This window comes from Rana temporaria, chromosome 3 (genome assembly GCF_905171775.1).
Source record: "Rana temporaria chromosome 3, aRanTem1.1, whole genome shotgun sequence".
NCBI lineage: Eukaryota > Metazoa > Chordata > Amphibia > Anura > Ranidae > Rana > Rana temporaria.
This window is the reverse complement of record NC_053491.1, coordinates 454,333,530-454,621,887: the sequence shown is the minus strand read 5'-3', so window position 1 is coordinate 454,621,887 and position 288,358 is coordinate 454,333,530. Positions and strand designations below refer to the sequence as shown.

At 42.6% G+C, this 288,358-nt stretch overlaps 3 protein-coding genes and 2 long non-coding RNA genes across 6 annotated transcripts; all 5 read right to left on the bottom strand.

Annotated features, from left to right (window-relative positions):
* Window positions 1-76,611: 76,611 nt before the first annotated feature.
* LOC120930567 (mucin-2-like) lies at window positions 76,612-114,887 on the bottom strand. Its single transcript, XM_040341742.1, has 10 exons — window positions 110,123-114,887; window positions 107,149-107,253; window positions 101,685-101,800; window positions 99,917-99,978; window positions 97,273-97,415; window positions 94,959-95,009; window positions 92,028-92,196; window positions 88,414-88,581; window positions 88,062-88,143; window positions 76,612-77,107 (listed from the first exon to the last, which is right to left on the bottom strand). The coding sequence occupies exons 1-9, from the start codon at window positions 114,870-114,872 to the stop codon at window positions 88,095-88,097; spliced, it is 5,613 nt and encodes a 1,870-aa protein (XP_040197676.1). The 5' UTR covers window positions 114,873-114,887; the 3' UTR covers window positions 76,612-77,107; window positions 88,062-88,094.
* A 7,065-nt stretch (window positions 114,888-121,952) lies between these two features.
* LOC120930566 (serine-rich adhesin for platelets-like) lies at window positions 121,953-157,177 on the bottom strand. Its single transcript, XM_040341741.1, has 9 exons — window positions 157,159-157,177; window positions 152,998-153,156; window positions 151,733-151,777; window positions 146,511-147,281; window positions 140,736-142,022; window positions 138,507-138,622; window positions 133,774-133,835; window positions 130,214-130,365; window positions 121,953-122,386 (listed from the first exon to the last, which is right to left on the bottom strand). The coding sequence occupies exons 1-9, from the start codon at window positions 157,175-157,177 to the stop codon at window positions 121,953-121,955; spliced, it is 3,045 nt and encodes a 1,014-aa protein (XP_040197675.1).
* A 20-nt stretch (window positions 157,178-157,197) lies between these two features.
* On the bottom strand, window positions 157,198-207,640 carry LOC120930565 (mucin-22-like). Its single transcript, XM_040341740.1, has 8 exons — window positions 207,503-207,640; window positions 193,098-193,175; window positions 174,661-174,738; window positions 173,632-173,709; window positions 173,530-173,534; window positions 171,464-171,605; window positions 158,571-158,680; window positions 157,198-157,287 (listed from the first exon to the last, which is right to left on the bottom strand). The coding sequence occupies exons 1-8, from the start codon at window positions 207,555-207,557 to the stop codon at window positions 157,222-157,224; spliced, it is 612 nt and encodes a 203-aa protein (XP_040197674.1). The 5' UTR covers window positions 207,558-207,640; the 3' UTR covers window positions 157,198-157,221.
* Window positions 178,938-182,132, bottom strand: LOC120933458. The gene is made up of 3 exons (XR_005748095.1): window positions 182,078-182,132; window positions 181,082-181,159; window positions 178,938-179,006 (listed from the first exon to the last, which is right to left on the bottom strand). It is a non-coding gene; the product is annotated as an uncharacterized LOC120933458 (long non-coding RNA).
* A 75,097-nt stretch (window positions 207,641-282,737) lies between the features above and the next one.
* Window positions 282,738-283,373, bottom strand: LOC120933457. 2 transcript variants are annotated; one of them, XR_005748094.1, is made up of 3 exons: window positions 283,218-283,373; window positions 282,921-283,118; window positions 282,738-282,778 (listed from the first exon to the last, which is right to left on the bottom strand). It is a non-coding gene; the product is annotated as an uncharacterized LOC120933457 (long non-coding RNA). The 2 variants fall into 2 exon arrangements; XR_005748093.1 differs by lacking the exon at window positions 282,738-282,778 and having other exon boundaries at window positions 282,920-283,118.
* Between the last annotated feature and the right edge of the window lie 4,985 nt (window positions 283,374-288,358).

Below are 288,358 nucleotides of genomic sequence, written 5' to 3'. Positions count from 1 at the left end.
TTACAGCATACCTTTGTTACATTGCACAAAGCATGAGTATTCTAGGGGTATTTTTTATCTTAAAAGTCATATTTTGGCCGGAACTCCGTTTTGAGCTACACTACCTACCTAGCTACCACTACCTAGCTACACTAAAAATAATATGATGAGGACGTGACCCCTCATGCCGTCTCCTTCATTGAGAAAAGTTAATTCACTGAATATACTGCCTGTGACATGATCTGTGGGGGAGGGTCTCATCAGTCACAAATTTCTCTCCTCCGTTCACAGATTGTGTGAGAGCCGGTTCACACTGGGGCGACCTGGGATCCGTCTTCAAGATGCCCCAAGTCGTCCCAAGTCGTGTGGTCGAGAAAATAAATGGAAGTGAATGGGAGCCGTCGTAATGTACACTACTGAAGTTGCTCCGACTTCAGAAAAGGTTCCTGTACTACTTTAATCTGACTTGTAGGCGACCTGTATCCATTGATTTCAATGGAAGTCGCCTCCAAGTCGGATCCCCGTTCACAGTGAGGCAACTTTACAGGAAGTCACCCCAGTGTGAACCTGTTCTAAGGCAAGCTCCTCCCTCCCACAGGGGAACTCCACGCCAAATTTTAAATAAAAAACTGGCATGGGTTCCCCTCTAGGAGCATACCAGGCCCTTGGGTCTGGTACAGTGGGTGACCGCGATATTGTGTCAATCTCGCTCCCTTTCTCGGCGAGATTGACCACCTACGAGCCCCATCGCGGGAGCCAGCGCCGAGCTGGCTTGCCGCGATGGAGACAAAGCCGTCATAGAAGCGACAGGAGATCCGACTTGGATTCCCGCCAATTCTACACGTGTGCGGCGTTTGTTATGAATCCTGAGGGGGAAGTCTCCGCCGGATTTTAAATAAAAATCCGGCATGGGTTCCCCCCTCAGGAGCATACCGGGCCCTTAGGTCTGGTATGGGTTGTAAGGAGACCCCCCCTACGCCGAAAAAACGGCGTAGGGGGTCCCCCTACAATCCATACCAGACCCGTATCCAAAGCACGCTACCCGGCCGACCAGGAAAGGAGTGGGGACGAGCGAGCTCCCCCCCTCCTGAGCCGTACCAGGCTGCATGCCCTCAACATGGGGGGGTTGGGTGCTCTGGGGTGGGGGGGCCCCCAAAGTGCGCCCCCCTGCCCCATGTTGATGAGGACAGGGCCCCTTCCCGACAACCCTGGCCGTTGGTTGTCGGGGTATGCGGGCGGGAGGCTTATCGGAATCTGGGAGCCCCCTTTAATAAGGGGGCCCCCAGATACCGGCCCCCCACCCTAAGTGAATGGATATGGGGTACATCATACCCCTACCCATTCACCTGGAGGGAAAATGTTAAAGTTAATAAACACGACACAAGGGTTTTTAAAATAATTTATTAGTCTGCTCCGGAGGCACCTCCTGTCTTCTTTAGCTCTTTTTAGCAGGGGGGGCTTCTTCTTTGACGTCTTCGGGTGGGGGCCGCTCTTCTTCGCCGCCGTCTGGTTCTCTTCCACCGCCGGGGGGTCGCTTTTATAAAAGCGCCCACCCCCCGGCGGGTTTCCTCCGACGTCTTCGGCGGGGGGGGTGGTGTGCTTCTCAGGGGGGGCTTCTTCTTCCTCTATCCAGGGGGGTCTTCTCCGCTATCCGGGGGGTCTTCTCCACTCTCCGGGGGTCTTCTTCTATGTTCGCCGCTCTCCGCTGTTGACTCGGCGCACCCCGGTTCTTCCTCCCGCTGTCCGGTGCCTTCTCCTTCAGGGCTGAACGTCTTCTTCTTCTTCTGTGCTGTGACGTCTTCTTCTTCTTCTTCTGTGCTGTGACGTCTTCTTCTTCTTCTCTTCTCCCAATGTTGACACGTCACCTCTTCACGCTGCAATGACAGGTGCGCGGCTTGCATCTGACTTATATAGGCCTCACAGTCCCATCATGCTCCGGTACCTACCCATGTGATACCTACCCACGTGGGTAGGTACCGGAGCATGATGGGACTGTGAGGCCTATATAAGTCAGATGCAAGCCGCGCACCTGTCATTGCAGCGAGGAAACCCGCCGGGGGGTGGGCGCTTTTATAAAAGCGACCCCCCCCCCCCGCGGTGGAAGAGAACCAGACGGCGGCGAAGAAGAGCGGCCCCCACCCGAAGACATCAAAGAAGAAGCCCCCCCTGCTAAAAAGAGCTAAAGAAGACAGGGGGTGCCTCCGGAGCAGACTAATAAATTATTTTAAAAACCCTTGTGTCGTGTTTATTAACTTTAACATTTTCCCTCCAGGTGAATGGGTAGGGGTACGATGTACCCCATATCCATTCACTTAGGGTGGGGGGCCGGTATCTGGGGGCCCCCTTATTAAAGGGGGCTCCCAGATTCCGATAAGCCTCCAGCCTGCATACCCCGACAACCAACGGCCAGGGTTGTCGGGAAGGGGCCCTGTCCTCATCAACATGGGGACAGGGTGCTCTGGGGTGGGGGGGGGACAGGGTGCTCTGGGGTGGGGGGGCCCCGCAGTGCGCCCCCCTGCCCCAGAGCACCCAACACCCCCATGTTGAGGGCATGCAGCCTGGTACAGGTCAGGAGGGGGGGGCACTCGCTCGTCCCCACTCCTTTCCTGGCCGGCCAGGTAGCGTGCTTTGGATACGGGTCTGGTATGGATTGTAGGGGGACCCCCTACGCCGTTTTTTCGGCGTAGGGGGGTCTCCTTACGACCCATACCAGACCTAAGGGCCCGGTATGCCCCTGAGGGGGAACCCATGCCGGATTTTTATTTAAAATCCGGCGGGGACTTCCCCCTCAGGATTCATAACAAACGCCGCACACGTGTAGAATTGGCGGGAATCCAAGTCGGATCTCCCGTCGCTTCTATGACGCGCTTGCTGGAATGTGCTTGTACTATTCCAGCGCGAGTGCGAGATGTCGGCGGCAGGCACTGTATGGATTTGAAGGGGAACCCCCTACGCAGAAAAAACGGTGTGGGGGTTCCCCCCAAATCTATACCAGACCCTTATATGAGCACGCAGACCGGCTGGTCTTCTCCCGACTTCGGGGGGTCTTCTTCCGACTTCTCCACTCTCTTCTCCCGCTCTCCGGTTCTTTTTCTCTTCTGCTGGGCACCACCGCTGTCTTCTTTCAGCTCTTTCACCAGCGGGGGCCCGGTCTTCTGCATTGAATTCTTCTCTTCTTCTCCTCTTCGATGTTGACTCGATGCTCCCTCCCGCTGCAATGCCGGGTGTGCGGTGCGTGGCAAATTATATAGGCCTCTTATGACGTCACAGTCCCAGCATGCTCCGGGTGGTACCCGCCCCCTTTCCTGACCGGCCGGTTTGCGTGCTCGGATAAGGGTCTGGTATGGATTTAGGGGGAACCCCCACGCCGTTTTTCCTGGTATGCTCCTAGAGGGAAACCCATGCTGTTTTTTGTTAAAAATTTGGCTTTGAGTTCCCCCTCCTGGAGGCGACCTCAAGTTGTGTTGTAAGTCGCGTTGTGATTCATACTCAACTCGTGTTAAAGTTGCCTCCCAAAGTCGTGCTGAGAGTCGTGTTGCCTCAGTGTGAACCGGCTCTAACAAGGAATGTAATCAGTGGGGTGTGTTGGATCACCTTTTGTGCAGCTGAGCTCAGGAGACCCAAAGCTATTAACCCCCACAGTGCCAGACTTTAAGCAGAAGGAGGAGGACAGCAACTCTGCAATGAACATCTCTTCAGAATCCAGTAACCCGCATGTTGTAGGACATATTTCACTACATGTAAGTAATTGCCATAAAGCTGTAAAGAAAATGTTTTTTCTTAAGTATCATACACACAATCGGATTTTCCGTGGACAAAGCATAGGACAGGAACTTGTCTTGCATACAAACGGCACACAATTGCTGGCCAACAAACACAAAACTGCATGTTTTTCCAGCTCTTTAGTGCCACCCTTTGGGCACATTCTGCTAATGTTGTGTTTGGTGAGCATTGATTCCTAACATGCGTGTTTGGACTTTGGACTTTTGTCTGACGGACTTGTGTACACATGCTCGGAAAATCCGACAACAGACCGTTTTTGTCGGAAAATTTTAAAGCCTGCAATCCAACATTTGTCCGCGGAAAATCCGACATTTGTCCAATGGAGCATACAAATGGTCGGATTTTCCATCACACAATACCCACCGGAAAATCTGATCATGTGTACGAGGCTTAAACTAAACTTCAGCTTTAATATATAAAAGATTGTTAATGCTATCATTCTCCACCTGGAAATTGATGAGCTTGGAAACTTTAACATAAAGTGACAGAATCTACTTCCCATTATTTAGCACTATTGCCTTGCAGCTCTGGGTCCAGTGCACAAACTATGTGGAGTTTGTTAAGTGTGAATTACTGCTGTCTCATTTCACTCTAAAATCCAAAAACCGGAAACTCAATGATTTAACTGAGTTATGCACCAACCAGCCCTTATTTTGTCCATTGGATAACAACATGAGCTTATGGTAGCATGTAAGCCATTGTGGGGCAGGATTGTCATGAATTTGCAATGGTAGCTATATGGTGCTGTGTAATATGTTTCAATCTTAAAATGATGGATCGGGGTGCTTGACCGGAAGCCGGGGAAGATGGTCCCAGATTAAACTAGCTCCCTAGCAGTCCATCAGTCCTGAGCCTTTTATCAGAGGCATGGAGCAGCGGACATTGCCAATTGCAGTGTGGGGCAACAATGGCAAGTTGGCAACAAGTTGAAATGGATAATATCAGGAGAACAATGTAGGAAGGTTCCCACAAGCTTACACTTTTACGTTTCCACCGGAGCTCCTTCCAGCCTAGAGGGTGCTGAGGTGGGAGGGATCGCCTGCATTTTCATACAGAGGCTCACCAAGCAGAGCTGAGAGCCGTGTCTCTTCTAAGGCCACTTTCACACTGAGGCGCTTCTAAACTGCCAGTAAGAACACTGAGCGCTTTTGAAGAGCTTTTCAGGCGCTTTTGAAGAGCTTTTCATTCATTTCAATGGAGAGGGGAGTTTTTCACAGCCCTGCCAGAAAACTGCCCCAGTGTGAAAGCATTCATTGATTTTAATGGAAATAGGTTTTAGTGAGCTTTTTAGGCGCTGTTTTTAGTGTGAAAGTACCTGAAAAGCACCTCAGTGTGAAAGTGGTCACAGGGATCCAATCTGCACCTAATTGGTCAGGCAAGTACACCTGTCTCTCCTTCTAAAAGACCACAATAGCTGTCTGAGATAGGAGAGAACAGCAATGATCACAGTCCATTGGGTGATACCAGAGAACTTATCAAGAAGAACTTATCGATCCCATAGAGAATTATCCAACTACCGGGCAGCCTATAGCAGGTACTATTCTTAAGGACATGCAAATCTCTCTGCAGGGCATTTTGCACAGGGATATGCTCTCTTTCATCATTAAATTTAAATCTGAAGTCTTATGCCGCGTACACACAATCGGACATTCGGACAACAAAACCGTGCATTTTTTCCGACGGATGTTGGCTCAAACTTGTCTTGCATACACACGGTCACACAAATGTTGTCGGAAATTGCGAAAGTCAAGAACGCGGTGACGTACAACACGTACGACGAACTGAGAAAAATGAAGTTCCATAGCCAGTGCGGCTCTTCTGCTTGATTCTGAGCATGCGTGGAATTTTGTGTCGGAAATATTTACATTTCTGACAACAAGTTTTGCTTTCGGAAATGCGACAGCAAATGTCCGATGGAGCCTACATACAGTCGGAACAAGCTCCCATCGTACATTTGTTGTCGGAGATTCTGACCGTGTGTACACGGCATTAGAACCGGGCGATAGAGTCAATCATGTGGAAACTAAAACGGGGGCATTTGTTGCTGCCCATAACAAACTTGTAGATGCACACAATGGTACAGAGAAGGAGGAAAAATAAGTGTAAGATATCTGACCTAGAGGGAAGAAAGTTATGGATCAACTTACCTTTGTGTTTGTTTAGACTCTCCAGTCATGGGTAAAATGTTATACTGTTTGATTCAGAACTTTGAGATCCAGGCAGGGTGTAAGATGATGTAAGGACGGAGGCAGTTTCAGAAGAGGTTTCTTCCACTGTGATATAGGAGGGAGCAGGGTGGCTAAACTCTGTCTCATTCACATTCCAGTCTGGCTCTGTGTCATTCAACCTGAGACACACAGACACAATTTAAATTTGAATCTAGGCAGATATAACTGGCATAAATGCATTAACTGTATTTTTGTGTACAAACTGTGTAAGCACCTGTACTTGTCTTTTCACTGGCCTACCTCTACATAAGCTACCCCCCTTCAGTCTAGCATGAATGTGGCTTAGTATCCACCACCCCTCTCTGCCATTCTCTTCATTGGCTTCTGCTTGTCCAACAAATAAAATCCAAAATACCAATAACAACATCCAAAACCACCCAGAACTCTGCCCAAAGCTTCATCACAAACCTCATCTCAAAATAGCACCCAAATAATCTTCTTCACTTCTTTGAAGACCTTCTACTCTCCATCTACTTGTCTCCTCCTCCCATGTTCACATCCAGAACTTCTCCAAAACCTCTCCCCTCCTCTCCCAAACTGTCCAATTATCTCCTACTTTATCTGCCTTGAGGGCAAATCCTGAACACTCATCTTTGCAGGGAAGCCTATCCCACCTCTACATAAAGAAACTAAACTTTTACTTTCTCCATCAACACATCCCCACACAGTGGCGGCTGGTGAAGTTTTATGATGGGGGGGGCAATACCCCGCCCTTCCACATTTGGTCCCTCCCACTTCTCATAAGCCACACCCCTTATAGAATCCACCACTCCGTCCCCTGTATTCCACTTGCTTCCACTCAATGTCAGGAGTATACAGCTCAGCGTCACAGCACAGAGTATATAGCCCCAGCATCACAAATCATGGTATATAGCGCAGCCTTACAGATCGGTGCAAACAAACTAAAATATGACACTGTTAGTAATGAAGGACTCGAAATGGGCAGGAGATTACCAGAGACTGCGGACATACTGCACAAGATTACCAGAGACTGCGGACATACTGGACAGGATTACCAGAGACTGCGGACATACTGCACAGGATTACCAGAGACTGCGGACATACTGCACAGGATTACCAGAGACTGCGGACATACTGCACAGGATTACCAGAGACTGCGGACATACTGCACAAGATTACCAGAGACTGCGGACATACTGCACAGGATTACCAGCGACTGCGGACATACTGCACAGGATTACCAGAGACTGCGGACATACTGCACAAGATTACCAGAGACTGCGGACATACTGCACAAGAGTACCAGAGACTGCGGACATACTGCACAAGATTACCAGAGACTGCGGACATACTGCAGGAGATTACCAGAGACTGCGGACATACTGCACAAGATTACCAGAGACTGCGGACATACTGCACAAGAGTACCAGAGACTGCGGACATACTGCAGAAGATTACCAGAGACTGCGGACATACTGCAGGAGATTACCAGAGACTGCGGACATACTGCACAAGATTACCAGAGACTGCGGACATACTGCAGGAGATTACCAGAGACTGCGGACATACTACACAAGATTACCAGAGACTGCGGACATACTGCACAAGATTACCAGAGACTGCAGGAATTACTTGTCCTGCGACTTGGGACTTAAATGTTGCATGACAAGTCGTACCCCATGATTTCCAATGAGAACCGTTCATATCTGTGCGACTTCAAAGTAGTCCCTGCATTACTTTGGTCCCACATTGATGCAACTTGAGGTCCATAGACCTCTAGAATACACAGGCATTGCTTTAAGTCACATCAGAATTGCAGTAGAATTGTGCAACTTTCAGACTGCATTAGCCTGAAAGTCGCAAGATTCTGCCACAATTTTTTGGTGCGATTTTGCAGCGACTTGAAGCAATGCCTATGTATTCTGGAGGTCTATGGACCTCAAGTCACATCAAGGTGGGACAAAAGTAATGCAGGGACTACTTCAAAGTTGCACAGATATGAACAGTTCTCATTGGAAATCATCGGGTCCAACTTATCCTGCAACTTTCCAGTCCCAAGTCGCAGGACAATTTGCAAGCGGGGGGTGGGGTGGTGTTGACGGCCGATATTTTCCCTGCACATTAAGTATAAAAAAAGTTTTTTTTTTAATAACTAGGGGGGGGGGGGGTGGGGTGGTCTGGTGGGGTAGTGTTACCGCCCGCTATTTGTGCTGTAATGAATTTTTACACAGAAAAGAAATGTTGTTAATAAATGGGTAAATGAATTATAAAAAAAAGATTTTTTTAATAACTGTTATTGGAAAAATCTTTTTTTTATAATTCATTTACCCATTTATTAACAACATTTATTTTCTATGTAAAAATTCATTACAGCACAAGTAACACTACAGCGGGCGGTAACACTACCCCACCAGACCACCCCCCCCCCAGTTATTAAAAAAAAAACTTTTTTTATACTTAATGCTAAATTGAATCAAATATAAAAAATAAACTGTTAATAATCTTAATATATTTAACTAATATTAAATAAAAAAAAACATTGATTGGGGGGGGGGGGGTTGTTGCCTGGCATTATTTTCGCTAAATATTAAATATTAAAAAATATTTAAAAAAAATATTAAAAAATATATAAAAAAGAAATTGGATTAAGCAGGGGGGGTGGAGGGTGGATGCCAGCCGCCGAATATTAGATAAAAAAAAACTTTGAATAAGCGGGGGGTGGGGGGGGGGCGCCGAATATTACATATAAAAGAATAATCGATAGAAAAGAAAACTTTGGATAAGTGGGGGGGGGGGGTCGGGCGGCTGCCAAATACGATTGTGGAAATACGATAGTGGCAATCACGGGAGGGGTTGGATGCTGCTGTGAAGCGGCCGCCGATGTTGAGACAGGCAGGCTTACCTGTTCCTCGGTCGGGCGCAGTGAGCTCGAGCTGACCCGACGTCACTTCCGGTTTTTCCAGTGACGTCGGAACGAGCACAGAGACGGGCGGGTGCACACAGACAGTGTATGCACCTGCCCGGCCATAACAATACACTCCATCGCGCCAGAAGCAAGTGGCGCGATGGAGAGCGCCACAAAGGCATATTTTTGGTGCCAATGTAGCGCCGCGTCTGCAATCCCGTGATTGCACAGACGTGGCGCTACTCCTAAAGGACTGTTCCCGGCGTCCGGCGCGCGGACATAAGGCCCTTTTTTGGGAAAAAAAAATTCTTAAAGGGACAGATTTAAAAAAAAATTTTTTTTTTTTTTTTTTTTTACTGACTGTGTGATGGGGGGCGGCGCCCGGGCGCCCCTATGGACGGGCCGCCACTGTCCCCACACAATTATAACTTTCTCTATCACTTGTCCTTCCTTTTGGAATTGTGAGCTCTTATGGTCAGGACCCTCCTAACTCTTTGTCTTAAATTTTATTGTAACTATACTTTCTCCTTTATTTTTTAAAGTGCTGCACAAGCTATTAGAGCTTTAGTATAAATCCAGCATATTAATAATAATAATAATAATAATAATAATAATAATAATAATAAAGTAATAATAATAATTCTAAGGAAACGTTTCAACTTTGTGTTACATATTCAAAACTCAAGCTTTATATATTTTTTTAAAGTGGTTTAAAGTCATAAACTACAGTGTGTTTTCTTTTCCGTTTTAAATGACAATGCTAAATACCTTTTCTTAGGCCTTGCACACACGACCAAGGAACTTGTCGGAAAAGACACATCGTTTTCCTCGACGAGTTCCTTGTTAGGCTTGTTGAGAAACTGGACAAGCTTGCTTTGCGTACACACGGTCAAGACCAAATCTCCTCGTTCTCAAATGCGGTGACGTACAACACATACAATGGCAGGGGAAGTTCGATTCCACTGGCACAACCCTTGGGGCTGCTTTTGCTAATCTCATGTTACTGCGTGTTAAGTAAAAGTTTGGTAGGAGACGATTTGCACTTTTCAGACTGTTACAGCGTGACAAATGTGCTATCTCCATTACAAACGCTACTTTTACCGAAGGTGCACTCCCGTCTCATACTTTATTCTGAGAATGCGTGGGTTTCTTAGCATACACACAAACGTGATTCTCGTCGAAAACCAGCCCAATGAGGAACACGACGAGGAAATTGAGACTCCCGTCAAGGAAAAAGAGAACTTGTCCTCTTTTTTTCTCGTTGAGTTCCTCCACAGTTTCCTCGATGAAAAACATACACACGACCGTTTTCCTCTGCAAAAAAGCTCTGCCACCAAGTTTCTTGATGGATTCTGTTGAGGAAAACGGTCGTGTGTACGAGGCCTCACACCACAGCTATGCGGTCATGAGATCCCCCTCCGTTCTCCTACACTGATCTAAGGAGAGCAGCGGGAGGGGCTGAGTTTCCCCTCTGACATCAGCCAGCCAACAGAGGGAGGTCACGTAAATTCCTAGCGGTGGTGTGATAAAAGGTTTTTAGCATTATCATTAAAACACACACACTATAGTGTATTACTTTAAAAAACAGAGGGGATACAAATATTTCTGCTAAATATTGCAGTGGAATAGCAGCTGGAGGGGCAGGGAGGAGGCCATCTCTCCCACTGACAGGCAGGGAGGAAGGGGAGAGGGGAGAGACTCAGAAGACACAGAGGGAGGACAGAGGCACGTAAACTGACCACGGTATCATGGATCAGCGGCCATGATTACCGTGGTCAACACACAAAAGTGGGACACAGGAACAGGCAGGATCAACCAGGTATTTTACAACATAGAAAGAGACAAATTACATGGCACAAGCACTGTGCCATAGATTATGCCTTAACCCCCCTGGCGGTCTTCCCGAGACTGACTCGGGGTTAGATTTTCCTGCTACTATCGGTAACCCCGAGTCAGTCTCGGCTCGCCTCGCTGAATCCACAGGCACTTTTTACTTACCTTGTCCCTGGATACAGCGATGCCACCGCGCTGTGTGAGCGAGCGGGACCTCGCTCGATTTACATAGTGCCTCCGTGTGACGCCGATCTCCGTTCCCTGCGACGTTACGACGCACGGGGACGGAGAACGGCGCCAAATTCAAAAACGTAAACAAACACATTACATACAGTATACTGTAATCTTATAGATTACAGTACTGTATGTAAAAAAAACACACACCCCCTGTCCCTAGTGGTCTGCCCAGTGTCCTGCATGTCATTTTATATAATAAAAACCTTTTTTTCTCCCTGCAAACTGTAGATTGTCTATAGCAACCAAAAGTGTCCCTTTATGTCAAAAATAGTTTTAGATCAGCTAAAAAACAGCGATAATAAATTATAATCACTTGCAGAATTGTGCGATAGCGATTTGAGGGGGAAATTCGTCATAAAAAAAAAAAAATAATGACAGCAACAATTCTGCAACTGAGCAAATTTCAGTGATTTTAATTTGATTACATTATTGAATAATTTTTATTATAATTATATTATTATTTGTTATAATTATTTATAATTATTTATTATATTATAATTTATAATTTTGTTTTTAAAAAAATGTAATACACGGGATGCCTATTAGAATCTTGTTTGGTCAGATTTAAGTGAGTTATTTCTAAAAATTACAGACCTACAATATAAAACGCCAAATTTCCTTGCAAATAATGGTACCGCTTTCAGCATGTTTTTCCAGACAGAATCATACCGCCAGGGAGGTTAAAGGAACAGGAACTTTTTTTTTTTAGGGTTACAACCTCTCTGACATTTTTTTTATCCTAATCATAACAAATAATTCCCCTTTTTTTCCCTTTTAAACATTCCAGAATAATCATTCATCCTACCTTTGCTTATCAAAAGCATAGTTCCTCTGACACAAGATGATAGCCATTGATATAATAAAGATGAGCAACACAGCAAGACCAGCAGCCACTCCCCCAAAGATACCGGCTTTACTGACAGCTATCTGGCAATGGTCTCCTGTATACCAGAACTGGCTTGTCATCTTACAGCTAGGAGAATATAAGAGAAAACAAAATTAAGAGGCAATTCCAGCTCAATAAATGCACAACATTACTATACTTATAATATACTGCATATGTACTGTTAAGTCAATGAAGCCAGAACAGGAATATGATAAACTACATACCAAGGACCTTAACCTTTTCATAACCAGAGGCCACTCAAGCCTCGATGCCCAGACCAAAGAGCATGGTCTATGTTCCATTAGCTTCAGTGGAAAGAAGGGTATAATCGATTTGACATGTTGGGTATCTGTTTAGTCACCACAACCTCATCTTTGATGTTTTAACAACAAAATTGGATAACATATTGGGGGTTATTTACTAAAGTTGCATGGTGCAAAATCTGGTGCAGCTCTGCAAAGAAATCAATCAGCTTCCAGGTTTTACTTTCAAAGCTTTATTGAATAAGCTGAAGATAGAAGCTTATTACTGGCTACTATGCACAGCTGCATCAGATTCTGAGTGCTCCAGTTTTAGTAAATCCCCCCCATTGTGTTTGAGTGCACAAAAATGAATTTCAATGTACAGTACAGACCAAAAGTTTGGACGCACCTTCTCATTCAAAGAGTTTTCTTTATTTTCATGACTATGAAAATTGTAGATTCACACTGAAGGCATCAAAACTATGTATTAACACATGTGGAATTATACATAACAAAAAAGTGTGAAACAACTGAAAATATGTTTCATATTCTAGGTTCTTCAAAGTAGCCACCTTTTGCTTTGATTACTGCTTGGCACACTCTTGGCATTCTCTTGATGAGCTTCAAGAGGTAGTCACCTGGCGCAGCACCCCATCACTCTCATTCTTGGTCAAATAACCCTTACACAGCCTGGAGGTTTGTTTGGGGTCATTGTCCCGTTGAAAAATAAATGATGGTCCAACTAAACGCAAACCGGATGGAATAGCATGCCGCTACAAGATGCTGTGGTAGCCATGCTGGTTCAGTATGCCTTCAATTTTGAATAAATCCCCAACAGTGTCACCAGCAAAGCACCCCCACACCATCACACCTCCTCCTCCATGCTTCACGGTGGGAACCAGGCATGTAGAGTCCATCCGTTCACCTTTTCTGCGTCGCACAAAGACACGGGGGTTGGAACCAAAGATCTCAAGTTTGGACTCATCAGACCAAAGCACAGATTTCCACTGGTCTAATGTCCATTCCTTGTGTTCTTTAGCCCAAACAAGTCTCTTCTGCTTGTTGCCTTTCTTTAGCAGTGGTTTCCTAGCAGATATTCTACCATAAAGGCCTGATTCACACAGTCTCCTCTTAACAGTTCTAGAGATGTGTCTGCTGCAAAAGGTGGCTACTTTGAAAAACCTAGAATATGAAATATATTTTCAGTTGTTTCACACTTTTTTGTTACGTATAATTCCACATGTGTTAATTCATAGTTTTGATGTCTTCAGTGTGAATCTACAATTTTCATAGTCATGAAAATAAAGAAAACTCTTTGAATGAGAAGGTGTGTCCAAACTTTTGGTCTGTACTGTATTATATATATATATATATATATATATATATATATATATATATATATATATATATATATTGTTTGGAAGATTGAACTGGACTTCAGTAGGGATGAGCTTAATGTGGGATGAGCTTTATGTTTAAGTCGAACATGAGTTCGGCTCGAACATTGGCTGTTCGCCCGTTCGCTGAACAGCGAACAATTTGGGGTGTTCGTGGCCATTTCTAAAAGCCACAGAACATTCTATAAAAGTCTATGGGAGAAATCAAAAGTGGTAATTTTAAAGGTAAATATGCAAGTTATTGTCATAAAAAGTGTTTGGGGACCTGGGTCCTGCCTCAGGGGACATTTATCAATGCAAAAAAAGTTTTAAAAACTGACGTTTTTTTGAGAGCAGTGATTTTAATAATGCTTAAAGTGAAACAATAAAAGTGAAATATTCCTTTAAATTTCGTACCTTGGGGGTGTCTATAGTATGCCTATAAAGTAACGCATTTTCCCAGTGCTTAGAAAATTCTCTGCACAAAATGACATTTCTAAAGGAAAAAAGTCATTTAAAACTACTCACGGCTATAATAAATTGTCGGGTCCCGGCAATACAGATAAAAGTAATTGAAAAAAAACAGCATGGGTTCCCCACTTAGTCCATTACCAGGACCTTTAGGTCTGGTATAAATATTAAGGAAAACCCCAAACCAAATTCCATATCAGACCCTTCAGGTTTGGTATGGATATTAAGGGGAACTCTGCGCCATTTAAAAAAAAATGGCGTGGGGTCCCCCCAAAAAATCCACACCAGACTCTTCAGGTCTGGTATGGATTTTAAGGGGAACCTCGCACCAAAAAAAATGGTGTGGGGTTCTCCCCAAAAATCCATATCAGACCCTTATCCAAGCACGCAACCTGGCAAGCCGCTGGAAAAGAGGGGGGACGAGAGAGTGCCCCCCTCCTGAACCGTACCAGGCCACATGCCCTCAACATGGGAAGGATGTCCCCATGTTGATGGGGACAAGGAACTCCTCCCCACAACCCTTGCCCGGTGGTTGCGGGGGTCTGCGGGAAGGGGACTTATTGGAATCTGGAAGCCCCCTTTAACAAAGGGGACCCCCAGATCCCGCCCCCCCCCCAGGTGAATTGGTAACAGGGTACAATCCCCTACCTTTCACAAAAAAGTTTCATAATGTTAAAAACCACAGAAGACAGTTTGGGACAAGTCCTTTATTAAAAAGAAAAAAAGAAAAGAAAAAAAAAGGTTCCAACGATGTAATCCACCCTCGAGCGATACAGAAAAAAACGCCGCTAAGAACGATACCGCCTCATAGGAGGCGCCCGGCCGAATGACGCTCTGCCGGGGGCGCGCAGCGGCTCAATATCCTGAAGACGTCATATAACGTCCAGTCAGGATATTGAAACCACTTTGCCGCCATCATTTTGCTATATGCCGGGTGGCAAGTGGTTAACCAAGGAAGGGTATCACTCAAACACAACATTTTCTGCATTAATCAATGGCTAACATGGTACAACGCTCTATTATATCACGAGAAAAACACTTCACACATGTGCGAATACTTCTGAAAAAGGAGGATGAAGAGGCTGAATGGGACACACACATACACCACCATAGCCAGGGGACACATTAGTGATTGGACAAGGTTTTCTAACCTCTCTGCCTTATTGCCTCAACACTGTCCGGTAGAAACATGTGCTCATTTGTCACATACAGGTGGGACTATGCTTATTTTAGGTATATGGTCACATTAAATGAAACCAGTACAAAAAAAAATATAAGCTGCCATGTATGCTACTCACTGGAGGCATCTTCACCACCAACACTGTAGAAGGTCTTGGCTGGCTAGTGATGGACCTCCCTTAACCTGACCTCTTTCTGCTATTTAGAGGCTGATATCAAGACCGTTTCAGGTTCTCACACCAGCCAAGCTGATTTTTTTTTTCTTTTATCGTTCATACATAATTGTATTAATGTTTGCATTTTCTTCAATTACCTTGGAATTCAGCTGTTTTTAGATATGAATAGTGCTTGTGTTTTTGTGTTATAGCTAATGTTTTTTTTTTTGTTGTTTTTTACATAGGGAAACCTCTTCTTTCCACTAGGGTCCTGGACTTCCATCTATGTAACAGCAGCAGCCAGAGGAAAATCAATAATTTGGGGAGCAGAAAACTTACTAGCAGCTGGGTCCTTTGCTGTTCAACATGCATTGACCGCTATTACAATCTATGAAATGTTGGTTAATTTGACTGCAGTTGTTCACACACAAGAAGCCATCGCTGGGGGTTATAACACCATAGAAATAGTGCTTGAATTCCTCAGGAATTGTATTCACTACAGAACACAGGCCTGTAAAGTAAATATATTACTCATTATAGTGTGCTTTGTAGAGGTGAAAAAATACAAAATATATTAATTTAGAATAAGAATATCTTCTGGAGATTTAAAAAGAGTGGACACATGCTCCGATGATCTCCAAACATGTGCACACTTTAGGATCAATTTATGTAATAGTCAATGAACTAAGGATGTATTGGATGCAAATAGGGATGCCACTTTTTCCCTCAAGTCAAACCCGAACACGTTAGTGGCACACAGCAATTTTTTTTAGCATATACTATAGGATTGTAACAGACCTGGGACACCTTTGGACACTCCAAAGAGAATAGTATTGTGGTGCGCCTAGTGCCTTCTCACCCTCCTGTCAGGCCCTCTTCCGAGTCACATTCCTGTCTGAATATTGTGTCCGGGTTTCAGGTGGACTGAAACCCAGACACATGATTTAAAACCCAGACTGTCCGGGTAAATCCTGGACAGGTGGCAGCCCTAGATGCAAACCGAGTCAAGATTTGGAAAATGCAAAATAAAAAACCTCCAAATAAAATAAGCCTTTACTATTTTAATAAAGACTGAGGGCCAGATTCTCAGAGCAAGTACGCCGGCGTATCTACTGATACACCGGCATACTTTCAAATTTGCCGCGTCCTATCTTTAGTTTGAATCCTCAAACCAAAATACGACGGCTTCTGGCTTAGATCCGACAGGCGTAAGGCTTCGTACGCCTTCGGATCGTAGGTGCAATACTTTGGCGCCCGCTGGGTGGAGTTTGCGTCGTTTTCCGCGTCGGGTATGCTAATTAGCTTTTTCCGTTGATCCACAAAAGTATGTGCGGCCGTTGCATTCTCTTACGTCATTGCTAGTTGGCTTTTCTTGGCGTATAGTTAAAGCTGCTATTTCGTGGCGTATAGATAGACTTGCCATGTTAAAGTATGTCCGTCGTTCCTGCGTCAAATTAAATTTTTTTTTTTTGCGTAAGTCGTCCGTGAATAGGAAAGGACGTAACTCACGTCGAAGTTCAAAAAATTACGTCGGTGCGACGTCATTTCGCGCAAAGCACGGCGGGAAATTTCAAAACGGAGCATGCGCAGTTCAATCGGCGCGGGGACGCGCTTCATTTAAATGAATCACGCCCCCTACCCACCCAATTTGAAATACACGCCGAGAGATACACTACGCCGCCGTAACTTACGGCGCAAAATCTTCCTGAATTCGACTTAGAGCCAGGTAAGATACGGCAGCATAGCGTATCTCTGATACGCTGCGCCTGGGCAATTCTATGTGAATCTGGCCCTGAATACTCAAATGTGTTTCATTAGTTTAGTCATGTTTTTAAGATTGTTAAAGCTGAGGTTCACCCTAATAACAATTATATCAGACCAACTTCCTTATACTTGTAACAAGTACAGTCCGGAATGTTTTTTAGGCTGTATGTACCTTGTAATCTATGGTTGCAACCCAGCTTCCGGGTAGTTCTCCCGCGGGAGTAGGCGTTTCTCTGCCGAGGAGGAATGTAATCTGGGAGGTCGCCCAGAAGATTGACGTCCGTATAGAGCCGACTCACAGCTCTGCACGTTCGGCTTCTTTCGGAAACGCTGTGACTCGTGCGCGCCTACGCAATACGGAGGGCGGGGCCTTATTCGCCGGGGGGAACGGACGTCAATCATCTGGGCGACCTCCCAGATGACATTCCTCCTCGGCAGAGAAACGCCTACTCCCGCGGAAGCCAGGTTGCAAACATAGATTACAAGGTACGTACAGGTTAAAAAAAAAAAAAAATTGCGGACTGTACTTGTTACAAGTATAAGGAAGTTGGTCTGATATAATTGTTATTAGGGTGAACCTCCGCTTTAAGGTTTGCACTTAGAATATGTAGTTATCACATATAATATAATATTGAAAACACAATTATATATATATATATATATATATATATATATATATATATATTTTTTTTTTTTTTGTGTGTGTTTACCCCTCAAAAAGGGAGGTAAACCTGAATCACAGATACATAAGAAGGCACAGAGGAAATATAACAAATATCACAATTATATAGCACTAGGAATACATATATATTAATACATTCTTTATAGTCACAAACACTTTTCTACGCTCTCCCCTCCCCCTCGCCCCTCCCCTTCTCCTTTTTTTTTTCTTCTTGGGGAGGACTCTGAGAAACTGACATATAGTAAAGGAAGGTAGTATTGATCTACCTTTAAGTGTCAAGGCATGTTAAATGTTATATGTAAAGATTTTTTTTTGTTAACAAAGAGAGATTAAACAAAAAAAAGAATATGTAGTTATCATATGTAATTTCATATATGTATAGTTAGTAGACACGTGCACACTGAAATATTTTGTTTTGGAATTTAATTTTCGTCCGAAAAATAAATGTATTTAGTTACTCCCGAAATTCGTTTTTATTTATTTTGTTTCGTTAAAAAATGCATTCATCTGAAAATCGTAATTAAGGTTGAATCTGTCATTGAAGGCTTATGGTTTCTGTCAAATGTTCTAAGAAGATTTGACGGAGCAGCTAAACAGTACAACGTCGTAATCATACATTTCCGGTCGAATGTTCCGCCTACAAGCTATAGAAGAATTCTAATGTTGTATGACACAAGTAATAATTATATTTATAAAATTATTATTACTAGTCAACCAACATTCAAATTCTTCTATAGCCTATGGGCCGAGCATTTGACCAGAAATGTACGATTGCCGTGCCGTACAGTTTAGCTGCTTGTCAAATCTTCTTAGAACTTTCGAAAAAGACACCATAAGCCTTCAATGACAGATTCGACGTTTGTATGTTTTTTGCTGCTTCGTCGAATCTTCATCGTTCATGTTGAATGGTCTACCCCAACACTGTCTATATAATGTTGAATCTTTTCTCTCTATGTCAAATCTTTCCTGTCTATGTCGAATCTTGTCTCTCTATGTAGAATAATCTTGGACTAATAGAGTTAAGGTTAGGCACATTCGACCGCAGGTTTGATAGACACAGTTTACTATTGTCAGTGTCATGTCAAATCTCCTATCTGTATTGAACTGTTATAGCAACAAAAACAAAAATAAAGCAATTTTTTATGTCGGATCTTTCGGATTTCGGATTCTGCGCGTTCGTTTTCGTTTGTTAAAACGATAACGAAAATACCCGAAATTCGGACGAAAATGCATTCGGATGAAAATGAATGCGCATGTCTAATAGTTAGTAATTTAAGCATAATCAGTATGTGCCACACTGCTACACATTGATATTACCTGATACATCAAAGTCTTCTCTGTTGATTGTGGGTCTACTTGAATTGAAGCACAAAATCCCTTTAATAGAAGACATTTCTAGGTAAATATTAAGATATAAAAAATAGACATGACAAAAAAATACTTAAATTATAATCATCATCTAAGTTAGTTCAAACAAAACTATAAAATTTGAAAAAGAAAAAAGAAGACAACTCAAAGGTGCAAAAAGTAAACACAATGTAATAAAGACAATCTTAAAGCGGAGGTTCACCCAAATAAAAAATTTCTCAGAACAACTTCTTTAGACTTCATTCCGGCTTCCGGGTACTTCTCCCTGCGGGAGTAGGCGTTTCCAAGCTGAGGAGGCATGTCATCTGGGAGGTCGCCCAGATGATTGACGTCTTTTCAGCAAAAGTTCCCCCCGGTGGATAAGGCCCCGCCCCCGTATTGCGTAGGCGCGTCCGATTCACGGCGTTTCCGAAAGAAGCCGAACATGCAGATCTGCTAGTCGGCTCTATACGGCGCCTGCCGGAATGAAAAGATAGATTATAAGGTATGTACAGCGTAAAAAAAAAAAAAAATTGCGGACTGTACATGTTAGATGTCTAAAGAAGTTGTTCTGAGAAAAATGTTATTTGGGTGAACCTCCGCTTTAATTTCAATGCTTTCTTTTTTATTTTATTTTATTTTACCTTTAACACTGGTTTTCTTCAGGTGGGGGAAGTTTTGGCAGCAGGATCCACATTTTGGACCTTTTGTATCAATAAAACTCATGCATTGCTATACGAATGAAGCAACAAAAGTGTCCAAAGAATAAATGATAAAGAATTGCTGCAACTACCTCACAAGTGTACTCAATCACTCCAAAAAATAATAATTCTAAATGAATGGTGCACTGTTCATATACAACTGTTGATTGTTGACCCCCTTAATAACTGATTTGTGCAAATAAATTATCAACAAATAAAGCTAATGAAATGTGCACAAAAACAATCACAATGCCCCCCTCTGGTGTATTTAAAGGGGTTGTAAAGGCTCGTCTTTTATTTTCTAAATTGGTTCCTTTAAGCTAGTGCATTGTTGGTTCACTTACATTTTCCTTAGATTTCCCTTCTAAATGTTTTTTTTCTTTGTTTGAATTTCTCACTTCCTGTTTCTCCTCAGTAAGCTTGCCCCCATCATCCGAGCGGTGGAAAGTCATTTAGAACAGCTTACTGAGGAGGAACAGGAAGTGAGAAATTCAGACAAAGAAAACAAAGAAAAAAAACATTTAGAAGGGAAATCGAAGGAAAAGGTAAGTGAACCAACAATGTACTAGCTTAAAGTAACCTATTTAGAAAATAAAAATTAACCTTCACAAACCCCTTTAACCGTATTTTGGTGTTTTTTTGTTTTGTGTGTGTTAAATACAACAGAGAAGGACATTGTGATTGTTTTTGTGCACATTTTAGACCTATTACCATTTTTCTGTATATTCTTTTGTAGCACCAGGAGGTTCTTTGTTTTTTGCCTGAAATAAAACTATAAAAACATTTTTCAAGACACTTCCTTAAAGTAAATACAGTAACAATCCATTGCTATAAATAAGTAACTATAGACATCACTAAATCTAGAGGCACAGAAGGTGTAGTTCTATTTGCAATATGATTTGTTACGGCAAGTCATCATTTTGAAGGTCATATCTCAATGCCTGATTGGTTATATATTAGTTACACCAGTAAAATGGTGACTTCTGATCTATTCTGAAATCAGACATAATTGCATTATTGTCCCAGGGAAGCTGCATACCCATTTTCAAATATTGCAGGATTTTTTGCTTGTTTTTGTTTTTATAAAAAAAAAATAAGCTCACCTTCCCCTAATATGTCCATTGTGCAGTTTAATTCCTTTAAAGATTCATAAATTATTTTCACAGCTTGTGCATATTCCTCTATAATGTTTTTAGAACTGACCCTCAAGTATGCCTCATGATCAACACGAATACTTCCCTTGCTATAAAAGCAAAATTAAGAAAGAAATAACAATTTTTAAATATAACGCAAAAAATAAAAAGACAAAAAGTTTATTCATATAATACTAATTGCAATTATTAATATTTCAAAATAGATGCTTTTAGGTTAAAACAGCAGGTGGACTAGCATAAATTGTGGGCAACAATGTATAAATGTAAATAGAAAAATGCAGCACTAAAATTTTCATAATAGCGAAGAAAAAGTTAATCCATCCCGGGAAACACCCAATAGGTGAAGAAATGTTGACTTAAGGTGAAAATAAAACGGTAAAATAAAAAATGCCACACAAAATGCCACACAAATATGGGTTAAATTACAAAAATTTATAATGATAATTCTTCTTATAAGTTATATTATTTAACGACTCAGTAAAATGCTTCTGGCTACAGGTATTAGCTAGGCATGATTTCAAAGATAATTTCCATCATCTTTTTACAATTTTTTTTTAAACAACATCTGAAAAGACTAAGGCCTAGATCCACAGAAGAATTACGCCGGCGTATCTACTGATACGCCGCATAATTTCAAATTTTGCGCGTCGTATCTTTGTTTTGTATCTACAAAACAAGATACGACGACATCTCGGATGGATCCGACAGGCGTACGTCATAGTACGCCGTCGGATCTTAGATGCAATTTTTCGGCGGCCGCTAGGTGGCGTTTCCGTCGATTTCAGTATGCAAATTAGCTAGTTACGGCGATCCACGAACGTACGTCCGGCCGGCGCATTTTTTTACGTCGTTTGCGTTCGGCTTTTTCCGGCGTATAGTTAAAGCTGCTATATGGTGGCGTACTCAATGTTAATTATGGCCGTCATTCCCGTCTTGCATTTTGAATTTTTTACGTTGTTTGCGTAAGTCGTTCGCGAATAGGGATTTGCGTAGAATGACATCACCGTCTTAACCATTGGCTTGTTCCGGTTTCTTTTCGAGCATGCGCACTGGGATACCCCCACGGACGGCGCATGTGCAGTTAAAAAAAAACGTAGTTTACGTCGGGTCACGACGTATTTGCATAAAACACACCCCCATCACAGAGATTTGAATGCCACGCCATTACGCCGTCAAAGATACACTACGCCGCCGTAACTTACGACGCTCATTCTTTGTAGATTTGAAAAAAAAAAAAATAATAAGTTATGGCGGCGTAGTGTATCTTAGATACGCTGCGCCCAGCGGAGAGAAGCGCTGAGGTACGTGGATCTGGCCCTAAGTCTTTCTAATGAACACTTCATAATTCCTAAACCCTCACAGGGCAGGTTAAAAGCTTTACAGTATCAATCAGTTTGTAAAAAAATACAACTGAGTTTCCTACCTAATTGAGAGTATTCTGACTTCTTCAAAATAGGGGACTTTAACATTATAGAAAATATTCATCTGTAAACAATAACAAATGAAATAAATGTGCTATATCATACAAAATGTAATAATATAATTTTCAGAACAACATTTCTGAACTAAACAGATATTTGCAGCAAATTGATAAGCAGTGCTAACATAGAGATGCTGTAGTTGTTACAATTAAATAAAAATGTAAACTTCAATACAGTGAAATGTTTCGATGTATAATAATACTATGACAACTACTAACATACAAATGACAACAACATCAAAATGAATGATGATGACGATAATGAAACTATTAATAAGAAGATAAATAAACATCTGAATAAAAAGATATGAATCATATTAATGTATATAGAATTAAGCTTCAAGGGTTGTTACATTTATTGGCTGTGCAAAGCACCCCATTTATATTATACATCTGACATTAAAGCTTAGATGTACCTGCTCTATGAATCTTGTTGTGAAGCTTTTATACAAGCTTGTCTCAAAGTTGCTCAGATCCTCTGTAAATTCTTCATTTACAACGTAAACTGTAACTTTGACAATAATGAGTACTTTGTCTGTAATGAGATACCGAGCTGCTTAATAGAGTATCAAACTTTAAAGTTCCGCTATACATAAATTCTAAATGGTTTATATTAAGTATGTTTTAATAACACCAATATATATAAAAAAAATGAAAGCACTATGCAAACTGTTGATTTTATAGAAATCCTGCCTAATAATTAAAATAATAATAATAAAATACAAAACAAAAATAAATACTGCGCTTCCCTAAAACCTCTATATGGGCAGCCAACACAACAAATGGATATTTGTAATGAACTAGATAAATAAAAGTGCAGCGCCTGTGGAAAACTCCTATAGCAGGAGTTTATAAACAATCATAAAGTGACAATAAACAAATTTAAAGGTATCACCGTGATTAAGTGATCAACAACTTAATATACGTGACATATATATAGGTGTCCATACAAGTGGAAGAAATCTGATTAGGACAATCTGGTGGTATAAATGTGGAAAATTTCCTTTCAGAGAAACGTGATCCCTCCGGAAAAGATAAAGGTGAGATACCCTTACCAGATAGGGTGGACCCAAACTACACCTTACGGTGGTGGGTCATACGTGCATAAAAGGCCGATTGCCCGATCTGGTCAATGCTGTGATGATACTCCTTACTTCCACTGAATTGGAAATCTACTCGGCAGGATGCTGTATGAATCCACCACCAGGGGACTCACTCCACTCCAATTAAGGATACAGACAGTGGGTGAGGCAGACCAGCTAGTACTAGATCCAATGGGCTCCAACCATGGGGGAAAACAGGAAAAGACAAGGAGAACAACTCCTCATAGCGTAAAAAAGCTTAAAATTTATTTTTAAAAAAGTAAAAAAAGACCAAACATTAAATCCGGAAAAATGTCAAAATAAAAATAATAGTAATCTCAAACCACCACATCCAAATTGACATCAATATGCAATTTGCAATATGCCCCTGTGGAAGTCTCTTTAGACGAAACCGGTCGGGCACGTATATCGGTCCATACCACCATTACACTGCGCAAATTGCATATTGATGTCATTTTGGATGCGGTGGTTTGAGATTACTATTATTTTTATTTTGACATTTTTCCGGATTTAATGTTTGGTCTTTTTTAACTTTTTTAAAAATAAATGTTAAGCTTTTTTAAGCTATGAGGATTTGTTCTCCTTGTTTTCCACATTTATACCACAAGATTGTCCTAATCGGATTTCTTCCACTTGTATGGACACATATATATGTCACGTATATTAAGTTGTTGATCACTTATTCACGGTGATACGTTTGAATTTGTTTATTGTCACTTTATGATTGTTTATAAACTCCTGCTATAGGAGTTTTCCACTTTTATTTAAATAATAAAATACAGAGTGCAGAGAACAGGAGGAGCACCGACAACCATGAAAATACACTGCAATGCTCCTCCTGTTCTCTGCTCTCTGTCTATGGGTGGTCAGGTCCCTTGGTTATCTGTTTCCGGGTCCTGTGTCCTGAGGTTGTGGCAGCATTTTACTATCCTAAGTGAAAAAAGAATTCCAGAAAAATGAATTCCAAATCTTTTGGAAGAAACCTGTTGTGTCAGAGAGCACTTGCAGCAGGCTGATCGGTGGAGCCGGGGGTATATAAGAAATTTCCGTACCCAGGCAAAGTTAATACCTTACCAAGAGGGAGCTTTCTTACCGAAGACTTCAAGGCAGCTGGCTTAAATTACAACAAGCATGTTAGATCCCTATCATCTGGGATCCATTTCTTCTGGTAAGAGGCACATAATTACTTTTGTTTGGAAGAGAGCACTGTATAAAGTATGGATGTGTATCATGTCACATAAGCGTACTTTATGGATACTTTCTTTTTTTTTGGTTGAGCATTTAAAAAAATTTTTGGTTGAGCATTTAACATTTTAATATTTTTTTAGGTTGTGCACTTATTTGTTTTATATGTTTTGAGTTGAGTAGTTAACTCTTATACGTTACCTTCATATAAATATTTAATTGGTTGGTTGGTTTTTGGGTAAGCGCAAGATATCTATCTTATACAAATAGCTAGTATAATCCACATGTGAATGCACAGTCGAGTATAATTCGCTTAAAAATAAATACAAAAAGGTACATGTACATAGATACACACATTATCATGCAAGGTCCAAACAACATACTGCCTTTCTATAGAATTAACAAACAAACAGTAATGAAACAGTACAGGAGACACTCATGTGACCACCTTCATATTAAGTATGATTATTTTTAATCACAACTGGAAAACAAGAAACCGAAGGACCTCACTGTGGCGTGAAAAAGGCCTAAGGTGTTGGAATACATCACAATTTTTTTTGTCATACAAATATTGAGCTTTAACCCTACGAATAACATCAGTAACACAAGGTGACATGTTGGACTTCCATTTTGCTTTTATAGTTAGGCATGCAGCAATTAGTATATGGGTTATTAAACTCCAAAATTGGGTAGGAATACTGCTATAGTGAGATTGAATAGTGTGAGGTGAGGAGTCGGCCTAGTAACAAGGCCCATAATTTATGAAATGAGAGTAAAAACTGCTTTCCAAAAACTGTGTAGATTTTTACATTCCCACAAGATATGGAAGATACTGCCTCTCACCCCACACTGCCTCCAGCAAGTTGCTAATGCAATACTAATATTGGCGTCATCTTCATCCATCGGGGACACGTGCGGACTCCTGTGCTATTGTGGGCATCTAGGACCTTGCTTTGCCAGTCCTGCTTACAATTTCCTCTGTTCTACTGTTTGAGGATCTCCAGGCTGCCTTGGTAGATTTACCCATCTGCCTATCTGTGCCTAGCCCATTCTATTTAGCACTGAATCACCACACATGTACACCCCTGGATTTTTATTGCTTACCAGCAATTGACTGCCCCAACACCATTACTTTTATAGTTTTGTGTTTATGATACTACCCCTACATTAGGCTGGATCAGTACTAATCTGTATACCCAGCCACTGTGGGGATAATACACGACCGTCGTTTGCTTACCCCCAACGCGGCTTATCTATGCAAATATCTATGCTCCTGAGGAAGCGCTAGTCCAAGCGCGTAACATGTAGAGCAAGCCCTCCATTAACCTCCGGATCACTACTTGGGTTACACAATTCAAGATTGTATCTTTAGACTTTGCTTTTCAAACAAAGCTTGTGTATACTGAGACTATATAACTGTTGTTATAACACTTGTAGTACCAGCTATTGACTTGATTTCTAATTTTGATTTTATGTTTATAACTGATTTTATGATATTTCATACCAATAAATTTTCTATTTTTTTCAATACAAATTGTACTGTGTGCCCTTAAAGCCCAATTTAATAGCTCTCATTCTAAATGCTGTTGGGAAGAATTGACCCTTCTCCTTTCATCCAAGTAACATCTTCAAGCCTGTAATGTCATCCTCAGCTAGACACCCAGAAGCCTTGGTATAAGGTAAATATTTTTTTAAAATTTTCTGACAATTTTTGAGTTTATTTTTTTATAATGAAGTATTTTTTACATGGAGGATGAGTATCTAACCAATAAGTGGGTCTCGCATTTTGATTGAAGGTCCCTTTAACTGATACTAGCTATAATATGACCAGGATGAAAAATAATTCTCACAATAGATTACTGAGATAAAAGATAATAAAAGGTGGTATAACATAGAGCACATATTTTTTTATGTAGTGTTGACTTCCTATCAGGTAAAATAGGAACTGTACCAATGGATGTTAATGCATTTTGATGCTTACATTTGGTAAAAATGTCAGGAAACATAGAACAATACTCTACTCATTAATGATATAGATATGTCAAATATTTAACCACTTGCCGGCCGGCTCACACTGATATACGGCGTCAGAGTGGCACCGTTGCGTGGGTACCGTAACTCCTTTAAGAGCCATAGCAGGCCTATGTGTGATCGCGGGCACGAGAGCCAGAATGGGGATTTATGTGTAAACACACAAATCCCTGTTCTGACAGGGGAGGAGAGACAGAGCGTGTGTTCCTACTAAGTATCCAGCATCCCGGCCGGAAGTGACGTTTGCGCTCCACATGAGTGAGGAACCAGGAAGTAAAACTGCAGGAAAGTCTCCAAAGCGGTCTTCAGGGGTCCACATCCAACAGTGAGAGTTGCTAAACATCTAAAATATTATACATTTGCCTGACTATTCATCTCTGTTTGGTACGCATGTTTTATAAGGGGGCTTGTTTATATATGTTTTCGGGTGACATTAAAGCTATCAAAACAATATTGCACTATATGGATTTTTCCTTCCCTTATATACCTGTGGATACTATACCTGGAGAGTGAATATCCAAACGGTGATCAAAGAGTGAGAATGGTATGCTGTTTTAATCATCTGAAAGTGACATGTGAGGAGTTATATACTGAAATGCTGTTTTAAAGTAACCGAAGGGGACCCTATATCCCCCCACGTGGTGAATTCCTTTTGGTGATTGGAGCACATACTGTTGACACTTCTGATCTGGTCATCCCACACAGCTTTTTCATCAAACCAGGGGTTTGCAGCGCTGCTGCAGGACTATTAACCTGCCTGGCGGTATTCCCGAGTCTGACTCGGGGTTAGATTTTCCTGCTGCGAGCGGTAACCCCTGAGTCAGACTCGGGCTTGCCTCGCTAGATCCACAGGCTTGGTTTACTTACCTTGTCCCTGGATCCAGCGATGCCACCGCGCTGTGTGAGCAAGCGGGACCTCGCTCGATTCACACAGTGCCTCTGTGTGACGCCGATCTCCGTTCCCTGCGACGTTACGACGCACGGGGACGGAGAACGGCGCCAAATTCAAAAAAGTAAACAAACACTTTACATACAGTATACTGTAATCTTATAGATTACAGTACTGTATGTAAAAAAAACACACCCCCCTTGTCCCTAGTGGTCTGTCCTGTGTCATGCATGTCATTTTATATAATAAAAAAGTTTCTTTCTCCCTGCAAACTGTAGATTGTCCATAGCAACCAAAAGTGTCCCTTTATGTCAAAAATGGTTTTAGAGCAGCTAGAAAACAGCGATAATAAATTATAATCACTTGCAGAATTGTGCGATAGCGATTTGTGGGGAAATTCGTCATAAAAAAAAAATAATAATGACAGCGACAATTCTGCAACTGAGCAAATTTCAGTGATTTTGATTTGATTACATTATTGAATAATTTTTATTATAATTAGATTATTATTTGTTATAATTATTTATAATTATTTATTATATTATAATTTATAATTTTGTTTTTAAAAAAATGTCATACCCGGGATGCCTATTAGAATCTTGTTTGGTCAGATTTAAGTGAGTTATTTCTAAAAATTACAGACCTACAATTTAAAACGCCAAATTTCCTTGCAAATAATGGTACCGCTTTCAGCATGTTTTTTCTGAAAGAATCATACCGCCAGGGAGGTTAACAAGCTCTGTGCTGGTTTTATTTTTCTGCTTTTATCAAGGAACAGCGTTCTGACTCCTCCTCTAGTCATTCCTATCCCCTCACAGTTAGAAACACACCTAGGGATTTATTTATTTTTTAAATGGCATAAATCTATTCCTTATTTTGTAGGCACTATGGGCCAGATTCAGGTACAATTACGTTACGCTGTGGCGGCGTAACGTATCTCATTTACGTTACACCGCCGCAGGTTTACAGCATAAGTGCTTGATTCACAATGCTCTTACCTGTAAACTTGTGGAGGTGTAATGTAAATCCGCTCGGCGCAAGCCAGCCTAATTCAAATGGGGCGGACACCATTTAAATTAGGCGCGTTCCCGCGCCAAACGTACTGCGCATGCTCCGTCCGTCAAATTACCCGACGTGCATTGCGCTAAATGACGTCGCAAGGACGTCATTGGTTTCGACGTTAACGTAAATGGCGTCCAGCGCCATTCACGGACGACTTACGCAAACGACGTGAAATTTAAAATTTCGACGCCGGAACTACGGCCATACTTAACATGGGTTACACCACCTAGAGGGCAGCCTTAGTTTTACGCGGCGTATCTCGACGGAAACAACGTAACTTTAGAGCGACTGGTAAATCGGACGTTCGTGAATCGCCGTAACTAATCATTTGCATATTCTACGCCGACCGCAATGGAATCGCCACCTAGCGACCGGCCTAGAATTGCATCCTAAGATCCGACGGTGTAAGTCAATTACATCTGTCGGATCTTAGGGCTATCTATGCATAACTGATTCTATGAATCAGCCGCATAGTTACGACGGGCAGATCACAGAGATACGACGGCGTATCAGGAGATACGCTGTCGTATCTCTTTTGTGAATCTGTCACAATAACTTTTGCGCAAACCAATTAATATCTACAGGTACACGTTTTTGGTGAATTTTTGTGATTTTTTTTACCAAAAATATATGTAGAAGAATACATATTGGTCTAAACTGATTAAGAAATTTTTTTTTTTTCTATTTTTTGGGGGATATTTATTATAGCAAAAAGTTAAAAATATTGTCCAATTTTTCTAAATTGTTGCTCCTTTTTTGTTTAAAGCGCAAAAAATTAAAACCGCAGAGGTGATCAAATACCACCAATGGAAAGCTCTATTTGTGGGAAAAATGTATGTAAATTTTGTTTGGGTACAATGTCGCACTGAATCGCAAAAAATGCTCTGGTCAGAAAGGGGGTAAATTCTTCCTGGGCTGAAGTGGTTAAAGGCTAATGAGCAGAGAAAATGGAAAAGAATAACTAAGGTTTTAGGAAGGGTAAAATTACTTATTATTTGCTTATTACCCAAGAAATGAATAGAGTAACCTTAAATGAATAAAACCCAGTCGGTACACTTGCATCTGGATGGCATCCATACATACATACCTGTCCTTATTTCATTCACAATTAAATCACATACACTGCCGTAGAACAGTTCTTTGCATATGCAGTTCCTGCCATTATAATATCCACCATTCTTGCAGTATACATCTAAAATATACAATAAAATTCATATTGTAGTACAGCATAGATGGTAGATACTCTTTGAAGGTGTAGTAAAAATAAATATTGCTTGCTAACCATAGCTATCCCCATAAGATAAAAAATAAACACAAGCACATGAAAAGCTGGAAAATATAAAATCTACTAAAATAAATGATAAAAAAAAGTATGAAAGTCTTACATACACATATGTAAACATACATGTATCTATGACTCACGTATGCGTATAAATACTCTTTGTGTAATACACTGGGTATCCCCATGCATGAAAAAAATTTGAAGAAAAATTCTAGGGCCATCATTTATGATTAACTCTAAATTCATAAGTTGCAAAGGATTTTATAGTGTCACATATTTACAATCTCCACTTTATATCAAAGTATTTGGATCTTGACATATTTGGTATTTTTATTTACACAGTGTCATATTTTATATCCATTTGAGCTTTGTCAAATGACACTGGTGGGGAAGGAAAGGGGTTAATAGCTAGGATTATTAGGGGTTAAATCTGTGCCTAACAATGTGTAATGTGTGTAATGTGTACTGCTTTTACAAACTTTTCTCTTTGTTTTCTATCTCTGAGAAACAGAGCAATTGCTCCCCCTGTACAGAGCCTGTGTTGATTGTCAACATCTCTGGGTTGTGATTGGATATAGTGGATCAGCAGGTCCTGGCCATTAATCATTGGCCCAGACTTGCTGACAGACTGCGGGTGTCAAGGGGGGGGAGGTTGTGCATGTGCAGGCAGCGGAATCAGACATGGCCCAGACTTGCTGAAAGACTGCGTGTGTCGGGGGGGCCACGCATGTGCATGCAGCGGAAATGGACAGCAAGGCACGGGTATTTTGCCTTGCCTGTACAGGCTGATGATCTGCAAGTGGATATGCTACAAAAAACAAAATTTATTTTGAAAAATGAATTCACGTTATTGTACTTTTTTTTCACAAAAAATAGTAATAGTACCGTAATTGTATATTTGTATATTTGTATAATTGTATATTTGCAAACACTATACATTTGTTCTAAAGGCCCTGCTTTCAGAAAATATATATTGTTTTGTGTGTTTAAAATGTCTTCTCACTAAATATGTCCCTATTAGCAAACAGTATGTTTTAAAGTAGGTCTAGCAACAGAAAGTTTAAGGTCAAATGTAATAGAATAACTAATAATTTCAGAAATTGTATGTAGTATATTTAAATCAATAATGAACTTACTTGTGGTTTCAAATGTTGTAGAGACAGTTGTGATTTGGGTAGAAGTGTTCACTGTCCTGGCATCGGTGGTGTACTCTATAGTGGTTGTGGAGTTTCTCACGCTATCAGCAGTTGTTTTAGAAGCAGTTGTTTTAAACTCAGTCGGAATTCCACCAGTATTTCCAGAAATTATGGTTTTAGCAGGGATCTCAGTAGTAACTAATGAAGTAACAGCATCAGTATTAATTTTACTAGATAATAATAAAGAAGTGGGGACCAAAGTGCTTTCAGAAATATTCACCAAAAGACTTGTACCTGTAGATATTCCAGTAGTAGCTTCATCTGTGATAGCATCAGTATTATTTTCTCCAGACCTTCCATGAGTAGTGGTGTCACTAATTAATTTATTAGTGGTGTTATATGAAATGAGATTAGCAGGAATGTCTGTAGTTGTCTCTGAATGAATTAGGTCCTTAGTAATTTCAGAAACAGTTTCCGAGGTAGTGGAACTATTAGTGGTTTTGGAATTAAATCCCGGAGAAATTGATTCTGTAATTAATTTTGTAGTTTCAGATATTTTGGACATATGGGAATGCGTAATAACTGTACTCATACTTTCTGAGAAGATTGAGTTTGCAGTGACTTTACTAGTAGGTTCTGAGGTCATAACATCTTTAATGAAATCTAAAGTGGTTTTGACAGCTTTTTCTGTGGAACTCGAAGATGCCAAAGTAATGGAGAGTGTAGTGACTTCACTAGCAGTTTCTGAAGTATTGGAAACGGAAGGTTCCAATGTAACTTTAGAGGTTTCAGGAGTAGTTTCCAAAGCAATAGAATACAAAGTGATTTTGCTAGTAGTTTCTGCAGTAATGGAATGTGTAATGAGTTCACTGATAAGTTTTGAGGTAGTGGAATTTATAGTGATTTCATTAATAGGCTTTGAGGTAAGTGAGACTCTTGTGATTTCAGTAGTAGTTTCTAAAGGAATGGAAGTTGCAGTGGTTTCATTAGTTGTTTCTGAAGTTATAGAAAGTGTAGTAGCTTCACTAGCTGTAGTTTCTGATGTAGCAGACTCTGTAGTGACTATATTGGTGGTTTCTGTAGTAATGGCATCTGTGGTTTGTTTTTTTATGGTTTCTGAAGTAATATAATCTGTAGTGAGTTTATGGGTGATATCTGAAGTATTGGAATCTGTACTGAGTTGACTGGTGGTATCTAAACTAATTAAATCTGTATTTAGAACACTTACGGTTTCTGATGTAATAAAGTTTGTTGTGAGATCACTAGTAGTTTTGGAAGTAATGAACTCTGTGGAGAGTTCAGTGGTGGTTTCTGATGTAATTGAATCTGTAGTGAATCCTCTCTTGGTTTCTGATGTAATATAATCTGTAGTAAATTTGATTGTTGTTTCTGAAGTAATAAAACCAGAAGTGGGTTCTCTGGTGGTTTCTGAAGTGATGGACTCTGTACTATGTTCACTAGTGTTTTCTGAAGTAGTGGAATATGCAGTGAATTCACTGTTGGTTTCTGAAGAAATGGAAATTGTAAAGGTTTCCATGGTATCTTCTGAAGGAATGGAAACTGTATTGCATTTACTGGTGGTGTCTAAAATAATGGGATCTGTAGTGGTATCACTGGTGGTTTCTGGAGTAATGGAATCTGTAGAGGTATCACTGGTGGTTTCTGGAGTAATGGAATCTGTAGAGGTATCACTGGTGGTTTCTGGAGTAATGGAATATGTAGAGGTATCACTGGTGGTTTCTGGAGTAATGGAATATGTAGAGGTATCACTGGTGGTTTCTGGAGTAATGGAATCTGTATTGGTATCACTGGTGGTTTCTGGAGTAATGGAATCTGTAGAGGCTTCACTGGTGGTTTCTGGAATGATGGAATCTGTAGAGGTTTCACTGGTGGTTTCTGGAGTAATGGAATCTGTAGAGGTATCACTGGGGGTTTCTGGAGTAATGGAATATGTAGAGGTATCACTGGTGGTTTCTGGAGTAATGGAATCTGTAGAGGTTTCACTGGTGGTTTCTGGAGTAATGGAATCTGTAGAGGTTTCACTGGTGGTTTCTGATGCAATGGGATCTGTAGAAATTTCACTGATGGCATCTGAAGTAATGAAGATTGAATTGAGTTTACTGGTGTTTTCTGAAGTAGTAGAATATGTAGTGGATTCTGATGTAATGGAATCTGTAATAAGTTCACTGATGGTTTCAGATGTGATGGGATCTATAGAGGTTTCACTAATGGCTTTTGAAGTAATGGAACCTGTACTGTGTTCAGTGGTTGTTTCTAAAGTAATGTAATCTGTAGAGGTTTCACTTGTGGTTTCTGAAGTAAAGGAATCTGCAGAGATTTCACTGATTGTTTCAGATGTGATGGGATCAGTGGAGATTTCACTGATGGCTTCTGAAGTAATGGAAACTGTAGTAAGTTCACTGGTGGTTTCTGAAGTAATGGAATCTGTAGAAGTTTCAATGGTGTCTTCTGAAGTAATGTAATCGTTACTATGTTCACTGGTGGATACTGATATAACAGAATCTGCAGAAGTTTTAATGGTGTCTTCTGAAGTAATGGAAACTGTACTATGTTCACTGGTGGATACTAATATAATGGAATCTGTAGACGTTTCCCTGGTGTTTTCTGAAGTAATGGAAATTGTAGGGAGATCACTGATGGTTTCTAAAGTAATAAAACCTGTAGTGGATTCACCTTTGGCTTCTGTAGTTATAAAATCTGTACTGAGTTCACTTGGGATTTTAGAAGTATTCAAATTTCTAGTAATGGCTTTTGACGTAATTATGTCTGTGATGAGTTCACTAGTGGTTTCTGAAGTAATGGAATCTGAAATAAGTACACTGCTGGTTTCCAAAGTAATTGAATCTATAGTAAACTCACTGGTGGCTTCTGAGATAAAGGAATCTGTAGAAGTATCAGTAGTGACTTTTGCAGTAATGGAATATGTAGTGGGTTTATTAGTGGTTGTTGAAGTAATGAAACTCGTAGATGTTTCAGTGGTAGTCTCTGAAGTAAAGGAAATGGTATTTCTTTCTCTGGTGGTTTCTAAAGTAGTGAAGGAATCAATGGTGGCTGATGTAATGTATTCATTGGTGGTTTTTAAAATATCAGAGCCAGTTGTAAATTGACTGGTGGTTTCTGATGTAATGGAATCTGTAGAAAAATCACTGGTGGTTATTGGCATAGCAGAATCTGTTGTAAGTTTACCGGTGGTTTCTAAATTAATGGAACCCGTAGAGGTTTCCCTGCTGATACCTGATATGATGAAATCTGTAGTAAGTTTACTGGTGGTTTTTGAAGAAAGAAAATGTGTTGTGAGTTCAGAAATGGTTTCTGATGTAATAGAATCTGTAGTAAGTTCACTGGTGGTGTCTGAAGTATGAAAATCTGTAGTGAGTTCACTGATAGTTTCAGATGCAATGGGATCTATAGAGGTATCACTGATGGCTTCTGAAGTAATGGGAACTATAGAGGTTTCACTGCTGGTATCTGATATGATGAAATCTGTAGTAAATTCACTGGTGGTCTCTGTAGTAAGAAAGTCTGTAATGAGTTCACTGGTGGTTTCTAACGTATTTGAACCTGTAGAGGTTTCACTTATGGTTTTTGAAGTAAAGGAATCTGCAGAGATTTCACTGATTGTTTCAGATGTGATGGGGACTATAGAGGTTTCACTGATAGCTTTTGAAGTAATATAAACTGTAGTGAGTTCGCTGGTGGTTTCTGAAGTAATGGAATCTGTAATAAGTGCACTAATGGTTTCTAAAGTAGTTGAATATGTAGTGAATTCATTGGTGGTTTCTGAGATAATGGAATCTGTAGATTTTTCAACAGTGTCTTCTAAAGTAATGGAATCTGTAGTAAGTTGGCTGGTGGATTCTGATATAATTGAATCTGTAGAAGTTTCACTGGTGACTTCTGAAATAATAAAATCTGTAGTAAGTCCACTGGTGAATTCTGTAGTAAGAAAGTTTGTAGTAAGTTCCCTGGTGGTTTCTAAAGTAATGTAATCTGTAGAGGTTTCACTCTTGGTACCTGATGTGATGAAATCTGTAGTGAGATTACTGGTGGTCTCTGAAGTCAGAACATTTGTAGTGAGTTCACTGATGGATTCTGATGTAATGACATCTGTAGTAAGTTCACTGGTGGTGTCTGAAGTATGAAAATCTGTAGTAAGTTCACTGATGGTTTCAGATGTGAAGGGATCTATAGAGATTTTACTGATGGCTTCTGAATTAATGGAACCTGTACTGTGTTCAGTGATTGTTTCTAAAGTAATGTAATCTGTAGAGGTTTCACTTGTGATTTCTGAAGTAAAGGAATCTGCAGAGATTTCACTGATTGTTTCAGATGTGATGGGATCAGTAGAGGTTCCACTGATGGCTTCTGAAGTAATGGAAACTGTAGTAAGTTCACTGGTGGTTTCTGAAGTAATGGAATCTGTAATAAGTGCACTAATAGTTTCTGAAATAGGTGCATCTGTAGTAAATTCATTTATGGTTTCTGAGATAAAGGAATCTGTAGAAGTATCCCTGGTGTCTTCTAAAGTAATGGAAACTGTAGGGAGCTCACTGATGGTTTCTAAAGTAATAAAACCTGTAGTGGATTCACCTTTGGCTTCTGTAGTTATAAAATCTGTATTGAGTTCACTTGGGATTTTTGAAGTATTCACATTTCTAGTAATGGCTTTTGAAGTAATTATGTCTGTGATGAGTTCACTAGTGGTTTCTGAAGTAATGGAATCTGTAATAAGTACACTGCTGGTTTCCAAAGTAATTGAATCTATAGTAAACTCACTGGCGGCTCCTGAGATAAAGAAATCTGTAGAAGTATCAGTAGTGACATTTGCAGTAATGGAATATGTAGTGGGTTTATTAGTGGTTGTTAAAGTAATGAAATTCGTAGACGTTTCAGTGGTAGTCTCTGAGGTAAAGGAAATGGTATTGCTTTCTCTAGTGGTTTCTAAAGTAGTGAAGGAATCAATGGTGGCTGATGTAATGTATTCATTGGTGGTTTTTAAAATATCGGAGCCTGTTGTAAATTGGCTGGTGGTTTCTGATGTAATGGAATCTGTAGACAAATCACTGGTGGTTATTGGCATAGCAGAATCTGTTGTAATTTCACTGGTGGTTTCTAAAGCAATTGAACCTGTAGAGGTTTCACTGCTGGTATCTGATGTGATGAAATCTGTAGTGAGTTCACTGGTGGTTTTTGAAGAAAGAAAATGTGTTGTAAGATCACTTGTGGTTTCTAAAGTATTGCAACCTGTAGAGGTTTCACTCTTGGTATCTGATGTGATGAAATCTGTAGTGAGTTCACTGGTGATTACTGAAGTGTGAAAATCAGTTGAAAGTTCACTGGTGGTTTCTAAAGTAATGAAACCTGTAGAGGTTTCCCAGCTGGTATCTGATATGATGAAATCTGTAGTAAGTTTACTGGTGGTCTCTGAAGTAAAACAATCTGTAGTGAGTTCATGGATGGTTTCTGATGTAATAGAATCTGTAGTAAGTTCACTGGTGGTGTCTGACGTATGAAAATCTGTAGTGAGTTCACTAATGGTTTCAGATGTGATGGGATGTGTAGAGGTTTCACTGATGGCTTTTGAAGTAATGGGAACTGTAGAGGTTTCACTGCTGTTATCTGATATGATGAAATCTGTAGTAAATTCACTGGTGGTCTCTGTACTAAGAAAGTCTGTAGTAAGTTCACTGGTGGTTTCTAACGTAATGTAATCTGTAGAGGTTTCACTTGTGGTTTTTGAAGTAAAGGAATCTGCAGAGATTTCACTGATTGTTTCAGATGTGATGGGGACTGTAGAGGTTTCACTGATGGCTGTGGTGGGTTCACTGGTGGTTTCTGAAGTAATGGAATCTGTAATAAGCGCACTAATGGTTTCTGAAGTAGTTGAATCTGTAGTGAATTCATTGGTGGTTTCTGAGATAATGGAATCTGTAGAATTTTCAACTGAGTCTTCTGAAGTAATGGAATCTGTAGTAAGTTCACTGGTGGATTCTGATATAATTGAATATGTAGAAGTTTCACTGGTGACTTCTGAAATAATAAAATCTGTAGTAAGTCCACTGGTGAAATCTGAAGTAATTAAATCCATTGGTCGTTCACTGGTGGTTACTGACATAGCAGAATCTGTTGTAAGTTCCGTGGTGGTTTCTAAAGTAATGGAACCCGTAGAGGTTTCACTGGTGGTATCTGATGGGCCAAAATCTGTAGAGAGTTCACTGGTGGGTTTTGAAGTAAGAAAATCTGTTGTAAGTTCCCTGGTAGTTTTTAAAGTAGATAAATCTGTCATACGTTCACTGGTTGTTTCTAAAGTATTGGAACCGGTAGAGGTTTCACTGTTAGTATGTGATGTGAGGAAATCTGTAGTGAGTTCACTGGTGGTTACTGAAGTAAGAAAATTAGTTGAAAGTTCACTGGTGGTTTCTAAAATAGTGGAACCTGTTGAGGTTTCACTGCTGGTATCTGATATGATAACATCTGTAGTGAGTTCACTGGCGGTTTCTGTTGTAATGAAATCTGTATTAAGTTCATTGGTTGTGTCTGAAGTAAGTAAATCTGTGGTGAGTTTATCAATGGTTTCTGATGTAATGGGATCGATAGAGGTTTCACTGATGGCTTCTGAAGTAAAGGAAACTGTACTGCGTTCAATGGTGGTTTCTAAAGTAATGAAATCTGTAGAGGTTTCACTGGTGCTTCCTAAAGAAATGGAATCAGTAAAGGCTTCAATAGTAGCATCTGATGTACTGTAAACTGTATTGAGTTCATTATTGGTTTTCAAAATATCAGAGCCTGTGGTAAATTGACTGGTGGTTTCTGAGGTAATGGGATATGTATTGAGTTCAATGGATGTTGTAGAAGTAATAGAATCTGAGGTGAGTTTGCTTGTCATTTCTGAAGTAACAACTAAAGTAGGTATTGAAGTATTGTAATCTGTTGTAAGTTCACTGGTGGTTTCTAAAGTAGTGGAATGTGTAGAAGTTTCACTGCTGGTATCTGATGTAATAAAGTCTGTATTAAGTTCACTGGTGGTTTCTGAAGAAAGAGAATCTGTAGTAAGTTTACTGTTGGTTTCTGAAGTAATGGTATCTTTAGTTAGTTCACCAATGGTTTCTGAAGTAATGGAATATGTAGAGTTTTCACTGTTGGTTTCAGAAGTAGTGGAATATGTAGAGTTTTCACTGTTGGTTTCTGAAGTAATGGAATATGTAGAGTTTTCACTGTTGGTTTCTGAAGTAATGGAATATGTAGAGTTTTCACTGTTGGTTTCAGAAGTAGTGGAATTTGTAGAGTTTTCACTGTTGGTTTCAGAAGTAGTGGAATATGTAGAGGTTTTACTGTTGGTTTCTGAAGTAATGGAATATGTAGATGTTTTACTGCTGGTTACTGAAGTAATGGGAACTGTAGTGAGTCCATTGGTTGATCTTGAAGTAAGGGAATCTCTAGTATGTTCACTGATGGTTTTTGAAATAATGGAGTCTGTAGTGGGTTTGCTGGTGATTTCTGAAATAAACAAATCTGTAATGAGTTCATTGGTGGTTACTGAAGTAATTACATCTGTAGTAGGTTCATAAGTGGTTTTAGAAGTAATGAAATTTGTGGAAGTTTCAATGGTGGTTTCTGATGTAATAGAAACGGTATTAGGGTCACTGGTGTTTTCTAAAGTATTGGAATATGTAGTAAATTGATTGGTGATTTCTGAACTAATGGAAACTGACTTAAGTTCGCTGGTGTTTTCTGAAGTAATAAAACTTGTAGAGTGTTCACTAGTGGTTTCTGAAGTAATTGAATTCATAGCAATTTTACTGGTAGTTTCTGGAGTAGTGGAATCTGTAGTGATTTCACTGGTGGATTCTGTAGTAATGGAAACTGCTGTATGGTTGTTGGTGATTTCTAAAGTGTTGGAATCTGCAGTGAGTTCATGGGTATTTGCTGAAGTAATAGAATCTGTAGAGGGTTTGTTGGTGGTTATTGAAGTAATGGCATTTGTAGAGGTTTCCATTGTCGTTCTTGAAGTAATGGAATCAGTAGAGGTCTTACTTGTCGTTTCTGAAATTACAGAATTTATAAAGGTTTCACAGAAATGAATCAGATTTCAATAAACATACAGTTTTGGTTTAAAGCTGAACTCCATGAAACTACAAAATAATCAAATTAACGCAGCTTTGTCTTTTTTAAATGTATTTAAAGCAGAGGTTCACACAAAAAGTGAACCTCCGCTTTTCGGAATCCCCCCCCTCCGGTGTCACATTTGGCACCTTGGGTGGACCTCCGCTTTAATATACCGTATTTATTTAATGCAAGCAGTACATATGCCTTAATTTGTTTGATAACAACATCTTGCAGTTTCTTTACAGCAAAGATAAGATTTGGGGAGAAGGAGGCAGCGCAAGAGGACACTCATATTTTTTTTTTGCGGTGATCATGTATTAACAGGGAATATTAATATTATTTTATTATTATTATACAGGATGTATATAGCGCTAACAGTTTGTGCAGCACTTTACAATATAAAGGGAGACAGTACAGTTACAATATAAAACAAGAGGGTTAGGAGGGCCCTGCTTATGAAACCTTACAATCTAATAGAGTGGGGCAAGTGGTACAAAAGGTGATAACTAGGCATGTGCAAAAGGGAAAATTTCATTTCGTTTAGTTTCGTTTTAATTCGTTATTTAATTAATTTCGTTAAGTTAGGTTCGTTACATGTGTTAAATTCGTTTTCGGAACTCGTTCGTTTTCGACCGAATTTCGAAAAATCCGGTCGAATTCGAAAATTCGCTCTTCGAATATAATTTCGAAATTCGATCGGAATTCGAAAAAAAAAAAAAAAATTCGAATTCCAAATCGAAAACCTGCGGACGAAATTCGATCGGAATTCCAAAAAAAAAAAAATTTTTTTCGAATTCCAAATCGAAAACCCGCGAACGAAATTCGATCGGAATTCCAAAAAAAAAAAAAAAATCGAATTCCAAATCGAAAACCCGCGGACGAAATTCGATCGGAATTCCAAAAAAAAATAAAAAAATAAAATTTTTTTTTTTCGAATTCCAAATCGAAAACCCGCGGACGAAATTCGAAAAAAAAAAAAAAATATTCGAATTCCGATCGAATTTCGTCCGCGGGTTTTCGATTCGGAATCGAAAACGTTCGTTCGGATTCGGTAAATTCATTAATATTGCAATTCGGGAATTCGTATGCATCCGAATGTCCGAATAATGAAAAATTTGTCCGAATTTCGATTCGGAACGAAACAAAATGCACATGCCTAGTGATAACTGTGAGGAAGCTGATGTAAGAATTTAAAGTTAAATTGTTAGGTGTTGGTGGGATAGGATTCCCTAAAGAGATGCGTTTTCAGGAATTGCCTAAAGGTGGGCAGAGTAGGACAGCCAGACAGATTGAGGTAGTGAGTTCCAGAGGAAGGGAGAGGGTCCTTAAAAGTCCTGGAAGTGAACATGGGAGAAAGAGACAAGGAAGCTAGACAGCAGGAAGTCTTGGGAGTAGTAGAGAGGATAATTACGATATTTCCACATTGGAGATGTCCTCACGAATTGCATCAATCGTGTTTTTAAAGTGATTAGCAATCTCTTGGACAATTAGTTAATAGGTGGAGGTGATCAGGGAAAAAGTAAAAAGTTATAGTTAGATGGATTGACAGTGGCAAAATAATTTTTTTTGGCAGCATGGAAGCATTAATTGTATTTTAGAAAGGTTGATATATATATATATTGTCAGTTTTCCAAGTTTGTAACAGTCAGGGCCTAATTCTGTGTTTAGTTAGAGTATCACAAAAATAATGATCCCCAAACAGGGAAAATCACAGTGGGATAATTGATTACGGATAACTAGTTTTGAGGTCTGATGCCGATTCGTCAGGAGGATATCTGTAATTTGATTAACAAATGATCAATAACAATACAATTGACCAAAATAGTAACAAACATTTCATACAATAATACCAATAACAAAATAAATGTAAGGGGGAGAAAAAGGATAGCTGCTTACCTATAACCCCGGCAAGCCCAGGACACAGGACGTCACCAAAAAGGTCCCCGGCGGCGAGGACATTAATGGTCAATTGTGTTGTTATTGATCATTTGTTAATCAAATTGGGTACACCAGAGATTTTTTATATATATATATATATATATATATATATATATATATATATAAAACTCTGCAATCAGCAGTTTGCCTGGAGTCCAGATTTGACACAGTTTGTTCAACTGTCAACATCAATGTTTGCTTTAGTTAATAAACCATATGACATTTGTCCTTTCATATAAATAGTACCTGGTAAAGTGGTGTCTGTGTATTCACACTGGGGCCCAGAGAATCCTGGCTTACACACACACTTGTCATCAACCAGGTCACCTCCTAATGAACACTGACCTGAAGGAAGAGAAAAGATCAGTATCAGAAAATTGAAAATGAATTTCAGTCAATGGTCAGTCATTTAACAAGAGCCAATATTCAGTCTTTTATCTTCAAGGACCATAGATTGTGGATTTCTTCTAGTAGAAAGGTCTGCCTTCATTAGCATAGAGCGTAAAGCAGAACTAAATGGAGCTATACTTACCTTTTCTTCAACGGTTCCCTCCATCGCTGGCATCTTCTCTAGTGTGGCAATCTTTGGCCAACTTCATAGGCTGGTGTGAGATGAAATCACCCTTACACACAGGCAGGAGGCTGTTACCCTGACACACAGGGACAGTGCCGGTGCTGTAAGCTGGACTGCGCATGTGCAGCTTGATTTTTAAATTTGGAGAAGACAGCAAGCATTATCGGGGCCTGGACTTGAACCTGGGACCTCTGCTGTGTCTGACAATGACTCTTCTCACTGGGTTGTCTGAAATGCTGGACAACACCTTGTCTTATCCATTGGACAACCCTGCCTTGTGCCTTAACTTCTGATGAACCTTGAATTCTTTGCTCCTCCCATGAACTTCCTTATTTAAGCCATGTCTCTGCACTCCCTTTTGGCCAGATGATTATGCTCTCTTTGGCCAGTATCTCACTCTTGTCTTCCCTATTACTGTCCATATTTTGCGACCAATCATTATCATCCCTTGGCTTGTTTCTTGACTACGCTGATCCCAACCTGAAACTACTCATTATCGATCCTAGACTTGTTCCTCTAACTACACTTCTGTTTGATTCTTACCTACTAGACCCTGGATTTCTTACCTCCTGGTGTGCCGATCCTGAGGACTGTGACCTTGTACTAACACACAGCAAAATCCATCTCCACCATAATGAGCTCTGGTGAATAGAGTGAGTGCTTCTGCATCTCAGATGAGCCCACATCATTTACCAGGATACGAGTCTTTCACCAGGGTCTGTGTACCTATCCTGCTGGTCTGTGGTAGTTCCGCTACTGCTATAGCCACTGGTCTTTGAGCCTGACCCCTGCTCGTGACAAGCACGCAGATATGTGTATTTTATTGCAGAAGAGACATTGCATATCTCTTCTTTAATAAAAAGCTTGACTGCTCACAGTTTGTTACAGTAGAACTTTAGTTATATAATATCATACATCACCCCTACATGTAAGATGCACATGGGTGGCCTGGCTTCATAAGTATGCCATGAAGCTTGCAGATTAACCTCTTGGTGTCGATCCCTGCTGGCCTTTAATATTTTTTTATGATGGGAGGTGGAGTTCTTGATCACGTGACCAATGTGATTGCTTGTTGCATTGGTCACATAAAAGTGAGCCCTGACCACCATCTCCTGACAGCTCAGTCACTGTGCTGAGAGCCCACAGTGAGTTCATTCTCACTCAGCACAGATCAGTAAAGCTGGCTGACACATACAGTATATGCATACAGCCGGCATTAATCCCCACCAGATGTGTGGACACATATGTGCATTATGCTGGCAGAAACCAGTTGAAGAATTCCTGTTATTATTTTATTATGTAGCCCAATACTAACAAAAATAGCAGCTCTGATAGTAACACTCACTTCCTCTCAGTCTCCCACAGTCTCACTGCTGCAAGGTCAAGTGCAGGTCCTTTCCAGATTGAGTGACAATCATTTTTCTACCCATTTCTTTGGAGCCCAGGTTGGTATGGAACCCCCCCCCCCCTGGGAATGCATTATAATGTGAGCCTAGTCACACAGAACAGTAATGCAGAAGGATGCACTTATGTAATAACAGTCCACAAGCACTTATGTAATAACAATCCACAAGCTTCAGCTAATCCTCCCATGTCCAGGATAATTTCAGAGAACAATAACACTACACCAGAAGCCACACTCTAGGTTACTAAAATATTCCAATCAGTTTCTAAAGTATACAATAGTTAATTGGCTGGGTGTCAGAGAGTCATCAGCACCACATGTCTAAATATAGAAAAATGTATATAGGAAGCGAAAAAAAGAAAATGTAGGTGCCAAACAGACAAATTACTTATATAAAAATAACATAAATAGCAAAAGAGAGCGCCCCCCCCCTCCTGAACCGTACCAGGCCACATGCCCTCAACATGGGGAGGGTGTTTTGGCATCCTGCGGCCTGTCAGGTTGCGTACTGGTATGAATTTTGGGGGGACCCCACGCTTTTTCTTTTTTTGGCTCGGGGTTCTCCTTAATTTCCATACCAGACCCAAAGGGCCTGGTAATAGACTAGGGAGGGAACCCATGCCATTTTCTTTTATGATTTTTATATATATTGCCAATACATTACAGCCGAATGTTATTTTAATGTTTGTTAAAAACAGTGTTTACAAGTGACATCATCATACAGTATCTATGCGATTATGGAACAAATACACATGTTTCACCAGATTATGGCTTTGTAAGGAGACTTTGAGACAGGTACTGCATATTATATAATCACTGAATATCAGTAGGGATATGTCAAACATCACCCAATCCAACACCCCCCCCCCCCCCGGTTAGGTTCGCACCGAAACTTGCGAACAGGCAAACAATTTACAATTTGTACGAACACGCAAACACTGTTAAAGTCTATGGGACACGAACATGAAAAATCAAAAGTGCTCATTTTAAAAGCTTGTATGCGTGTTATTGATATAAAAAGTGTTTGAGGGCCCGGGACGGAAAGTTTTAAAAATGGTTGTTTTTTTAGGAGCAGTGGTTTTAATAACGTTTAAAGTGAAGATAAAAAGGAACGATTCCTTTAAATATTGTGCCTGGGAAGTGTGCTTAGTCTGCCTGTAAAGTAACGCATCTTTCCCGTGTTTAGAACAGTACCATAAAAAAATGTATTTGTAAAGGAAAAATGTACATTTAAAACTGCGATAAGAATCATTATTAAAAAAAGGTATGCCCCCCCAGTACATTACAAGGCCCTTTTTGTCTGATATGAATAATTTGCCTACTACGCTCCTAGCAGATCATTGAGATCTGCTAATCAGGCAAAATTAATCATTACTAAATTAAAAAAAGTAAAATGTGGAGGGGTCAGACATTTGTATCGTGTCTAATTTTTCTTTTAAATTCTGTTTTATTTATTTTTATGATTGTTTTATTGTGTACTAGGCTGAGAGATCTTCTTCTGTATATGGGATATGTTGGTTATGAGCGCATCGAGGCCCTCAGGTAAAGCCTGCGCTCTCAATAAGCATTTTTATAAATAAATAAATAAATAAAATAAATAATATTAGGGGAACCCCACACCAAAATAACCCCCCCCCCCCCAAATCCATACCAGACCCTTATCCTCAACCTGGTAGGTTGAAGGAAAAGGGGGAGGCGAGAGAGCACCCCCCCTCCTGAACAATACCAGGCCACATGCCCTCAACATGGGAAGGGTGTTTTGGCGTCCTGCAGCCTGCCAGGTTGCATACTGGTATGAATTTTGTGGGGACCCCACTCTTTTTTTGGGGGGGCGCAGGGTTCTCCTTAATATCCATACCAGACCCAAAGGGCCTGGTAATGGACCTAGTGGGGAACCCATGCTGTTTTTTTTTATGATTTTTATATATATTGCCGGGATCTGGCAATACATTACAGCCGAAAGCAAAATGACATTTATTTCTTTACAAATGTCATTTTGCTGCTCTCATTCATAAAACTATGTATGGCTGTCATGTAAACAGCCTTACTCAGACCCCTGAGCTATGATTGGCCAAAGGCACCCTGCACGCGCTGTGATTGGCCAAAGCATGCAGGTCAGGTGCATGCTTTGGCCAATAAGCAGCCGTCAATGCACTCCGATCTCCCAGTACATTGATGGTCTTGCCATTCGTATTTCCCGCAAACATCCAAGAAAAATTTGGTATTCGGCGAATGGGCAAACAACCAATGTTTGAGTCGAAATTACATTCGACTCGAACATTGGGCTCAACCCTAACATCAATAGATATGCAATAAAATCGGCCTTTTTTGGAATCTTGATAACTTCCTCTATGGTTTCACTGTTTATCTCCTTGAGACACTCTCCTGACATACGAGTCACTATATTAATTGTATTGCACATCTACTGATAGTCAGTGATTACATATGCAGTACCCGTCAAAGTCTTCCGAAGAAGCCATAATGTGGCGAAACATGTAGAGATCTGGAGTCACTGCTTGTGTTCTATAATTGCATGGATATTGTATGATGATGTCACTTGCTATTTTTTTTATAAGTTTCTTAGTTTCCTTTTAAATTTCTGAAGTATAAATAATAATTAACCCTGCTAATCTTGGTTGAATAAAAATAGCCACCTAAAATATCATATAAAATATCCTGTGCTTAGCAGCTCTTAAATATCAGAAGACAAAGTGCAAAGCACATACATTGTTGTAAAAAATTATTTTCAAAGAACATCAGTATCATATATAAAAAGACCTGAAAACGACCAATCAGGTGGAAACGCATAACTTTGCCTGTGTCATGGTGACATAGCTTCCGCCAGGTGCCACTCTTCCCAGCACGAGAGTATTATGGTGGGCCCCGCTATTAACCAATGCTGTTGGCACCGGGTGCCAGGTTCTAAGGTAGGTAGGGAAAAACCACTGACGTGTTTCACACCATATGTGGGTGCTCATTCATAGCACCTTCTGAGGTTCTTGGGCTTGGAGCAGCAATTTCCCTTTATTGTCAGCACAAATAGACATCGAATTTAAAAGGGACATGCCCCACAAGCATTTTTTTTTTTGAATCCACTTTATTTTTATATCTTTTCTTTTCTTATTTCATACATAGATATGCCTATTCGGCATCCATTACCCACAAGCATTTTTGACCACACTAGCAATAGTTGGTCAACAGATTTTGGTGAGTGCAATTTTATGTCGGGCACCATATGCACAAATCGGATCAAGCACCAAAGTTACTGATGTTATAGAGCAGTGGTCATCAACCCTGTCCTGCAGGGCCCAAACAGGCCAGGTTTGCAAGATAACTGAAATACATCACAGATGATATCATTTGCTCCTCAGTGATTGCAGTATTCTAGACTGCATCTCCCCAAGGTAATACATAAAACCTGGCCTTTTAGTGGGCCCTGCAGGACAGGGTTGATGACCACTGTTATAGAGCACTTGCACGTGCACAGTGGGCATTCATATAGGACTTTTTATATGATACTAATGTTCTTTGAAAATTATTGTTCTATGTAACGTGAATATATGTACAGCAACTTGCTGTAATGTCCATTTTATGGTGAAAAATGACATGGGATGGGTTTAAATCAAGGTAAATATTCATTCCAGAATACAAGTCTGTACATACCTGGCCTGACCACAATGATTTCACATTGGCTTCCCATGTATTCTTCTAGACAATCACACCTTAATCCATTATACGTTCCACCATTAAAGCAGTGAAGACCTGCATGAGGAACAAGTAAAGAGAGTGAGCATCAAGATATCATCACTTCCATTCTATTGTTTGTTAAAATGTACTTGCAAAAATGTGCTTGATCATTAAAAAGGATGAATATAGAAGCGAGTGTAGGTGCAGTGCTGGTTAGTGCAGTGTGTGAAGGTGCAATGCTGGCAAATGCAGTAGTGAATGTCATTGTTGTGTTGTCAAGTGCAGATATGAGCAAATGGAAGTGCATTGTCAATGCGCTCAAAGCTATTTATTAGTGTGGACATAAGTGTTGGTGAGAACAAATGTGCCTGTAGTATGTCATCAGCTAGCGCAAAAGTGCGGAGGTATAGTGCCAGTTTATCAGGTGTTGAGGCGGTAAGAGGGGTCTTTGTATGATGGTGCTATGACAGCATATTGTGTCTTATGCTATGGTGCAGTGGTGACGAGTGGGATCCTGCCAAGGAAGTGAATAAAGCCAAATTTCTCAAAGCACAAAAGCATTTAAAAAAAGCATTCATCTCTAGAAGATAGATAATGCGTGCTCAATGTGTGGCCCTCCAGCTGTCCAGACCCTTATCCACAACCTGGCAGGCAGAAGGAAAAGGGGGGAGGCGAGAGAGCACCCCCCCTCCTGAACAATACCAGGCCACACGCCCTCAACATGGGGAGAGTGTTTTCGGGTCCTGCGGCCTCCCAGGTTGCGTATTCAGATAAGGGTCTGGTATGAATTTTGGGGGACCCCCCGCTTTTTATTTTTTTGGGCGCCGGGTTCTCCTTAATATCCATACCAGACCCAAAGGGACTGGAGGGGAACCTATGCCATTTTTTTTAACGATTTGTATGTATATTGCCGGGATCTGGCAATACATTACAGCCGCAAACTGTAATTTTTTCCTTTACAAATGTCATTCACAAATGCCCAAAACAAAATTGGTATTCGGTGAACGGGCAAACAACCGATGTTTGAGTCGAAATTACATTCGACTCGAACATTGGGCTCAACCCTAAATATCAGTAGATATGCAATAAAATTGGCCTTTTTTGGAATCTTGATATCTTCCTCTATGGTTTCACTGTATATCTCCTTGAGACACTCTCCTGACATATGAGCCCTTATATTGATTTTATTGCACATCTACTGATAGTCAGTGATTACACTCCTGAAGAAGCCCTAATGTGGCGAAACATGTAGAGGCCTGGAGTCACTACATGTGTTCCATAATCACATGGATATTGTATGATGATGTCACTTGCTATTTTCTTAGTAATTTGTCTGTGTGGTATGTAAAAAATCTAATTTTTATATTTCTAAAGTATAAATAATAATTAACCCTGCTAAACTTGGTTGAATAAAAATAGCCATCTAAAATATCATAGAAAATATCCTGGGCTTAGCAGCTCTTAAATATCAAAAGACAAAGTGCAAAGCACATAAATTGTTGTCAAAAAGTATTTTCAAAGAACATCAGTATCATATATAAAAAGACCTGAAAACGACTAATCAGGTGGAAACGCATAACTTTTCCTGTGTCATGGTGACACAACTTTCGCCAGGTGCCACTCTTCCCAGCACGAGAGCATTATGGCGGGCCCCGCTATTTACTAATGCTGTTGACTCCGGGTGCCAGGTTCTAACCTTCACCTATACAAGTGAAGGCAATACTTAGCTTTTTTTAAATACATTTGGCAAAATGGTTTTACACTATTGGCTTCCTTCTATTATTTCCCTCCGCTTGGATCTTCAGCATTGGACAGACTCAACACAAATAGAGAGAGAAAGAACAGTCCTTGATGGCTGCATACCACTAAAGGCAACTTTATTGTATCATGAGCAGAAATATAAAATCCCATACAGTCAGTCACTTCATATTTGGCATGGAAAAACCACTGACGTGTTTCACACCATATGTGGGTGCTCATTCATAGCACCTTCTGAGGTTCTTGGGCTTGGAGCGGCAATTTCCCTTTATTGTCAGCACAAATAGACATCGAATTTAAAGGGGACATGCCCCACAAGCATTTTTGACCACACTAGCAATAGTTGGTCAACAGATTTTGGTGAGTGCAATTTTATGTGGGGCACCATATGCACAAATCGGATCAAGCACCAAAGTTACTGATGTTATAGAGCACTTGCACGTGCACAGTGGGCATTCATACAGGACTTTTTATATGATACTAATGTTCTTTGAAAATTATTGTTCTATGTAACATGAATATATGTACAGCAACTTGCAGTAATGTCCATTTTATGGTGAAAAATGCCATGGGATTGGTTTAAATCAAGGTAAATATTCATTCCAGATTACAAGTCTGTACATACCTGGCCTGGCCACAATGATTTCACATTGGCTTCCCATGTAATCTTCTAGACAATCACACCTTAATCCATTATACGTTCCACCATTAAAACAGTGAAGACCTGCATGAGGAACAAGTAAAGAGAGTGAGCATCAATATATCATCACTTCCATTCTATTGTTAGTTAAGATGTACTTGCAAAAATGTGCTTGATCATTAAAAAGGATGGATATAGAAGCGAGTGTAGGTGCAGTGCTGATTAGTGCAGTGTGTGAAGGTGCAATGTTGTAAATGCAGTAGTGAATGTCATTGTGGTGTTGTCAAGTGCAAATATGAGCAAATGGAGGTGCATTGTCAATGCGCTCAAAACTGTTTATTGGTGTGAACATAAGTGTTGGTGAGAACAAATTCTTTGTATGATGGTGCTATGACAGCAAATTGTGACTTGTGCTATGGCACAGTGTCGACAAGTAGGATCCTGCCAAGGAAGTGAATAAAGCCACATTTCTCAATGCACATAAGCATTTAAAAAAAGCATTCATCTCTAGAATCTAGGCTGACAGTTACAAGCATGACTTCCAAAGGCAGAAGCATGATGGGACTTGTCATTACGCAACAGCTGGAGTGCCACAGGGTGAGCACCCTCAGATGAATAATTTGCTAAATGTTAATGACTTCTATAGGTTAAATCATTAACACATAGGGTCAGTATGTTCAGTTTTATATATGGCTGTCTCTGTATATGACCTTTTTATAAACACCACTGAAGTCTGTTTATGTTTGTAATTACCGTATTTATCGGAGTATAACAAGCACTTTTTCCCCTTAAAATCAGGGGGAAATCTGAGGGGAAGGAGGGAACGAGCGCTGCCGAAATAGACAGAGCCGAATCTCCTGTGTACTCGGCTCTGCTCTGCTCCGTTCACAGTCACACCCAGTCCCGCCTCCTAGCATTTACGTCCCGTCATTGGACCGGTGTTATGTCCATCATAGGAGCCGAGCCAAGGGGCGGGACTGGGCAGGACTGGGCCAAGGGGTGGTACTGGGCGGGACTGCGAGACGAGCCAAGAGGAGCCGAGTACACAGGACATCCGGCTCTGTCTATCATGGCGGTGCTCGTTCCCTCCTCTGCAGGCAGATGGTCACTAATCATGCTGCAATTAACGGATAAGGCTTCATATGGTCACTAATCATACTGCAATTAGGGGATAAGGCTTTAGATGGTCACTAATCATCCTGAAATTAAGGGATACGGCTGCAGATGGACACTGATCATGCTGCAATGATGGTCAAGGCTGCAGATGGACACTGATAAGACTTGATGGGCATTTAAAATGTATGTTTGTTTCCTTAAACTTCCCTCCTAAACTTGGGGTGTGTGTTATATGTCTGTGCGTGTTGTACATCGATAAATACGGTATATGCATTCTATACAGTTGTATTCAAAATTATTCAACCCCCACTGAAATTGATTGTTTTGGCCAGTTTGACATTGATTTTGATCATTCAGTCATCCTGCTTACAAATAAATCAAAGAGGCACGTGTAGGTCAGACAAATATAACATAACATTTATAATGAAATAACCACAAATGTCTTTTCTGTGCTCACATCATTATCAGTTTTATTCAGCCCCCAAGTGACATTCAATCTTAGTACTTAGTACAACATCCTTTTACACTTATAACAGCTTTTAAATGTGAAGCATAGCTTGACACAAGTGTCTTGCAGCGATCTACGGGTATCTTCGCCCATTCGTCATGGGCAAAAGCCTCCAGTTCAGTCACATTCTTAGGCTTGCGCACTGCAACTGCTTTCTTTAAGTCCCACCAGAGGTTCTCAATCGGATTTAAGTCTGGTGACTGCGATGGCCACTCCAAAATGTTCCAGCCTTTAATCTGCAACCATGCTCTATTGGACTTGGAGGTATGCTTGGGATCATTGTCCTGTTAAAAGGTTCAATGTCTCACAAGCCTCAGGTTTGTGACGGACTGCATCACATTGTCATCCAATATCTCCTGGTACTGAAGAGAATTCATGGTACCTTGCACACGCTGAAGCTTCCCTGTACCTGCAGAAGAAAAACAGCCCCAAAGCATGATTGACCCCCCGCCATGCTTCACAGTAGGCAAGGTGTTCTTTTCATCATAGGCCTTGTTCTTCCTCCTCCAAACATAGCGTTGATCCATGGGCCCAAACAGTTCTAATTTTGTTTCATCAGTCCAAAGAACACAATCCCAAAACTTGTGTGGTTTGTCCACATGACTTTTGGCATACTGCAGTCGACTCTTCTTATTCTTTGGAGACAGCAAGGGGGTGCGCCTGGAAGTTCTGGCATGGAGGCCTTCATTACGCAGTGTGCGCCGTATTGTCTGAGCAGAAACTTCAGTACCCACATCTGACAAATCTTTTCTCAGTTCCTCAGCAGTCACACAGGGACTTTTCTCCACTCTACGCTTCAGGTAGCGCACAGCAGTCGAAGTCAGCATCTTCTTTCTGCCACGACCAGGTAGCGCTTCAACAGTGCCCTTTGCTTTGAATTTGCGAATGATGCTTCCTATGGTGTCTCTTGGTATGTTTAACATCTTTGCAATCTTCTTATAGCCATTGCCCTTCCTGTGAAGAGTAATCACCTCTTCTCTTGTCTTCCTGGACCATTCTCTTGACTTCACCATGTTTGTAACCACACCAGTAAATGTCTAGAAGGAGCTGAGTATCACAGTCATTTTAAAGCTGCCTAATTGGTGCTTATTAGGCTTTATTGCTGCTCCCTGACATCCACAGTTGTTTTCAATACCTGATTGAAAACACTTCAATAAACCTCTGTTCTTCAGAGTGGTAGTCTTTAAGGGGTTGAATAATTGTGTAAATGAAGAATTCACAAAATAAACATTTAGTACTGTATTACAAAACCAATTGATGTCATTGTAGTTGCATATGGTTCTTTAAGAAGTCCTTGTAGGATTTCATTCTGAATACAATTACAAATGTACACTAAATTCCTTAAAACCCTTTACAGCATTGGGGGGTTGAATAATTTTGAACAAAACTGTAATTCTGGATTGATCTTGCAAAAACCTGGAAATTATATAACCTATTGTCCCTGAAGAAAACTCATATTGTTTACATTGAAACGTGTTGGAATTCCTTTACATTGTATGTATAAGGGATGTGGACTTAAAACAGCTATCCAGATAGTTGGCGAATTCTTGTGCTAAATGTTAATGGTCATTGAGCCATTTCACTAGAGGAATATTTCATATAATAGAATGTAATATAATATAATACACCATATACCTGCACCCAGTTACCAACCGTTATTTAACCCTTGCACTGCAAGAGTCACTTTTGTCCAATTTACAGAGTGTGGCTTTGCACCTTTTACATACAGCATACTGTACATGGACATTTTTTTTTATTTAGGCCTAGAATACATTTGCTTTTTTCTAAAATATTTTAGCTCAAAAAATTCAAATTCAGCTAATATTTAGCAAACATCAGCAAAGCTTTGCAAAGTATTTTACTTAACATCTGGTGAGTCCAAAGCAGTATCCTCCCAGGGCTTGCTTAATTTCTAATAAAGCTTCCTAAAATCTTGTTAAAGCTACAGCCAGCACTCCTATTGGGTCTATTATGATATTAAGATTCAAAACTGAAGGTGCTCAGCCACTTCCTGCCTAGCCGGCAGTAAAATGACCGCCTGTAGGGAGCTTTCCTGGGTGAATATTATATGCTGTCCTCTAGGCGCGCAGCAGCGAGATGTGTCACCTGCTGTGTCCACTGGACACAGTGGAAGACAGATTGTTGTACTGGGCCCGATCCCAGTACCATGTGATTACTGTGACCAATCACAGTGATCACTTGTCAATAGTACACAATGACTTTCATTCATAGCCACTCAATGTGTACTATTGTGATCTCTGTTAATGGTCACAGTGATCACACAGTTCAGCAGACATGTACCATATGATAGCTGTAGCCAATCACAATAGTACACAATGGCACATGAGTAGATTCCATTCATAAAAATGATTGCTTATAACAGTGATCATATCAGCATTGAAATAAGAAATCATAGTGAAAAAGTTACCTCTCCAAAGCAGTACAGTGTCACTATGGTGACACTGTACTGCTTTGATCATGGTATGAAAAATAAAAATATTAATAAAAAAGAGAATTTTTTTTAAAGTAAAAAAAAAATATTTTAATTTTTACATGCTATCACCAGTCAGTGTCCCTGATTACCACAACACAAGTCAAATGATGACACTGATGTACTGCTCTGGTGACAGTATGTAAAAAAATGTGAAAAAAATGTTTTATTTAATTTCTTAATTTTCCTAAAAATTGTGAGAAAAAAAAAACACAACTTCAAAAAACTTGCCATGCCTTTTATGAAATGCCCTGGACTGTCTACTTTCCAAAATAGGTACTTTGGGGGGAATTTGTACTGTCCTGGCATATAAAGTGATTGTAAAGTCTTATTTTTTTTTAACATGTTATACTTACCTGTTCTGTGCAGTTGGTTTTGCACAGAGCAGCCCATATCCTCCTCTTCTCATGTCCCTCTTTGCTGCTCCTAGCCCCTACTTCATATTAAGTGCCCCCACAGTCAGTAGCTTCCTATAGGGGGAACTGAAGCCAAGTCATAGCTCCCTTTGTCCATGCAGACATGGCACCCGAACTGGCCCCGCCCCCTATTTCCCCAGATTGGCTGACTGACTTTAATTGACAGCTGCGGGAGCCAATGGTGCTGCGGCTGTGTCTCAGCCAATCAGGAGGACTATCCCGGACATATGTGGACATCGCTGAAGATACTGTAGATGGGGCTCAGGTAAGTAATTAGGTGGGTGCTGGGGAGGCTGCTACACACAGAAGGTTTTTTATCTGAATGCATAAATTGCATTCAGATAAAAAAACCTCCTGCCTTTACTCCCTTATGGGCCCCAAGAAATTAGATAGGCCATCAGTACATCAGGATTGATCAAATTTCAAGTATATATACCATAGTTTGTAGATGCTATAACTGTTCTACAGACTAAATAATATACACTGAATTTAGTTACGGGTATTTTTACTAGAGAAATGTAGCAGAATACATTTTGGCTTAAATGAATGAAAAAATATTATTTATTTGCAAAATTTTATAATAGAAACCAAGTAAAACTTTTTTTCAAAACTTTTTGGTATTTTTAAAGCAAGAAATAATAAAAACCCAGTGGTGTTTAAATACCACAACAAAAAGAAAGCCCTACCTGTCTCAAAAAGTGATAAAAACTTAATTTGGGTACACAGCGTTTGTATGTAATTGCCATTCAAAATCTGACAGCGCTGAAATCTGAAAGTTGGCTTGGGCAGGAAGGGGATGAAAGGTTCCAGTATTGGAATGTATGTTAAATACTTGTTTGATATGTTTAATAATTGTATTTAATTCTGAGCATAATTCTTTTTAGCTTATACCAACTAAGTGACATTGAAACTAAACAAAATGCACATAATTTGAGCATTCTCTGTGTAATATTAGTACAAGATATAGAGTTTGTTGCTAGAGTTGGCATTGTGGGACATTTACTGATCACTGTTCCTCAAATGTAAAAAATATGGATAGGTGGTAATTTTCTAAAAAAAAAATACTGATTTAAACTTGTAAACAAAAAATGCCAGAAAAGGCTTTGTCTTCAAGTGATTACCACTTTAATTTTCCACTGTGTGGACAAAAAAAAAACGGGTTTTACTGCTATCCCTAATTTTTACAAGACTAAGGCCCCGTACACACCATAGAATCCATCCGCAGATAAATCCCAGCAAATGGGTTTCAGCGGATAGATCCTATGGTGTGTACACGCCAGCGGATCTTTTTCCGCGGATATATCTCCCCTGGGATGGATTCCAGCAGATCGGATATTTGCTGACATGCAGAACATATCCATCTGCTGGAGTCCATCCCAACAGATGGATCCGCTGGTCTGTACAGACTCACCGGATCCATCCGTCCGAAGGGATGCCCCGCATGCGTCGTAATGATTCGACGCATGCGTGGAATTCCTTATATGACAGCGTCGCGTACGTCGCCGCGTCATAATCGCGGCGACGGCGCGACACGTCATCGCCAGAGGATTTCGGCGCGGATTTCAATGCGATGGTGAGTACACTCCATCGCAGAGAAATCTGCTGAAATCCTCGAGAGGATTTATCCGCGGAAACGGTCCGCTGGACCGTATCCGCGGATAAATCCTCCCGTGTGTATGGGGCCTTAGATAAAAACATAATAACATATAAAAACATAAATAGATATTTTGTTTCACATGTGAAATTAGTTTAGAGCATCACAAACATGGAACAGATACTGAGATCAGAACAGAAAAAATGCTACCAGAGAATATATATATTTTAAATTGTTACCATCCCTTACACATTTAAAGTTCTGCAATGTATCTTACCAGATGCTGAAGGACAGAGGACCAGCACAAAGAGTAGAGACCACACAAAGGTCCTCATCCCTGGAGACCAGCAGTATTCTTGTCTCCCCTTTCCTTGTCAGCTGTATAGATAGTTCATCCAGTAAGCCCAGTATAACATTCATTACATATCAACAGTCCGTGCTTGTATATCATAAACATGTGACGCAGGACCAAGCTGACACAGTGTGTAAAAATCACCCATGGGACCAAAGTTCAGTTGCATTAGTCGCTATTCAGCACAGAAACTCCCTTAAAATACTGACCCTGTACAGATAAAAAAGGTGCCAGGATAAGGATGATATGGATTTGTTCTTGTGTACAAAAAGTAATCAAAGTAATAATAAAAAAAAAATTAATAGTGAATCCTCATAACCTCCAAAATAGTGTTTACAACATATATCATTTTTGAACAAACATGTGGGATGATCTTAAAGAGATATAAAGAAATGAGAATGCATCTCAATAATGTAGTAGGCAGCACAATGACTTTATTGTACCTGTTATTCTGTGTACATTTTTATACTAAAAGATCGCTAAACACACCTATTAAAGCGGAGTTCCACCCAAAAGTTGAACTTCCACTTAATCCACTCCTCACCCCCCTTACATGTCACATTTGGCATGTATTTTTTTTTTGTGGGGGAATGGGGGCTTCAGTAGGAGTGGGACTCCCTGTCCCACTTCCTCCTTCCACCCAGGGACCGCTTAGGCGATATGTCATATCGCCTACGGCAGCCCCTCCTTGTAGGCGATCACCTGGGACACATGACAGGTCCCAGGCGATCGCCTGTCCACTCAGGAAGCACTGCGCCATTCGCGCATGTGCAGTGAGTGCCCGGGCTTGAAGCCGAAAGCTGTCACGCCGAGTGCTCACAGTTACAATGGAGGAGAGGAACGAAGCTCCGGGCGGTGCGTGGCTGGACCGTGGAACAGGTAAGTGTATGTGTATTAAAAGCCAGCAGATACAGTTTTTTGTACTACATGGGCAGCTGTCATGCCGCTGTTAAAATCATGTTTTGTGATTTTTAAATGATCCAAGACTCCAGGCACAGCGATCACCTGCAGTTGTACATTGCTGTGTTTACTTGCATTTACACATGGGTGCGTTTGGCTGCGTTGGAAGTATCTTTCCATTTCTGTGCTTTCTGTTGTTGTTTTTCTTTCCTTGTTGCCGCTGCTATCCGCAGGTGAAATAGTACTCTGCATTTATCTGCAGTTGTGTACAGAGAGATAGCTGTAATAAAGCGGTCCTGGACGCAGTAAAGTTTATTTCTTCTAACCGCACAGAGCCCCATGTAACAAAACCGTTGCTAAATGCAGCGTGTGAATGGGGACATAGGAAAGCATGGTCTGAGTTCAGCTGCGGTAGATAACTTGATCTATCCGCAGCAAAAGCTAAATTATATCCACCCCTGCGAAAGGGGCCTAACAATCACTTTCATGGTCAGGAGTAAGTAGCACATGGAGTTCAGAGTTTAGGAGTAAATAAAGCACAGAGTGCAAGGATCAGGAGTAATAATTCACAGAATTCGAGGAGGGGTAATCATGCACAGAATGCATGGATCAGGCGTAATAATGCACAGAGTGCAGGGATGAATAGTAATAGTACACAGAGTGCAGGGATCAGAAGTAATAATACACAGAGTGCAGAGGTCAGGAATAATAACACACTGAGGGTTCAACAAAGGAATTCAGATTGAAGCCTTCAAAATGGAGAGCCTCCAGTCAATCCTATTAGCCATAAAATTAAGAGACTGGATGCTGTCAGTAGATTTATTGGATGTCTATCTACATGTGCCTATACACCACGCATTTCAAAAATATCTGCAATTTTCAGTCAATCATCAAGATTTTCAATTCCAGTGCCTTCCATTCAGCATCTCCTCCGCTTCCAGAACTTTTACAAAGACTCTTCTTTTCAGTGATTACATTCACATTCGGCCTTGTACACACGACCGAGAATCTCGTCGTAAAAGAAACACTTTTTTCCTCGATGAGGTTCTTGTCAAGCTTGACGAGAATCTTGTCAAGCTTTCCTTGCATACACACTGTCGAGACAAAATCTTGTCGTTCTTAAACGCGGTGACGTACAACACGTACAACGGCACTGTAAAGGGGAAGTTCGATTCCACTGGCACCACCCTTGGGGCTGCTTTTGCTAATCTCATGTTACTGCTTGTTAAATAAAAGTTTGGTGAGAGATGATTTGCGCTTTTCAGTCTGTTACAGCGTGACGAATGTGCTATTTCCGCTACGAACGCTACTTTTACCGAAGGTGCGCTCCTGTGTCATACTTTATTTTGAGCATGCGTGGGTTTCTAAGCATACACGCGAACGTGTTTCTCGTCGTAAACCAGCCCGATGAGAAATGGTTGAATGAAGGATGGATGGCCGCACTCCAAAAACCGAACAGGTTGTCTTTTATTAAATGAACAGCAAAAGCATTACCAGATCACAGCAACAGAAACAGGGGACAGCCATATAGTAGACCCACCTGGACCCACCTGGAGCGGTGACTTTCTTTCTTCAGCCCGACGAGAAGCATCACAAGGAAATTGAGACTCCTGACGAGAAAAAAGAGAACATGTTCTCTATTTTTTCTCGTCGAGATCCAAAACAGTTTTCTCGACGAAAAACATACACACAACCGTTTTTCTCTGCAAAAATGCTCTGCCAGCATTTTTCTTGATGGATTTTGTCGTGTGTACGAGACATTAGACTTCATCACTATTTGGACGACATTTTACTTCTAGCAGACAGTCAAGATACGCTGATTCATCACCGGGAAATACTGATCAACACACTTCACAGTTTTGGGTGGCTGATCAACTGGAAAAAAAGCAATCTTCAACCTACACAGAAAATTATCTTTCTAGAGGCGGAAATCAACACTATGTCAAACAAAGTCAGTCTACCTCGAGAAAAGATAGATCTGTTGATTCGGAAGTTAAAAAGATTAATGACAACAACATTTCTTCCAGCAAGAGTCTGTCTGAGCACATTAGGCTTGATGTCGGCCACTTTCCCGATGAACCAGTGGGCACAGTGGCACACAAGGGAGATACAATTCTCATTCCTCAACCAATGGAACGGCACATCAGTCGGTTTGGTGGTGGATGAATACAGAAAACCTAAAAAGGCACAGACCTATACTTCACCCAGAACTAGAGGTAATCACACCAGGCACCAGTCAGGCAGAATGGGGAGCCCACTATCGGGACTAGGCGGTTCAGGGGCAATGGCAATCTTACGCGGTGGGCATGATATAGAATGTTCTTGAACTCAGAGCAGCCTTCCAAGCCCTCCTGGCTTTTTGCCCGTCCGTGAGGGGGAAAAGTGTCCTAATACGAATAGACAACTAAGTGGCAGTGACATACATTCAGAGACAGGGGGTACCAGGATCCGGACAGACTCCATCTAACAGCATGGATGTTAAGAGGATTCGGTTCCTAGAACATGGCTGTTCCCAGGAAGTCGTTTCAATGCTACTCCGTGCAAGGAAGTGTTCAACCAACGTTACTTACGGTAGGATATGAGAGAGATTTATGATCATGACCCAGCAGAATGGATGGGATCCACTACATCCACAAGCTTGGAATTTCTTCAAACAGGTTTATCCAAGGGACTCAGTTCAAGTACCCTGAAAGTTCAGATTTCAGCATTATCCGCAAAAACAGGGTTTAGATGGGCCTCACACCCTCTCATAATCCAGTTTATTAAAGCTTGTGTTAATATCAGGCCTTCAAGAAGACTGACATTTCCATCATGGGATTTATTAGTAGCCCTGAATACGCTGTCAGGTTCACCCTTTCACCCAGCGGATTCGATCATATTATGGAATTTAAAACTGAAACTAACATTTCTTATTGACATCACAGTTAAAAGAGTCTCAGAGATACGGGCGTTAATGATTTCAGAACCTTATTTGATCTTTAACCCAGAGAGGGTAGTTCTGAAACCCTCAGACCGTTTCACTCCAAAGGTGTCATCATCTTTCCACTTTAATCAGGAAATCAACCTTCCGTCATTTACTGATCATCAAGGGCAACCACATGCCTTGGACATTATGACCACTATTAGGAACTACCCGACAGCTACTATTTCTTTCAGGAAGACCGAAAATCTATTGGTGATTCCTCACAGAGGAAGAAGAGGCAAAATGGCTTCATCTCGAACCGTCGCATCTTGGTTGGTCAAGGTCATAAAGAAAACCTATGACATTCAGTATTCGCCAATACCTGGAGACATAAGGGCTCATTCAACAAGGGCAGTGGCAACTTCCTGGGCAGCATATTTCAGGGTGTCACCAGAGACAATCTGCAGGGCAGCAACCTGGCATACATTTATGTCCCACTACAGGGTAGATTCGACAGAGTTATCAACAGTACAGTTTGGTAGATCAGTTATGCGGCCCAATTCTACTACCATAGGATGAATAAATTCTGTTATTTTACTTGCACCCTCCTGACTGGCGAGTTATTTCCCAGTGTGTGTACTGCCATGATGCATCAGGAAAACTGTATACTCACTTTTTTGTAGTTTTCCTTTCCTGACACATCTCCATGTCTCTCCTTCAAAATGTATAGTTAACCTATCCTGTCAGGTTGTGGGGGCAAAGTCACAACCCAGTGTGTGTGCTACCATGCAAATGCTTCAGGAAAGGTAAATTAGGGAAAGGTGAGTATATAATTTTCCGTTTTATCTGCTTCTAGACTTTATTGTTTAGTAAATAGCTTGTGACATAAATGCCCATAACAATGTATATGACTCTGATAGCAACATTAGATTCAAAGCTCAATCCAGGGCAAAGATTAGTGATAAAGTAATTTCATGCATCACAGTCCTCTGTCACAAAGTATGGAAAATACCAGCACTATATTCATAAGTAAAATAAACACTGCAAGATTAACCTCTTATGCAGCATGTATGTAATCACTTATATTGTAAAATAAATAATAATATATATTAATAAATTAAGTTATATGTCACTATTAATCTCCTTTGTTGAAGTTCCTTAGTTCTTTCTCTCTTGGTTTAGATTTTCATTTTATATTTATTTATATACAGTATATATATTTGCACACAGGTGAATAGTGACTTAAAACTAAAACTCAAAGGGCAATTTTAATTAGGTCAACAGCTACAAATACTGTATTTACTGGCTTTAAACAAGCAGGTAATTACCAGCTCATGGAATCCAGTGATGTCATCCCTAGAGTCGATTTTTAGCTGGGCCTTTGATCCCCTGCACTGCCATCTTGGATGGGAGAGTGACTTATTGATGTCTCACAGCTTGTTCCCTACTGCACATTCACTAACTTATGTACCAGGAGACTACAGGCGATGGAAGGGTTGCCCAAGGTTATGTAATTGTCATCCAGCTGACGATTAAGGAAGTTGGAGTGGGTACTTGTTACAAAAAAGGTACCCACTCCCCCACCCCTTAAAAAATAGGCTACTTTTCTACTGCAGAAAACATAGAAACATAGAAAAGTGACAGCAAAAAAAGATCAAATAGTCCATTGAGTCTGCCCTTTTTTTTGGTCTGAGTATAGATCTATGCTTGTCCAAAAGATGTTTGAAGCCATTTACTGTTGACTGTCTCACTACCTCTGCTGAAAGTTTATTCCACTTCCTGTTTTAGGTTTCATATTAAAAAAAACTGCCCTTCTTCTAAACCTTATTCACCCCCTTGATGTATTTAAAGGTTTCAATAATGTCTCCCATTTTCCTTCTTTGCTTCAGACTGTACATATTAAGTTCCTGAAGTTGCTCTCAATATGTTTTATGCCCCAGACCGTTCACCTTTTTTGTTACCCATCAACATGATGGCAGAACCTTAGGGAACTTCACATAGCCAACATTCATGGATGAAATGAAACCAAAGCTAAAGATGAATTTCAGTCGTTCATGATTTTGTGCTAATGAAGCCTTGCCAATATTTTAAATAACAGCATAAAAGTGATTAAAAAAACCACCTACTGAGGAAGCCCAATCACAGGGCGTAACATGCATAGGTGGAGGGAGTCAAGCCGTGACGTCACATCACAGCCATCCAAGGTTATGTGATGAGCCATGGCTTATAAGGATATTTGAATGCTTTCTTTTTTAAAGAAGTTTGTTAGTGTTTTTATTCCCTTTTTTTCCGTTAATAAATATATATATATATATATATATATATATATATATATATATATATATATATAAATAGATAGATAGATATATATATATATATATATATATATATATATATATATATATATATATAAATAGATAGATAGATAGATAGATAGATAGATAGATAGATAGATAGATAGATAGATAGATAGATAGATAGATATTTTGATGACTGAGCATTGAGCAAGGAGTGGATACATGGTGCATTCAGGACTAGAAGGAGGAGGAGTGTGGAGCTGATGCCCTTGCAGGTGAAGATTGTTACAGGTGAATGAGACTTTGTAGTGGGGTCTAATATGGAGGTGAGCAGGTTTTTCACCTAGAGTTGGAGGCCACTGGACACATTAATAATGTAGAAGATTTGTGAATCACTCATCACACTGTGGTGTATTGGGACTGAATGTTTAGGTATATTTTAGATGCCGTTTATGGTCATGAATTGAAAATGTGACTGTATTATTCATATAGAGTTATATGCACATAAGTATTGATTTTCATTTGTGATGTACTTTATGTAAAATTTGGAATAAGTGGAGGGTGTTTTGAAATCACTGGTATAGTGTTTCAGCAGCAACAATTGTTTAACGTATTGTAGTTGGAATTTGAGGGTTTCATTATTTACTTTGGTATAGATATTAAGCTATTAAGCTGAGACCAACTAATCATGTATTGTGGCCAGTTGGTATTCTAGTTAATACAATAAAAGTTAGGAAATGCTAGGCCCCCAAGTTAGTCCCCCTGAACATTGCGATAGCTGTAATGTTTCAAGGGAGATTCTTGGTGACTGAAGTTTCCATGTGAAGGCAGAGAAGAAGGAATTGGTGTGTATACATTATTTAGAGGGTATTGGGCAGAGAGAAAATCCTGTAAAAAGTTAATATTTAGACAATTAATCCTGACGAGTAAGTCAAAAGGGAAGCTTCATTCATTATTTGCTATTGTGAGCAAAGTTTCAATAAGGTGGAGGAGATTAAAGTGGATGTAAACCTAATTTTTTATGTCACAATGTAGAGTATAAGATTTCCTATCATCTGTGCCCAGTCTTGCCACACAGAGTTAATCCAGCTCTGAGCAATCCTCTTTAATTGTTCGGTGAAATAAAATGGACTTACAGAGAAAAACCTTAGTCCGTTCCTCCCCCTTGCTGTGAGTGACAGATTATATATCTCATGCACTAGCCTGAGACAGAGGCACATCCGGTGTAAAAAGTTTACAATTCACATCCCTCTCCCCTCCCCTCCTCTCCCTTTGAGATCTCCCAGGATTGGCTGCATTTACTGTGTTTTGACTGGATGTTTCTCATCATGGGGTGTGATCCACAGTTCTGTGTGACGAGGAAATGCATGTTTATTGCAGTGAAAATACATAACAGAAAGCAGAATATACGCAGACAAGTGATCTGATTTAGATTAGATGTATCTAGTGAGAACTGGGCAGAGGAGAAGCTTGAGTGATCTGATTGTTATATTGCACAGTGTGTGTCTGAGGTCACCTGATCACAGTTACAACATCATGTTATTTACATATCTCATGCACTAGCCTGGAGACAGGCATTCTTTTTTAATTCCCACCCCCACTCCTTTTCTGAAGTCATGTGGTTACTTTTCTGGATTTTGACTGGATGTTATGGATCATAGCAGAATTAAGTGTAAGGAATACACAAGAGAAAATGCATGTTGACAAGAGGAGTGGGGGGGGGGAATCTACTGACACCACGACTCCACCCACCGAGCTCCAGACAACAGACCCACCCACAGAATCTGCAGTTTTTCGCGTCTCATAACAGACAGAGGGAAAATATTTGACAGGTAAGGATACATGCAAGAGGCATGTATATCCTTATAGTTCAGCACTATGGCAGTAGTTTAGAAACCCACTTTAAGATAAAGGTTTTGAATGGAAGTTGTACCTGCACTCTCAAGTATTTGAACCTGTCTATCACTCTTAAGGAGGGGTGTATGTTAGAGTCAGTCATCAGGGGCCAGATTCACGTAGGGGGGTGTATCTTTGTGCGGGCGTAGCGTATCCTATTTACGCTACGCCGCTGCAACTTAGACAGGCAAGTGCAGTATTCACAAAGCACTTGCTCCGTAAGTTGCGGTGGCGTAGCGTAAATGGGCCGGCGTAAGCCCGCGTAATTCAAAGTAGGCTGGTAGGGGGCATGTTGTATGGAAATGATTCGTGACCCCACGTAAATGACGCACCTAACGAACGGCACATGCGCGCGCATGCTCAGTATCACGTCAAATTTTCTCCCTAACTTACGCCGGCTCAATGTTTAGTCAACGTGAACGTAACCTACGCCCATCCCCATTCACGGACGACTTACGCAACCAACGTAAAATACGACGCTGTTCCGACGTTTCCGACGTCCATACTTTAACATGACTTACCCCTGCTTTATGAGGGGTAAAGTTACGCCGGTCGTACGGCTTATGTAAACAGCGTATTTGAATACGCCGGGCGCAAGTACGTTCATAAATCGGAGTATCTAGCTCATTTGCATATTCAACGCGGAAATATACGGAAGCGCCCCTAGCGGCCAGCGTAAATATGCACCCCAAGATACGATGGCGTAAGAGACTTACGTCAGTCATATCTTGGCAACAGTGAGGCGTATCTGATTCTATGAATCAGGCGCATAGATGCGACGCCTCACATTCGGACTTACGACGGCATATCAGGAGATACGCCGTCAGAAGTCCTTTGTGAATCTGGGCCCAGGTCTACTGGTAACAATAATGATTTGTCCCAATTTACCTTCAAGCCAGAATACTTCCCTAAATTCCTTTAGGATATTTAGAGTTTGGATCTGCTAGAGATATCAAGGTGTCCTCCACACAGAGGGACATATGCTCAAGGAACAAATTCATAGACTCTGGATGTATAGGGGGAAATGGATCAAGGCTGTCAACAGTTCATTAGCCAATGCAAAAATGGTTGAGGATATGGTGCAGTGCTGTTGGGTTCCTCTATGTATAGGGAACAGTTGCCAATATTTACACAGATTTTTTCTACTAACAAATAGTAAAGAAGCTTTACTCAAAATACTGGAGTGTACAATGCCACTCGTCACTATTAAAGGCCTTATGATTGTCTAATCAAATAGCCCTCAGTATCTGGATGGGAACTGTAGATTTATCAAAATTCAGAGCACTCTTTCTATTAGCAAATAGGCTGCTTTCAATATACCGTATTAAAGCAGAGTGTGCACAAATAAGGCATATCTAAACCAAAGAAAGAAATAATATTTTCAGCTTCCCAGTCCTTATATGGTGGCTGTATAATTTTTAATTTCTCAGGCTTTTTTTCCCTTTATTTTTACCTGCCAAATAAGCACTTCCTATCTTGGGGTAACAACATTCCGGCACTGTACTGTATCTTTAGAAGAGCAGTATTGTCACCAAATGTGTGTTAGGACCAAAGACCACTTAACCCTCTCCTTATCTCCATCATGTAGGGTGTGTTCTGTAGACAAAAGAGGTAACCTGTTCAGTTATAAGACTTATTTTGATAACACTGCACAGGACAGCCTTGGGTTTCTTGCAGAATCAACAGGTTTTTTTTTCATTGAAAAACACTTCTAATGGTATTACCTAACAAGCCTAAAGGTGGAAAATAGAAGAGGTTCACTTTCATAGTTTACATGCAGTTTAAAAAAAATATCAACACAACTTAAAAATTGCAGTCTACTCCCTCAGAGGACAACGTGCATGTAGCACTTGATCCATTCTGATCTGTTATGTGGTGGCACAATACAAGCTCCATCCCATACTAAGGTCCTATTTATGGCTGATACTATGAAAAGCTAAAGCATGTACCTCTCCATCCTACTAGAACACCTGCAAAAACACAAGTTGGATAATAAGCGCAGAGAGTCGTTTCTGTGTCTACTCCCTCTGCCTGCACACAGCCTCACCTGAGCACTTGGCTCCTCTTTTCTGTATTTACTTGTTAATGGGGAAGCCCGGCATGCCTACCTTCTACCCTTCATTTTAATCTCTCCCTCCTTTTCTTTATCTTCTTCCTTCTTTTGTGCTCCCCTACTTTTTCTCCTACTGTGTCTCCCCAGCTGTCTTCACACTTGCAAGTGCAGAGAGCTCATCTCCTTTCCCACACTGTGCCTCTCTGGTGAACAAGACAAACAAGCCTGCCAGAGACTAGCGCTGTCAATCAGACCTCATCAAATATTCCGCTCCTTCTGAGAAGTGTGATCAGAAAGCGGTGAGTGGAGGAAGGCACTCTCTCTATCACACTAGCTCAGCATCTGCAGCATCTATTAATCATCACAAAGTGCTACATGAATTGTGTCCCCTGTGGGTCAGAAGGACAAGAAAATGTTTATGGTGAGATTTTTCTATAAAATTCATGCATTGCTAATGGCTACCAACCAGTTTAAAGTGTAGAAGAATATTATTCAAAAGTGTTTACAGTCTATAATATCAGTGAAAGAATTGTTTACAACATGCATACACCAAATTTACAATTATAAATCCAAAATAAACCTAAATATCAGTTTAGGTAGAATATTCCTAGTGCCTGGAAATGGCCTGAAGTAACTGAGTTTCATGGGATCTGCAGGGCGATGGTGTTTGAAGTATCTTTATCTGCTGATTATTAAACTATAGGGAATACATATACAGTAAAACCTTGGTTTGAGAGCATTTTTTAATACATTTCCACTAGATATGCAAGCGATGTCTTAATATACAAGTAGCCATTGCGGTCATTGCGTCCCTTCCATGCTGTGCTCCGCAAGCTGTTCAAGCCTAAGGCCTCGTACACACAACCATTTTCCTCGACAAAATCCATCAAGAAACTTGGTGGCAGAGCTTTTTTGCCGAGGAAAACGGTTGTGTGTATATTTTTCCTCGAGAAAACTGTCGTGGATCTCGACGAGAAAAAAAGAGAACAAGTTCTCTTTTTTCTCGTTGGGAGTCTCAATTTCCTTGTCTTTTTTCTCGTCGGGCTGGTTTACGACGAGAAACACGATCGTGTATTCTTAGAAACCCGCGCATGCTCAGAATAAAGTATGAGACGTGAGCGCACCTCGTAATGGAGATAGCACATTGGTCACGCTGTAACAGACCGAAAAGCACGAATCGTCTCTCACCAAACTTTTACTTAACATGCAGTAACATGAGATTAGTAAAAGCAGCCCCAAGGGTGGCACCAGTGGAATCGAACTTCCCCTTTATAGTGCCGTCGTATGTGTTGTACGTCACCGCGTTTGATAACAACAAGATTTTGTCTTGACAGTGTGTACGCAAAGAAAGCTTGACAAGATTCTCGACAAGCCTGACAAGGAACTCGTCGAGAAAAACTATGTTTCTTTTACAACGAGTTTCTCGGTCGTGTGTACGAGGCCTTACTTTCAGATTGCTCTACTGCAGGGTAGTCTTCCTGGTCACAATTGCAGACTCACAGCGGTGAGAGCCGGCAGTGCTGGGATGGTTTATATGGACAGCCTTACCTCAGATGCCTGCATACTTAGATGTGCCTCTTTAAATCATTAACCACGTTAGTTGATAAATGTTGTACCTTCATTCAATGTAACCATATTGCTACACTTAGAGGCACCTCTCTTCTTTTTTATACTCTGTAGCTCCTGCTGGATTTTGCTTCTAATCCCCTTGTGGAGGCTTCCATTTGTGGATGGACATTTTATGGTTACACAACCTATCACATTGCTATAATCTTTTTATATGGACTGTAAAATGAAGGACTTATGAATAAATGATTGTGGAATGAATCATTTGAGTTTATTAGTTATTATGGGGAAATTTGATTTGATATACAAGTGCTTTGGATTAAAAGCATGCTTCTGGAATGAATTATGCTCACAATCCAAGGTTTGGGTGTATTGCTATTGCACTCAAGGATCTGCGCATTCTGTTGCATCCCCTTTATGGGTGGCAGAATTGAACTCCAGGTCACAATTAATGTGGATTCTTGCATGAATATTTTGTTCTTTATCTTTAAAGCTCCTTGTTTTTGATGTAAAAAAAAACTGAGTACTATATTGGAGATTTATTACACAATTTAGACAACCTTCATGTCCCTCGGCTGTCCCCTTCTGGATTCGTGAATTTACACACCAGAAAACTGTAAACTTTTGATTTTACACCACAGGATTTTACTATATGGATACTGTTTACATGTTCTCCTGATGAAGATGTTTGTATTTAAAACGCGTTGAGCTAACATGTGGATGTTGAATAGAAATACGATTTTTGAAATTCCCTTTTCAAACACTGGATATGGTGCTATTCACAATTTTGATATTTAAATAATAAACGTTATCATTTTACAAATATACTTTGTGGTACCATTTGCTACAAGCCTAGAAAAAATCCATTGCTACAACAAAAAAATCTGTTTTATATGTATTCGAGGATGTGGGCCTATAGGACAGAGAACCTTTATATTTATACCAGTTATTACACTATCTGCAATTGATTTTTATTCTTCTAATCTATGACTGTTCTATGAGCTGGAAGATTATAAAGGATGATGGTGATGTATGCTGAGGAATAATAAAACAAGTTAAGAGACTCCTAGATTGGAGACAGCACATTTGCCTGTCTTGAAAAAGGGAGGCAAAGGAGATGGTGAGTATGTTTTCGATTTTGGGGAAGGTGCAGTCACGTTGAAAATCAAGAAAAATTTCACAATTTTGTACAATTTTATGGAACTTTTTGCATGCAGTGTTGTATAACTGTGATCTTGGGAGATTATTAGCTCAGTTGTAGTAGGATTTTTAGTGAGATCCTTCCAGCCTGAAATTTGAGCTTGTCAACCCACTTTTACTGTATTAAACACAAAAGTAAAAGTTCAACAGAAAACTTGCCCACACAGGGGTTTCCACCATCAAAACAGATAACACAATATAATGCTAAGCCACCTCGCTCCCTATTCAGCAGCACCACTGCTCTTTTCACGGGTCCTTCAGACCATTTCACCCAGCTTTCTTGGCTCTCTGGTTTCTCCTGGCCCACTCAGCATGTAGTTACAGCACCCTGCTTGAGGGTCCCACTCCCTGGCCTCTCAATAGATGTTCTCCCGGGCCCCCCGGGTTTCCTCCAGTCCCCTGGACGTACCTCATCATCCCAGTTTCCCAGTCTCCTAGACTTGATTAGCTGCCTTGTCCCTCTTAGTCCCGGGGGTAAGTACTCTCTCTTCCAGCATAGAGTGCTGATCCTTGAGTGAGAACATTTCCTAACAGGAGCCCACGCCTGTCCCTTCACAGGAGTACTTCTGTCTCCTGGATGGAGCACACACCTGTCTCCTTGAGCCTCCCTTTGGGTCTCATTTATAATGGGTGTGCACACCTGCACTCTAACACAGCCTGCAGGTCTCCAGTAAGACTCGAACACTGGGTTTTCTTCCCTCCCGAAGCAATGCAAAATCTCTAAACTACAGAGCCCAATACGGGAATACCAAAATCTGTAGAAAGCTGATTATAATGGATATCCTGGAGTCCTGCACTCTGCATATGTGCAAACCCTGTGTCCTTTCTACTACCATTTTAACAGTGGCATGGTCTTGCACTGTTACAATAACCACTTGCTTATGTTTTTTGTATGTTTTTTTATAATAATTTTGTTAGAACTATTGGGGTTAAAAGAATTTCAAAATACACAAAAATATGTTATATGTTGTAATAAAATGTATACATTATCTGTGATATTGAAACAATCTACTTCCCTGTTGTAAAAAAAATCTGAAGATCTCATTATCAACCGTACCTTGAACAATAGAAAAAAAAGAAAATGTACATTTTAAAAAGGAACAAATATTAAGAGGTTAAACTAAGTTCACTGGTTATTCGGGTTATTCTGTCTTACATGAGACTGTGTAAATCTGGTCTGTACCACCTTCCCAGGTTATAAATAAAAAGACACTTACAGTAGTAAAATAAACAAGATAATAAAATGGTAAGAAGCTCTTGTTTCACATTTTGAATGAAAGAAAAAAAGAGGGCTTATTCACAAATAGGCTATCGTATTGTGTATTTTAAATAATAATGTTTTTTTTTCATATACTGTATCTTAACAATGTATTAGTTGTTCATAGAGACCTGTTAAATAAATATATATATATATATATATATATATATATATATATATATATATATATATATATATATATATATATATATATATATATATTATTATGATAAAAGTTGCTAACATGGTATTCTATTAGTGAGATTGTCCATGAATAACTGTTGGTTTCTCGTTAGTGTCATAACTTCAGTTTCAAAGAATTTAACAAATCCTCAGCTAATTGTGTGGGTACATTGTTATCACATACATATATCTAAGCTAGGTGCCAGGACGGGTGGGGAAATTGACACATGATTGTGAACCTTTGTCAATGGTGTCTTACTAAACCTAGGTCAAAGGGTGTCATAAATTGTATTAGACATAAAAAAAATTATATTAGAAGTCATTTCTTATACAACACTGCCCCTTAGGAGGTTAAAATGGTAATTACTCAAGATGGCCGTTAGGCTTGATTGTCATGGTAACATATAAAGCACATTGTCAAATTACCTCATCAATTACATAGTTGTGACATGCACACACTTTTGGAGGGAGATAAAAAGTAGTTACAGAGGACAGAGGGGGATCTCTCAATGTCTCGCTATCTCTCAGGCAAGAAGGAGCTAAGAAGGAATTTGGACAGACTGGGAGATCTTGAAATGCAGAGATGTAGGTATGTGGAAAGAAGTTCTTTTGGGACTTGGCTTCTCAAAATGGCAGAATTCTTAAGGTCCTGGTAAAGTATTAATCTTTCATGTGTACCTTTTTTGGTAATTAAATTGTTTTTGCATATACATTGCTAAAACCATATAAATATATGGCAAATTGGAGTTGAATTATTTTTAACTGCAGTATGAAATAATTATATTCCAAATATTAAGAGACATACACAGTTGTGTCTGTCTTTAAAAACCTAAAGCTAAAGTTTGTACAATGGTTTTATTATGTTATATTTTTAGAAATGTATTCATCCTAAACTTAACAGAAGCTTTGATCAAATTATCAAGCTGTGTACAATATGGCATTTTGTCTGTGCACGTTTAAAGTTTAAGTTAAAACATCTGTTTGTTTTGAGAAGGAAACATTGGGCCAGATTCAGGTACATCTGCGTCAGCGTAACGTATTACATTTACATTACACTGCTGCAAGTTTTCCGCGCAAGTGCTTGATTCACAAAGCACTTGCCTGTAAACTTGCGGCAGCGTAAAGCTGTCCGCCTAATTCAAATAGGGCCTGTATCATTTAAATTAGGCACGTTCCCGCGCCGAACGTACTGCGCATGCTCCGTTTTGAAATTTCCCGCCGTGCTTTGCGCAAAATGACGTTGCACCGACGTAATTTTTTGAACGGCAACATGTGTTACGTCCTTTCCTATTCACGGACGACTTACGCAAAAAAATAAAAAATTTGAAATTCGACGCGGGAACGACGGCCATACTTTAACATGGCTAGTCTAAATATAAGCCATTGAAATAGCAGTCGCAACTTTACGACGGGAAAAGCCGACTAGCGACAATGTAAGAGAATGCGACCTTCGTGGATTGCCGTAAACAGCTAATTAGCATACCCGACACGGAAAACGACGCGAACTCCACCCAGCGGGCGCCGAAGTATTGCATCCTAAGATCCGAAGGCGTACAAAGCCGTACGCCTGTCGGATCTTAGCCAAATGTCATCGTATCTTTGTTTGAGAATTCAAAATTAAGATACGACGCGGCAAATTTGAAAGTACGCCGGCGTATCAGTAGATACGCCGGCGTACTCTCACTGTGAATCTGGCCCATTGTGATTAAGGTAAACATAATTATTTACACAAGTCCGTGAAGTCACGGAGGGCTATTAATTAAGTCTAAAATGTACAAGTATCATTTAAGTATTGAAATGTGGTATTTTACTAATAGAGTTTGTGCAAAAATTAATATTATCTGAATCATCATTTATCTTTGATATGTAGAAGTATATCCATTTATTTGTACTATCACGAAATATACCTGATATAAATTTACACTGTATTTTTAGTTAATAAATATATATTTTTAAGCATATCATTTGCATCACTTCAAAATAGCACGGATAAACAAACTTGAATTTCTTGTTGATATTTATGGAAAAAGGGAAATCTACCAAAACCAAGATTTGCATAATTTCATAAATACAATACTGTTTTATTATTTTAGTATAAACATTCTGACAATTTGATGGTATGCATAAGTCTTTGAATGTTAAGAGGGCTGCATTATTCATATTTAAATTTATATTAATGTAAAACATATTTAAAATTTATGTGTAGGAATTTTTTTTTTTTTCATTGGAAGACCTATTTCAGCTCTATTTCTCAGATGGCAAATACATATACAAGATCAGCCTAAGTTTATAATTTTTCAGACTTATGTTAAACTTAAACTTAAATGTTATTTATATGGCTCACCAAGGCCTGAGATAAGCCCAATATGCAACAACTGTTAGTCCATGGACTCCTAGGTGGTTGGATAACTCTACAATCACACCAATATAGAGGTGTTCCACTTTATTAGTGAAGAATATTTGTTCCTTTTTAAAATGTACATTTTATTTTTTTTCTATTGTTCAAGATAAGGTTGGTAATGAGATCTTCAGGGTTTTTTTTACAACAGGGAAGTAGATTATTTTAATGTCACAGATAACGTAAACATTTTATTACAACATATGAAATATTTTTGTGTATGTTGAACTTGTTTGTTGTTATAGAAACTCATTTTATATGGAAGCTTATTGTCCAATAAAGACACATGTGATGACCCTCAATCTGATCTGGAAGATATACTTTGAACAAATTGGATATGACTCATCATGACTGAAATCACAGATGTATTAAGGTGTATCAGCAAGGGCAAATCTATTAACTATTTGTGATAGTTTAATTAATTTAATGTATTACTAAGGGCTTTTGTTTTATTAAAAAAAATTATAATTTTTACTTACTAGCTTTGTGTAATGGTTATGCACAAAGCAGCACTGATCCTCTTCTTTTTGGATCCACTGTCAGCAGTCCTGGCTCCTTCCATTTACAAGTGCTCCCAATAGCAAGCCTCATGCAATGGGGGCACTCGAGAAAGCTTGCTTTTTTTCTGCATTTTCCAAAACAATTTGGGTAAAATTGGGAGATATACATAAAATAAGACACCTTGGTAATGAAACACCTTTTTATAGGCCATTAGTTGAGACTGACTCAGCTAATAATAATTTGCACCGACAAGGGTCAGGAATGCTTTCTATTTACTGAAAGATTTCAGCTGGTGTCTTGGCTTTCCATGTCTTTTTGCACCTCCATTTCCTCATCTGTTCAATACTTTTTCCTCCGCGCCATTCAATTTTAATACACATAACTTAATTTCTGAACTTATTTGTTTTGGTTTCTTTGTATGTATGGATTGCATGGAAATATATTTACCTAGAAAAATGGTGACGTGTTCAATACTTAGTGAAATGCATTGGTGTCAGTGAGCAAGGCACAATTTAAGTAACCTTGTCACTAATAAAGACCAAGTTAAAGCACTGTCACCCTAGAAAAAGTGACGGTACCTTCGCATCTTGACAATGAACTTCTCCTATTTGTTATCTTTGGTCTTCCAGTTGAGGGTATCCAGTTGAAGATATTTTGTTTTTGAAAGGTGCACAAAATACTTGTTGATCCTGCCAGAAATGTAGCTCTATCCTGTGTCCTGTGCACTTATCCAAAGCTGTGAGTAAGTGCAGCACAACCGCAAATCATCAATAATAAACACAAAACAATCAATATATGTACAATCTTTATACAGTATATACATTCATAAGTACATTCACATGTAAATGAAGATTGATACCTTTGGTCAAAACAAGATTACCAGATCAAATGACCTTACGTTGCAGTGGGTCAAATATATAGGTATGTTTGTGTGGATGGTGGTAGAGTACTGCACTGGAGATGAATACAGTAATAGCTGGCACATATATGAACCTGGAGGAGAAGGATTGTGGTGTAATATATAGTAAGTAGATGTTATCACTCTAAAGACATAGGCCCGGATTAACAGACATTGGCGCATATATATGACGCCGTAGCGTATCTCTTTTACACTACGCTGACGCAACGCAGAGAGGCAAGCATGGAATTCACAAAGCAAATGCTCCCAACGTTGCGCAGGCGTAATGTAAATTCGTAGGCGTAAGCCAGCCTAATTCAAAGTAGGTGGAAGTGGGCGTGATCCATTTAAATGAAGCGTGACCCCATGCAAATGATGGGCCGAACAAACAGCACATGCGCCGTCCGGTGGATGCATCCCAGTGCGCATGCTCAGAATCACGTTGAAACTACTCCCTAAGATACGTCGAATCACTGCCTACGACGTGAACGTAACCTACGCCCAGCCCTATTCATGTACTACTACTTAAACGATGTAAAATACGACGGCTGTTCCCTGGTCCATACCTTTGCATGAGTTGCACCTCCTATATGGGGAATAACTTTACGACGGACGTACGACTTACGCAAACCGCGTATATGATGCGTCGGGAGCAACTATGTTTGTGAATCGGCGTATCTCTCTCATTTGCATATGTGCAATGAGGCGGCCAGCGTAAATATGCACCCACGATACGCCGACGTAGGAAAGTTACGTCGGTCGGAAGAAGCCTATTTTCAGGCGTATCGAGTTCTGTGGGCACGGCGCACAGATACGACGGCGCATAGTTACACTTATGCTGCGTATCTCAAGATACGTCGGCGTAAGTGCTACGTGAATCAGGGCCATAGACTTTTGGTGACATAAGGACATTTATTTATGGTATTTGGGCATAGATACAGTGCCTTGAAAAAGTATTCATACCCTTTGAAATTTTTCTCATTTTGCAACCAAAAATTTAAATGATACATGGTTTTCAATTTTAAATATGTAAAACGTGTGGTGTGCATTTGTATTCAGTACTTTGTAGAACCACCTTTCACTGCAATTACAGTTGCAAGTCTTTTTGGGATGTTTCTACAAGCTTTGTACGTCTAGAGAGTGAAATATTTGCCCATTCTTCTTTGCAAAATAGCTCAAGCTCTGTCAGATTGGATGGATTACAGTTGTGCCATACTCTTTCCATTTTCAGATGATGGATTGAACAAAGCTCCGTGAGATGTTCAAAGCTTGGGATATTTTTTTATAACCTAACCTTGCTTTAAACTTCGCCACAACTTTATCATCATCATAATTTATATATTGGTTTATGATGGAAAGCATATCAGTGGTTTATTATTTATTGTTTTTTTTCACAAACACATTGATTTTCATCTATATTGCCGGGAGCTGGCAATACATTACAGACGTGAGCAATTTTAAATGAAAGTTTTTCCTTTAGAAATGTAATTTTACTGTGGCATGTCCTACACATCGCACATATGCTTCATGCTTTTATTGCTTCACTTTAAGCATTATTAAAATCACTGCTCCTGAAAAAAACGATAGTTTAAAAACATTTTTTTGCATTGATACATTTCCCCTGGGGCTACAGTAGCCAGATCCCCATACACTTTTTATGGTAATAACTTGCATATAAGCCTTTAAAATTAGCACTTTTGATTTTTCATGTTCATGTCCCATAGACTTTATTAGGGTTTGCATGTTCACACAAATTTTTTGCCTGTTTGCATGTTCGGGTGCAAACTGAACCGGGGTGTGTTTGGCCCATCCCTAGTCCTCCGCGCCCAGGGCTGTCAGCTTCCACATTTCACTGGCAGCATCTTCATCAAATGGTGGGGGATTATCTAGGGGTGAAAACAGATAAGGAGAGCTTTCCAGTTGACGATCCACTGAGTTACTGGGCCATGAGAATAGACCACTGGCCAGAACTTGCCCAGTATGCAATGGAGTTGCTTGGCTGCCCTGCATCCATCATGCTTTCCTAATGGGTATTCAGTGCTTCTGGAGGTTTTGTGGCAGATAAGAGAGCTTGTCTGTCCACAGACTCCATGGTCCGGAAGACATTTATCAAAATGAACCAGTCCTGGATTAGCAGCAGCTATCAAGCACCTGATGACAATGTCGCTGATTAAGTGCTTTCTGGATCTGGAATCTCCGAAAGACTGTCTAGGCTTACTAGCTTTGTTGGTGTTTATTTCATCTGGAAGATTTTTTTGGTGTAGGTTTCATTGGCACACTTAACACCCAAGGACCAATTTTTCCGCATCTGTTTGATAGGTGCATATCAATGCAATTTTTGACAGCAAGGCCAAGTCTTTCATCAAGAGTAGCTCTATAGGGTTACAGTGTGAAGGCACCACCGACTCCCAAAGACCAATTTTTTTACACCTGTTTGACAGGTGAATATCATTAAAATTTTTGACAGCAAGGCCAATTCTTGCTTTCATTAACCACTTCAGCCCCGGAAGAATTTACCCCCTTCCTGACCAGAGCATTTTTTGTGATTCGGCACTGCATTGCTTTAACTGACAATTGAGTGGTTGTACCCAAAAAAGAGTGTCAGTACCCAGACCCCCTTAACCATTGTATGCCCAATTACTTGCATATAAGCCTTCAAAATTAGCACTTTTGATTTTTTCAGTTTGGGTTCCATAGACTTCAATGGGGTTCGTTATTCAGTTCCCAACGTTTGCGATGTTCGAAAGTTCTTCTGCGAACTGAACAGGGGGTCATTCGGCCCATCTCCACTGAAAAAGTGTGATACGAGTAATAATTTTATGATCTTTCAGTATCCTAAAACTTTTTGCAATCCAATTCACTTTGCAAGGGAACCTTGAAGCAATTTTACTAACAGAGTAAATCTTTTAGCATTAATTTTAATAGAAAAATAGAAAATTCTGCAATGACAGTGCATCTTAAATAGGAACAAACTTTTAAATCTGTATGATATGAAACAAAATAAATAATAGTTTTTATACGTTAACAAGTGCAGTTGTATTAATTCCTGTTTTATTACACATAATATATTTTGAATTTAAATTTCTTACACTTTAGGCTATAATAGTACAAATTTCTGATTAAATTCTTTAGTCACATTGCTGATTTTTCTTTTTTAAGGTTAGTGCTGGTATATTGATTAAAAAATGTATAGTTAGAGGAAATGCTAGTAAAAAAGGTTTGTTTGAAGGTCCTCTTAATTCACTTTTACAAATTTTAATTTTGAAGTGTGTTCTTCACAGTTTGTTTGCCATTTGATGAGGTAAGGTCTCCATTTTCTGGAAGATGGTGTTTACTGGTACACTGCAAATTTCCATGTGGATATTTACTACAAAGAGTCATAAATACCTGTGTTAGGTCTGTGGATAAATACAATTATTAGAATTACCAATCCTTTTCTAACAAATAATCGTAAATTTTCACTACACCCATTAAGGGAACATTCTTGCGCAAATTTCCTTGCAAAAGTGAACACTCTCTTTTTTCCTTAACTCCCTTAGCGGTATCCCCGAGCGTGACTCGGGGTGGTTTTTCCATGTTAGGATCGGTATCCCCGAGTCACGCTCGGGGTAGATGTGCAGAGCGTGCAGCGGTGCGGCTTACCTTTCGCAGCATCCACAGACAGGGAATTACTTACCTTGTCCCTGGATCCTGCGATGCATCCCCGCTGTGTGAGCGAACGGCGCCAAATTCAAAAAAGTAAACAAACACATTACATACAGTATACTGTAATCTTATAGATTACAGTACTGTATGTAAAAAATACACACCCCCTTGTCCCTAGTGGTCTGCCCAGTGCCCTACATGTTCTTTTATATAATAAAAACTGTTCTTTCTGCCTGCAAACGGTAGATTGTCCATAGCAACCAAAAGTGTCCCTTTATGTCAAAAATGGTTTTAGAGCAGCTAGAAAACAGCGATAATAAATTATAATCACTTGCAGAATTATGCGATAGTGATTTGTGGGGAAATTCGTCATAAAAAAAATAAAAGTAATGACAGCGACAATTCTGTAACTGAGCAAATTTCAGTGATTTTGAGTTGATTACATTATTGAATAATTTTTATTATAATTATATTATTATTTGTTATAATTATTTATAATTCTTTATTATATTATAATTTATAATTTTGTTTTTAAAAAAAATTCATACCCGAGATGCCTACTAGACTCTTGTTTGGTCAGATTTAAATGAATTATTCCTAAGAATTGCAGGCCTACAGTATAAAACGCCAAATTTCCTTGCAAAATAATTGTACCGCTTTTGGTACGTAATTCCAGACAGAATCATACCGCCAGGGAGGTTAAAGCCCAATGTTTGCAATACAAGAAATGCTCAAAAATGTATGTCATAGAATTTGGCATTAAACAAAAATAACTTTACTTTACAGAATACCCACGACAACATTTCTCCAAGTTCTTGGTTAAAAACTTTTAGTCTTCTCTATTTTTTTTTTTACTTTTTTGGATAATAGTAATAATATTTTTTTGTCTTGAATACATGGAAAGAGGGGACACCTACTATAAAAATGTTTTAAGTTGACTGGAGTTTAGCTTTAAGTATGCAGTATAATATCCCATATAACCAAGAATAAAATGCATTTTGCAATGCGTTTATTGTTTTATTTGTTCTGGCAGAAATCTTGAAAACTAGAATGTATGCTGTACTTTTATCTTTAGGTTTTGTTACTTTGAATATAGTGTTTATAATATATTTTTCTGTTCTGAACCCATATTTTACATTGTTTTCCTCGCCTACCTTAAAATCCTTATCTACTTTTTCCAGAGATAATTGAAAGCCACTGTTGCTCATGTGCCATAAAAAACAAATTGAATTCACTTTTAAAATGTAATGTTAATGCAACTTAAAAGCAACTCTTCACTTTCAAACTGAACTTGTGGACTAGTTACCTTTTGGTAATTAGGTTTAAGGGCCCCCCTCTCGATGTATATAGGCTAGGTACCTAAACCAATTTTACAATTGCAAAGCTCATGGTCAGCCCATGATGACGGTCTTACTCAGGGGCTTCCGGGGTGGCTGTCCTGGCACAGTATGTTCCCATTTGGGGTGCTGGGTCAGTCTCCCCAGGATCCTGGATCTGGTATAGTAGTAGTTTGAGCTTGAGGGCTTGATTAAGGTACTGCATTTAGATTACTAGCCTTACGACATTTGTATTGTTCTTTTCTTCTACTGTTACAGAGACTTGTTTATTGCCTCGTGAATATTCTGTATTCCATGTTGTGAAAGAATAAAAAATGTTGAAAGCAAAAAAAAAAAGAAGCAACTCTATACAGGCATACCCCGGTTTTAAGTACACAATTGGGTTTATTTACTAAAGCTGGAAAGCAAAAAATCAGGCTCACTTCTGCATAAAAAACAATGAGCTTCCAGGTTTTATTACCAGTCTTAATTGAACAAGCTGGGGATAGAAGCTCATTGGTTTCTATGCAGAAGTGAGCCTGATTTTGCACTTTCCAGCTTTAGTAAATAAACCCAATTGTGTACTTAAAACCGGGGTATGCCTGTAATGAACAGTTATGTAAAATCTACACATCCCCTCTCCTCTCTTAGGCCCCATACACACGAGAGGATTTATTCGCGGATACGGTCCAGCGGACCGTATCCGCGGATAGATCCTCTCGAGGATTTCAGAAGATTTCTATGCGATGGCGTGTACACACCATCGCATTGAAATCCGCGCCGAAATCCTCTGGCGATGACGTGTCGCGCCGTCGCCGCGATTATGACGCGGCGACGGGCGCGACGCTGTCATATAAGGAATTCCACGCATGCGTCAAATCATTACGGTGAGTCTGTACAGACGAGCGGATCCATCCTTTGGGATGGACTTCAGCAGATGGATTTGTTGAGCATGTCAGCAAATATCCATCTGCTGAAAATCCATCCCAGGGGAGATTTATCCGAGGATAAATATCCGCAGGAGTGTACACACCATAGAATCTATCCGCTGAAACCCATTTGATGGGATTTATCTGCGGATAGATTCTATGGTGTGTACGGGGCCTTAATCTTGTAACCCATATCCACTCTATCTTTTGATTGTCTACAAAGGTAATTTTTTTATCAATTTTACATTTTTGTTAATTCTTCCAGATGGCATACACAGACTTTGCTGTTAATTAAAGTGTGATTAACACCAGAACATTAACCACTTGCCCACTGGGCACTTAAACCCTCTTCCTAACCAGATACATTTTCACCTTTTGGTGCTCTCACATTTTGAATGACAATTACTCAGTCATGCAACATTGTACCCATGTGAATTTTTTTTGTCCTTTTTTCCCCACACAAATAGAGCTTTCTTTTGGTGTTATATATTTTTTTGCGCTATAAATGAAAAAAAACTTACCATGTTTTCCCCGAAAATAAGACACCGTCTTATATTTATTTTTCCTCCAGAAATCACAATATGGCTTATTTTCGGGGGATGTCTTATTTTTTTTACCGGCAAGTATGGTACAACAGTATGGTACAACAATCTACATTTATTCAACTATCCCCTGGTGTTTGTGTGGGGTGAGAGACTGTTGCTGGTCAGTGCTGGGGAGAAGCTTTACTTCTTCCCCTGAGTACAGAGCGTCCTTCTCCTCACTCCACTGAGGAGACTTTTTACTTTCACTTTCACCTGACAGGGGGAGCCGACCTTACCGTATTTATGGGGCTGCCGACACCTCTCCGGTCACTTAGAGATACCGTGGAGCAGATAAGAAGGGCTGCACGACTTATTTACAGCTCCTGAGCTCCGCACCAGTACAGTATGCCTATCACGTCTTGTTTTCCCGCCCGCGCCGCTACGCATACGACACGCCATCACTACGTCTTATTTTCGGGGATTCGACACGCCAACGCTACGTCTTATTTTCGGGGGGATGTCTTATATTTCGATCTTGCGTCGAAATCCCGCTACGGCTTATTTTTGGAGTACGTCTTATTTTTGGGGAAACACGGTACAATTTGGTAAAAAAAAAAATTCTTTGTCTCTGTTCTAAAATTTAGCAAATTAGTAATTTTTCTTCAAAAACTTTGCCTAAAATGTATACTGCTACATATCTTTGGTGAAGATAACCCAAATCAGTGTACATGATTTGGTCTTTGGTCTTTGTGAAAGTAAAGGCCCGTACACACTATACAAAAATCGGATGAAAAAAATTGTATGACGAGCTGTCTGACAATATTTGGATTGTTAGTACGGTGCTTTTCACAGCCAATTTACCTTTTTTGGCAGACTATAACATTTTTGTTGAATGTGAACTCACCGCCAGATTTTCGTTTCATTAGTGCAGTTTTTGTACGAAAAAAATTGTAAGAGCAAGACTATGCATGCTCAGAAACTAAAGAACACATACAAAACTATTCAATACATTGGGGGTTATTTACAAAAGGCAAATCCACTGTGCACTGCAAGTGCACTTGAAAGTGCACTGAAAGTGCTCTTGGAAGTGCAATTGCTGTAAATCTGAGGGTTAGATCTGAAATGAGGGGAAGCTCTGCTGATTTTATAATCCAATCATGTGCAAGCTAAAATGCTGTTTTTTATTTTCTTTGCATGTCCCCCTCGGATCTAAATCAACTGTACTTCCAAGTGCAATGCAAGCCAGTAAATAACCCCCATTATGTCACTTCTGGCATTGTATTCTGTCATATGAAAATTTTCGTATTGTAAGTAACCTCTTCACTTTCGACATCAGACTAGCATGCTACAAAAAATGGACGTTCGGTCGTCCGAAAATCTAAATGTGTGTATGAGGCTTTAGAGAGTCTACAAGCTGGTGCCAATCATTGAAAATTGATCACACCTGATGTACTGACAGTGACAGCCTGTCTCATTTCCTGAGACCCTAACAAGCCAGGAAATTACAAATACCCCCCCAAATTACCCATTTTTAGAAAGTAGACAGTCCAAGGTATTTAGTAAGAGGCATGTTGAGTTTTTTGACATTTTGGCATGGGCACAAGGCTGCATGGTGGGCACTGGGCACAAGGCTGCGTTTGGTGGGCACAGGGCTGCATTTAGTGGGCACAGGGCTGCATTTAGTGGGCACAGGGCACAAGGCTGCATGGTGGGCACTGGGCACAAGGCTGAGTTTGGTGGGCACAAGGCTGCATTTGGTGGGCACTGGGCACAAGGCTGCATGGTGTGCACTGGGCACAAGGCTGCATGGTGTGCACTGGGCACAAGGCTAATGGTTTACATAGCTCATGGCATCAAATGTCAGGTAGAGGGTCCCTTAGCATAATTTTGCTTAGGGCCCCAGGGAGGCCAGGATCGGCACTGGATGGATGAGCCATGGATGGATGGATGGATGAGACATGTATGAGCCATGGATGGAGCATGTATGAATGGAGGAGACATATATGAGCCATAGATGAGACATGTATGAGCCAATGATGAAGCATGGATGGATGGATGAGCCATATCTGGGCACAGATCAGCGCTGTGGGAACTTCAGATCCAGCCCACTGCGCTGATGCACCCGCCCCCCTCTCCTCACACACTGTAATGATCGACGTGAGGAGAGGGGAGTAGCCAAACTGGACAAGTTCTAGTTTGTTTACAAGTGATCACGCTGCCATTGCATTGGTGTGATCATGTGGTAAAGGGCCGCTGTCATTGACCTTTAGCCTGATCCGTGACACGCTGGGTCTGGGATATCCGGGGGTCACAGAGATTCTCACAGGGTGCACACACTACAGGGGCGCGTGGGAGCATGATTCTGGGAGGACATCTTATGACAGACACAGGCTGAAGGATGAGAACAGGCTGTGATTTCTAGGACACCCCCCCCCCCCCCCCCCACTAGATAGCCAACACCATGTTTTTGCACAAAAATAATAAAGATGTGAGTTACATGGATCGTGAGAATCTTGCGAGCTACCTAGTGTCACGGATCTTGCTCCAGAAGAGAACCATCGGGCCCCTTACAGGTGTAATGCAAAAAAAATATGGGAGGGGGGCCGGCCGGCCGGGCCTGTATGGGGCCCTGGGGACTATTTTTTATCTTGAATTAGAATATCACTGTTTTATGCACTACAGCACTTTATGATTTACAATTGTGGTACTATAATTTTATGAATTATCTATTTATTATATCCTACTGTGTGGCACTATATTTATATATTTGATTTATTTTCATGTTTTCAAATAGTATAAATTACAGCAGTGTGTGACATATATCACAGTATAATTTACAGATAAAATGTATTTAATTCAGTCCAATTTGGGAAGATTTTGGGTGCGATAGCGCAGCACATCAGCCCCGGACCATTTTGCTGGTCAATGACCGGGCAACGTTTTGCAATTCGGCACTGCGTCGCTTTAACTGACAATTGCGTGGTCGTGCGACGTGGTTCCCAAACAAAATGTACGTCATTTTTTTCCCACAAATAGAGTTTTCTTTTGGTGGTATTTGATCACCTCCGCGGAATATATATTCTTCTACATATTTTTCGTAAAAAAAAATTGCAATAAGAGTTTATTGATTGGTTTGCGCAAAAGTTTTAGCGTCTACAAAATAGGGGATAGTTTTATGGCATTTTTATTAATAATGTTTTTTACTAGTAATGGCAGTGATCTGCGATTTTTATCGGTACTGCGACCTTATGGCGGACACATCGGACACTTTTTGGGACCACTGGCATTTTTATAGCTAACAGTGCTATAAAAATGCATTGATTACTAAAAAAAATTCACTGGCAGGGAAGGGTTTAACACTAGGGGGCGATCAAGGGGTTAATTATGTTCCCTATAGTGTGTTCTAACGAAAGGGGGGTGGGACTAACTAGGGGAAATGACAGATCGCTGTTCATACATTGTATGAACATACGATCAGTCATTTCTCCCCCTGAAAGAACCGGGAGCTGTGTGCTTACACACACAGCTCCCGGTTCTCGCTCTGTCTCGAGCAATCGCGAGTGCCCAGCGGTGATCGTGCCCGCCGGGCACTCGCATCAGCACCAGGGGCGCACGCCCCTAGTGACCGCAAAGCAAAATCACATTATATTACGTGATTTCGAGCAGCCGAGCCGACCTTGCGCCGTAAAACGGCGGTGGGCGGTCAGCAAGAGGTTAATTCCATTTAATTTAGTTTAAATACATATTTCTATGACAATCCTTAAAGGGGTTGTAAAGGTACAATTGTTTTCCCTAAATAGCTTCCTTTACCTTAGTGCAGTCTTCCTTCACTTACCTCATCCTTCCATTTCGCTTTTAACCACTTGTCTACCAGCCGCCGTCAATTGACGGCGGCATAGTAGCTCAGTTGTTCTGACAGGACGTCATATGATGTCCTTGTCTTTTAAAGCCGCTAGGGGGCGCACGCGCATCCACCCACCGCTTTACTAGGAACACGATTGCCCAGAAACTGAGCAGGGACGTGGAGCTCTGTGTGTAAACACAGAGCTCCACATCCTGTCAGGGAGAGGAGACCGATGCTGTGTCCCTTGTACATAGGGACACAGATCGGTCACCTCCCCCAGTCAGTCCCCTACAGTTAGAACACTCACTAGGCTACACATTTAACCCCTTCCTCGCCCCTAGTGTTAACCCCTTCCCTGCCAGTCACATTTATACAGTAATTAGTGCATATTTTTAGCACTGTTCACTGTAAATGTGAATGGTCCCAAAAATGTCCGCCATAATGTCGCATTTCCAATAAAAAAAAAAAAAATCGCAGATCGCCGCCATTACTAGAAAAAAAAAAGAATAAAAAAAAATCATAATTATGTCCCCTATTTTGTAGGCGCTATAACTTTTGCGCAAACCAGTCACTATACGCTTATAGCGATTTTTTTTTTTACCAAAAATGTGTAGAAGAATACAGATTTTTTATTATTTTTTTTTAAATGGGATATTTATTATAGCAAAAAGTAAAAAATAGTGTTTTTTTCAAAATTGACGCTATTTTTTTGTTTATAGCACAAAAAATAAAAACCGCACAGGCGATCAAATACCACCAAAAGAAAGCTCTATTTGTGGGGAAAAAAGGACGTCAATTTTGTTTGGGAGCCACGTCACACGACCGCGCAATTGTCAGTTAAAGCGACGCAGTGCCGGAAGCTGAAATTTCGCCTGGGCAGGAAGGGGGTATATGTGCACAGTAAGCAAGTGGTTAAATGTCCTTATTTCTTTTAAAATCCTCACTTCCTGTTCTTCTGTCTGTAACTCCACACAGTAATGCGAGGCTTTCTCTCTGGTGTGGAGTGTTGTGCTCGCCTCCTCCCTTTGACTACAGGAGAGTCAGGACACTCTCTATGTTGCAGATAGAGAAAGGAGCTGTGTGTTAGTGGGCATCCTGACTCTCCTGTAGTCCAAGGGAGGGGGCGAGCACCACGCTCCACACCAGGGAGAAAGCCTTGCATTACTGTGTGGAGTTACAGACAGAAGAACAAGAAGTGAGGATTTCTCAGAAGAAATAAGGACATTTAAAAGCAAAATGGAAGGATGAGGTAAGTGAAGGAGGACTGCACTAAGGTAAAAGGAAGCTATTTAGGAAAAAAAAAATTGTACCTTTACAACCCCTTTAACCCTCCTGGGGGTTCGGGGGTTAAATTTCTGTGCTGCGATTGGTAACCCCGAGTCAGACTCAGGCTCGCCTCGCTGAATCCACAGGCATTGTTTACTTACCTTGTCCCTGGATCCAGCGATGCCACCGCGCTGTGTGAGTGAGCGGGTGCTCGCTCGATTCACACAGTGCCTCTGTGTGCCGCCGATCTTCGTTCCCTGTGACGTTATGACGCACGGGGGTGGAGAACAGCGCCAAATTCAAAAAGGTAAACAAACACATTACATACAGTATACTGTAATCTTATAGATTACAGTACTGTATGTAAAAAATACACACCCCCCTTGTCCCTAGTGGTCTGCCCAGTGCCCTGCATGTTCTTTTATATAATAAAAACTGTTCTTTCTCCCTGCAAACTGTAGATTGTCCATAGCAACCAAAAGTGTCCCTTTATGTCAAAAATGGTTTTAGAGCAGCTAGAAAACAGCAATAATAAATTATAATCACTTGCAGAATTGAGCGATAGCGATTTGTGTGGAAATTCGTCATAAAAAAATAAAAGTAATGACAGCGACAATTCTGCAACTGAGCAAATTTCAGTGATTTTGAGTTGATTACATTATTGAATAATTTTTATTATAATTATATTATTATTTGTTATAATTATTTATTATTATTTATTATGTTATAATTTATAATTTTGTTTTTTAAAAAAATTTCATACCCGGGATGCCTACTAGACTCTTGTTTGGTCAGATTTAAGTGAGTTATTCCTAAAAATTACAGACCTACAGTATAAAACGCCAAATTTCCTTGCAAATAATGGTACCGCTTTCAGCACCTAAAATCTGAAATAATCATACCGCCAGGGAGGTTAATCTGTAGTACGACAATGAAAAACATTTTTTTAATATGAATTATGTATTTTTCCTTTGCATTTCAAAGGCTTTTTTTTTTGGAACATATAACAGGCAGCAGAGGACAAGAAACTTCTCCCTCCAATATTTCCCTGCAGATGGGCTAGGAAAGAGCTGGGTCACATGACGGTATACCAATTATGAAAAGGGGTACATATATAACTTTTTTTCTAATTAAAATACATACAGCACCATCAGCCATTTAAGGAGAAGGGATAATGCATAATAAAAATTGTGGCCCAGATTCTCAAAGGGCTTACGACGGCACAACGCCATGTACGCCGTTGTAAGTCCTAATCTGGGCCGTCGTATCTATGCGACTGATTCTTAGAATCAGTTACGCATAGATATCCATTAGATCCGACAGGCGTAAGGCTCTTACGCTGTTGGATCTTAAATGCAATTTTTTTTTGTCCGCTAGGTGACGCCACCGTAGTTTTCCCCGTCGAGTATGCAAATTAGCTAGATACGCGAATTCCCGAACGTACGCGCGGCCGACGCAGTGAATTTACGACGTTTATGTTAGGTTTTTCCGGCGTAAAGTTGCCCCTGCTATATGAGGGGCAACCAATGTTAAGTATGGCCGTCGTTCCCGCGCCAAAATTTATAAATTTACGTTGTTTGCGTAAGTCATCCGTGAATGGGGCTGGACGCCATTTACGTTCACGTCGAAACCAATGACGTCCTTGCGACGTCATTTGGAGCAATGCACTCTGGAATATTTTTCGGACGGCGCATGCGCAGTACGTTCGGGGCGGGAACGCACTTAATTTAAATACTACACACCCCCTTCCCGCCTAATTTGAATTAGGCGGGCTTGCGCCGGGTGATTTACGCTACGCCACCGCAACTTTACACGCAAGTGCTTTGTGAATAAAGCACTTGCCTGTAAAACTTGCGGCGGCGTAACGTAAATGAGATACGTTACGCCCGCCGACATTTACGCCGATCTACGAGAATCTGCCCCTGTGTGTTTAGTATCACTTCAATAAAGCTTTGTATATTCTTTCCCTCTCTAAAACCAAAAATAGTGGGCCAAATCCTCAAAACAGATACAACGGAGTAACTGCTGTTACTCCGTCGTATCCCTGGTGCTAACTATGGAACTGATCCACAGAATCAGTTTTCCATAGTTAGGGAGAAGATCCGGCATGTGTAATTGAATTACACTGCCGGATCTTAGGATGCAGTACCGCATCCGCCGCTGGGGGGCATTTTGTGTCGAAATGCCGCCTCGGGTATGCAAATTAGCACTTACGGAGATCCACGAAGCTTTTCTGCTTCGTTTTTTCTCCGTAAGTATTAAGTTGCATACGCAAAATTAGGGCTGCTTTTACATGGTGTAAAGTTAGTACACCATGTAAAAGCAGACCCTTCTGTCTAGCGACGCGTTTTTTTTTTTCGAATTTGAATTTTTTTTTTCGCGCCGTATCTTTTTTTTTTTTTGACGCAACTTTATTGACCCGTCGCAATCCACAAAGCCCGGCGTAACGTAATTTTGCGCTATGCACGTCGGGAAAATGACGTCACGAGCATGCGCAGTACGGCCGGCGCGGGAGCGCGCCTCATTTAAATGGGAATCGCCCCCATGAAATGAGGAACGCCTTGCGCCGGTGTAATTTAAGTTACACGGCCAGAAATTTCTAGGTAAGTGCTTTGTGGATCGGGCACTTAGGTATAAATTTTAAGGCAGTGTAACTTAAATTAGAATTTTGCCGTTACGCCGGGTCTTTGTGGATTTGGCCCAGTAATTTTAGTAAAAAAAAGTTAATAGATGTTTGCCTAATATATAAAGATGGCATGGTACAAAAGTTTTGGTGGTGCATTAGACTGACCAAAGTATGGTAAACATCACTTTATATGATTTCTCACCTTCCATGCTCTGGTCTGTTTTGAATTAATAATTCAGTAACGAGAGGTTTTCCCATAGCGTTGCAGTTCTGGTATCAGTGGCCTGGTTTCAGAAGAAAAGAATTTATGAGAAATGAAAGCAAATACCAGTTATAGTTCCATGAACACATATTCAAAACAACTTTGCTTACAGAAGCTGGTCAATGATTAAGTTATTTTTAAAATTTTGACAACTTTTAAAGTCCTAAAATAAAAACATTATGCACGTGCCTACCAAAGATCTATAAATTCACCCAATTGTACTTGTTATCCTATTAAAATTACATTTTTTATTCTTGGATATTATCAAAACATGAAACAATTGACTACATACTTGAATGAGTTGGTGCGATAACAACGTCTACGTGAGAAGTACACCAGAATTACAATTAAGATAAGCAGGACAACCAGACCAACAGTGACTCCAGCGATGACTCCAGCTTTACTAACAACTGTATTGCATAGATCCCCCGTGTACCAGTACTCGTCTGATATCTCACAGCTGAAAGGGAAAAAAGGTTGAAGGGCATTAGAAGAATGACCATAGACAGGTCCTTTGCACCACAGGTCCTTGTAGGCACACAAACCTCGGTGTCCAAGGTTTCAGGTCACATCCTTCAAAAAGAACATTACCATTTTGTATTGGACCTAACCTGACTTAAAATATTGTAACAATATATAAATATATTTACGCAAGAACATTGGGCCAGATTCTCGTAGAACTCCGGCGGCGTAACGTATCGTGTTTACGTTACACCGCCGCAAGTTTTCAGCGTAAGTGCCTGATTCACAAAGCACTTACCTGTAAACTTGCGGCGGTGTATCGTAAAGACGTCTGGGGCAAGCCTGCCTAATTCAAATGGGGCGTGTACCATTTAAATTAGGCGCGCTCCCGCGCCGAACGTTCTGCGCATGCTCCGTTCGTAATTTTCCCGACGTGCTTTGCGCGAAATTACGGCGCCCCGACGTGTTTGTGAATGGCGATGTGCGTAACGTACTTACGCCGTACTTACGCCGAAAAAAAAAATGTTAAATTCGAAGCGGGAACGACGGCCATACTTTAACATGGCTGGTGTAAAGTTAAGCAATGAAAAACATTGCTTAACTTTGCGACGGGAAAAAACGACGTTACGCACGCGAGTAGGTTCGTGGATCGCCGTAAATGCTAATTTGCATACCTGACGCTGGAAAACGACACAAACTCCACCCAGCGGCGGCCAAAGTATTGCAGCCTAAGATCCGAAGGCGTATGAAGCCGTAAGCCTGTCGGATCTTAGACAAAAGCCGTCGTATCTTGTTTGTGAATCACAAACTAAGATACGACGCAGCAAATTTGAAAATACGCCGGAGTATCAGTAGATACTCCGGCGTATTTGTTCTGTGAATCTGGCCCATTGTACCTCTACTGATGATTGAAAAACCTGTGTGGCCTATAATTAAAAAGGGAATAGAACTCCCATTTAAACACTTTGGGGGTCATTTACTAAAGGCAAATCCACTTTGCACTACAAGTGCAAACTACGGGGTAGATTCACAGAGAAGATACAACGGCGTATCTCCAGATATGCCGTCATATCTCTGAGTGCACCTGATTCATAGAATCAGTTACGCATAGATTTCCCTAAGATCCAACCGACGTAAGTGTCTTACACCGTCGTATCTTACGCTGGCCGCTAGGTGGCGCTTCCGCATATTTACGCAAGGAATATGCAAATGAGCTAGATACGCCGTTTCAGAAACGTACGTCCGGCCGGCGCATTTTTTTACGTCGTTTACGTTAGGCTTTTTTCGGAGTATAGTTACCCCTGCTATACGAGGCGTATCCTATGTTAAGTATGGCCGTCGTTCCTGCGTCGAGTTTTAAAAATTTTACGTTGTTTGAGTAAGTCGTTCGCGAATAGGGCTGGGCATAATTTACGTTCACGCCGAAAGCAATGACGATTTGCGGCGGAATTTCGAGCATGCGCACTGGGATTTTTTCACGTTCATAAAAAACGTCAAATACGCGGGGTCACAGTTAATATACATAAAACACGCCCACATCATCCACATTTGAATTAGGAGGGCTTACGCCGACACAGATACGTTACGCCACCGTAACTAAGGGCGCAAGTTGTTTCTGAATACAGAACTTGCGCCCACAATTAACACAGCGTAACGTATCTGAGATACGCCGGGCGGATAGATACACCATTGTATCTGAATCCAGCCCTACAAGTGCAAAGTAAACTTGAAATTGCACTGAAAGTGCACTTGGAAGTGCAGTCGCTGTAGATCCGAGAGGGACATGCAAGGAAAATAAAAAACAGCATTTTAGCTTGCACATGATAAAATCAGCAGAGCTTCCCCTCATTTCAGAGCTACCCCTCAGATTTACAGTGACACATGTCTGTTGACATCTGCCCCCCGTGGAGGACAATGGGTGGCCCAATGGAATCCACCCGAAAACCAGACAGGCTGACCTTCTCGGCCCGCTGGTGTGAAAGGGGCCTTAGACATAGATCTTTCAAAATATCCACACCCATAATAAATAGGTCCGGCCATACACGGATCAAATTTGCTCAATTCCCCCAACAACACAGACAGCGTTGATGTGGGAATTCCTCCTGCTGAGCCATTGTCTTCTACCAGGGAAGCCTTGATTATTGCTAGCATCTACAGTATAGTAGCTGCAAGTGATAATAGCAGGTAAAACCCGGCATGCTAGTTGTACCCAAGTAAATTCAGCCTGTCTGCACAAATCTCGGCTGATTCCTGCTGAATCGGACGAGATTCGAACGTGCATGAACTGCCTTATGTTGCGTACACACGATCGGTCAAACCGATGAGAACGGTCTGATGGACCATTTTCATCGGACCAAACCGATCGTGTGTGGGCCCCATCAGTTATTTATCCATAGGTTAAAAAAAAAAAGATACCTAACCGATCGTTTGTAGGCACGTCCATCGGTTAAAAATCCAGGCATGCTCAGAGTCAAGTCGACACAATGTAGATACACAGTACCCAATCTCAGCTCTAAAAAAGGGGGTTAGGTCCCTCGAAATGCATCAGATGGCATTGTCATCCTGTCTCCAGTTGGAGGTGGAGAGTGGACTCTGAGATATGGTGCTGTATGCATCTACATGCTTTAAGCTCACTTGACTTTTGAGTATATCATTTGTCTTCTTAATCCTTTCAATAAAGTGTCAAAGATAATGTGTTAGGTGTTTGCGCAATCTCTGTGTGTATTGTACATTGTTATCAGGGAGTATGTGTTATGGCAATTAGGAAGAGGGTGCTCCTAAGGCCTCGTACACACGACCAGACATGTCCGATGAAAACGGTCCACGGACTGTTTTCATCGGACATGTCTGCTGGGAGCATTTGGTTTGATGTGTGTATGCTTCCACGCATGCGTGCGTCGAATCACTTCGACGCATGCGTGGGATTTCGGGCCAGCGGACATGTCCGATGAGTTGTACTAACCATCGGACATGTCCGACGGACAGCTTTCCAGCGAACATGTTTTTTTAGCATGCTAAAAAAAATTGTCTGCTGGAAACCTGTCCGCTAGGCCGGAAAATTGTCCGGTAGGCCCTACACACGACCGAACATGTTCGCGGAAACTGGTCTGCGGACCAGTTTCAGCAGACATGTTTGGTCGTGTGTACGAGGCCTTACACACTTCTTGCCCTAGGGGGTTGCATTTCCATAGATACAGTAAAGTGGGTGACCCTAGGAGAAGAAGTTTGTAATTGGCAGGATCTTGTCCTAAGGCATTGCATCTTCTAGATACAGTAAGGTGGGTGACATTTGTAACCATAGGAGAATAAGTGTGCTACTGGCAGGATCACCAAGTGAAAATAAAGAAAAAGAAAAGACTGAGAAAAGAAAGAAAATGAATGCAGTTTCCACATCTTAGGACTGGTAAGCTGCAATATATTACAATATTTATCATTGATGCTTACTAGCAATGGGGTCCCTTATTTGAAACAGAACACTGTCCATGGATGCAGTTCATGTTGTTAGGGTTTAATTTGCTGCAGTTGGTAACACATAAAAGTTCAGTAGTTCCATTTATACCATAATAATAGTTTTTTAATTCATCGGTAATGTTAAGAACTTTTGAACACATTGCTGGAGAAATAAAGAAAAAAACAATTGCATTAAAGTCCAAGAAAGTAAAAGCTGGACAAGATTATAATAATTTTTTTATATCACCATCATAAAACTTTAAGAAAAATGGAGAGTGAACATATGCAAATTGTTCAGATTACTCAGCACCTTCATCCCTTTGTAAAAAAAAATGTCAGGAAACCCCAAAATGGAGGAAAGTGTGGGACTTTAGGAGTGCTTGTTGTTGGTTTTTATAAACAAGTAAAAAAAAAGAATTAATTATAAAAAATATATTTAATTACTATTTTCACAAAATAAAAAGGAAAAAAAAGGTACAATAAAATACATTTCTTCCAAATAAAGAGTCACAGGCTTGCTGTTCTACATGTTTTGCCTTTTCAGGCTTCCTCAGGAACACATGTGGACTCTATTATCTAATAGGTAAGTATAAACAGATTATGAATACAAAGTTACCAACAAACAGATTTTTGTAAATATATACTGTTCAGTAACGATTCTTGTATATTGCACATTTTATGGTAGTACCTGAGAAAACATAGAAACCCATAAGAATGTTCCTCCTGAGTCTTCTTTTGAGATACTAAAGGAGAAAGCACGGAAAAAAGGGACATCTGGGCACCTCCTCAGACACATATCATATCCATGGCAATGACATACAAATCAAATGGGCTTGTCAGACCGGGGAATGTGAATGTGCTTTATGGGCAGTCCCATAAATATTTTCTCAGGTACTGCCTTAAAATGTGCAATATACAAGAATTGTTGCTGAACAGTATATATTTAGAAAAATCTGTTTGTTGATAACTTTGTATTCGTAATCTGTTTATACTTACCTATTAGATAAGAGAGTCCACATGTGTTCCTGAAGAAGTCTGAATAGGCGAAACATGTAGAACAGCAAGCCTGCGACTCTTTATTTGGAAGAAAATTATTTTATTGTACCTCTTTTTTCCTTTTTCATTATATTGTGAAAATAGTAATAACATATATATTTTTATAATTAATATATTTTTTTTACATGTTTATAAAAACCTACAAGCACTCCTAAAGTCCCACACATTTCCCTATTTTGGGGTTTTCTGCTATCATAAAACTTTGCTGCTTGACATAAGCAATTGACATTCAGAGGGTTAGACCACCTGGCAGGTTCTATGAATAAGGGATCCCTACATACCAGCTTTGGTGGTTTCCATCCTGTCTGATGAGATTTTTCATTATGTTATATTATGCAGAATGTAATTAGAGGAGTAGGAACCCTAAGGTCATCAAGAACACCCAAAACCCCCAAGTTGATGGGAACAGAGTTGAATATTTAACAGGAAGATCTCCCTGTTGGAGTATAATAGACCTTTAGGTCTACAAGGCTCCTCATACTACTAAATATACATTTAAGGTGGACTGACTGTGGGGGTGACTCAGTCTACAAAGCTCCTCATACTAGCAAATATTACTTTAGGGTTGACTGACCCTTCCAGGGGCAGACTCAGACTACAAGGCTCATCATACTACTAAATATTACTTTAGGGGTGCACTTAGACCCCATACACACTATTAGATTCTGAGGAATTTTGTCTTCAGATTTACCAAAACCATGTAGTGTAAGGCTCTGCCTGATTGCATACAAATTGAAACTCTAAGGCCCCGTACACACGACCGGATCTATCCGCGGATCAGTTCCAGCGGACAAATCCGGTCATCTGTACGGCCTAGCGGAGATTTCTCGGGCCGATCGATTTCAAGCGGATATAAATTTCTTAGCATGCTAAGAAATCTATCCGCTCGAATCGGCTCCAGCGGATTGATCCGGTGGTCTGTACAGACTCACCGGATCAATCCGTCCGCTCCCCTCCCTCGCATGCGTCGTAATGATTCGACGCATGCGTGGAAGTACTTACCTTCCAGCGTCGCGCACGTCGCCGCGTCATCATCGCGGCGACGGCGCGACACGTCACCGCGAATGAATTTCGCACGGATTTTGATCCGATGGTGAGTACAAGCCATCGGATCCAAATCCGGAGGAAGAATCTCCGCTGGAAACGGTCCGGCGGACCGTTTCCAGCGGAGATCCCCTCGTGTGTACGGGGCCTTAAGGTCTGACCTCATATTATATGGTTTTGGTAAATCTGAATACAAAAATATGCAGAAAATCGAATAGTGTGTATGAGGCCTACACGATACGAAAATTGGATGGAAAAATGTGTACGACAACCTGTCTGCCGATTTTCAGATCGTTAGTACGGTGCTTTCAACAGCCAATTTCGCTTTTTCGTCAAAGAGACAAAAGCTGGATGTGCAGACCATAAAATGTTTGTTGGATATGAACTCAATGTCCAATTTTCGTTTCATTAGTATGGTTTGCGTACCAAAAAAAAAAATTGTAAGAGCAATACTACGCATGTTTAGAAACAAAAGAATACATACAAAACTATTCAACACATGACATCACTTCTGATGTTGTATTCTGTCGTACGAAAATTTTTTGTATTGTGAGCAACCTCTTCACTTTCGACATGAGAGTAGCATGCCACAAAAAACAGACGTTTGGTCATCTGAAAATCGAAGCTTGAGTCTACAAGGCTCCTTATACTACTAAATATTATTTTAGGGAGAACTGACTTTCAAGGGGTGACTCAGTCTACAAGGCTACTTGTACCACAAAAAATTACTTTAGAGTAGACTGACTCTTTAAAGTATATTACTTTGATATCTTTACAGGTTTCACCAGTGTGTTTATTACTATGCAAATAAGAGAGAGAAAATACCTGTTAGATCCAAGTCTGTTGTTAAATCTGTTAAATCGAAGCAGATTGCATCTGTAAAATAAAATGGTTGCAGTGTTACAGTATATAAAACTGGTTTATATTACGGTAATATTTTCAAAAACAAATAACTAATGGCAGCCACCATATTTCTTATCACAGGTCTCCCTTATTATCATTTTAAGTAACTATGGGTCTTCTGCATCATGTGTATCATTTGTATCTAAAGAGAAACTACATTTTTGCAAAAGACATAAGAAATATATATATATATATATATATATATATATATATATATATATATATATATATATATATATGTATGTATGTATGTATGTGTGTGTATATATATATATATATATATATATATATATATATATATATATATATATGTATATATAATTATATATATATATATGTGTATATATATATATATATATATATATATATATATATATATACACATACATACATATATACTGTATACAATTGTTATACAAGTCACGTTATAATTTAATGTTATTAACTGCTTGCCGACCAGCCGTCGCAGTTATACGGCGGCAGGTCAGCTCTGCTGAGCGAGAGCACGTAGCTATACGTCATCTCGCCGAGCAGCCAATAGGGGCGCGCGTGCCGCCGGAGGCGCGCACGTGTGCCCCCCGCTCGCTCCTGACTCCCGCGGGCGTACCTGGCGGGTACAGAGCGAGGACTGGAAGCTGTGTGTGTAAACACACAGCTCCCGGTCATGTCAGGGGAGAAATGCCTGACCGTCTGTTCATACAATGTATGAACAGCGATCAGTCATTTCCCCTAGTGAGTCCACCCCCCCTTCAGTTAGAACACACCCAGGGAACATACTTAACCCCTTCCCCGCCCCCTAGTGTTAACCCCTTCCCTGCCAGTGGCATTTTCATAGTAATCAATGCATTTTTATAGCACTGATCGCTATAAAAATGCCAATGGTCCCAAAAATGTGTCAAAAGTGTCCGAAGTGTCCGCCATAATGTCGAAGTAGCGAAAAAATCGCTGATCGCCGCCATTACTAGTAAAAAAGAAATATTAATAAAAATGCCATAAAAATACCCCCTATTTTGTAAACGCTAGAACTTTTGCGCAAACCAATCAATAAACGCTTATTGCGATTTTTTTTACGAAAAATATGTAGAAGAATACGTATCGGCCAAAACTGAGGAAAAAAAATGTTTTTTTATATATTTTTGGGGGATATTTATTATGGTAAAAAGTAAAAAATATTATTTTTTTTCAAAATTGTCACTCTATTTTTTTTAGAGCGCAAAAACTAAAAACCGCAGAGGTGATCAAATACCACCAAAAGAAAGCTCTATTTGTGGGGAAAAAAGGACGCCAATTTTGTTTGGGAGCCACGTCGCACGACCGCGCAATTGTCAGTTAAAGCGACGCAGTGCCGAATCGCAAAAAGTGCTCTGGTCTATGACCAGCAATATGGTCCGGGGCTTAAGTGGTTAAAGATAATCTTTCCTTTTTCAATCTGCAGCACTGTCATTTTCTGCAAAATTCAATACAAAATGGCAACCTGAAGGTTTTCTGTACATCGTTGATCTATAGAACGCCCCCAAAATATAATTTTCTGCTTATGTTATTGGCTCACTAATTTTACAAGATGTCTACACTAAGATATCAGTCAAATCTTAAGCCCTGTACACACGATCGGATATCTAATGGAATCTAATCCGATGGATGGAAGCTGACTTTCATAAGTCTTGCCTACACACCATCGGTCAAAAATCTGACCGTGTCCAAACGCGGTGACGAGAAAAATTAAGTTTAATGCTTCCGAGCATGCATGGACTTGATTCTGAGCATGCGTGGATTTTTGACCGATGGACTTCCACACAGATGATCATTTTTTTCTATCGGTTTTTTATTCATAGGAAAATTTTAAAACATGTTCTATTTTTTTTCACCTATGGGAAACAAACCGATGGGGCCCAAACACGATCAGTTTGGTCCATCGGTCTGTTTTTTCATCAGACAAACTGATTGTGTGTACAGGGCTTTAGGCATCATCTGCAACAGAAATATAACCACTTCAGTACTGGGCACTTTCAACCCCCTTCCTGCCCAGGTAATTTCAGCTTTCAGCGCTGTCACACTTTGAATGACAATTGTGCAGTCATACAACACTGTACTCATATATTTAAAAAAAAAAAACATTTTTTAGACAGATAGAGCTATTTTTGGTGATATTTAATCACCACTGGGTTTTCCATTTTTTGATAAATAAACAAAAAAAGACTTTTTTAAGATTTAGTAAACATAATTTGAGCATACTTACTGTTATCTGTTGACGGATTATTTGTGCAATTAGTTTGATTTAGTTGAGCCATCAGATTCTCTTCAAAGGTTCGTTGATCCTGTTTGATGTTTCGGAAAGTAGATGGAAAGAGAATCTCATGCTCTACATTAATACTTCCTTGGCTGCAAGAAAAAAAAATGTAAACTGCAAATATGTACCAAAACACAGCAACCAACAGCAGCTATAAACAAGTAAATTCAGGAGATGAACTGGCTAATATTGTACGGGAATTACAGACAGTATAGTAAAGTTATATAAGCATATGTAAAAATAGTTTTACTTTCTAAAGCATTTTTAGCTTTGTTCAGCTGATCTTTTGATTATGGCACCATTATAGAGGGCACAGCCAAGTCCCTATTCTCCTCTGCAACAGAAGTGTAGCTTGGTAAAGAACACTGAAGGAGACAAATGAAAGGACAATGAAGGAGCAGCAGATTAGTGATAGGTCACCACCACTCAGTAGAGCCTGATTTACTCCTAGACATATGTAATTCAATGCATTCAGATTTATTTTTCAGACGAAAATCAATTTTTCGGGGATTCAGATTTCCAAATTTCCAAATGTACATAGTAACTAGGGATGAGCTTCGAGTTCGACTCGAACATTGCCTGTTCGCCAAACTATTTTGGGTGTTCGCAGCAAATTCGAAAAGCCGCGGCACACCCTTTAAAAGTCTATGGGAGAAATCTAAAGTGTTAATTTTAAAGGATTATATGCAAGTTATTGTCATAAAAAGTGTTTGGGGACCTGGGTCCTGCTCCAGGGGACATGTATCAATGCAAATGTTTTAAAAAAAAAATGAGTTTTTTTCGGGAGCAGTGATTTTAATAATGCTTAAAGTGAAACAATAAAAGTGAAAATATTCCTTTAAATTTCGAACCTAGGGGGTGTATAGTATGCATGTAAAGCAGTGCTTGTTTCCCGTGCTTAGAACTGTCCCTGCACAAAGTGTCATTTCTGAAGGATAAAAAGTCGCAGCTATAATGAATTGTCGGCTCCCGGCAATACAGAGAAAAGTCATTGATAAAAAAAAATGCGTGGGGGTCCCCCCAAATTCAATTACCAGGCTCTTCAGGTCTGGTATGGATATTAAGGGGAACTCCACCCCAAATAAAAAAAAATGGCGTGGAGTTCCCCCCAAAAATCCATACCAGACCCTTTATCCGAGCACGCAACCTGGCAGGCCGCAGGAAAAGAGGGGGGGGACGATAGAGCGCCCCTCCTGAATTGTACCAGGCCACATGCCCTCAACATGGGGAGGATGCTTTGGGGGTCTGTGACCCCTAAAAGCACCATGTCCCCATATTGATGGGGACAAGGGCCTCATCCCCACAACCCTTGCCCGGTGGTTGTGGGGGTCTGCAGCCGGGGGGGCTTATCAGAATCTGGAAGACCCCTTTAACAAAGGGGACCCCCAGATCCTGCCCCCCATGTGAATTTATAATGGGGTACATTGTACCCCTACCATTTCACAAAGAAAGTGTAACAAATTGTAAAAAAAAAAAAAACAGACACTGTTGGAAAAGTCCTTTATTTAAAAAAAAATAAAAATTCCAGCGGTGGTAAGCAACTCTCGGTCTCCACTCCAACGCTGTTGGTATCCTGCGATGGGTGATCTCCTCTGTGGGGTCCAGCAATGAGAAGATCTCCTCTTCATCCAGGTCCAGGATCCAGCGATGTGATGTCCGCAGCCCAGCGCATCACCTGTCTCCACCGGAGAGACTCCGGAAATGATGCGGCGGGAGCCAGTGACAGCTCTTATGTAGGTGAGGGCGGGGTCACCCGTCACGTGACCCCCGTCCCTCTCTGACGCAAGGGAAAACCCAGGCTTTCCCAGTGATTTGCAGGTGACACTTTGTGCAGGGACAGTTCTAAGCACGGTAAAACAAGTGCTACTTCACAGGCATACAATACACACCCCCTAGGTACGAAATTTAAAGGAATATTTCACTTTTATTGTTTCACTTTAAGCATTATTAAAATCACTACTCCCGAAAAAACGGCCGTTTAAAAAAAAAAATTGCATTGATACATGTCCCCTGGGGCAGGACCCGGGTCCCCAAACACTTTTTAGGACAATAACTTGCATGTTAGCCTTTAAAATTAGCACTTTAGATTTCAAACGTTCGAGTCCCATAGACTTTAATGGGGTTCTAAATTTCACACAAACTTTGGTCTGTTCGCAGGTTGGTGCGAACCGAACGGGGGGGTGTTCGGCTCATGCCTAATGGTAACGAATCTGAATGTATGCATTCAGATGCATTGATGGATGGTTGTTAAGGTGCAGGTGGCCACTACGTCCTTAACAACCAGGATGTATCAGCTGTCATTGGGATTCCCCTCTGTCAGCAGAAATTAAACAAAACTAGTGTTGGCTAACATTTTTTTCTTAAAAACGCCATTGGGTCTCCTCCAAGATCTATACCAGACCCCTAGGTCTGGTATGGATAACCACTTAAAGACCAGGCCTTTTTCTGTCATTTGTTGTTTACAAGTAAAAATCTGTATTTTTTTTCTAGAAAATTCCTTAAAACTCCAAACATTGAACTTTCCAAATGCTAGGAGTCATCTCTTCTGCAGGTTGTATATTGTGGTACTGTTTTACACCTGCTTATTACTTACCTAATTTTTAATATAAAGATTTCCACAGCCTTTGGCCAAACATTTTTGTAGAAGTCTTTCATCTGTAAGGCAAAGAGATAATGTTAAAGACTCATAAACCACCCCATTCAGGTGCGCGTGGGTGCTGCCACTAACGGCATGATCGCCATTAAAAACTGCATGTTCAGTGCACCCGCGCGCCGTTGTTAGACAACGGTGCATGTCTTTTGCAAATATCTCCTAAACCGTGTAGGTTTAGGAGATACTTCTTGCACCTACAGGTAAGCCCTAATAGAGGCTTACCTGTAGGTAAAAGTGGTATGTAAGGGTTTACAACCACTTTAAGATCTAGTTAAAAGGCCATGGTGGGAAGAGGTTAACCAATGACAACACCAAATTACTTATTCACTTACTTTTTATTTCGACTATTGCAACTTCCTTCCTCCCTGTTGGCCCACCTCCACACAGACTATTAATCCATATTCTTGAGTCTGTCATAAATGCTGCTGCCAGACTCACCCTCCTTAAAGGGGTTGTAAAGGTACATTTTTTTTTCCTAAATAGCTTCCTTTACCCTAGTGCAGTCCTCCTTCACTTACCTCAGCCTTCCATTTTGCTTGTAAATGTCCTTATTTCTTCGGAGAAATCCTCACTTACTGTTCTTCTGTCTGTAACTCCACACAGTAATGCAAGGCTTTCTCCCTGGTGTGGAGTGTCGTGCTAGCCCCCTCCCTTGGACTACAGGAGAGTCAGGACGCTCTTTACATTGCAGATAGAGAAAGGAGCTGTGTTAGTGGGCATCCTGACTCTCCTGTACATTAAGGTGACCAGATTTTTAAAATGAAATCCGGGGACATATTTTTTCTTTACTAGTAATGGCAACAATCAGCGACTCTCTGGCCATCGCCGCCCGCCTCACAGCCTCTCAAGTCTTACTCTTCGGGCCCCGGCTACTACTGGATGGGGAGCAGAGGAAGATCACTCCACCAGGGAAGGCAAGGAGATAGGCAGGTGGCTGGCCAGGTTTTGAGCCAAAGCAGAAGAACATGCGAGCAAAGTTGCATGGGCATGCGCCCGAAACTGATGAAATATTCCCTCTGCTCCGACTAGCACATGATCATCAGAAAGGGGCACAGATAATGGGAAAAATACAGCCCCCCTATGCTAGTAGGCACGGCGGCGCGGGGGTGTGTAATTCAATTTTTTAAATTTGTTTTAATTCTGCACTGATTGTCTTTGAAATTGCCCCTGCCCCCTATTAAATCCAATCTGGGGACAAAACCAGGGACAGACTTGATCCGGGGACAGTGTCCTCAATCAGGGGACTGTCCCCTGAAACTGGGGATGTCTGGTCACCCTACTGTACATTTCTCAGAAGAAATAAGGACATTTGAAAGCAAAATCGAAAGATGAGTTAAGTGAAGGAGGACTGCACTAAGGTAAAGGAAGCTATTTAAGAAAAAAAATTGTACAAGACAACCCCTTTAAAATTTCAAAAAAACTTGACATGCCGCTTGCTAAATACAGTCTGGAGCTGCCCCTCGCAGTATCCTTTCCACCTTTGAATGTCACCCTTCTTCTAAGTTGAATGGTGGTCATTGTGATTTAAACCACTTCCTATGTGCCTATACAGTCCTCCTGAACTGAGCAGCGCTCATATGTAATTTTCTTCCTTCATGAAGAAAGGAACACCTACCACCCCATCTGGAGGAGCAGAGAAAGGACCCGTGACATCACAGGACACAAAATAATGATGAACCAAACAGCTATAACATTTTTAAAAACATACCTGAAGCTCAAAGCGATTTTTAAATGTTTTAAATTTTTCGGAGTTGTGGTCTGCATACCCTGTATCAAAAGTTTCATCGATTTTAACGATTATTTTTGCCCTTAGAGTGATGTCAGCTGTAAAGCAAGAGAGAGAGGTGCTTAAAGGCTAACTCTATGCAATAAGAAGAGTAAATAGAGTAAAGTTTTTAAGTATCTTTTAAAAAAATTGCTAGCAGAATAAGCTTTTATTACATAAGAGTTCCTGCAGGTCTATGAGATCTTGTAAAGACTATTTTATTGCTGCTAGAGTCTCTTGCGTGTCTCTACTAAGTTTATACTTGTGGTTGGGAATCTGTAGGGCAAAAAACACACAGTTCAGCCATGTTTTTACCTCCCCCAACAGCTCCTTCTAATCTGCAAAGGCTGCCGTATGGGAGTAAACAGGGGGCTAGATTCAGCAAGAATTTCCGACGGCGTATCTATGGATACGCCACGTAAATTCAAAGCTGCGCTGGCGTATCTTCTTTCCGTATTCAGAAAGCAAGATACGCCGAAATTAGGCTACGATCCGACTGGCGTAAGTCTCTTACGCCGTTGTATCTTTGTTGCATATTTACGCTGGCCGCTAGGTGTCGCTTCCGTCGTTTTAAGCGTAAAATATGCAAATGAGCTGGATACGCCGATTCAGAAACGTACGTGCGCCCGGTGGATTTTTTTACGTCGTTTGCGTAAGGGTTTTTCCGGCGTAACGTTACTCCTGCTATATGAGGCATAGCCAATGTTAAGTATGGACGTCGTTCCCGTGTCGAATTTTGAAATTTTTACGTAGTTTGCGTAAGTCGTTCGCGAATAGGGCTTTGCGTAAAATACATTCACATCGAAAGCATTGACTATTTGCGACGTGATTAGGAGCATGCGCACTGGGATACGTTCACGGCCGGCGCATGCGCCGTTCGTGATAAACGTCATTTACGTGGGGTCATGTTTTATTTACATAAAACCCGCCCACCTCTTGACAATTTGAATTTGGCGCGCTTACGCCGGCAGATTTACGCTACTCCGCCGCAACTTACGGAGCAAGTGCTTTGTGAATACTGCACTTGCCCGTCTAAGTTGCGGAGGCGTAGCGTAAATAACATACGCTACGCCCACACAATTTTACGTCCCCCTACCTGAATCTAGCTCAGGATGTTTTGCAAAAATGATCCCTGCTGTCACTTTTGGCAGGTATTGCTACCCACTGAACACAACCCATTCTAGTTCACTCTTTTGTGGCACAGTGCTGAAGGATTTTAGGGAATTACAGCAGCTGGTGAGGAGGCAACATTACGACAAATGCCTTCTGAAGGGCAGTGAATAGCTTTTCAGAGAGCAGCATTAGCATAAACCAAGGTTTCAAGGCTTCTTTCAGACAGGTGGTATTGCTCGTAACAAGCAAAACATGGTGGATCACTTTTTAGAGGGTGGCCCAACTATGGCTGGCAGGTTTTCAGGAGCAGGGTTGCATCTTCCACTAGGCACAGTAGGACCTAACAGCGGGAAGATTATCACATAAACCGGTGGCTACAGCCACTGGGATTGTGTGTAAAAGTGACAGGCAGTCTTGAGTCAGGTGGAAGTTTTTACATACCCCCGATACCGGCATTCCCCCCATGCCCCTGCCATGAATTCCAGGCTCCGCTTGCCAATCTGTGGGCCCGGGACTGACTTGGCATGTTGCGGCAGGTAGAGGAAAGGAAGAAGAGTGGACACACGCTCGCTCCCCTCCCCTTTTTGTTGGTGACCCGAAAAAGCAACGTGTATGACGTCACCCTCTCCACCTAGCCTAGTCGGGCAGGGATGTATTGCAATGCATTGTGCATTTGAATACATTTAGTGGAGCCCAGAGGAGACATGCAGGTTTTTTTTAGTCCTTGCATGTCTCATTAACCAATTACAGAATAGGAAATGTTCCCGCTTTATGACAATGCCATTTTTTTGCAATATGGCACTGTATCACTTTAACTGACAATTGCGTGGTCGAAACAAAATCGACTTCCTTTTTTCCCCCCACAAATAGAGCTCCCCCCCCCCCCCCCACCCCCAAAAAAAAATAAAAAAATATTCATCAGTTTGAATATGCATTATTCTACATATTTTTGTAAAAAAAATACATTATTATTACTATTTTTTTACCAGTAATGTCGGTGATCAGCGATTTTTATCGGGGCAGCGATATTGCGGGAAAATTGGACAAGTTTCACACATTTTTGGGACCATTCACATCTATACAGCGATCAGTGCTATAAAAATGCACTGTTACCTTATAAATGTCACTGGCAGGAAAGGAGTTAACACTAGGGGCGATCAAGGGGTTAACTGTGTTCCCTCACTGTGTTCTAACTGTAGGGGGGATGGAACTTACTAGGGCAAGAGAGAGATCGTTGTTCATACTTAGTATGAACACATGATCAGTCTCTTCTCCCCTGAGAGAACTGGGATCTGTGGGCTAGATTCAAGCAGCCCACCGTAAGTTTGTGCGGGCGTAGAGTATGTTATTTACGCTACGCCGCCGCAACTTACAGGGGCAAGTGCAGTATTCACAAAGCACTTGCTCTGTAAGTTGCGGCGGCGTAGCGTAAATGGGGCCGGCGTAAGCACGCTTAATTCAAATGAGAGGGGGGCGTGTTTTATGTAAATGGGTGGTGACCCGACGTGATTGACGTTTTTCCCGAAGGGGCACATGCGCCGTCCGTGGAATTTCCCAGTGTGCATTGCTCCAAAGTACGCCGCAAGGATGTCATTTGTTTCGACGTGAACGTAAATTACGTCCAGCCCTATTCGCGAACGACTTACGCAAACACCGTAAAAAATTCAAAATTCAACGCGGGAACGACGTCCATACTTAACATTGCGTACGCCTCATAATAGCAGGAGCAACCTTACGCCGAAAAAGCCTAACGTAAACGACGTAAAAAAATAGCTCCGGGCGTACGTAAATTTGTGAATCGGCGTATCTAGGTCATTTGCATATTCTACGCCAAAAACGACGTAAGCGCCACCTAGCGGCCAGCGTAAATATGCACCCTAAGATACGACGGTGTAAGAGACTTACGCCAGTCGGATCTTAGGCTAATGTCAGCGTATCTAGCTTTCTGAATACAGAAAAAAGATACGCCTGCGCAGCTTTGAATTTACGCGGCGTATCTATAGATACGCAGGCGTAAATCAATGCTGAATCTAGCTCTGTGTGTTTATACACATAGGTCCAGATTCACAAAAGAGATACGACGGCGCATCTCCAGATACGCCGTCGTATCTCTGCCTAGCGCCGTCGTATCTATGCGACTGATTCATAGAATATAGATATTCAGTAGATCCAACCGGCGTAAGTCTCTTATCCCGTCGGATCTTAACTGCAATTTTTTTTTTGCCCGCTAGGTGGTGCTTCCGTCGATTTCCCTGTCAAGTATGCAAATTAGCTAGATACGCGAATTCCCGAACGTACGCGCGGCCGACGCAGTAAAGTTACGACGTTTACGTTAGGCTTTTCCGGGCGTAAAGTTGTCCCTGGGTCTATGAGGCGCAGTAAATGTTAAGTATGGCTGTCGTTCCCGCGTCAAAAATGTATAAAATTACGTCGTTTGCATAAGTCGTGAATGGTGCTGGATGTAATTTACGTCCACGTCAAAACCAATGACGTCCTTGCGACATCATTTAGAGCAATGCACGCTGGGATATTTTAGGGACGGCGCATGCGCTGTTCGTTCGGCGCGGGGACGCGCATCATTTAAATGATACACGCCCCCTACCCGCCAAATTCGAATTCCGCCGGGTGATTTAGGTTACGCCGCCTGAATAAAGCACTTGCCTGAAAAACTTGCGGCGGCGTAACGTAAATGAGATACGTTACGCCCGCACAGAGATACGCCGATCTCTGTGAATCTGGGCCATAGATACCAGTTCTTGCTTTGTCACAAATGCTCCTAGTGGCCAAAAGGCGAAGTGACGTAACATAACACCGTTGCACCCAGTCGCGTTCAGCGACTGGTTGGAAAGTGGTTAAAAAGACCCCAGATCTCTCATTTACCTTTAAAAGCAAAAAGAAAAAAAAATTGTAATTTTGACTTTAAGGAAAAAACAAATCCTTTGTTTATGCCTGGGAACCGGAAGTGGCGTCAGAGGTCACTCCAGTCCTCCAAGGGGCATAGAGCCGAGTGGGGGCCATCTTGCCCTTACTTGACTTCTTGCCCAGCAAACGGCTCCATCGGATCGTTTCCAGGTTTAAAGGGGTTGTGAAGGTTTTTCTAAATAGGTTCCTTTAAGCTAGTGCATTGTTGGTTCACTTACCTTTTCCTTTGATTTCCCTTCTAAATGTTTTTTTTCTTTGTTTGAATTTCTCACTTCCTGTTTCTCCTCAGTAAGCTTTCCACCATCATCTGAGCGGTGGAAAGTCATTTAGAACAGCTTACTGAACACCTTACTGAGGAGAAACAGGAAGTGAGAAATTCAGACAAAGAAAACAAAGAAAAAAAACATTTAGAAGGGAAATGGAAGGAAAAGGTAAGTGAACCAACAATGCACTAGCTTAAAGGAAACATATAGAAAATAAAAAACAAACCTTTACAACCCCTTTAAGGGATGGCTCTGGGAAGCGGCTTGAGTGGGATGGCACCTCTTCCGCCACCTATAAATGTGATCTTGTGGCAAATCCGCCACAGGGATCACTTTTAGCAGGAAGCCGGGCACCTAGCAAAAAAATAAATAAAAAATAACAGGGTTATAACATTTAGCTGCAGTCATAACCCTGGTATTTAATTTCAAATACATGATGTACATTAATGCTGCGTACAGACGATCGGACTTTCTGACAACAAAACATTTTTTTCTGACAGATGTTGGCTCAAACTTGTCTTGCATACATACAGTCGCACAAATGTTGTCGGAAATTTCGATTGCCAAGAACGCAGTCACGTACAACACGTACAACGGCACTATAAAGGGGAAGTTCAATACCAAGTGTGCCACCCTTTGCGCTCCTTCTGCTAATTTTGTTTGGATATAACTTTGGAGACGATCCGCGCTTTTCAGCTTCGTGCTTTTCTGTCCTTTACTACTCTTTGCAACGTGACGAATGTGCTTTCTCCATTACGAACGCTAGTTTTACCAGACTGAGCGAATCTGTCTCGTACTTTATTCAGAGTATGCATGGAATTTTGTGCTTCGGAATTGTCTACACACGCTTGGAATTTACTAGATCGGATTTTCTTGTCGTAAAATTTGAGAACCAGCTCTCAAATCTTTGTTGTCGGAAATTTCGACAACAAGCTCCCATCGAACATTTGCTGTCGGAAATTTCTGAGCGTGTGTACACTGCATTACTGAAGAGCTAGCATTACACTATGGGAAAGCAAGGTCTTCTTTGTACAATATTATTACAAAATCTCAAATGACACAATCTGGAAAGTTTTTTTTTTTAGCAATGTAAGGACTTGAAATCTTACTTTTTGCGATCTCACTTGCAACAAATTCACAATTGGTTCCATAGAAGTTTCCTTGGCATTGGCACTTCCCATTATAATAAGAGACACCATTTTCGCAGTTGCCTTCTAAAGAAACATCAAAGAACATCATTATTATTTTCTTTTATATATGTGGCAAGTTTCATAGTAGTTTCATATCATTTGCATCTCAAAAACGCCATGGTGGGTATGAGACCATAGGCTAACATGGAGAGGCGTTTTTAAACTGCCAAAAACACGTGTTAAAGTGGCTGTAAAAACATCCGTGGGCATGATGCCTTAACCTCAGGATTTACAAATGTGATCCTTACTGAGTTTTCCTTTCTTGATAACCTCTGGATCTTTGTGGCATGCATGATAATCATTTAATAATAAATGGTCTTATAGCGGTACATGTATTTTATTGGGATTTTACGTGATAGACACACTGACAGACATTCCATGCATTAAGATAAAACGCCTTCTGTGTGCAGCAGCCTCCCTAATACTTACCTGAGCCCACCTCAATACAGCAATGCTGCACAAGACACTCTCCCTCCTCATTGGCTGAGAGAGCAGCAAAGCACCATTGGCTCCCATTGCTATCAATCAAAGTCAGTGCGCCAATGAGGAGAGAGGGGGCAGTGCCGGGCTGCTGCTCCATGTCTGAATAGACACAGGGAACTGTGACTTGGCTCTGGTGCCCCATACTAAGCTGCTTGCTGTGGGGGCACTTAACAAGAGGGAGGGGCCAGGAGCGCTGAAGAGGGATTTGAGAAGAGAAGGATCTGGGCTGCTCTGTGCAAAACCACTGCACAGAGCAGGTAAGTATGACATGTTTTAACAAAACAAAAAAAAGTTGAGACTTTATTGTCAGCAGAATTGTCAGTCTACCATATGAATTCCTGCAGTTGGTTTGGGCTGCATAAATGAAAGATTTTATTTGCAGCCTACTGGAAGAGCACATATCAGAATGACAATGCTGTTACCAATTGCAAAAAAAGTTTTTGCTGAAGAAAATTGTATACAGTGAGACATGATACCAAACATACTGAAAAATAGATTTTGGCTTAAATACACTTTAGGGCAAGTGCATCATGAAAACAACAGGCAGTACCCTGTCCTAAAGTTTATACAATTATTTGGAATTTGACATTTTGAGCTTATTTTATCAGTGATTGTTGGAAGTCTAGAAGTTTTTAATAACAGATCTTTCTGGACTGTTGAAACTCGGTTATACGGAAAACATCTGGGTATGGCCTGGAATGCTAGCAGAGCAAGATTACCCAGCAGGGTGTTTGTAAAAAGGAGTCATAAATGTGAAGGATGTTCTTGCATGAGGGCGGGGGGGGGAGGAGCATCAACTAAGACCTCCTGGGGAGGTGCAGATTAAAATGACTGATTTCCTGACTTACAACAACATCAAAGGAACATATACTATACTGGAAGTTGACCTGGGTCAAGGCAGGTGTTCACAGACTAATGCTCCAGTAAGTAATATACTTCCTGGAGGATGTTCGGGGGAATAACATACTTCCTGGTAATTAGGAAGGACAGCCTCTTATAGTTTCTTATTGGACAGAGTACTACAGGGGTGGGCAGAGGGTGTTTAAAAGATGAGGGCAAATGATGAGGCCCCCTATTTTTGTCTGAGCCTAGCTGAGAGACACAAACACAGAGGACGAACTTACGTAAAATGTATCATCTATATTCTTTAATTTATATATGCCCTGTCTGTAACATTCATAGTTTTCTATGTTAGTTTTTTTAAGACATTTTCTTCTTTGAGCATTGTGTTTATTTGTATAGCTAATATTGTTGTTATATCATCACCATTAATATTACCAGAGCTTTGACAGACTAGTTAATTATAGGAACAGACAAGAAAGTATATATATATATATATATATATATATATATATATATATATTTTTTTTTTTTTTTAATAGGGGGAATACAAAACCACCCCTATTTATTTCATTTGACACCCCAGAAGCAGGAATGTGGAAAGAAATTCTGCACAGAGCCCAAACCCTAATGTATTTTTGTCTTGAGTTCCTATGAGCTAAGGACTCCTGAACTCTACAAGAGACCCAGAACCGAAGTCATTCATCTGAAAGCTCTGTGAAATACTACCCCCTATTTGTTTCAGTGATGATGACATCAAACTAAAAGACAGATAAAGAGGCTTGTGAGGCAGCAAAGAGAAGGACAAGGCTTGATGTTTCATTGCATACAGTGAAAACTGAATCCAAAACCAGAGATTTGAAGGTGAATTTGTAGCCAAAAGCTACCGAGCAGTTTCTCGGTTATCCCGGCGGACTTTTTACCATGGAGAAAAAACGATCGTGTGTACGAGGCATTCGTACACACGATCGTTTTTTCTCCACGGTAAAAAGTCCCCCAGGATAACCCGAGAACCTGCTTGGTAGCTTTTTCCCACTACACAAGGCCGATTTTCCCGACAAGAAAACTGCCATGAGAGCTTTGGTCGGGAAACCCGGTCGTGTGTATGCTCCACCACAGGCTTTCCCCATAGAAAAACTGCCGGCTTTCCTGTCGGGAAAACTGTGATGAAGCATACACAAGGCTGGGATTCAAAAGCTCTCATGGCAGTTTTCATGCCAGGAAAACCGGTCGTGTGTATAAGGCATAACAGTTCAGCTTGGTCTTGCCATCCTTCTATCTCCCTTCTCTACTGTTCAATAAAAGTTTTGCCTATCACATAATCAAAGTCAAATGGAGGCCCATGGATAGACTAGGTCAAACTCACATTTTAGTCAAAAGTTAAGATTTGTGCTAGAAGCAAGGTAAAAAATGTGAGCCCTGTAACCCTTGCCCCTGAAAGTATTTTTCTAAGTATTTCATTATTATACTATGATGTACTGATACTGTACATATAATTTTCTAAAAAATGTATTTGACCATGAAAGTCAATAAATAAAAGACATTTAAAGCAATATAATCAATGGCTTACCTGTTACAGTGAGAGGTGTTGTGCTTACTGGTTTCGAAGATGCTGTAGATTGCTGTCCTGTTGACAAGGAAATAGATGTCCCTATGGATGATGTGGATGGTGGATTTGAAGTAGAAGTGGTGACAATAGGTGTCAAAGTTTGTGACGATTGGTTCCCTGCTGATAAAGTAGCAGATGTCTCTGTGAATGATGTAGATGATGGATTTGAAGTTGAAAAATTATCAACTGGCATAGAAATCGCTGAAGACGTCTGTCCTGTTGATAAAGTAGCAAGTGTCTCAGTGATAGATGTAGATGGTGAACCTGAAGTAGAAACGGTACCAACTGGTGTAGAAAATGCTGAAGATGTCTGTCCTGTTGATAAAGTAGCAAGTGTCCCAGTGAAAGATGTAGATGGTGTACCTGAAGTAGAAACGGTACCAACTGGTGTAGAAAATGCTGAAGATGTCTGTCCTGTTGATAAAGTAGCAAGTGTCCCAGTGAAAGATGTAGATGGTGTACCTAAAGTAGAAACGGTACCAACTGGAATAGAAAATGCTGAAGATGTCTGTCCTGTTGTTAAAGTAGCAAGTGTCCCAGTGAAAGATGTAGATGGTGAACCTGAAGTAGAAACAGTACCAACTGGTGTAGAAAATGCTGAAGATGTCTGTCCTGTTGATAAAGTAGCAAGTGTCCCGGTGAAAGATGTAGATAGTGAATCTGAAGTAGAAACTGTACCAACTGGCTTAGAAAATGCTGAAGACGTCTGTCCTGTTGATAAAGTAGCAAGTGTCCCAGTGATAGATGTAGATGGTGAACCTGAAGTAGAAACAGTACCAACTGGTGTAGAAAATGCTGAAGATGTCTGTCCTGTTGATAAAGTAGCAAGTGTCCCAGTGAAAGATGTAGATGGTGAACCTGAAGTAGAAATGGTACTAACTGGTGTAGAAAATGCTGAAGACGTCTGTCCTGTTGATAAAGTAGGAAGTGTCCCAGTGATAGATGTAGATGGTGAATTTGAAGTGGAAACGGTACCAACTGGTGTAGAAAATGTTGAAGACGTCTGTCCTGTTGATAAAGTAGGAGGTGTCCCGGTGAAAGATGTAGATGGTGAATTTGAAGTGGAAAGAGTATCAACTGGTGTAGAAAATGTTGAAGATGTCTGTCCTGTTGATAAAGTAGCAAGTGTCCCGGTGAAAGATGTAGATAGTGAATCTGAAGTAGAAACTGTACCAACTGGCTTAGAAAATGCTGAAGACGTCTGTCCTGTTGATAAAGTAGCAAGTGTCCCAGTGATAGATGTATATTGTGAACCTGAAGTAGAAACGGTACCAACTGGAATAGAAAATGCTGAAGATGTCTGTCCTGTTGTTAAAGTAGCAAGTGTCCCAGTGAAAGATGTAGATGGTGAACCTGAAGTAGAAACAGTACCAACTGGTGTAGAAAATGCTGAAGATGTCTGTCCTGTTGATAAAGTAGGAAGTGTCCCGGTGAAAGATGTAGATGGTGAATTTGAAGTGGAAACGGTACCAACTGGTGTAGAAAATGTTGAAGACGTCTGTCCTGTTGATAAAGTAGGAGGTGTCCCGGTGAAAGATGTAGATGGTGAATTTGAAGTGGAAAGAGTATCAACTGGTGTAGAAAATGTTGAAGATGTCTGCCCTGTTGATAAAGTAGGAAGTGTCCCAGTGAAAGTTGTAGATGGTGAATCTGAAGTAGAAACGGTATCAACTGGTGTAGAAAATGCTGAAGACGTCTGTCCTGTTGATAAAGTAGGAAGTGTCCCGGTGAAAGATGTAGATGGTGAATCTGAAGTAGAAACGGTATAAACTGGTGTAGAAAATGTTGAAGACGTCTGTCCTGTTGATAAAGTAGGAAGTGTCCCAGTGAAAGATGTAGATGGTGAATTTGAAGTGGAAACGGTATCAACTGGTGTAGAAAATCCTGAAGACGTCTGTCCTGTTGATAAAGTAGGAAGTGTCCCGGTGAAAGATGTAGATGGTGAATTTGAAGTGGAAACGGTACCAACTGGTGTAGAAAATGTTGAAGACGTCTGTCCTGTTGATAAAGTAGGAAGTGTCCCGGTGAAAGATGTAGATGGTGAATTTGAAGTGGAAACGGTATCAACTGGTGTAGAAAATGTTGAAGACATCTGTCCTGTTGATAAAGTAGGAAGTGTCCCGGTGAAAGATATAGATGGTGAATTTGAAGTGGAAACGGTATCAACTGGTGTAGAAAATGTTGAAGACGTCTGTCCTGTTGATAAAGTAGGAAGTGTCCCGGTGAAAGATGTAGATGGTGAATTTAAAGTGGAAACGGTATCAACTGGTGTAGAAAATGTTGAAGACGTCTGTCCTGTTGATAAAGTAGGAAGTGTCCCGGTGAAAGATGTAGATGGTGAATCTGAAGTAGAAACGGTATCAACTGGTGTAGAAAATGTTGAAGACATCTGTCCTGTTGATAAAGTAGGAAGTGTCCCAGTGAAAGATGTAGATGGTGAATTTGAAGTGGAAATGGTATCAACTGGTATAGAAAATGCTGAAGACGTCTGTCCTGTTGATAAAGTAGGAAGTGTCCCGGTGAAAGATGTAGATGGTGAATTTGAAGTGGAAACGGTATCAACTGGTGTAGAAAATGTTGAAGACGTCTGTCCTGTTGATAAAGTAGGAAGTGTCCCGGTGAAAGATGTAGATGGTGAATTTGAAGTGGAAACAGTATCAACTGGTGTAGAAAATGTTGAAGATGTCTGCCCTGTTGATAAAGTAGCAAGTGTCCCGGTGAAAGATGTAGATGGTGAATTTGAAGTGGAAACGGTATCAACTGGTGTAGAAAATGTTGAAGACGTCTGTCCTGTTGATAAAGTAGGAAGTGTCCCGGTGAAAGATGTAGATGGTGAATCTGAAGTAGAAACGGTATCAACTGGTGTAGAAAATGTTGAAGACATCTGTCCTGTTGATAAAGTAGGAAGTGTCCCAGTGAAAGATGTAGATGGTGAATTTGAAGTGGAAACGGTATCAACTGGTGTAGAAAATGTTGAAGACGTCTGTCCTGTTGATAAAGTAGGAAGTGTCCCGGTGAAAGATGTAGATGGTGAATTTGAAGTGGAAACAGTATCAACTGGTGTAGAAAATGTTGAAGATGTCTGCCCTGTTGATAAAGTAGCAAGTGTCCCAGTGAAAGATGTAGATGGTGAATTTGAAGTGGAAACGGTATCAACTGGTGTAGAAAATGTTGAAGACGTCTGTCCTGTTGATAAAGTAGGAAGTGTCCCGGTGAAAGATGGAGATGGTGAATTTGAAGTGGAAACAGTATCAACTGGTGTAGAAAATTTTGAAGATGTCTGCCCTGTTGATAAAGTAGCAAGTGTCCCAGTGAAAGATGTAGATGGTGAATCTGAAGTAGAAACGGTATCAACTGGTGTAGAAAATGCTGAAGACGTCTGTCCTGTTGATAAAGTAGGAAGTGTCCCGGTGAAAGATGTAGATGGTGAATCTGAAGTAGAAACGGTATCAACTGGTGTAGAAAATGTTGAAGACATCTGTCCTGTTGATAAAGTAGGAAGTGTCCCAGTGAAAGATGTAGATGGTGAATTTGAAGTGGAAATGGTATCAACTGGTGTAGAAAATGTTGAAGATGTCTGTCCTGTTGATAAAGTAGGAAGTGTCCCGGTGAAAGATGTAGATGGTGAATTTGAAGTGGAAACGGTTTCAACTGGTGTAGAAAATGTTGAAGACGTCTGCCCTGTTGATAAAGTAGGAAGTGTCCCGGTGAAAGATGTAGATGGTGAATTTGAAGTGGAAACGGTATCAACTGGTGTAGAAAATCCTGTAGACGTCTGTCCTGTTGATAAAGTAGGAAGTGTCCCGGTGAAAGATGTAGATGGTGAATTTGAAGTGGAAACGGTATCAACCGGTGTAGAAAATGTTGAAGACGTCTGTCCTGTTGATAAAGTAGGAAGTGTCCCAGTGAAAGATGTAGATGGTGAATTTGAAGTGGAAACAGTATCAACTGGTGTAGAAAATGTTGAAGATGTCTGCCCTGTTGATAAAGTAGGAAGTGTCCCGGTGAAAGTTGTAGATGGTGAATCTGAAGTAGAAACGGTATCAACTGGTGTAGAAAATGCTGAAGACGGCTGTCCTGTTGATAAAGTAGGAAGTGTCCCGGTGAAAGATGTAGATGGTGAATCTGAAGTAGAAATGGTATCAACTGGTGTAGAAAATGTTGAAGATGTCTGTCCTGTTGATAAAGTAGGAAGTGTCCCAGTGAAAGATGTAGATGGTGAATTTGAAGTGGAAACGGTACCAACTGGTGTAGAAAATGTTGAAGACGTCTGTCCTGTTGATAAAGTAGGAAGTGTCCCGGTGAAAGATGTAGATGGTGAATTTGAAGTGGAAACGGTATCAACTGGTGTAGAAAATGTTGAAGACGTCTGCCCTATTGATAAAGTAGGAAGTGTCCCGGTGAAAGATGTAGATGGTGAATTTGAAGTGGAAACGGTACCAACTGGTGTAGAAAATGTTGAAGACGTCTGTCCTGTTGATAAAGTAGGAAGTGTCCCGGTGAAAGATGTAGATGGTGAAGTTGAAGTGGAAACAGTATCAACTGGTGTAGAAAATGTTGAAGACGTCTGTCCTGTTGATAAAGTAGGAAGTGTCCCGGTGAAAGTTGTAGATGGTGAATCTGAAGTAGAAATGGTATCAAGTGGTGTAGAAAATTCTGAAGTAGTGTATTCTGTAGTTCCAAAACCTAAAAAAAATGTAGTAGAACACATGAAATAGCTTCATAACAAGCATATAAAATAATCTTAACCAAAACAGTTTTATTTAGTTGTAACAAAGATAAGTTTGCCCTCAGGCTTCCATTTGAGAAATTCTTGTGTCACCCTCTCCTGGCAGAACTGAGACACAACAAGTGCAACTTTTTAGTCGGTCTAGCCACTAGCCTTACATTAATCTCAATATATACCTATAAAAAATCCAATTAAATTACTTTAATTCATAATTTTTGTATATTATTTTTTTCAAACTCGTTAAAGGAAACAAATGGAATGTCTGCATGTGTGTTGTTATAAATTTTTTTTTAGCAGAGATTATTCTACATGTATGTATGTATAAATATATACAAGACTCATAATTTTCCTATTAAGTAGCCTCAATTTCTAGATTTCATCAAAAATTCATTTTTTTTTCAATATTAAATATGTTAGATGTTTTCTAGCTCCAGCAGATTTGCAGGGAAATTATCCAGACCTAATTTTAAATAACCCATAATGTCCTGCCTGATCTTTCAGCTGTGGGTTCCCGTATGTGATGGAGTAGATCACTAAGAGTTAACAGTCCGTGTGCAGAGAGTTAGTTGCTATCTGTTGCTATACTGTGCTTTATTGCACAATATTACTGGGATTTCAATATGGTAGATTTGCTTTATAAATCCCCAACCCCCCTCCCCCGTGTTCACAAAAAAAGACCTGACAATGTATTTTAGTACTAACATTTTGTGTTTTATTGAGTTTCATATTTTTATTTCTGTTTATCCATGTTTTGTCTAGGTAGAAAAATTTAAAAGTGATTCAGGGTTTATTTTGAAGGAAATATATTTTATATGATTAACTGTTGTCAGGGTCTTTTGTATTATTTTGGGTATGTACACTTGTTGCTAATTGCCATAGCTGTCCTTAAATGTGCGCAATTTCCTTTATTAAAAAAATGTCAGACAGGTCTACACAGGACCGATCCTAGGGTCACAGACGCCTGGGTGAAGAAATATTGCTGGCGCCCCACATGGGTGTGGTCATCTTACTAACCCCTCCCCTTTACAAATGTTTCTATGGCTACGACTCAAAAACAGAGATGCTCCTCTAAGAAGTCATCATTAGTGTCCCCCATCAGAGTCCCCCCCAGCAAGTGTCCCCCATCAGAGCCACCCACAGCAGGTGTCCCCCATCAGAGTCCCCCACAGCAGGTGTCCCCCATCAGAGCCCCCCCACAGCAGGTGTCCCTCATCAGAGCCCCCCCACAGCAGGTGTCCCCCATCAGAGCCCTCCCACAGCAGGTGTCCCCATCAGAGCCCCCACATCAGGTGTCCCCACAGATCAGTACCTGTCCGAATAGATCCCTGTAGCTCGGGCATGCTGGGAGCAGAAGCACATTACAGGGGAGGGGCATACGTGGCATCTCTGGTTACTAGGAGGGTGGCACTCAGAGAGCATTTCTGGGAGTGCACAGGATGATTGGCAGCAGTTCTGGCCAACCCAGAAGCCTCTCATCACACCGCCTATGGGAGAGGAGCCGACACACGCAGAGGGGGCAGGGCAGACAGGAGATTGCTCCACGCGCACTGGACAGAATTAATTAGTGGAGCCTAGTATCGGAATGCGTTCCGGTACTAGGCTCCGCTGCGCTACCCTACCCAGATTCTGGGGACAGTGGGAGGTATGCGCTCTAGTCAGTTGCTAGCGGAGATGGGGAACCGCAGCACCCGCTACATGCGCTCCACCTCTGGACACAAACAAGGAGGAGAGAGGGGAGCACTTTGGAGCTTTGGCGCCCCCACCTCTGCAGCGCCTGGCTGCCGAGCACCCTGCGTACCCTGCCTAGGATCGGCCCTGGGCCTACAGTGAAAGACAGAGGTGTTGTGGGCAAGTAGGTTCTGCAGGATAAAATGGTGGTCAGGCCACACATCCCACCACATTAGAGGATGGGCATGTCTGCCTATTCAATTTCTGAGTGGCCATGTTTTGCAGGCGGTAGTGGAGTGGCTGAACAAACCTTCCTGTTTTTTCTCCCCCCAGGCAAGAGCAACCAGATGTGTGCAATAGAGGCTAATCCACCCTCTTTCTCCTCCTCCTCTTCTTGTTATCACACCATAGCCCCACAAACTGGCCCCAGAAGATCACTGGCTTGATGCAGAAGGATAATCCTGGTCAAGTTCCTCTGATTCCTCACGTATTGAATTGTATTGTAAATTGTAATCTTGCTGTCTGCCCTAATGCTATAAAGTGCTGCGCAAACTGTTGGCGCTATATAAATCCTGTATTATAATATTAATAATAATTTTAGATATTGTGAATGACCTGTCAGCGGTGGCTTCTCTGTGTAGTAGGGTGACCACATTTCCAAACTACCATTCAGGGACACCCCCCCTTCCCAAAAATCAGCTTGTGCTGTAACGAATCACAGCACAGTGATTGGACACAAGAGGCAGGATTTATGATTTCTCCAATCACAAGCATGGGGCGGCATTGTGTTCCTCCAGGCATTCACCAGCCAGGGCAAGTACTGTCAGTGAGTAAAGCAGCGAAGTTGCGGCCATTTTTGGGGCATCAGATTGGCCCGGGGGGGGGGGGGGGAAGCTGTGTCAGTTTCATTTCCGGGACACTGTATTTTCCTGGAATGAAGGTGCCCGGGACAGACCTGCAAAATGTGGGACTGTCCCGGGCAAACGGGACACGTGGTCACCCTACTGTGTAGGCACGTGCAGAAGAGCCAACAATGGAAGCCCCAAAGTGAGTCTATGGGTGACATCACTTGCCACGTATTTTCCAGTCATTGTTGGCTGTCTCTTGCACACAGCATCCGTCCCTAGAGACCAGATCATATTTTTTTTTAGAAAAGGTATGAATGTGGCTGCCAGTAAAAGTAGAAGTAGAATGTCCACTTTAGGTGTTGAATAAGCCCCATCTAGCAATGCTGGGGCATGTAGTTCTGTGGCCTCTGGTGTGCTGTATTCTGTCATCTTTCATTCAACAAGCAGAAGCTGCCTGGTCTGCCTAACAGCCCAAAAAAATAAAAAAATTCTGCCAATAGGGAGGAATACGGCTCCATTCACAACCTGTAGGTATGATGTAGCACGCATGTTTTGTGTATCGCATTTAGAGCAGCCCATTAATTTCACTAGGTTGCCCTACATGATAGAAACGCACAAAGAAAGTTTTTGACCCATTTAAAAAAAAAAATCATCCTGCACCTTAACACTGTGGGAAACAATTTTGTGCTTGTTCTCACATCACACAAGTGTGAACAAAGCCCTAGAAAGGAAATGTGTTCCACCTCTTTTTCTAAACAAGTGCCTAAACACCTTCCTGACTACCGGTAATTGATCTGTCTGCTTCCTACAGCCCCACTTCTAATTTGAGGTGCAGCTGCAAGGAACTATACTATCTGTATAGGCCTATATATCCAGTCCTACTATCTAGTACACAGATGGGGTCCATGAGCAGCCATATAATCAGCTACACTGTGCCATGCTTAGAAAATATTGCCCACCATAACACTATGCCCTGGCTAAACCACTGACACCAACAATTTCCCAAACTTCACTCCCCTAGTTATTTATTTCTACCTGTAGCCTGATTTTCTTACTTTTTGCTGATATGAGGGGCCACATTTGGTATTTTTTGTGCTGTAGTCCATCCTCCAAGTTTCTCTGTGTTGGGTGTTCAAGGGTGTCCTTCTGCACAGATCTTTCTGCCATAGTTCCTAACCCACCCACCTTGCAATGTTGCAGGTGTTCTCGTCAACCTTGGGGCACCTTCACTCCTCTCATTCACCTTTATACAGGGCAGCCATCAGAAATTTTTGGGCCCCTTATACAGATTTAGCCCCCCCCCCCGAGCCTAACCACCAACATTCCCCAGGGCTTGCCAACGGGCCATCCCACCAAATCCACACCCCGGCCACCTCACCTGTACAAACTTAGCCCCCCCTCAATCCTGTATATATGTCGGCCCCCCAATCCTGTATATATGCCAGCCCCCCTCCAGGGGCAGCCTCTGAGTCTATTAGGGGTGCCCGGGGGCCGCCCCCTTTCTCCAGGTCACCCCCTATATGCAATGGACAGATTAATACATAGCATTGATCAATCCATGGCTGACACGGCCACCCCCTGTTTATGTGTCAGGCCCCTTTCAGGGCTGGACACATGAATTAAAGCCAGAGGATCTAAAAGGCTTCAAAAGAGGGTGGCATTGGGTTGCAGAGGATGCGTCCGGAGCCCACCCATGTGTGTTGCAACAGCAAATGAATCTTCACTGTTGTAACACTGATCCTCCTCATGGCCAATCGAGAATTGGGACTGATATCTGTCATCCGATTGGCTGAAAGGACAGGCAATCCTATTTAACGCCTAGGAGGAGAGGAGGAGAGGCACAGTGGATGCCTGGTCCCCGCCGCTGCTCCTCGAATGCCCTGTTCCCACCGCTGCTGCTCAGATGCCTGGTCCCCGTCGCTGCTCATCCTCGGATGCCTGCCGCCTAGATGGGGTAAGTGCCTATGGACCGACCGGCGGACAGTGGGGGGGTTTGCGTTGCAGTGGGGGGGTTTGGTTGTTTGCCACCTCCCCCAAACAAAAAACTACCAGCCACCACTGCCCACTCGCACCTATATATATATATATGTCATCCCCACCCCCACCCACGCCTGTATATATGTCAGCCCCCCACCTGTATATATGCCAGCCCCCCTTACACTTGTGTTTATGTCAGCCCCCCACCTGTATATATATATATGTCAGCCCCCCTCACACCCAGGGATGGACTGGCCATTGGGACTACAGGGAGTTTCCCGGTGGGCCAATGGCTCAGTGGGCCGGCTTCAGTGACAGCCGACCGCCGCCCCCCTCCGCTCCTCTGTCTCTCCCTCCCTGCAGCGCTCACCTCCTCTCCCTGCCCACAGCGCTCACCTGGGGGGAACAAAGAAGCAGGGGGAGGAACAGAGGAGCAGGGGGGACGACAGAGGAGCATGGGGGGAGGGGACAGACAGCTGACTTAACAGCTATGGCCTTGGTGTTTCTCATTTCTGCCTAATCTTGTCCCATAAGGGGGGGGGGCACCAAACTGATTCTTTTCCCAGGGTGAAATAATGTCTAGCTTCCCCACTGGTACTGGCTATAAGAGTACCAGTACCAGTCGTTCTACTCTAATAAAGTAAAACGGTTAGTGGCTAGTGAAGGGGGAGTGGGGGCTTGGGTTGCCAGGGGGGTGCCAGAGTTGTCCGGCCGCCATGTGAGAGACCTGTCAAAGTGGGCCAGTCTGGATGAAGTCCAGGGCCAAATTTTTGTCCCAGTCCAGCCCTGCTCACACCTGTATATATGGCCCCTCCCTGTACACAAACAGCCCACTCCCTTTACTTTACAGACACTATTTGTAAAGGAAATCTTCCTACCTAGTCCCAGCTTGTTTTCACAAAGCTGAAATGCTGCTGACACAGAGGAGCACAGTACAGGCAGCTCACACAAGGGGTGCACATGCACATAGTAGCCAGAGGTGGCAGTAAAGCGCTCGATGTCTGAACTCAATGACACAGAGAGCAGAAGAAGCTGCAAGATCGTTTATATAATGCACAACACGCCTCCCCTTCACCCGTCCTGCCTTCTTCTGGCCTGTGCGGGCCCCTCTGTTTTTTTTCCCAACAACCCTTGCCTCTTCTCGTCAAACCTTGCTCTGGGTCTGTGGGCGGGGGGCTTATCGGAATCTGAAAGCACCCTATAACAAGGGGGCCCCAGATCCCAGCCCCCCACCTATGTAAATGGGTATCGGGTACATTATACCCCTACCCATTCACCAAAAAAAGTAGTGTATTGTGACAGAAGACAATAGACAGTTTTTGACAATCCCTTTATTAAAAATGTCTTCTTCTTCTTCCCTGCTTCTTCCTCCTCCGGTCTTCTTCACCTGCTTCTTCTTCCGGTCTTATTCATCAGTCTCATGGAGCATATGGGAAGTCAGGTCTCCCTGTAACCAATCCATATGATGTTCAGAATGGAGCTCAGCAATGGATCCGGGATAAATACATGGACGATAAGAAGAAAGGAACTCTCATAGCATATTATGTAATTCAAAGAGGTAGATTTAATAAGTGATTGCACTTACAATTATTCGATGGGATTAGGGCACAAAAGTAGTCAAAAAGCGGTAATCACTCCACTCCGATGTTCCGATGCCTCTCGCTACTCGATCGAAAACACCGCCGGCATTCAGGACGGAACGCTATGATGTCACGGCACCCTACGATCATTTCGTCTCAACAGGACTTCAACGGGGGATTAGCCGGATACTGACGTCAGCGCGCATGGTGTTTAAATAGGCGTGGGTTCCATTTTTGAAGCTGGAAAGCCGGGGAAAGCTTTCATGTTAACTGAGGGCTATTCCAAATGTTAAGTAGCGAGAAAATTCGATAGGAACGGGGAATAAGTAAAGGTCCAAATAAACTGAACCAAAACAAATGAACAGAAATATCAAAAACGCGGAGATGTTTTGACACTAGTAGGGAGGCATCGGATTTTTGGAAACAATTAATCGGAGGCAACCAATGACCAAATCAATTAAGATAATCACCATACATGTACATAATCATAATGAAATTCATATATGTATACATTTTAATAAAATTCATAAAAAATCAGATAAGTATTAAAAAATATATCTAAAAATCTGATTGTAAAAAATAATAAAATCATGTTAAGAATTATTTAAAAAACAATTAATATCCCAATCAACATTGAGCCCAAAGGGGATAAAAGATTTCATACAAAAAATCCAACGGGTTTCAAGCCTGGATATGGCCCGGACCATATTAGTACCTCGCCAATGTGGGCGAATGTTGTCTATGGCAAAAAATCTGGTCCCCTTTAGTTGTCTACCATGATATTTGTCATAATGCCTAGAGAGGTTATGTTTGGGGAACCCACTTTTTATCTTACCAATATGTTCGCTCAAACGGATATGCAGTTCTCTTTTAGTGCGGCCGATATATTGCTTTGAACATGGGCACTGTATCATGTACACACATACTTAGTTGAACAGGTAATGAATGACTCAATCTCATAGGTTTTGCCCGTGACCGAAGATTGAAAATTAGTGCATTTGCGTTTCAGGGATATGGGCTTCCAGGACCTTGTCACTTCTAAGGACATCCCAATGTTTCTTTAAAATCTTTTTAATTGAGAAATGTTGATTGGAGTACTTTGTGGTCATAGACCAACTGAATTTATCTGAGGAGATGGCATTCGTTTTGCTGCTTCTTATCAGTAAAGACTCTCTATCCATCTGTTCCACCTTAGTGATTGTCTCATTGATCATACCCTCATGGTATCCTTTATTCAAGAATCTTTGCTTGAGGGTATTGGATTGCTCATGATAGTCCATAATTTCTGTGCAATTCCTTCTTATACGCTGGAATTTACCTTTCGGTACTGCTGCCAGCCAAGAACTATGATGACAGCTTGTGACAGGAATAAAAGCATTCCGATCAGTATCTTTAAAAAATGTATTAGTACTCAATTTCCCTTCTTTAACAAAAATATTTAGATCCAAAAAATGGATATGAGAGGTACTAATATCATGTTTCCAAAGGCGTAATTGGGAGGGTGTCTGAGCATCTATAACGTCTCGCTCCCAGTAAGCCATAAATAAATTAGCTAAGCTGGGGGCGAATTTAGCCCCCATAGCTACACCACAAATGTGAATGAAAAACGTACCACCAAACCAAAAATAATTATGTGTGGTTGCGAACCTTAATAATTCCAAAACAAAATCTCTTTGTAGAGGCAATATGTTGGATTCTTGCTGAAGATAAAACTCAACTGCTTGTAAACCATGCTGATGGGAGATAACAGTGTAGAGGGAGGCCACATCAGCAGTGGCAAGGATATAACCCTCCCTCCATTGAAAATCTTTTAGTAGGTTCAAAACCTCAGTAGTATCCCATAGATAAGCAGGAGTAGATGTTACCAAAGGCTGCAAGAAACTATCTATACATATTTGCCAATCCTAGCGGTGACTGAATCAATTCCGCTGATGATTGGGCGGCCAGGTGGCTTGATCAAACTTTTGTGAAGTTTAGGTAGATAGTAAATCACAGGTACACGTGGTGTGATCGGTATAAGATGGGCATGCTCCTTTTTATTAAGTATCCCTTTTTGGAGGCCTTGGTCAACAAGGGTAGATAGCAACTTCCTATATTTAGCTGTAGGATTAGAAGGCAAGGGAATATAAGTTAATCGATCTGACAGTTGTCGATTCATTTCTTCCACATATTGAGATTTATCCAAAATGACAATCCCCCCTCCTTTGTCTGCTGGTCTAATACTATATCATTCCTCTGACAAATCATTTTAACATTAGTTTGGATTGGAAACGATCCTCTGGGTTTGGTGATTTTTAGGGATAAAAGATCCTTAGTGACAAGTTATTTAAACACCTGTATAGCAGGAGCTACAAATCCAGGGGGATCCACGCCTCAGAAGACGAAAGAATTTCGAAACGTACGTCAGGCTTGTACGTGCTACGTCATTTCCGGGTGAGCGTCAGGTGGTTCTTGGCTGGAACGCACGCCAGTACCGCTAACCACACGCTCGTTACCCAGCACAGCTTTGCTAGTGTTTACACGCTGGCAACTACACACTTTTAGACATTTTATTTTTCCTTTTATTTCTTTTTTGTTTTTATCCATGCCTGTACGATAGAGGCTGTGCCTCATTTTGGGTTATACTGTCATAATAGCCACCCTGTACAGGAATACAGTGTCCATCACCGCAGGCTATGACACTATTATTTTTTAGGGAATAAATATTTGTATATGTCACAACGGTGTCATACATTATTGCACTATTGGAGTTCCCTTTTTCTTCCACTGAGGGACGGAGGGAGCAGAGATGCATACACTGCTTACGGCTGGATAGCTATACTTTGGAGAATCCATCAGAGGAGCTGAGGAGCGAGAGAGCAGCAGAGCAGAGCGGCGATCCAAGGAACCTTTCCTAGATGCATGTTACCCCAAGCGGGGGCTTCTATCTGGTGAGTGGGGAACCCTGAGGGGAGCACCGGGACCACCTCCAATTGAGCTATAGGAGCACTCCCCGCACATTGGATCACCTTGCTGGACTCCAACTTATTTACAAGCAATATTGATGATTTCAGATGTTTTTATGCAACAGAGTCTAGTGGTTACGGATTTTTTGTTCCTTTCCCTCATTATAGGAACCACGGACATTGCTGATATTATTTTCTGATCTTTATTGTGAGTGCTGGACTTTTTACGCCTTAGTCCGCTTAGGGCTATCCACCACGGCATCTTTTTTGGTGCCCTGTTACATGATTTAGTGGATCTTTATGCTTACAGGTTTTTCTCCTTATAGGGGGCAGGAGCCCAGGTATTAGCACTTAGTGCATATTCTGTGTTTGATTTATGGTCTGAAAATTATAGATTACGTACCATATGTTTGCATGTTCCGATACTAACCCCCCACCCCACCCCCACGGTTTTTGGAATACCTTATTTTGGGTGCATCCACATATTGTACCTGTCCCCCCATCGGGTAGACCACTTTAGGCTACATAGTGGGCATCAGTACACCCAGGCAGCGCCACCACCCCAACTTCAATACCTACAAATCCAGGGGGGTTGAATAACGATGCATTCTTCAGATTGGAAACGTTACATTGATGACGTGATACTTATATGGGGGGGAGATGTGACATCACTAGAGGCATTCTTCTCCAAACTCAATTCTAACACCAGAGGTATCTCTCTCCAACATGATATTAGTACCTCTCATATCCATTTTTTGGATCTAAATATTTTTGTTAAAGAACGAAAATTGAGTACTAATACATTTTTTAAAGATACTGATCGGAACGCTTTTATTCCTGTCACAAGCTGTCATCATAGTTCTTGGCTGGCAGCAGTACCGAAAGGTAAATTCCAGCGTATAAGAAGGAATTGTACAGAAATTATGGACTATCATGAGCAATCCAATACCCTCAAGCAAAGATTCTTGAATAAAGGATACCATGAGGGTATGATCAATGAGACGATCACTAAGGTGGAACAGATGGACAGAAAGTCTTTACTGATAAGAAGCAGCAAAACGAATGCCATCTCCTCAGATAAATTCAGTTGGTCTATGACCACAAAGTACTCCAATCAACATTTCTCAATTAAAAAGATTTTAAAGAAACATTGGGATGTCCTTAGAAGTGACAAGGTCCTGGAAGCCCATATCCCTGAAAATCCTGTTCTGATTTTCAAGGGGGCATCGGCTTTACAACACAATGTAGCACCAAATGTCATTGATCCTCCGAAAACATTGTTATTCTTTCAATCCCTCAAAGGTTTTTTCCCTTGTCGTAAGTGTAGCATTTGCAAGGTAAATTCCTTTAAGGAACGCAAATGCACTAATTTTCAATCTTCGGTCACGGGCAAAACCTATGAGATTGAGTCATTCATTACCTGTTCAACTAAGTATGTAGTGTACATGATACAGTGCCCATGTTCAAAGCAATATATCGGCCGCACTAAAAGAGAACTGCATATCCGTTTGAGCGAACACATTGGTAAGATAAAAAGTGGGTTCCCCAAACATAACCTCTCTAGGCATTATGACAAATATCATGGTAGACAACTAAAGGGGACCAGGTTTTTTGCCATAGACAACATTCGCCCACATTGGCGAGGTACTAATATGGTCCGGGCCATATCCAGGCTTGAAACTCGTTGGGTTTTTTGTATGAAATCTTTTATCCCCTTTGGGCTCAATGTTGATTGGGATATTAATTGTTTTTTAAATAATTCTTAACATGATTTTATTATGTTTTACAATCAGATTTTTAGATATATTTTTTAATACTTATCTGATTTTTTATGAATTTTATTAAAATGTATACATATATGAATTTCATTATGATTATGTACATGAATGGTGATTATCTTAATTGATTTGGTCAGTGGTTGCCTCCGATTAATTGTTTCCAAAAATCCGATGCCTCCCTACTAGTGTCAAAACATCTCCGCGTTTTTGATATTTCTGTTCATTTGTTTTGGTTCAGTTTATTTGGACCTTTACTTATTCCCCGTTCCTATCGAATTTTCTCGCTACTTAACATTTGGAATAGCCCTCAGTTAACATGAAAGCTTTCCCTGGCTTTCCAGCTTCAAAAATGGAACCCGCGCCTATTTAAACACCATGCGCGCTGACGTCAGTATCCGGCTAATCCCCCGTTGAAGTCCTGTTGAGACGAAATGATTGTAAGGTGCCGTGACATCTTCGTGTTCCGTCCTGAACGCCGGCGGTGTTTTCGATCGAGTAGCGAGAGGCATCGGAAAAACAGAGGAGTGGAGTGATTACCGCTTTTTGACTACTTTTGTGCCCTAATCCCATCTAATAATTGTAAGTGCAATCACTTATTAAATCTACCTCTTTGAATTACATAATACGCTATGAGAGTTCCTTTCTTCTTATCGTCCATGTATTTATCCCGGATCCATTGCTGAGCTCCATTCTGAACATCATACGGATTGGTTACAGGGAGACCTGACTTCCCATATGCTCCATGAGACTGATGCAAAGCAGTTTTTTTCTCTGGTAAGCAGGCAGTCTTATCTCACGGGTGTAGTGTGGAGATCTATCCCATTAGCAGCAACTTGGAGTTCATCACATCACTTTTCTTGGCAGCTGTTTTTTTTTTTCACAAGAATTAATGCTGGACTATTTCACTTAACCTTTATCACTGAATGGTTTTTGAGGTCGTGTTTCTTTTATTACACCAAACGTCTCCTAACTTTTCTGGTTCTATTCTTAAGTCTAGAATGAATTTTCATTTATATAATTTTTTATGAACTATATAATTTTTCACTTATTAGCGCTGCGCTTCTTTTTGTTTTTTTATGTTTTACTGAATTGTTGTACACAATTTTTTAGTGCCAGCAGCTCACTGTCCACGCTATTCATTTGTTATATTTATCAGTTTATGCTAGCGCAGCATCAACCTTTTTTTGTTTTTTTTTGTTTATACAAGGATCCTTATATTACTGAATAATACTTTACAGTCTGTGTATAATAATACGAGAGCAAGAAAGAGAGAGAGCGAGAGAGAGAAAAATAGACAATACGTGTTGTATTACCTTCTGTTATGCTCTTAAAATATGTTAAAATGAAGCAGACTGTACCTGTAAAATGAAATAGTTACAGTGTTAGAGTATATAAAAAATGTTTAATTAAAAAGCAGATCCATTTTATTATGTGTTCCGAGAATGTCTTAGTACATGATATGTAGTACATCTATACCAGCACTCTGCACTACGGCCTTCATAAAGAAAAACATCCAGAAAATGCTAATATTTTCAGAAACAAGTTAATAATTGCAGTCACCTTTTTCTCATCACAGGTTTCCTTTGGAAAAAAAATGCATGCATAATGTTACTTATTTTAAGTACACTATGGGTCATTTGTATGATTTAAAGCCAACAAAAATAACATAGCAAATACAATTGCTACACAAGCCACATTGTAATTTTAATGTTGTTAAAATTTACGTTTCTTTTTATTCTGCAGAGCTGTTATTTTCTTTAAAAAATCAATGCAATATGGCAACCTGGAGGTATTTTATACACTGTTGGTGTACAGAACAGCCCTAGAAATTTAATTTGCTTATTGTGTGATTTTCTCACTGATTTCCACAGAAGTCTGCACAAGATAAGTCAGCCTCTGCAATAGGAATTTGGTCTTTGGTAAGATACTCCCCAAGGGTTAAATACTTATAAACGGATGTAAACTATGTAACATTCCTCATTAGAATATTGAGGGTGAACTATGTGATTATATAGGAGGAAAAATTTGTGGGTTGAGGGTCACGACAATCATCTTGACTTGTTTCGCTGCAAAAAACGCTTCATCAGAAGCATGTCTAGAACAACCCCGCAAGAGAGGGAGGCGGGGGCCACCAAGCAGGGTCCCATGCGGCAACCAGGGTGCACACATATGTGGATGGACCTTGGATACAAGGAGATGAATGATGCGTGAATGGGGCCCCCGGGAACAGGAGCCCACCAGTAACACTGTGGCCTGGGTAAAGCCACAGCGATCCCGGGGCCCATCATCCGTTGACAATGACAATATTTAGTCAGTGATGTCATCCAGGTCCCCAGAGCTGTCCTTTACATTTACTTTACAGCAGTTCTGAGAAACTGTCATTTGTGACAGGAGTAGCAGCCGGTTGTCGTGTCATTAAAGAGGAGGTTCACCCAAAAAACAAGTATCTAACATTACATTCAGTATACCTCAAACATGTACAGTATGCCGTTTTTTTTTTTTTTGGAGGGGTGTACATACGGTATTATCTGTATTTTCCTCCCGTCTTCCGGGTACTCGCTCCCGCGGGACTGGGTGTTCCTGTGCAGTGCCGCAATGTCATCTGGGACTTCGCCCATATGATTGACGTGCCTGAGAAAAACTCCCACCGGCGGATAAGGCGTGTCACGACTTTCCGAAAGTAGCCGAACCGCGAGTCGGCTCTATACGGCACCTGCGCAGTCAGCTCTACATGGCTCCTAGTCGGTTCGCAGGCGCCGTATAGAGCCGACTCGCGGTTTGGCTATTTTCGGAAAGTCGTGACGCGCCTTATCCGCCGGGGGGAGTTTTTTCAGGCACGTCAATCATATGGGCGAAGTCCCAGATGACATTGCGGCACTGCACAGGAACTCCCAGTCCCGCGGGAGCGAGTACCCGGAAGCCAGGAGGAAAATACAGATAATACCGTATGTACACCCCCAAAAAATAAATAAACGGCATACTGTACATGTTTGAGGTATACTGAATATAATGTTAGATACTTGTTTTTTGGGTGAACCTCCACTTTAAAAGAGTTGTAAAGGAAAAAATGTTTTTGCCTAAAATTAATGTCTGCAAGGTAGACAGACAGAATAGTGTAATGATTCTGTTAAAAAAACAAGTAAATACCTATTAAATTCCTTCATCTATATCACCTCCGGCGTTCTAGTTTCTGTTCTCTCATTCACTTCCTGGTTTGCGGCGCTCGTTCATGTAAGAACTACATTTCCCAGTATGAATTGCGGCACGCCCAGTAATTCACACCTCCTTGAGGTCTCTAAGGCCCCGTACAGATGACCGAACATGTCTGCTGAAACTGGTCCGCGGACCAGTTTCAGCAGACATGTTCGGTCGTCTGTACAGCCGAGCGGACAGGATTGCAGCGTACATTTGCCCACCGGGCCTTTTTCGAGCGGGCAAATATTTCTAAACATGTTTAGAAACATGCCCGCTGGAATCCTGTCCGTCGGACATGTTCGGTCGTCTGTACAGACCTACCGTACATGTCCGAGCGGCCGCCATCCCTCGCATGCGTCGAATTACTTCGACGCATGCGTGGAAGCATTGAACTGGCAGGGCCGCGCACGTCGCGGCGACGGCGCGGCCTCGTCGCCGCGTATCGAGTACGCGCGGATTTCTGTATGATGGCGTGTACAGCCATCATACAGAAATCTCCGGGCAGACATGTACGCTGAAAACAGTCCGGCGGACCGTTTTCATCGTACATGTTTGCCCGTCTGTACGAGGCCTAACACGTAGAGAGCGTCCTGCCGCACAGATATAGTTCCCAGGAGGGGGTGAGCACGTTACTGACCACTGAAGTAAAGCCTCCCATCACGGTGGTGAGTAACAATCAGACAAGCAGGAAGTGAACAGAACAGAGAAGAAATAGAGCAACTTCTGAGCGAAAACGAACAATGAGGAAGTGAAAAGAGGAATGTCTGCAGGTAAAGGATGCTTATTATGAAAAAAAAAATCCTTTACAACCCCTTTACAAGATGCCCGTCATGATCAATGCTGGATCCTTATCCCTAGACAACATGACTGATGTTAAATTTACATCTTGGGAAATTTTTTGGGAGTTTACTAAAGGACTTTTAAACGTTCTGGTTGTTTTTAGTTACGGTTTAAATTTTTTGAAAATGATTAACAACGGATGCTTCTGTATGTACCCTGTACTCATTCACATAGCGGTGAGAGACAGATATCTTGGGTCCCCTTATTCTGAAGGGGGCTTCCAGATTCCAATAATTCCTCCACTACAGAACTCCACATCAACAGATCCATGGCTGTGATGATTAGGCACAAGGTGAGGTTTCAGGGGAAGGCTTCGCCAGCCCTCCTTGTCCCCACAACACTTGCTGTACCCTTTCCTGGCCAGCCAGGCTGCATGTCTAAATTAGAGTCTGGTATGGATTTTGAGGGGGACGCCATGACTTTGAATTTCCTAAAAATAGAGTATACTTTTTTTTCTTTTAGATTTAGTAAACATATTTTGAGCATACTTACTGTTATCTATTGACGGATCATTGGTGCAATTTATTTGATTTATTTGATCTTGCACAGCAGTCAGAATTTTGTCATAGAATTCTTTATCTTCTACGGCAGTTTGAATATTAGATAGAATGCGAACTATGTGCTCCACAATAATGCTTCCATTGCTGCAAGAAAAAAAAAATCGATTAAACCATGAAATACATACCAAAACACGAGAACAACACCACATGCGTGTATGGGAATCACCACCAGTAAAGTCAGAAAATCCTCATAATTTACCACTGAGCATATCTGAAAATTGTTTTACATTCCAAAGCATTTTTCATTTTGTTCAGCTGGTCCTAATATCAAGGCACCACTACCAGAGGGTACAGCCAAGTCCCTAATCTCCTCTGCAGTAGAAGTACAGCTTGGTAAAGAACACTGCTTATTGGACAATGAAGGAGCAGAAGATCAATGATGTGTCATTGTGCCACTCAGAAGAGCCTGATTGGCTCTTGATGCTGATTCTCTATCTTTTAGTCAGTACCGTGGATTACAGGAGATGGACAGCAGAAGAGCTTTGGGAACTTAGACTAACTGCACTTCAAAAAATAATTTAAAGGGTTTTCAAACCCAAAACGTAGTATATATTGCAGCATACTAATACATAGATGTGGTGGCAGCATTGGTTTTAATTTTTAATTTTTCCCCCTTTATTTTCACCTGATGATCAAGCCAGTAAGTCTGTTATTTTTCAAATTTCTTTAACAGGCCAAACAACACAGCAAAAAGTGTCAGTCATGTCACGTACACACAACCGTTTTTAATGTCATGGAAAAAAAAAGCCTGCCTTGCATACACACGATCGTGAAAAAAAATCTCAAGCAAAGCACGGTGACGTACAACACGTACTATAAAGCGGAAGTTCCATTTCAATGGCGCCACCCTTTGGGCTGATTATGCCAATTTTCCTTCTCATAACTTTATATTAAAAGCAAAGTCCCTCCTAAACTTAAAGCGGAGTTCTATCCAAAAGTGAAACGCCTGGTCGCTTATCTGATTCTCCCCCCCCTCCGGTGCCACATTTGGCACCTTTTGGGGGGGGGGGGGCAGGTACCTGTTTTTGACAGGTACCCTTTTCCCACCTCTGTCGGACCTCGCCGTGGCGAGGTATGTCAAAATGTCAGCCCCTCCTCCCTCCTCCTTCCCCTGCTGTCGGGCCAGTAAGAGAGCGCAGCGCGGTTCGTACATGCGCAGTAGGGACCTGGCTGTGAAGGTTACCCTTACCGGCAATGGCAGTGACAGCACCCAACAGTCAATGGAAACATCGGCTGAGATGCTCGACATCACTGGATTCCAGGACAAGTAATGCTGACTTTAAATTTTTGGAGGGGGAGGCCGGAGCACCGCTTTATAATCATGTCTACTCTAATGTCCCGTACACAAGGTCGGATTTTCTGTCGGAAAAACCTTGGATGGTTTTTCCGACGGAATTCTGCTCAAGCTTGGCTTGCATACACATGGTCACACAAAAGTTCTCTGAACTTTCAACTGTCAAGAATGTGGTGATGTACAACACTATGACCAGCCGAAATAATGAAGTTCAATGCTTCCGAGCATGAGTCAAATTGTTTCCGAGCCTGCGTCGGAATTTTGCGCGTCAAAATTTTGCGCAACGGAATTTTGCACTTCGGAAATTGCTACAGACGATCGAAATTTTTTCCGTCTGAAAATTTGAGAACCAGCTCTCCGAGAGGAAAAATCCGATGGAGCCTACACACGGTCCGAATTTCCAACCAAAAGCTCACATCGGACTTTTCTTGTCGGAAAATCCGACGGTGTATACAGGACATTAGAATCTGTAATAGGACATTCTCCCCAAATCCTAACATACTCCACAAATCTTACTTTGCATTATTTTTTAATCCACCAAATATCCTATTTTTGAAATTAGGAAATTCCTCCAGGACCTCTCACAGCCCAAGCTGACTGAAGCACACATTTAGACAGACGTAAATTAATTCTGCAATTAAAAAGGCCAAACTGTTTTCTGCTCAATAAATTACATTTTTTTGGGGGGGGTTTGGATATGCTTTAACTGGATTAAGGCATAACTACAGTAACTGGTGTATACATATTTTCAGGCAATTCAACCAGCTTTCAATTACCAATATAATAGAATATGATATGATTTCACTAATATAAAAAGTGATTTAAATTGTAAGGGAACCCTAAAAGGAAATACATTGGCAAATTTGATAGACTGAAATAATAATTCTCATTGATGAAAAATCTATCAAAACAGTAATCTTTAAGAAAGTCATTGGATTTTTCACTATATGCTTTCTTTAAATCAATTGATGGTGGATTAAAAAAAAGTGAATTATTCATTCAAATAGTTTTAGACAGAGCTTTTTTTCTCAGATAGATGCAGGAACTCAACCACGACCCCGTTCAGATTTCAAAAACAGTAGAAGGGTCTTAAAGGGGCATTAAATACCAGGATTTCATTACATATAGAGTGCAGAGTTCAGGGTTTTACACACAGAGTGCAGAGATGTCACTTGTAAACACAGAAACCAGACTTCTGTGTTTACAAGTGATTGTGGTGAGCAGGCACCAAAGGGTCTGAGCCAGAGGTGGTGGAACTGAGTTCCCCCAAGTTCCCCCTGAAAAAAGCCCTGGTTTTAGAAGAAATTGGATCACAAATGAGATCAGGAAAAATATCAGATGCCCAGTATGCCCAGCTGAACTCTTTTACACCTCAATACTCAATTCCCAAAGTCTGATCAGGTCAGTCTGGTCAGGTTTCCATAGGTTTGGTGGCTGATTGCTCCTGTCTACCTATGGAAGGAGCTTCCAGAAATAGCTGGGATGGTCAGCTACTAAAGAATATTTATCTGACCTTAGCCAATCTCTGGAAGGGGGGAGGGGGCAGAAGCAGCTGGAGAGAGGATAAAAGTTTGGGAGGCTTGCTCGGACTGTTGCACCTGGGATGCAGGCCCAGCGTTTTATGAAGAGTTGGTGTTGGGCCTCAGCATGTGCTGGGCTAAGGGCCTCAAGATGATCTGATTAAAGGATATTTGCTGGAGAATATCACCTGTGGACACTGACCAGGTGAAGGATCCTTTTTCTTGCTTATTGAAGAGTATCACATGGAATATGTAGTGGGTAGCAGCTGTCCTTGGACATTTTGAGTAATTGTGAACTTGATCTGGGATCCCATCTGTGCTTTGGGAAGTAAGTGCCAGAGGTTGCTGTAGGGACTGAGGCTGCTTGCTTATAGAGTCCCAGGTTAACGGGCCATTCTTTTTTGCCTCCAGCAAAGGCTACTGCTTAGGATTTGTGCTAAGAGACTGTCCTCCTGTGGTTGCTATCATTTGGAGCATCCTGCACTCTTAACCCTTTCTCTTTCCAATATTCTGCAATAAATCCACAAAAAGACACCCCCCAAAAACCACGGCTGTGTTTGCCAGTGTGTTTGAAACTGTGTCTGGGTCTGGAAGCTGCTTCACTACCAAGGGAGACCTCAGTCATTCTCAGTGCACCCTGTGGGAATGAGCGCTACATACAGTATAACTATTACTTACTAAATTGAGTGTATAAAGATTTCCACATCCTTTAATAGTATTCTTTTGTAGAACTTTTTCATCTGTAAGACAAAGAGAGCGTTTTAAAGACACAGAAACAGATACTTTTCCCCGTACCCCTTTGGTCTCCTCGTACATCACTAATTACTAGTCATGTGCACACTGAAATATTCAGTTTCGGAATTTCGTTTTCGTCCGAAAAATACATTATTCAGTTACTCCCGAAATTCGTTTTTATTTATCTAGTTTTTCGTTAGAAATTGCATTAGTCCACGTCTCTACAGCAATGACTTTGAAGTGTAGAGCTGGCTGGGGGGACGAAATAGGACATATTGCTGATGATGAGTGGAACACAATATTAGGCAATGTTCTCAAGGTAACATTGTTGTCAACTCAGCAGCTCACCCAGCTTTTTATTATACAACGTACATACCGTACACCTGAAAAATTGTATAAATGGCGCAGAAGTGATGATCCATTTTATCCCTGCTGTCTGGTAGACAATGGGACTCTCGTGCATATGCTTTGGAGGTGTCCGAAGCTGCAGCTCTATTGGGGGGAGGTGATGGCCACTGTTAATAGTATATGGAATCTTCGACTGCCTATGGACCCTAAACTTTGTGTGTTGGGGTGGTTAGACGAAGAAAAGGATATGCCATATACTTCTATTGCTATTCTAAGGGCCCTATTTTTGGCCAGGAAACTTATTGCTAGGAAATGGCTGTCTGTAATGGCCCCCACATATACAGAGTGGATAATATCGGTAAAGGATTCACTCGTTAGGGAACAACTTACGTATAAACACCGGGGTAATCTGGGGAAATTTGAGAATATATGGGGCCCCTGGCTAGATACCCCAGGTTTAGCACCAATGTGGTTGATACAAAGTAGAATTCTTGGGGACAGAGATGTAGCGGCCATCGGGAGGGAGTAGAATGAACAGGCGAGAAGGAAGGGTGATATATTTTTGTCTTGGGTGAGATAGTGGGAGGAGATAGGGAAGGAAAGAGGGGGGGGAAAAAAGAAAACGAGAGGGGGAATAGGAAAGAAAATGAGTATATACGAAAGGTATACTTAAGGTCTTTTTTGATATAATATACCTAAGATAGAGCTGAAGAATATAGAGGTGCTATGTGGATACGTATTTTTTGGAAGATATGTGAAATCTCCTGTGGTGAAATGTACCTTTTGATGTTTTGTAATGTATTTAAAAAAAAAAAAAAAAAAGTATGTGTTTTGTATGTTGGAAACTCAATAAAAAAGTATCTGATAAAAAAAAAGAAATTGCATTAGTCCGAAAATCCAAATGAATTAAGGTTGAATCTGCCATTGAATACTTATGGTGTCTTTAGAATGTTCAATGAAGAGCAGCGAAACTGTACGTTGAATCGTACATTTCCGGTCGAATGTTCCGCCTACAAGCTATAGAAGAATTCTAATGTTGTATGACTAGTAATAATTATATTTATTAATTATTATTACTAGTCAACCAACATTAGAATTTTTCTATAGTCTATGGGCCGAGTATTTGACCAGAAATGCGGCGTCCTCCAGTTTAGTTGCTCCGTCAAATCTTTTTTGAACATTCGACAGACACCTTAAGCCTTCAAAGACAGAGTCGACGTTTGTATGTTTTTCGATGCTTTGTCAAATCTTCGTTGTTTATGTTGAATTGTCAAGTTAGTTCTAGCTATTTTACTGCTCCTCCTCTTTGGGTACAATCAGCCAATAACATTCATCATCATCATTTTTTTTATTTTACTTCCCCCACCCAATTCCAGCAGCGATCTTTTCTCTTTAAAATGTCAAATCTTTTCTCTCTATAATGTCAAATCTATTCTCTCTATGTCGAATCTTTTCTCTCTATGTAGAATAATCTTGGACTAATAGAGTTAAGGATAGGCACATTCGACCCACAAAAACGAAAATAAAGCTTTTGTTTATGTCGGATGTTTCGGTTTTCGTATTCTGCACTTTCGTTTTCGTTTGTTAAAACAATAATGAAAATAGCTGAAATTCGGACGAAAAAGAATACACGTGTCTACTAATTACTAAGTGACATATCATTATGGATTTCACACTATTTCCTAAAACTAAATCTTTCTTAAATTTAGATCATAATATTTCCTCTTCCCTTTCCCCCTCCACCATCATTTCTTTCAAGATCAATAACACAACAAACACTCACTCCCCTTATGTTAGTGTGCTAGGTGTAATCCTGGACTTTGTTCTGTTCTATCAGCCCCAAATCATATTACTGTCTAAACTGTGCCACCTTCACCTCTAACATTTCCAAATTTCGCCCCTTCTTAGCCTCTTACCAAATAAATAATGAATGTGTAGAGTGGAAAGGAGGGTGGGCCTTTACGCACACAGTCCGCACATATGCATGCATGATGGCTGAGGTTTCTGTCCTGATACCATGCTTGCTGCGTGCTCCCAGCATAATGGCCAAGCTGTCGCCTACATCTCTTGGCCTCCATTATGATCAGGAGCCTTCGGGATGGGCATAAGACAGGGGTGTCCAAACTTCTTTCAAAGATGGCCAGATTTGGTGAAGTGAACGTGCGTGAGGGCCGACCATTTTGCCTGACATTCTTAGAACCATTAAAATTTAATTCAAATTAACTAATACACTGCCAAACAAGAACTCTCTTGCCTTTGTGGCTGTGTGTGGTGAAGAGTCTAAGGATGAGCTCGGGCATGTTATTTGGATATACCGTATTTATCGTTGTATAACACGCACCTTCACTTTAGAAGGGAAGTTTCAGGAAAAAAAAAATTTAAATTAAGAACTGGGAAGCAAAATAAGGGCCAGTGCCCATCAATGCAGCCTAATCAGTGCCCGAATGCAGCCTCACCATTGCCATGAATGCAGCCTCACCATTACCATCAGTGCAGCCTGGTTCATGCCCATCTGCAGCCTTGGAGAGAACAGGGAGGGGCGGGACAAGCGCCAACAGATTACATACAGGAGAATCTCCTGTTTACTCAGCGGCCTCTTTAATACAAAGTCCCGCCTCCTTTGATAGACAGAACAGTCCTCCAATGCCAGCCCAGGAGATGGTACTTCCTATTACAGAGGCCGCTGAGTAAACTAGAGATTCTCCTGTATGTAATCTGATGGCACTTGTCCCGCCCCCTCCCTGGAACAATGAATACAGTATATATCTTTTGTGCCCCCCAACGAATCCCCGAGCAGTGCGCAGCGCTTGAGGATTTGTTGGGGGCCATAAAAGATATACATTTACAAATTACTAGTGGGGCCGCATGAAACCGGACCACGGGCCGCAATTGGCCCCCGGGCCGGACTTTGGACATGCCTGACATAAGATGAATGGCAAGTCTGTCCTGCCTCCTGCCTTGAGACTTCGCTAAGAGGCCATGGCAGGAATGGATTCACCAACAGCAACACAAAGCTATTAATTAACTTGCTTGTTATTTCTCACATGATCACATCAACTATTGCAACTCCCTCCTCGATGCCCAACTTCTACACAGACTATGCTCTTTTTAGCATATCATGAATGTTGCTATCAGACTCATCCACCTTACCAAACGCTCAGTGTTCACCACCTCTCTCTGCCAATCCCTCCACTCTCTTTCACTCCCCCAGCAAAATAAAATTCAAAATACTTGCAATAACATATAAAGCCATCCACAGCTTTTCCCCAAGCCTTACCACCAAACTTATCTCAAAAAATAATCGAAAACATTCTCTTCGCTCCTTCTAAGACCTTCTGCTCACTAGCTCCTCCTTCAGTTCCCCTAAATCTCACCTCCAGAGTCCTACAATTCTTCAGACCACATTCTGTGAGCCTAAGCTGTTGTAGACTGACTCCATGGGGAGATGTCATTATGCCATCTGGGCTAATATAGCCAGATTCAGAAAGATCGGCGCATCTTTAGATAGGCGTAGCGCATCTCATATGTGCTACGCCGTCGTAACATTGAGAGGCAAGTACTGTATTCACAAAGCACTTGCTCCCATATGTGCGCCGGCGTAACGTAAATGGGCCGGCGTAAGCCTGCCTAATTCAAATTATGAAGGTAGTGGGCGTGTTGTATTGAAATGAGCCGTGACCCCATGTAAATGCATGGCCGTACGAACGGCCCATGCGCGCGCATGCTCAGAATCACGTCGCAAATGCTCCCTAAGATACGTCAGCTCAATGCGTACGACGTGAACGTAACTTACGCCCAGCCCCATTCACGTACAACGTAAACTCCGATGGCTGTTCCATCGTCCATACTTTGCATTGGCTGCGCCACCTATAGAGGTGTTTTATCTATACGCCTGACGTACGCCTTACGTAAACGGCGTAGCTTACTGCGACAGGCATACGTACGTTCGTGAATCGGCGTATCTTTCTCATTTACATATTCGACGCGTAAATCAACAGAAGCGCCCCTAGCGGCCAGCGTAAATATGCACCCAAGATACGACGGCATAGGAGACTTACGTCGGTCGTATCTTGGCAAAATTCAGGCGTATCTCATTTTAAGAATCAACGCATAGATACGACGGTGCCCTCTTTGTGAAAAAAAAAAAAGATACGACGGCGCACATTTAGACTTACAACGGCGTATCAGTAGATACGCCAGCGTAAGTCTACCTGAATCCGGCTAATAGTACCTCCACCCCCTCTGGTAGAGCAGAGGAAGGACCTGTGACATCATAGGACACAAAATAGAGATGAAGCAAACAAATATTACATTTAACAAAAACATACCTGATCCTGAAACCGAGTTGTAAAATTGCTATATATTGCGGTGGAGTTGTCTTCAAGAGCACTTGAAAAACTTTCATTGATTTTAACAGTCACATTGATTGTTATGGTGACAGCAGCTGTAAAAAGATAGAGAGAGAAAGATATGCTACTTAAAGAATAAATAATTGCAACATGAATAACTAATGCAACAAAAGCTCCAGTAAGTTTTCAAGGCTAAATCTTTAAAAAAATTGCTAGCAGGATAGGCTTTTATTACAGATGAAACTCTGCGTGCCTAAAAGGTCCTGTAAAAGATCTTTTATTGCATCTAGCGACCTGTATGTCTAGTCTGCCTTAAAGACTAAGGCCTCATACACACAACCGATTTCCTCGACAGAATCCAACAAGAAACTTGGTGGCAGAGCTTTTTTGCAGAGGAAAACGGTCGTGTGTATGTTTTTCATCGAGGAAACTGTCGAGGAACTAGACGAGAAATAAAGAGAACAAGTTCCCTTTTTCCTCGACGGGAGTCTAAATTTCCTCGTCGGGTTTGCTTTTGACGAGAAACACGTTCGCGTGTATGCTAAGAAACCCGTGCATGCTCAGAATAAAGTATGAGATGGGAGCGCACCTTCGGTAACAGAGAAGAAATAGAGCAACTTCTGAGCAAAAACGAACAATGAGGAAGTGAAAAGAGGAATGTCTGCAGGTAAAGGATGCTTAATACAACCCCTTTAACACGCAGTAACATGAGATTAGCAAAAGCAGCCCCAAGGCTTGTGCCAGTGGAATCGAACTTTCCCTGCCGCTGTATGTGTTGTACATCACCGCATTTGAGAACGAGGAGATTTTGTCTTGACAGTGTGTACGCAAAGATAGCTTGTGAAGTTTCTCCACAAGCCTGACAAGGAACTCGTCGAGGAAAACGATGTTTTATTTTACGACGAGTTCCTCGGTCGTGTGTACGAGGCCTAAGTGTGGCCAAAATAAAAACAAAAACTGAAAAATCAGCACAATGGACATAACATACAGTCAGTAGAATGTGTCAATTTTGCTGATGCCTCTTCTTTCAAAATCCTCCTTTGTCCACGCCCTCCTCCTCCCTCCTTCCCACCGCTGCCAAAATCTTCCAGTGTTATGGGAGTTAATAGAGGTAAAGGACTGTCATTGGCTCTCATCTATGTTCTCAACTATGCCCTCCGTTTCCGCCTACCTTTTCCATTCTTAAAAGCTGTACCAAACTTTCTATGAACAAAACACAATCTATGAATGGAGGATAGGTGGATGATTGAAAGGATCCCACCTTCATAAATCCTGTTTCATTCATAGAAGCTGTAGTATGAATGGAGAAGCTGGGCAGGCATAGTTGGGAAATATTGATAACCTATGACAGCCCCTTAGTTCTATTAACCCCTGTTGCACTAGGAGAATCTGACAGTAGGGGTTGGCATGAACAAAACAGGATTTTGCCTAACCGAAGCAACATCAGCACAAGGGACACACCCCACTGGCTGTACATTATGTCCCTTGTGTCAAACCAAAAAAAAGACCAAAAGAAGATGACAGCGACAGAGCAATGAGGGAGAGTGTGGATATTCTATTGCTGGAGGAGGATGCTTTAGGAGGTAAGTGTGCCATATTTTACAAGTATTCTGTCCATATTTGCTCATTATAACAAGAGCCCTCCCACCACATTACTGGCCAACATAAGAAATGACACAAATGATGCAGACCTATCAGTAGGAATAACACAGCAGTTTTTGTTTTTCTGAGTCACCTGTTAAAATAGTTTTATTATCTGTTAATCTTACCAGTAGATCAATTGTTTCTCCATTTTTTGTAATAGGGTGACATCACTGTTTATTCTACATTGAAATTGCACGACACTGTTGCCACCATATGGATAAAAACTTCATAAGGACAGGATTATTTTATAGTGGTTCTAAAGTCTAAAAGGTTTTTATTATTTTAATACATTTCTTGCATTAAGGTAAAAAATGTTTAGACATTGATATTGGCTCCTCATTCCCCTTTTTACTTACCTAAACCCTCATGTGATCGCTGTGCACAATTGCAGCTCTTCTCTCCCCTCATTTCCATGTCTGACTGGCCTTGCTGTGGCACCAGGAGATATTGGCTCCCGCTGCTGAGCATACACAAGTGCCACTTCCCATGGGGGCACTGCACATAGAAGAGGAGCCAGGAGCACCACTGGGGGACCAATATACAGCAGAAGAAATGAGGAATTACCTGGTACAGTGAGAGGTGTTGTGCTCACTAAAGATAATACGTCAGTTGTAATAGTAAATGATGTACCTGAAGTAGAGGAGGAAACAGTTCCTGTAGAAGATTCTGGAGATTGTTGTTCTGTTGATACAGTAACAGATGTTTCTGAGGATGAAGTAGATGTTGGATCTGAAGTGGAAGAGGTAACAATCGGTGTAGATGGTTCTGAAGGTTGGGGTCCTGTTGTTGTAATAATAAATGATGTAGCTGAAGTAGAGGAGGAAACAGTTGCTGTAGAAGATTCTGGGGATTGTTGTACTGTTGATACAGTAGCAGATGTCTCTGAGGATGAAGTAGATGTTGGATTTGATATAGAAGAGGTATCAAATGGTGTAGATGGCTCTGAAGGTTGGGGTCCTGTTGTTGTAATAATAAATGATGTAGCTGAAGTAGATGAGGAAACAGTTGCTGTAGAAGATTCTGGAGATTGTTGTTCTGTTGATACAGTAGCAGATGTCTCTGAGGATGAAGTAGACGTTGGATCTGAAGTAGAAGAAGAGGTAACAATTGGTGTAGATGGTTCTGAAGGTTGGAGTCCTGTTGTAAAAAATGATGTATCTGAAGTAGAGGAGGAAACAGTTGCTATCGAAGATTCTGGAGATTGTTGTTCTGTTGATACAGTAACAGATGTTTCTGAGGATGAAGTAGACGTTGGATCTGAAGTGGAAGAGGTAACAATCGGTGTAGATGGTTCTGAAGGTTGGGGTCCTGTTGTAATTATAAATGATGTAGCTGAAGTAGAGGAGGAAACAGTTGCTGTAGAAGATTCTGGAGATTGTTGTTCTGTTGATACAGTAACAGATGTCTCTGAGGATAAAGTAGATGTTGGATCTGAAGTGGAAGAGGTAACAATTGGTGTAGATGGTTCTGAAGGTTGGGGTCCTATTGTAATAAATGATGTATCTGAAGTAGATGAGGAAACAGTTGCTGTAGAAGATTCTGGAGATTGTTGTTCTGTTGATACAGTAGCAGATGTCTCTGAGGATGAAGTAGACGTTGGATCTGAAGTAGAAGAAGAGATAACAATTGGTGTAGATGGTTCTGAAGGTTGGGGTCCTGTTGTAAAAAATGATGTACCTGAAGTAGAGGAGGAAACAGTTGCTATCGAAGATTCTGGAGATTGTTGTTCTGTTGATACAGTAGCAGATGTCTCTGAGGATGATGTAGATGTTGGATTTGATATAGAAGAGGTATCAAATGGTGTAGATGGTTCTGAAGGTTGGGGCCCTGTTGTTGGAGTAATAGATGCATCTGTGGACAATGGATTTAAAGCAGAGGAGAAAACATGATGATGAATCATTACTATCTCTAATCAATAGGACATGTGCATTCATTACCGTTTGAATGCATTTTCGTCCGAATTTCAGGTATTTTCATTATCATTTTAACAAACGAAAACGAACGTGCAGAATCCGAAATCCGAAAGATCCGACATAAAAAAATGCTTTATTTTCATTTTCTTTGCTACAACAGTTCGATAGATAGGAGATTCGACATGACGCTGACAATAGCAATCTGTGTATATCGAATCTGCGGTCGAATGTGCCTAACCTTAACTCTATTAGTCCAAGATTATTCTACATAGAGAGGAAAGATTTGACATAGAGAGAATAGATTTGACATTATAGAGACAGTGTTGGGGTGGACCATTCGACATGAACGACGAAGATTCGACGAAGCAGCAAAAAACATACAAACGTTGAACCTGTCATTGAAGGCTTATGGTGTCTGTTGAAAGTTCTAAGAAGATTTGACAAGCAGCTAAACTGTACAATGCCGCAATCATACATTTCCGGTCAAATGCTCTGCCCATAGGCTATAGAAGAATTCTAATGTTGGTTGACTAGTAATATTAATTTATAAACATAATAATTACTAGTGTCATACAACATTAGAATTCTTCTTTAGCTTGTAGGCGGAACATTCGACTGGAAATGTACAATTGCGGCATCGTACAGTTTAGCTGCTCCGTCGAATCTTCTTAGAAAATCCGACAGACACCATAAGCCTTCAATGACAGATTCAACCTTAATTAATTTGGATTTTCAGACGGATTTATTTTTTTAACGAAAATAGATAAATAAAAACAAATTTCGGCAAAATCCCGAAAATAAATATTTCAGTGTGCACATGTCTACTAATCAAAGATATAAATGTTCTATCGTAAGTTAAATCTTGGTGTATTGTAGCGACCTGAAATAAAACTAGGAAGTGAACACATACTGTAAGATGGCTTAATGCCGCGTACAGCCGGTCGTTTTTTGTGATGAAAAAAAACGACATTTTAAATCATGAAATAAAACAAAGTTTTTGAAACTTCATTTTCAAAAACGACGTTGCCTACACACCATCGTTTTTTCAAAATGCTCTAGCAAAGCGCGGTTCTGTTCAGCACTATTTTCCATTGAAACTAGCTTCATAACTTGCTTCTGAGCATGCGCGGGTTTAAAAACGTTGTTTTAAACGTCGTTTTGCCCACACACTATCATTTTAATTGACACAAAAAACGACACAAAAAATTCGAGCATGTTCGAATTTTTTTTTTTGTCGTTTTTCAGAAGACATAAAATTATGTTTTCCCCACACACGGTCATTTTAAAAGACGTTTTCAAAAACGTCGTTTTTTTCATCACAAAAAACGACCGTCTGCACGCGGCATTATAGTAACATAAAAAATCTTTACCAAAAACAGTTTTCCCCATATGGGTTGTAACATAGGTAAGTTTACCATTTGGCTCTCCCTTGAGAAACTGTTTTGTCTCCCTCCCTTGTTATTTTGAGACACACGTGATACAAGTTAGCCAGTCTTCTCCTGACCACTGGCATAATACTAATCTCAGTATACAATTATAATGAATCCAATTAAAGTAACATGGTTCACCATTCTGTATATTTTTTCAAAGGAAATATTCCTGCAACCTGTTGTCAGTATGTGTTGGGGTAGTTCAGGGAGAGTTGTCAGTCTGTGTGGGACAGTTAGTTGCTATATTGTTACATTGCAAAAAAATGTGTGGGATTCCAGAATGGTGGGCTTGACTCATAAAAACCAAACCCCCTTCTTCCTGTATTCACAGTATAAAGACCCACCAGCTCTTTTTAATGCCAAAATTTTGTGTGTATGTAACTGTAGTTGCTATTGTGCTGCTGACCCCCCCCCCCCCCCCCCCCCAACTTTTCCCAAAGTTTCTGAAGCCTAGTACACAGTATATATATTTTTTTCATTCAAGCCCAGCTCAGGTTGAAGCTGTTATACTAACAATCCGATGTTAGTACATCAATATCCCCTGCTGTTCTATTGTGTTCTGAAAGGGGGGTGGCGCCCCACCAGAACACTCTGGTTAGTCATTGGCTAAGACTGCTGATCGGGAGACAGTTGGCTGCTGGTTTTTCAGCATGCTCGTTCGTCAGAAGCTATCCGGCTTCTGTTGGACAGGCTGCTATACACATGAGCCAGATGTTGGCTGTTTTTTTTTTTTTTTAACCGGCCGTTGTCACCCGGCATTCAGCCCGTGTGTACTAGGCTTGAGTGTGTGCAGCAAACACCTGTTGCTGACATGTTTGTCTTTTGTTTGCTCTTGGTTTAAAGAACATCATTGTATACTAGAGATGTGCACTTCGTTTTGGTCCGAATACAAATTTTGACACATTTTTGGTTATTTGCAGATTCGGATGAATCTGAATCTCCGAATGAGATGGTAACGAATAGTAACGAATTTTGTTGAAATCCGTTAAAATTAGTTTTGTTTATTTGTTTTCTAATGAATGCCAACTTTTCAGAAAGAATAGAATTCAAATAGGTCAAAAAATGATCAACCAATTAAAATTCTGAGTGAAGAAATAGCTGGTTTTTAAACAGTAGGCCGGGAAGCCGGCCGCCCGCGTCCTTAACAACCATAAGTCATCATCTGTCAGCGGGCTGCCCCACTGACAATTGAATGGAAACAATTGCCTGGAAACAACTGCATTGCCCCCCCCCCAGTCACCTGGCTACGTCACCTGGTGGCACTGCCTACTTCTGACGTCACGTGACCTCAGAAAAGGGCAGTGACACCAGGTGACGTAGCCGGACGGCCCTGCCCCTTGCCTATATAAGAACTGTCAAAGCTCAGATTGGGCAGTCGGTGGAAGGCCTCCCAGGTGGTGGAGCATTTTTTTTCTCTCTTGCGGGTCCAGCGGGCATTGTGATTGATGATGGATTTGCATCGAGGGACACTATTTAAAAAAAAAAGACTTGCCAAAAACTGTTTCTTGTGGTTATTACACTTTGACACTTTTTTGGTGAATGGTTTGGGGTATGATGTACCCGATACTCATTCACATGGGGGGGAGCTGGAATCTAACAGCCCCCTTGTTAAAGTAAGCTTCCAAATTCTGATAAGCCCCCTGCCCACAGACCCCAACAACCACAGCCCAAGGCTGTCCGGAAGAGGCCCTTGTCCCAATCAACATGGGGACAAGGTGCTTTGGGGTGGGGGCACAAAGCACCCACCCCCCTATGTTGAGGGCATGTGGTTTGGTATGGTTTGGCGGGGGTGCTCGCTCACCCCCCCCCCCTTTTCCTGACCTGCAGGGCTGCATGCTCGGATAAGGGGCTAGTATGGATTTTAGGGGGACCCTACACCGTTTTTTATTTTTATTTTGGGGTAGGGTTCCTGTTAAGATTCACAACAGACCAGAAGAGCCTGGTATGGACTGGGGGGGGGGGGGGTACCTCATAGAAGCTGTAGTATGAATGGAGAAGCTGGGCAGAAATATGTTGGGAAATTTTAATAGCCTATGACAGCCCCTTAGTTCTGTTAACCCCTGTCTGCACCAGGAGATTATGACAGTAGGGGTTGGCTTGAACAAATGACGATTTTGACTAACAGAAGCAACATCAGCACAAGGGACACACCCCACTGGCTGTACATTATGTCCCTTGTGTCAAAACCAAGAAAAAGACCAAAAGAAGATGGCAGCGACAGAGCAATGAGGGAGAGTGTGGACATTACATTGCTGGAGGAGGATGCTTTTGGAGGTAAGTGTGCCATATTGTACAAGTATTCTGTCCATATTTGCTCATTATAACAAGAGCCCTCCTACCACATTAATGGCCAATATAAGAAATGACACAAATGATGCCGCCCTATCAGTAAGTATAACACAGCAGATTGTGTTTTTCGGAGTCACCTGAAAAATAGTTTTATTATCTGTTAATCTTACCAGTAGATCAATTGTTTCTCCATTTTCTGAAATAGGGTGACAACACTGTTCATTATGCATTGAAATTGCATGACACTGTTGCCACCATATGGATATAAACTTCATAAAAGGACTTTGACTACCTAGATTGTGGCAGGATTACTTTAAAGTGGTTCTAAAGTCTAAATATTTTTTATTTTAATACATTCCTTGCATTAAGGTGAAAAATATTTAGGCATTGGTTTTGGCTCCTCGTTTCCCTTTTTACTTCCCTAAATCCTCATTTGATTCATCGCTGTGCACATTTGCAGCTCTTCTCTTCTCTTATTCCCATGTCTCACTGGCCTTGCTGAGGCACCAGGGGCCATTTACTCCCGCTGCTGTCAATCAAAGGCAGTGATAATGGAGAAGGTGTCCCGCTGTGTGTCAATGCACGCAGAAGCGGGGCTTGGGAGCAGGCATACACAAGTGCCACCTCCCACGGGGGCACTGCACATATAGGAGGAGCCAGAAGCGCCACTGGGGGACCAATATATAGCAGTAGAATTGAGGAATTACCTGGTACAGTGAAAGGCGTTGTGCTTATCGAAGATAATACGTTGGTTGTAGGAGTAAATGATGTATCTGAGGTAGATGAGGAAACAGTTGCTGTAGAAGATTCTGGAGACTGTTGTTCTGTTGATACAGAAACAGATGTCTCTGAGGATGAAGTAGATGTTGGATCTGAAGTAGAAGAGGTAACAATCGGTATAGATGATTCTGAAGGTTGGGGCCCTGTTGTTGTAATAGCAAATGATGTATCTGAAGTAGATGAGGAAACAGTTGCTGTAGAGGAATCTGGAGATTGTTGTTCTGTTGATTCAGTAACAGATGTCTCTGAGGATGAAGTAGATGTTGGATTTGATATAGAAGAGGTATCAATTGGTGTAGATGGTTCTGAAGGTTGGGGCCCTGTTGTTGTAATTATAAATGATGTATCTGAAGTAGATGAGGAAACAGTTGCTGTAGAGGAATCTGGAGATTGTTGTTCTGTTGATTCAGTAACAGATGTCTCTGAGGGTAAAGTAGACGTTGGATCTGAAGTGGAAGAGGTATCAATTGGTGTAGATGGTTCTGAAGGTTCGGGCCCTGTTGTTGTAATAGTAAATGATGTATCTAAAGTAGATGAGGAAACAGTTGCTGTAGAAAATTCTGAAGATTGTTGTTCTGTTGATTCAGTAACGAATGTCTCTGAGAATGAAGTTGATGTTGGATCTAAAGTAGAAGAGGTATCAATTGGTGTAGATGGTTCTGAAGGTTCGGGCCCTGTTGTTGGAGTAATAGATGTTTCTGTGGACAATGGATATGTAGCAGAGGAGAAAACAATTGTTATAGTCAGAGCTTTTTTTCTCAGGAAATAGGTGCAGGAACTTAACAACGACCCCGTTCAGATTTCAAAAACAGTAGAAGGGTCTTAAAGGGGCATTAAATACCAGGATTGTATTACATACAGAGTGCAGAGTTCAGGGGGTTACACACATTTTTATAGTAATCAATGCATTTTTATAGCAGTGATCGCTATAAAAATGACAATGGTTCCAAAAATTTGTCAATTGTCGGAAAAAAACACTGATCGCCGCCATTACTAGTACAAAAAAAATATTAAGAAAAATGCCATAAAACTATCCCCTATATTGTAAACGCTATAACTTTTGCGCAAACCAATCAATAAACGCTTATTGCGATTTTTTTTAATGAAAAATATGTAGACAAATACGTATCGGCCTAAACTGAGGAAAAAAAACGTTTTTTTATATATTTTTGGGGGATATTTATTATAGCAAAAATGAAAAAATAAAGATTTTTTTTTCAAAATTGTCGCTCTATTTTTGCTTATAGCGCAAAAAATAAAAACCACAGAGGTGATCAAATACCACCAAAAGAAAGCTCTATTTGTGGGAAAAAAAGGACGCCAATTTTGTTTGGGAGCCACGTCGCACGACCGCGCAATTGTCAGTTAAAGCGTTGCAGTGCCGAATCACAAAAAGTGGCCTGGTCTTTGATCAGCAATATGGTCCAGGGGTTAAAGCGGGGGTTCACCCCCAAAAAATTTTTTAACATTAGATTCAGGCGAGTTGTTAGAATCACAATCGGGTGTTTTTTTTTCAAATCGTTGCCGTACATACTGTTTTATAGATATAAGTTCACTGGGGCTTCCGGGTATAATCTGCGGGACTGGGTGTTCCTAATTGATTGACATGCTTCCGACCGTCGCATACATCGCGTCACGAGTTGCCGAAAGAAGCCGGACTGCGAGTCGGCTCGATAAGGCGCCTGCGCCCCGACGTTCGGCTTCTTTCGGCAACTCGTGACGCGCTGTATGCGACGGTCGGAAGCATGTCAATCAATTAGGAACGCCCAGTCTCGCAGATTATACCCGGAAGCCGCAGTGAACATATATCTATAAAACGATATGTACAGCAACGATTAAAAAAAAAACACCCGATTGTGATTCTAACAACTCGCCTGAATGTAATGTTAACATTTTTTTTGGGTGAACCCCCGCTTTAAGTGGTTAAAGAACATCATTGTATACTAGAGATGTGCGATTTATTTCGGTCCAAATACAAGTTCGGAGAAACTTTTGGTTATTTGCAGATTCAGATGATTCTGAATCTCCAAATGAGATAGTAACGAATAGTAATGAATTTCATTGAAAGCTGTTAAAATAAATGTTGTTTATTCGTTTTCTAACGAATGCCAACTTTTAAGAAAGATTAGAATTCAAATTGGTCAAAAAACAGTTGACCGATTCAAATTCTGTGTGAAGAAATAGCTGTTTTTAAGCATTAGGCCAGGAAGCCCCTGCCCGCATCCTTAACAACCATGAGTAATCATCTGTCAACGGGCTGCCCCACTGACAGATGAATGTAAAGAAAAGAATGCCGGCAGTTGCCCGGAAACAGATAAAAAATGTAGTCGGGCCCTCCCCCCAGCCACATCACCCGGTGGCACTGACCTCAGAAAAGAGCAGTTCCACCAGGTAACGTAACCGAATGGCCCCGCCCCTTGCATATATAAGAACTGTCAAAGCTCAGATTGGGCAGTCGATGGAAGGCCTCCCAGGAGGCGGAGCGTTTAATTTTTTTTCTATTTTGCGGGTCGAGCAGGCATCAACATGGGGACAAGTTGCTTTGTGGTGTTGAGGGCATGTGGTTTTGTTCGGGGGGGGTGTGCGTTCGCTCATCCCCCCCCTTTATTGACCTGCGGGGCTGCATTCTCGGATAAGGGTCTGGTATGGATTTCAGGGGGCATAGGGTTCCTTTTAAAATCCATAACTGACCCGAAGGGCCTGGTATGGTCTGGGAGGGGGGACCAGGGTGTACTCTACACCTCGCCCTTTTTTTCTTAATTTCTTTTAAATAGCCAGGTGTCGGCAATTGTAACAGGGGGTTAATTTAAATGTGATTTGACCCAAGGCACTATTTTTAAAGGAATTTTTCATTTTTATTTTTCCACTTAAAGTGAGGTTCCTCATGCCCCCCGCTGACCAGGAAAAAAAAATTGCTCTTGCCAACACAGAGGCTCTTTGTGCCTCCTCTGTTTGACATTTCTTTTATAGGGTAGGGCGGGGCCACCTGTCTACATCACCTGGTGGCACTGCCCATTCTGACAACACAGACCCAGCATGCACCAGTCTGTAAGGTCAGAAGGGGGGCGGTGCCACCTGGTGACGTAGACATGTGGCCCCTTCCTTATAAAAGAACTGTCAAACAGTGGAGCCTGCAGTAGGCATGGTGCCTCTGTGTGGGCCAAAATTTTTTTTTTTGGGGTTAGGGGGCAGCATGATTGACTATGGATCTACATCGAGGGACACTGTTTTTTATTTTTTAAAAGAGAAGTATGGGGGTTTTTAATTGTAGAATCATACTTACCTAGGTGGATGCAGCATTAGTCTGATGCTGTCTCTATCCACTGGTACCTCTAAAGCCTCGTACACACGATAGGTTAACCAGAGGACAACGGTCTAAAGGACCGTTGTCTTAGGTTAACCGATGAAGCTGACTGATGGTCCGTTACGCCTACACACCATAGGTTAAATAACCGATCGTGTCAGAACGCGGTGACGTAAAACACAATGACGTGCTGAAAAAAACGCAGTTCAATGCTTCCAAGCATGCGTCAACTTGATTCTGAGCATGCGTGTATTTTTAACCGATGGTTGTGCCTACTAACGATCGGTTTTGACCTATAGGTTAGGAATCCATAGGTTAATTTTAAAGCAAGCTGGCTTTTTTTTTTTACCTATGGTTAAATAACCTATGGGGCCCACACACGATTGGTTTTGACCTCTGGTTAACCTATTGTGTGTACGAGGCCTAACACTGAAAACCGAGTGATTGAACACCGCAGGTCACTTGGTTTTCATAGCTCGGTTAGTAGAGAGCTGCTGCCTGTCAATCAGCAGCTCTCCTGCTCTGCTCCTTCACGCTCACTGGAGCGCTGAGCTGTGGAGGGGTGGGGATCTGAGGGCTTCCAGATTCTGATAAGCCCCCCGAGCACAGACCCAGACAACCACAGCCCAGGGTTGTCGTGAAGAGGCACTTGTCCCCATCAACATTGGAACAAGGTGCTTTGGGTTGGGGGGGAATAACAAAGCACTCACCCCCCCACGTTGAGGGCATGTGGCCTGGTATGGTTCAGGACGGGAGGGGGCACTCACTCATTCCCCCCTTTCCTGATCTGCCGGGCTGAATCCTCAGATAAGGGTCTGGTATGGGTTTTGGGGGAACCCCCACGCCGTTTTTTTTTAACATTTATCTATTGCAAGTCATTTCCGGCATTGTTTTGTTTACATTCATCTGTCAGTGGGGAAGCCTGCTGACAGTTGATGACTCATGGTTGTTAGGGACGCGGGCGGGTTACTTCCCGGCCCGCTTCTTGACAACAAGCTATTTCTCACACAGAATTCAAATCGATCAAATGTTTTTTTGACTGATCCGAATTCTAATCATTCTGAAAAGTTGTAATTTGTTATAAAATTAATAAATACATTTTTTTTTTAAGAAAACAAGATGAAATTTAACAAAAACAAAACTAAACGAATTCCGAAAAACAAACGAAATCAATTCCATAACAAAACACTATTAGTAACATAATGACTATCCGAAACAAAACACATTTTTACGTTCTGCACATGTCTATTGTATACTTGTGCAGTAAAGTAGTGTGCACCAAAGCACCACATAATTACCCCCCCTTATTGCCACAGCTGTCAATAAATGTAGGCAATTCCCATTATTTGAAAAATGTCAGGCAGGCCTAAAGTGAGAGGCAGATATATTATGGATGAGCAGGTTCTGCAGGATAAAGCGATGTTCAGGCCACACCATCCAGAGGAAAGGCATGTCTGCCTTTTCATTCTCAGAGTGGTCATGTTTTACAGCTACAGCATATGCAGGACATAGTAAAGTGACTAACAAAACACCTTCTTTTTCCTCTTCCCAGGCACAGAACAACTAGTTCCCTGCAAAAGCTGCTAATGCACTATTTTACGCCTCTTCTGCTAATCCCGCCATTGCCACAAACTGTAATGAGGTGGCAAGAAATGATTTAATCACAAGATCTTTGACTTGTTGCAGAAGGATGATTTTCATCATATGCCAGTTCCCCCTTTTAGATATTGAGGATAAGGAAGATAATGCAATGACCATAGAGGGAAAGGAGAGTTCAGCCACACATAAGTCAGGGAAAATCAAACAGGGGGAGAGAGAGAGAGAGAGAGAAACTTGTTTGATTACCGTCTATCCTGAACTCAAAACTTGTTGCATTGAAGCAGAACGTATCTGTAAAATGAAATAGTTATAGTATATATAAAAAATGGTTTATTAAAGAGCAGATACATTTGATTATGTCTTCTGAGAATGTCTTGGTACATAGATACCATCACTCTGCACTAGAAAAGAAAAAATCGTCTTTCACCAAACTTCTACTAACATGAGATTAGAAGAAGGAGCCCAAAGGGTGGCGCACTTGGTATTGAACTTCCCTTTTAAAGTGCAGTTGTACGAATTGTACCTGACTGCGTTCTTGGCGATCTGAATTTCCGACAACATTTGTGCGACCGTGTGTATGCAAGATAAGTCCACGGAATTTGTTGTCGGAATGTCCGATCGTGTGTACGCGGCACTAGTGTTGAGAGACAGATGTCTGGGGGTCTTCTTATTCTAAAGGGGGCTTCCAGACTCCAATAAGTCCTCCACTACAAAACCCCACATCCACAGATCCAGGGATGTGGTGATTAGGCACTTATCCTCATCATGAGGACAAGGTGAGCTTTCAGGGGAAGGTTTTGCCAGACCCCCTTGTCCCTGCAACACTCCTTTCCTTTTATCCTAAAAATAGAGTATGCTTTATTTTTATTTTTATCATTGCCTCATTAAGAAAAAACCCAGAAACAAGATTGAGCCCTGGTTTACACTGGGTACGATTTGGAACGATTTGAGATGCGATTTGACATGTCAAATCGCATCTCAAATCGGCGGCAATTGTCGGCAATGGCACTGTCCTAATCAGTGCGACGCCGCATCTGCGATTTCAAAAAGTAGTTCCTGTACTACTTTTTGCGATTTCGTGCCGCGATTTACATTAAATTGCGGCCGAAATCGTGGCAAAATCGTGGCAAAATCGCGGTAAAATCGCATTTTACCGCGATTTTGAATTCGCAGCAGTGTGAACCTAGGCTGAGCCCTGGTTCACACTGGGTACGATTTGGAACGATTTGAGATGCGATTTGACATGTCAAATCGCATCTTAAATCGGCGGCAATTGTCGGCAATGGCACTGTCCTAATCAGTGCGACGCCGCATCTGCGATTTCAAAAAGTAGTTCCTGTACTACTTTTTGCGATTTCGGGCCGCGATTTACATTAAATTGCGGCCGGAATCGCGGCAAATCGCTGCGAAATCGCGGCCGCGAAATCGCGGTAAAATTGCGCATTTTACCGTGATTTTTAATTCGCAGCAGTGTGAACCTAGGCTTAATAAACAAATTTGAGTCTACTTACCGTTATCTATTGATGAGTCATTGTTGCAATTTATTTCATATAGACTATTATTCAGAATTCCATCAAAGGTTTCTTTATCTTGTTCAGCAGTTTGAGAAGTAGATTGAATACGAACCTCATGCTCCACAATAATACTTCCTTTTCTGCCAGAAAAAAAATCTATGAAAATTGTAAATATGTACAAAAACACAACAAAGGACAACACCACAAAACAAATATACTCCTAAGATGAGCTGGCTAATGCTGTATGGAAATAGCCACCAGTAAAGAAAAGTCAAAAAATCCTCATATTTTACCACTGAGCACATTTGAAAATTGTTTTACTTTCTAAAGCATTTTTAAAGGGGTTGTAAAGGTAAAAAAAAAATCCCTAAATAGCTTCCTTTCCCTTAGTGCAGTCCTCCTTCACTTACCTCATCCTTCCATTTTGCTTTTAAATGTCCTTATTTCTTCTGAGAAATCCTCACTTCCTGTTCTTCTGTCTGTAACTCCACACAGTAATGCAAGGCTTTATCCCTGGTGTGGAGTGTCGTGCTCGCCCCCTCCCTTGAGGGAGCGAGCAGGAGAGTCACGATGCCCACTAACACACACAGCTCCTTTCTCTATCTGCAACGTAGAGAGCGTCCTGATTCTCCTGCTCGCCCCCTCCCCGTAAAGGGAGGGGGCGAGCACGACACTCCACAACAGGGAGAAAGCCTTGCATTACTGTGTGGAGTTACAGACAGAAGAACAGGAAGTGAGGATTTCTCAGAAGAAATAAGGACATTTAAAAGCAAAATAGAAGGATGAGGTAAGTGAAGGAGGACTGCACTAGGGTAAAGGAAGATATTTAGGGATTTTTTTTTTACCTTTACAACCCCTTTAACTTTGTTCAGCTGGTCTTATAATCAAGACACCACTACCAGAGGGGACAGCCAAGTCCCTAATCTCCTCTGCAGCAGAAGTTCAGCTTGGTAAAGAACACTGGGGTTGATTTACTAAAGGGAAAATACAGTTGCTCCAGAGCTTAGTAAATTAACAGAAACTCTACTGATTTCTATCATCCAATCATGTGCAAGAAAAAATGCTGTTTTTCTTATTTTCCTTGCAAGTGATTGAATATTCTTTACAAAGTGAAGCCTTATCTAATTTACTAAGCTCTGGAGGGAAAACCAAGCTTACTTAGTAAATAAACCCCACTGTTTATTGGACATTGAAAAAGATCAGTGATGGCTCACGCCACTCAGAAGAGCTTGATTGGCTCCTGATGCTGATCCTCCATCTTTTAGTCAGTATAGTACATTACAGGAGATGGACAGAAGAAGAACTTTGGGAACTTAGACTAACTGCATTTAAAAAAAAAAACAATTTACTTCAGCCCCAAAAAGGATTTACTCCCTTAATGACCAGGCCATTTTTTGCGATATGGCACTGCGTCGCTTCAATGGACAATTGTGTTGTTGTGCGACGTTGTACACAAACAAAATAATTTTTTTGTGCTATAAAGAAAAAAGGCCAACAATTTAGATTTTTTTTTTTTTTTTACTATTTGCTATATTAAATATTCAAACTTAAAAAAAAATCTTCATAGTTTTAGGCCAATATGTATTCTACTACATATCTTTGGTTAAAAAAATGCAAAAAGCGTATATTTATTGGTTTGCACAAAAGTTATAGTGTCTACAATATATGTGATAGATTTATGGCATTTTTATTATTATTATTTTTTTTTACTAGTAATGGCAGTGATCAGCCATTTTTTGCGGGACTGCAACATTGGGGTGGACAGATTGGACACGTTGAGGCTTTTTTTGGACCAATGACATCTAAAAATAGCCACTGGTCACTGTATAGATGTCACTGGCAGGGAAGGGGTTAACACTAGGGGGTGATCAAGGGGTTAAGTGTGTCCGAGGGAGGTGTTTCTAACTGTGGGGGGAGTTTGCTGACTGGAGGAGGAGATAGATAGCTGTTCTTGATCACTAGGAACAGACGATCTCTACTCCCCTGACAGAATGAGGATCTGTTTGTTTACATACACAGATCCCCGTTCTGGCTCTCTGAGGAGCGAGCGCGGGTGACCAGCAGACATTGCAGATGCGCGCATTTTTGCTATTGCTCTTAAAGTGGCCGACGTACAGCTACGGCAATTTGCGCAGCGTTGGTCACTTGTGTAAATTCTTTTAAAATCTAATATTCCACCTAACACCACCCTATACTACAGGTTGACAATGCTGCTATCCAAGAATGCCTACATTGTTCCTCCATAGAGAGAGTGGAGCACTGAGAGTAGTCACCCTAAGATAGGAAATGTGTTACAAATAATAGGAAAAGCATACAAATAAAAGGAAAAGCATAAATACAGAGAGAGAATTAAAAATCATTAGGTGGAATGATCACAAAGTTTACTTACAAAAATATAGATCTGGCACATTACAAGCAAACAAAATCCCACCTAAACTTAAAGCAGAGTTCTACCCAAAAGTGGAAGTTCTGCTTATCTGATTCCCCCCTCCCCCCCTCAGGTGCCACATTTGGCACCTTTGATATGGAAACAGGTACCTGTTTTTGACAGGTTCCCTTCTCCCACTTCTGTCGGACCTTGCCGCAGCGATGTACGTCCAAAGTTTGGCCCCTCCTCCTCCCTCCTCTTTCCCCTGCTGCCAGACCAGTAAAAGAGAGCAGCGCGGTTCACACATGTGCAGTAGGAACCCGGCTCTGAAGCCGCAAGGCTTCACTGCCGGGTTCCCTTGCCAGCAATGGCGACGGCAGCACCCAACAGCCAATGATAAAATCGGCTGGGGTGCCGACATCGCTGGATTCTAGGAGAGATAAGTGTACTAATAATAAATGTCAGCAGCTACAGCATGTGTAGCTGCTGACTTAACATTTTTTGAGGGGGAGACCGGAAAAACAGCTTTAAATTCACCTCTACTCTTAGAATCTGTAATAGGACATTCTCCCCAAATCCTAACAGACTCCACAAATTTTACTCGGCATTATTTATAAATCCACCAAACACCCTTTTTTTAAAAAAATTGGAAATTTTAAGGAAATTTCTCCAGGGCCTCTCACAGCCCAAGCTGACTGAAGCACACATTTAGACATTCACACAGATGTAAATTAATTCTGCAATTAAACAAACCAAATTGACTTCTGCTCAATTTGGTTTAATTAATTGGCTGGATTAATGCATAATTGCAGTAACTATTGTGTACATATTTTCAGGCAATTCAACCAGCTTTCAATTACCAATATAATAGAATAAGATATGAATTCACTAATATGAAAGAAGTGATTTCAACTTTATGGGAAACCTAATAGGAATTACATTGGAAAATTTGATAAACTGAAATAATTATTCATTCAAATCGTTTTTAAAAAAATGTAATCACAATTCAGAGCAAATAAATATCAGATGCCCAGTATGCCCAGCTGAACTCTTTTACACCACAATACTCAATTCCCAAAGGTCTGGTCAGGTCAGTCTGGTCAGGTTTCCATAGGTTTGGTGGCTGAATGCTAATGTCTACCTATGAAAGGAGCTTCCAGAAATAGCTGGGATGGTCAGGTACTCAGGTGACCTTAGCCAATCCCTGGGGGGGAGGTTGGAGAGAGGATAAAAAATGTGCTAGGCTTGCTCAGACTTGCTCAGACTGTTGCCAGCAGAGTGTGTACTGAAGAGTTGGTGTTGGGCTTCAGCATGTGCTGGGCTAAGGACCTCAAGGTGATCTGACTGAAGGATTGATTTTTTTCTGGAGGATATCACCTGTGGACATTGACCTGGAGAAGGATCCCCTTTCTTGCTTATTGAAGAGTATCACATGGAAGATGTAGTGGGCAGCAGCTGTCCTCGGACATTTTGAGTAATTGTGACCTTGATCTGGGATCCCAGCTGTGCTTTGGGAAGTAAGTGCCAGAGGTTGCTGTAGGGACTGAGGCTGCTTGCCTATAGAGTCCCAGGTTAACTGGCCATTCTTTTTTGCCTCCAACAAAGGCTACTGCTATCGGATTTGTGCTAAGAGACTGTCCTCCTGTGGTGCCGCATTTGGAGCATCCTGTAACCCTTAACCCTCTCCTTTTCCAACATTATGCAATAAATCCACAAAAACACCCCCCGACCATGGCTGTGTTTGCCAATGTGATTGGAACTGTGTCTGGGTCTGGAAGCTGCAGCACTACCAAGGGAGACCTTGGTCATTCCCAGTGCACCCTGTGGGGGTGAGCACTACATATGCCTATTACTTACTGAATTGATAGTATAACGATTTCCACATGCTTTGACAGTATGCTTCTGTAGAACATTTTCATCTGAAAGGCAAATAAAGCATTTTAAGAAAAACAAATACTTTTCTCTGTACCCCTTCAGTCTCCTCGTAAATCAAAAATTACTAAGTGACATATCATTATGGATTTCACACTATTTCCTAAAACTAAATCTTCAATTGAGAGCATATTTCCTCTTCCCTTACCCTCTCCACCATCATTTCCTTTAAGATCAATAACACAACAATCACTCACTCCCCTTATGTTAGTGTGCTAGGTGTAATCCTAGACTCTGTTCTACCTATCAGTCCCAAATCACATTACTGTCTAAACTGTGCCAACTTCACCTCTAACACAAAATGTACCCCAGGGCCGGCCTTTGGGGTGTGCAAGCCGTGCAACCGCACAGGGCGCCATGGACAACAGGGGCGCCGTGCGGCCATCACAGCTTGTGGGAAATGAAATCGGGCACAAATTCCACCATAATGTGGCCAGTGGCAGCGGATCTCTGGCCTCGGCTGCATCTGGAGTGGCGCTGCGCATCCTTTGCCCGCTACAGACCCCTTCTTAGCCTCTAAATGAGTAATGCACACAGTCCGCACATATGCATTCATGATGGCTGAGGTTTCTGTCCTGATACCATGCTTGCTGTGTGTTACCAGCATAGTGACCAAGCTGTTGCCTTCATTTCTTGGCCCCCATTATGATCAGGAGCCTTCGGGATGGGCTCCTGATCGTGTGACCACTGTGACAGGCTGACAGCCAATCACTGTTGTAGCATGAATGGCAAATCTGCCCTGCCCTCCTGCCTTAGGACCTAGTTAAGAGGCCAAGGCAGGTGGGTAGGAAAGGGTTAACCAACAAAAACACCACCAAGCTACTAATTAACTTTCTTGTTATTTCTCACGTCAACTATTGCAACTCAATCTTCGATTCCCAACTTCTACACAGACTATGCTCTTTTAAGCATATCATGAATGTTGCTATCAGACTCATCCACCGTATCAAGTGCTCAGTGTTCACCACCCCTCTCTTCCAATCCCTCCACTTCCTTCCACTCCACCAATGGAATAAAATTCAAGATATTTACAACATACAAAGCCATCTATAGGTTTTCCCCAAGACTTCCCACCAAACTTATCTCAAAATATCATCCAACACATCCTCTTCGTGCCTTCTAAGAAGTCCTGCATATCAACTCCTCCTTCAGCTCCTCTAATGCTCACTTTCAGAGCCTTAATATTATGTGAGCTTAAACTGTTACATCATATGATGCAAAATACTGTTAAAGCAAAAAAATATTAAATAAAAATAAATAAAAAACATACCTGATCCTTAAACCGATTTATAAAACTGTCATATATTATGCTGGATTCGTCTAAGAGTTCTTCTTGAAAATGTTCATTAATTGTAACTTTGATTGTTATGGTGACAACAGCTGTAAAATGATAGAGAGAGAAAGAGATGTCACTTAAAGAATAAATTGTAACATGAATAACTAATGCAACAAAAGCTGCAGTGAGTTTTCAATGCTATATCTTTAAAACAAATTGCAAGCAGGATAGGCTTTTATTACAGAAGAGACTCCACATGCCTACAAGTTCATGTAAAATATATTTTATTGTAGCTAGAGACTTGTATGTCTAGTCTGCCTTAAAGCCTAATGCCGCGTCCACACAACCATTTTTAATGGTCTAGAAAAAACAACGTTTTTTAAAACCCGATTATTGTTAAACCGGCCTTGCCTACACATGATCGTGGGAAAAAAATGCTCTAGCAAAGCGCAGTGACGTACAACACGTTACATCGGCACTATAAAGAGAAAGCTCGATTTGGATGGCGCCACCCTTGGGGCTGCTTTAGCTGATTTTGTGTTAGTAAAAGACGATTTGCGCTTTTCAGTCTGTTACAGTGTGATGAATGTGCTATCTCCATTATGAAAGCTAGTTTTACCAGAACGAGCACTCCCATCCCATAATTTGCTTCTGCGCATGCGCGTTTTTTTCACGTCGTTAAAGCCTACACGCGACCATTTTTTACGACGTTAAAAATGACAACGTTAAAACAACGTGAAAATTTAGAGCATGCTCTAAATTTTTAATGCCCATTTTTTACGTTGTGAAATATGCTCTGGAGCCCCCACTTGATCGTTTTTAACCACTTAACGACCGCCGCACGCCTATATACGTCCGCACAATGGCACGGACAGGCACAAGGGCGTATATATACGCCCTTGCCTTCTAGCGGGTGGGGGGTCCGATCGGGACCCCCTCCGCTGCGTGCGGTGGTCGGGTTCCCTCGGGGAGCGATCCGGGACGACGGCGCGGCTATTCGTTTATAGCCGCTCCGTCGCGATCGCTCCCCGGAGCTGAAGAACGGGGAGAGCCGTATGTAAACACGGCTTCCCCGTGCTTCACTGTGGCGGCGCATCGATCGCGTCATTCCCTTTATAGGGAAGACACGATCGATGACGTCATTTCTACAGCCACACCCCCCTACAGTTGTAAACACACACACAGTGATCCTTAACTCCTACAGTGTTTAACTCCCAAACTGCAACTGTCTTTTTTACAACAAACAATGCAATTTAAATGCATTTTTTGCTGTGAAAATGACAATGGTCCCAAAAATGCGTCAAAATTGTCCGAAGTGTCCGCCATAATGTCGCAGTCACGAAAAAAATCACTGATCGCCGCCAATAGTAGTAAAAAAATAATAATTAATAAAAATGCAATAAAACTATCCCCTATTTTGTAAACACTATAAATCTTGCGCAAACCAATCGATAAACGCTTATTGCGATTTTTTTTACCAAAAATATGTAGAAGAATACGTATCGGCCTAAACTGAGGAAAAAAAAAATTTTTATATATGTTTTTGGGGGATTTTTATTATAGCAAAAAGTAAAAAATATTGACTTTTTTTCAAAATTGTCGCTCTATTTTTGTTTATAGCGCAAAAAATAAAAACCGCAGAGGTGATCAAATACCACCAAAAGAAAGCTCTATTTGTGGGGAAAAAAGGACGCCAATTTTGTTTGGGAGCCACGTCGCACGACCGCGCAATTGTCTGTTAAAGCGACGCAGTCCCGAATCGCAAAACCTGGCCTGGGCATTTAGCTGCAAAATGGTCCGGGGCTTAAGCGGTTAATGACATTAAAAAAAAAAACGTAATTTTTTACAACCCGAAAAACAGTCGTGTGAACGGGGCATTACAGTAGTGTGGGAAAAAAAAATGAAAAATCAGCACACTTATGCTGAAGAAAAGTTACACAAGAAAAGTTCGATGTGAGCTTTTGGTCGAAAATTCCGATCGTGTGTGGGCCACATATGACTTTTTCGGTCGGAATTTCTGACAGCAAAAATTTGAGAGCTGGTTCTCAAATTTTCCGACAGGAAAAGTTCTTGTCGGAAATTCCGATCGTCTGTATGCAATTTCGACACACAAAAAAACACGCATGCCCTGAATCAATTTGACGCATGCTCGGATCATTGAACATAATTTTTCTCGGCTCGTTGTAGTGTTGGACGTCACCGTGTTCTTGACGGTCATAATTTTGTGTGACCATGTGTATGCAACACAAGTTTGAGCCAGAATTCCGTCTCAAAAAATTCCACAGTTTCTTGTCTACATTTTGCTGATGCTTCTTCTTTTGAAATCCTCCTCTGCCACCCCCCTCCCACCTCTGCCATAATCATCCAGTGTTGTGGGGTTAATACAGCTAAAGCACTGTCATTGACTCTCATCTTTGTTCTCAGCTATGCCCTCCTTTTCCGCCCACCTTTTCCATTCATAAAAAGCTGTACCACACCTTATATGAATGAAACACAATCTATGAATGGAGGATAGGCAGATGATTGAAAGTTTCCCCCCATTCATAAATCCTGTTTCCTTCATAGAAGCTGTAATATGAATGGAGAAGCTGGGCAGGGGGTTGAGGGGTTGGCATGAGCAAATGAGGATTTTTGCCTAACAGAAGCAACATCAGCACAAGGGACACACCCCACTGGCTGTACGTTATGTCCCTTGTGTCAAAACCAAGAAAAAAAAGACCAAAAGAAGATGACAGTGACAGAGCAATGAGAGAGAGAGTATTCATTTTTTTCCCCATAAAGAATTTATTAGTGATTTAACAAACAATACTGAAATTTCAAAACAAGCAGACATGGCTCGAGGTACAATGCCACCCATGGTGATATGCAAATAACGAGGCCAACAAAAGGCTTTCTGTGTAAATTGTAAATAACATTCCTAACATAAAAAATTAAGTATACAGAGAAATGAATGTGAGGAGAGGGGGTGGGGTAACCACCGGCTGACCCTCTCCATCTACATCAGGTAGCGACATATGTTGTCAATATGTCAAAGTGCCATTAGATTGTATCTTTGGATGCAGTAAGGCAGTGGTCTCCAAACTGCGGCCCGCGGGTCGGATGCGGCCCTTTGCTTACCTTTATCCGGCCCTTGGGGCACTATCCCTCCCACTGATACAAGACACTATTCTGCCATCTGACACCGACAATGGAGCACCATTTCTCCCACTGACACAACTAATAGAGCACTATTACTCCCTACGATACCAGCAATGGGGCACAATTCCTCCCCCTAATACCAGATGTTTACTAACAATGATGCCAGTAAAATTTCTACTCCCGCTGGCTAGGGTGACCACATTTCCAAACTACCATTCAGGGACACCCCCCTTCCCAAAAATCAGGTTGTGCTGCAACGAATCACAGCATAGTGATGGGAGAAATCATAAATCCTGCCTCGTGTCCAATCACAAGCAGGGGACGGGGATTGTGCTCTTCCAGGCAATCCCCGCAAGGGCAAGTACTGTCAGTGAGTAAAGCAGTGATGTGGCGGCCTTTTTTGGGGGCATCAGATTGGGCCTTGGGTAGCTGTGTCAGTTTCATTCCGGGACACTATATTGTCCTTCAATGAAGGTGCCCGGGACAGACCTGCAAAATGTGGGACTGTCCCAGGCAATCCGGGACACGTGGTCACCCTACCGCTGGCCAAAGTCCGGCCCTCCAAGAGTCTGAAGACAATAAACTGGCCCTTTGTTCAGAATGTTTGGAGACCCCTGCAGTAAGGGACCACAGACCAAGTTAAACGTTGTCTTGTATCAATTCTTGATAACTTTGAGATTTTCTATAGTTGATCCGGGTTTCCCATATATTCTAGAAACTGGAGATCTTATCTTGGGTGGTGTATATCAGCTCCTCCATTCCTGCTATATGGTTAATACACAAGGCCCATTGTTTCATTGAGGGGGTTGATTTGGACCTCCAATGAACTGGTAGACAAAGCCTAGCAGCGTTTATCATATGCATAGCCATTGACTTATAGTATTTTTTCCATGGTATTTGAGAATGGTGAAGGAGGTACTGAGCTGGTGAAAATTCCAGTGGTAGCAAAGAGATCGCAGTCGTCACATCGTGCACTTTATGCCAGTATGGCTGAATCAGCGGGCACGTCCACCATGTATAGAGAAACGTGCCTGAATCCTGTTCGCACCTCCAGCATCGGTCTGAACTGTCAGAAAACATTTGTGAAGCAGCTCTGGTGTCTTAAGCCCTGTACACACGATCGGCTCTCTGATGGTATCTAATGCGATGGATTTTTTCATCGGATATCCGATGAATCTGACTTTCATCAGTCTTGCCTACACACCATCGGTTAAAAATCCGATCGTGTCCAACGTGGTGACGTAAAACACTACGACGTGCTGAGAAAATTAGGTTCAATGCTTCCGAGCATGTGTCGACTTGATTCTGAGCATGCATGGATTTTTGACCGATGGATTTCCCCACAGACGATTGTTTGTTTGTTTTCTATCGTTTTTTTAACCATAAGAAAAATTGAAAACAGGTTCTATTTTTTTCACAGATGGATAAAAAACTGATGGGGCGCACACACGATCGGTTCGTCCAATGAAAATGGTCCATCGGTCCGTTTTCATCAGACGAACCAATCATGTGTACAGGGCTTTATACCACCTTGTTTTAATTTTATATCCATTTTCCTGGGTGTTCACATTCAAAGAGCCTTTGTGTATATACAAGTGAATGCAATCCCAGTCAGCTTCCTCTATCACTATGTCTCCCAGAATGTGTGTTCTGAGCGTAAAGAAGCATAAGGTTCTCCAAACATTGAGGCGTAAAGCACCAAAATCACATGGTGGCTGGGTGTACAATGCAAACACTGTCTGCAGCCATACAGCTATAATACCTGTGATTCAAAGGTGCAATAGCTGTATGTCTATTCAAAAACCGTAGGGGCTTTCACAAAGTCTCCTCTGCTCGCCGTATCCCCTAGATAATGCTTTAGTTGTAGATAGGCCCAAAAAGGGAAAGACTTGGTCTTAGATAATGCTGCGAGTTCTCCTTGGCGGTGGAACCTGCCTCTGGAGAAAAAATGTTTGGCTTGCATCTCTGCGTAATGGCCACTCAGCAGATAAAAAAGCCTTAGCCATACCAGGAGGAAAGTCTGGGTTACTTTTGATGGGCGTGATTTGGCTGAAAAATAAATTGAAGGCTAGTCATGGCTGGGATCTGTTTTGTCACTTCCTGTTTCCTGTTTCACTCACATGCAGCAGTTTCACTTCATTCAAGGTGAGTCCACACTCCTTGATGGATGCTAATCATCTACTCACTCATTTCACATTTGAGCATTCAATTTTAGCATGGTTTGCCATATATATATATATATATATATATATATATATATATATATATATATATATTTCAATACTTTGTATACTTCATGGTTACTCTGTTAGTATAGAACCATAGAACCAACTGACATACATATATTGTTACCTTAGCTGATATATACAACGGACTTGGATACATGCTATGCGGGACACACACTTGATCACACTGTTTTTGTTATATTTTTTTGATTTACACATTTTATTTTACTTGTTATTTTTTACAATCTGTGTCGATAGACACAGATTGCTATTGTCATTGTCATGTCGAATCTTCTATCTATATCGAACTGTTGCAAAAAAATTTAAATGAAGCATTATGTTGGATCTTTCAGATTCTGCACGTTCGTTATCGTTTGTTAAAACGATAGCAAAAATCCCAGAAATTCAGACGTAAATTAATTTGGCTGAAAACGAATGCATATGTCTATTTTCTTATAGGTCTATATGTTTACCCAGGAGCTAGATACCCAAATAGGTGATGGCATCTGCTTTCCAATGGAAAGGGAAGTTTGTCTGACATAGGTGTAAAAGCTTAGGGGGTAGAGAGCTGTTCAGTGCAAAAGATTTGGAATAATAACATTTTAAGTTTGAAATACGTTGGAACTGTTCTAGGACCTGCATTAGATTAGGTAAGGACGTCAATGGAAATGAGAGGAAGCAGAGGGTGTCATCTGCAAAGGCAGCAATCTTGTATTCACGTTGGTGGACCTCAATGCCTTTTATGTTCGGATTTGCCCGAATGCAGCGCAAAAGGGGTTCCAGAGTAAGAATATAGGGTAAAGGAGAAATAGGGCACCCCTGTCTGGTTCCATTATGGATGGAAAAGGCGTCCGACAAGTGGCCATTGACTCGAACTCTAGCTTTTGGATTGGCGTTTAGCGACCTAATAAAGGCTAGTATGCAGCTCCCCAGTCCTAGAGCTTCTAGAACTGCATCCATGTAGTCCCAGACCACTCAGTCAAACGCCTTCTCCGCGTCTATTACGAGAAAAAAAACCTTTTCACTGGATAGAGGTAAGCCAGTGATATAAGTTCAAGGCTCTAATGGTATTGTCCCTGGCCTCTCTGCCAGGGACAAAGCCAACTTGGTCGAGACCCACCCACGCAGGCATGTGGTAGGTCAGTCGGGTTGCAAGGATCTTGGAGAATAATTTGACATCCACTGTCAGGTCACCTGTGGCCAGGTGACAAGTCCCCCCCCCTCTGCTGCGAACAGAGAGGAAGCATGAGCCCAAGATTTCCCAGAGCGTGGAGTCTAAGACCCAGCTTGGTGTTCACCAGAGCCTCTAGTGGTGAGGATGGCCTTCGCTGCAGCTGGATCCAGGTCGCGACCCCTGGGGTCCCCTAGGTCACGCTCCGCAGGGAGAGAGGGGAAGCAGCAACCAGGACAAACGATAGTGATGGGTAAGCTGAGGTTAGAACAACAGGCAGACAAGGGTAACCGAGGGACAGGCAAAAGGTCAGGGAAACCGGCAAGCAGGAGTAGTCAGAGACGAGCCCAAATCAGTACACAGGAAGGTAAACTTAGCACACAGCAGACAGGAACTCAAGCTACAAACAAAGTTGAACAGCACTGCAGACCTGCAGTGCAACAGTTAATATAGGCTTCCTGTGATGGCCTGGGGTGGAGCCATACAGGGAGGAAGGTGATAAACGACAGCCAGGTAGAGAGTCAGGTCTCTAATGAACACATGGAGACAGGTAAGCTGCCAGACTTTATTGCATATCCATGACAGTATCCTCCCTCTTATAGCCCCCCCTCTCACCAGCCTGGGCCCAGGCCTAAAGGGAAATCCTAGTTTAAACCTCAACAGACGAGGTGCAAAGACCTCAGATGCAGCAATCCAAGATGCCTCCTTAGGAACAAACAATCTCCAATGCACAAGATACTGAAGAATGCCTCTGCAGAGACAAGAATCCAGAACATTGACCAGAACCAAAGTAGAGAGAGGAGGAAAGGATTTATTGAAGACCAAAGGCCTTTTGGGAATAAGCAAGGGCATGAGAGGATCAACAGGAATCTGAGGAGGGTTCCCCAGACCCCTAAAGATAAACTGGGCATCTAGCACAGGACCATCAGACTGGGCAGAGGTCAGAGGAACCCTGAGGTCAGGTTGGTTAGAAGGTGACATGACACAGGAGTCAAGCTGGATAGCAGAAAAACCAGCAGAATGCAGAGAGCCCAGAAAACAAGGTTGAAAACCCCACCTGGCCGAAAGGGGCAGTCTATCCAAAGGATGGATTGAGCCCCTTAGACAGGTTTGAATGGACGTAATAGTACTAGGATGAGGCGAGGTTGTAGAAGGTCCTGAACAAGAAAAGGTAGGAAGCTCACTGGACATTGGCTGGACTGGCATAACTGATGCAGAGGCCGAGTGAAAGCATAGTGAGGTGTAGCGACTACCCCAATCGCATCACAAGGCGTATCGACTGCAGAACTTGCAGACCAGCTAGCCTGGCTGTGCATTTTTGGGACAGACAAAGGTAACCTGTCAAGCAAACTGGAGTGAATGATCGGCTCAGGTTCACAGGTGGGCTCCTCATCCAGAGTGCCACATGAGTTAGAGAGTGCATCAACCTGACTATTGCAGGACACATCCTGTAAATCTCTACATACAGTGTGAAGAGCAAAAGATACTGGGATGGTGGCAACAGGAAGTTTCTCTTTTGGGGCACCCTTGGGTAGGCAGGACGAGGAACAGGAGGAACCCCAAGCCAGGATCTGTCCAGTAGTCCAGTCAACGTGTGGAGAATGGAGCCGTAACCAAGGGAGTCCCCGAACAATAGGGGTTGAGGCCTTAGGTAAGACAAGGAAGGATATCCACTCCTGGTGAAGTGTCCCTACCGACATCTTAACAGGGAGTGTCTGGAAGCGAATAGGACCCCCCGGAAGAACAGTGCCATCAATCGCCAAGACCACCAATAGCGTGGTGAGGGGCAAAAGGGTAAGTCTCATGGACAATGCGATTTCCCAGTCCATGAAATTGCCAGCGTCTCCGGAATCCAGATGTGCCAAGACCGAATGAGAAGAAGCACCAAGATGAAGGGACACAGCAAGAAGAAGACGAGAAGGTGAAGGTGATATTTCTGGGTCCAATACTCCACTTTCCAGATGTATTGGTACAGAACGTTTTTCTGAACAAAGAGAGCAAGTGTCACGAAAATGACCTTTTGCCCCCACAGTAGAGACACAGGCCTAGAGTTTTGCGCCTATCACGTTCCTCAGGGGATAGCCTGGTCTGACCCAGCTGCATGGGTTCCTCAGCTGGCAGGGGATGCTCCACAGGTCGTAGAGAGGGGAGCTCAGGCTGACTAAGGACCAAGGAATGCTGGCGTCGCTTTTCTAGGGTTCTTTCCTGAAAGCGAATATCGATCTGGTTACACGAGGAGATCACTCCGTCCAGATCAGTGGGGATGGTTCTTCCTGCTAATTCATCCTTCACTCTATCAGAAAGGCCATGCAAAAAGGTTGTGACTAAGGCCTCATTGTTCCAGCTCAATTCAGCTGAGAGGATACGGAACTGAAGAGCATATTGTCCCACTGAACAGGATTCTTGGCGGAGACGTAAAAGGGCGCTGGCCGCTGAAGAGGCACAAGTCGGTTCTTCGAAGATATTCTGAAAAAGTTTCAAGAAAACAGACAGGCTAGAAACCACTGGATCATTCGATTCCCACAGAGGGGCTGCCCAGGCTAAAACTTCACCGGAGAGGAGGGAAATGATATAGGCTATCTTAGCCCGATCAGACAGAAAGTGTTGGGGCAGGAGCTCAAAATGAATAGTGCATTGGCTAAGGAATCCCCTGCAGGACTTAGAGTCCCCAGAGAAACGGAACGGAGCTGGCAGTTGTAGTGAATGCGACTCTGCAACTGGTGCGATAGGCGCAGCCGCTGGTTGTACTTGGGGTTGCTGATCCGGGGTTCCGAAGCTGATCAAAGCGGGAAGCCAGATCCTGTAGGAAACACATCACCTGAGTCTGATTAGCTTCATGTGTCTTGAGTCTGCAAACAATGCCCTGTAATGGATTGTCTGCGGGGCACGGCACATTGACCGGTTTCATGGCTGTTCAAACTGTCAGGTCACCTGTGGCCAGGTGACAAGTGCACCCTGTTAGGGTCAGGGATGCACCACAGGGTAGTGAACCCTATAGCCGACTGCTGCGAACAGAGAGGAAGCGTGAGCCCAAGATTCCCCAGGGCGCGGAGTCTAAGACCCAGCTCGGTGTTCACCAGAGCCTCTAGTGGTGAGGATGGCCTTTGCTGCAGCTGGATCCAGATCGCGACCCCTGGGGTCCCCTAGGTCACGCTCCGCAGGGAGAGAGGGGAAGCAGCAACCAGGACAAACGATAGTGATGGGTAAGCTGAGGTTAGGGCAACAGGCAGACAAGGGTAACCGAGGGACAGGCAAAAGGTCAGGGAAACCGGCAAGCAGGAGTAGTCAGAGACAAGCCAAAATCGGTACACAGGAAGGTAAACTTAGCACACAGCAGACAGGAACTCAAGCTACAAACAAAGTTGAACAGCACTGCAGACCTGCAGTGCAACAGTTAATATAGGCTTCCTGTGATGGCCTGGGGTGGAGCCATACAGAGAGGAAGGTGATAAAAGACAGCCAGGAAGAGAGTCAGGTCTCTAATGAACACATGGAGACCGGTAAGCTGCCAGACTTTATTGCATATCCATGACATCCACATTCGGAAGGGAGATCGGTCTGTAATTAGCTACATTAGTGGGGTCTTTACTCTCTTTTGGGATCACCGAGATGTATGCTTCTAACAGGCTGTTGGAAGAGCTAAGGGTATCCGATAGCCTGTTGAAGGCCTTAAGGAAATCTGGGGCTAGAATGTCTGCAAAGCTTTTGTAGTACTGTGCCATAAAGCCTTCCGGCCCCGGACTCTTTCCAGGTTTCATGTCCTTTAAGGCCTCCTCCCATTCCGCTGATGACAACGGGGCTTATAAGACAATAATAAATAACAATAACAATAAAAAATAAATATCACAAAGAAATCTTTATGGCCAAAAAAAATCACTTTGCCAACATCATCGCAATTGCCCTAAACCGCCCCCGAGAACTCTTCAAGCTGGTTTCGCAGACTATGAATCCTGCTTGTTTACTAGAGGCCCCCAATTCTGATTCACAAGAATTTTGCAACAAATTATCGGATTATTTCATTAATAAAATTGAAAAAATCTGTGAAAGTATTCAGCAAAATGGAATCGTCACAAGCCCTGCCCCAAATCCCAAACCAAACACCCACATAAACCGGCCGCAACCACCAAAATTCACTCTAAAACCAATCTCCATCGATGCCACCAAAAACATCATCGGGACTCTGCGTAACAGCACAGGACCCAATGACATCATTCCCACTAAACTGCTGAAAGAAAGTGCTGATATACTGGCACCAGCTATCACGCAGCTCATTAACCAATCATTCAAGGAGGGCATGGTGCCCACCCTGCTGAAACAAGGTACAATAAAACCAATCTTAAAAAAAAACACCCTTGACTCCAAAGACCCAAACAATCAGAGGCCCATAACAGGTTTTCTCCAAGGTAATGGAGAAAGAAGTTGTACATCAGCTGCAACTGCATTTAGACACCCATAAATTACTCGACATGTTCCAATCAGGTTTCCGTCTGGGTCACGGAACAGAAACAGCACTGCTCAAAATATGGGATGACGTTCTAGAGGCCGCAGATGAAGGAGAATCTTCTCTCCTGATCCTGCTGGACCTAAGTGCGGCTTTTGACACGGTAGACCACGGACTACTGCTAGCTAGGCTAACTGAAGTGGCCAAAGTCGCGGAAGGTGATTTACCTTGGTTCTCCTCCTTCTTGGAAAACCGATCACAAACAGTGAAACTGGGACCGTTCACTTCTGAAAAACGTACGGTATCATGTGGAGTCCCTCAGGGGTCTCCCTTGTCACCCGTTTTGTTTAATATCTATCTTCGCCCCCTATTTGAAATCATTAGGAACCAGAAGCTACTTTACCACTCCTATGCAGACGACACTCAACTGTATTTCCGCATCTGCAACAACAAGGATGTTTTTCTTGGACTAGAGAAATCCCTCGCTCTAATAGATAACTGGATGACATCCAGTTATCTTAAACTCAACGGTTCAAAAACAGAACTTCTCCTGTTTCACGCCAACCGGAAAAATCACCCCGCGCCAGCTTGGACCCTCCCGCCCATCCTGGGCAAAACCATCACCCCTAGCACCAAAGTCAAAAGTCTCGGAGTCATTTTCGACTCCTTCATGACAATGGATGCACAAATAGGGTCTGTAGTCAGCGGATCCAACCATCTGCTGCGCCTACTACGCCGAATCGCCCTCTTTATCTCGAAAGAGGACATTGCAGTCGTAGTGGGAACAATCATCAATTCCAGACTAGACTACAAAATGCCCTCTACCTAGGATTCCCCAAATACCAAATCACTCGTCTGCAAGTCGTTCAAAACACGGCAGCTCGATTAGTGACCGGCAAAAAAACATGGGAATCAATCTCACCTTCGGCACTGTCTGCAGCACATTAAGGCATTGGCGGCATGGGTGGCACTGTCTGAAGCACATTACGGCATTGGCGGCATTGGGTGGCACTGTCTTTGCAGGCAGCACATGGGTTATGGCTCATAACACATGTGCTGCCTGCAGACAGTGCCACCAATGCCGCCACTGCCATAATGTATAGACGCTGCTGCAGTAGTAGTAGATCTTGAATCCCCCCCCCCAAGCAAGCACACACCTGTGTTAGTTGGGCCCCATGAGTTACTTTCTCTCTGATCCTGCTGCTGCCTGGACTGGAGTGTCAGTCTGTGTCATAAACTATTCCAGTCAGATACCAGCTGCTTCTTTTTTTTCTTCTGCCGCCGCCGCTCGCCTCACTGCTTCTTCTCTCAGGCTGAGTGGAGAACAGAGCAGAGCGCCAAGTGAGGAGGGAGAGGAGTCACTCCGCGGCGCCAAGGAAGGCAATATGCAGGCTGTGCTGGCCGGGACTTGAGCCAGCATGAGGAGCGGGCGCGGAAGAGAGATTCTTCCGTGCCCGAAATAGAAGAAATAGTCCCTCCCTGCCATCACCTACATGAACACAGTCAACTTTAAAATTAAAGGGGCAGAGTGGGGGTGGATGATCGATGTTCGTACATGGCTGGAGGATTTTTTTATTTATTTTTTCTACATTAATTCGCTCTCTGTTCAGGTTGCTGGGGCCCCTTGCTGTCCGGGCCTGGTACAACAGGGCCAGTTGTACTGGCCTAGCAGCAGCCCTGATGACGGCACTAAGTTTTGTAAGTATACAGTTTTGAAATTAATTAGAAATATAACGTTTGTAGAAGCAGATGTTGCAGTAAAGGCACCCATGCACCTAAAAAAAAATTCTGATTACTATTTTACTATGATATTCTGATAATGTACCTATGATTTTCTAAATAATTAATTTACCCATGAAAGGCAATAAATACAGTAAAAGGCAGATATACAGCAATATAATTGAAGACTTACCTGGTACAATCAGAGGCGTTGTGCTTACTGAAGATAATACTTCGGTTGTAGTAGTTGCAGAAGATGTATCTGAAGTAGAGGAAGAAACAGCCAATTCAGAAGATTCTGCAGATAGTTGTCCTGTTGATACAGTAATATATGTCTAAAAGACCCTGGATGTCTCCCCTGTGCTCCACTTAATGTAATGCAATGCAGGCTGCAATGCAATTCATTATTTTCCGCCCAAGCATGCCGGGGAAACCGAGAGGCTGACCGGTAAGTGACGTCAAACACTCCGGGTCAGCAACAAGGAGGGGAGAAGAGTGGATGTTTGCCCGCTCTTCTCCCTTCCCTCTACCCAGTGGCACCCGCTATTAGAGATGGCCTGGCGGTTCACTCGGCGGTCAGTTTGCGGCAAACTTTGCTCGTTCGCGGTTCGCCGAACAGGCTGACATCTGGCGATATTCGCGCCTGTCCGCAATTTTACATTGAGAAGAACTTTGACCCATGACACATCCATCAGGTGGTACAGGACAGCCAATTGAGACATTTCATACTCAACCAGACAGTCAGCATCTCTGTTTGACACTACAAATTCTGTATGGACAACATATCTGTTTGATAGATTCTGCCTTTGGTCATTTGAGTTCTTTTAAAGGGAAGCATTTTTGGTTAGGCAGAGCCTCCGATTGGCTGACTTTTACTCCATTTAAGAAGGACCCAGTGCCCTAATGGGGCATCTGTGTTCAGGTACTAATAGCTGGTGGAAGCCTGAAGGCCGAAACAGGTAAGTGCCACAAAATTATTAGTTTAGAGCAGGGGTGTCTAACTCCATTTCATTGTGGGCCACATCAGCATTATGATTGCCTCAAAAGGGCCGGTTGTATCTGTAAGATTAGATGTTCAGCACATCCTCTCCCCTTACATTAGATGTCAAGAGCCACCCCACCATCAGAAGTTGAGTCCCCCACTCTCCCTTACATCACAGTGAACCTCCCTTACCTTATGCTGGGAAGAAGATGAATGCATTGCTTGAAGGCAGAAAGTAAGGGTCTGGAGGGGTGTGAGGGCCACAGGAAATGGCCTGAAGGGCCGGATTCGGCCCGCAGGCCTTGTGTCTGACACCTGTGGTTTACAGCAGTGGTCTCCAAACTGCGGCCCGGGGGCCGGATACGGCCCTTTGCTTGCTTTTATCTGGCCCTTGGGGAACCATTTCATTCACTGACACCAACAAAGGGGCACAGTTACTCATAATGACACCAACAATTGGGCCCAATTACACCAAAGATGGGGCACAATTCCACCCAATGACATCAACAATGGGGCCCAATGACGGGGCACAATTCCTGCCAAAGACACCAACGATTGGGGCATAATTCCTCCCAATGACACAAGTGATGGGGCACAATTACTCTCACTGATACCGAAGATGGGGCATGGTTTACTCCAACTGATGCTGGGGCCTTTTTCTACTCCCGATGGTCACAGTCTGGCCCCCCTAAAGCCCGATGAAGAGTAAAGTGGCCCTTTGCTTAGAAAGTTTGGAGACCCCTGGCTTAGAGGATAGCTGGGGGGGGGGGTGTAGTTCCCGCATATTTTCAGGAGTTATGTGTGGCCTTTGCTACCTTTGATGTGGCTCCCAACAACTTCTTGGCAGCAGTCTACATAACAAAAAGGTACTGGCCATAGGAATCAAGCTAAAAGCACCATCTCTATGTGTATGGCCTTGTACACACGACCAAACATGTCTGCTGAAACTGGTCTGTGGACCAGTTTCCGCGGACATGTCCGACCGTGTGTAGGGCCTAGCGGACAGTTTTCCGGCCTAGCAGACAGGTTTTCAGCGGACAAAAGTTTTTTAGCATGCTGAAATCCCGCGCATGCGTCAAATTGATTCAACGCATGCGTGGAAGCATTGAACTTCCGTGTCAGAGAACGTCGGTGTCTTCTACGTCACCACGTTCTCTGTCCGCAGGGATTTTGGTCTGATGGTGTGTACACACATCAGACCAAAACCTCCCAGCAGACATGTCCGATTAAAAAGGGTCCGCGGACCGTTTTCATCGGACATGTTTGGTCGTCTGTACAAGGCCTATATCTCAGTACAAACATCACCAAAATACAGCTACAAATGATTCCCATTTTCTGTTATGTTTCTATGATGATAGTCTTATAGAAGAAGATTTTACCTGTAGATGTTTCTGCCACTGATGTCTCAGTAGATGTTGTGTTTGTTTCTTGCTCTGACGCAACTGTAGTGAACAAAACTACAAAGGGAAATACAATAGTTAACACTTTATACAACATACTAGCGAATTGACCGAGTTAAAGTGAAAAAAAAATAATATGCTAGGCCAAAATGTGCTTAGATTTTTTTTTCAGTTCAATCATGGTTTGCACAGTAATTTGTTAAAAACAGCATCAAAGAAATACTTTGTGAAAATAAATTATTCTAAATAGAGCGCAGTGCAAGAATCCCCACTGCCCTGACAATTATTATAATTTCCCTTACTAATTAAATATATATGGTAGTGGGTGCATTCCCTGTGAGAAAACAACCCTAGGAATAAAATAAACTGCATATAGCTAAAGGCAAAAAAAATAATATGGTAAGGCAGAAACAGAAAGCAATTAAATCCCTAAAGCTAAGGGGGAACGGATAGTTCATCAAGGAAATGTTAAGAATGTTATAAAAGGTGCAAAATAATTATAATAAATTAAAAGAGAAGTACAGCCAAAGCTTGTGTGGATCCTTCTCTCGGTGCAGCGACCACTAAGATTGCTTCTCCTCTCGGCCAATCGTGTCTCACCCGCTTCCCGATTGGCCGGGAGGAGAATCAGGAAGTCAATAGAGAATATTTATTCATTATTGCCACACAACTGGGTGGGCTCAGGGCGTACTCTGCGCCTCGAGCCTACCCTTTTTTGAAGCCAATGAAAACCTCTGGCTCTAATCACGTGTGTCTAAAAAAAAAAAATTGAAATCCATGCATCTAGCACCCTGCATATAGATTAGGGGGCCGGGGCACATTAATGGACGAGCCGCCACTGGCTCAAAGGGTTTTGTTTTGCTTTCTGTATGCAAAAACGGCAAGGGGTTGATTTTTTTTTTAAATGTATTAGCTAAGTACAGTAGCTGATGTATGGAAACTGGAACAAAAGTTATACAGTTGTGTTCAGAATCAATCTTTTTATCTTAAAAATATGTTAAAAATTACCAGTAGAGGGGGATGTATCTGTGACTTCTGTCATGATTCCACTGGAAGTTGTATATATTTCTGTTGTTTCTTCTAATTCTGTATGAATGGAAAACATATTTTTTTCACAATGCACAAGAGAGGGATTTTTCATACAAAACAGGTATAATTGAGTGTTATTCAGTTCTGATTGAACTGAGTACTTTTATTTCCACTTTATTTTAAAGTTCACATACAAATTAAGTAGAATGGAAGAATGTTAGTGAGCAATAAGATTCTGGCAACTTAAAGGATCACTAAAGGAAAAAAATGTTTTGCTGAAATTACTGTTTACAGGGTATAGAGACATAATAGTTAACTGATTCCTTTTAAAAACGATTAAAAATAGATACAAATCAATCATATAATGTGCCTCTTAGATGCAAAAACGAAACTGAAAGTAGTTTAGTCTTTGCATGTTATTTTATGCCTCTGTGCTGGACAGTGCCATAGAGAGTCATGGCTAGGAAAACAAAACTAAACTCTCCCATTACTTTTTTCATACGGAGCCAGACAACCAGGAAGTGTCCAGAACAGAGCAGTTTTACAGCAACATCAAAAGCAAAAACGAGCAATGAGGACATGAAACCAGGACTGCAGTAAGGTAAAGGAAGCTATTTAGCTAAAAAAAACAAATTCCTTTAGTGACCCTTTAATTAAAAAACAAGATGTCATTTTTTTTTTTACAGACCTCTGTTGGGGTCATGTGATTGTTATATTTTTCTTTGATTCTCTGTAGACAAGGGCCGGGTTAGGCCGAGTACTCACGGCAGGACATGTCCGATGAAAACGGTCTGCAGACCGTTTCCATCGGACATGTCTGGCCGGGGACTGCCCGGGGACTTCTGTTCGATGGCTATACACACCATCGAACAGAAGCCCGCGCGTAAACATTACGCGGGGCGTGTCCGCGGTGTCGCCGCGTCGATGACGCGGTGTCGCCGCGACAATGACGCGGCGACGTGAGCGGGCCGCCTTAAAAATGCTTCCACGCATGCGTCGAAGTCATTCGACGCATGCGAGGGATGCGGGCGGCAGGACATGTACGGTAGGTCTGTACAGACGACCGTACATGTCCGGGCGGACAGGTTTCCAGCGGACTGTTTTAAAACAAGTCCGGGAAACAGTTGTCCGCTGGAAACCTGTCCGATCCGTCCCAAAATGGTCCGCTCGGGCCAACACACGGCCAAACATGTCTGCTGAAACTGGTCTGCGGACCAGTTTCAGCAGACATGTTTGGTCGTGAGTACGGGGCCTCAGAGTCAGACAGCAGCTTTGGACTTTTGGAGATGCTTATGTGCGGCAAAGAGGGCACATTGCTGGGATCTAGAAGACAATGACTGTCAGCGGCCTCCTCCTCCCAAAGCCACCATCAGCCAAGCAGAGGACATAGGGATGTATTGCCTGTTGTAACTCAACGGTGACAATACAACTGCTGCATTACAAGTAGGGAAGTTACCATTATCACCATACTAAAGGAACATTTAAGTGTTACTAGACCCCGGACTCTGCATTCACTATATCTGGTCTCCCACAGTACACAGAACATGGAAATGCAATTATTTTAGTAAGCATCATAGGCGTGCACACAGGGTGTGCCAGATGTGCTTGGGCACACACTAATCGCCCCATGTGGTGCAGTTTCCCTCTGTTTAGACCCCTGATATTTCACCAAAGCCCCCTAACGGGGCTCCGAAATTAAAAAACCTCTCCCACCACCACCCGTGCCTTTTAGGCCTCGTACAGACGAGCAAACATGTACGATGAAAACGGTCCGCCGGACCGTTTTCAGCGTACATGTCTGCCCGGAGATTTCTGTATGATGGCTGTACTCACCATCATACATAAATCCACACGCACTCGATACGCGGCGATGAGTCCGCGCCGTCGCCGCGACGATGACGCGGCGACGTGCGCGGCCCTGGCAGTTCAATGCTTCCACGCATGCATCAAAGTAATTCGACGCATGCGAGGGATGGCGGCCGCTCGGACATGTACGGTAGGTCTGTACAGACGACCGAACATGTCCGACGGACAGGATTCCAGTGGGCATGTTTCTAAACATGTTTAGAAAAATTTGCCCGCTCGAAAAAGGCCCGGCGGGCAAATGTACGCTGGAATCCTGTCCGCTCAGCTGTACAGTCGTCCGAACATGTCTGCTGAAACTGGTCCGCGGACCAGTTTCAGCAGAAATGTCCGTTCATCTGTATGGGGCCTTAGGGATCCCATCCCCCCACCACTGATTTCATTCCTATCGCCCCTATCACCTCTGTTGTAGAAGTAATAGGGGGATAGGGATAAGATCAGTGGTGGGGGGATGGGATCAGTTAGAGGCACAGGTGGTGGTGGGATAGGATGGCACCACCACTGCCAACCCCCCTCAAGTACCACCACTGCCAACTCTCTCAAGTATCACCGCTACCACGTATCACCGCGGCGCTACCACCCCCTCAAGTACCACTGCAGCCACCCCCTTCAAGTACCAGTGGTGGTACTTGATGGGGGGTGGTATCGGGGGTACTTGAGGGGTGTGGCAGCCGTGGTACTTGAGGGGGTGCAGCTGTGGTACTTGAGGGGGGTGGCAGCAGTGGTACTTGAGGGGGTGGCAGCAGTGGTACTTGAGGGGGGTGTGGCTGCAGTGCTACTTGAGGGGGGTGGCTGCAGTGCTACTTGAGGGGGGGTGGCTGCGGTGCTATTTGAGGGGGGGTGGCTGCGGTGGCGGTGCCATCCTCTCCCACCACCACCTGTGCCTCTTACTGACCCCATCCCCCACCACTGATCTCATCCCTATCCCCCTATCCTATCACCTCTGTTGTAGAAGTAATGGGGGGATAGGGATGAGATCAGTGGTGGGGGGATGGGATCAGTAAGAGGCACAGCCAGGTGGTGGAGGAGGATGGTATCAATTGCTGAGCTGAGTGATCTCTGACTGTCACTTTTGATTGACTTACCGTCAGTTATCCCCCACTTTCTGTTCTGTGGCCTGCCCTGGGTCACTCTGTCACCTTCACTGTGCGGCTGTGCTGTGCCTTCTCCCGCCAGGATGCCTCGCCTCATGCCTGGGACACCGGGTGGGTACACGCGCGCACGCTGCTGCAGAGTCCGCCCCGCCTCCCTACATCTGTCTGTGTCTCTGGATAGGCGGGGGCGGGGGCGGGGACGGTCCACAATCTCAGTCAGTGTGAGACGCTGCCTCAGCCTCTGCATTGTTTTTCTCAGGCTCAGCGGCAAAAGCACGCCCCCCGGCTGAACGAACAGCACGCAGTGTGCACCGCATCAGCCAATAAACAGTGTGACAGTCAGGTGGGCCCCCCCCCGGACTTACAGGGCCCGGTCGCAGCTGCGACTGTTGCGACTATGAAAATTCCGCCACTGGCACATGGGTTATGGCTCATAACACATGTGCTGCCTGCAGACAGTGCCACCAATGCCGCCACTGCCATAATGTATAGATGCTGCTGCAGTAGTAGTAGATCTTGAATCCCCCCCCAAGAAAGCACACACCTGTGTTAGTTGGGCCCCATGAGTTACTTTCTCTCTGATCCTGCTGCTGCCTGGACTGGAGTGTCAGTCTGTGTCATAAACTATTCCAGTCAGATACCAGCTGCTTCTTTTTTTTCTTCTGCCGCCGCCGCTCGCCTCACTGCTTCTTCTCTCAGGCTGAGTGGAGAACAGAGCAGAGCGCCAAGTGAGGAGGGAGAGGAGTCACTCTGCGGCGCCAAGGAAGGCAATATACAGGCTGTGCTGGCCGGGACTTGAGCCAGCATGAGGAGCGGGCGCGGAAGAGAGATTCTTCCGCGCCCAAAATAGAAGAAATAGTCCCTCCCTGCCATCACCTACATGAACACAGTCAACTTTAAAATTAAAGGGGCAGAGTGGGGGTGGATGGACGATGTTCGTACATGGCTGGAGGATTTTTTTATTTATTTTTTCTACATTAATTCGCTCTCTGTTCAGGTTGCTGGGGCCCCCTGCTGTCCGGGCCTGGTACAACAGGGCCAGTTGTACTGGCCTAGCAGCAGCCCTGATGACGGCACTAAGTTTTGTAAGTATATAGTTTTGAAATTTATTAGAAATATAACGTTTGTAGAAGCAGATGTTGCAGTAAAGGCACCCATGCACCTAAAAAAAAATTCTGATTACTATTTTACTATGATATTCTGATAATGTACCTATGATTTTCTAAATAATTAATTTACCCATGAAAGGCAATAAATGCAGTAAAAGGCAGATATACAGCATTATAATTGAAGACTTACCTGGTACAATCAGAGGCGTTGTGCTTACTGAAGATAATACTTCGGTTGTAGTAGTTGCAGAAGATGTATCTGAAGTAGAGGAAGAAACAGCAAATTCAGAAGATTCTGCAGATAGTTGTCCTGTTGATACAGTTATATGTCTAAAAGACCCTGGATGTCTCCCCTGTGCTCCACTTAATGTAATGCAATGCAGGCTGCAATGCAATTCATTATTTTCCGCCCAAGCATGCCGGGGAAACCGAGAGGCTGACCGGTAAGTGACGTCAAACACTCCGGGTCAGCAACAAGGAGGGGAGAAGAGTGAATGTTTGCCTGCTCTTCTCCCTTCCCTCTACCCAGTGGCACCCGCTATTAGAGATGGCCTGGCGGTTCACCCGGCGGTCAGTTTGCGGCAAACTTTGTTCATTTGCGGTTCGCAGAACAGGCTGACATCTGGCGATATTGGCGCCCGTCCGCAATTTTACATTGAGAAGAACTTTGACCCATGACAAATCCATCAGGTGGTACAGGACAGCCAATTGAGACATTTCATACTCAACCAGACAGTCAGCATCTCTGTTTGACACTACAAATTCTGTATGGACAACATATCTGTTTGATCATAGATTCTGCCTTTGGTCATTTGAGTTCTTTTAAAGGGAAGCATTTTGGTTAGGCAGAGCCTCCGATTGGCTGACTTTTACTCCATTTGAGAAGGACCCAGTGCCCTAATAGGCCATCTGTGTTCAGGTACTAATAGCTGGTGGAAGCCTGAAGTCCGTAACAGGTACAGTAAGTGCCACAACATTATTAGTTTAGAGCAGGGGTGTCTAACTCCATTTCATTGTGGGCCACATCAGCATTATGATTGCCTCAAAAGGGCCGGTTGTATCTGTAAGATTAGATGTTCAGCACATCCTCTCCCCTTACATTAGATGTCAAGAGCCACCCCACCATCAGAAGTTGAGTCCCCCACTCTCCCTTACATCACAGTGCACCTCCCTTACCTTATGCTGGGAAGAAGATGAATGCATTGCTTGAAGGCATAAAGTAAGGGTCTGGAGGGGTGTGAGGGCCACAGGAAATGGCCTGAAGGGCCGGATTCGGCCCGCAGGCCTTGTGTCTGACACCTGTGGTTTAGAGCAGTGGTCTCCAAACTGCGGCCCGGGGGCCGGATACGGCCCTTTGCTTGCTTTTATCTGGCCCTTGGGGAACCATTTCATTCACTGACACCAACAACGGGGCACAGTTACTCATAATGACACCAACAATTGGGCCCAATTACACCAAAGATGGGGCACAATTCCACCCAATGACATCAACAATGGGGCCCAATGACGGGGCACAATTCCTGCCAAAGACACCAATGATTGGGGCATAATTCCTCCCAATGACACAAGTGATGGGGCACAATTACTCTCACTGATACCGAAGATGGGGCATGGTTTACTCCAACTGATGCTGGGGCCTTTTTTTACTACCGATGGTCACAGTCTGGCCCCCCTAAAGCCAGATGAACAGTAAAGTGGCCCTTTGCTTAGAAAGTTTAGAGACCCCTGGCCATAGGAATCAAGCTAAAAGCACCATCTCTATGTGTATGGCCTTGTACACACGACCGAACATGTCCTCTGAAACTGGTCCGTGGACCAGTTTCCGCGGACATGTCCGACCGTGTGTAGGGCCTAGTGGACAGTTTTCCGGCCTAGCAGACAGGTTTCCAGCGGACAAAAGTTTTTTAGCATGCTAAGAAACTTGTCCGCTGGAAACCTGTCCGTTGGACATGTCCGATGGTTAGTACAACTCATCGGACATGTCCGCTGGCTATGACGTAAAACCAGCGGCCCGAAATCCCGCGCATGCGTCGAATTGATTCAACGCATGCGTGGAAGCATTGAACTTCCGTGTCAGAGAACGTCGGTGTCTTCTACGTCACCGCGTTCTCTGTCCGCGGGGATTTTGGTCTGATGGTGTGTACACACATCAGACCAAAACCTCCCAGCAGACATGTCCGATTAAAAAGGGTCTGCGGACCGTTTTCATCAGACATGTTCGGTCGTCTGTACAAGGTCTATATCTCAGTACAAACATCACCAAAATACAGCTACAAATGATTCCTATTTTCTGTTATGTTTCTATGATGATAGTCTTATAGAAGAAGATTTTACCTGTAGATGTTTCTGCCACTGATGTCTCAGTAAATGTTGTGTTTGTTTCTTGCTCTGACGCAACTGTAGTGAACAAAACTACAAAGGGAAATACAATAGTTAACACTTTAAGTGAAAAAAAAATAATATGCTAGGCCAAAATGTGCTTAGATTTTTTTTCAGTTCAATCATGGTTTGCACAGTAATTTGTTAAAAACAGCATCAAAGTAATTTTTTTGTGAAAATAAATTATTCTAAATAGAGCGCAGTGCAAGAATCCCCACTGCCCTGACAATTATTATAATTTCCCTTACTAATTAAATATATATGGTAGCGGGTGCATTCCCTGTGAGAAAACAGCCCTAGGAATAAAATAAACTGCATATAGCTAAAGGCAAAAAAAATAATATGATAAGGCAGAAACAGAAAGCAATTAAATCCCTAAAGCTAAGGGGGAACGGATAGTTAATCAAGGAAATTTAAAGAATGTTATAAAAGGTGCAAAATAATTATAATAAATTAAAAGAGAAGTACAGCCAAAGCTTGTGTGGATCCTTCCCTCGGTGCAACAACCACTAAGATTGCTTCTCCTCTCGGCCAATCGTGTCTTCCTGATTGGCCGGGAGGAGAATCAGGAAGTCAATAGAGAATATTTATTCATTATTGCCACACAACTGGGCGGGCTCAGGGCGCAGTACTCTGCGCCTCGAGCCTACCCCTTTTTGAAGCCAATTAAAACCTCTGGCTAATCACGTGTGTCTAAAAAAAAAAAAAAATTAAATCCATGCATCTAGCACCCTGCATATAGATTAGGGGGCCGGGGCACATTAATGGACGAGCCTCCACTGGCTCAAAGGGTTTTGTTTTGCTTTCTGTATGAAAAAACGGCAAGGGGTTGATTTTTTTTTTTTAAATGTATTAGCTAAGTACAGTAGCTGATGTATGGAAACTGGAACAAGAGTTATACAGTTGTGTTCAGAATCAATCTTTTTATCTTAAAAATATGTTAAAAATTACCAGTAGAGGGGGATGTATCTGTGACTTCTGCCATGATTCCACTGGAAGTTGTATATATTTCAGTTGTTTCTTCTAATTCTGTATGAATGGAAAACATATTTTTTTTTAAATGCACAAGAGAGGGATTTTTCATACAAAACAGGTATAATTAAGTGTTATTCAGTTCTGATTGAACGGAGTACTTTTATTTCCACTTTATTTTAAAGTTCACATACAAATTAAGTAGAATGGAAGAATGTTAGTGAGCAATAAGATTCTGACAACTTAACCACTTCCGGGCCGCCGCATGTACATTTACATCGGCAGAATGGCACGGACAGGCACATCCACGTACCTGTACGTGCCTGCCTAGACGTGGGTCGGGGGTCCGATCGGGACCCCTCCCCGGTACATGCGGCGGTTCCCGTGGCTTCAGAAGCGATCCTGGATGAGGGGGCGGCTGTTCGTTTTTGTCCGCCCCCTCTGAATCGCTCTCAGCCAATCCGTGCGCTCCCCCTGCGTGTCACTTCCTCCTCCTGTGTAAACACAGGAAGGGGGAAGTGATGTGATCTCTCCTCTCGGTGGTATTTTCAATCGCCGCTGAGGAGAGATCACATCACACAGTGAGTCTGCACAACACTACACTGACACCAGTACAGGCAGGCACATTTAACCCTTGCGATCACCCCCCATCCCACCCCCCTGTCACAGTGTCACTGAATGCAGTGATCATATACAGTATGTACTGATCACTGCATTTAGTGTCAGTGTGACAGGCTGTTAGTGTTAGGTCCAGGGTAGCCCCCGTACCCCCCCTAATAAAGTTTTAACCCCTTGATCACCGCCCTAGTTAACCCTTTCACTCCCTATTGCCAGTGTCACTAAGCGATCATTTTTCTGATCGCTGTATTAGTGTCGCTGTTCCTTCTAGGTAGCTATTTTTTTTTATTGCGATTTTTTTTTACTAAAGACATGTGGCTGAATAAATTTTGGCCTAAATGTTTGACTAAAATTTAGTTTATTTGATTTCTCTTATAACAAAAAGTAAAAAATATTGATTTTTTTCCAAAATTTCGCTCTATTTTTGTATATAGCGCAAAAAATAAAAATCGCAGAGGCGATCAAATACCACCAAAAGAAAGCTCTATTTGTGGGAAGAAAAGGACGCAAATTTTGTTTGGGAGCCACGTTGCACGACCGCGCAATTCTCTGTTAAAGCGACGCAGTGCCGAATTGTAAAAAAACGCTGGGGTCATTTAGCAGCATATTGGTCCGGTCATTAAGTGGTTAAAGGATAACTTAGGGAAAAAAATGTTTTGCTGAAATGACTGTTTACAGGGTATAGAGACATAATAGTTAACTGATTCCTTTTAAAAACGTAAAACTTTTCTAAAAGTAGTTTAGGCTTTGCATGTTATTTTATGCCTCTGTGCTGGACAGTGCCATAGAGAGTCATGGCTAGGAAAACGAAACTAAACTCTCCCATTACTTTTTTCATACGGAGCCAGACAACCAGGAAGTGTCCAGAACAGAGCAGTTTTACAGCAACATCAGAGCAAAAACGAGCAATGAGGACATGAAACCAGGACAGGTAAGGTAAAGGAAGCTATTTAGCTAAAAAAACAAATTCCTTTAGTGACCCTTTAATTAAAAAACAAGATGTACATTTTTTTCATTTACAGACCTCTGTTGGGGTCATGTGATTGTTATATTTTTCTTTGATTCTCTGTAGACAAGGGCCGGGTTAGAGTCAGACAGCAGCTTTGGACTGTTGGAGATGTTTATGTGCGGCAAAGAGGGCACATTGCTGGGATCTAGAAGACAATGACTGTCAGCGGCCTCCTCCTACCAAAGCCACTGTCAGCCAAGCAGAGGGCATAGGAATGTATTGCCTGTAGTAGCTCAACGGTGACAATACAACTGCTGCATTGCAAATAGGGCAGTTACCATTATCACCATACTAAAGGAAGAAACATTAAAGTGTTACTAGACCCCGGACTCTGCATTCACTATATTTGGTCTCCCACAGTACACAGAACATGGAAATGCAATTATTTTAGTAAGTATCATAGGCGTGCACACAGGGTGTGCCAGATGTGCTTGGGCACACACTAATCGCCCCTTGTGGTGCAGATTCCCCTTTGTTTAGACCCCTGATATTTCACCAAAGCCCCTTAACGGGGCTCCGAAATTGTAAAAAAAGGAATTAAAGTAATACAAATTAAAAATAATAATAAAAATAAAAACTACTGACACTGTCAACTGCCCTACTGACACATTCGGTTGCTCTACTGTCAATATCAGTATATATAAAGTGCATGCATATGTGTTTGGGGTGCACACCCTGGTAAATATAAACTACTAAATACCTTTTCTCATCAACAGAATATAGCAGTCTTATGACTTCTATCAGTGTCTGGTTAAAGCTTGTAGGGGGAGTTTTCATACTGCACTGACTGTCCTATGAGGCTGCAGGACCTTTGACACTCTGTCTGGACAGTGCTGGTTGGCCCTGTGCTGATCACTTGCACCCTCCCAAGAAAAAAAAAAAAAAACTCTTTAGCATGAAACACCAAACTGAGCATGTACAGAGTGCACCCAAGGCTCTGTATTATAGGGCGATCAGAGAAGACAGGATCAAACAGCCTTTTTACACAGTGCACAGAATTAACCCCTTAGGTTTCAAAGTGAGTATAACAAGCATGCTTCACTGCATATACAGACTGATTTTACTGTTGTGGGTTTATTAACACTTTAATACTGTAGAAACTGGTAGGTTTAAAAAAAAATGTACATAGCTGTAATAAAAGATACACTATCAAGGTGAATAGTCATAAGATCAGCTATTACTTTTTAGTTTTGGATTCACATACACCTTAAAAGGCAACGATTTGCATTTTTTTTACACTGTATATGGCTGGTTGCTAAGGAGGGGGCCAGGAAGCCGGCCGCCACGTTCTTAACAACCTATGAGTCATCAGCTGCCAGCGGGCTTCCCCACTGAATGTAAAAAAAAGAATTGTCGGCTAAAAAGAAAATTGTGAAAAAAAAACAGCGCGGGTTCCCCCCCAAAATCCGTACCAGAGCATGCAGCCCAGCAGGCCAGGAAAGGGAGGAGATGAGCCAGCACCCCCCCTCCTGAACCATACCAGGTCCTCCACGTAGGGGGTCGGGTGCTTTGGGGCAGGGGTTGTTCTGCGCCCCCACCAAAAAGCATCTTGCCCCCATGTTGATGGGGACAAGGGCCTATTCCTGACAACCCTTGCCCGGTGGTTTCAGGGTCTGCAGGCGGGGGCTTTTCATAATATGGAAGCCCCCTTTAACAAGGGGGCCCCTCTAGATCCTGCCCCCCCCCTATGTGAATAAGTATGGGGTACATTGTACCCCTACCCATTCACCAAAAAAAAAGTAATATAGTGTTAAAAAATATAGAGGCAGATCCACGTACCTGCGCGTAATCTTCCGCCGGGCGCAGCGTATCTAAGATACACTACACCGCCGCAACTTATTTTTTTTTATTCGAATCCACAAAGAATTTGCGCCGTAAGTTACGGCGGCGTAGTGTTTCTTTGGCGGCGTAAGGGGGGCGTGTTAATACGTTGTGACCAGACGTAAACCACGTTTTTTTTAACTGCGCATGCGCATTCCGTGGGGGTATCCCAGTGCGCATGCTCGAAATTAACCCGGAAAAAGCCAATGCTTCCGACGGTGACGTCATTCTACGCAAATCCCTATTCGCGAACGACTTACGCAAAGGACGTAAAAATTTCAAAATTGTACCTGGGAACGACAGCCATACTTAACATTGAGTACGCCTCATAACAGCAGCTTTAACTATACGCCGGAAAAAGCCGCACGAAAACGACGTAAAAAAATGCACCGGCCGGACGTACGTTCGTGGATCGCCGTAAATAGCTAATTTACATACTCGACGCGGAAATCGACGGAAACGCCACCTAGTGGCCGCCGAAATATTGCATCTAAGATCCGACGGCGTACTAAGACGTAGGCCTGTCGGATCGATCCCAGATGCCGTCGTATCTTGTTTTGTGTAACTCTGAATCCGCGCCGTCCTACATTTAAGCGTATGCTCAAACAGAGATACGCTTAAATGTTGCTAAGATACGAGCTGCGTAAGTCTTCCTACGCCGTTGTATCTTAGCTGTCTATTTACGCTGGCCGCTAGGGGCGTGTATGCTGATTTACTCCTAGAATATGTAAATCAGCGAGATACGCCTATTCACAAACGTACGCTCGCCCTTCGCAGTAAAGATACGCCGTTTACGTAAGGCGTTTTCAGGCGTAAAGATAAACCACCAAAAAGATGGCGCAGCCAATGTTAAGTATAGACGTCTGAACCACCGTCGAATTTCAGGTCGATTGCGTCGTTTGCGTAAGTCGATTCAGAATAAGGTTATGTTCACGTCGAAAGCATTGACTATTTGCAACGTGATTTGGAGCATGCGCACTGGGATACGTCCACGGACGGCGCATGCGTCATTTACGTGGGGTCATGCTTTATTTACATAAAACACGCCCACCTCTTCACAATTGGAATTAGGCGCGCTTACGCCGGCACATTTACGCTACGCCGCTGTAACGTAGGACGCAAGTGCTTTGTGAATACAGCACTTGCCTCTCTAACTTGCGGCGGCGTAATGTAAGTTACATACGCTACGCCCGCACAACTTTAGGCCGCCGTACGTAAATCTGGCCATTAAAGCGGAGCTCCGCCCAAAGGAGGAAGCTCTGCTTGTTAATCCTTCCTCCTCCTCTGCTGCCAAATTTGGCACCTTTCAGGAGGGGAAGGGGGGAGCGGATACCCAGGAGGTTCGACCCCCCCCCCTCTTCTCCCCACACTGGCCATTCACAAGGTACAGCACACTTCACTGACTGTGAAGCCACAAGGCGGTTTCCCTTACAAGGAATGGTGGCGGCAGCACCCGAGAGCCAATTGCAAAATCGTCTGAGGTGCCTACTAGACATGTGCATTTCGTTTCGTTACGAATTCGAATTCGGACACATTTTTCATTATTCGGAAATTCATATGCATCCGAATTTCCGAATTACAAAATTAACGAATTTAAACAAATTCTAAAAAACGCGAACGAAATTCGAGTTCGAATCGAATTCGAATCGAATTTGAAAACAAATTTGAATCGAATTTGAAAACAAATTCAAATCGAATTTGAAAAAATAGAAATCGATTTTCTAAAAACTACAATAAAATAAAATATAAAACAATAAAGCAATAGAATCAAAAAGAATAGAATATAAGTCGATAGAATGTAATAAAATAGAACATGACAGTCTTCCGAAATTCGAATAGTATAAATTTGAATTCTAGAATAGATTGGAAAATAATTTAAATTTATGGAAACTAAAATATAAAAGAATAGAAAAACAATAGAACAGAATAGAATCAATTATAATATATATTATATTTTATTCTATTCTCTTGTTTTTCTTTTCTATTCCATTCTAATCTTTTCTATTCGAATTTGAATTCATTTTATACGAAATTCGAATTTCTTATTGAATGAAATCGAATTTGAATAGAAAAGATTATAAAAGATTAGTTTCATATTAGAATTTGAAAACTTTTTGACCGAATTCCTAAAAAGTCGATCAAATTTGAAAAATTTAATTAGATTAGAAAAAATCTACTGCATTCGAAAAAATTCTACCGCATTTGAAAAAAATCTACCGAATTAGTAAAAAAATTCCGCATTTGAAAAAAATCTACTAAATTAGAAAAAACTACCACATTCGATTTTTTTTTGCATATAACCATTTTCCAAAATTCGAATTTCATATAGAATGAAATCGAATTGGAATAGAAAAGATTAGAATAGAATAGAAAATAATAGAAAAGTTAATAAACTAGAAAAACAATAGAACAGAATAGAATAAAATATAATATTTTATTCGCTTTTGTTCTATTGTTTTTCTAGTCTATTCTTTGTACTCTATTCTAATCTTCTCTATTCAAATTCATTGTATATGAAATTTGAATTGCGGAAGATGTTTTTATAAGTTCTGTTCTATTGTTTTTCTATTATTTTAGATTCTATCCTAATCTTTTCTATCCAAATTCGTTCTACAGTATATGAAATTCGAATTTTGGAAAATGTTAGAAAAAATGTAATATATATATATGACATCTTCCAAAATTCGAATTTTGCATATAATGATTTTGAATATGAATACAAAAGATTAGTATAGAAAATAATAGAAAAGAATAAATTAGAAAAACAAATAAAATGTTATTCTCTTCTGTTCTATTGTTTTTCTATTCTATTTCTTATATATATATAAAAAACGAAATTTGAATTTCTTATAGAATGAATCTGAATAGAAAAGATTAGGATAGAAAAAAATTGAAAAGAATAGACTAGAAAAACAATAGAATAGAATTAAATATTTATAATATTTATAAATATATATATAAATATTAAATAAATATGTGATATTTTATTTTCTGTTCTATTGTTTTTCTATTCTATTTTTTTCTATTTTCTATTCTAATCTTTTCTTTTCCAATTCAAAATCTATTTCTATACGAAATTCGAATATTTGAATAATGGATATATATGTTAATCTGGTTATGTGTTTTTTTTTTCTCTCTCTCCCCTTTTTGGGAGGGGGGAGGGAAAGGAGAGGGCAGAGGTAGAAGTGAGATGAAAAATCAGGAGGATGTAGGATTGACCCATATTGTTGTTATTGTTGTTATTTATGTTCATGTAATGTCAAATTCATTTTAAAAAGTGATTCCTTTTGTACGCTTATTGGAAATGAAATGTAAATTATATCTGTATTTCAAAAAATGGAATAAAACTAATTTAAACACTAATGGATATATATGTAAATATTAGGGTTAGGATTAACCACTTCCATACCGGGCTTTTATACACACCTCCATACCGGGCCTATTCTGGCACTTCTCTCCTACATGTACAAATCATAATTTTTTTGCTAGAAAATTACGCAGAACCACCAAACATTATATATGTTTTTTTAGCAGACACCCTAGGGAATAAAACGACGGTCATTGAAACGTTTTATCTTGCACGGTTTTTAAGCAATAATTTTTCAAACGCCTTTTTTTTGGAAAAAAATTGTTTCATGAATTAAAAAAATAACAAAACAGTAAAGTTAGCCCAATTTTTTTGTAAAATATGAAAGATGATGTTACACCGAGTAAATAGATACCCAACATGTCACGCTTTAAAATTGCGCACACTCATGGAATGGCGCCAAACTTCGGTACTTAAAAATCTCAATAGGCAATGCTTTGAATTTTTTTACAGGTTACCAGTTTAGATTTACAGAGGAGATCTAGTGCTAGAATTGTTGCACACGCTCTAACGCATGTGGCGATACCTCACATATGTGGTTTAAATGGCGTTTACATATGTCGGCGGGACTTGCGTGTGCGTTCGCTTCTGCGCGCAAGCTACTGGGGACAGGGGCGTTAAAAAAAAAAAATTCTTTTTTTTTTTTTTTTACATATTTATTTATTTTTTTACACTTTTTTTTTTATTTAATTTTTTTTATTATCACTTTTATTCCTATTACAAGGAATGTAAACATCCCTTGTAATAGGAATGTTTGTGACAGGTACTCTTTATGGAGAGATGCGGGGTCAATAAGACCCCATATCTCTCCTCCAGGCTGGAAAGCATGAAATCGGTGAAAAAAAATTCACCGATCTCATGCGTACTGTTGCTTAGCAGCCGCAATTGCGGCTTTGTTTACTTACGGGGACCCGGGCGTGACGTCATCACATCGCGCCCGGGTCCTCCGATGGTCATAGAGATGACTGGTGACCATCTGGTCACCAGTCATCTCTATGCTTCCTGCCAGCGCCGGACGATTCGTTCTCCGGGCCCCCGATGGCACGGGAGAGCCCGGAGAAGCACCGGATGGCGGCGGGAGGGGGGATGTCCCCTCCCGCCGCCTGTAAGAACGATCATAGCGGCGGTTCCAGGAAGCATCGGGGGCCCGGAGAATGAATCGTCCGGCGCTGGCAGGAAGCATAGAGATGACTGGTGACCAGATGGTCACCAGTCATCTCTATGACCATCGGAGGACCCGGGCGCGATGTGATGACGTCACGCCCGGGTCCCCGTAAGCAAACAAAGCCGCAATTGCGGCTGCTAAGCAACAGTACGCATGAGATCGGTGAATTTTTTTTCACCGATTTCATGCTTTCCAGCCTGGAGGAGAGATGTGGGGTCTGAATGATGCCTCTAGCTGCAGGCATCATTCAGATATCCCCCCCACAAAGCCCAGGACGTCATATGACGTTCACTCTGAACGGTAGAGGTTCTTTGTGGACGTCATTTTACAATGGGCCGGTTTTGAAGTGGTTAAACCTAACACTAACCCTATAATATATATAAAAACCATTTTCCAAAATTCGAATTTTGTATAGAATTAATTTGAATTTGAATAGAAAATTTTAGAATAGAGTAGAAAAGAATGGACTAGAAAAACAATAGAACAGAATAAAATAATATATATATATATATTATATTTTATTCTATTCTGTTCTATTGTTTTTTCTAGTCTATTCTTTTCTACTCTATTCTAATCTTTTCTATTTGAATTCTAATTCATTGTATAAGAAATTTGAATTTCGGAAGATGTTTTTTATATATATACAGTATATATAATTTTTCTTTTTCTGTTCTGTTGTTTTTCTATTATTTTAAATTCTATCCTAATCTTTTCTATCCAAATTCGAAATTTGGAAGATGTTTATATATAACATCTTCCAAAATTCAAATTTCGTATAGAATGAATTTGAATTTCAATACAAAAGATTAGTATACATTTTTGTATAAAAGAATAAACTAGACAAACATATATTCGATTTTATTCTATTCTGTGCTATTGTTTTTCTATTCTATTCTATTATTTTCTATTTTTTATTCTATTCTAATCTGCTCTATTCTAATTCAAAATCATTCTATATGAATTTCGAATTTCAGGAAATGGTTATATATAGTTTAGTTTAAATGTGGTATCATTATTTCGAATTTGATAATTTTTTTCAAATTCGGTAGATTTGTTTTCGAATACGTTAGAATTATTTCGAATGCGGTAGAGTTTTTTCGAATGCGGTAGAATTTTTTTCGAATACGAAATGAATCCCGAAAACGAATGTAATGAATGCAACAAACTTAACTAAACAAATTTAATTAAATAACAAATCAAAACGAAACGAAACAAAACATTTTTTTTCATCCTGCACATGTCTAGTGCCTACATGGGATCCCTGAACAGGTAAGTGTCCTAATGTTAAAAGTCTGCAATTACAATATTTGTAGCTGCTGACTTGTAACTTTTTGGTGGGGGCTGGAGATAATATGGTGGAGAGTGTTAACCAGCAATAGCCTAATAGAGAAAGAGGTGCAGTTATGCCCCGTACACACGATCGGAATTTCCGATGGGATAAAATTCGATGGAATTTTCCATCGGAATTCCGACCGTCCAAAACGCGGTGACGTAAAACACTACGACGAGTCGAGAAAAATTAAGTTCAATGCTTCCGATCATGCGTCAACTTGATTCTGAGCATGCACGGCTTTTTAACCAATGCTTTTGCATACTAACCATCGGTTTTGACCTATCGGTTAGGCGCCCATTGGTTCAATTTTAAAGCAAGTTCTAAAATTTTTGACCAAAGGATAACTGAGCGATGGGGCCCACACACGATCGGTTTGGACCGATTAAAAGGTCCTTCAGTTCGTTTTCATCGGTTTGGACTGACCGTGTGTATGCGGCCTCAGAGTTCCACACAGACGATCGGAATTTCCGATAGGATTTTTTTTTTCATCGGAAAAAAATAAAACATGTTCTATTTCTAAACTCAGATGTTGCCCACACACGGTCGGAATAGCCGATGAAAAAATTCTGTCTGACTTTTTTTAATGAAAATTCCGATCGTGTGTATAAGGCATAACTCTTAAACAAAATTAAGACCTATAGAACACCTGACCAAGGTGACATTTGTCCCCATGTGCAAAAAATAATTAAATTCGGGAATCGATAAATCACTATATTTTATTTTCTTCAACAAGACTGACATACAGAGTTGCTTAAAAACTGTTTAAATATATTCAAATTCAGAATAAAGAAGTTTAATTTATATCCCAAAATCTGTACAAGACAAGAGGAAATCACAATTGCACAATAAAGAAAGAAAAATTAGGAAGGTGTTCTTTACAGAAAAAGTGACTAAGCTTCACCACTTAAAGAAGTAATGGCTGAAATATTATTAAGGTGTTTTGGTCAGGAATTATTATTTCTCCTTCTGTGTTGAAAAACTGACAATAATTGCCCAAAGCAGTGGCGGTTGGTGCTGTATTTTTTGGAGGGGGGATGTCAGGTCGGTGGAAAGCAAGACATCACACCGCCCCCCCCCCCCAGGTGTTGGTAAGTGTCCGTCCCGCACTTACCCCTTATAGGTCGTGGGCAGCTTTGGCTCCTTCCTGCGTCTCTTCCTCTTCTGTGTCTCAGGCTTCACGGCGGCTTCCTCCTCAGCGGCTCCCCTCCTCCTTCCCTCCGCGCAACGGCCACGGCCAATACGATCACTTCTCCTCTCGGCCAATCGGGTCTTGCTTCCTGATTGGCCGGGAGGAGAATCAGGAAGACAATAGAGAATATTAATTTGCTATTGTCACACAACTGAGTGGGCTCATGCGCCCCGAGCCCACCCTTTTTTAAAGCCAATTAGAGCTCTAATCACGTGCTTATAAAAGAAAAGAAAAAAAACCTTATTGGAATCCATACGTCCGGTACCCTGCATGTAGATTGGGGGCCGGAAGCATGGATTAGGGGGGCGGCGCCCCTAATGGACGGGCTGTCACTGGCCCAAAGGGTTTTGTTTTGCTTTCTGTATGCAAAAATGGCAAGGGGTTGAACATTTTTTTTAATGTATTAGCTAAGTACAGTAGCTGATGTACAGTTGTCTTCAGAATCAATCTTTTTATCTTAAAAATATGTTAGAAATTACTAGTAAAGAGGAATGTACCTGGGTCTTCTGTCATTCCACTGAAATTTGTATACATGTCTGTTTCTTCTTCTGATTCAGTTGATGGTGCCTCTGTGCCTGCAGTATGAATGGAAAACATATTTTTTTTAAATGCACAAGAGAGGGATTTTTCATACAAAATGGGTATATTTTAGTGTTATTTATTTCTGACTTTAACTTAGTACCTAGTACTATTTCCACTTTAAGGTTTACTTTAAAGTTCACATACAAATTAAGTAGAATGGAAGATTGTTAGTGAGGAATATCATTCTGATAATTTAATTAAAAAACAAGATGTAAAAAAAAAATGTTTTTCCCAGACCTCTGTTGGGGTCATGTGATTGTTATATTTTTCTTTTATTCTCTGTAGACAAGGGCCGGAATAGAGTCAGGCGGGAGTGAAATTTCACTTCTGTTAAGTTAATAATGCAGCTTTGGACTGTTGGAGATGCTTATGTGCGGCAAAAGAGGCACACTGCTGGGATCTAGAATGCAATGACTGTCAGCGGCCTCCTCCTCTTAAAGCCACTGTCAGTCAAGCAGAGGACATAGGGATGTATTGCCTGTAGTAACTCTACTGGGACAATGCAACTGCTGCTGCATTACAACTAGCGTAGTTACTATTATCAAAAGGAAGAAACATTAACCACTTAAGACCCGGACGTTTATGCAGGTAAAGGACCTGGCCAGTTTTTGCGACGTGGCTCCCAAACAAAATTGGCGTCCTTTGTTTCCCACAAATAGAGCGTTCTTTTGGTGGTATTTGATCACCTCTGCAGTTTTTATTTTTTGCGCTATAAACAAAAATATTTGAAAAAAATTCAATATTTTTAGCTTTTTGCTATAATAAATATCCCCCAAAAATATATAAAAAAACATTTTTTTTTCTCAGTTTAGGCCTATACGTATTCTTCTACCTATTTGTGGTAAAATAAATCACAATAAGCGTTTATTGATTGGTTTGCGCAAAATTTATAGCGTTTACAAAATAGGAGATAGTTTTATTGCATTTTTATAATTTTTTTTTTTACTACTAATGGCGGCGATCATCGATTTTTTTTCGTGACTGCGACATTATGGCAGACACATCGGACAATTTTGACACATTTTTGGGACCATTGTCATTTTCACAACAAAAAGTGCTATAAAAATGCATTGTTTACTGTGAAAATGACAATTTCAGTTTGGGAGTTAACCACTAGGGAGCGCTGTAGGGGTTAGGTGTGACCTCATATGTTTTTCTAACTGTAGGGGGGCGGGGCTGGACGTGTGACATCATTGATCGTGTTTCCCTATATCAGGGAACACACGATCAATGAAGCTGCCACTGTGAAGAACGGGGAAGTTGTGTTTACACACAGCTCTCCCCGTTCTTTAGCTCCAGGGACCGATCGTGGGACTCTGGCGGCGATCAGGTCCACAGGTCCCACAGTCACGAAGCTTCGGACTAGGTCGCGGGTGCGCACAGGGCGTGCCAGATGTGCTTTGGCACACCCTAATCGCCCCCGTGTGGTGCAAATTCCCCCTGTTTAGACCCCTGATATTACACCAAAGCCCCCTAACGGGGCTCCTAAAAAAAATAAAAAAAATAGGTAATAAAATTTAAAACATTTAAATAATAAAAATAAAAACTACAGACACTGTCAACTGCCCTACTGACACCATCCATTGGTCTACTGACAATATCGGTACATATAAAGTGCACGCATATGTGTTTGGGGTGCACACCCTGGTAAATATATAAAATATATAAATATATATAAACTACTAAATACCTTTTCTCATGAACAGTATATAGCAGTCTTATGACTTCTATGAGTGTCTGGTTAAAGCTTGTAGGGGAAGTTTTCATACTTCACTGAGGGCCAGTTCACACCAGACGCAGTTCCGTACAGTTTTGTGTGCATTTTTTCTGCACTAAAAATGCATGCACAGAGTTTTCCATGTATTCCAATGGCTCTAGTTGGCTCTAGTTCACGCCATGCAGTCAGTTTTCGGTGCAGAAAACTGACTGCATGGTGTGAACTAGAGCCAACTAGAGCCATTGGAATACAAGGAAAACACTGTCCATGCATTTTGTGCAGAACAAAAGCACACGAAACTGAATGGAACTGCGTCTGGTGTGAACTGGCCCTGATTGTCCTATGAGGCTTCAGGACCCCTAACCCTCTGTCTGGACAGTGCTGGTTGGCCCTGTGCTGATCACTTTCACCCTTCCAAGAAAAAAAAGACCTCTCTAGCATGAAACACCAAACTGAGCATGTGCAGAGTGCACCGCAGGCCCTGTACTATCAGCAGATAGATTAGGGACAATAAAAGAATCATACGATCAGAGAAGACAGGATCAAACAGCCTTTTTGCACAATGAGCAGGATTAACCCCTTAGCTTCCAAAGTGAATATAACAAGCATACTTTACTGCATATACAGACTGATTTTACTGTTGTGGGTTTATTAACACTTTAATACTGCAGAAACTGTTAGGATGAACATTTTTTGTACATAGCTCTAATAAAAGACATGCTATGAAGGTGCATAGTCATAAGATCAGCTATTACTTTTTAGTTTTGGATCCACATACACCTTAAAAGGCATCGATTTGCCTTCTTTTTTGTTTTTTTTACACTGTATATAGCTGGTTACTAGGGAGGTGGCCAGGAAGCCGGCCGCCTCATGCTTAACAACTGATGAGTCATCAGCTGTCATCAGCTGTCAGCGGGCTTCCCCCGCTGAATGTAAAAAAATAAAGAATTGCTGGCTAAAAAAAATTGTGGAAAAAAAACAGCTTGGGTCCCCCCCAAATCCATGCCAGACCCTTATCCAAACATGCAGCCCAGCAGGCCAGGAAAGGGAGGGGACAAGTGAGCGCCCCCCCCCCGAACCATACAAGGCTGCATGCCCTCAACATGGGGGGGGGGGGTGCTTGATGGCGACAAGAGCCTCTTCCTGACAACCTTTGCCCAATGGTTTTGGTGTCTGTGGGTGGGGGGCTTATCGGAATCTGGAAGCCCCCTTTAACAAGAGGGCCACCAGATGCCGACCTCCCCCCTATGTGAATGAGTATGGGGTACATTGTACCCCTACCCATTCACCCAAAAAAAGTAATGTAGTGTTAAAAAATACAGTAGACCGTTTTTGACAAGTCTTTTAATAAAAATATCTTATTCTTCCCCACCTCTTCCTCCAGTCTTGTCATGTTTTTTTCATTTTTGTTTTGGAAACTATGAAATATCTCCCCACATTTGTATCTGAATGTTTGTCTCATGTTTTAGTCTTCTCAGTGAGGCATGGAGCCAGGGGAGAGAGGGGGCAAGTGAGAGGAGAGGGATGCTAAGTAATAGAGAAGAGGGGAGTCTCAGACTACAGCTGGAAGAACGAAATAGGCTTAGTGAGAGAGCCAACTCTGACCCCCATCCGTCAGATCAAGGCACCAGACCCATGCCTAGTCCCTGATCATATCAATGTCCCAGGACTGCAGAAGCTGCAAGGCGGATAAGAAAGGGGGATTACTTTGAGCTGGAAGACATCCCTGAACCTGGCACCTGCACCAGCATATGTACCAGCACCTGCACCAACAAGACTCCTGACATAGAGGGGATAAGTTACATCTGTTTTTCATTATAAGAAGTGTTTTTGACTGTAACTCACCCCTGAAGATTATAAAGCAGTATGTAAGAGGGACTGGCGGATAGAAAAGACTGTATGAAATAAGGTGAGAGAAAAAGCTGGTCATAGTGGGGGACCCCTCCTCTCTTACTACATACATGGCTGGGAGCCTGTATATGTTGCAATCTATACTATATATACTGTAACTTCAATATTACCTAAATGAAATGGGGCCTTTGGGACAGAATGGACGGTAAGACCCGGTAGTAAGTTGAGATCCAAGGATCCAGGATTACAACTGTTTTTGATTTCCCTTGCCAATTCTGACTAGAATCGTCAAAGCGGTTAAAAACTGGTATCAAACTGCTAAACTGTTAAAGATCCACGTTTTAAAACTACTCTTGGGCAGCATCCAGAAACAGCCTGTGAGAGAGGCGGATGGAAAAGGAATGTCTCTGTTGGTACCAAAATGTATAAACAGCGGTTATAAGCAGAAATCAGTCAGTGAGAGAGACTGATTTGGAAGAAAGAAGGGAGCTGGGTACCATCAAAACTACAATTTCTATGGGTTCCCATTTTTAATATCTGTGGTAGAACTATTTGTTCTGGTACCTGTAAAATTGTCAAAAAACACTTTTTCTTTTTCTTAAAAGACACACTGCTAAAAATACAGCCCGGTAACGCCCAGAAACAGTCCGTATTCTGCCAAAACCGCTAAAGCGGCTTAAAACTGTCACTAAAGATATTCCTTTAAAACTACACTTGGATAGCAACTAGAAACAGCCTGTGAGAGAGGCTGATTAAAAGGAGCATCTCAGTCAGAACTAAAACATAGATAAAAAGCCAGGCCCTGACATAGGTAGGAGACAGTCTGTGAGAGAGACTGACCTGCAGGTGATACTCGAAGAAAAAGGGGAAGGAGCCAGGGAGGCAAGGTATCTATTGAACATTGCAAAAATCCTAAACATCACAGATTTAAAACAGCAATATGAGGGGGAAGTCGGGGAGAGGTGTGGGAACGAACCCCCTCAAAGTAAACATCAGCCCAGGGACAATCAAAAAATACATGACACAAGAAACAGGTAAAGAAAGCCCTGGAAAACAAATTGGGCCTCTAGAACTGGACAAGGCAGATTATCGGTGGGAGCTAACAGCTCAATGACTATCAATGAAGAGCAGGAAACTCATACAGAAATAAGAACAAAAAGTTAACCTCCTACAAAAGATGAAATGGTAGAGATGTTCTCCAGATTGGAATTATCTTTAAAAGGGAAAATGGCAATATTACATGGAGACATGAACCAGATCTTAAAACGAGTGGAAGAAACAGGGGAAAAGGGGAAAGTACAAGTGACAGAAATAAAAGAACTTAAGGAACAGATGGAGGAGATGCAGCGATAAGCAGAGGTATATGAGGTATAAAATAGAAGATCAGGAAAACCGTAACAGAAGGAAGAATTTAAGAATACGGAGTCTACCTGAGATAAAAGCGGAGAAGCTCTACAAGATGGAATGGATAAAGTACTCTTTCCACAGCTGGAAAGGTCAACGACAGAAAAAAATCATATTCGAAAGAGTACATAGAATTATAAAACCAGCGGATATTGCAGGAGAAATCCCTAGAGATGTGATCGTGAGATTCCAGAATTATAAAGATAAAGAACAAATATGGGAAAGCCTCAAAGCCAAGCAGCCCGCAAAACATGAAGAAACAGTGTGACAGGTATTTCCCGATCTGACAACAGAAACATTGGCAAGAAGAATACTAAAACCATTACTAGAACAAATGCAGAGTCACAGGATCCAGTATTCATGGGGCTTCCCAGCCTGTCTAAACGGACAAAAAAGAAGGTTGTTCAGCAACCTTAAGGTTTCAAGAAGAAACGGACACATTCTGTTAAAGAATGTATATGCCAACCTTAGAGATCCCTGCCTGGTGGGAGAATCTGAGAGAACTATGCACAGTGAATCTCAACAACAGTGGTACCCGGCCTTAGCAAAGAAGAAGAAAGCCCTAACTAAGAAGAAAACATAGATGGAAAGGAAAAATGTCTGATAGAAAAAGATGGGGGAGGGGGGAGATGGGAGGAAAAAAACGCTAAGAAGAAAAACGGGACTTACCTGGGAGGAGGGGGGGTGGGCTCAGGGGCACCTCTGAATACAGAGGGTAGCAGCTTAGACCTGGAGGGCAAACTCAGAGTTCAACCTCAAGGGGAAAGAATCGCAAGGCCTTGGATCACTGGTCAAGGAATGACCAGAATTCACAAAAAGAAGGGGGAGGGTTTGGAGGTGGAAAGGGAGGGGGGAGAAGAAGAAACTTTTAGAAATAGAAAGAAGGGGGTAGGGATGGAGGTGTGGGAAAAAAAGTGTTTCTTTGGGAAATGAATACCGTGGAGCTGCCAATTCCTCTGGGCTTGCTGAGCCCCCCTCTTAAGCAGAAATTACCAGTATGTGGATATAACTACCTGGAGTTTAAAGTCGGGAAGAGTGAAGAAAACAAGACTGGGAGAGGGGAGTTAAGCGAGCAAAGATGACTGCAGTAAACTTTTTGACATACAATGTATGGGGATTGAAGCGGAGCTCCACCCTAAAGTGGAACTCCCACTGATCGGAACCCTCCCCCCCTCCGGTGTCACATTTGACACCTTTCAGGGGGAAGGGGGTGCAGATACCTGTCTAAAGACAGGTATTTGCACCCACTTCCGGCCACACAGTCTGCGGGTAGACTGCGGGCAGGATGTCAGATGCCGCCCCCCCCCCCGCGCTGTGTTCTGGGAAACACTCGGCTCCCAGAACACAGCGGGAGCCAGTCAGCACGGCGCAACGCGAATTGCGCATGCACCGTAGGGAACCGGGCGGTGAAGCCGGAGCGCCTCACTTCCTGGTTCCCTCATCGAGGATGGCGGGGGGGGCAGCAGAGTGACGAGCGATCACTCGTCCTCTGCTGCGGACGGCGCTGGACTCCAGGACAGGTAAGTGTTCTGATATTAAAAGTCAGCAGCTGCAGTATTTAACAGCTTTAATATTTTTTTTTAGCGGACATCCGCTTTAAACACATATACAAAAATAAATAATATCTTAAGAGAAATCGAGCAACTCTCTGGAGAGGTATAAAAAAAGCATAGAAATAAGTGTTTAAGGAGCTCACCATAAAAAGGTATGAATTAAAAGAAAAAATAGAACAAGAAACCCGTTGTACATATAATAGAATTAAGAAAGAGAGGTATCTAGGTGGGAAGCACTTGGCCCAAGTAATGAAAAAGAAAAAAAAATCTAAATAATATAGAGAAAATCAACAGTAGTACAGGGGAAATTATATATAACACAAAGGGGATAGCCAATGTTTTTCAAAAGTATTATAAATATCTATACTCTATACTAAAACAGAAAGAGACTCCAGAGCAGGAAAAAGCGAGGAGGGAGAAAATGAGAATGTTCCTTAGGGAAGTTAGGTTGCGTACACACGATCGGTCAAACCGTTGAGAACGGTCTGATGGACCGTTTTCATCGGTCCAAACCGATCGTGTGTGGGTGACATTGGTTATTTATCCATCGGTTAAAAAAAAAGCCAACGAAAAAAAACGATCATTAGTAGGCACGAGCATTGGTTGAAAATCAATGCATGCTCAGAATTAAGTCGACGTCGTTGTGTTTTATGTCACCACGTTCTGACACAACTGTTTTTTTAACCGATGGTGTGTAGGCACGACTGACCATTAGTCAGCTTCATCGGTTAACCGATGAAAACGGTCCATCAGACTGTTTTCATCAGATTGACTGTTCGTGTGTACAGGGCTTAAGTCTAAATAAAATCCCAGATGATAGACTAAGCTCCCTAGAAGAACCCATTACAGAAGAAGTAATAGGTCGGACCCTAAAAGATACAGCCATGGGGAAAAGTTAAGGCCCAGATGGTCTGACAATACTGTACTATAAGAAGTTTAAGGAAATATTAATCCCTAGATTATGTAGGTATATGAATGGGATAGGACCAAGTTGGGAGATGAGAAGGCATGCATTAGCAGCACTTATTACTATCATCCCAAAGGAAGGGAAAGATGCCACCCTGTGTTCAAGCTACAGACCAATCTCATTATTAAACGCAGATACACAACTATTTGCTAAGGTCCTAGCGAGCAGGATGAAAATGGTCATGAACGACTTGGTCCATGCGAATCAGATCGGATTCATCCCAGGCCAGGAAGAGAGCGATAATGGAGTTAGAACACTGCTACTTACACAGGAAATAAAAAGACATGGCTCCCCAGGACTACTACTTTCAATTGACGTGGAAAAGCGTTTGATAGGGTAGACTGGAGATTAATGATGACGACACTGGAGGAAATGGGAGTAGGCCCAAAGATGACTAATTGGAAAGAAGCATTGAATAACCGTCCAAAAAACTACGGTAGAAGTTAACGGGACAGTGTCTATGCCCTTTGAGATTCGAAATGGAACTAGACAGGCTTGTCCCCTGTTCCCCCTATTGTTTGTCCTCTCGCTGGAGCCGCTTCTGGAGGCGATCAGACAAAGCCCAGATATAGGGGGAATCAGGATTGGAGATGAGGAGCATGATGATATATTGTTTTTCATCACCAATCCCAGAGTAACTCTGCCCAACTTGATGAAGTTATTAAAAACCTACGGGGAAATATCACATTTTAAAATGAACCCCTCGAAATCAGAAATTCTCAATATTAATGAAAAGAAACAGGAGGGGTAGATATTCCAACAAGAGTTCCCATTTATATGGCGAGAAAAAAAATTCTCAATATTAATGTAAATAAACGGGAGGCACAGATAGTCCAACAAGAGTTCCCATTTATATGGCAAGAAAAGGAATTAAAATACTTGGAAGTAAAAATAACACCATCTGAAGAGAGTATTTACCAGGTAAATTTTATTCTGCTCCTGAATGAAATAAACCAACAAAATTGCTTCTGGTTAGAAGGATTAATATTTTTAGAATGGCAATTTTGCCTAAGATTACATATAAAATGCAGATGTTGCCAATCCCCCTCCCACAAGCATACTTTAACACATTAAAAACATCATTACTCAGGTTTATATGGCAGAAAAAGAAGCAGAGGATACAGTAAGCCTTGCGGTCCTGAATAAAGATAAAAAGCAATGGGGGCTGGGGGTCCCGATATTAAAAAATACTATAGAATAGATAAAAATGAATAAGGAAAAAAGATGGGTTAAACTGGAAAACACGAGTAGGAAGGTTGCACTGGGTTAAATAATATGGACACCACCTGAGTACAGAGAAATTAATGAAAATACACACGTTATCACAAAGAAAATCTTACTAATTTGGGATTGGATACGCAAAAAGGAAAATAGGAATTCAATTCACCTTTGATACCATTAAAATAAACAATTTTTTTTCCACTGGGAAAAGGGATATTGTGTGGGGAATGGATTAAAAAAGAAGATGCACAATTAAAAGACATCACGAAGAAAGGAGCATGTTGCACATTACAGGAGCTAAAACAAAAAATGGAGTTAATGGTTATAGACGAATGACTTTGTTACATCATTACCTCAGCCAGTAAGATCCAAAGCGGACTTACGACCGTTTAAGCAGCTTTGTATGTCAGAAGGAACAAGGAGGTCTCCAGGCTCTACAAGGTCCATGTGAAATTGAAGGGGCCGTAAATACCGCCATTCATAACAAAGTGGGAAGAAGAATTGGGAAAGGGAGAGAAAGATCAAGATTGTGGGAAAATCTTTAAGATGACACACTCTACGGCAACAGATAGTAATACTATCAAAATTAATTATAAATGCCTAGCACGCTGGTATATAACACCGGACAAGGCAAACATATATCAATAGGAAGTCTCACATTATGCTGGCGGGAGAGTGGGGAGGTGGGAACGAGGGCCCATATATGGTGGATGTGCTCAAAAATCAAAAACTACTGGAGAGAGGTGTTGCAGGTAATTAAAGAGATTACTAACATAGAGCTCCTGGAAGATCCATGGGGGTGTTTGTTTCATGGGGTAAGAATGTCAACTAAACACTACCTGAGAACATTGGTTCCCCATTTAATAAACGCAGCTAAAAGCTTAATACCCCGACAATTTGGAACATCTCAGGTTCTGTAGTGAGGAAGGAATAGAACGTTTTGAAAGTAAATTGAAAATCGGGAGATATGTAGAATTTAAGAGAGCAGAGGAAGGGATGGGGTTGGGAGCCACGTCAGGGGTATAGAGAAAAAAAGGGGGGAAGGGGAGAGAGAAGAGGGGGGGGTAGGAGAAAGGGCAATTAGTACTTGGTGGATGTTAAGTGACGCAATTTACTCTTGGATTTTTATGTATTAATAAAAATAAAAAAAAAACAACATTAAAGATATTGAAAAAAAATTAAAATATTAAGTCGCCAAACAACATTTATATTAACTTCTGTATTGTCTTTGTATAACCCAGAAATGTATGTAAAATTGGATTATGAAATACATTTTATAACACCAAAAAATAAAGATACCCATCAAACTGTTCTCATCAGTCCTCACAAGTCCTCCTGTTCTCTAGCTCCCTTGTCACCTCCTCCCATGCTCTCCTCTAGGACTTCTCCACAGACTCTTCCAACTTCTGTAATTTTTTACCCCAACCTGTCCAGCTATCTCCTAATCTATCCATCTTTAGATGACCCTTTAAACCTCATCTCTTTAGGTGAAGCCTATCACACCTCTATATAACAACTGCATTTTACTATTCATCCCCCCACAGTCCATGGCCCAGATTCACAGCATAGGTGGAAGTGCCCGTGAGCCATGCAAATGAGGCGGGACCCCATACAAATGATGGGCCGAGCACCAGACAGATACGTATCACGAACTGCGCATGCGCCGAGACATGGACGCATCCCCCTGCGCATGCTCACAACCACGTTGGAACAACTGCCTAAAATACGCCGGATCACTACGTATGGCGTGAACGTAACCTACGCCCAGCCAGACACGTCCAACGTAAAATACGCCGGCTTGTGTTCCCTGGTGCAGACCTTTGTATGTCTGCTGCTGGGTTACACCTCCTTTATGGGGAATAACTTTACGCCGGACGTACAACTTACGCGCACTGCGTCGGGCACACGTATGTTCGTGAATCGCCGTATTTCACTCATTTGCATATTTGAATGGCTAATCAATGGGAGCGCCACTATGTGTCCAGCCTAAATGTGCACCCACCCTACGCCGGCGTAGGCAAGTTACGTCGGCGGGACAAAGCCTGTTTTTAAGCGCATCTTAGTTTGTGGGTCCGGCGCACAGATACGACGGCGCACATTTCCACTTACGTCGGCGTATCTTGTTATACGTCGGCGTAAGTGCTTTGTGAATCCGGGCCAATATGTTTCACATCACTTGTCCTTGCTTATTCGATTTTAGGTTCTCATAAGCAGAGCATCTTGTCTTGAATTGAATTGCATTTTAGGTGAACTGTTTACCTTTATTTTGTAAAGCATTATGTAATCTGTTAGCACTATACAAATCCTATATAACAGTCATATTTTTTTCATAATATATCAAATGGTTGTGGGAAAATCATAATCCCACTTTGCTACACAAAGAAAATAAATACTTTGATGACATTTCAATCCAGAATATGAACATGTGAAATGTTTTCTAGTAACATAAAATAAATGGCCCGATTCAGAGAGCAGTTACGACGGCGTATCTCCGGATACGCCGTCGTAACTCTGAGTTGCGGCGTCGTATCTATGCGCCTGATTCATAGAATCAGTTACGCATAGATTTCCCTAAGATCCGACCGGCGTAAGTGTCTTACATCGTCGTATCTTAGGCTGCATATTTACGCTGGGCGCTAGGTGGCGCTTCCGTATATTTACGCGAGGAATATGTAAATTAGGTAGATACGCCGATTCAGAAACGTAGGTCCGCCCAGCGCATTTTTTTACGTCGTTTACGTTAGGCTTTTTCCGGCGTAAAGTTACCCCTGCTATATGAGGGGTATCCTATGTTAAGTATGGACGTCGTTTAGGCGTGGAATTTTTAAAATTTTACATCGTTTGCGTAAGTCGTTCGCGAATAGGGCTGTACATAAGTTACGTTCACGTCTAAAGCAATGACGATTTGCGGCGTAATTTCGAGCATGCGCACTGGGATTCTTTCACGAAAAAAACGTCAAATACGTGGGGTCACACTAAATTTTAATAAAACACGCCCACATCATCCACATTTGAATTAGGCGGGCTTACGCCGGACAACATACGTTACGCCGCCGTAACATAGGGCGCAAGTTATTTCTGAATACGGAACTTGCGCCCTAATTTACGGCGGCATAACGTATCTGAGATACGTTACACCCGCGGATAGATACTTCATTGTATCTGAATCCGGGCCAATGAGTTTCGTGTTTTACTGTGTGCTATTATCAGTGTGGAAGGATAAGAAACTATACATTCCAATCAAGTAGGTCATAACTGAAGAAGAGCATTCTAAAGCCAATAGGTGAGCTCATTCTCACCACTACCACTCCAAATGATAGCAGATGCCAGGAAAGAAAACAATACCTTGAATCTGATAATATTTGACAATAATGCAATGTGCAGACTGAGCCACCAAAGGATATATTAAAGTATATACAGCATGCACTGACCGACATATCAATAAATCCACAACTGATTAAAAGGGATCTTCTTTATCCACTTAGGATATGTTTGGGGTTTTACACACGTTGATTGCATGGGGAAGTTCAACTCAAAAGTCATTTTTCTTGGGTAGACAGCAACCATTGTAGTCCTAGTTTCTCATAATTTGCCAGGATTCTAGAAGAAGAGATATACTCATTGAAGTTCTTGCATGTGCTTCCATGTAATGTGGAGAAATCTTCCTGATTCTGCCAAAGGTATAGTCTCATTCTTCCTGGGAGATTCTTCATTGTTTAGCATAAATTGAAAATCCAACAGAAAGAGGGCGCTTTTTTTAGGATCACTGGAATTAAGTGAATCTTGAAATTTTGACTTCTTACTACCGGAGCCCTTGGAAATAGTATGAAGCTAGTGTAATTCAACCTTCTGGTATCTACTGTGATACAAGGTAGCCTGGGAAAAGCAATTTGTTCTTTTATTTTTAAAAGCAAACAAAAAGAGCTTTCTTCAGCAAAACAATTAAGCAGTCCAAAATTCTGATACCACGAAACTAGGCACTAGGCTCAAGGTTCCTCCTTCGTAAGGGTGTAGGACAGGCCACATGGGTTCAGCAACTACCTTCTCGGTTCACCAGAGGGCTCACCCTTGCTCACAGCTCTGTAGCCTCTCCACTCTACCCCAATGACACAGGTGCTGATTCATTTCTGTTCCATTTAAAGACTCCATTGACTGTGGCTTCTTTTCGAACCTCTGAAGTTCCAGTTTCCTAAAAACAAATTATCAACTCTGAGAGTATTGGAAGTCAGTCCTCCTTTAGCCTGACTATCCCAGAACACCTCACCCTGCATGGGCGAGTACTCAGCAAGGTCTCCAAAACTGTCCACCTTAAAGGGACCACAACTCAAGTATTGGTGAGATAAACCAGCCATTCAGGACACATTTCTGGTGTTCTGTACACTACCTAATCCTGAAACATCCATTTTTTGGTGCAGCTTACCAATTCTGAAATGTAGTTTCTTTTATAAATCTTTTTTTTTTATACCAGGTGATCAGACCAGTGACACACTTTCTGTCTTAGGGTGTCTCAACTCTGAATGGAAGAGCAACAGAGACACTTTTGGACAGCAGAATTGTGAGGGTAGTGTTTGATGGGCTAAAAGATGTTCATGGGCTAATAGATGTACTGTAGATAGATTTTACATAAGTGACTAACAAATCAAAGCCAGATTCTAGATAACATTTTTAAGCATCTAGAGCCACTGTTTATTTTTTGTTTTTAATTTTTTTCAAATAAAGGTATTATATACATAAATTCTGATCATAGTAAGCACCCCTGTCAGTGTTAAATGGTTTACCCTCTAACTGTCACTTTGTCTGGACAGCTTGGTCGAAAAATAACAGACTCAGTCAAAATAAAGGGAAGAAAAGGCTTAATAAAAAGTAGCAGCCACCACATTCAATAATTAGTAAGTTGCAAAATAATACATTTTTGTTTTTGGGTTTATTACGGCTTTAAACCTAAGTAAGGCAGTAGGGAAAGACTAATAAATGTCCAATGTAATCATGGAGCTTAAGGGCCTATAAGGACAAGTTGACCTGCCATAAGGGCTCCTGGCTAACTGGAAGCTTACTTAGACCATTAACTACTGAATACCAGGGCCCATCTGTGGTTAACATCATCCAAGCAAGGCTGCTGAAAGGTTCAATCCAAAGAGCACAATCCCTACCGACACGGGCAATGTTCCCCAAATAACAAAACTGGCACACCGAATGCTAAGAGAATCAATTACTGGTCGAAGAACACTAGAAAAGACTGGTCTATAGTACAAGTTAACCACTAGTGTTGCAACAATGGCATAGACTTCTATAGACTTAGTAATAGTTTGTCATCTTTACAGTATCTGGACTTATTTGGAAATGTTGAAGATGTTTCATTACTCATCCAAGTAGCTCCCTGAGGATCCTTCCTGGATCAATAGCCAAAAGTCCTTGGCATGACTAACTACCACAAATTATACTGTAGCCTGAATAAATGAGAACCTTCACAGATACTCCAACAGAAAATCAGAATGCCATACTAGTTCCTACTAGGCAAACCCCATGTTCAACAACATTACATAAAGATGATTGTATTTCTGTTGTATTCTAGAATTGTTCATCTAAGATATTAACAAAACTACTCACCAGAACTGAAAGAAAGAACTACCAGCACAAGGACTAGAAATGGCTGGGGCTCCATTGCTGAGGACCTTACAATGTTTCCAACCCTTCTTCCTCTTTTTCTTAATACAATTACTGGAGAATTACTGTTGACCTTTCTTTCTCCTGTGTTCAAAATGAGCCTAGACCCTATTGCAAGGTATATATATGGCATATAAAGGGCGTATGACGTAATGGCATAAGTAGAAACATATAATGGTATAATAAACAACCAATAGGGACTGGAGGCACAAATGCAAGTTTATTGACTTCAAATAAAGATCTATAAAAGTACTGTTATACAGCTCTTAAACAGCAGCAGGCTTTGCTTCAGATAAGAGCTGCATTCTTGTAAAACTTCTCCGTGAGATCTGAGGACATTTTTGAGTTCTACAAAAATTCATAATGAAACAGAAGAAATAAATGTTCAATACAAAGGATGGCATGTGACTTCAAAGCTGAACTCCAACCTTACACTTAGTTATACACAGTTACTCTTCTTTACTGAAATGTCTTATTCTGATTTACCTGCAAACTTCTCACAGTGTGGGTTAGAAGCTTCAGCAAACCAGATAGTGCCCACCTCATTTCCTGTCTGGAGGATGTTAAGCAACATCTAGTCCATTCCTGCCTGGCCTGTCTCTTGCCCATCCCTTTCATTCATTGGGTTTTGGTTTGTGGAGACTTAGCTTCACATAGTTACATAGTTAGTCTGGTTGAAAAAAGACACAAGTCCATCCAGTTCAACCAATAGAAGGGGGGGAAAATATTTTATAAATGTTCTATATATACAATCCTATGCCCACAGTTCATCCAGAGGAAGGCACCAATAAAGCATGATCCAATTTACTCCACCAGGGGAAAAAAATTCCTTCCTAAACCCCCAAAAGGCAATCAGATATTCCCTGGATCAACTCTATCTATACATTTTAGTATCCAGTTATAAAATGTGTATATGGGAAAAAACTCAGCCCTTTTTTAAAACAATCTACTGAGCTGGCCAGAACCAGCTCTATTTTATATTTTCACAGCTCTTACTGTGAAGAAGTCTTTCTGTATTTGGAGATTCAATCTCTATATCTCTATTCTCTAGATGTGGAGAGTGCCCCCTTGTACTCTATGATGACCTTAAAGTGAATAACTCAACACCAAGTTCACTATATGGACCACTTATGTATTAATACATGTTGATCATATCCCCCTAAATCTAGTCTTCTCAAGAGTGAATAAATTCAGTTCCTCTAATATTTCCTCATAGCTGAGCTCCTCCATGCCTCTTATGAGTTTAGTTGCTCTTCTCCACACTATTTCCAGTTCCTCAATATTTTTTTAGAGAACTGGTGCGCAAAACTGAACTACAAATTCCAGATGAGGTCTTACTAATGATTTGTACAGGGGCAAAATTATATCTCTCTCTCTGCAGTCCATACCTCTCTTAACACAAAAAAAAAAGATTTTGCTTGCTTTGGATACCACAGCTTGGCATTGCATGCTATTATTAAAGTAGTTGTAAAGGCACAAGGCATGAAGGTAAAAAAACTTTCTGTGTGCAGAATCCCCCCCAGCCCCCCACCCCCAAAATATCTACCCAAGCAACTCTCGATCCAGCAATGTCCACGAGAGCCTTGCCTCTCTGGGGAGTCACACTTCTGATTGGCTATTGGCAGCAACAGGAGCCAATGGATCCTGCTAAAGTCAATCACTTATAGTGAGCCAATCAGGAGATGGATGGGGCTGGGCCAAGCCACGGCTCCATGTGTGAATGGACACACAGAACAGCGGCTTTGTTTGTGCGCCCCCAAAGTGAGCAGCTTGCTGTGGGGGCAACTGGCAGGAGGAAGGAGCCAGGAGTTTTAGCATGGGACCCAAGATGAGGAGGAGTCAGGCCACTCTGTGCAAAACCACAGCATGGGGCAGATAAGTATAGCATGTAAAGCTTTACTTTAAGCTTATGATCTACCAAAACAGCCAGATCCTTCTCCACCACCGGTTACCCCAGTTGTACTCCCCCTATGTATGATGCATGTACTGTATATTCTTAGCCCCCAAGTGCATAACTCTACATTTATCAACATTAAACCTCCTTTGCCACAGATTTGCCCAATTAAACAGTGCATTGAGGTCAGATGTAAGTTGGAGACATCCTGTAAGGATATTATTCCACTACATTGCTTGGTGTCATCTGTAAAGACTGAAATTGTAGTTTTAGTCCCAGACCCTATATAATTTATAAATATATTAAAAAGTAAGGGTCCCAACACTGAACCTTGGGGTACACCACTGATAACCTTAGACCATTCAGAGTAATAATCATTAACCACTACTCTCTGAATTCTGTCTTTTAGCCAGTTTTCTATCCATTTACAAACTGATCTTTCCAAGCCTGTAGACTTTACCTTACACATTATCAATGTGTGGGGAACTGTTTCAAAAGCTTTTGCAAAATCTAAATATACTACATCAACAGCCACCCCTCTGTCCAAGGTTTTACTTACCTCCTCATAAAAAGAAAATCAGGTTTGTTTGACAACTTCTGTCTTTCATGAATTCATGTTGTCTGTTGCTTAAAATATTTTTTACTAGCAAGAACTCATTTATGTGGTCTTTTAAGTATGTTCCCAACTATACAGGTCTATAATTACTTGGCAAAGACTTTGACCCCTTTTTAAATATAGGCACCAAATTGGCCTTGCAGCAATCCAGTGGTACTATTACAGTGATTAAAGAGTCCCTAAAAACTAGAAACAATGGCATTTCTCTCCAAATATGTCTGGACTAGGGATGAGCCCGATGTTCAAGTCAAATGTAAGTTCAACTCAAACATTGGGTGTTTGAGTTGAACTTAGAGCATGCGTCGACTTGATTCTGAGCATGCATGGATTTTTAACCGATGGACTTGCCCAAAGACGATCGTTTTTTTCTATCGGTTTTCTATCAAGATCGCAGTGCATTGGCGTCTTATGATTGGCCAAAGCATGCACCTGACCTGCATGCTTTGGCCAATCACAGCGCGCTCTGATGTAAAAGACATAATTGGCCAAAGGCAGGGTGCCCTTTGCCAATCATGGTTTGGGGGGAAAATGTCCACGGCCCACACTATATAAGGCTGCTTCCTCTGTGGCCGACTTTCCATATATAGTGAAATTATGAATGAAGAGAGATTAGACAGGTTAGTTAGTGGCAGGCAGTGTATTTGATGTGTATATATATATATATATACAGCCTTACATAACTGCATTTAGTGTAGATTAGATATTCAGTGTAGACTCTATAGTCAGCCAATGCAGACAGTGTAGTTTATATAACACAGTGTATTGAAGTGGTTAAGGGAAACCCATGCTTTAATTTTTTTAAATGGCGTGGGCGTCCCCCTAAAATCCATACCAAGCCCTTCAGGTGCGCACCAAAAAAAAGGCGTGGGGTTCACCTCCCAAAATCTATACCAGACCCTTATCCGAGCATGCAACCTGGCAGGCTGAAGGAAAAGGGGGGCACCCCCCTCATGAACCATACCAGGCCACATGCCCTCAACATGGGGAGGGCGCTTTGAGGTACCCCCAAACCACCTTGTCCCTACGTTGAAGGGGACAAGGGCCTCATTCCTACAACCCTTGCCCGCTGGTTGTGTGGGTCTGCAGGTGGGGGGCTTATCAGATTCTGGAAGTCCCCCTATGTGAATGGATATCGGGTGCAATGTACCCCCACCCATTCACCAAAAAAAAGTGACAACAAAGAAAAACAGCAGTTTTTGACAATTCCTTTATAAAAAAGTGTCCCGCGATGTCCATCCTTTTTCAATCATGGTGCCAATGGACCCGAAAAAAAAAATGGAAAATCTCTGCCTCGATGGGCGACTGCCATCTTTTTGCTTTGACAGCTGTTATATAGGCATGGGTGACATAAACAGGCGACCCCGCCCCCTTCAGACATCATATGATGTCAGAAGGGGGCGGGTCACACGGTTATGTCACCGGGTGGCCCGCCCTTGCCTATATACCAGCTGTCAAAGCAAAAAGATGGCAGTCACGGGAAAGCCTCCTATGCCTCCTATGGAGGCAGGGCGTTTCCGCTTTTATTTTATATATTTTTTTTATAAAGGAATTGTCAAAAACTGTAGTTTTAACTTTTTTGACACTTTTTTTTGGTGAATGGGTAGGGGTACAATGTACCCAATGTACTACTGTACCGACAGACTAAGGGGACCCCCTAGGCACAATATTTGAAGGAATATTTCACTTTTGTTGTTTCACTTTAAGCATTATTAAAATCATTGCTCCTGAAAAAAACATCAGTTTTTAAAACTTTTTTTACATGGATACATGTCCCCTGGGGCAGGACCCGGGTCCCCATATACTTTTTATGGCAATAATTTGCATATAAGCCTTTAAAATGTTCATGTTCGTGTCCCATAAACTTTAATGATGTTCATGTGTTCACACAAATTTTTGTCTGTTCACATGTTCTGGTGTGAACCAAACCGGGGGGTTGTTCGGCTCATCCCTAGTCGAATTTCACGTCGTTTACGTCGTTTGCGTAAGCCGATTCAGAATGGGGCTGGGCGTAGGGCGAAAGCAAGGAGTATTTGCAACGTGATACTGAGCATGCGCCGTCGGCTCATCCCTAGTCTGGACCATATCAATTTTGAGCCATTGTGGAACATTTGGGTCTGTGTCAATACCACCCCCATTATGAACATGAGCTCCCCCATGCTTCTTTGTATACACAGAGCTGAAGAACATATTTAATACATTTGCCTTCTCTTTGTCCCCAGTCAACCACTCCAGATTATTTTGTAAAGGACATACATACTCAGACCTGAATTTTTTACTATTAATACTATAATCCTGCTTTCTTTTGCATCTTCCATTTAATTTAATTTAAGTTTGGAGTCTTGATTTCCTTTTTACATATGTTATTTTCTTTGTAACATTTGTAAATGTGTTCCTTTATTTTTTTTTTTTAAAAGCCACATAGCTTTTTGTTTTTAGCCTTTTTAACATGTTGCCCATGGAAATATAGGGCTAGATTCACATAGACTTACAGCGTATCTATACGCCGTCATAAGTCCGAATGCGGTGCCGTCGTATCTATAAGCGTATTCTCAATCTGAGATACGCTTATCTGTTGCTAAGATACGACCAGCGTAAGTCTCCTATGCTGTCGTATCTTAGCTGCATATTTATGCTGGCCGCCAGGGGCGTGTACGTTGATTTACGCCGAGAATATGCAAATGATCAAGATATGCCTATTCACGAACGTACGCACGGCCGTCGCATGTAAGATACGCCGTTTACGTAAGGCGTTTTCAGGCGTAAACATAAACCACCAAAAAGATGGAGCAGCCAATGTTAAGTATGGACGTCGGACAGCCGTCGAATTTCACGTCGTTTACGTCGTTTGCGTAAGCCGATTCAGAATGGGGCTGGGCGTAGGGCGAAAGCAAGGAGTATTTGCAACGTGATACTGAGCATGCGCCGTACGATCAGCGCTTCATTTACATGTATGGTAATGAATCGTGAATTCATTACCATACAACACGCCCCCTACCTGCCTATTTTGAATTAGGCGGGGTTAGGCGGGGTTACGCCGGGCCATTTGCGCTACGCCAACGTAACTTAGGAGGCAAGTGCTTTGTAAATACAGTACTTGCCTCACTATGTTACGTCGACCTAAAGATAGGCGGCTGTACCTGAATCTAGCTAATACTTTGCAGTGAGTTCACATACAGTCGGGGCGGACTGACCATTCAGGCAGTGTGAACCTGAGCTAAGTGAGTTTATTATATATATATATATATATATATATATATATATATATATATATATATATATATATATCACTGAAATGTATACACTGATGCCAAGTACACAAGATCGGTTCATCCGATGAAAACAGGCCGATGTTTTTTTTCATCAGATATCGGATGAAGCTGACTTTCACCAGTCTTGCCTACACACCATCAGTTAAAAATCCGTTCGTGTCAGAACGCGGTGACGTAAAACACAACGACGTGCTGAGAAAGCATGTGTCGACTTGATTCTGAGAATGCGTGGATTTTTAACCGATGGACTTGCCCACAGACGATAATTTTTTTCGTTTTTTAACCATCAGATAATTTTAAAACAGGTTCTAAGTTTTTTCACCGATGGGAAAAAAAACGATGGGGCCCACACACGATCGGTTCGTCCGATGAAAACGGTCCGTTTTCATCAGACGAACCGATCGTGTGTACGCGGCATAAGTGCTTTTCCATAACACTGTCATCTGTACACTAAGGCCCCATACACACGAGAGGATTTATCCGCGAATACGGTCCAGCGGACCGTTTCTGCGGATAAATCCTCTCGAGGATTTCAGCGAATTTCCATGCGATGGAGTGTACTCACCATCGCATTGAAATCCGCGCCGAAATCCTCTGGCGATGACGTGTCGCGCCGTCGCCGCGATTATGACGCGGCGACGTGCTCGACGCTGTCATATAAGGAATTCCACGCATGCGTCGAATCATTACAACGCATGCGGGGGATCCCTTCGGATGGATGGATCCGGTGAGTCTATACAGACCAGCGGATCCATCCGTTGGGATGGATTCCAGCGGATAGATTTGTTTAGCATGTCAGAAAATATTTGATCTGCTGGAATCCATCCCAGGGGATAAATATCCGCGGAAATAGATCCGCTGGAGTGTACACACCATAGGATCTATCCGCTGAAACCCATTCGCTGGGATTTTTCAGCGGATGGATTCTATCGTGTGTATGGGGCCTAAGAATGCCCCTTACATTGGTGATCAGTTAGAAGAATGTCCCTTACATTGGTGATCAGTGGGAAGAATGTCCCTTACATTGGTGATCAGTGGGACGAATGTTCCTTACATTGGTGATCAGTGGAAAGAATGTCCCTTACATTGGTGATCAGTGGGAAGAATGTCCCTTACATTGGTGATCAGTGGGAAGAATGTTCCTTACATTGGTGATCAGTGGGGAAAACAGGGGGCCCCAGGATCTCCTATTGCCCAGGGGCCCCATGAGTTGTCAGTCCGCCCCTGCATACAGTCTTTTTGTCAGACATCAATTTGACAGAGCTTGAGCTATTTTGCAAAGAGGGATGGGCAAAGTTTTGACTCTCTAGATGTGCAAAGCTGGTAGAGACATCCCCAAAAAGACTTGCAGCTGTAATTGCAGTGAAAGGAGGTACTACAAAGTATGGACTCGGTGGGGCGCCAAACAAATGTACACCACACTTTTCACATATTTATTTGTAAAAAAAATTGGAAAACAATTTATCATTTTCCTTCCACTTCACAATTATGTGCCACTTTGTGTTGGTCTATCACATAAAATCCCAATAAAATACATTTACGTTTTTAGTTGTAATATGACAAAATGTGGTAAATTTCAATGGGTATGAATACTTTTTCAAGGCACTGTAGATTTGACAACATCAACAAGAAGTGAGTATACCAGACACTAACCAGGAAACCAGTTAAAGAAAAGCCATGCGACAGTGCAAGGTTAGTGCTTGCACGTATTTTTTTTTTTTATTGGCCTGTTTATGGATTTTTTTTCTTTATGTTTTAAAGCTCAAATCCATAAAAATAAAAGAAATGATCAAATCTGTCTCCAGAGTCTAAAAAAAAAGAGTCCACTAAAATCCACTTGACTCGTAATTAATCTTTTGTAATTGGCTTGTCTTCATGTTACTACATTTTAACCAAATGCCGACCAGCACACAACGATATACGTCGACACAATGGCTCGGCTGGGCACATGGGCGTACAGGTACGTCCCCTCTGTAAGTTCGACCGCGGGTCCCACGGACTCGATGTCTACGGGAATACCCGCGATCGTCTCACGGAGAGGCAGATGTAAACAAGCATTTCCCCATTCTTCCTAGTGACAGGAAACTGATCGCTGATCGCCGCCATTACTAGTAAAAAAATGTTTTTTAATAAAAATGGCATAAAACTATCCCCTATTTTGTAGACGCTATAACTTCTGCGCAAACCAATCAATAAACGCTTAGAAGTGGTTAAAGTGGTTCTAAAGCCCCAAGTTTTTTTTTTTACCTTAATGCATTTTGTGCATTAAGATTAAAAACGTTCTGTGTCACAGACTCGCCTCCTTACCCCCCTTATACTTACCTGAACCCCATTGCGATCCAGCGCTGTGCATGAGAGCTGTGGCTCTCCTGGCTTTATCCCTCCTCCCTGGGCAGATCCATAGCAATGGAAGCCATTGGCTCCTGATCCTGTCAATCAACTCCCAAGACTAGGGAACTGGAGTTTGGGGGGTGGCGAGTCCATTGACACAGACAGCGGGACTCGGGAGCGAGTCTGCATGGGTATTGGTTTCCCACCAGCAAGAGAGGAATAGCCAGGAGCACTGGCAAGGGACCCGAGAACAGGGAGGATCAGGTGCACTCTGTGCAATTCTATTGCACAGCACAGGTAAGTAGTATAGACCTCCTTTACAACCACTTTAATAGGCATGCTGTTCAAGGATGTACATTCAATGTACAATCTGAATTATAATTCTTTAATTTTATTAAATATAATTGAAAGAAAAAAGAAAACACTTCTGACTGCAATATTCACCCAATCTGTAGTGCTGTCCTCCATAGAATCTCCTTTCCACCACTATATTTCACTCTGTCTAGCTGGAATAAAGCCCAGCGTCATTACAACTTACTTCTCAACAAGGAATTACGTCATCCAACCACCCTGGGCAGTGGTGTATTTAGGTTTTGTGATGCCCTAGGCCTGACTAAACATCTTGTACCCCCTAATTTAAATATGACCCACCCCTTCCTGTCAAGGCCACACCCCTTTCTGTTTAAGACCCGCCTTGAAATTTTCGAGTGGAGACACGAGTTCTGAGGGCCTGGGGGGGCATTGGATTCCCTTAATTTTCATAGATTACCTCTAAGGCCGGGTACACACGGACAAACATGTATGGTGAAAGCGGTCCGTCGGACCGTTTTCACCATACATGTCTGCCAGAGGGCTTCTGTACGATGGTTGTACACACCATCGTACAGAAGTCCGCGCGTAAACAATACGCGGGGCGTGTCCGCGGTGTCGCCGCGTCGATGACGCGGTGTCGCCGCGACAATGACGCGGCGACGTGGGCGGCCCGCCTTTAAAATGCTTCCACGCATGCGTCAAAGTCATTCGACGCATGCGAGGGACGGCGGGCGCCTGGACATGTACGGTAGGTCTGTACTGACGACCGTACATGTCCGAGCGGGCTGAATTCCAGCGGGCTGTTTTAAAACAAGTCCAGGAATATTTGCCCGCTGGGAAAAGGCCCGGCGGGCAAATGTTTGCTGGAATTCAGCCCGCTCGCGCCCACACACGACCAAACATGTCTGCTGAAACTGGCCTGCGGGCCAGTTTCAGCAGACATGTTTGCTCGTGAGTATGGGGCCTAACTTCCTGTTTGGATATGGGGCAGGAAGTAAAGATAAAGACAGGGGAACAAAACAGGAAGTAAAGGGAAATCTCTCCAATGGGACAGGGATGGTAAAAAATAAACTTGATAGGGGCTATAACCTTCCCTTACTCTATCCAAAATAAAAATAAAGTATTGCCTATAGTTCTACTTTAAGCACACAGTTCTGATAATTGTATGGAGAGGACCAAGAAAATATAACCATGCCAATGGTGCAGCAGAAAAGATATAGCACAGTGAGGAAGGTTTGTGGTCCAGGATGATGGGACAGACAAAATTGGAAGCAGCCCCCCCCCCCCCACAGTTGCAGGAATGCAGCCGCTTTATGGGGGTGCTAGACTAATTTGCCTCTCATCCCAGTCTGCCCCATAAGACTGGCGCTACACTCTTTCTGTGCTGCCCCCTGAAAAGTTCTGCCCTAGGCCTGGACCATGTTGACCTAGGTCAGGATACAGCGCTGACCCTGGGCACACAAAAGAATGCTGCAGAGTGGTGCCATTTTTTTTTTTATTGTTTATTTATGAAATTTTTAAAGACAATATACAGCGTATGACATTGTGACAAGTAAATTCAACTTTTGGTTATACATAGCAAACAAACCTTAGACAATGTGGAGATACAGGCACAATCTGACAAAATCATGTAAGACAATCAAGTACCGAGGCAATGTAAGCTGGTCACAGTCTAACACAGACAGAACTCATAAAAAATCAGTCATTACCAGATGAAAGATAGAAAAAGAACAAGAAAATAAAAACAAAGAAAAAACAAACGTGAAATATGCACCATGGGAATCAAGAATCATGAAGGGGTTCAGATAGATAACCTGATGAGAACTCGGAATCATCCCACAGTTTCCAAATGCTCTCAAACAAAGGCAGAGTGTCTTCAATCTTAGCAGTTAAGTGTTCCATCCTACGTGTATCTACTACAATTGAAAGGACATGGTGAATAGTGGGGGGTGAAGTGGAGAGCCAGAGCCTAGGGGTGGCTCTCTTCGCGGCTAACAGGACAAAAGACATACATTTCTGCAATGTCTTAGGCAGACCGGAAAGGGGCAGGCCCAATAGGAAGTGTAAAGGTGACAAGGGCACGAGGTGAGATAGCAGTGACTGTAGAAGCTCTTGAATCTTTATCCAAAAAGGGCCGATGAGAGGACATTCCCGCACCTCCAGCAAAGCTTAGAAAGGGTAGGGTCACGAGCGTGCAATAAGTCCGGGGTCCTATACCAAAATAACCAAATTTTAAGGGCAGTCTCCCTCTGCACTACACAGCGCAAAATCTTCGTAGTATTAGCCCATATTTTCCCCCAATCTAACAACGAAATCGGGCATTTTAGTATAGTAGACCATTTTTTCATATAGTTATGCGTAGAGTCCGTCAGAGTGGGGGATTCATGTAAAATGTTACATATGGATGAAATCTGCTTAGGTTCGTAGGGACCTGCTACACATAGAAGCTCAAAATCCGTGGGTCTCTCTAGTGACAGCGAGGGGAACGTGGAAAGGAAAAAATGCTTAAATTGTAGATAAGAGTACTGAAGGGAAGTTGGCAGATCATATTTCGCTTGTAACTCTGAGAAAGATAAAAAAATACATGTGACCGGATTGAGGAGAGTGGTGCCATATTATGTATTGTGTAAAGACTGATGTAGCGCAGGCTCTACTGTGTGTAAGTGTATCAACATATTATTATTATCTATTATTATTTAGGTACTTATCTACAGTAGCTCTGTCAATTTACGCAGCGCTTATATACCATTGAAAACATATATAGTGCTTATAAATTAATATAAACATATAAAGTGCATAACACAGTGCAGTCCGTTCCAAAAGTGTATATATAGTATATAAAAACCTTCTGTGCTGCAGCACCCCCCACAAACCCCCCCCCCCCCCTTTTCCTTACCTGAACCCGATCGGTCAAGCGTCGAGGACGAGCCCAGCAGCTCCAGCCGCTGTCTCTATCCCCATTGGATAGATTGATAGCAGCAGAAGCCATTGGCTCCCCCTGCTGTCAATCAAATCCAGTGACATGGGAGCGGGGGGGGGGCGAGGCTGAGTCCTACTATTTGTGTTAATGGACACATCAGCAGGACTAGTGAGTGCACCCGTATGGCTGCCCTCAGGGAATGCGGGTCTCTGTGACTCTGTACATGATGATTGTATCCAATCATGGCTCATTGCTCTTAATCCTGCCCCACACTATAAAAGTATTCTTTCTATAGCGGCCATTTGTAGTGTGATAGCGGCGTGGAGAACTATAGAACAGGGCTCTGTTCAGTTATGTGCTATAGTGTTCTATTCTGATTCTATTGTCAGTGTAAAATATCAGTTTAGTGTGCATCTAGGGATAGTTCAGTGTGAGTGTAGTGCAACCACCTTTCATCCTTACATTAGTATCAATGTAGGGATAGTTCAGTCATTGTGAGTGTAGTAGTGTGACCATTTATCTTTACATTAGTGTGAATGTAGGGATAGTTCAGTCAGCGTGAGTGTAGTGACCATTTAACACAGTATATTTTATTGGGTTACTGCAAGTTTAATGCCATATATTTCATTGTCCTACTGCAAGTTTAACGCCATATATTTCATTGCGTTAATGCATGTTTAACGCCATTAGTTCTGTGCAATACTGCAAGTTTAAGGCCCTATATTTCATCGCGCTAATACAAGTTTAACACCATATATTTAATTGCATTACTACAAGTTTAACGCCATATAGTTCTGTGCGTTACTGCAAGTTTAACGCCATATAGTTCTGTGCATTACTGCAAGTTTAACATTGTATATTTCATTGCGACACTGCAAGTTTAAAGCAAAATAGTTCTGTGCATTACTGCAGGTTTAACACTTTTATATTTCATTGCAATACTGCAAGTTTAACGCTATATAGTTCTGTGTGTTACTGCAAGTTTTCACCTTGACAACTTTCTAGCAAAGGGCAACATATTTTCACAATAATTTGATGGTATTTTGTCCCATGCATTTCTCCTTCTATTCTGACAAGTGCTCCAGTCCCTGCTGCAGAGAAACGCCCACAAAACAGGATATTACCACCTCTGTGCTTTACTGTAGGAATAGTGTTATTTGGCTGGTGAGCTGTATTGGGTTTCCCCACCAGACATATTGTTTGCCAAACAATTACATTTTAGTCTCATCTGACCATAACGCCCTTTTCCATGTGGTCTCAGAATCTTCAAGGTGCATTTAAGGTGGTCAGAGGAGACTAAAATGTAATTATTTGGCCATGTTTTTTTTATTTTTTGCTAAACAAACAAAAAACACTGTAAATTTTGTGTCTGTTATGACATTTTGCAAACAAATGATTTTTCTCCTTCACTGATGTGCTCTGATGAGGTGACACTGATGGGCACTGATGAGGAGGCACTGATGGGCACCGATGGTCGGCACTGATGGGCACTGATAGGCAGCACTGATGGGCATTGATAGGTGGAACTGTTAGGTGACATTGATGGGCACTGAATAGTGGCACTGATGGGTGGCACTGATGGACACTGATAGTCAGCAATGATGGGCACTGATAGGTGGCACTGATGGGCACTGTTTGGTGGTACTGATGGACACTGGTAGGCTGCAATGATGAGCCTTTTTAGGCGGGCACTGATGGCCACTGGTAGGCAGCACTGATGGACACTGATAGTTGCCACTTATGGGCACTAATAGGTGGCACTATTAGGCGGCACTAATCGGCACTGTTAGGTGGCACTGATAGTCACTGATATGCAGCACTGATGGGTACTGTTAGGTGACACTGATGAGAACTATTGGGGCTGCAACTATAATCAGGACACTGTCACACTTACCGACTCTCCTCTCCTCACACTGTGACAGAATGTGAGGAAAGAAATGCCGATAACCGGCAAATTTGTGTACATGTGATCTGTAATTGGCCCTTTACCCCAATCTGTGATTAGCTGTGTCGGAAGGACACAGTGGTCACAGGGCGCACTGGATACACGCCATAGGGGGCAGACTGGGGGCATGGTTCTGAGAGGATGTCAATGGATGCCCTCCCAGCATTGGACGACCATGCTGTAGCAATCTTTCACCTATGGCACGGTCAAGAAGTGGTTTAAATTCACTGAAATCCGTTTGAAGAGAACCCAGGGCAGTTTGGCTCATACCGATTGCCTACTGGAAATACTTCATACTTTCCTTTTAATATACAGCAAAACATAGAAACTGTTCTTCGAGGCATTGCTAGTTCCATGGGTGGGGCAGCTTGCTTGTCCTCACACATGCAATTGGTAAAGTTGCTTACCTATAAATATCCCTTATCACTATAGACAGAAAATTAAATATCAACAGTTGTATTGTAAAACAATATAGCACATTTCAGATTTTTGGAGCTATTTTTAGGTTTTATCACTCATACAAAAAGAATTCCTTAGCGTTCATTAAATCGTATGTAAACCAACAGTTACCGTTTCAACAACATCTAGAACTCACATTCCAGAGCACTCTTTTTTTTTATCTTTTTTTTTTATCTTTTGGTCATGCTATAGCAAAACACACTTAAAACACATTAATGCCTTGGACACACGGTCGGACTTTTGACCGTGTAAAAGTTTGCCGTGAGTCTGTCGGAAAGAAAAAGAACAGGTTCTCTATCTAAGGTCCGTGGGACTTTCCCTGAAAAAAAAAGTCACATGGAGGCTACACACGGCCGGACTTTCCTAGAAAAGAAGCCCGTCTGACTTTTTTTCTCTGAAAATCCGTCCGTGTGTACGAGGCATTACGGCCCATATTCTCTGTAAATGTCCGCGGGCGGCGCGTAAGGCATTTACACTCCGCCGCCCCAAACTACAGGAGCAAGTGCTGTATTCCCCAAACACTTGCTCCGTAGTTTGGGGCGGCGGAGTGTAAATGGCCCGGCGTAGCCACGCGTATCTTCAAGGGGGCGGCTTCTATTCAAATTAAGCGCGCCTCCGATTCTAAGTAACTGCGCACGCGCCGGGCTTAAAAAAGCCCAGTGCGCATGCTCCAGTTCTCGGCGGAAAACGTCAATGACGCCGACGTGTGCGTCATTGACGTAAAGTCGTATTCAAGAAGGACTTAGGGAAATTACGTAGCCGACGGAAAAACACGACGCGGACCCGACGCTATCCGTAACATGGCCTACGTGGGACATGCGGAAACTTACTCCTCATATAGCAGGAGTAAGTTTCCGCTTACGCAAACGACGTTAGCGACGGGTACGCGACGCAAAATTGTTCGGGAATCGGCGTAGCAGGCTCATTTGCATAAACAAATGAGATCTTCACGTAAATGCCATCTAGCGGCGGGCGGCGTAATTACATTTAAGATCCGACAGTGTAAGTGACTTACACATGGCGGATCTTAAGTGTATCTATGCGAAAATGATTCTAAGAATCAGTCGCATTGATACACGGGCCAAAAAAGAGAGATACGATGGAGTATCCTGAGATACTCCATCGTATCCTTACTCAGAATATGGCCCTGTATGTGTATTCATAGACAGCTTGCAAAGGTATTTATCATGTGAACATTTGTTCTGTGCGAATAAGGTAAATTGTTTGTTATTAAACTATTTTCTCTCCAGGTCAAATGATATAATTCTAAAAAAAAAAAAGTGATTTAGTAATATGCTACATTATGGTCACTAGAGGAAGATGGAAATTATAGTAAAAACTGTTGGGCCCGGATTCACATAGCACTTACGCCGACGTAGCTCGAGATACGCCGCGTAAGTGTAAATGTGCGCCGTCGTATCTATACGCCATGCCCACAGAACTAGATACGCCTGAAAATAGGCTACCTACGACCGACGTAAGTTTCCTACGCCGTCGTATCGTGGGCGCATATTTACGCTGGCTGCAAGGGGCGCTTGCATTGATTTACGATTCGAATATGCAAATGAGTGAGATACGCCGATTCACGAACATACTTGCGCCCGGCGCATTCATATACGCGGTTTACGTAAGTTGTACGTCCGGCGTAAAGTTAAGCCTCATAAAGCAGGGGTAAGTCATGTTAAGGTATAGACCAGGGAACAGCCGTCGTATTTTACGTAGTAGTACGTGAATAGGGCTGGGCGTAGGTTACGTCCACGTCGTAGGCAGTGATTCGACGTATCTTAAGGAGTATTTCCGACGTGATTCTGAGCATGCGCACTGGGATGCGTCCACGGGACGGCGCATGCGCCGTTTGTTCGGCCCATCATTTGCATGGGGTCACGCTTCATTTAAATGGATCACGCCCACCTTCCACCTACTTTGAATTAGGCGGGCTTACGCCGACTAATTTACGTTACGCCGGCGCAACGTTGGGAGCATTTGCATTGTGAATTCGGTGCTTGGCTCTCTGCTTTACGTCGGCGTAGCGCATATGAGATGCGCTACGCTCGCCTAAAAATGCGCCATTGTCTGTGAATCCGGGCCTTGGTATTTATTTCTAATGATCATAAACTCCATTTATTGGCCATACTTGGATATTTTCCTGATTCACTCTATTCTGTGTGAATGAACAGTATTCGATCTGGAGAGAAAATAACCTAGTAACATTTGATTTTGCACTAATTCACATAGAACAAATGCACATTTTCACATGAATAGCTTTGAATTTTTATTTTTTTTTGTAAATACACTTCATAAAGTGATGTAGCCAGGTGCTTGGCTAAGAATGTCAGTGGGGCATTATCTCAGGGCAGGAACAAGGGGTGGGCAGGAGGGACAGCTGCCCTGGTCCATGTGGTATTATATGAGATTGGGGGCACCATGAAAAGTTTGGGGAGGAGGGGATTTGTGTTAGGAGGGGGGCTTTGGGGGGTTTGTGCTAGTAAAGGTGATATGATAGAGGGGGAGGGGAATTGTGCTAGGAAGGGAAATTGTTTTTGGGGGGGATTTGTGTCAGTAGGGATGATTGTGGGAGATTTGTGCTAGGAGGCGATTTTTTTTGGGGGGGGGGTATGAGCTAGGAGGGAGATGGGGGGATTTGTGTTAAGAGGGGGATTTGGAGTGTGGGGGGGAGAGGATGTGTACTTTGTAATTTGAGGAATTTGAAGTGTAGAAGATTTGTGTTAGAAGGGGTGATTTTTGGGTGGGCATTTGTCTCAGCGCTGCACTGGCTGCAGCTGCTTTCTGTGGCTTCTGCCCTGTACTGGTTAACAGCTATTTCAGTAAGAGGAGGGAGCTGCTGAACAGGAAGAGTTCAATAGACTGAGTCAGCCAGCACTGTACTGTGGGAACTGTAGTCCTGAGGAGAGACTCCACTGTGTACACTGCATTTCCCAGCGAAAAGATTGCCGGGAGGAGGGGAACGGGCTGCATTTTCCTGGGCTGTATAGTACACAGCTTGCTCTTGCCATGAGACAAGGGAGTGTACATCACTGTCCAGTGTGACCCACCACTGCTGCATATTAGTGGTCTAAGTGGGATTCAGAGAGCTAAGTTTGGGGGTCACAGACAGAGCTGCAACACTGCAAGTCCCATCATGCCTCTGCCGGTGGGAGTTATGCTTGTAACTGTCAGCCTTGCAATGCCTCATGGGACTTGTAGTTTCGCCGCAGCTGCAGGTCTGCCAGTTTGAGACCCCTGTCCTAGAGTACACGCTAGACCAGGGATGGACTTGCCATTGGGACTACAGGGAGTTTCCCGGTGGGCCGATGGCTCAGTGGGCCGGCTTCAGTGACAGCGGACCCCCCTCCGCTCCTCTGTCTCTCCCTCCCTGCAGCGCTCACCTGGGGGGAACAGAGAAGCAGGGGGGAAGACCAGAGGAGCATGGGGGAGGGGACAGACAGCTGACTCAACAGCTATGGCCTGGGAGTTTCTCACTTCTGCCTAATCCTGTCCCATAAGGGGGAGCACCAAACTGATTCTTTGCCCCGGGTGAAATAATGTTTAGCTTCCCCACTGGTACTGCCTATAAGAGTACCAGTATCTAATGAAGTAGAACGGCTAGTGGCTAGTGAAGGGGGAGAGGGGGTGCGGGTGGCCGGGGGGAGTGCGGGAGTTGTCCGGCTGCCATGGGAGAGACCTGTCAAAGTGGGCCAGTCTGGATGAAGTCCAGGGCCAAATTTTTGTCCCAGTCCAGCCCTGCGCTAGACTAGTTATAGTATTATTATTCACATTGCAGGTAATTTTTATATGCACTGTTTATTGCTGACTTTTGCTGATTAAAGAGTTAATCCCAGTCTAGTGGTACATAACTCTATTGGAAGTTACCTTAGCACAGTGATTATACTATTGAACTTCATTTATATTTTTTATTAAAGGGTAAATTCATCAAACAGATGCATGGCATAGCTACCAGTATGTACATCCTTACTGGTGCATTAAAGGACAATTGTAATGAAGACTGAGCCTATGTTTTTAGCATTGCATTAGAAAATATGGAGGTATAGGCTTCAGATACCTGGGATAATAATGAAAAGAGATCCATTCTAAGCAAACAAATATATCTGATAATGACATCTTGGATATGCTCTCAGTAAAGCATAAGAAAAGGTTGTAATCAGGGCCGTCTTTAATATGGTTTGGGCCCTGGGCAAAATTTTTTTTGGGCCCCCCTCCAGCTTATTTTGTGCCTGGCTGGTTCACATGTATGTGTTTTGGCGGCCCTCATTTGTGCAGGCACAGCAGCCCATTGATTTGAATGGGCTGCAATGCCTTTGTTTCCTGCAGAAAAAAGGTGCATTCCGCATTTTAAAAATACAGTTGTCTTGAAATCCATTCTGCTTTTGCACCATGCTACTGACCTGCAGTTCTTGCACACACAAACGCACTGTGTTTTTAAAAGCGTGACCTAAACGTCTAAGAATGCAGCAAGTTTGACAGTGCGGGAACTGCAGATAAGTCACAGCAGACAGCAGAATGGACAGACAGTGCTGTATTTCAGTGCTTGATGGGCATAGGTGTGCCGTGTGTGCAGCCTATTATATGAGGCATGCGCTTTTCTTTGCAGGAAACGCAGGCATGGTGGCCTATTCAAATGAATGGGCTGCTGTGCCTGCGCAAATGTGGGCCGCCAAAACACATACATGTGAACCAGCCAGGTCCAAAATAAGCCCATCAAGCAGTTAAATACAGACAGTAATGCCATGTGCTCTGAGGCCTGGACTGCAGGTCTGGTCTGTGATTTAAAGAGTTCCTCTATTTTACACATGGCATGGCATGGGGTCCCATGGTGCTAAAGCAGAATGGACAGACGGTGCTGGGACCCCATGCCATGCCATGTGTAAAATAGAGGAACTTTTTAAAACACTGACCAGACCTAAAGTCCAGGCTGAGTAAGGCCTCAGAGCACATGGCATTACTGTCTGTATTTAACTGCTTGATGGGCTTATTTTGGGCCTGGCTGGTTCACATGTATGTGTTTTGTGTTTGGGCCCCCAACAGTGACAGGGCCCTGGGCAGCTGCCCCTGTTTGCCCTATGGTAAAGACGGCCCTGGTTGTAATGCTTGATCTGGAATTCATAGCAATTGTAATTAATTGATGCGCCAATAATTTACCATTATACAGAAGGTTTCAAATCTGCTTCAAAATACATTAGCACAATACCTGTTATCATGCACTTTTAGAGCCAGTTCACACCACATGCAGTCCAGTGCGTTTTTTTGTTGTCTGCATGAAGAACGCATTGAAAGTTATATGGTTTCCAATGGCATAGTTCACACCAGTGCTTGCAGTTCCAGTGTGTCCCAGTTCCAGAAAAAAAGTAGACAATGCTGCATTTTTGCTGCACTGAACTGTACTGTAACACTGTAAAACTTACAAAAAATGCTTTGGAACATACATGTCCTTGTTTAACCACTTAAAGCAGTTGTAAAGGATGTTCAATCTATGCATTAAGGTAAAAAAACATCTGATATTGCCACCCCCCCCAGCCCCCGTTATACTTACCTGACCCCTCGAAAGTCCCGTGCTCGGTCCCAAGATCCTCTTCGCCGCTCAGCTTTATGTTACGCCAAGTTAATTGATACCCAACATGTCACATGCTTGACAATTGTGCCCGCTCGTGGAATAGCGTCAAACTTGTACACTTAAAAATCTCAATAGGCGACATTTAAAAAATTCTACAGGTTGCATGTTTTGAGTTACAGAGAAGGTCCAGGGACAGAATTATTGCTCTCGCTCTGACGATCACGGCGATACCTCACATGTGTGGTTTGAACACCACTTTCAAATGCGGGAGCTGCTCTTGTATGCGTTCGCTTCTGCGCGTGAGATCGTCGGGATGGGGCGCTTTAAAAAAAAATATTTTTCTTATTTATTTAAATTTATTTTATTAATTAAAAAAAAAATTGCATCACTTTTGTTCCTATTACAAGGCATGTAAACATGACAGGTCCTCTTAAATATGAGATCTGGGGTCAAAAAGACCTCGGGCCGGAGATTCAGAAAGAAATACGACGGCCTATCTCCTGATACGCTGTCGTATCTCTGCGTGCTCTCGGTCGTATCTATGCGACTGATTCATAGAATCAGTTACGCATAGATCTCCCTAAGATCCGACAGGTGTAAGTGTCTTACACTGTCGGATCTTAGGCTGCATATTTACGCTGGCCGCTAGGTGGCGCTTCCGTTTGTTTACGCGAGGAATATGCAAATTACTATTTACGTCGATTCAGAAACGAACGACCGCCCGGCGCTTTTTTTTTACGTTGTTTGCGTTCGCCTTTTTCCGGTGTAAAGTTACCCCTGCTATATGAGGGGTATGTGCGGCGTATCCTATGTTAAATATGGCCGTCGTTCCCGCGCCGAGTTTTGAATTTTTTACATCGTTTACGTAAGTCGTTCGCGAATATGGCTGGACGTAATTTACGTTCACGTCGAAAGCAATGACGTTTTGCGGCGGATTTTCGAGCATGCGCACTGGGATGTTTTCACGAACGGCGCATGCGCCGTTAAAAAAAAACGTAATATACGCGGGGTCAAGCCTACTTTAAATAGAACACGCCCCCAACATCCCCATTTGAATTACGCGGCCTTACGCCGCAACACATACGTTACGCCGCCGTAAATAAGGGTGCAGGTTCTTTCTGAATACAGAACTTGCGCCCAAAGTTACAGCGGCGTAACGTATCTAAGATACATTACGCCGGACAGATACACTCAGGTATCTGATTCCGGCCCCCCATATTTGGACTTAAATGCAAAATACAGGGTGGGCCATTTATATGGATACACCTTAATAAAATGGGAATGGTTGGTGATATTAACTTCCTGTTTGTGGCACATTAGTATATGCAAGGGGGGGAATCTTTTTAAGATGGGTGGTGACCATGGCGGCAACCATTCCCATTTTATTAAGGTGTATCCATATAAATGGCCCACCCTGTATATATGGAGACGGGTGGGGGCCATCTTCCCTTCACTCATCTCCATACACAGCAACTGAGAGGACCGGATCGCCTCCGCCACTGCCGATGGTTCTGGTAAGCGGCGGAGGGACTGGAGAGCAGCGGGAGGGGGGCCCCTCTCACGCCGCCGATAAAAGTGATCTTGCGGCGTATCCGCCGCAAAGACCACTTTTATCTTGTAGCGGACTGCCCGCTGAAGAAGAGGATACTGGGGTTATGGTAGCTAGCTGGGTACATCTTCAAACAGAGGACGTAATACTGCGGCGGGTGGTCCGGAAGTGGTTAAGGGTAAGAAGAAAAGAAGGGGGGAAATGCACTGGACTGCGTCAAAAACACATTTAAAACACACTGGAACGCATCAAAAACACGCATGCAGAAAAACGTCTGGAACGCATCCAGACTGTGGCCCGGATTCAGAAAGAAGATATGAGTCGAATTTTGAATTTTTTACGTCGTTTGCGAAAGTCGTTCGCGAATACGGATGGATGTAATTTACGTTCACATCGAAACCAATTACATCCTAGCGACGTAATTTAGAGCAATGCACGCTGGGAAATTTTACGAACGGTGCATGCGCAGTTCGTTCGGCGCGGGGACGCCCTGATTTAAATTTTACACGCCCCCTACCCGCGGAATTTGAATTCCGCCGGGGGATTTACGATACGCCGCCGCAAATTTACAGGCAAGTGCTTTCTTGCCTCAAAAACTTGCGGTGGCGCATCGTAAATGAGATAGGTTACGCCAGTGCTTTAAGTGGGCCAAAAGAGGTGCCGGTACTCTATTAGGTGCCGGTGCTCCCCCCCCCCCCCCCAATACTGAACATGAAAATACCCTTAGAAAGTACCCTGAAAAAGAGCTACTGTAGAAAAAGCTACTGAACATAAATGCTAAATTCAGGTAAGTGCTTTTTACAGGGAAAGGGGCGACAATGGGCACAGTGGCATCATGGGGCACAGTGGTGACAAGGGGCACAGAGGTGACAATTGGCACAGTGGCATCATGGGGCACAGTGGTGACAATGGGCACAGTGGCATCATGGGGCACAGTGGTGAAAATGGGCACAGTGGCATCATGGGGCACAGTGGTGACAATGGGCACAGTGGCATCATGGGACACAGTGGTGACAATTAAAGGGCACAGTGGTGACAATTGGCACAGTGGCAACAATTGAGGGGCACAGTGGCTGCATTTGATGGCATGGCACAGTGGTGACAATTGATGGAACAGTGGCTGCGTTTGATGGCATGGCACAGTGACTGCGTTTGATGGCATGGCACAGTGGTGACAATTGATGGCACAGTGGCTGCGTTTGATGGCACAGTAGCCACGTTTGATGGCATGGCACAGTGGTGACAATTGATGGCACAGTTGCTGTTTGATGGCAAGGCACAGTGGTGACAATTGATGGCACAGTGGCTGCGTTTGATGGCACAGTAGCTGCGTTTGATGGCATGGCACAGTGGTGACAATTGATGGCACAGTTGCTGTTTGATGGCATGGCACAGTGGTGACAATTGATGGCACAGTGGGTGCATTTGGTGGCATGGCACAGTGGTTGCATGTGATGGGCACAGTGAGGCTTCAATTTTTTTTTTTGCGCCCCCCCAATTTTGAGCACCAGCCGCCACTGTTCCAGACATTTGTAATGTTTGTAGATCCTGGGACACACACACACATGTGTGAAGGTAAAGTGTCTGCAGGGAAAAGTCAGGGAAGGGAGGGGGAGAGATAACAAGCATCTGAGAGGAGCAGTGTGACAGGCAAAGATGAATGGATCTGTGTGAGGACGACAGGGAGCAGGACGGCCGGCCAGATAGTGGCTGAGGAAGGGAGGAAGATGCCAGGGAGAGAGAGAGAGCATTGCAGACACAGCCAGAACTGACCTGTAAAGCCAACGTGAGGAGACCTGTTACCACTGCTGCCCGAACCTGCTGGGAGGAAACTTCAAAGGCCCCCCATGCACCTAGGACCCCTGGGCAGTTCACAGAAGTGCCTGTGCATTAAGACAGGAAAGCCCTCCCCCGCTCTCACAGTGTCCCCCAGCTTTTAGGGAGAGGAAAGCAGGCAGCGCTGGGGGGAGACCAGGCACCTATAGGAGGATCACATGTGGCTAGAACAGGGAGGCAGATCGGTGCGCTGTGACAGTTACAGAAATGATGCCGACAGGAGGGCGAGATACACAGCATCGGTTCTGTAACTGTCAAAGTGCACCGATCTGCCTCCCCATCAGCGGGCCCCACTCGGCTGCGGGCCCCATAGCGCCCGCGTGGGTCGCTATGGCGGTAGTTCCGCCACTGATCATCATATTCCTGGCCTGGGGCTGCGTTCCGGTACGGGAAACCCACGTACTGGGCGCACGGAGAGGTGCTGATACTCTCCAGGGCCATTTTTGGAAGTGGCGGTACTGAGTACCGCCGCGTTCCGGCCCAGTTAAAGCACTGGGTTACGCGGATCTAAAGATCCGCTAACCTATCTGAATCTAGCCCTGTGTTTCTATGGTGTGAACTGGGCCTAAAAGAAGAGTGTTCCTAATCTGAACCAACTGTTTTGGTGACCCTAGAGAGGCCATTCATAACTAAGATTCCATAGAACCTTGGGTTTCCTCCAGAGGGTTCTAGGAGTTTCTTAAGGGTCTATTGTCCTCCCATCTGATGGTGCCTTTATAATTCCAGGTCCAACTCCACAGCAGAGCATGACACTAATGATCTTTTTTATAAGAAGAGCCGGCAACTTCAAAGTCCTCGTTACAAAAATGTATTGGCTATAAATGAGCATTAAAAATAAGTTTTGAGCCTTAGTCATAGACCAATGATCTTTTTCCCTGAGTTTTAACCACTTGCTGCCCGCCGCCTGTACATATACGTCGGCAGAATGGCACGGCTGTGCAAAGTAACGTTTTTTAAACGTCACTTTGAATTTCACGCCGAGAGGGCGCGCACGCCCCTGCCGATAGCTCCGTGACCGTGGGACCCGCGGACTCGATGTCCGCCGCTGTCCCACGATCAAGTCACGGAGCTGCAGAACGGGGGGGATGCCTGTGCAAACGAGGCATCTCCCTGTTCTGCCTAGTGACAGGACACTGATCTACTTCTCCTTGTCATCAGGAGCAGCAATCAGTGTCATATCACAGTAAGCCCAGCCCCCCACACAGTTAGAATCACTCCCTAGGACACACTTAACCTCTTCCTTGCCCCATAGTGGTTAACCCCTTCCCTGCCAGTGTCATTTACACAGTAATCAGTGTATTTTTTGATCGCTTTATAAATGACAATAGTCCCAAAATAACGTAAAAAGTGTCCAATTTGTCCGCCATAATGTCGCAGTCACAATAAAAATCGCTGATCGACGCCATTACTAATAAAAAAAAATATTAATTTAATTAGACTGTCTCATATTTAGTAAACGCTATAACTTTTGCGCAAACCAATCAATAAATGCTTATTGCGATTTTCTTACCAAAAACATGTAGAAGAATACGTATCGGCCTAAACCGAGGAAAAAATATAGTTTTTTTTATATTTTTGGGGGGTATTTATTATAGCAAAAAGTTAAAAATATTGGGCCAGATCCACAGTGAGAGTACGCCGGCGTATCTACTGATACGCCGGCGTACTTTCAAATTTCTTGTGTCGTATCTTTAGTTTGAATCCTCAAACCAAGATGCGACGGCATCTGGGTTTGATCCGACAGGCGTACGGCTTGGTACGCCTTTGGATCGTAGATGCAATACTTCGGCGTCCGCTGGGTGGAGTTTGCGTCGTTTTCCGCATCGGGTATGCAAATTAGCTATTTCCGACGATCCACGAACGTACGCGCGGCCTTCGCATTCTCTTACGTCGTCTCTAGTCGGCTTTTTCCAGCGTATAGTTAAAGCTGGTATTTTGCGGCGTATAGTTAGATTTGCCATGTTAAGTATGGCCGTCGTTCCCGCGTCGAAATTAGATTTTTTTTTTTTTTTTTTTCGTAAGTCGTCCGTGAATCGGGATGGACGTAAGTCACGTCTAAGTTTAAAAAATGACGTTGTTGCAACGTCATTTCACGCAATGCACGGCGGGAAATTTAGAAACGGAGCATGCGCAGTTCATTCGGCGCGGGGACGCGCTTCATTTAAATGAATCACGCTTCCTAATCGCCGATTTGAATTCCGCCGCCAGAGATACACTACGCCGCCGTAACTTACGGCAGAAATTCGGTGTGGATTTGAAACAAAGCCAAGTAAGTTACGGCGGCGTAGCGTATCTTAGATACTCTGCGCCGGTGCTGATCTATGTGGATCTGGCCCATTGGTTTTTTTTTTCAAAATTGTCACTCTATTTTTGTTTATAGCACACAAAATAAAAACCGCAGAGGTGATCAAATACCACCAAAAGAAAGCTTTATTTGTGAGAAAAAAAGGACACCAATTTTGTTTGGGAGCCACGTCGCACGACCGCGCAATTGTCAGTTAAAGCGATGCAGTGCCGGATCGCAAAAAGTGCTCTGGTCATTTTGCAGCCAAATCCTCTGGGGCTGAAGTGGTTAAAAACAACATTCTGACCACCATTCGAATGGGCCATTTTTTTCACTGACTATCAATGTATTAAAATGGTACGAGACCCCCCCAATCCTATAGTCTACCAATCCTTATATGAGGTGGCTGCATACATTTACTTATAGTGGATTTTTTCCCTCTATTATTACCTGGTGATCTGGCCACTAAGGGCTTGTTCAGATATGCGGCACCTAGGGCTGGCCCAAGACATTGTGCTGCCTGGGTGCAAGAATGAAATGCTGCCCCCCCAAAAAATTCACGCCCACCAAAAGGCCCCCACATCTATTATTTGTTATCATGATAATTAAAACTAAAATAAATGTATCAGGAAGTCAGATTTACATGCAACAGCACCTTGTCTATATGCAAAATATGACATCATTATGTTCAATTCCAAGGGGCAGGCTAGGGCAGTATATGGACAAGCTAGGGTAGTATAGGGTCAGGCTGGTGTAGTATATTGACAGGCTTGGGCAGTATAGGGGCAGGCTAGGGTAGTATAGGGGCAGGTGGAGCGGCCCGGTGGCAGTTGTCATCATGACACACAAAACTGTTGAAAAAATAACCTTGGTCATCAATTTGCTGGGTAAACAGAGGAGCAGAGAAGACAGTCGTGTTTCAATTTGCTGCCCCTCTCAAAGTGCTGCCTGGGTCCAGTGGACCCCCTGGGACCCATGGTAGGGCCGACCCTGGGGGAACCCCACCCCTTCCTGCCTTTCTGGAAAATGGTCGAATTTGGAAGCAGTATTGCCTGCTGATCGTGTCAGGGGGTTTAATTTTTTCTTAAGCCACAAAGCAAAGCATCCTGACCATCCCACTCAGCAGATGCCCAGCTCCTTAGTACCCCTGTTCAGCCTTGGTACCCTCATTCAGCAGATCCCCAGCTTTTTAGTACCCTCATTGAGCATATCCTCAGCTCAGTAGTACCCCCAGCTTTGCTGATCCCTCGCTCAGTAGTAAATCCCTGCTTTAGTGACCCCTTAGGCAGTAGTAATCCCCAGCTGTTCTGGTGCCCCACTCAGTAGTAGTGTTGCTCACGAATATTCGCATTGCGAATATTCGACTCGAATATAGCATATTCGAGAAATCGCGCTATATTTCGAAATTCGCGGTGAATATTCGCAATTCCGAATATTCGATTTTTTACAATTTTTTTTTTGAATCAGATCACATCCTAGATATCTCCATCGACGTCTAAAAGCATTGCTGGTATCATTAGAGACCCTGGGCCGAGTAGCTGAAGCGTTCATTGAATTTTCCAGAAAGATCGCAATGCGATTATTCGGCAAACGCAATATCGCGCGATTATTTTCCTCGCCCCGATCTTCCGCATCAGAGCGATTTTTACAGTTTCATTTTTAAAACAGATCACATCCTAGTGATCTCCATAGACGTCTGAAAGCATTGCTGGTATGATTAGAGCCATTGGGCCGAGTAGCTGAAGCGATCATTTTATATTGCCGAATATTCGCAATGCGAATATTCGGCAATAGGAATATTGCGCGATTATTTGCTCCGCCCTTTTGCATCAGAGCCAATCAGAGTTCTCCTTCCACACTCGTCACAGGTTAGCAACCAATAGGAACCTGCCTGCATGGACATTATATAAGCTCACTCCCAGCACCATTTCATTGCAGATTCAGAAGCTTGCTATAGAGTGTGGAGGCTGTTTCTGTGTTCCTGGTTTCCTGGTTTCCTGTGTCTTTGTTCTTGATTGATTTAGATCATCACCAGCATTGCTATTTAGTGATTCCAGTGGATCTTTTCCAGTATATCAACTGCTTTTTTCAAAGCAATAGACCCAAGAGCTTTTTTCAAAGCTACGTTTTGTGCTGTTTTGTGCTGTTTTTTTCATTTGTGTTACTGTTTGATCCTGCAATCCTCCCTGTTCAGTTATATTTGCAAGAGATTTCAGAACACATTTTGCTGAGCTTTATAAAAGAGCTTTTCTAAAAGCTAAGTTTTGTTCATCTTGTGTTACTGTCAGATCTTGCAGGTTCACTGTTCAGTGATATTTGATAGGCATCTCAGTTCAAATTTTGTTTAGTTTTCCCTAAAGAGCTTTTCTAAAAGCTAAGTTTTGTGTTCAGTTTAGTTAAATTTTGTGTAGTAAGTGTACACACTGTTAGTGTACATTTATTTCATCTAGCTTAGCTTAGTGTGTGTTTAGTGTCTGTGTTTTGTGTTTAAAAAAAAAAAAAAAAAAAAAGTTAGTGTTTGTTTAGTGCTTTTTTTTTTTTTCTTTAATTTTGTAGTCCTTGTCTGGTGTACTACTTTTCTTATAGTTTAGTAGCTGTCTGTGTACGTCTTTGTCTGCGTGCCTGTCTTGTAAAAAAAACACAAAAACACATTTTGTTCACATTTTCCCCCCCAATAAAGTTTAACCCCCCCACACACATATCAGCAATTATGAGCGGCATCCGTGGCCGTGGCAGTAGGGGTAGGGGAGTTACTCCCAGTGCTGGATCGCTGCCAGCACGGGGTACCTCTCGTGCCCCTACTAGTGGTAGAGGATCGGGTGCAAGGGGAGTACGCCTGATCCGGGAGTTCTTCCCATCGGGCAGCCGCCCGATATTGCCATCTCAGGCTCAAGTAGTGGTGGACTACATGGGGCACAGCAGTGCCACTGAGTCGTCGGTCCCGACTCACAGTAGTACCACCATTACACCGTTGCCTGTACTACCCCCCCCCCAGCCCCCAAGAGTCCAGCATCTTACTGTTCGACAGCGACAGTGATAGGGATCTCTTGGGGGAGGCCATGCATCAGGCAGACCTCCAGCTCTGTCCTGATGGTCAGGACCTTTTTGAAGGGATGGATGAGGAGGATGGGATACCTGCTGGCAGTATCCCAGAGACATCCCTTCAAACTGGTGCTGCTGTTTTGGTGCAGGAAACAGCAGCACCTAGTCAGACCCAGGCGTGGGTGAGGGGACAGCGGAGCCAGGCTAGAGGCTCCATGTCACGTGGTTCCCTCAGACCAACACATCTCAGCCCTTGGTCTGACATCTCTGGGGGCGAAGAGGGTGACCCATCATGGTTGCCATCTGACGCGTCGGCTCACTACGTCAGTGACGACGGGGAAGGTAGGCACCCTGGTGAAACGGTGCGCCAGGTCACCACCAGGGAGACCATCGTCAGGGTCTCCACTGGTGATGGCAGCAGGAGGTGTCAGGAGGAGGAGCAGCAGCAGCAGCAGCAGCAGCAGGCAGCTCCACCTGTGCGCACCGAATCCCAGCAGGTGCAAGTAAGCGTCACCCCATCTGACAGGAGGGCGGTGCTGAAGTCACCTGTCTGGAATTTCTTTACCCTGGTGGCAGACAACCCTACCGTGGCCATCTGCCGGATTTGTAAAGTGAGGGTGAAGAGAGGGAAGTGTTTGGCTCGGGTGGGTACCACAGCCCTGAACCAGCACCTCAGGATAAACCACTGGGCGTTGTATGAGGAGATGAAGCGTGGTGGTGGTAGCAGCGCCACCACCACAAGTGAGCAGGGTACAGCAGCCCCTGCCACATCTTCATCTGTTTCCAGCAGGTCATGCCCCCCCGCTCCCTCTAGTAGAGGTACTGGTACCGGCAGCCAGACCTCTACTTCCACAGCACCCTCCACGTCTGTGTCCCGCACTGCCGTCCGGCGCCAGGCGTCGATTTCAGACGCCTTTGACCGCACCACTCCCTTCCCCCCTGGAGACCGACGTGTGCGTTCCCTCAATGGGCTCCTGGCAAGGGTTATTGCCCAACATCTGCTGCCCTTCAACATAGTTGACAGCAACCCCTTCAGGCAGATGTTGGAGCAGGCCCAACCCCAATGGCGTGTCCCCAGCCGCCATTTCTTTGCCAGGACTGGTGTCCCTGCCCTACACCAGCACATTGTTCAGAATGTAACCCTGTCGCTGGATCACGCTGTCAGCGACAGGGTTCATCTGACAATGGATGGCTGGACCAGCAGGCATGGGCAGGGACGCTACATCAGCTTCACGGCCCATTGGGTTTCCCTCCGAGGCGTCGGTGAGGGATCGTCGGCAACCGATCTTGTGGTGCCGCCCCGGGGTGTCCAGGGGAGAACTGCTGGTCTCCCTCAAGCCACTGTCTCCGCAGCTGCTGAGCCTCCCAGCAAGCGCCCCCGTAGCTACTCAAGTGTGGGGCACGTGCGCTGTCAGGCCGTGCTCCAGCTTGTTAGTTTAGGGGACCGGAGACACACTGCAGAAGAAGTGCTGAAAGCACTTCAAGCTCAGGTCCAGAAGTGGCTGACACCCCGAAGGCTCCAGCCAGGTATGGTTGTCTGCGATAACGGCAGCAACCTACTCGCCGCCCTCCATGCTGGCAGTCTGACGCACGTGCCCTGTCTGGCACATGTCCTCAACCTGGTGGTGCAGAAGTTCCTGCGCACTTATCCAGGGTTGAGTGACATTGTGGCAAAGGCGCGTAGGATTGCCAGCCACTTCAGGCGCTCCCCAACCGCTACCGCGTCCCTGTCCAAATTGCAGCGGAAGTACAATCTGCCCCTTCACAGGCTGATTGTGGACAGTGTGACGCGGTGGAACTCCACCCTCCACATGCTGAAGAGGTTGTGGGAGCAGCAAAGGGCGGTGAGGGAGTACCTGATGGAACTAGGCACTCAGAGGGCTTCACCACAACTCCCTTTCATCGCCTGTGCGCAGTGGGGGCAGATAAACCAGGTCTGCCAAGTGTTGTCCTCCTTCGAGCAGGCGACCAAGATGGTCAGCAGTGAGCAAATTGGCCTCAATAGCGTGCTGCCAATACTGTTCATGCTGGAGAGGACACTAGATCGCCTGCTCGAGGCTGGGGAGAGTGCCTTGGTGGAGCAGGAGGAGTCAGCAATGCTCCACCGAGACCAGGGCCAGGACCAGGAGGAGGAGGAGGAGGAGGAGGATGATGATGAAGAGGAGGAGGAGGTGGTTGCTGGTGTCGTCCCGGAGTCAGGGCCTGGTCAGGAGGGAGAGCCGGTGTTGGGGGCACCGATAGTCCGGGGGTTGGGCATGTCTGAGTTTGACCAGCAGCGCCTCAGGGAAGAAGAGTCGCACCTCATTCACCTGGCCAGCATTGAGGAGTCACAGCGGGCTGTGCTCTTCCCCATGGCTGCCCACATGCTCAGATGCCTCAGGAGGGACCCCCGGGTTAAGACCATCAAGACGAGGGATGATTTCTGGATGGCCACCCTTTTGGATCCCAGGTGCAAGGGGAAACTGGAGCAGTTCATCCCAGCCAGCCGGAGGCAGCACCGGATGGAGGAACTGCAGGCAGCCATTGTCAGACGGTTGGAGCAGGCAACTCCCCGGCCTCCAGTTGTCCCCCCTCATCTCACCCAGCAGGTGGCTGCACCCAGCTGCAGCCGAGCAGGGGACCTAATGGAAGAGATGAGGATGTTCTTCCAAACCGAGCGACCCAGTACCACCACCAGCAGCAGCAGCAGCAGTCACCACCAGCGGCTGGCCCACATGGTGGCAGACTACATGGCGTCCGTCGGTGCTTCTGACAGTATGAGCACCGACGACCCCATGGAGTACTGGGTTGCCAGATTGGACACCTGCCGCGAGCTCGCTCAGTATGCGCTGGAGTTATTGTCTTGCCCCCCCTCCAGCGTACTATCTGAGCGGACATTCAGCGCGGCAGGTGGGGTGGTCACGGACAAGAGGACCCGTCTGTCCACAGAGTCCGTGGACAGACTCACATTCATAAAGATGAATGAGTCCTGGATCGGCGGTGACTTTCTGGCACCCGTCGTCGGTTCAGGGCGCTGAAGGGTCCCTTGCCATGCATTCCCTGATGAAGCCCCGGACCTGATGTATTTACAGTGCTGAATATAACTATTTCAACATCAGAGAAAATCAATGTTAATATTTGGTACAGTAGGCTTTCTTTGCAATTACAGCGGTCAAAAATTTCTTTTAGTTTTACACCAGCTTTGCACACACTGGAGGAGGGATTTTGGCCCACTCCTCCACACAGATCTTCTCTACATCAGTCATGTTTCTGGGCTATCGCTGAGAAACACGGAGTTTGAGCTCCCTCCAAAGATTCTCTATTGGGTTTAGGTCTGGAGACTGGCTAGGCCACGCCAGAACCTTGATATGCTCCTTACAGAGCCAATCCTTGGTTATCCTGGCTGTGTGCTTTGGGTCATTCTCATGTTGGAAGACCCAGCCTCGACCCATCTTCAAAGCTCTAACTCAGGGAAGGAGGTTGTTGCCCAAAATCTTGCAATACATGGCCCCGGTCATCCTCTCCTTAATACAGTGCAGTCACCCTGTCCCATGTGCAGAAAAACACCACCAAAGCATGATGCTACCACCCCCATGCTTCACATTAGGGATGGCGTTCTTGGCATGGTACTCATCATTATTCTTCCTCCGAACACGGTTAGTGAAATTATGATCAAAAAATTATATTATAGTCTCATCTGACCACATGATTTTCTCCCATGACTCCTTTGGATCAGTCAAGACAATTATGTCAGCAGTTATTTCACACCCTATATACTCTTATTAAGACTGCTGTACATCATGGCAACTCCTGCCCATGTGATATGACTCTGTATCAACTACTACTGTTAATACTACTACTGCTGCTTCTGCTGCTGCTGCTGCCCAGTCAAGACACCTATGTCAGCAGTTATTTGACACTCTATATACTCCTATTCCTACTGCTGTTCATCATGGCACCTCCTGCCCATGTGATATGACTCTGTATCAACTACTACTGTTAATACTACTGCTGCTGCTTCTGCTGCTGCCCAGTCAATACACCTATGTCAGCAGTTATTTGACACTCTATATACTCCTATTCCTACTGCTGTTCATCATGGCACCTCCTGCCCATGTGATATGACTCTGTATCAACTACTACTGTTAATACTACTGCTGCTGCTTCTGCTGCTGCTGCTGCCCAGTCAATACACCTATGTCAGCAGTTATTTGACACTCTATATACTCCTATTCCTACTGCTGTTCATCATGGCACCTCCTGCCCATGTGATATGACTCTGTATCAACTACTACTGTTAATACTACTGCTGCTTCTGCTGCTGCTGCCCAGTCAAGACACCTATGTCAGCAGTTATTTGACACTCTATATACTCCTATTCCTACTGCTGTTCATCATGGCACCTCCTGCCCATGTGATATGACTCTGTATCAACTACTACTGTTAATACTACTGCTGCTGCTTCTGCTGCTGCTGCTGCCCAGTCAAGACACCTATGTCAGCAGTTATTTGACACTCTATATACTCCTATTCCTACTGCTGTTCATCATGGCACCTCCTGCCCATGTGATATGACTCTGTATCAACTACTACTGTTAATACTACTGCTGCTTCTGCTGCTGCTGCCCAGTCAATACACCTATGTCAGCAGTTATTTGACACTCTATATACTCCTATTCCTACTGCTGTTCATGATGGCACCTCCTGCCCATGTGATATGACTCTGTATCAACTACTACTGTTAATACTACTGCTGCTTCTGCTGCTGCTGCCCAGTCAAGACACCTATGTCAGCAGTTATTTGACACTCTATATACTCCTATTCCTACTGCTGTTCATCATGGCACCTCCTGCCCATGTGATATGACTCTGTATCAACTACTACTGTTAATACTACTGCTGCTGCTTCTGCTGCTGCTGCTGCCCAGTCAAGACACCTATGTCAGCAGTTATTTGACACTCTATATACTCCTATTCCTACTGCTGTTCATCATGGCACCTCCTGCCCATGTGATATGACTCTGTATCAACTACTACTGTTAATACTACTGCTGCTTCTGCTGCTGCTGCTGCCCAGTCAAGACACCTATGTCAGCAGTTATTTGACACTCTATATACTCCTATTCCTACTGCTGTTCATCATGGCACCTCCTGCCCATGTGATATGACTCTGTATCAACTACTACTGTTAATACTACTGCTGCTTCTGCTGCTGCTGCCCAGTCAATACACCTATGTCAGCAGTTATTTGACACTCTATATACTCCTATTCCTACTGCTGTTCATCATGGCACCTCCTGCCCATGTGATATGACTCTGTATCAACTACTACTGTTAATACTACTGCTGCTTCTGCTGCTGCTGCCCAGTCAAGACACCTATGTCAGCAGTTATTTGACACTCTATATACTCCTATTCCTACTGCTGTTCATCATGGCACCTCCTGCCCATGTGATATGACTCTGTATCAACTACTACTGTTAATACTACTGCTGCTGCTTCTGCTGCTGCTGCTGCCCAGTCAAGACACCTATGTCAGCAGTTATTTGACACTCTATATACTCCTATTCCTACTGCTGTTCATCATGGCACCTCCTGCCCATGTGATATGACTCTGTATCAACTACTACTGTTAATACTACTGCTGCTTCTGCTGCTGCTGCCCAGTCAAGACACCTATGTCAGCAGTTATTTGACACTCTATATACTCCTATTCCTACTGCTGTTCATCATGGCACCTCCTGCCCATGTGATATGACTCTGTATCAACTACTACTGTTAATACTACTGCTGCTGCTTCTGCTGCTGCCCAGTCAATACACCTATGTCAGCAGTTATTTGACACTCTATATACTCCTATTCCTACTGCTGTTCATGATGGCACCTCCTGCCCATGTGATATGACTCTGTATCAACTACTACTGTTAATACTACTGCTGCTTCTGCTGCTGCTGCCCAGTCAAGACACCTATGTCAGCAGTTATTTGACACTCTATATACTCCTATTCCTACTGCTGTTCATGATGGCACCTCCTGCCCATGTGATATGACTCTGTATCAACTACTACTGTTAATACTACTGCTGCTTCTGCTGCTGCTGCCCAGTCAATACACCTATGTCAGCAGTTATTTGACACTCTATATACTCCTATTCCTACTGCTGTTCATGATGGCACCTCCTGCCCATGTGATATGACTCTGTATCAACTACTACTGTTAATACTACTGCTGCTGCTTCTGCTGCTGCTGCTGCCCAGTCAATACACCTATGTCAGCAGTTATTTGACACTCTATATACTCCTATTCCTACTGCTGTTCATCATGGCACCTCCTGCCCATGTGATATGACTCTGTATCAACTACTACTGTTAATACTACTGCTGCTTCTGCTGCTGCTGCCCAGTCAAGACACCTATGTCAGCAGTTATTTGACACTCTATATACTCCTATTCCTACTGCTGTTCATCATGGCACCTCCTGCCCATGTGATATGACTCTGTATCAACTACTACTGTTAATACTACTGCTGCTGCTTCTGCTGCTGCTGCTGCCCAGTCAAGACACCTATGTCAGCAGTTATTTGACACTCTATATACTCCTATTCCTACTGCTGTTCATCATGGCACCTCCTGCCCATGTGATATGACTCTGTATCAACTACTACTGTTAATACTACTGCTGCTTCTGCTGCTGCTGCTGCCCAGTCAAGACACCTATGTCAGCAGTTATTTGACACTCTATATACTCCTATTCCTACTGCTGTTCATCATGGCACCTCCTGCCCATGTGATATGACTCTGTATCAACTACTACTGTTAATACTACTGCTGCTTCTGCTGCTGCTGCCCAGTCAATACACCTATGTCAGCAGTTATTTGACACTCTATATACTCCTATTCCTACTGCTGTTCATCATGGCACCTCCTGCCCATGTGATATGACTCTGTATCAACTACTACTGTTAATACTACTGCTGCTTCTGCTGCTGCTGCCCAGTCAAGACACCTATGTCAGCAGTTATTTGACACTCTATATACTCCTATTCCTACTGCTGTTCATCATGGCACCTCCTGCCCATGTGATATGACTCTGTATCAACTACTACTGTTAATACTACTGCTGCTGCTTCTGCTGCTGCTGCTGCCCAGTCAAGACACCTATGTCAGCAGTTATTTGACACTCTATATACTCCTATTCCTACTGCTGTTCATCATGGCACCTCCTGCCCATGTGATATGACTCTGTATCAACTACTACTGTTAATACTACTGCTGCTTCTGCTGCTGCTGCCCAGTCAAGACACCTATGTCAGCAGTTATTTGACACTCTATATACTCCTATTCCTACTGCTGTTCATCATGGCACCTCCTGCCCATGTGATATGACTCTGTATCAACTACTACTGTTAATACTACTGCTGCTGCTTCTGCTGCTGCCCAGTCAATACACCTATGTCAGCAGTTATTTGACACTCTATATACTCCTATTCCTACTGCTGTTCATGATGGCACCTCCTGCCCATGTGATATGACTCTGTATCAACTACTACTGTTAATACTACTGCTGCTTCTGCTGCTGCTGCCCAGTCAAGACACCTATGTCAGCAGTTATTTGACACTCTATATACTCCTATTCCTACTGCTGTTCATGATGGCACCTCCTGCCCATGTGATATGACTCTGTATCAACTACTACTGTTAATACTACTGCTGCTTCTGCTGCTGCTGCCCAGTCAATACACCTATGTCAGCAGTTATTTGACACTCTATATACTCCTATTCCTACTGCTGTTCATCATGGCACCTCCTGCCCATGTGATATGACTCTGTATCAACTACTACTGTTAATACTACTGCTGCTGCTTCTGCTGCTGCTGCTGCCCAGTCAATACACCTATGTCAGCAGTTATTTGACACTCTATATACTCCTATTCCTACTGCTGTTCATCATGGCACCTCCTGCCCATGTGATATGACTCTGTATCAACTACTACTGTTAATACTACTGCTGCTTCTGCTGCTGCTGCCCAGTCAAGACACCTATGTCAGCAGTTATTTGACACTCTATATACTCCTATTCCTACTGCTGTTCATCATGGCACCTCCTGCCCATGTGATATGACTCTGTATCAACTACTACTGTTAATACTACTGCTGCTGCTTCTGCTGCTGCTGCTGCCCAGTCAAGACACCTATGTCAGCAGTTATTTGACACTCTATATACTCCTATTCCTACTGCTGTTCATCATGGCACCTCCTGCCCATGTGATATGACTCTGTATCAACTACTACTGTTAATACTACTGCTGCTTCTGCTGCTGCTGCCCAGTCAATACACCTATGTCAGCAGTTATTTGACACTCTATATACTCCTATTCCTACTGCTGTTCATGATGGCACCTCCTGCCCATGTGATATGACTCTGTATCAACTACTACTGTTAATACTACTGCTGCTTCTGCTGCTGCTGCCCAGTCAAGACACCTATGTCAGCAGTTATTTGACACTCTATATACTCCTATTCCTACTGCTGTTCATCATGGCACCTCCTGCCCATGTGATATGACTCTGTATCAACTACTACTGTTAATACTACTGCTGCTGCTTCTGCTGCTGCTGCTGCCCAGTCAAGACACCTATGTCAGCAGTTATTTGACACTCTATATACTCCTATTCCTACTGCTGTTCATCATGGCACCTCCTGCCCATGTGATATGACTCTGTATCAACTACTACTGTTAATACTACTGCTGCTTCTGCTGCTGCTGCTGCCCAGTCAAGACACCTATGTCAGCAGTTATTTGACACTCTATATACTCCTATTCCTACTGCTGTTCATCATGGCACCTCCTGCCCATGTGATATGACTCTGTATCAACTACTACTGTTAATACTACTGCTGCTTCTGCTGCTGCTGCCCAGTCAATACACCTATGTCAGCAGTTATTTGACACTCTATATACTCCTATTCCTACTGCTGTTCATCATGGCACCTCCTGCCCATGTGATATGACTCTGTATCAACTACTACTGTTAATACTACTGCTGCTTCTGCTGCTGCTGCCCAGTCAAGACACCTATGTCAGCAGTTATTTGACACTCTATATACTCCTATTCCTACTGCTGTTCATCATGGCACCTCCTGCCCATGTGATATGACTCTGTATCAACTACTACTGTTAATACTACTGCTGCTGCTTCTGCTGCTGCTGCTGCCCAGTCAAGACACCTATGTCAGCAGTTATTTGACACTCTATATACTCCTATTCCTACTGCTGTTCATCATGGCACCTCCTGCCCATGTGATATGACTCTGTATCAACTACTACTGTTAATACTACTGCTGCTTCTGCTGCTGCTGCCCAGTCAAGACACCTATGTCAGCAGTTATTTGACACTCTATATACTCCTATTCCTACTGCTGTTCATCATGGCACCTCCTGCCCATGTGATATGACTCTGTATCAACTACTACTGTTAATACTACTGCTGCTGCTTCTGCTGCTGCCCAGTCAATACACCTATGTCAGCAGTTATTTGACACTCTATATACTCCTATTCCTACTGCTGTTCATGATGGCACCTCCTGCCCATGTGATATGACTCTGTATCAACTACTACTGTTAATACTACTGCTGCTTCTGCTGCTGCTGCCCAGTCAAGACACCTATGTCAGCAGTTATTTGACACTCTATATACTCCTATTCCTACTGCTGTTCATGATGGCACCTCCTGCCCATGTGATATGACTCTGTATCAACTACTACTGTTAATACTACTGCTGCTTCTGCTGCTGCTGCCCAGTCAATACACCTATGTCAGCAGTTATTTGACACTCTATATACTCCTATTCCTACTGCTGTTCATGATGGCACCTCCTGCCCATGTGATATGACTCTGTATCAACTACTACTGTTAATACTACTGCTGCTTCTGCTGCTGCTGCCCAGTCAATACACCTATGTCAGCAGTTATTTCACACCCTATATACTCTTATTAAGACTGCTGTTCATCATGGCACCTCTTGCCCGAGTGATTTGACACTGTATTGTCAATGTCTACTACTACTATTACAGCTCAGTCAAGACACCTGTGTCCCAATTTTTTGGTACACTATTGACTACTATGACCACTACTGATGCTGTACAGTATTCCCCAAGTGTTTTTATGCTATGTATTACTATTACCACTACTGCTTGTAAATCATGCCTGTGTGATACTTAGTGGGAATGCTTTAATAAGCATTCCCAGTATGGATACCCGTAAATATATTAATCTTAATTAGTGTGAATGCTTTAATAAACATTTCCAGTATTGATATACGTAAATTTAGTAATCTTATTATTCCTTACGTTTTTTGGTTCTGCGTAACTTCGGCATACTTTCAGCTATTGAGACCATTCAACTGTAAAAATGTTCGTCTCTTTCAGCTAATGATGGGACTTCTTCAAGTTTTTTTCTACTTTTTACACTTTTATAAATTTTAAGCTTTTAGACCCTTTTTTTAACATTGAAGTCAATGAGAACATCCTTTTCCCCTTTGAATTCACATGCCCTGCCAAAAGTTTCAGCTACTTCATACTTTCACTTACAGACACTGAAAAAACTGTAAAGCGGTCACAAAATATTTAGCTATCCGGCTATGACTTTTCAGATCTTCATCGTTTACAATTTTTTGTTGAAAACGCAATTTACGTTTTGCGAATTTTTCACAAAAATGCGATAGGTTATAATGTAATCCTATGGAGGGGATTTAGAGTCTGTCATGTGACCTTAACATTGGAGATCTTTGTAATTAAAAATATCTTTACAAAAAGGGGAAACAAAATGGTCTCACGCCCACAAGATCTACTTTTCATACACAATTTTTATATCAAAACGTAGCTATGCTTGTCTGGTTTCTGGCAATGTGATCAATTCTGCGATACGTATTTTAGTTTTAGTTATTGGAGCAACAGCCAGAAATTATGTCTCATAGACTCTCATGTTAAATTATCTAAAAAATGTTGCTGCAAAACTCACAAAGACGCTGTTTTCTAAATCGCAGACATGGCCACATTTTTAAGTTTATCAACATAAATTTAATATCAATGCGTTCACAAGGGCCGTGTATTTCAAACGGTGTAGTCGTTGTATCGATCGCATGTACGGTTGAGGATTTATTAAGCTTTGTTTGGAGGCTTAAATCATGTATTTGATCTGTGAATTAAAAGCGTTTGTAATGTTATTTCTTTCCATAAATAACTTTCCTGACCTCAGTGCAATATTCCTCCTCACTGACCTGGGGGGGAGGGGAAACCTCTTGAGGGGGGAGGGGCGACCAGGAAGTCAGCATACTCTATACTTTGCAGATAGAGAAAGAAGCTGTGTGTCCTAAAGATAGTGTAGTGGTTATGGTGAATGACTTTGGCAAGGGGCTCAGCAATTAAGCTATTCAGCATTCCCACTCGCATTTTCCTCAGGAAATGCATTGTCTAGTTACATTATATTTTAATACTACTGCTGCTGCCTCCATGCTGAGTAAAGCTTCATGACCTCTCTGGCACAGCGGATTCACCAACAGCCTCCGCTTCAAGCTACCAGACCGGATCGTAACAGCAAGTGTAACTAAAACAATTAACCTTATGTTAAACCCTGGTTTGCGGCCTTTATACTGCAACCATTAGGCTGTCTGCAAGAGCAAATCTGCACTCTCTCTCTCTTTCTTGCTCTCTCTCTCTCTCTCTGTATATATATATATATATTTATTGTTGCTTTTGTTATGTTCATTTTTCAACAGTTTATTTTGTGTTCGTCGTGTCTGTGTCCGTGTGCTTTAGTTTGTCCTAGGTTTGTGTTAAATAAAATGATAGTATAAAATGTTTTTGCTTATTATGAAGTTAGATGTGTTGATGTTGATTTGTTCGATGTGAAGTTTGATGTGTTGAAAAACCTAAAAATCGATCTCAAAAAGAAATGAAACATTTCCAAAAAAAAACATTTTTTAATCAAAAAATTAATTCAGACATAGCTGAGCATGAGCTTCTGAAGCCTTTCCAGCTCAGCAATATATTCTAATTGCTGCTGTTCTAGCTGCGTATTTTGCTGGACCAGGTATTTAATTTGTTCATGATTTCCCTTTATCCTCTGATGTGTCTTCTTTAGCAGCGCGTGCTGCTGCATCATCTTTCTTGCTACTGTTAGGATATAATAAAAAAACATTTGGATTTCAAAGAACGTTACCAAATAAATAAAATATTTTTTTTGCTTATTAATCAATCATTATCATGTGTATACACTTGTTATGTGTCTAACACATCCCGGGAGTGCAGAATTATTAGGCAAATGAGTATTTGGACCACATCATCCTCTTTATGCATGTTGTCTTACTCCAAGCAGTATAGGCTCGAAAGCCTACTACCGATTAGGCATATTAGGTAATGTACATCTCTGTAATGAGAAGGTGTGTGGTCTAATGACATCAACACTCTATATCAGGTGTGCATAATTATTAGTCAATTTCCTTTCCTTTGGCAAAATGGGCCAAAAGAAGGACTTGACAGACTCTGAAAAGTCCAAAATAGAGAGATATCTAGCAGAGGGATGCAGCACTCTTAAAATTGCAAAGCTTCTGAAGCGTGATCATCAAACAAAAGAAACGTGTGGAAAAACAAAGGCGCAAACTTAACTGCCCATGACCTGAGAAAGGTTAAGCGTGCAGCTGCCAAGATGCCACTTGCCACCAGATTGGCCATATTTCAGAGCTGCAACATCACTGGGGTGCCCAAAAGCACAAGGTGTGCAATACCCAGAGACATGGCCAAGGTAAGAAAGGCTGAAAGACGACGACCACTGAACAAGACACACAAGCTGCGACGTCAAGACTGTGCCAATAAATATCTCAAGAAAGATTTTTCTAAGGTTTTATGGACTACTGAAATGAGAGTGAGTCTTGATGGGCCAGATGGAAGAGCCCGTGGCTGGATTGGTAAAGGGCAGGGAGCTCCAGTCCGACTCAGACGCCAGCAAGGTGGTGGTGGAGTACTGGTTTGGGCTGGTATCATCAAAGATGAGCTTGTGGGGCCTTTTCGGATTGAGGATGGAGTCAAGCTCAACTCCCAGTCCTACTGCCAGATTATGGAAGAGACCTTCTTTAAGCAGTGGTACAGGAAGAAGTCACCATCCTTCAAGAAAAAAATGATTTTCATGCAGGACAATGCTCCATCACACGTGTCAAAGTACTCCACAGCGTGGCTGGCAAGAAAGGGTATTAAATAAAAAAAAGTAATGACATGGCCTCCTTGTTCACCTGATCTGAACCCCATTGAGAACCTGTGGTCCATCATCAAATGTGGGATTTACAAGGAGGGAAAACAGTACACCTCTCTGAACAGTGTCTGGGAGGCTGTGGTTGCTGCTGCACGCAATGTTGATGGTGAACAGATCAAAACACTGACAGAATCCATGGATGTCAGGCTTTTGAGTGTCCTTGCAAATAAAGGTGGCTATATTGGTCACTGATTTGTTTTTGTTTTGTTTTTAAATGTCAGAAATGTGTATTTGTGAATGTTGAGATGTTATATTGGTTTCACTGTTAAAAATAAATCATTGAAATGGGTATCTATTTATTTTTTGGTTAAGTTGCCTAATAATTCTGCACAGTAATAGTAGTCACCTGCACACACAGATATCCCCCGAAAATAACTAACACTAAAAACAAACTAAAAACTACTTCCAAAAAAATTCAGCTTTGATATTAATGAGTTTTTGGGGTTCATTGAGAACATGGTTGTTGTTCAATAATAAAATGAATCCTCAAAAAATACAACTTGCCTAATAATTATGCACTACCTGTATACTTCTAGCATCAATACCATATTATGGTTCTATAATCTGACAGGTGCGCTTTATATGTTGTCCATTTTTATATCTACATTTTGTTGTTGAAATGTTATTAATCATTGTGCACATATTTACCTTCCTGAGCGAGGCTCACAGGACCGCTCTCTTCCTCCTGCTCTTCCGCTTGAGAAGCTGGGGTGGTGGGGGGGGGAATCTCCTCAGCTTGCTCCTCAGCAGGAGCTGGGGTTGGGGAGTGGGAGGGCCCTGGCTGCTCCTCTTCATCCATCTCCTCCTCTGCCGCATCCTCCTCTGCCGCATCCTCCTCCTCCTCCTCATCGGCCTGGCGCCTTCTGCGCTTGGCGCGGATAACTGGCATTGGAGCTCCTATAATAACACAATGTTCATATATTATAAAAATGTTTTCTAATGACGTATGCAAATTCTGTGTACTCTGCTGTATTGTATATGAATACAAATTGATTTATATAGACAGTTAACCAATGGGACAATGTTATATTAAAGGGTCTTGTGGGCACTACAGGGGACTGAGCGTGAGCTGGGATGCAACCATGTTAAAATGAGCTGTTTTTGTCTCCTTTGTTTTGTTCAGACCATCTCATGTTAAAAAAAGGGCCTGATGGAGCACACGGGATTACTATAACAACCCCACTCCTAACACAGGAATTTAGTGGTAATCTATATATATAAAACTCAACGTGTGTGTGTGCATAAATGTATGTATGTATGTATGTATGTATGTATGTTCCAGCATCACGTACAAACGGCTAAAGATATTTATATGAAACTTGGCACACAGGTTACTTATATGTCAGCCACAAACATAGGATAGGTGGTTTAAACCTTACCCACCCCCACTTGCCATGGTCGGGGTTTTTCTTTAAAGTCCCATGCAAAGCAATGGGAAAATTATGTTCCCACATAACTTCTGTGTTCCTGTCTGCTGCCCCATGTCTTTTTTCAACAGTACTATGAATACCTTGGCCGGTGGTGATATATGTTAGCACAACATGGCATCTTGGTTAACAACATCTGACCTTACATGAATTACATATGACCTTACATAACTGTCACCAAAGGAGCTGCGGTGGCTCCACGCGATTGCCACTGCACTGACAACTGATTCACCTCTGCAGCTAGGGGTTCGGATCCCGCTCTCGGCTACCTGTGAATTGAGTTTGGTGGTCTCAGCCCCGCCACTGGTGGGTGTGCTATGCGAGGTTGGGTTGGGAGGACCCCCTCACACCCGCCATTGCCAACCGGGGCATGGAGAAAGGTGGCAGATTGCCTCTGGGGGAGGCCTCCCAACTCCTGCAGGCCGGCTCCTCTCTCTTTCGAGTTCACGCACAAAATACACTTTTTTAAAAAAAAACATAACTGTCAACAATAACTTACCTGGATGATATTTAGCCCGAAGACGTCTGACATTACCCATTTGGCGCCTCTTGAGGTCAGACCACTTCTTAACAATGGCCTTGTGGTCATGTTGGCCGCCAAAGTCAGCGATTAGGGCGCTGACCACAGCCCTTTTCTGTGGCTGCCGCCGCAGGTCATCATATCCTGTTTCCAGGAACTTCTGCAAGATGAAGAACAAAGTATATTGTAATACTTCTGTTGACAGCCTTATGGATATATGACGTAAATGTATGCTATTCAACAATTGGAAGCATTCTCGCCTTATTAATCAATGACAGGGGTAACATGAAAGATTTTATATCCTGCCATTTCGGTCGCCACCTTTTTTGCATAAATATAGCAGCCATTATCATTTGCATAATTATGAATATATTATTAACAACACAGGATACACGTATAGGGGAGATATGCGTTGCTAACTCTTTTCCCTGTCAGGAGCCTAACGCCCCGGGGGGTCAGAGACGGGACCTTTTTCGGAGGACCACTGACGTATGTACCAGTCGCAGTTTTTTGTGATGTCACTCTTTAGGTGTGTGCACATTTTTCACTGCATCCGGGTGGAGTTTTTGGGTTGTGTTTTGCACGCCACAGGCTTTTCAACAGGAAAAAAAACAGCTGGAGGCAGAATGGTTGCAAAACACTACGTGTTTGTTACTTAACTCTGGGTTTCAAGACCAGTCCACCTCCAGCTGTTGCAAAACTACTACTCCCATCAGCCACGGTCTGTCAGTGCATGCTAAGAATTTTACTTTTGCTGCATTTAGGGTGCCACAGTTTAGAGACCCGTGCATAAAGGCCTGAAAAATGGGGGCCTGCAGAACTTACAATACTAGAAGTGCCAGCATTCCCAGGCATGCTGGAAGTTGTAGTTCTGCAACATCTAAAGGGCAATATGTATTCGAACGTCCTTGGGCCTTGAGGACACTGAAGTCAGGACGTTCGCATACGTCCTATGTCCAAAAAATTTTTAAATTCATTATGCTAAATAACAAGGAAAAGTGCCTAAATACACATTTGCCAACCAGGGTGTCTGCAGCTGTCCAGGCATGCTGGGACTTGTAGTTTTGTAAAAGCAGGAGACACATTTTTTGTGAAATACTAATATATGATCATATATACTAACTTTTAAACTAGACTTAAATGCTGGGCTGGGCTGGGACTTGTAGTTTTGTAAAAGCAGGAGACACATTTTTGGTTAAATACTAATATCTGATCATATATACTAACTTTTAAACTAGACTTAAATGCAGTTGAAGATGATGAAATAACAGTGGTCAAAATACTTACACAAATCAGCAACTTTTCCTCAGACTTAGTGAAATTGCTTCCAACCATGTTGCTGTGTGATTGCGCTGCGATCATAAGTTGGAAACTGGCAAGGCTCCAGGAAATGGTCGCGTGTTGTTCGCGTGTTGATTGCGCTGCTTGGACCGAGATGGGTCCATATGGCTTCGGCTGTATGGACCACAGTAACTCTTTTCCCTGTCAGGAGCCTAGGAGCCTAACGCCCCGGGGGGTCAGAGACGGGACCTTTTCGGAGGACCACTGACGTATGCAACCGTCGCAGTTTTTTGTGATGTCACTCTTTAGGTGTGTGCAAATTTTTCCTTGCACCGGGTGGAGTTTTTGGGTTGTGTTTTGCACGCCACAGGCTTTTCAACAGAAAATAACCAGCTGGAGGCAGAATGGTTGCAAAACACTACGGGTTTGTTACCTAACTCTGGGTTTCAAGACCAGTCCACCTCCAGCTGTTGCAAAACTACTACTCCCATCAGCCACGGTCTTTCAGTGCATGCTAAGAATTTTACTTTTGCTGCATCTAGGGTGCCACAGTTTAGAGACCCGTGCATAAAGGCCTGAAAAATGTGGGCCTGCAGAACTTACAATACTAGAAGTGCCAGCATTCCCAGGCATGCTGGAAGTTGTAGTTCTGCAACATCTAAAGGGCAATATGTATTCGAACGTCCTTGGGCCTTGAGGACACTGAAGTCAGGACGTTCGCATACGTCCTATGTCCAAAAAAATTTTAAATTCATTATGCTAAATAACAAGGAAAAGTGCCTAAATACACATTTGCCAACCAGGGTGTCTGCAGCTGTCCAGGCATGCTGGGACTTGTAGTTTTGTAAAAGCAGGAGACACATTTTTGGTTAAATACTAATATCTGATCATATATACTAACTTTTAAACTAGACTTAAATGCAGTTGAAGATGATGAAATAACAGTGGTCAAAATACTTACACAAATCAGCAACTTTTCCTCAGACTTTGAGAAATTGCTTCCCACCATGTTGCTGTAATATTGGGAAACTGGCAAGGCTCCAGGAAATGGTCGCGTGTTGTTCGCGCAATTGCGCATGCGCGATCGAAAAATCGCAATCGCAATATGTATTTTGGTTAAAATATCATACATATTCGATTTCAGAGTGCTGCTACAGCAGTTTTCGAAATATCTGCAATAAATTTCGCATTCGCATGTTGCGATATTTCGATAAAATATCAGGAATATTCTGAGCCAATCAGAGCGCTCCTCCAGCATATCTCGAAATTGCGCAATAAATATCGCATTCGCATGTTGCGATATTTCGATAAAATATCAGGAATATTCTGAGCCAATCAGAGCGCTCCTCCAGCATATCTCGAAATTGCGCAATAAATATCGCATTCGCATGTTGCGATATTTCGATAAAATATCACGAATATTCTGAGCCAATCAGAGCGCTCCTCCAGCATATCTCGAAATTGCGCATTAAATATCGCATTCGCATGTTGCGATTTTTCGATAAAATATCACGAATATTCTGAGCCAATCAGAGCGCTCCTCCAGCATATCTCGAAATTGCGCAATAAATATCGCATTCGCATGTTGCGATATTTCGATAAAATATCACGAATATTCTAAGCCAATCAGAGCGCTCCTACCGCAGTTATTAAAAAATCGCAATTATTTTCGCATTCGCAATAGCGAAAAATCGCATTCAATTAATTTCGATAAAATATCACGAATATTCGAATTTAGCGAATATATCTCGAATATTCGAATATATATTCAAGATATATCGCGAAATCGAATATGGCATATTCTGCTCAACACTACTCAGTAGTACCCCTAGCTGTGCTGATCCCCTGCTTAATAGTAATCCCAAGCTGTGCTGATTTCCCACTCACTTGTAACCCCCTGATCTGCTGATCCCCTACTCGGTAGTAACCCCCAGCTGTATTGATGCCCCACTCAGTAGTGACCCCCAGCTTTACTGATTCCCCACTCAGTAGTAACCCCCAGATGTGCTGATCCCCCTCTCAGTAGTAACCACCAGCTCTGCTGATCCCCTGTTGTTCAGAAGTAACCCCCCAGGTCTGCTGATCCGTCACTTAGTAGTACCTCCCACTATGCTGACCCCCACTCAGTAGTAACCACCAACTCTGCTGATCCTCCTCTCTCTGGTTCTTGCTCACCTCCCACTATATTGCTTCCATGTTGCACACAACATGTGGCATTGGTAGTTTCTCCTGCTCTGGTCTCCCAGCTCTGCTGATCCTTTGATACTCAGTCCTCTCTCTCCGGTCCTCACTCACCTTTCGCTGTACTGTTCCCACGTTGCACAGCATGTGTAACGTCTGCTAGTTGCTCTGCTATAGTCTGGACCACGCTTGCCTTCCTGCTGCTCCACGAAGCACACCATAGCTCCCAACTGTCCCCGATTTGGAGGGACTGTCCCTGATTTGGAGCAATGTCCCTCTGTCCCTCAATCCTCCTCATTTGTCCTTCATTTTAGTCTGATCTATATAGATGTAAATAAAATGCACTTTTTATCTATCAAAAAGTGTTTTCCAGCACTCAACCTTTCATCCAATTTCTAAATTGCTGCATTTTTTAATTCTAAAAGACAATATAAAGGAATAATAGTGGTTAAAAAAAAAAGCACTTGTGGGTTCAACAATCTTTTTTTTTGTACAATTCTCCTTTAAGGGGGCGTTGCAAGGGGTGTGTCCAATGCATGCATACTTTTGCTGATAGGTGTCCCTCATTCCCATCTCAAAAAGTTGGGAGGTATGGCACACCAGATGTGACATCTGTGTTAACAGGACTGTAAGGTGACCAGTTTATTTAAGACAGGGGCCTTGATTGGCATTCAGAGTGCTTAAAAAAAGCGTGTCCAATGCCACATTTTGAACCAAGGGTAAGTAGGAACTTACAGCAAATGTTTTTTTTTGGGGGGGGATAAGGGTTCTACGTTAATAGATACAATAGATACAAGTTGATCCTATTGGCGGCGCCAATAGGCGTGTGACGTCACCGGGGTGAGGGTCTAAAAATGTGTTGTGGTTCTCCCCTCACCCCGGTGACGTCACATTGGCGCTGCTCTACGAGCTGATTCCATCAGGCATACCCGGAACAACACAGGACCTGCCAGCTTCTTTCATGCTTCACCCCGGTCACGGTGGCGGGTATTTTTCCTATACCTGGATGAACCAACCTTTCCTTTCTTTTATGTGAGGCCCTGTACACACGTCCGAGAAGCTCGACGGGCAAAACACATCGTTTTGCTCGTCAAGTTCCTTGTGAAGCCGCCGAGGATCTCGGCGAGCCGAAATTTCCCATTGAACAACAAGGAAATAGAGAACATGTTCTCTATTTGGCCCGACGAGATCCTCGTCGGCTTCCTCGGCCAAAAGTGTACACACGACCGGGTTTCTCGGCAGAATACGGCTCCGATTGAGTTTCTGGCTGAATTCTGCCGAGAAACTCGGTCGTGTGTACGGGGCCTAAGTGTTTTATAACCACCTGCTATTGTACATTAAACATTGCACTCAGAGGCTCAGAGGTAATTCTGGATTGTTTTAACCCCCTTCCCCTTGCCCTGGACTTTTTAGAATAATTGTCCTTTACTGTCTGCTATTTATACCAATATACTGAGTGCTAGCATTTTTATTGTTTTGTAAACTCTTCTTAACCACTTAAAGGAGTTGTAAAGGAAAAACATTTTTTTTGCTGAAATTACTGTTTACAAGGTATAGAGACATACTAGTTAACTGATTCCTTTTAAAATGATTAAAAATAGATATAAATCAATCATATAATGTACCTTCAGTTTCTAGTTTCGTTTTTGCATGTTGTTTCCTGCTTCTGTGATGTACAGAGCCACAGAGCCAATACTGGGCAGTGATGGTTTGGAAAACGAAACTGATTGGTGCTGAGGGGTTTTAGACACATAGGCCCGGATTCAGAAAGGAGATACGACGGCGTATCTCCAGGTACGCCGTCGTATCTCTGAGTGTGCGGGGTCGTAACTATGCGACTGATTCATAGAATCAGTTACGCATAGATTTCCCTAAGATCTGACCGGCGTAAGTGTCTTACACCGTCGTATCTTAGGCTGCATATTTACGCTGGCTGTTAGGTGGCGCTTCCGTATATTTACGCAATGAATATGCTAATTAGGTAGATACGCCGATTCAGAAACGTACGTCCGCCAGGCGCATTTTTTTACGTTAGGCTTTTTTCGGCGTATAGTTACCCTTGCTATATGAGGCGTAGCTAATGTTAAGTATGGACGTCGTTCCCGCGTCCAGTTTTGACAATTTTATGTCGTTTGCGTAAGTCGTTCGCGAATAGGGCTGTACGTAAGTTACATTCACGTCTAAAGCAATGACAACTTGCGGCGTAATTTCGAGCATGCGCACTGGGATTTTTTCACGAACGGCGCATGCGCCGTTCGTAAAATACATCAAATACGTGGGGTCACAGTGAATTTACATAAAACACACCCACATCATCTCCATTTGAATTAGGCGGGCTTACGCCGACACACATACGTTATGCCGCCGTAACTAAAGGCGCAAGTTCTTTCTGAATACGGAACTTGCACCCTAATTTACTGCGGCGTACCGTATCTGAGATACGTTACGCCACCCGGAAAGATACACCAATGTATCTGAATCCGGCCCACAGTAATCACACCTCCTTGATTAGTGATCACAGAGAGAAAGCTCCCAGTACTGTGGTTATCAGGAAACAGACAACCAGGAAGTGTGGAGATCAGAGAAGAATTACAGCAACTTGAGAGCAAAAACGAACAATGAGGACATGAAAACAGCACTGCATTAAGGTAAAGGAAGCTAATAAGATTAAAAAAAAAAATTCCTTTACAAACCCTTTAAGGACCGAGCCTGTTTACAAGTTAAAGACATTTTTTTTTGCTAGAAAATTACTTAGAAACCCCAAACATTATACATTTTTTTCTAACACCCTAGAGAATAAAATGGCGGCCATTGCAATACTTTTTGTCACACCGTATTTGCGCAGCGGTCTTACAAACGCACTTTTTAAGAAAAAAAACTTTTTTGAATTAAAAAATAAGATGACAACAGTAAAGTTATCCCAATTTTGTTTTATATTGTAAAAGATAATGTACAGGTTGCATGTTTTAAGTTACAGAAGAGGTCTAGGGATAGAAAATATTGCTCTCGCTCTGATGATTGCGGCGATACCTCACATGTGTGGATTGAACACCATTTTCATTCTGCGCGTGAGCTCGTCGGGACGCTTAAAAAAAATCGTATTTATTTTACTTTATTTTATTGATTTTAAAACTGTTTAAAAAAAAATGGGGTCACTTTTATTCCTAGAACAAGGAATGTAAACATCCCTTGTAATAGAAAAAAGCATGACAGGTCCTCCTATATATGAGATCTGGGGTCAAAAAGACCATTGGCTGGCAGTGCTGTCATTCACAGCCAATGACGCAGCGCGCTGGGGGGCGGGGCGGAGTGATACAGTCGGCGGCTATGCCCGCCGCTGTATCAAGGGAGCGCGCCCGTAAGAGCTTTTCACCATGGAAAGCTCTTGCGAAGGGGGAGCCATGACAGCCGCCGAGGGACCCCAGAAGACGTGGATCGGAGCCACTTTGTGCAAAACGAGCCACACAGTGGAGGTAAGTATAACATTTTTGTTATTTTTTTTTTATTATTATTTTAACTTTAGTGTTGCTTTAAATGCACTAAAAAAAAAAAATTGTCACTTGAATAAATGACAACAAAAAAATGTTCCATTAAGAGCTATGGGCGGAAGTGAAGTTTTGATGTCGCTTCCGCCCTGCAGTGATATGGAGATGGGTGGGGGAGAAGGGAGTTACCGCTCCAGGTGGGTAAGCTAAGCAATCAATGTCTTCTCAGGAGATCAAGGGTGCCGGCAATGCACGAGGCAAAGGTAGAGAATATTGAATGGACAGCCGCACTCCAGAAACCTTGATGGTTGTCTTTACAAAACACAGCAAAAAATAGGGATGGCAGCCTACGCGTTTCACACTATCAATTAGTGCTTAATCATGGCTCATGGATTAAGCACTAATTGATAGTGTGAAATGCGTAGGCTGCCATCCCTATTTTTTGCTGTGTTTTGTAGTGCATTTTCTATTTGTTTTACAATAAAGACAACCATCAAGGTTTCTGGAGTGCGGCTGTCCATTTAATATTCTACACAGCAACAGAGAGGACCTGATCGCCTCCGCCGCTGCCGACAGCTCTGGTAAGCGGTGGAGGGCGTCGCCCTCTCCCGCCGCCGATAAAAGTGATCCGCCGCAGAGACCACTTTTATCTTTTAGCTACCCGCCCGCTGAAGAAGAGGATACTGGGGTTATGGTAGCTAGCTGCTACCATAACAACGGTATTCTTCTTCAAACAGAGGACGTAAAACTGAGGCGGGCGATCAGTAAGTAGTTAAAGTAGTTGTAAACCTTGTTACACCACTTTTACATACAGTAAAGCCTATAATAAGGCTTACCTGTAGACACTGGAAATAGCTCCTAAACTTGCACAATTTAGGAGATATATACCATATACATTTGTGCCAACATCATCGGTGCATGTGCACTGAAGAAAGGGCACAATGGTGCCGTTCCTAAGGGGCCCGTGCCATAACTGTCAACCCGCGGAGTCCATGGCCCCGGAATGAAGAGGGGTGAAGATGGATACGGCCACCAGTGTGGACAGTGGGGACATTAACCTGCTTAGCGGTATCCCCGAGCGTGACTAGGGGTGGTTTTTCCATGCTGCTATCGGTATCCCCGAGTCACGCTCGGGGTAGATGTGCAGAGCGTGCAGCGGCGCGGCTTACCTTCTCGCTGAATCCACAGGCTTGGTTTACTTACCTTGTCCCTGAATCCAGCGATGCATCCCCGCTGTGTGAGCGAGCGGGTCCTCGCTCGATTCACAGTGTCCCCGTGTGCCGCGGATCTCCATTCCCTGCGACGTTACGACGCACAGGGGCGGAGAACGGCGCCAAATTCAAAAAAGTAAACAAACACATTACATACAGTATACTGTAATCTTACAGATTACAGTACTGTATGTAAAAAATACACACACCCCTTGTCCCTAGTGGTCTGCCCAGTGCCCTGCATGTTCTTTTATATAATAAAAACTGTTCTTTCTGCCTGCAAACTGTAGATTGTCCAAAAGTGTCCCTTTATGTAAAAAATGGTTTTAAAGCCACTAGAAAACAGCGATAATAAATTATAATCACTTGCAGAATTGTGCGATAGCGATTTGTGGGGAAATTCATCACAAAAAAATAAAAGTAATGACAGCGACAATTCTGCAACTGAGCAAATTTCAGTGATTTTTAGTTGATTACATTATTGAATAATTTTTATTATAATTTAATTATTATTTGTTATAATTATTTATAATTATTTATTATCTTATAATTTATAATTTAGTTTTTTTTTTAAAAAAAACATACCCGGGATGCCTACTAGACTCTTGTTTGGTCAGATTTAAATGAGTTATTCCTAAGAATTGCAAGCCTACAGTATAAAACGCCAAATGTCCTTGCAAAATAATTGTACCGCTTTTGGTACGTAATTCCAGACAGAATAATACCGCCAGGGAGGTTAAGGGCTTTGTTTGCAGGTAAGAGTAACATAATGGGCTAGTATGCAATGCATACTAGCCCCTTATGCTTTTACTTTGCAGGGGGAAAAAAGAGGAAGTGAAACCCATCAGGGTTTACTTCCTGTTTAAGGTCATGTTCAGCCCTCATGTAACGAGAACGATTTTTAAAGCGTGATTTACATGCAGAAACACGTGTCATGCATAGGGCAGCCCATTCACTTTTGTAGTTCAAAAAAAGCTCCTTAGTGCTTAGTGCAATTTTAATATGCGCCTTTTGCCTTGATTGCTGCGTGATTCTGTCGCATTATAATTGTGGCACGGGCCCTCACGTTTATGCACATCATGCATTTTGCTGCAGTTTGGAATTGAAACTGATTTAAAATTGGTAATGTTAATGGGACCTAAAGCAATATTATTTGGAAATACAAATGTAGCGCCTGTGTACTTTCAGTCCAGGTGCTAAATCTAAATTTCTAAATTTAAGGGGGATGAGAGAGTTAGTTAGCTCTCATCCAAGTGATTTGTGCAAATTGGGCCTCTGTTCTGGCTGGGCTGTACTGTTGGTTCATTCTGTGTTCCTGAGGTGCTTTTCCACCCTGGGGCGGCAGGTGGCAGCAGTGGAGTCCAGGCTGCCTCCTGCCAGCAGCCAATCAGGAGGGGTTTTCCCTCCCAGGGCATGCTGGAGGAAGGTACTTCTGGGGCAGACGCCATTGGACGGGGTCCAGTCTTGTTACGGGTGTGGTACCCACCTTCAGGGTGACCACACATCACGGCCCCGGGCGATGCGGCCTACCAGGCCGGGGTGCGTGTGCCACGAGGTGTTCTGTTCTGTAATCGACTGGGTCCCCAATTCTGAGGAGATCCCAGGCAAGATAGCTGTTCGTGGGAAGTCTGTCTAAGGAGCGCCAATGAGAGTCTGGTGGTCCAACAGGGCCTAGACAATCCACCGGGGATCGAGGTTACTGGACACTGATGGGGTGGAAGTTAGCAACTTATCAGTCGGGAACCTAATTGAAACTACCTGAGCGAGATCCAGGCCTGAAGAAGTTTACTGAGGAGAAATGTCTCCATATCCTAAGTTCTGAGGCCAGAGACCTGTTCCTCTCAAAAGTGCCGAGTGATATCCAGGCTGCCAGGTCGGTGTGAGAGGCCTGTCCAGGTACACTATACCCACTCCATATAGAGTGGCGACGAAAGTGAAGTATCGTTAGAAGCAGGACTGCTTCCGTTCTGTTGGGCCTGAATCTGCTAATCCTTCTCCTCACCCATCTTTGATCTATCTACCTCAAGTTTTATTGTTTGCCGTGTTGGGCAGAAATAAAAGCACAAGAAAGACACCTGCTGTTTGGACATTCCATCATTGCTACTCTCATCATCATCTACCCCTAGAGGCCAACCAGAGGCGGATCTCTAATTAGGCAAATTAGGCGATCGCCTTAGGCCTCGCCCACAGAAAGGGCCTCGCCGTCGCGCGATTGCCTAATTTGCCTTCCAGATGATGTATTACCGACATTACCGTTGCTGTTGTGTGTGGGACTGGGACTCGCAAGCGGCGGGATGAGCGTGCGGTGGGCGCGCTGCACATAGCCCCTAGTAGCCGCAGACTGACTGAGCTGAGCCACCGCACCACGATCCGCGGCGGTGGACGAGCCGGGATAACACAAACGATCGTCGTGGATGGTGGGCAGGCTCAGGCTGCCTGCGTCCAATAGCAGGCTCCACTGCCGCAGCGCCGTCCTCCTAGCCTTTCCCCTAAGTCGGTGGCCCCAGTGCATGGCGGGAGTTGTAGTTCTCCCACAGAGCACAGGCACACAGACTTTAACTTGGCCGTCTGGTGCCTGTGCTCTGCAGAGAGACTACAACTCCCAGATTGCACTGCAGGGCACTGAGGGCAGAGAGAGAGAGAGAGCTAGAACGTCACTGTGAAGGACTTTTTGCCTATGTGCTTCAGTCTAATGCTCTCCCTGCTAACTTAATGCTGTGGGTTACAGGTAACAGGTGTTCATGTGTGATTCATCTCTCTCTGTGAACACTGTTCATATGTTAAATAAGGCTAGCTTTTGAAAGGCCTTTAATTGTGTGATAACCCTGTCTAAAAACCTAGTGATTCTCAGAGGTGTTAATAGGTGTCAAACTGGAAGCAGACGAAACGTCTGCTTAGGAAACTCAAGTGTGTGAAGGTGGTTTGTTGTTTAAGGAATGTGCAGTGATTAGACATGATAATTGTCGGTCGGTGCCGACCTGTCTAGAATGTTTTAGTAATTAGCCTTAGTGTGTGATTAGGGGGGGTGGAGATTTCATTGTTGCTTGAATGTCTTGGACTGTATAAAAAGCTGAGAAGAAAAACCATTAAAGTCTGTGTTGTTCCAGCAGTAAGCTTGGCATGTGTGGCTTTCTGGGCGACTCCAGGGATATTCCTTCTCGTGGAATATTGGGGTGATTTTCGTTATGGGAAGAAGGGAACGTTGACGGGGATATCATACCAATACCATCACAGTCACCGTCGAAGTCCTGCTGCCTGGAGGAGGAGGACTAAGTCAGGTGAGGAGCAGGTGGTGTAATATAACTATATATATATATATATATATATCTATATATATAGATATATATATATATAGATATGAAAAAAAAAACTACAACAATGCACCCCCAAATCTAAGTAAGACCCAGACCATATTTATCTCTGCAATCTGCATATTATGAATTATTGGAGGAGTTTGTTTCTTCATGCATGGCAATTGACACAGTGGCAACTTTTGATGGTACAGTGGCTGCGTTTGATGGTACAGTGGCTGCGTTTGATGGGCACAGTGGCAGCTTTTGATGGGCACAGTGGCTGCATTTGATGGTACAGTGGCTGCATTTGATGGTACAGTGGCAGCGTTTGATGGGCACAGTGGCTGCGTTTGATGGGCACAGTGGCTGCGTTTGATGGGCACAGTGGCTGCGTTTGATGGGCACAGTGGCTGCGTTGGATGGCACAGTGGCTGCGTTTGATGGTACAGTGGCAGCGTTTGATGGGCACAGTGGCAGCGTTTGATGGGCACAGTGGCAGCGTTTGATGGGCACAGTGGCTGCGTTTGATGGTACAGTGGCTGAATTTGATGGTACAGTGGCTGTGTTTGATGGTACAGTGGCTGTGTTTGATGGGCACATTAGCTGCGTTTGATGGTGCAGTGGCTGTGTTTGATGGTACAGTGGCTGCGTTTGATGGCAACGTGGCTGAGGTTTGATGGCACAGTAGCTGCGTTTGATGGTCGCAGTGGCTGCGTTTGATGGCACAGTGGCTGCGTTTGATGGCAAAGTGGCTGAGGTTTGATGGTACAGTGGCTGCGTTTGATGGGCACAGTGGCTATGTTTAATGGTACAGTGGCTATGTTTGATGGTACAGTGGCTGTGTTTGATGGCACAGGGGCTGCATTTGATAGCACAGTGGCTGCGTTTGAAAGTACAGTGGCTGTGTTTGATGGTACAGTGGCTGTGTTTGATGGTACAGTGGATGTGTTTGATGGGCACAGTAGCTGCGTTTGATGGGCACAGTAGCTGCGTTTGATGGGCACAGTAGCTGCATTTGATGGTACAGTGGCTGCGTTTGATGGCAAAGTGGCTATGTTTAATGGTACAGTGGCTATGTTTAATGGTACAGTGGCTGTGTTTGATGGTACAGTGGCTGCGTTTGATGGGCACAGTGGCTATGTTTAATGGTACAGTGGCTGTGTTTGATGGTACAGTGGCTGTGTTTGATGGTACAGTGGCTGTGTTTGATGGCACAGTGGCTGCGTTTGATGGCACAGTGGCTGCGTTTGATGGGCACAGTGGCTGCGTTTGATGGGCACAGGGGCTGCATTTGATGGCACAGTGAGGCTGCAATAGATTTTTATTTTTATTTTTTCAGTTTGTTGCGCCCCCCAAAAATTTTGAGCACCATCCGCCACTGGATGGGATTATCATTGTGCCCTTCTCCTTACTTGTTGAATGACAGGCTGAGGGCATGTACATTCCAGTTGAATGCCGTTGAATGAGGCTGGCTGTTGTTCAAACTGGAGGGTTTATTTTATTTTTAATTATTTTAATTATTTATCTTGCTGCAGTTCTGCTTTCAAAATTAAACCCAAGCAAACATCTATTCACACACATATGTGAAATGTTTCCTCTACCAAACGATTTATAATTCTGTGCAGCTATTTTTGTGATTCATATTCCTCTGCCAGACAGTACACCCATAATGGTGTACCACCTTCTCTATTACAGTTAAGTAATACAGAAGTGTTATTTACCCTCTCCCTAAACCTGCTGACGATGAAGAAGCATTACACTGATAAGTTATCAATTATGCTCATTCTGTTGTTATCATGGCCCCGCAGTCTCTGACCATCACCTGTATTATTGTCCGCACACAGTCTTTGACCATTTCCTGTATTATTGTCCGCACACAGTCTCTGACCATCTCCTGCATCATTGTCCGCACAGTCTGACCGTCTCCTGTATCATCGTCTGCACAGTCTCTGACCGATACGGCACAGTCTCTGACCATCTCCTGTATCATTTTCCGCACAGTCTCTGACCATCTCCTGCATCTTGGTGGCGTGATTGTCTGTCAGCACCCTGTCTGTGGTTCCAACTTTTCATACCGTGTTAGCCAGGTAAGAGTTTGCTTGTCATTACCATAATAAAACCATTTCCTGTATCATTGTCTGCACAGTCTCTGGACTATAGTTTTTATAATATTTTTCCCATTATGGGCGTGATTGGGGCCTCATGTCTAAGTTTGCCTAAGGCCTCACAAAGTCTAGAGCCGCCTCTGACGCCAACAGAGGTAACATGCCATCCCTATTCTATCCAGCGGCTCCTTCGGGGGTGAGCACTACACAAAGTATCATCAGACAGATTCTCAGGATACAATTATAACAGCATTTTACTCATACACATTAAAACATATCCTACAAACATATCCATGGCATGCCAATACCTAACATGAACTAACCCAATTATTGCCAGTCAGTGAACTATATTGTCAAAAGTATTGGGACGCCTGCCTTTACACACACATGAACATTGATGGCGTCTCAGTCTTAGTCCTTAGGGTTCCATATTGAGTTGGCCCATCCTTTGTAGCTATAACAACTTCAACTCTTCTGGGAAGGCCGTCCACAAGGTTTAGGAGTGTGTCTATGGGAATGTTTGACCATTCTTCCAGAAGCCATTTGTGAGGTCAGGCACTGATGTTGGACAAGAAGGCCTGGCTCACAGTCCCCACTTTAATTCATCCCAAAGGTGTTCTATCGGGTTGAGGTCAGGACTCTGTGCAGGCTAATCAAGTTCCTCCACCCCAAACTCACTCATCCATGTCTTTATGGACCTTGATTTGTGCACTGGTCCAAATCATTTGGTGGAGGGGGGATTATGGTGCGGAGTTGTTTTTCAGGGGTTGGGCTTGGTCCATTAGTTCCAGTGAAGGAAGCTCTTAAGGTGTCAGCAGACCAAGACATTTTGGACAATTTCATGCTCCCAACTTTGTGGGAACAGTTTGGGGATGGCCCCTTCCTGTTCCAACACAATTGCACACAAATCAAGGTCCATAAAGACACGGATGAGTGAGTTTGGGGTGGATAAACTTGACTGGCCCTCAACCTGGCCAGGCTTTCTTGTCCAACATCAGTGCCTGACCTCATAAATATGCTTTTGGAAGAATGTTTAATGAATGAATGACTTGTATAGCGCTACACATGCAAACTGAATCGCCTCTAGGTACTTTTTCCAGCAAGTGTCTGCTGCGGTCATTTTACCCCGTAGGATCTTGACACGCTTGGGACACACAGTCATACAAATATATACTGGGCCAATTTGGACAGGATCCAATTTACCTACCAGCATGTCTTTGGAGTGTGGGAGGAAACCGGAGTACCTGGTGGAAACCCACGCAGGCGCAGCAAGCACATGCAAACTCCAGGCAGATGGTGTCGTGGTCGGGATTCGATCCAGCGACCCTTTTGCTGCTAGGCGAAAGTGCTACTCACTACACCACTGTGCTGCCCATGTTCAAACATTCCCATAGACACACTCCTAAACCTTGTGGACAGCCTTCCCAGAAGAGTTGAAGCTGTTATAGCTGAAAAGGGAGGGCCAATTCAATATTGAACCCTATGAACTAAGACTGGGATGCCATTAAAGTTCATGTGCGTGTAAAGGCAGGTGTCCCAATACTTTTGACAATATAGTGTACTTGTGAATGCTGATAAGCTTTAAAACAAATATCATATATGATCCAGCTCATGTCACCTCTTCTTGGCATAGACCAGTCATGGTTTTATGGATTCCATATACTACAAGTAACAAACTCATAAACTATAAAACTAAACGTATAACTCACATAATAGCTGGATTGCTGTGTCATTTCTTTCTCAATATTTCCTTTTGCATAAGAGGAGAACTATAAGTACATGGGCAAAACATTTCTGCATATAGAAGCCTTGTAGGGTCTCCCTGGACCAAAATAAAGCAACACACATTGAAAGTGCTGACAATTACATGGATGCTAGAGGGAAACATGAGTTAAAGTATTGTTTTTTTTTTAAATAACAAACCTGTTATATTTACCTGCTCTGTGTAGTGGTTTTGCACAGAGCAGCCCATATCTTCCTCTTTTTGGCCGGAATCACACTAGTGTGGCGGGAATTTCAGCTCTTTTATCTCTGCAGAGAGATAAGAGAAGTGTTCAGCAGATTAGCAATGTTTTAGATGCGAATTTGGAGACCTGGGAGAAGTTCCGGGTGAGAGGAGAGTGGGGGAGAAGTGTATTGAGCTGAATGAGGGAAATTCCTGAAGAGAACTGAACACATCTGCGAATTAGATGCGTCCCCATAGAAGATAATGGGACTGAATTCGCACCTGAGCCGCACCGCAAGACATAAAAACCGCACACGGTTTGGAGGCAATGCGCAGTGCGAATGCATCGCACATATGTGAACCAGCCTCATTGAAAACAATGTATTTTGAAATGTCCTGTGAATTGGATGCGGTTTGAGCCGCACTCAATTCGCATAGGTGTGAACCTGGCCTTCGGGTCCCTTGCTGGCGCTCCAGGTCCCCCTCTCCTGCCGAGTGCCCCTACAGCAAGCAGTAAACTCAATTTTTGTCATACATGTCTCGGGTAAAAAAAAATCAATAAGCGTATATTTATTGGTTTGAGCAAAGTTATAGGCCCAGATTCATAGAGAGCAAGGCGCACATTACGCCGCCGTAGAGCAAACACTGTACGCTATGCCAACACAGCGCAGAGAGGCAAGCATTGCATTCAGCAAGCCAGTGCTCCCAACGCTGCGCCAGCGTGGCGTAGGTTTCGAAGGCGCACATCGGCGTAGGTGAAAGTGGGCGTGAACCCATGCAAATGAGGAGTGACCCCATGCAAATGATGGGCCGAGCGCCAGACAGGTACGTATCACGAACTGCGCATGCACAGCACCCCCCTGCACCTGCTCACAACCACGCCGGCACAACTGCCTAAGCAACGCCGGATCACTGCGTACGCCGTGACCATCACGTACACCCAGCCAGACACACGTCCAACGCACAATACGCCAGCTTGTGTTCCCTGGTGCAGACCTGTGCATGTCTGTTGCCGGGTTGCACCCCTTTTTTTGGGGAATAATTTTACGCCGGACATACAACTTACGCACACCTCGCGTAGCATGCGCCGGGCACACACACGTTCGTGAATCGGCGTATTTCCCTCATTTGCATGTTTGAATGGCTAATCAATGGGCCATGCGCCCAGCCCATATGTGCGCCCACCCTACGCCGGCTTGTGCAAGCTACGTTGACCCTGAAAACGGGACCCTGAAAACCAATCACCACTTTCAGGTTTTCTAAGATCGTACATTTTTGATTTCACTCCTCACTACCTATCACAGTTTGGGAGGCCATGAAATTCCCAGATAGCACAACCCCCCCCCCAAATGACCATTTTGGAAAGTAGACACCCCAAGCTATTTGCCGAGTATTTTGCAGATATCACGTTTTTAAAATAAAAATAAAAAATCTTTTTCTTTCTTAATTTTCCAAAACAAATGAGAGCTGAATATACTCACCATGCCTCTTAGCAAATACAATGGAGTGTCTACTTTTCAAAATGGGGTCATTTGGGGGGTTTTGTGCCATCTTCACATTTCAGCGCCTCTGAAACTCTGATAGGCAGTGAGGAGTGAAATCAAAAATGTACGACCTTCGAAAGCCCCCCCCCTGTAGTCATAAAAAAAAAAAAACGGGCCCTTTAAGACATTAAGAATGTCGTTCTGCAGCGCCGCCCCCTCTGGCTCTCGCAAATAACATACATTCATGCATTGCATGAATGTATGTTATTGTGGTCAGCTGCCGCTGGTCTATTCAGATGGCCGGACATAGGGCGCCAGATACCTGAATAACGGCAGCTGGTTGGCTGTGCGGAAGTGCCTATCAGCAGGGCCGTCTTGATAGCATCATGGGCCCCTGGGCAAAGTAATGCTCTGGGGGCCCCAATGATGACAGTGCAGGTAAACAGACATTAAGTAGGTAGGAGGCAGACTGCCTCCCCTTTGCATCTTTCACTCTCAGTGCCATCAGGGCAGTGTGGGCTCAAGGACCAGCTGCTTTGGGGTAAGTGAAGGGGCCCCCCATGCAGCTCGGGCCCCTGGGCAGTGCCCAGGTGTGCCCTCTCATTAAGGCAGCCCTGCCTATCAGAGCCAGCGGCTCTGATAGGCTTTCCGAGTACAGCCCCCCAGCTCCCGGATGTCTTATCCTTGAAACGTACGGGGGCTGCGTCCCTTGGATAAGACTGACGGCCGTCTCAGCCAATCAGGTTCACCGATTCTGGTTAGCGGTAACCTGTTTGGCTGAAGCGCCATCGAGGGCGGGAGAGGACATCAGTGCCTGACCTCATAAATATGCTTTTGGAAGAATGTTTAATGAATGAATGACTTGTATAGCGCTACACATGCAAACTGAATCGCCTCTAGGTACTTTTTCCAGCAAGTGTCTGCTGCGGTCATTTTACCCCGTAGGATCTTGACACGCTTGGGACACACAGTCATACAAATATATACTGGGCCAATTTGGACAGGATCCAATTTACCTACCAGCATGTCTTTGGAGTGTGGGAGGAAACCGGAGTACCTGGTGGAAACCCACGCAGGCGCAGCAAGCACATGCAAACTCCAGGCAGATGGTGTCGTGGTCGGGATTCGATCCAGCGACCCTTTTGCTGCTAGGCGAAAGTGCTACTCACTACACCACTGTGCTGCCCATGTTCAAACATTCCCATAGACACACTCCTAAACCTTGTGGACAGCCTTCCCAGAAGAGTTGAAGCTGTTATAGCTGAAAAGGGTGGGCCAATTCAATATTGAACCCTATGAACTAAGACTGGGATGCCATTAAAGTTCATGTGCGTGTAAAGGCAGGTGTCCCAATACTTTTGACAATATAGTGTACTTGTGAATGCTGATAAGCTTTAAAACAAATATTATATATGATCCAGCTCATGTCACCTCTTCTTGGCATAGACCAGTCATGGTTTTATGGATTCCATATACTACAAGTAACAAACTCATAAACTATAAAACTAAACGTATAACTCACATAATAGCTGGATTGCTGTGTCATTTCTTTCTCAATATTTCCTTTTGCATAAGAGGAGAACTATAAGTACATGGGCAAAACACTTCCGCATATAGAAGCCTTGTAGGGTCTCCCTGGACCAAAATAAAGCAACACACATTGAAAGTGCTGACAATTACATGGATGCTAGAGGGAAACATGAGTTAAAGTATTGCTTTTTTTTAAAATAACAAACCTGTTATATTTACCTGCTCTGTGTAGTGGTTTTGCACAGAGCAGCCCAGATCTTCCTCTTTTCGGCCTGAATCACACTAGTGAGTGTGAATTTCAGCTCTTTTATCTCTGCAGAGAGATAAAAGAAGTGTTCAGCAGATTAGCAACGTTTTAGATGCGAATTTGGAGACCTGGGAGAAGTTCCGGGTGAGAGGAGAGTGGGGGAGAAGTGTATTGAGCTGAATGAGGGAAATTCCTGAAGAGAACTGAACACATCTGCGAATTAGATGCGTCCCCATAGAAGATAAGGGACTGAATTCGCACCTGAGCCGCACCGCAAGACATAAAAACCGCACACGGTTTGGAGGCAATGCGCAGTGCGAATGCATCGCACATATGTGAACCAGCCTCATTGAAAACAATGTATTTTGAAATGTCCTGTGAATTGGATGCGGTTTGAGCCGCACTCAATTCGCATAGGTGTGAACCTGGCCTTCGGGTCCCTTGCTGGCGCTCCAGGTCCCCCTCTCCTGCCGAGTGCCCCTACAGCAAGCAGTAAACTCAATTTTTGTCATACATGTCTCGGGTAAAAAAAAATCAATAAGCGTATATTTATTGGTTTGAGCAAAGTTATAGGCCCAGATTCATAGAGAGCAAGGCGCACATTACGCCGCCGTAGAGCAAACACTGTACGCTATGCCAACACAGCGCAGAGAGGCAAGCATTGCATTCAGCAAGCCAGTGCTCCCAACGCTGCGCCAGCGTGGCGTAGGTTTCGAAGGCGCACATCGGCGTAGGTGAAAGTGGGCGTGAACCCATGCAAATGAGGAGTGACCCCATGCAAATGATGGGCCGAGCGCCAGACAGGTACGTATCACGAACTGCGCATGCACAGCACCCCCCTGCACCTGCTCACAACCACGCCGGCACAACTGCCTAAGCAACGCCGGATCACTGCGTACGCCGTGACCATCACGTACACCCAGCCAGACACACGTCCAACGCACAATACGCCAGCTTGTGTTCCCTGGTGCAGACCTGTGCATGTCTGTTGCCGGGTTGCACCCCTTTTTTTGGGGAATAATTTTACGCCGGACATACAACTTACGCACACCTCGCGTAGCATGCGCCGGGCACACACACGTTCGTGAATCGGCGTATTTCCCTCATTTGCATGTTTGAATGGCTAATCAATGGGCCATGCGCCCAGCCCATATGTGCGCCCACCCTACGCCGGCTTGTGCAAGCTACGTTGACCCTGAAAACGGGACCCTGAAAACCAATCACCACTTTCAGGTTTTCTAAGATCGTACATTTTTGATTTCACTCCTCACTACCTATCACAGTTTGGGAGGCCATGAAATTCCCAGATAGCACAACCCCCCCCCCAAATGACCATTTTGGAAAGTAGACACCCCAAGCTATTTGCCGAGTATTTTGCAGATATCACGTTTTTAAAATAAAAATAAAAAATCTTTTTCTTTCTTAATTTTCCAAAACAAATGAGAGCTGAATATACTCACCATGCCTCTTAGCAAATACAATGGAGTGTCTACTTTTCAAAATGGGGTCATTTGGGGGGTTTTGTGCCATCTTCACATTTCAGCGCCTCTGAAACTCTGATAGGCAGTGAGGAGTGAAATCAAAAATGTACGACCTTCGAAAGCCCCCCCCCTGTAGTCATAAAAAAAAAAAAACGGGCCCTTTAAGACATTAAGAATGTCGTTCTGCAGCGCCGCCCCCTCTGGCTCTCGCAAATAACATACATTCATGCATTGCATGAATGTATGTTATTGTGGTCAGCTGCCGCTGGTCTATTCAGATGGCCGGACATAGGGCGCCAGATACCTGAATAACGGCAGCTGGTTGGCTGTGCGGAAGTGCCTATCAGCAGGGCCGTCTTGATAGCATCATGGGCCCCTGGGCAAAGTAATGCTCTGGGGGCCCCAATGATGACAGTGCAGGTAAACAGACATTAAGTAGGTAGGAGGCAGACTGCCTCCCCTTTGCATCTTTCACTCTCAGTGCCATCAGGGCAGTGTGGGCTCAAGGACCAGCTGCTTTGGGGTAAGTGAAGGGGCCCCCCATGCAGCTCGGGCCCCTGGGCAGTGCCCAGGTGTGCCCTCTCATTAAGGCAGCCCTGCCTATCAGAGCCAGCGGCTCTGATAGGCTTTCCGAGTACAGCCCCCCAGCTCCCGGATGTCTTATCCTTGAAACGTACGGGGGCTGCGTCCCTTGGATAAGACTGACGGCCGTCTCAGCCAATCAGGTTCACCGATTCTGGTTAGCGGTAACCTGTTTGGCTGAAGCGCCATCGAGGGCGGGAGAGGACATCGAGGGATGTGGAAGCAGAAAGGTAAGTGCATTTTACAGGGCACAGCGGTGACAATGGGCACAGAGGCGACAAAGGTCACAGTGGCATCAATGGGCACAGTGGCGACAAAGGGCACAGTGGCAACAATGGGCACAGTGGTGACAAAGGACACAGTGGTGACAATGGGCACAGTTGCGACAATTAAAGGGCACAGTGGTGACAATTGGCACAGTGGCAACAATTGAGGGGCACAGTGGCTGCGTTTGATGGCATGACACAGTGACTGCGTTTGATGGCATGGCACGGTGGCTGCATTTGATGGCATGGCACAGTGGCTGCGTTTGATGGCATGGCACAGTGGTGCGAATTGATGGCATAGTGACCGCATTTGATGGCATGGCACAGTGGTGATAATTGATGGCATAGTGACTGCATTTGATGGCATGGCACAGTGGTGATAATTGATGGCACAGTGGCTGCGTTTGATGGCATGGCACAGTGGTGATAATTGATGGCACAGTGGCTGCGTTTGATGGCATGGCACAGTGGTGACAATTGATAGCTCAGTGGCTGCATTTGATGGGCACAGTGAGGCTGCATTTTTTTTTGCGCCTCCCCAAAAATTAAAGGGCACAGTGGTGACAATTGGCACAGTGGCAACAATTGAGGGGCACAGTGGCTGCGTTTGATGGCATGACACAGTGACTGCGTTTGATGGCATGGCACAGTGGCTGCATTTGATGGCATGGCACAGTGGCTGCGTTTGATGGCATGGCACAGTGACTGCGTTTGATGGCATGGCACAGTGGTGCGAATTGATGGCATAGTGACTGTGTTTGATGGCATGACACAGTGGTGCGAATTGATGGCACAGTGGCTGCGTTTGATGGCATGGCACAGTGGTGACAATTGATGGCACAGTGGCTGCGTTTGATGGCATGGCACAGTGGCTGCGTTTGATGGCAGGGCACAGTGGTGACAATTGATAGCTCAGTGGCTGCATTTGATGGGCACAGTGAGGCTGCATTTTTTTTTGCGCCTCCCTAAAAATTAAAGGGCACAGTGGTGACAATTGGCACAGTGGCAACAATTGAGGGGCACAGTGGCTGCGTTTGATGGCATGACACAGTGACTGCGTTTGATGGCATGGCACAGTGGCTGCATTTGATGGCATGGCACAGTGGCTGCGTTTGATGGCATGGCACAGTGACTGCATTTGATGGCATGGCACAGTGGTGATAATTGATGGCACAGTGGCTGCGTTTGATGGCATGGCACAGTGGTGACAATTGATGGCACAGTGGCTGCGTTTGATGGCATGGCACAGTGGCTGCGTTTGATGGCAGGGCACAGTGGTGACAATTGATGGCACAGTGGCTGCGTTTGATGGCATGGCACAGTGGTGACAATTGATAGCTCAGTGGCTGCATTTGATGGGCACAGTGAGGCTGCATTTTTTTTTTTTTTTGCGCCCAAGGACTCAACATGCCTATTAGCAAATAGCTTTGGGTGTCCACTTTCCAAAAAGGGGTAATTGGGGGGAGGGAGGGTTTGAATTGTCCTGGTATTTTATGCACAACGTTAGAAGCTTATGTCACACATCACCCACTCTTCTAACCACTTGAAGACAAAGCCCTTTCTGACACTTTTTGTTGAATTTTTTTTTTTGCTAGAAAATTACTTTTAACCCCTAAAACATTATATATATTGTTTTAAAGAAAATACAATACAGATTAAAATGGTGGGTGTTGCAATTTTTTTTTCACACAGTATTTGTCACGCAATTTTTTGGAAAGAAATAACTTTTTTTTATTTTAATCCACTAAAACACTATATTGCCCAAATGTTTGGTAAAATATAAAATATGATCTTATGCCGAGTACATAGATATCAAACATGACATGCTTTAAAATTGTGCACAACCATGCAGCGGTGAATATACATACATTTTTAAAAGCCTTTAAAAACCTTTACAGGTTACCACTTTAGATTTACAGAGGTGGTCTACTGCTAAAGTTACTGCCCTCGAACTAACGTTCACGGTGATACCTCACATTGCTGTTTACATGCGACACGAGGCCGACGCTTGCGTTGGATTTGGTGCGTGAGCATGGGGGGACAGGTTTGTTTTTTGTTCATACTGTTCCTTTAATTTTTTTTTTTTATTGTTATCACAGAGAATGTAAATATCCCCTATGATAGCAATAGGTAGTGACAGGTACTCTTTTTTTTTTTTTTTTTTTTTTTTAATGGGGTCTATTAGACTCTAGGGCCTAGATTCACCTACGGCCGATCTACGTTGCGCGGGCGTAGCGTACCGTATTTATGCTACGCCGCCGCAACTTAGAGAGGCAAGTGCTGTATTCACAAAGCACTTGCCTCCTAAGTTACGGCAGCGAAGCGTAAATGGGCCGTCGTAAGCGCGTGTAATTCAAAGTAGGCTGTAGGGGGCGTGTTGTATTTAAATGAGGCGTGACCCCATGTAGATGCATGGCCGAACGAACGGCGCATGCGCGCGCATGCTCAGTATCACGTCGTATTTACGCCCAAAGATACGTCGGCTCAATGCCTGTGACATGAACGTAATTTACGCACAGCCCTATTCACGTACGACTTACGCAAACAACGTAAAAAGATACGCTTGTTCCGACGTCCATACTTTGCATGGGATGCGCCACATAGAGACCAGCTTTATCTTTACGCCGGCGTATCTCTAATGTAAACGGCGTAACTAATTGCGACGGGCGCACGTACGTTCGTGAATCGGCGTATCTAGTCATTTGCATATTCTATGCTGAACTTAACGGAAGCGCCATCTAGCGGCCAGCGTAAATATGCACCCTAAGATACGACGGCGTAGGAGACTTACGCCGCTCGTATCTTAGCCTAATTTAAGCGTATCTGGTTTCCAGAATACGCTTAAATTTACGACAGCGCAGATTCGGACTTACGACGGTGTATCTACTGATACGCAGTCGTAAGTCTCTGAGAATCTGGACATAGATCTCTCCTCTGCCCTCAAAGCATCTGACTACACCAATATCGGTGTGAATGCTTTCCCAATTTTCCAATGACACGGTGCAAGACCTGGAAGCTGGTGGAGATCACTGGAGTAGTGGTGTCTGCTTGAGGGATTTCCAGCTTCTATGGGGATTAGACAGGTACTGTATGGTATATGCATAGTTGCATTGCTCCAAGCTGGACCAATGTAACTACGGTATGTATAAAATATTAATTCCTGGAATTCTTCTTTAAATTGAGAAATGGTCTGTCTTGGTGCCTGATACATCTACAAACGTCCGGACTGGTGTTGTCGTTACATGTTGTCTTTTGTGAGTTTTTTGTCAGTTATTTTTGTATCCATATGGCCTTTTTTGTAGCTATATGAATTTTTATACTAAAACTTTCTACCAGAGTCTGTATATATAAAATATTTCCTATTTTTGATACTACCATTAAATAATTTGTATCAATTTACCTCTGATCATTTATTGTTGCCATAAGTAACCCCTTTCTAAATCTCAGTCTTCATCCCCACATCTTTTTCTCTATATTTGTTTTCACATAACATTATGGTTACAGCAACTAACCATCACTTGATGAGTGATCAATTATAGATTATTCATGATCTATAAATATTCCAACATTAGTGGTTTTACTTGCATTCCCCTCCCCCATTTTCCCAATTTTTGATATGTCTTGGTGTTCTACATGTTATTTACAGTAAAACCTTGCTTTGAGAGTAACTTGATTTGAGAGCGTTTTGCAAGACAAGCAAAATGTTTTAATACATTTTTCCTTGATATACAAGCGATGTCTTGATATAAGAGTAGCGTCACGTCACAACTGAGTATAAAATAGAAGAGATGAGCCTCTAAGTGTAGCAATTTGGTTACATTTAATGAAGGTACAACATTTAGCAACTTATTGTTACACTTAGGCCCCGTACACACGGTCGGTTTGGTCCGCTGAGAATGAACCGAAGTTCATTTTCATCGGACCAAACCGACCGTGTGTATAGGCCATCGGTCTGTTTTCCTTCGGTCCAAAATTTCTAAACATGCTTCAAAACCGAACCGATGGACCGCTGTCCGATCGGACCAAACCGATGGTTAGTACAGAAAAGCATCGGTTCAAAACCCGCGCATGCTCAGAATCAAGTCGACGCATGCTTGGAAGCATTGAACTTAGTTTTTTTCAGCACGTCGTGTGTTTTACGTCACCGCGTTCTGACCCGATCAGATTTTGAACTGATGGTGTGTACGCACATCAGACCATCAGGCCACTTCAGCGGTGAACCAATGAAAATGGTCCGTCGGACCATTCTCATCAGTTTTGTCCGACCGTGTGTACGCGGCCTTAGAGGTGCTTCTCTTCTCTTTTATACACTGTAAAAAAAATGCTTTGATATACAAGTGCTTTGGCTTACAAGCATGTTTCTGGAACGAATTATGCACGCAAATCAAGGTTTACTGCATTTTATTTGTTTGTAATTATTTATTTATTTCTGAGTAATAGAGGTAGCAGGCTGTGGTTTTAGCATATCCTTATTTGTGTTGATATGTTGTTAGTTACCTTTTAGCTGAAATTGATTTAATTTGTTGTAAAGGGTGTGTGTCAGGGTTTACTGCCAACAGCTAAAACGAACGCACAGAGAAATGGAATAGAAGTCAAAAATAGTAAAAGGTAAGATCGTAAACGAAAGGACCAAGATGTTGGTCGTAGTTTTAGTATTGAAATGGTTTCAGTTGGGTCACAACAAAGACTTTTGAATGGGAAATTGTGCAGTGAATAAGGATAACATTAAAGTGGCCATTATCAATCAAGGCTCTATGGAACCCTTGGGCTCGATCTTCTTGAGGTTGCTAGGGGTTCCTTAAACTGTGTGCAATTGAACTCTCATCTGATGGTGCAAGGGCCAGGGCCAGCACAACTTGGCAGAGTGAACTTTTTAACACCAATGATCTTTTTATCTATCTGTGAAGGTGGTATTCTGGCCAACACTGTAAATAGGGCATTCTTGCCACTGGCCACCAATGTAAGAGGCATTTTGCCCATTGACCACCAATGGTTTTAGTAAGGGTTTCCCAAGACCAGAAAAATTGTTCAAGGGTTCATCTGGGGCAAAAAAGTTGAGAAAGTCTGCAATAAATTGATGGGCATTGATATTTGTTTTCATGTCTTACGAGTTATGTATTTTAAATTTTGATTCTAAGTTATGCATTTTAAATGTTGTTATTATTGTCCTTTATTTCTTAAAGGGGTTGTAAAGGTAGAATTTTTTTTCCTAAATAGCTTCCTTTACCTTAGTGCAGTCCTCCTTCACTTACCTCATCCTTCCATTTTGCTTTTAAATGTCCTTATTTATTCTGAGAAATCCTCACTTCCTGTTCTTCTGTCTGTAACTCCACACAGTAATGCAAGGCTTTCTCCCCGGTGTGTAGTGTCGTGCTCGCCCCCTCCCTTGGGTAACAGGAGAGTCAGGACGCTCTCTACATTGCAGATAGAGAAAGGAGCTGTGTGTTAGTGGGCGTCCTGACTCTCCTGTAGTCCAAGGGAGGGGGCGAGCACGACACTCCACACCAGGGAGAGCCTTGCATTACTGTGTGTAGTTACAGACAGAAGAACAGGAAGTGAGGATTTCTCAGAAGAAATAAGGACATTTAAATGCAAAATAGAAGGATAAGTTAAGTGAAGGAAGACTGCACTAAGGTAAAGGAAGCTATTTAGGGGGAACAAAATTACCTTTAAAACCCCTTTAAGTATTTGAAAGGTAGCTAATAACATAACCATGTTCGTGAAACATGTTGGCATGAATAAATAAATTCATATAATGTTGAATAATTACTAAAACAAAAAAAAAATAATACATGTTTGTATGTATTATTTAAAATTTACCTAACTGTAGCGAATATATATATATATATATATATATATATATATATATATATAGATATATATATATAGATATATATAAAAATGTTGTCCTGACCATAATACTGAAAGAAAATGTGTACAAAACCCCAATACGTTTCCTGTAAATAGGTAACGGAGCGCAGCCTTAGGAGAAAAGCAGAACGCGTTGCATCACGCTGAAATTGAAACTGAAAGCTCTTGTATTGAGACTCTGCCTAATAAACACAATCTTTGTTTGCTTTGTTTGGACCTGCCAGAAGCAGTTTATACAAGCTGGTTTGATCGATAAGGTAAGACTGAATTTGACCCTTGCTTCGACCGCTGCCTTATATAGGATGAGATTTCTAAAAAGATGACTATACGTTTCTTATAGGGAAAGAAATACTGAGCAGATATGTAGGATGCTGGCATCATAGGAAATAATTACTGAGACACAGGGCTTTTTTTCAGTGGGAACGTTGGACAGTTCTGAAACCTCCAGCACTGAATGTATGTAATGGCAAGGGATGCTGAGGTGTGTTGGAGGGTCTACTGATGCTGGCTGCTGGGGTATCTGTTGTTGCTGGGGGGGGGTCTATTTTTGTGTGGTGGCCTATTGTTGCTGAGGAAGTCATTTGTTGCTTGGGGGGTAAATATTGCTGGAAGGGATCTACTTTTGAGGGAGGGTTCTAGTGTTCATGGAGAGTCTATTGATGCTGGCTCCTGGGAAATTTGTTCTTGCCTACGGGGGTCTATTGTTGCTGGGGTGATATTTTTAGGCAGGGGTCCTACATTTCTTGGGAGGGGGGATATGTTGTTGCTGGGGCAATCTATTGTTGCTCGGGGTAGGGCTGGGGAATTGCAAGGTCAAATCGATTCAGAATAAGACCAAATCGATTTTTTCGATTTTTTGTGCATTGGTCCAAAGTATTTGGTGGAGGGTGGATTATGGTGTGGGGTTGTTCTTAGTTTGGGGTGGAGGAACTTAACTGACCTGCACATAGTCCTGACCTCAACCTGATATAACACCTTTTGGATTAATTAGAGCAGAGACTGCGAGCCAGGCCTTCATGTTCCAACATCAGTGCCTGACCTCACGAATGCGCCTCTGGAAGAATGATCAAACATTCCCATAGACACACTCCTAAACCTTGTGGAAAGCCTTCCCAGAAGGGTTGAAGCTGTTATAGCTGCAAAGGGTGGGCCAACTCAATAGTGCAGAGCAGGAGAACGGGAGGCAGCTGGCGTCGAGAGCAGGGGAAGGCGCCAATGATGGGGTAAGTGCTACCAACCGACCAGGGAGGGGGGGGATTGAGACACTGTTTGCCCCCCCGCCCCCAAAAAAAATCCCACCGGCCACCACTGATATTGAACCCTACGGACAAAGATGCCATTAAAGTCCACGTGCGTGTAAAGGCAGGCGTCCCAATGATATAATAAATATATATATACGGTATATATATATATAAAATATTCTAAATCTACAGATTATATTTATAGTGCTATTGTAAGGTATAAAAAAATTGTTTTTTCTTTTGTTACATTTGACAGAAACAATGAAAACCATAAAGGATGACATGAAGATTCTTTTGACACAGAACAGGGTAAGTACAGATCTGCAGTAGTTAAATTAGTATTAGGAGGTTAAATCAAGAGATTAGGGTTAAAATTGGTTAAGTTAAGTTTGGTTTTGCAGTTAAAGTTGTGTTAAAGGTCCATTTTAAGAGTTAGGTTCAATGATGAGGGTACTAAATTCCAAAAATATAGATTTTTTCCTTACAGACCCTCCCCTTTTGCCCCAACAAACGCTGTGCGGGTGTGTAACTTGAAGATAACCCAGCAATGCAGGTATAAGTGAGAAAAAAGTGGAGTAAAGTACATTTATCCTTTTTTGCCTCTTTTCTCTGACCTAACCTAACCCACACACCGCCCCTACAGATGCGTACTTACCTTGATCTGATGGCCACGGTTTTGGTATTTGCTTACATCCAGTGCTCCAAGCCTTTATTGTCCTGGCCACACCTATGCACTACTGCCCTACAGACTTCTATGGAACTGTCTAAGATTGTCTCTGACCTTGGGAATCGGGATACATTCCCATAGAAGGGAACTGTAATGTCCAGGCATGGCCAGGACAGTGAAGACCAAAACCGTTGCCATCAGATCTAGGTAAGCATGCATCTACAGATTATTGAGGGTGAATTAGGTAAGGTCTGTACATTACAGTCCCATAGACTTCCATGGGGATTTGTCCCAAGTTTGAAGAAGATCTCAGACAGTCCCATAGTTGTCTATAGGGCGGAAATGCATAGTCATGGCCCGGATAGTGAAAGCACTTGGGGGCACTTGATGTAAGCAAACACCAAAACCGTGGCCATCCGATTAAGGTTAGTATACACCTGCAGATGGGAAGAGTGAATTAGGTTAGGTCAGCTTACCAATCCTTAGATGCGGTGGTCACATTTTTTTAGGGCTTTTTTCCCTAGTTTTCACTTGGGAATCCAGACACTATAACACTTCTTGCCTTAGGGTGGCTACGCTCACTTTTCCACTATATCTATAGAACAGCAGTGTTGTTACCCTTGGGCAGCATCTCTGTCAACCTATGGAGAGGGTATCGTTGGATGGTATAGTAGATTTAGATGGACTTTACATACGTGACTGACAAATTAAAGGCTAATGCCGCGTACACACGACCGTTATTCATTACCTATATAACCAAAAGTTGCCCTGTCACTAGTAAATGGTTTGTCTCAACCCTCTAACTGCCATATTTGCTGGACAGCTTGGCCTGTTAATGGAAGCTGAATAAAAAGAGCTAATGGCAGGATAAACATGGAATACAGCTATGTTATAGGGAGTACTCAGAAAAACAAAAACTGCTGTGTAAATACTTGTGATAGACTGCATCACACTGTATATGTAATTCTTTTTATTTAGTATATAGTTCCACTTTAAGGTTAGGTATTGCTTTTGGTGCAGCAGGGTTTTTTTCAGCACTAAAACACCAAAAACTACCAGCGTTCAACTCTCTGCAAACTAATACACTGCTATATTGTAACCTTCACTGTGTATGCAAACAATTTGATTATTTGTACAATGCTAATGGGGATTTAGAAAGCATCTAAGAGTCGTTATCAGCAGGATGACATGAAAAGAGGAAGAAGAAGTGCCCTTAGACGTAATTAATAGCAATAGACACTATTGTATTTACAAGCCATGCAAAATCTGCTGTGTATCACTATCATTCCCCTACAAGATAAAGGGAAAACATATAGTACTGTTGGTTACTGTGCAGGTGATGGGGGGGAGATTTAATTTTGGCAGTAAAATGGTGCCTAATGCTGCGTACACACGATCGTAAAATCCGACAAGAAATCCGTGGATTTTTTTCCGACTGAATTTCAGCTCAAACTTGTCTTGCATACACACGGTGACACCAAATTCCGACCGTCAAGAACGCGGTGACGTACAACACTACGGCAAGCCGAGAAACATTAAGTTCAATGCTTCTGCACATGCGTCGACTTGATTCAGACCATGCATGTTTTTTTGCACTTATTATTATTTAGGTATAGCGCCGTCAATTTACGCAGCGCTTTACATATACATTGTATATTCGCATCAGTCCCTACCCTCAAGGAGTTTACAATCTAAGGTCCCTAACTCACATTCATATACTAGGGCCACTTTAGACAGAAGCCAATTAGACTATCAGCATGTCTTTGGAGTGTGGGAGGAAACCAGAGTTACCCGGAGGAAACCCACACAGGCACAGGGAGAACATGCAAACTCCAGGCAGGTAGTGTCGTGGTTGGGATTCGAACCAGCAACCCTTTTTACTGCTAGGCGAGAGTGCTACTCACTACACCACTGTGCTGCCTGCATACAGCCAACCAGAATTTCTGACAAGAACTTTTCCCATTGGAAAAATTGAGAACCAGCTCTCAAATTTTCCTTGGCGGAAATTCCGACAGAAAAATTCCGATGGAGCCTACACACGGTTGGAATTTCCAACCAAAGGCTCACATCTGACTTTTTTTGGGCGGAATTTACAATCGTGCGTACGCGGCATAAGGTATCAGAATAGGCAGCTTAGGGGAACCTTCATGCTCTCCTTTTGCAGGTAATCCAATATATAATATAATGTATTTATTGGCGTATAACACTCACTTTTCCACCCTGAAAATAGAGGGTAAACTGTGCCTGCGTGTTATACGAAGGGGGCTGTGGAAAGTTTCCTGAAATTTCCCTCTTAAAGTTAGGGTGCGTGTTATACGCCGATAAATACGGTAATGTAAATTGTGAGAAAAACAATCAGCGCCACAATGCTAATAAATTACTCCTATAATGACGTGAACAAATTTAAATATACCCATCTGAGTGTCTATACAGCTGCTATCCACTTATAGTGATACACCACACCTTTTGCAATATTAATTTTGTGAAAATAGTGCAGCGTTGTGTATCTATAAATCTTATAGAAACAAATAATTATACATTCCATAAAACAATTTATGATTTTTTTTTTTTTTATAAAATAACAGTTCATATGTACATTTCCAAAGCTATCACCACTGTGTAAAATCCTATTTAAACGGATCCAATTTTCAGTGCACACCACCTGCTAAAATGCCTGCTCACCTCAAGGATGAGTATAAAACGCATAAACTGATCACTCCTTAGGTTCTACTGATGAAAGAATTTGGCTCATGTATGGAGGCATGAGGTTGCCAACATCTCTGTATCAATTGAAAAAGATGAATACCTCTAAGTGAGGTGAGATTTTTCGGGCAACCAAAAAAATATTGTGACAACTAGGTCATAAAAATATATAAATTTTAATACATTAATTTACAACATAAACATTTCATAGTGACAACATTATTTAAAAAAATGAAAAATTCCAGGATAGAGAAAATTATTACTGCTAGAGGATCACCACACACCCCAGGACTAGGCTAAGGGTATAGGTGATCATTTATCCGACGCGTTTCAGATGTCTCAATAATACATCTTTCTTCAGGGAATAGAAAGCAGCAAGAGTTTTTCCTAAAACAAAAGAAGGGTATATAATAACATACATATAAAGTATATACCTGTGACCAAAGATTTGTTTTTTGACATTTGCAGCATGTAGAGAAGAGGGGGGAGAGATGGAAAGCTCAATATGTAAAAGGAAAGTGGAACTCACCCCTTTCCAGACACAGAGCGCCTAGATCATCCCCATGGAGCTTGTGTGTGAGCCGCAATCAGGGCAAACAAACCAGATGGTGTACTTAATGTCCATAACGATCCCCCAATCCAGAGGACTCCATAACCATGGGGGGGTGGAGTAACATAAGTCTCCACAAAGGAGTCAGCAGTCATAGAACAATAGAAGGTGTAATGGCTGGGGAGAGATTTAGGTAAATATGTACAGGGAGGGTATTAGATTCTTCACTAAAAAGTGAGACCAAAAATAGAAACAAACTCCCTAAAGTGTACTTACCACTCCCAGTGCATCAGCTCAAATAAAGGTGAACAACCATTCCAGTCAAAGAAACCAAACTTGACCAGAAGACAAAATAACCTCCAGCTCCAACAGGGGAAGGGAGGAAAGTGAATGCTGACAGGAAAACCCCCCCTGACTTCCCTTTATACTTACTTTGAGGATGATAGACCTCAGGTGTGGATGATCCATTCACTCCAGCGATGTAGCAGCTGTTCCTTGAATGGGATAATTGGTTGTAAATGGAGCAGTGAATGGACATTAGGGCTCAGCTAGAGTGATTCCTATCCTCCAAATCCCCCATGTTTGGCGTGCAAACAGCGCGCCCACTACTGACGTCAGCGTCAGGTGGCCGAGCTCTGATCAATCAGGGCACGACACCGTGGACATGCCGCTGGTGACGCGCCTCCTGCGCGTCACACAGCACATGACCCACGGCGTCTAGTGTGATCACAGAATCCCGAAAGGTCATGTGACGACAGCGCACCCAATCAGGTGCACGAGATGTCAGATGACTGAACATGAACGCAATACACACAGTGGAGCCACCCACTGTGCGCGTCACAGCGACGCGAATGAAGTGCGCTCAACGACCGGACAGGGAAAAATAAAGAAGTGTCCGCACAGAAGGGGCGGAAATTACTACCCACTCCAGAGAGCCTAATAGTCCATAGGTTTAGACAACAGCAATAAAATTGCAGTTTCGGGGCATCATTGAACCAGGGAACCCGGAGAAGTAAGGGAATCAAAGGATAAATGCAGGGCAAATAAAATGGGACCATTGGAGGAACGCTTCATGAAGCGAGGGCAAACTCCTGAGGATGGGGCAAAGATATTCACTATGCCTGGGTATTTCAGAACTGACAGATAAGAAAGTCTGACAGTTGAAAGGGAGATAAAGTCACCACTGCCGGGTAGGGGAGAGCCTCTAGGGCATAAAATGCCCCTGGGGCGGGCACAAAGGTGCTACTCTCCCCCGGCAGTGGATGGAGGAGCCCTCTTGTGATTGGTTGAAATGGGACCATTACGGACATCAACAACATCCAGAAAGGGCCGGTGAAGAAGCGGTACTTGACACATATGGCTCCTAGTTGGAAAGCCACAGGGTGCACTGTCAACAAATCATCAATAGTTGATCACAGGTTTACAATCAAAAAATTTCATGTATAAATCCAAAAAGAGAACTCTTTAGCTCATACATTTACAAAATCAAAATCATACAGTAATTTATAAATATAAATCCTACTTATTACAAATCTCAACCTGAAACCCCAATATCCCAAAGGGTACAGTTAGGGTTTAAATGGGGGGGGGGGGGGGAAAGGGAGGGGGGGAGAAAGAGGCGGGAAGGGGGGGGGGGGGAAGGGGAGAAAAAATTGGGGAAAAAAAAGACAATTTTAACAGTTAGTCGGTTCAGGAAAAGGGGGAAGGGGAAGGGGCAGGAGGATGATCTCCCAGTGGCATGTGGGGGCTAGTCCGTTTTCCCCGAACTGAACCCCTCTAAGAAGGGCCTAAAGCTCTCCATCTCGTTTAGTCCTGGAAAGGTTGTAGCTTTAAGGCATCTGATCCAGCGCATCTCGCGCTGGAGAAGTACCTTGTTCCAGTCCCCCCCACGTAGAGGGATATGTATTCTATCAAGAACGGAAAAGTTGACTTTGGGCATATGGTACCCATGTGCTTTGGCCACGTGTCTCCCAAGGGGTAAATATAAATTGCCAATTCTCATGGAATGCATGTGTTTTTCCACTCTTTTATAAAGAGGTTGTTTGGTCTTGCCAACGTAGAAGGAACCACACTGGCACTGCATGAGGTAGACTACTCCCCGTGTGGTACAGTTGGCAAAATGTTTTAGCGAGAGAGTCTCCCCATTGGGCAATGCCAGTGTGGTCCTCCTACCAATGACCTCACATTGCGCGCAGTGTCCACATGGGAAAGTCCCATGGGTCTTGCAGGGGTCTTTGGCAGAGTTGCCTTTGTATTCGCTCCGGACCAAAATAGTCCCCAGTGAATCCGCACGTTTAAACGTGAGCTGAGGTCTATCCAAGAGTAAATTTTGGAGGATGGGGTCCTCAGTGAGTATAGGCCAAAATTTCGTTATTATTCTTCTAATTCTTGCATGCTCATTTGAGAACCCCAAAATGATCCTTGAGTTGTTTTCTTCAGATCTGACATTTTGTGATTTGGTTTTAAAAATCAACTTGCGTCTGTCTAAGGCTTTAACTCTGTTAAACGCTTTCCGGAGACAGGTTTTGGTGTATCCCCTGGCGGATAGCCGGAGGGAGAGTGCATTGCATTGTTCGTGGAAGTCATCTTCCATCGAACAGTTTCTCCTGATTCTAAGAAACTGGCTATAGGGTATAGACCTCTTGAGGGGTTCGGGGTGAAAGCTACCCGCATGTAATATGGTATTCCCAGCGGTCTCTTTCCTAAAAAGGGTGGAGTAAATTTTACCATCGGGATCTTTTTTGATTTTAATGTCCAAAAAACTGATTTCTGATTGATCGTGAGACATGGTAAAGAACAAATTAAATTTGTTGATATTCATAAGTCTCAGAAGTTCATCGAGGCCACTTTGCGGTCCATCCCAAATAATAAAAATGTCGTCGATGTAGCGCTGCCAAATTAAAATATGGGCAGCGCACATCGACGCATTCTCTCCCAGGAGGAAATCCCGCTCCCACTCCCCCAGGTACAGGTTGGCGTAGGAAGGCGCACAGCACGTTCCCATAGCCACACCCTGTACCTGGAGGTAGTGGGAGCCCTGGAAGAGAAAGGTGTTATGATACAAAATATATTCTAACATAGTAAGGATGAAGACGTTGAACTTGAAATCAGTGGTTGGCTGCTGCTTGAGAGCCTGTTCAACAGCCCTCAACCCAGATAAATGGGGAATGCTGTTGTACAGGGTCTCAACGTCGACGGAGACCAAGATGGCGTCCGTCGGTATCGTCATATCTTCAAGCATCTGTAGCAGATGTATAGTATCTTTGGTGTAAGATGGTAGGTTGAGAACGTGTGGTCTCAAATATTGGTCAATGACCTCACTGACACCTTCAGAGATTGAGCCATTACCCGATATTATGGGTCTCCCCGGAGGGTCCACAAGGTTTTTGTGGACCTTAGGGAGAGCATAGAAGGTGGGTTGTCTGGGATGTGGGACCCTTATAAAGTCCCATAAGTCTTTAATTATGACTCCTCGATGAAAGAAGTCATCGACGAGATCATAAAATTGTTTATTGAAGCCATCAACCTGAGCTGGCGTAATTTTGAGATAACATTCCTTATTATTTAGAATTTTGAGACACATTCGCTCATAATTATTGTTGTTCATCAAGACCACATTTCCCCCTTTGTCAGAGGCTTTGATAGTAATATCTGAAAGATTTCTAAGAGTTTTCAAAGCTAGTTGTTGTTCGGAACTTAGATTTGAGTGGACACTGTCCTTTTTCATGGCTTCAAGCTCTTTGGCAGTTTCTCTGACGAAGTGGGAAATGGCTGGATTTTGATTAAGTAAAGGAAATTTATTTGATCTTCGTTTGAATCTGGACATTGGATCCTTATTTATGGTGTTATCCTCATTATCCATTTCCTCCAAATCCTCATCATCCCAAGCTCCATCCAATGTCTCATTCTCTTGAAGCAGGAGATTTAAATCCCTAAGGGCTTTGAAATCTGCTGCCTTAAGGTTAGGGGCCAGTTCTCTAAGTGGATCAATGTGTTTTGCATATAGGCTTTTGTAGAATAGCCTACGGGCAAACAAATGAATGTCTTTAACAGCATCAAATATGTTCGTACCCATATTGGGACAGAAAGAAAGTCCCAATGACAAGACCTCATGCTCTACAGCTGTGAGGCTGTGGGAGGAAAGATTGATGATGTTCAGACCTCCTCCTGGTTTAGATTCGGTAGTGTATGGGGTATGTCCATTATTGTTAAATTGGGGGATGCTACTGGCATCCCCCTTTTGTCCAAAAAATTATCCAATGCAGTACGTTGTGTTTTGGGAATGGCCCCACTATCTTTTTTGGGGAAAAGTCTGCTTCTACCGGATGGTTGATCCTTAGTGTCCCCATCAACTACTTCACTCGAGGGAGTCGTTTTTTTTCTAGGATTATTAGTAACCTGAGATAATTGTGGTACTATTGCGGCCTTTTTATTGGCCTGCTTGACTTCCCCCTCGAGGTTTTGTTTGAAGGAGGCCCCTTTCCTTTTTGATGCTACACGCCCCGTATTGGAGGACATGGAGGAGGAGGAGTTTGATGGAGTGTCAGAGGAGTAGTCTTTATGTATACCATCTAATTTGCTATTTTTCTTGGGATTTTGGTTTCTAAATCTTTTAATATTGTCCCATTTATATGCTCTCCCTTCACGAAATGCGTTTTTGTCTCTCCAGTACTTTTTTTCTTTTTTAATCAAAATTGATTTACTGAAGGTTTCCAAATGCTCCTTGAGTTTTTGTTCAAGATTAGCATATTCCTCTAAGGATTTTAGGGGAGTCAGGTTAGCGTAGAGGGCTTCAATTTCTTTATCCAGCACTTGAAGCTGCTGACGATATTTGTTTTGTAGCAGTTGCATTAGATTTTTGGAACATTCATCTAGTCTGGCCTCCCAATTACTTTTGAGCTCCTTGCTGATTGTATTCAAAATCGGAAAGATCTGAATACGTAATCCAATTGGATTAATGTGTTCACTAATGTATCTTTCCATGGACTGTATATGCCAATGCAAGGCAGCTTTTTTCTCAAGAACCTTGGTCAGGTTAAAGAAAAGGGATGCCAGATCAGATGTAAGTTGTTCCTTACCTTGGTAGTTCTTTTCAATTTGGGTCATAAGTTCTTCCCATTGACCACCCTTGAGATCCCCCATGATGTAGTAACACCGTCCTAATCGCCCTTCCTAACCAACAAGAAACGAAAAACAAAACCAAAAAAGACCAGACAAACAAACAAAACAAGGGGGGGGGGGGGGGGGGGGGGTTTTTGGCGAGAAATGTTTTAGACAAAGACAATCATAATTTCTAATCCTCCAGGGAGGAAACCCAAAAACATATGTGAAGGTGGGTGATTTAAACAGGCTCTGGACTCTGTTCTCATGGAATTACCCAATAGAGTACAGGGTAAAATATAAACCAGAGTCTGAAA

Bases quoted from the DNA above. Each gene is read 5' to 3' on its own strand.
- LOC120930567 (XM_040341742.1), bottom strand. From the start codon at position 114,872: ATGTGTTCTACTACATTTTTTTTAGGTTTTGGAACTACAGAATACACT. The intron at 101,801-107,148 runs GTAAGATTTCAA...CTTGCTTTACAG, and splicing joins TGCAAGTGAGATCGCAAAAA to CTGACATCACTCTAAGGGCA. The intron at 99,979-101,684 runs GTATGTTTTTAA...TTTGCCTTACAG, and splicing joins AAAATCGCTTTGAGCTTCAG to ATGAAAGACTTCTACAAAAA.
- LOC120930566 (XM_040341741.1), bottom strand. The intron at 151,778-152,997 runs GTAAGTAGACTC...TTCATTTTACAG, and splicing joins TGACTCATCAATAGATAACG to ATACGTTCTGCTTCAATGCA. The intron at 138,623-140,735 runs GTAATTCCTCAT...ATCTTTTTACAG, and splicing joins AACACCTCTCACTGTACCAG to CTGCTGTCACCATAACAATC.
- LOC120930565 (XM_040341740.1), bottom strand. From the start codon at position 207,557: ATGGAGCCCCAGCCATTTCTAGTCCTTGTGCTGGTAGTTCTTTCTTTC. The intron at 193,176-207,502 runs GTGAGTAGTTTT...TTCATACTGCAG, and splicing joins AGTTCTTTCTTTCAGTTCTG to GCACAGAGGCACCATCAACT. The intron at 174,739-193,097 runs GTACATTCCTCT...CCATTCATACAG, and splicing joins TGGAATGACAGAAGACCCAG to AATTAGAAGAAACAACAGAA.